The 288,358-nt window shown below is 37.2% G+C and overlaps 1 protein-coding gene and 1 pseudogene across 1 annotated transcript; one reads left to right on the forward strand and one right to left on the reverse strand.

Moving 5' to 3' along the window:
- Positions 1–1,738: 1,738 nt before the first annotated feature.
- DNAJC1 (DnaJ heat shock protein family (Hsp40) member C1) lies at positions 1,739–226,022 on the reverse strand. The gene is made up of 12 exons (XM_060659191.3): positions 225,810–226,022; positions 146,884–146,985; positions 146,350–146,396; positions 139,680–139,845; positions 138,695–138,792; positions 137,632–137,725; positions 124,515–124,605; positions 104,701–104,864; positions 32,173–32,292; positions 6,352–6,400; positions 4,617–5,077; positions 1,739–2,159 (listed from the first exon to the last, which is right to left on the reverse strand). The coding sequence occupies exons 1-12, from the start codon at positions 226,020–226,022 to the stop codon at positions 2,091–2,093; spliced, it is 1,674 nt and encodes a 557-aa protein (XP_060515174.3). The 3' UTR covers positions 1,739–2,090.
- A 38,217-nt stretch (positions 226,023–264,239) lies between these two features.
- LOC132660536 (U2 spliceosomal RNA) lies at positions 264,240–264,364 on the forward strand (annotated as a pseudogene).
- Positions 264,365–288,358: the final 23,994 nt, after the last annotated feature.

Here is a 288,358-nt window from a genome sequence, read left to right on the forward strand (position 1 = left end):
GCTCTGGCCTGCCCACTGGCCCGCCGACTTCAACACAACTTGACGGCTTCCAGAGTCTCCTGAAGGAAGGGCTCCTTTCTGACTTCTTCCTTTTTTTTTTGAAGCTTATTTCTTTTGAGAGAGAGAGAGCGAGAATCCCAAGCAGGCTCCATGCTGATAGCAGGAGCTAGAACTCACGAACCACGAGATCATGACCTGAGCCGAAATCAGGAGTCGGACACTTCAGCTGAGCCACCCAGGCGCCGCTGACTTCTTTCTAAAGAAGTTAGTAGGCAGAACAGTCATGCGTAGAAAGCCATGCTAGACTTATTTCCTTGAGTCTAGAAAAGAGGCCATTCTATCTCGGTTGCGATATCATCGGGCATGTTTGGAGCCCTGTGGGCTGCTCCCCCCACCCTGGGAGCCCAGGACACTTGTAACGCGGTCTGGGGGTATGTGTGACAGGAACCCCAAGTACTGCAAGTAAGGGGCGTGCTTTCACGCTCACGGACCCACAGACGCTCACGGACCCACAGACCGGCTAAGCTGGACCACCAGGCTGCATGAAAGCCAGGCCTGAAGCCGGACTCAGAGATGAGTGGTCCCGGGCCCGGAATGAAGCCAGGACGGACTCGTTCTCTCCTTTGTTTCCCTCCGTGCACGTTTTACTCGTGTAGCCCCCCAGGTGAACGGGGAGGTGAGCTGTGGCCCGCGACAAATGCAGCGACGGCCCCACGGCTTCGGGAATGAGCCCTGGGGAGCAGCCGTTGGTGGCGGGGCCGTCCCGGTGGCCTGTGGAGCTCAGGTTCGCTGTCAGGAAGGGTGGCCAGCACGGCCGGGACGACACAGTGACAGCACCGGGACCCCACTCCTCTCCACGCCCGTCCGTCCCCCGGCCCAGGACAGAGCAGTGACCTGACTGGGACGGGGCTGGACGGGGCTTAGTTTGTGAAAACCAAATGACCACGGAGCCGGTTAGTTGGTAACCTGCCCTTTTTTCGCATTTCAGTTTCCCTGGTGGTGCGACCTGCGCGGGGGGTGAACGGCTATGGGGCCAGTGGGGCCGCTGCCACCAGACTTTCCTGCAGGAAATGAATCTTATTTCAGTCCTTAGAGAGAAGTGATCTCTTCACAGATGTTTTCTCAAGTCCCTCCCTTAAATGTGTCCTCGTGATCGTAATGCTTTCCGAGTTCAGACGGTTCGCACTTAGCAAACCGTGTGCCAGCCCTGACCCAATGACGGGAGCTTCGGAAGGCAGCGTTCGGCGGATGGTGACAGGCAGCAGAAACCGGCACAGAACAGTGACTTCGGCTGTCGAGAGCCAGGACCCAACCTCACGGGTCCCTACCACCTCTCCCGCATGTCCCACGTGTCCCCTGGAAGGTCTTGCAGTGGGGAACGCGTTCCTCCCAAGCAGCCCGAACTGGACTAGGCTGCCTTTGTCACCTTGTATCCTTGTTCATCGACACGGAGTTTTCTTCTAGATGCATCTAACTGAGATAACCTCACACTCTTCTCAGCCAGCCGGCTAGCTCAGAAGTGAGCCCGCTTTTCTCCCCAAGCACCTGCCTCCGGCTACCAATGAGCTCGTTAACCCGTGTGCTTCTGACTCACAGAAGCACATTAGGTTTTTTCGGGGTGGGGGGCGTGGGAGGGAGAGAGAGACAGTGTGAGCTGTAAGCAGGCTCCACACTCAGCGCAGAGCCCGATGTGGGGCTCGATCCCACAACCCTGGGATTGTGACCTGAGCCACCCAGGTGCCCCAAAGCACATTAAGTTTTAATTCTTACACGTTCGCTCATTTGTTCCTTCAAAATCCTGTACTTGCCGATTGTTAGCACTTTTCAGTTTGTTCGCAGGGAAATAACTTTGTGATGATGAGAGGGAAAATTATCTGTAAAATACCGGAATACTTTTTCTCCTGTAACATAGTCTTTGTTTAAACAATATAGCACAACATTTTAAAAACTTTTTTTTTTTTTTTTTTTTTTTTTTTTTAACTAAGGCACATGACGTATAGAAAGGTTGAGGTACAAAATGCAAATTTCTGCATAAGACTTTTAAAATAATCGTTTTGGAAAATGAAGGTGAACATCATCTTCCAGAATATTCAGCTTTTAGCTTGTTTTTTCTTTTGGACCAGTTCAACCAGCAACTTGTATCTAGCGATACAGTCTTCCTGCAGGAAGAGAAAAAGAGAAGTGAAACGGTTATTTCCACAGATCAGCGTGAGCGTCGTGGGCTTCAGCCGCGGCCTGTGCGGGGAGGCGGCCTCGTGAGCGTCCGCTCTGCCCACGGCCGGCCTGCAACCGGTTGGACGAGCCCCGCGGCCCGCACACATGGGCCCACGAGCACACGCCAGGGCCCCCGCCGGCCGGGGCCCACGTGCTGCCGGGTGCCCCCGGGCCAGTGGCAGTCCTGTGAGGTGCAGCGTGGGCCGCTGGCGTGAGGGGCCCGTGCTGCTGCGTGTGAGGCACACCACGGGCATCACGATGATGCCTCTCAACTCGCTAACGATAACGAGCAGCTTTCACATTTCCCTGTCATCGCGCGTCCCGTCAGAGCAAGCGGACAACTTGAGGCCGGCCGGCCGGCCGCCCTGTTATTCCATCTGGGTTTGCCTCTCCTTAAGGGGCCGTGGGGACCCTCCCGTGGTGGCCGCGTCAGCCCAGCCCCCAGGACCGTGGCGGGGAGTGTGCCGCCCAGATCCTGCCCGTGGCCGTGGCCGCTGGGGGTGAGGCCCCTAGTGGGGCCTAGAGCAGAGGCGGGCGGTGCTGGGGGGCCTCACGCTCTCCTGTCCATCATGAGGTACTTTCCAGAGTCCGTTCCCGTTTCTGGCCAAGAGATACTCCCCTCCGAGGCGTTGGAAGCCTTCACTAACTTAAGGTCTAGGGCAACATGATCGCTGCTCCCTGGCAGATGCTTCTATCAGCCGGGGACACAGAGTGGGTGCTCATGCTCTTCCTAGGGTTCTAGCTCAGGAGTGGTATGAGGGATGCTTCTAGAAGTGCCTCTCTGGATCCCCAACGATCACGCGCATGGGGTCAGTCTTTAAAATACCAGCCTTTTCTTAATAGCTGTGCTGCCCACCGGTGAGGCCCCGGGCATGATGCGGGGACTTCACTGGGGACCACGGCGACCCAGAGCGCTGAGCCGCAGGCCTCAGGCAAAGTCCCCTCCTTCAGGCCCAGCATCGCCAGCGGCTTGCGGGCCACGTATAGGGACTCGCTCCCTAGCAGACGAGTCGCAGGCCACCTCTCCGGGAACTGGTTCCAATGTCAAGGCTTAAGGGGAACACTTGCGGGACAATAAAAGGGCTGCTCGTGTCCGGTTCAAACGGGAGGGTTTCCAAACCCTGAGGCAGTGAGTTTCTGAATGTTCTATCCTTAGGAATCCACGGTTCCAGCTCCTTCATTTTAAGCCAATGTCAATTCATCACGCATGTAGATGCCTGTGTCCTGACAGATGCTAGGGAAATTCAGGGAAAATAATTACTTCTGGCAAACCAGTTGGAGAGGCTGGGAGAATCTGTGTTTCTCAAATAGATCAACTGCTAATGGTTTATTTTTCTCCCCGGGAATTCTCAACTTCATCATTTTAAAGTAGGTGATAGATAACTAGACCTGTACACACGGGGACATTTATGGCCACAAGCTAGATTTTCCAACATAGAATTTCAATTAAAAAAAAATAAGAATGTAAATGAACATCAATGTGCCCAGAGGCTACTGAGTGACAGGCACAGGAGGCAGAAGAGACTCGTTCTTCTGATTTCTCCGCGTTCATTGGTGCCTCAGATTGAGAGTATAGCGAGGAGGGAAGAAACTCGGGAGATGGTGTGTGTTTCGAGAAAGGCCCGAGTGGGAAAGCTCACACCGTGAGCCCCGCAGCATGAACTGGCAGACGGAAGGCAAAGGCTGGGGTGAGCGCTGGCTCTCTGTGGGGCACCCCGTCTGCCCGCTTAGCTGGGAACTACCTGTGGGGGTTTGTAAGCAGATACCGAGAGCCGAAAACAGGGAGAAGACTTAAAGTACAAACAGTCAAGGCTGCAGGGTGGGTTGAATCCTAAATGTCATCCCTTCCCCGGGCCCCCACCCCCGCCGCCAGGGCCTCGCCAGTCTGGTGCAGCTGCTGAGTCCAGAGTGATGTGCACTGTGGACCCGATGACCAGCATGACACAGGCCGCCACACGCTCGCCCTGGGGTAAAGGCTCCTTGCAGAGCTGGAGGGAGACCTCCCCCGACTCTGGTTCAAGGGAGCCTCCGCCCGAGGGAGGGCCTGCCGGCCGCCAGGGCTGCTCCCGCTGCCCCAGTGATGAGGGTGCGGCCCAGCCACCCCCGTGCTCCTCTCAAACTGCCAGACTGGGGCGAATGCTCCAGAAGGTTGGCGGGCTTGTTGTGGGTGAAATTTATCCTCTATGCATGGAATTTTCTGAGGAAAACCAACCGGTCTGTATGGTCTCCTTAGAATCTTGACCTCATTCATACACACTAATCAATCCGGTGCACAGACTGAACCTGCTCTTAGAAGTGCACCGGACGGTCACGCAGACAGCGGTCGCTAGAGGGGTGTGCGTAAGGTGGGGAATTAGGTGCAGCTGGCCGCGCAGGTCTCGTTCTTCCCCCACCTCACCCACCTTACTCTTAGACGGGACACATTTGGCTATTTTGTCCCAGCGGTCCGAAGATCCCTTTGGGTACTGCTGTAATGCTAATTCCAGAAGCTTCTGTTGACTCTGAGTCCATGGCTCCTCGGCAGCACGAGTTCTCTCTTTCTTCTGGCTCTCCTCATCACTGGATTCGTTTTGTTCTGAAATATCGAAGTCCTTCTGCCTCTTTCCTCTGAACTTCTCCTCGGGCTCCGCCCTCTTTGCCGCCTCCGGCGGCCTGGCCGGCCTCCGCCTCCGTGGCCGGCTTTCCGGAAGCACCGCCTCCTGCTCGTCGTCATCTTCCTCCTCCTGCTCGTCCTCCTTGTCTTCCTCCCCGGCCTGCCGTGCATCTTCTCGCTGGGTGATGATGTCATCTGGCAAGGCCGTGGCGGCCTTGGTGGGCCGGGGATTCTGGGCTGTTGACTTGAGTTCGGAGAGTCTGACCATTCCTGTGAGGAAGGACACACTTTATCACACAGATGGAATGGCAAGGTCAGTGCAGGTGACAAGAGTAACAGCAGCTGTCACCAACACAGCAGCGTGGTAGGCGCTGTGCACCTACGATTCTGCTTAATTTTCACGCTATTCTAGAAAGATAGGTGTCATTATCCTAATTCTACGGATGGCAAAAATCAGTCTCAGAGAGCAGCAGAGGTGGGATTTGAACCCAGTTCTGTCTGATTCCTTGTCCTTTGTCCTTTCCAACGCTCTGAGGGACTGAGGGCCACGTACAGAATCAGGTTGTGGCCAAAGAATGCAAAGTGGCTCTTGGACACTTTTTAGATAAGGAAGGATGTTCTTTACGATCCGGAACTGGGGCGACTCATTCCATTAGCGGAGCTAAAATGGATCTGTCTAAACTCGCGCTGTGCTCACACCATTGTAGGCGAGCCACCGACGCGGTGGGACGTGCTGTCTGCTCCAAGCTGCTTCCAGTGCCACTGTGCCACCACGTTGGCCAGTAAAGAGCAAATGGACTGGCTCTCAGGCGCCATCTCAGGGATGCCCCTGAATGTTCAACCATACGTCTCCTGTTCTGGTCACTTTTTACCCCCCCCCCCCCCCCAATGCTCTAGTAAGTTCCCTATCTGTGCCACAGTCTACACCACACTGCCTTTTCCAGAACACACAGAGTGTCTTGCAGGAAGGCCTTTTCACATGGCCTCTCACTGCCCATTTTAGCCTCCGTGCCAACAAAGAATTGTGTTCGCAGAACAGGAATCTGGAAATGCCTTCTTTCCTGAAGCCGGCAGAGCCCCACATTGAATCCCTGCTGGGGACGGCTTTTTGAGATCTCCGGGTTTGCTCACCTGCATTGCTGTCTTTGGGACTTGTATTTAAATTAAGTTAGAAGGTTTTAGGAAGTATTCTCTTCCTGGTTCCAAGCAAACAGTATGGAGACTCTAGCAAAATTCCAGTTAGTCTTGGAGGAAACATATTTTGAGAAATGTGGGTTCTTGGGAAAGCTGCTGCTCTATTCGGAAAGATGGCTCTGTGTGTGTGGTGCTGGCAGTGTGGACCGCGTGGGCGAGCCGTGCACCGCGCGTTTGTGTGGCGTCCAGAGAGTTCCCCCCCTGCGTGCCCCTCCCCCAGTACTAGCAAAGAACTAGGTTTTTAGGGTTTTTAAACTTATCAGGTCCATCTTAGCACCCACCCTTACGAAAAGGGATTTATGTGGGAGAAGTCACTTTAGCTCAGTGGGGCGAAGGGGGCACTGACTCACCTGGGGAGCAGGTAACTGAATCCTTCAGTTGCTTGGCTTTGGTTGTCACCTGTTCCAAAATATAAAGGCAACGAAGTCTTACTTTCCACATGTCTCTTGTAGGTCAAGTGACCTATTTCACGTAAGGTCCGTGTGAATGAACCGGGTTTACTGAATCTTCGGCCTAGAAGGACCCTTGTTCATCCATCCACTCATTTAGTTAAGCAACAAGGAAACTTTCGTTTGACTATCATAAACGGTGGAGAAATTCAACTAATGTTTTAACATAAAAGTCTATCTTTTCTTTGCATTCAAGAAACCACAAGAGCATAGTAGGCTAACACTAGAGTAGGAAGAAGAAAATACTTCCTAACACAAGACCCACGAGACGTACGTACATGAGTGAGGGGCCACAGAAATAGTTTCCTTCGGTCGCTGTTACTTCTTTGTTCTCTGTATAAATGGTATCACGTCATTTGTCTCGTTCTATACCTTGCTTTTCATTTAACAATGTCTTGGAGATCCACATATAGATTTCTTTTTAAATTGATATAAAATTTACATACAATTCAATATACAGATTTTAAATGTACAATTCAATGGGTTTTGACCCCCCAAAAAAGGACCTATATAACCATTCTAATTCTAATCAAATTATAGAACGTTCCTGTTATCCCAGAAAGTTCTCTTCTGCCCTTAAGTTAATCTCTACTCTGCCACTGACAACACTGTTCTGATTTCTTAAAATACAGGATGAAAATTAATTAAAAAAATTAAAAATGGTTGATTGCCCAATGAATTTTCAATCAAGCCATCCTTTCCCCACTTATTCGAAATGTTAACTTTAGGGGCGCCTGGGTGGTTCAGTTGATTAAGCATCTGACGTTGGCTCAGGTCATGATCTAGCGGTTTGTGAGTTCGAGCCCCGTGTTGAGCTCTGTGCTGACAGCTCAGAGCCTGGAACCTGCTTCGGATTCTGTGTTTCCCTCTCTCTCTGCCCCTCCCCTGCTCACGCTCTGTCTCTCAAAATAATAAATGAGCATTAAAAAAATTAAAAGGAAATGTTAACTTTATTAAAATTAGTGCCACTGTATACGTGAACTATTTTTCTACACTTTGTATTCTATCCCATTAATGCATGCATATTCTTGAATCAATGTTTCGCTGCTTTAATGAGATTTGAAAATAAAACCTCAGAAAGCCTGATTGCTAAGAACTCAGGTAGACTCATCTTGGTCCCACCTCTTCTTAGCTGGGTGATCTTAAGCAATTTCCAATCCTTTCTCTGTGTCAAGAATTACCCTCTGTAGTATGTGGATAATGCTAGTAATACCATTTGCCTATTAGGTTTTAAATTTGAAATAAGCTCTTAGCAGGATACCAAGCAGATATTCAAGTCTCAGTAAATACTACCTATTATAATTGACATGGGTCATTTGTTTTTCATTCATACAAAGGACAGAATTAGAGAAAATATTTAAAGCCACTTAGAAACACTCTTCAATTTTATTCCCTACCTTCCTCTCTTTCCAGATGACCTTGTTTCTTATTTAACGTGAGAAAAAAGGAAGTTCTCCAACATGAGCCTCCTTGCCTTCCAACTTTAACTCAAAATTCTGATTACATCACTTTATATCCTTCCTATCTTTTATCCCAAATCAAAGAAATTATCTTCCTTCCTCTTGAATTTTCCCAGAACTATGCTCCATCTATTAATTTCCTTTGCATTCTTTCTTTTTTTCTTTTTCTTTTTTTAACGTTTATTTACTTTTGAGAGAGAGGGAGAGACAGAGTGTGAGCGAGCGGAGGGAAGGGCAGAGAGAGACACACACAGAATCGGAAGCAGGCTCCAGGCTCTGAGCTGTCAGCACACAGCCTGACGCGGGGCTCAAACTCACGAACTGGGAGACCATGACCTGGGCTGAAGTTGGACGGTCACCGACTGAGCCACCACGGCGCCCCTAATTTCCTTTGCTTTCCTCTTCACCTTCTCCCTGTCAGCTGTGTCCCATGATTCTTCATGCTGAGCTCAAGTGGCCTCCACTCCAGAAGGTGATCTTCCCTTAAGCTGTCTTTTCTACTCCTTTTGGCTTTCTCTTTCTCTGAATGTTCCTTCACTGCCCATCCCACCCCCCACCCCATATAATGCTCCTCAACATTCCATCCTTGCCATTCATATGTTCTTTCCATTTTCTCCGTTGGTATCTCATGCCACTGGTTCAGTAACACTTTTGAAAAGGAATGATTAACCTGTATGTCTAGTCCTGACCTCTTCCTTGGAGGGGCAGTATAACAGAATTGACCACATAGCAACAATGGGCCATCAGATAGAAAGGGCCTTCGTCCACATAGCAATAAGCTTTCTTTGTACCAAGCATTGTTCTAAGATATGTGTCTGTACAAGTATTCCTCACAGCAGCCATAGTAGGTAGGTATGTAATATTACCCCCATTGTACAGAATCCGAGGCTCACAGGGCATAGAGAACATACGCAAGATTAAAAGGCTAATGGGTAGCTGAACACAGACAAGTTGGGTTCTGAAATCTTGTCTCTCAGTCCCTGTAACATGCTGCCTTTGGAATCCAAATCTCTTGTTGTATAGATGAGGACATGGGCGATGCTCTCCTTCCGCTCTGCTACGTGACTGCCCTCTTTAACTGCCACTGAATCTCTTCTTTAGCGATCTCCTAGTTCCTCAAACCAAACTAACCGACTTGTCTGCTTTTGCTTCCTTTTCTTGATAGAACTGTCATCCCAGTCACCCAGGCTCACGACCCGAGTCCAGTTGTGGACCTTTGCCTCCCGCCCCCGCCAGCTGCTACACTCTCCACGATGTCAACCCCGTCTGTTCCCTGCTCACAAATCACACCTCCTCTCTTAGTTCTTCATTCTCCTGTGGCTGGATGAATGTAACAGCCTTCTAACTGGACTCCTACTTACTAATAATTTTTATAGATTAATACCCCTAAAGCAGAGTTCTGATCAGATTCCTTTCATGGCGCATCACTGATTATATAATGTTTAATTCTTTTTTTTTTTAATTTTTTTTTAACGTTTTATTTATTTTTGAGACAGGGGGAGACAGAGCATGAACAGGGGAGGGTCAGAGAGAGGGAGTCACAGAGTCTGAAACAGGCTCCAGGCTCCGAGCTGTCAGCACAGAGCCCGACGCGGGGCTCGAACTCATGGACTGTGAGATCATGACCTGAGCTGAAGTCGGCCGCTTAACTGACTGAGCCACCCAGGCGCCATATAATGTTTAATTCTTAACCTGACATGCAAAGAGATCCACAATTTGTGGTCTGTTCTCTTTCCTGTGGTAGCTTTCCTTTGAGCAGAACTGAATAATTAATGCTCCCCCAGACAGAAATTTCCCTACCCTGTACTTTTTGCCATCCTTAACATTGCCTGAAACGATTTTCCTTTCTTCATCAACCCTCCCCTTAAATATCTATCTCTCTAGAGCCAAACCATCCTTCAAGGTACTCTCAGGTGTAACTTTCTTCTTGAAGACTTCCTGGTGTTCACTACCAGGGTGACCAACTCTGGTGACAATCCTTCTCTCTCAATTTCTATTGTGTTTTTTAAAGATTTAATTATCTTTTTCTCTTTTGTCACATAGTTCTATGAAATTTATTTATTAAACTTATTTGAGAGAGAGAGAGAGAGAGAGAGACAGAGAGAGAGAGAGAGAGAGAGAGAGAGAGAGAGAGAGAGAGAATGAATGAGTTCGAGCAGGGGAGGGGCAGAGAGAGAGGGAGAGAGAGTCCCAAGCAGGCTTCACATCCTCAGCATGGAGCCCATTGTGGGGCTAGATCTCACGAACCTGCGAGATCATGACCTGAGCTGAAATCAAGAGTCAGACGCTTGACTGAGCTACTGAGGCACCCTAAACACACTTAGAGGTTCAAGTAACTACCGTCACATCTAAGATGTGAGATAATTCTTTTTTTTCTTGGACTTGTTTTCTTATTTAACAAAACATTTTGGAGATTATTACAGAATAGTACACAAAGATCTCCTTTGTCTTTTTTTTTTTTTTTAAATAGCTTAACTGAAATGTAATTCACATACCATACAATTCACCCACTTGAAGTGACAATTCAGTGGTTTTAGTATATTGGTATGTATAATCATCATCATGGCCAACATCAGAACATTTTCATCACATCAGAAAGAAACGCAGTACCCTGTAGGTATCGTCCTCCGTTCTCCCCCTCCTACCCCGTCACTCAGCAAACAATAAACAACCATAAATCTACGTTCTGTCTCCATAGATGTTCCTGTTCTGGACTTTCATATGGATGGAATCATATCATGTGTGGATTTTTTTGTGGCTGGCTTCTTTCCCTTAGGGTAATGTTTTCCAGGTTCATCCACGTTGTAGTATATATGAGTACTTCATTCCTTTTTGCTGAATAATATTCCACTGTATGAATATACCACATTTTGTTTATCCATTCATCATTTGATAAACATTTGTGTTGTTTTAGTCTTTCCGGCTATTATGAATAATGCTGCTGTAAACATTTGTGGATATGTTTTTGTTTGGGCAAACTGTTTTCATTTATCTTGGGTATATACCTAGGAGTGGAACTGTGGAGACATATGGTAATTCTATGTTTAACTTTTTGAGGAGCTGCCATACTGTTTTCCAATATGGCTGTACCATTTTATATTTACACCAGCAGTGTATGACGCTTCTGATTTCTCTACATCTTGGCAAACATTTGTTATTATCCAACTTTTTGATTCTAGCCATCTTAGTGCGTGTGAAGTAGTATCTTGTGCTTTTGATTTGCATTTCCCTAATGACTAATGATATTGAGCATTTTTTCATTGGCCGTTTTTATAACTTCTTTGGAGAAATGTCTATTCAGATCCTTTCTCCACTTTTTTAAAAATTTGGGTGATTTCGCTTATTATTTAGTTGTAAAGAGCTCTTTATATATTTTGGATAAAAGCCCTTTATCAGATAAATGATTTGCAAATATTTTCTCCCATTCTGTGGGTTATCTTTTTACTTTCTTAATGGTGTCCTGTGAAGCATGGAGTTTTTAATTCTGATGAGGTTCAATTATAGTTTTATAATTTTATAGTTTTTAATTATAGTTTTAGCTCTTATATTTACGGTAATATTGCTATCTTGACAATTAAGGCTTCTGATCCATGGACAGGGGATATTTTTCCACTTCTTTTGAACCTCAATTTCTTTCAACAGTGTTTTGTCATTTTCAGAGTTTGTACTTCTTTTGTTAAATTAATACCTAAGTACTTTATTCTTTGTGATGCTATTTATGAATGAAATTATTTTATTAATTTAATTTTCAGGTTGTTCACCGCAGGTTTATAAAAATAAAACTGAGGGGCGCCTGGGTGGCTCAGTCGGTTAAGCGGCCGACTTCGGCTCAGGTCATGATCTTGCAGTCTGTGAGTTCGAGCCCCGCGTCGGGCTCTGTGCTGACAGCTCAGAGCCTGGAGCCTGTTTCAGATTCTGTGTCTCCCTCTCTCTGACCCTCCCCTGTTCATGCTCTGTCTCTCCCTGTCTCAAAAATAAATAAAACGTTTAAAAAATAAATAAATAAAACTGATTTTTGCATATTGATATGTATCCTCCAATCTTTACTGAAGTCATTAGTTCCAATAGTTTTTTTTTAGTGAATTCCTTAGGATTTTGTATATATAAAATCATGTCATCGGCAGACAGGGACACTTTACTTCCTTTTCAATCTTATTTTTTTTTTCTGCCTGACTTCCTTGACTAGACCTGTAGTTCAATGTTGAAAAAAGTGGTGAGAGCGGTCACCCTTGTCTTCTTTCTTATCAGGAAAACATCCCCTCTTACACCAGTAAGCTGATGTTAACTGTGGGTTTTAGTAGACACTCTCAGGTCGAGGTATTCTCTTTTATTCCTAATTTGGTGAGTGTTTTTATCATGCAAGGGTGCTGGCTTTTGTCATATGCTTCTATTGAGATGATTTGTGCTATTTGCTTTTTTATTCTATTGATACCATGTCTTTAATAGTTGATTTTCAGCTGTTGAATCACCTTTGCATTTCCTGAGTTAAACCCTACTTGATCACGGTATCAAATTATTTTTATAAGTTGCTGAATTTAGTTTGCTGTATTTTGTCTAGGATTTTTGCATTCATACTCATAAAAAAATTCGTCTACAGTTTTCTTGTAATTTTCTGGTTTGGTATAAGGCTAATAGTGGCTTCATAAAATGAGTTGGGAAGTATTCACTCTCTTCTATATATATATTTTTTTAATGTCTATTTTTGAGAGAGAGAGAGAGAGAGAGAGAGAGAGAGTGAGAGAGAGCGAGAGCACACGCGCACTGGTAGGAGAGGGGCACGGAGAGAGGGAGACACAGAATCTGAAGCAGGCTCCAGGCTCTGAGCTGTCAGCACAGAGCTCAACACAGGGCTCAAAATCATGACCTGAGTTGAAGTCAGAGGCTCAACCAACTGAGCCACTCAGGTGCCTCCACTCTCTTCTATTTTTAGAAAATTTTGTAAAGTACTAGTATTCTTTAAATTGGTAGAATTCAGTGGTGAAGCCATCTGGATCTGGGCTTTTCTTTGTAGGTAGGTATTTTAAGTACTTGTTCACTTTCTACACTTGTTATAATTTCAATTGTCTATTTCTTCTTGATTCAGTTTTAATAGTTTGTCTTTCTAGGAATTTGTCCATTTCATCAATATCTATTAGAAAAATAGATATCTGGGGCACCTGGGTAGCTCAGTCAGTTAAGCACCTGACTCTTGATTTCTGCTCAGGTCATGATCTCACAGTTTGTGAGTTCCAGCCCCACATCGGGCTCTGAGCTGACAGTGCGGATCCTGCTTGAGATTCTCTCTCTCTCTGCCCCTCTCCTGCTCATGCCCGCTCTCTTTCAAAATAAGTAAGTAAAAAAGCATTAAAAAATAGGTATATAATTTCTTGGCATATACTTGTTCCTGGTATAGTATTCCTTTACAAAGCCCTTTTTATTTCTATAAAGTTGGTAGTAATGTCCTTTTTCTCATTTCTGATTGATTCTAGCAGTTTGAGTCCTTTCTTCCCCTGTTGGTCAATCTAGCTAAATGTCAATTTTATTGCTATTTTCAAAGCATCAACTTTGAATTCACTGATTTTTCTCTATTGATTCTCTAGTCTCTAATTTCTGCTCTACTGGTTATTTCCTTTCCTCTGCTTGTTTTAAGTGTAGTTTGTTATTTTTCCAGTGCCTTAAGGTAGAAGGGTAGATTTGGGATCTTTCTTCTTTCTTAATAAAGGCATTTAAAGCTATAAACTTCCCTCTGTGCACTGCATTAGCTGCATTCCCTAAGTTTTGGTGCATTAGGTCTTCATTTTCATTCATGTTTAAGAATTTTGATTCCCCTTGTAATTTCTTCTTTGACTCATTGGTTATTTAGGAGTCTGCTGTTTAATTTTGTCATATTTGTTGATGTTCCCACTGCCCCCCCCCCCCCCCCCCGTTAACTTATTTCTAATTTCATTCCTTTGGAATCAGAAAACATATTTTACATTATTTCCATCCTTTGAAACTCACTGAGGTTTGTTTGACCTGGCATACAGCCTGTCCTAGAAAATGTTTTATGCATCCTTGAGAAGAACATATATTCTCTTGCTGAATAAAGTGTTCTAGAGATATCTTTTAGGTCTAGTTGGTTTGTTGTATTGTTCAAATCTTCATTGTTGATCTTCTCTCTAGTTCTACTCACTATTGAAAGTGGGGGTATTAAAGCTTCCAATCATTGGATTGTCTCTTTTCCTTCCTCCCTCCCTTTCCTTGTCTCCCTTTCGTTTTTTGTTATTTTTAGGTAATCTCTACACCCAACATGGAGCTCGAACTCATGGCCCGAGATCAAGAGTTGTACACTTTTGTGACCGAGCCAGCCAGGCACCCCCATGGCTCATATTTGTTGAAAACTGAACGTTTAGATAATATGTGGCAGCATTTCTGGTTACTGGTCTTCCCTTGCTCTACTCCCCACCCCCTCGATTACACTTGTTGTTATTTGCATGTTTGTTCATTGGATGGCTCGATTATTTTAGTGAAGTCTATGCCCCTCTGTCCCCTGTGTTAAGCCTCTGATGTTGTTCCTCAGGGAGGTGCAGGTATGGACAGGCCCAGTAATTCTGGATGATAGTGGTATTTGTAGGACTCTTCTTTTTACCTGACCACACCGAGCTGTTAAAAACCACTAATTGCTGACAGATGCTCTACTGTTTACAAGATGCCCTGGTGCATAAATTGCTCTACAAACAAGTGAAATCAAATTGTGGCTCCTCTGAAGGAAAGTTTCTGAGGTCAGTGTTTCATATTTGTTTTGACCTCAGGAGGGCTCCTCCAAGAGAATGTATTCATGAGTGGGTTTGAGCATACATGGTTAGTTACTCCTTGTGCTGAGAGAATTCTGAATACAGTATATATCAAAATCTGGCCTGTCTACCACAGAAAACAAATAGCTGCTATAATCTGAGTCCTTTAAATCCTTAGCATCTAACAACGAAACTAATGGGATGTCACCACAGTTATCTTTGAACCATATTTTTCTCCCACTTAAAAGGCAACTTAGAACTTATTAGAAAAAAGCAAAGCACAACTGTGACTTTTCCAGTTCTATGTGGTAAAGGAGTTCCTTTAATATTCTAGCCTCTTTGTCAAGTTCACATTTCCTGGTGTCACTAAACAGTTGTATGACAATGATTACATCAATGATCCCCTTTTCTTGAGAATTTCTCTTCATTGGCCTTTGTCTCAGGAGAAAACATGTATATGGCAATAATCACAAAATAATTGTTTTGGGGGCAAGTGTGGAATCCTCAGCATATTATTTACGATTCTAAGCAGATAAAGATGTTTCTAAACAAGTGATGGTCTAATATAAAGCTTAAAGGCCAGGATGTCCCTGAGTATGATAGTAGGTCACCTCAGGAAAGTCAGATTATCTTTCAGTGACCATGGTCATCGCTAAATCCAATTTTCCCCTATGGATCTAGATGACTTCAATTCCATGGATGTCAATTTACTGTTTTGTTTAGGTACAGTTGACAAAACTGTACTAAAATTGTAAGATGTTTACAGTGCACATGATAATTTTGTATTTATATCCACCGTGAAAAAATTTCCCCCACTGAGTTAATTAACCATATTCATCACCTCATGTATTGACTTATTTTTGGTGAGAACATTTAAGTTCTACTCTCTTAGCAAGTTCTAATTATATACCACAGTGTTGTCAACTATAGTCACCATGTTATACATGAGATCCTCAGACCCTATTCAGCTTAGAATTGAAAGTTTTTATCCTTTTACCATCCTCTCCCTATTTTCCCCACCCTCTAGCCCCTGGCAACTACTTTTCTATGATTTGTTTCTATGAGTTTGACTATTTTTTTGGCTAGATCATATTCCTGTGTGTGCGTGTGTCTTTATGTATTTGTATGTGTATATACACACATATATATAAAATCACATTTTCATTATCTATTCATCTGAAAGACACTTAGGTTGTTTCTGTACCTTGGCTAATTGTGAATATTGCTGCTATGAACATGGAATATGGTTATCTCATCGAGATCATGATTTACATTCTTTGGATAGACAGCCAGAAGTGGGACCGCCGAATCATATGGTAGTTCTATTTTTTTAAAAAAATATCCAGGTGACTTTTTGTAATGTTTATTTGTTTCTTATGTGGGGGCAGAGAAACGAAGAAAAAGAGAATGCCAAGTAGGCTCCGTGCTGTCAGCACAGAGCCCAACACAGGGCTCAAACTCATAAACCCTGAGGTCATGACCTGAGTCGAAATCAAGAGTGGAGTGCTTGACCAACTGAGCTGCCCAGTGACCTTGGTAATTCTATTTTTAATTTTTTGAGGAACGTACTAGTTTATGTTTCCACCAACAGTGTACAAGTGTCCTCATTTCTCCACATCTTCACCAGCATTATCTCTCTTTTTTTTTTTTTTTGCTCTTGCATTATAGGAGTTCCTTATATATTTAAATATTAATCTCTTATTGGATATGTGGTTTACAGAGTATTTCCTTCAATTCCATAGGTTTCTTTTCCATGTTGTTGATGGTTTTCTTGCTATGCAGGTTTTAGATTTGATGTAGTCCCACTTGTTTACTTTTGCTTTTGTTGCTTTGCTTTTGGTGTCAAATCCAAAAAAATCATCACTAAAATTAATGTCAATGGGATTACCCCCCAGTGTTTTCTTCTAGGAGTTTTAGGGTTTCAGGTCTTCAAGTTCTTAATCCATTTTGAGTTGATTTTTGTGTAGGGGGTCCAATTTCATTCTTTTCCATGTGCTGTCCAGTTTACCAGGCACCATTTATTGAAGGGACTGCCCTTTCTCATTGTATATTCTTTGCCAAAGATTAGTTGACCATATATGTGTGGGTTTCTTTGTAGCCTCTACCCTGTTCCGTTAATCAGTTTGTCTGTTTTTATGCTAGTACCATATTGTTTTGATTACTACAGCTTTGTAATATAGTTTAAAACTGAAAGTGTGATGCCTCCAGCTTTGTTCTTCTCAAAATTATTTTGGCTACTGGTGGTCTTTTGGGGTTCCATACTGATTTTAGGATTGTTTGTTCTATTTCTGTGAAGAATGCCAGTGGAATTTTGATAGGGAGTATATTGGATCTGTAGATTGCTTTGGGTAGTATGGGCATTTTAACAATATTATTTCTTCCAATTCATGAGTACAGAATATATCTCCATTTATTTGTGTCCTCTTTGATTTCTTTCATCAATGTCTTGTAGTTTTCAGCATGCAGGTCTTTTGTCTCCTTTGTTAAATTTATTCCTAGTATTTTACTTTTTTGATGCTATTGTAGATGGAATTGTTTTAAGTTCTCTTTCTGATAGTATGTTGTTCATATACAGATACACAACTGATTTTTGTGTACTGATTTTGTATCGTGAAAATTTACTGAAATAGTTGATTGGTTCTAACCATTTTTTGGTGGGGTCCTCAGGGTCTTCTATATATAATATCATGTTATCTGCAGAGATGACATTGGAGGTGACATGGTCATCACCAAATCTCTCTCTCTCCTTTAGATCTGGATGACTTCAATAGCACATGTGTGTATTTAGTTTTGAATGTTTAGTGTTATTATTCCCCCATATTCCATAATGAAAATTTCAGTTACTCATTCTGCTTTTATATCATGTGCAATTGTAGAAGATGTAGTCTCGTGCTCTCTCTCAAAAATAAACAAACATTAAAAAAATTATACATGTGTTTTAACAGTTACATGGATTGTAGAATTGTAGGAAAATTTGCTTTCCCATGTTCTGATTCCAAGTAGGAAACATTTTATAATCCTTCTTCTTAATATAGCTATGGCTAAATTTATCTTTAAAATTCTTATGAAATAGGGGCTCTACAATCAAATCTGGGACATATGGCATAGGTTGGGATGGATGAAAAAAATCCAAAATAGGTTTTATTCCTTCTAGTGAAAACACTGATGAAAGTAAAAGAAAATTAAAATAGTAAAATGAAAATTATATTCCATAAGGTACAACTAGGATCAGAGGAGTATAAATATGCCACCATGTAACTCTCAATATACAGAAGAATTTTCCAATTTTCTGAGCTATATAAAGTGTATCCTCAATTCCTGGCATCTTCAGATAACTCAGAAAATAAATGATGACTACTAGTGATAATCTCAAATCCTATTTTTCAAATTCTGGCTGATTTGATGACATTTTAAGTATTACTCTAATATTAAAAATTGTGTAACTGAAGTTCATATTTTCATTCAGTTGTATTTAATTTTGGCCAACTCTCTAATATGAACTGAGCACTCATTATAACTGAGAACTACTGTACCTTTCAAGTACAGAGGGCACTCTGTTATCTGAACATTAAATAAACTACCTGAGAATGTTTCCCACTGGTAGAAAGCAGTGTTCATTCTTTTCTTTTATCTTTATTTATTTTTTAGTGTTTATTTTTTAAATATAATTTATTGTCAAGTTGGCTAACATACAGTGTATACAGTGTGCTCTTGGTTTTGAGGGTAGATTCCCCTGATTCATCACTTACACACAACACCCAGTGCTCATTCCAACACTGGCATTGGAAGGAGTGCCCTCCTCAATGCGCATCCCCCCTTCTCCCCTCTACCCTGCTCCCCCCACCCATCCACCCTCAGTTTGGTCCCTGTATTTAAGAGTCTCTTATGGTTTGCCTCCCTCCCTCTCTGTAACTATTTTTTTCCCCTTCCCTTCCCCCATGTTCTTCTGTTCAGTTTCTCAAGTTCCACATACGAGTGAAAACATATGATATCTGTCTTTCTCTGACTGACTTATTTCACTTAGCATAATACCCTCCAGTTCCATCCACGTTGCTGAAAATGGCAGGATTTCATCCTTTCTCATTGCCAAGTAGTATTCATATACACATATATATTCAATATATTCATATTCATATATATGTACATATATACACATATATATACACATTCAAATATATATACGCACATATATATGTATACACAGCACATCTTCTTAATCCATTCATCAGTTGATGGACATTTAGGTTCTTTCCATAATTTGGTTATTGTTGAAAGCGCTGCTGTAAACATTGGGGTACACATGCCCCTACGAATCAGCACTCCTGTATCCTTTGGATAAATTCCTAGTAGTGCTATTGCTGGGTCATAGGGTAGTTCTATTTTTAATTTTTTGAGGAACCTCCACACTGTTTTCCAGAGTGGCTGCACCAGTCTGCATTCCTACCAACGGTGGAGGGTTCCCATTTCTCCACATTCTTGCCAGCATCTGTTGTTTCCTGAATTGTTAATTTTAGCCACTCTGACTAGTGTAAGATAGTATCTCAGTGTGGTTTTGATTTGTATTTCCCTGATGATGAGTGATGCTGAGCATCTTTTCATGTGTCTGTTGGCCATCTGGATGTCTTCTTTGGAAAAGTGTCTGTTCATGTCTTCTGCCCATTTCTTTCCATTTTCAATCCGAAAAACTGAACTGTTTTTCAGGTGTTGAGTTTGGTAAGTTTCCTTATAGATTTTGGATACTAATCCTTTATCCGATATGTCATTTGCAAATACCTTTTCCCATTCTGTTGGTTGCCTTTTAGTTTTGCTGATTGTTTCCTTTGCAGTGCAGAAGCTTTTTATCTTGATGAGGTCCCAATAGTTCATTTTTGCTTTTAATTCCCTTGTCTTTGGGGATGTGTCCAGCAAGAAATTGCTGTGGCTGAGGTCAAAGAAGTTGTTGCCTATTTTCTCCTCTAAGGTTTTGATGGTTTCCTATTTCACATTTAGGTCTTGTATCCATTTTGAGTTTATTTTTGTGTATGGTAAGAAAGTGGTCCAGTTTCATTCTTCTTCATGTTGCTGTCTAGTTTTCCCAGCACCATTTGCTAAAGAGACTGTCTTTTTTCCATTGGGTACTCTTTCCTGCTTTGTCAAAGATTAATTGGCCATACATTTGTGGGTCCAATTCTGGGTTCTCTATTCTATTCCATTGGTCTATGTGTCTGTTTTTGAGCCATACCATACTGTCTTGATGATCACAGTTTTGTAGTTGAGGCTAAAGTCTGGGATTGTGATGGCTCCTGCTTTGTTTTGCTTTTTCAGCATTACTTTGGCTATTTAGGGTCTTTTGTGGTTCCATGCAGATTTTAGGATTTTTCTGTTCTAGCTTTGAGAAGAATGCTGGTGCAATTTTGATTGGGATTGCATTGAATGTATAGATAGCTTTGGGTAGTACTGACACTTTAACAACACTTATTCTTCCAATCCATGAATATAGAATGTTTTTCCATTTCTTTGTGTCTTCTTCAATTTCCTTAATTAGTTTTCAGCATACAGATCTTTTACATCTTTGGTTAGGTTTATTCCTAGGTATTTTATGGTTCTTGGTGCAATTGTAAATGGGATCGAGTTCTTGATTTCTCCTTCTGTTGCTTCATTATTGGTGTATAGAAATGCAACTGATTCTGTACATTGATTTTATATCCTATGACTTTGCTGAACTCATGTATCAGTTCTAGCAGGTTTTTGGTGGAGTCTTTTGGGTTTTCCATGTAGAGTATCATGTCATCTGTGAAAAGTGAAAGGTTGACTTCTTTGCCAATCTGGATGCCTTTTATTTCATTTTGTTGTCTGCTGAGGCTAGGACTTCCAACACTACGTTAAACAACAGTGGTGAGAGTGGACATCCATGTCGTGTTCCTGATTTCAGGGGGAAAGCTCTCAGTTTTTACCCATTGAGGATGATATGAGCTGTGGGCTTTTCATATATGGCTTTTATGATGCTTAGGTATGTTCCTTCTATCCCGACTTTCTTGAGGGTTTTTATTAAGAAAGGATGTTGCATTTTGTCAAATGCTTTTTCTGCATCTATTGACAGGATCATATGGTTCTTATCCTTTCTTTTTTTTTTTTTTTTTTTTTAAACGTTTATTTATTTTTGAGACAGAGAGAGACAGAGCATGAATGGGGGAGGGTCAGAGAGAGGGAGACACAGAATCTGAAACAGGCTCCAGGCTCTGAGCTGTCAGCACGGAGCCCGACGCGGGGCTCAAACTCACGGACCGCGAGATCATGACCTGAGCTGAAGTCGGCCGCTTAACCGACTGAGCCACCCAGGCGCCCCTTATCCTTTCTTTTATCAATGTGGTGTATCACATTGATTTGCAAATATTGAACTAGCCCTGCAGCCCAGGAATGAATCCCACTTGGTCATGGTGAATAATTCTTTTTATATGCTGTTGAATTCAATTTGCTAGTATCTTGTTGAGAATTTGTGCATCCATGTTCATCAGGGATATTGGCCTGCAATTCTCCTTTTTTGTGGGGTCTCTGTCTGGGAGAAAGAGAGAGAAAGAGAGCACGAGCAGGGGAGGGGCAGAGAGAGAAGATGACACAGAATCTGAAGCAGGCTCCAGACTCTGAGCTGTCAGCACGGAGCCTGATATGGGGCTTGAACTTACAAACTATGAGATAATGACCTGAGCTGAAGTCAGATAGTTAACCAACTGAGCCACCCAGGTGCCACTTTTCATTCTTATTATTTCTCCAATGTCTAAATTTTTCTATGTTTTCTCTGGACAGAAAAATATAAGAAATAATAAAAGTGCCCATCTTAACCATTTAAAAAAGAGTGTCTTGTGCTAACTTCCTGATTCGCTTTATAAGTAATGTAGATGTTTTGGTTATTGAGTTGTTGGAAAGTCTTATATATTTTAGAGATTAATTTTTTACCAGATATAAGGTTTGCAAATATTTTCCCTCAGTCTGTAGGTTACCCTTCACTCTTTGAATTGTTTTCTTTGCTGTGCAGAGCTTCTTAGTTTGATATGGTCCCACTTATTTTAGTTCTTGTTGCCTGTGCTTTTGGTATTATATCAATGAAATCAATGCCAAGACCAGTGTCATGATGCTTTCCCCTATTCTAAGAGTTTTAGTTTTAGATCTTATGTTTGACTTTTTAATCCATTTTGAGTTGACTTTTTACATGGTGAAAGAGTCCAGTTTCATTTTTCTGCATGTGGATATCTAATTTTCCTAACATCATTGCTGAAGAGGCTACTCTTTCCTCGTTGTGTACAGTTGGTATCCTTGTTGAAGATCAGTTAGCTGTATATATGTGTATTTATTTCTGGGCTCTCTATTCTGTTCCATTGTCTGCTCATCATCTTTATGTGAGTACCACACTGTTTTAATTACTGTAGCTTTGTAATATATTTTGAAATCAGGAAGTTTGATGCCTCTAGCTTTGTTCTTCTTTCTCAAGATCGTGTTGGCTACTTGGTGTCCTTTGTAGTTCCATACAAATTTTAGGATTGTTTTTCCTATTTCTGTAAATCAATAAAGCCTTTATAATTAAAAAAATGAAGAGTCAGGTAGGTATATATACACTGATACAGAAAAACACTAAAGGTAACATATTCTGTTTCCTTAGATTTTTAAAAATAGTTTTAAAAATCAAGATAATACATGTTCATAGCTTAAAAAAGAAAAGCAGTAACCAACAAGGGCTTACGATGAAAAGCAATGTACCCTACACCCTGAGGCAATAATTTATGTTCACAGTTCTTCTGAAGATTACAGTGTGTGCGTGTGTGTGCATGTGTGTATGCTTTGAGTTAAACTTCTTTTTCCCACCTCTCCCAATAACCCTTGGACCAAACTACCATTATCTTTTGCAAGAACAACAGAAATAGCCTTTTACTTGGCCTGCCTTCACACACTTTCCCTGCTATGGTGTCTTCTCCACAAAGTAGTCAGAATGACCTGTTTAGATCTTACACTCCTTTACTTAAAATCTTCCAGTGCTGTAACCATCTCACTCAGAGTAAAATCCAGGATCTTTATCCTGGCCAGCAAGGTCCTATATCATCTGGCCCTCCACTGCCTCTTGTCCTCATCTTCTGTAATCCTGTCCTACTCACTCTGTCAGCCATATTGACCTCTATGCTAGACTCTGCACACCCCACGGATGTCCTTGGTCTTAAAGCTTTTGTAAGTGCCTAATCTTCTACCTCGAACACTTTTTCTCAGACAACCTTGCTCCTTTACTTGCTTTGTGTCCCTGCTCCTATATTACCCATTTGAGAGACCTTCCTCAGAACCCCACTTTTAACTGCAATTCCCTTCAGTCTCTTACCTCTTAATCTGTTGTATATATATATTTTTTTATCTTGTCACTATCTACAATTTTCCTTTTACTCCATCCCCAGGTTCTTTCCACTGTGCTTTGCCACCATCTTTGGGGCTGTTGTCTTTGCCTGCAAGGTTGTAGCTTGGCTGCAGGCAAATTTTGTATTTCAGCGCAGTAGAAGGGAAAAGTGAATAAGAGCTCCTATGAACACACATCATTTCGATTATGTTCCTCTGAAAAGAAATTAGTAACTTAGAGCAGAGGTTTGGGGGACTTGGACAAATTGTTGCTGGGCAACTTGCCATCGTCTTCTGCAACTTGTTGATTTTAAAAATTGGAAAACCATCTGTTAAACACATAAAATGTTTCAAATATGAAAAGCCATTTTGTAAGATCTTATAAATTATGATCTGGTACATATTACTCACTGTAGAGACAAGTACTGTGCTGTGAACACACTTCTTGTGCTACTCAAAGGAGAATGGTCGCAATATCAAATTATTTGGCTGTATTACTCTACTTTCTAGTATACTTAAATTTAGACTTTGCCTTTTTTGTATGGTTTTCTGTTGTCTGTGGAGTTTCTGGTTGCCTTTTTCCATATATAAAAGTTTTTCCAAGTTTTCAGCCATACTATCTAGTCCATAAAATTTCCCTTTCTTTAAGGGTTGCTCTCAAACAATCCTTCATTCTCCTACTTCAACGTGAACATACAGTAAAACCTTGGATTGCGAGTAACCTGTTCTGCAAGTGTTCCACAAGATGAGCAAACATTTCTAATAAATTTTAACTTGATAAACGAGCGATGTCTTGCAATACGAGTAGTACGTATGCCGAACACCACATGATCACAACTGAGCTAATGGTTCTTCTCTCTCTCTCACTCGGCATTGTGGGTGTTCATCTCCCATGCTCGGATGCTCGGTCTCAGGCCATGGTGTTTGGCAGAAATTAGTGATTTTTCAGAACATCGGAAGGTGCCCACACTAGTATATTTTTTGTCACTTCAAAGCACCTATGGACAGTCCTTTGCTCTTCCCCACAAGAGTAAGCTTAGGAATGCTTTGCTTCATTCTAGGTCAGGCTGCCTGCAGATATAGACCCTTTCCTCTGTTGCCTTATTGTCAGTTACATTAAATACAGTATATTGCAAGTTTATTAATATGGCACTGTACTCAACATCCACATGAGCATATACAACAGCCCTCATGCAGAAAAAGGTTGAAAAGAAAGTGAGTAAGAAGAAGGAGATGATTACAGTGAAAGTTAAGATGGTAATCACCAAGAAGTATGACTGAGAGATTCAAGTGGCTGAAACTGCAAGATTCTATGAGAAGTCTACATCTGCATCTGGTCTGCAGAGGAGGAGGAGAAAAAGGTGGAGGAATCCCTCGCTTCAAATGAGATTAGGGAGATGTGTAAAATGTATGAAACAGAGCAAACTTCTGTAGAAAAGCACCATCCGAATAAGGCTGTAGCAGTACGAGCCATGAATCTGTTTAATGACAGTGCTAGGTCACATTTCTGCAAAATTCCCAAAAGGAGGCAAAAACAAGTGTCATTGGATAGGTTCCTTATTAAAGTTTCATGAAAAGAAAAAGATTCCACTGAGCCAATAGATAGCAGTGATTCCATTAGTGATAGTGAAAGTCATCCCACACGATAACCCTCCTCTCTCTTGTCTCCCTCACACTAGTCACAAAGGTTCTGCAGGTTAATTTGCTTATTTTTCCCTATACGTTGTATTTTTTTTTTTTTATTATTTTGTATTATGTTACAGTATTATCATTTTTATAAGAACATTTTTGGGTTGTGGAACAAATCATCTGAGTTTCCATCATTTCTTATGGAGAAATTCACTTTGATATCCAAGTGCTTTGGATTACAAGAATGTTTCTGGAATGAATTATGCTCACAAACCAAGGTTTTACTGTATTGCGCTTTGGGCCTATTATATCACTGTGGGGTCTTGGGATTCCTGTTCATTGGGTTGGATCCTTGGATTCCATGTCTTTCTCTTTTTAAAATTTATTCAGCCTTTTTGTTTTTGTTTTGTTTTTGCTAGAGTACAATCTCAGGGAACTTTCTAAGAAGGAATAATCCTTAGATACTCCTTGCCTTATGTATTTAACTATCACATTTGGTCTGTTCTAGATTCAGAGCTATTTCTCCTCAGAACAGTGAAGGCATTGTTCCCTTGTGTCCCAGAACCTAGAGTTGCAAAGCAATTTGATGTCACTCTGATTGGCCTTATTTGGATGTTTCTTCTCCCTAGAAGCTTTAAAGATCTTCTGTGTAATCTCAGTGTTCATAAAATTTCCCAGGAGCTTTTCCATGTATCCAACTTGACTTTGGACAGCTCTTACAAACTGCTCTCTCTGGAAACTTCATTTCTGTTTACTGAATAATGTTCATGCATCTCTCATGTCTCTCTCTCACTGGAACTCCTTTTAATCAGGTTTGGACCTCTTGGACCGATTCCCTGTAGTTCTTATCTTTTCTATAATAGTTTAACATTTTTAAAGTTCTGCTTCACAGTAGATTTTCTTGATAACCTTCAACCATTCTACTTCATTTATTTGGATACTTATTTTTGTCCTGATTTTTTTCCCCCACAACATCCTTTCCTTTTTCCTGTTTTATGAATTCAATACTTTCTTGACCCTCCAGATGCTAGAAGGCTAGTATAATTGACTAATTCTAGAAGGTTGGTATAACCCTACCTAAAGATATCCAATTAACAAAACATATACATATATGCAAGAATCTTAAATTATTAACTAATCAAATCCAGGTGTTTATTAAAGAAGAGTATTATATGACCAAGTAAAGTCTATCTTGGAAATACAAAGATCCTCATTAGGTCATATGAGAAGAATTGTATGATCATGTCAATTTATGTCAAAAAAGTATTGTTAGAATTTCGTATCTACTCCCGAGCACAATTGTAATGAATTAGAATTAGAAAAACGGAATAAAATTTCCTCAGCGTAATAATATATCTCTTATATCAATGACTGATATTAAAATTAATGGCCAAACATTAGGTTTTTTTACTATAACGTTGAACAAGAAGTCTGCACTAATCACTATTACTGTAATATGATATTTCTCTGGAATAGCTACGTAATACAGTCAAATAAGAAATAAGATAAAGAAAATGCCAAAGTATATGCAGATGATAGGACGGTCTATCCTAAAATTCTAACGAATTAACACAAACTCTATTTGAAATCAGACCAATATGTAAGGAGGCAATATACAAAAATCAGTGCTGTAGCACTTTTCACTTATTTGGCAGGCAACGATAAAAAACAAATAATAACATCCGGGGCACGTGGGTGGCTCAGTTGTTTAAGCTTCCGCTTTAATTTCCACTCAAGTTAAAGTCTCGCGTTCGTGAGTTCGAGCCCAGTGTTGGGCTCTGCACTGGCAGTGCAGAGCCTGCTTGGGATTCTCTCCCTCCCTCTCTCTAAGAATAAATAAACTTAAAAAAAAAAATAACATTCAGTGTTGGTAAGATTACGAGGAAGTGACCTCTCTCATATACTACCAGTGGCATCGTGTATTGTTATAACCTCTCTGGAGCCCAATTTTAAAGCCATCAAAAGTCCTAAAAACATCCATATATATATTTTTTTTAAGTTTACTTATTTAGAGAGAGAGGGAGTGTGTGTGTGTGTGTGTGTGTGTGTGTGTGTGTGTGTGAGTGGGGGAGGGGCAGAGAGAGAGAATCCCAAGCAGGCTCCATGCTGTCACTGCAGAGCCTGACACAGGACTCAAACTCATGAACCATGAGATCATGATGTGAGCCAAAATCAAGAGTCAGATGCTTAACCAACTGAGCCACCCAGGTGCCCCAAAACATCCATAGTCTTGAACCAAGCAGCTCTACTTCTAGGAATACAAGCTACAAAAACACAAGTAAGTGGAAAGTAGAATGAAAAAAAAAAGGACAATCCCGTAAAACAGCAAAAAAGGAAGCAATTTAAATGACAATCAGTATGATACTCCTTAATTATATCAAAACAACAAAGTATTCTGTGTTTAGAAAAATGAAGTGTCATGAAAGGTAGCTCATGTTTCATAGTGTAAAGGACAGGATACTGATTAATAGTGTTAAAATTATATATACTCATACCTAGAGGAAGACTAAAGTCTAGAATTATATATGACAAATGTTTATAGAAATAATTTTTATTATGGCTGATGAGATAAATTTTTTTTGAGTGTATATTTTTTAAAGTTTATTTGAGAGTGTGTGAGCACGAGTGGGGGAGGGGCAGAGAGAGTGAGAATCCCAAGCAGGCTCCACACTCTCAGCTCAGAGCCCCACGTGGGGCTCGATCCCACCATCTTGGCGTCCCTACTTAAGTGTACTTTTAAAAGTTTATTTTTTATATGAACGTAGAGTTTTACCAAAAAAGGTCTAATGGTAAAAGTCTCTAGACATATTTAAAGTGCTCTTCAGGGGCATCCGGGTGGCTCATTGGTTAAGCATCCGACTGTTGATTTTGGCTCAGGTCATGATCCCAGGGTCATGAAATCAAGCCCTACATCAGGCTCTGCACTCAGCATGGAGCCTGCTTGGGATTCTCTCTCTCCCTCTGCCCCTCTCCCCTGCCCGTGTGCTCTCTAAAATAAAAATATTTTTCATACACACAGCAATAAACAACATTAAATGGTGACAGGAACATATGAGATGAAGAACCAAACTATCTAGTGTTGCCTCAACTCTCTAGTAGTTGTGTCACCTTGAACAAAGGTCTCAGCAGTTTACACAACTGTAAAATGGAGATAAATAATGGCTGCCTCTCTCTCTCCCCATGCTGTTGTGAAGGTCAAGTAAAATAAGGAGTGTTTAAATGTTTTAAAAATATAAAATAGCATAAAGATGAATGAGGGAATAACCAATATTATCAGTTAAGACAGTTAAAAATGTTGGTTTGATCTCAACTGATTTTTGCAATGTTATGCTCATGTAGTGAATGTATAATTTAGCCATCCTGTTCTGTGTGTGACGTTACTCAATGTTGAGACAGAAATGGTGACGTGGAATGCACATTTACACACCTTTGGCCCAGAAGCCGTATTACAGAAAAAGTCTAACCAGGTCAGTAGACAGATTAAGCAATTAATTATGTAATTTTGTCTGATGGGACCCCGAAAGGTCCTATTACTGTCTTCTCTTTCCTTTAAACAGGCAATCAAGTTGCCTGAAATTCTTATTCCAATCATTCATATACTTGGGATAAGAACCTGAAGGCTCCTATTAAAATACATGTGTGTGTTTGGTAACACATTAAATTATCGTCTATTAATATTAGTTTGAAAATTGGTTATTAAGTTAGCTAGTGACTCATGTAGTAGAAGAAAGGGATAAAGGCCCTATTCCTTTCTAAGATTCAAATGCCTTTAAAGGTCTTGAGGTTGGGAAGGTGAGGGAGGAGAGGGACCAGAGGATGAGGTCAGGCCCAAACCAAGAGAAGTGTGCTAGGGCAGGAAGCCTGGTTAAGAGGGCAGGGTCGGGCCTGGTTAGTACTTGGATGGAAGAGGGCAGGGGAGCAGTCCTTGTGATCTTTACAACTCATGTAGGTCTAGCCTAACTCTAAAAGTAATGGCAGTAATATACTTGCCAAAATAATTACTATATATATTAAATACGTAATTACTATGTAGTATATATTTAATTCACTGATAAACTGTAAAGTTTATTTTCTATTGAATAAAATTCCACTTACATATTTTTAGAACAACTGCCATTACATACGAATCCCAAGAGTATCCCCTCTCTAGCTGTAGCTATATAAAACACACTTGGGAATTTTATGATTTTTCCCTCCTCTTTTTCACGTGCACATGGGGATGCTTATCTAACTACACACCTCTTACCTCTCACTGTGGCATTAAGCTAATTATAAAAGTCTGTCTAAATCTATTCACCTGTTTTTTGTTTGGCTGCCTACCTGGGCCTTTTCCAAGCAGGCAGAAAATCTCCAATCAGTCTGTTATCACAACCAGAATGCAAGAGATTAGTGGCCACAGAGAGAAGCAGAATCAGTTTACATCCTTTCAGGCAAGAGAATGATATTACTTCCCAAGCAAGAAATCTGAGGCTCCCTGACCTTAATCTAGAAAGCCTGCAGTTAATAATCACATTAAGGTTGGTTTTACGTGCCAGTTTTTGTTTTCTTTGTTGTTTTTACAATTTGAGTATCCTTTGTCATTATCAAAATCATCTGCTGAAAGGCATACATTAACGTTTAAAATACTTAATCTGTAATAAAGGAAGTCTTATACTTTTGATATATCTGAGTTAAAATACACTTTGCATTAATTTTTTACAAAGGCAATCACATTGCTTGTGTTTATCCAGAGTAGAATTTAGCAACTTGTTGACTGTGACAATTAATACACTGGAAACTCTTTTAAATTGAAGAATCAAATGGTTTTTCATTGTAATCTGTCAATCCCAATAAAGAATATATAGATCCCACCAAGAGTACACTCTTGCCCCTCCCTGAAAAAAGGTCAATTGTCTCTTGAAGGAAAGAGAACTAAACCCGAAACTACAAAGTTAGCAAAACAAAAAAACAAAAACGGGTCAAGGAACAGATGTGCAGACCAGGGAGAGTTGGCACAGGTGACTAGGTCAGTAAGAAGAGGTTCTGATGACAGCAAATTGAACTTGGGGTTGTCCCCATAATTAAATACTTAATGAAAACAAATCTAATTAACGCCATAAGCCAAAAAGAACTATAAGTGATCTTCTCAAGCATGGTCAACTTTCACTTGACATTGTACTGAAGGAACTGTATTAGTTCAACCTACTTTAGCTGCTTCAGTGTAATTCACTGTGTGTTCACTAAAATGAGTTATCTGAGTCTTCTGACACCTGCTCTCTTTTAGAGAGAGATTTGTGTGTGTTGAAGGGGGGCGGTTATGATGTGAAATGTGTAGTCCAGCTATGAAAATGACACAGAATGAAAATACAGAATGAAAAAAATGTACATGCTGTACTAGAAGAAAAGTTCGTTACAAGGGCATTTTTTGGTGCCAAAAAAGTTTGGATTTACTAAAATATTTATGTTCAAGGTACTTTTGGTATTATGCAAATAGAGTACTTGGAGGGAAAAAAAATTCCCAGAAGTCATGTTTGCTACTTCTATGGTAAAAGGAAAAATATCTATTGCAGACATGGATTCAGTCTCCCCTGGGGAAGTCTAGAAGAAAAACAATGGAAACATATGGGATGAATTTACAAAAGTTTGGAAAGATGTCTTTGCCTATACTAAGACCGCACTAAGACTACTAGGTTATGTATAGATTTTCTAGATTTCTGATACTAATTAGCCATTCTCAAGGCTGTGTTGGTTACATCATGTCTGTTCTTAGCATTTAAACTTTCTCTTTTTAAAAACACAGATACAAATTTAGCCAGATTTTAATGACAACTTAAAATATCGCTGTGTTCAATTGCCTTTCTTGGGCATTTTTAACTACGAGGTCTCCCAGAAATCTTATTTAAAGGCAGTGCTGCCTTCAAAGGAGACACTAAATTAATGAAACATTCTTTCCCATTAAAACTAAAAGTTTAGGGCCCTTTTAAACCAGTTTGTTTTATAACTTTCTAAAAATTATTTCAGTAATTTTTATTAATCATTATATTAACAGTAGTTGTATAATTACAGGGTCATAGTACTTGAAACCCCCAAAACTATGGAATATCTTTAATTTGGTCAGATATTTACTGATAAGGCATTATTAATTTATCTTTTACAAGCAACCTAGAAACAAGGTAATAAAATGCATAGCCCACTAACATTCTTAGCAGAAGAAAAGGTATCCTTAAGGTTCTTCTCCAGTTACCTAAGATAATGGGTCTCCTCATGTAACACCAAGAAAAAAAAAATGTTACAAGATACTAGAGCTATTTTTTCACATGATGAGACTTTGAAACCAAAATAATGCAAAACATCACATAAAAATTCAGTCTTTTAAATGTGATTTTTAAAAGACCTACATGGTAGTAAAAAATTCATATCTATAATTTAAAATTCTCAAAGCAGCTCCTATCCAAAGGGTAATAAATAAATAAATAAATAAATAAAAAGATTGACGGTAATGTTTTGTAAGTTTGTTTATAAATTAAATAGTGGAAGCTCACTATGAAAAATAACTTTCAGCATTTATGTAACAAGCTGAGTTTTTTTTGGGGGGGGGTAGTTGTGTTAATCATTTTGCAGGGTTTTAAAACTGTTCATTATCAAAAGACTCAAAGGTATACTAACAGAATTGAAAAGGACACTTGAACTTTGCTTTCAGTAACCCCTGAAATATTTTAGGTGTATAGGGTTTATTTAAAGTAAACTCGGTAAATTACTGATTTATATGGTAAAGAATATTTACTATCATTTATGAAAATAAGGCTCATACTGATAAAAATAAAAATTTTTCTGAATTTCTATTTAGTACATGTCAGGTACTGTGGTAGTTGCTTTTATAAGATTCTCTGCCCTAAGTTTACTGAATAAAAAGCATCCAAAGTGTTAAATTCAAACCTTCCAGGCAAATACTTAGTCTTTTAAATGTTGGGTATAGGCAGTCATTCATCTATAGATTCATTCACACACATATGCATATTATATATGTTATATATATTATATTATATATTTGTTCATATATATAATTTTGTTGTGGTTAAGCAACTTGTCAAAATGGATAGTAGGTACCATCCTTGAAATAAAAAGGCAAACATAAGAATATTGATGATTAAATTAATGCAAACCACCCGATCAAATACCTATAGCAATCTGTTCTTCAATGTTAAAAAGATCCAGCTGAAATATAACTTCTCTAATCCTGATCAGTCTGAGAACTATCTTTTCCACAGCTAAAGGGGTCACTTTAAACACAAAAACCAGCATTGTTTTCTGTGGTTAGGTTACTGTAGCTTAAGTCTCTAAACACTAGAATTCCTCACACAGCTGTTAATTGTGGACCAGGGGACTGGCTGACATCTGCTTCTTGCTTATTTCGTTAATGGTTCACTTCCAGGTCCTAAAAGGATTGTAGCCTTTCTCCGAAGAGAATGTCGGATGCATCTATGTCTGTCTTCTACATAGTTGGCTTGTTCTGGTTTGTCACTCTCATACAATGCAAATCTGAGTGAACTCACATCTGTCACCGATCGACCCAATTCGTGGGCAATCTTTTCCCATCGACCTGGGGTCCCTCCTGGGAACTTAACCATACTTCTTGTCAGCTGGCTGAGGTCCTCTTCTGTCCATTCAGGTGCCTGCAAAACATTACAGAAAAAGATAATTTAGAGAACGTTTGCCAAAACATTTAATAAGCCTGTGAAACAAACCACTGGCAATTTGTTTTCTACAAAAACAGTATTAACATGTGTCCAGTAGTTTAGATAAAGCTTTGAGTTGCATATTTAACATTAGAATGCAAAGCTCCAGCAGCCTTTTAAATTTTCCTATGTATACGAAATAAGAAAGCAGAAATATTGTGAAGTCAGGCTTTTGAAGACACTAAAAAAAGCAGTTTTGCATTAAAGTAGGAACGACTCTCAAAGACTATGAAATGCATTGTGTGTCACTGCTGCTCTCACAGATGCCTCATGTAAGGTCACTATAAAAGGTCTTCAAGTTTTAAGAAAAATTATGCTTTGAAGAAAACAAAACACCTTATAAGCGAAGATGAAAAGGTGAACAAGTAAATGTGCTGATTTAGAATCAGAACTGAGACAAAGATAGTTTTTGTTCATTCTGCGTAACACTATTTCATTCTAAAAATCGTGCATTTCCAAAAAGTTTAGCTTCTCAAACGTAGCGTTTTAATAAACTTGGAACAGAAATAAAATGAGACATGCCTACAACCAAGACTTAAGCCATTTCAAGTCCAAGCAAAGCAACACTTCATTTCTGAGAAGGTAAATAGCTTCTAAAAGTTGATCTGTTAAACCGAGTTACAAAATAACCGAAAGATTATAAAATCTTTTTTCCAAAAGCAAAAATTCTAAGAGCAAGCATATTCTCTGCATTTTATCAGCACTACTACTTGGTCAAACCTAAAGCTGAGCCAAGCAAAAGAACCTACCACTGAGGAACAAATAACCACGTTACAGTTGTTTTACATGAGATTTTAGCACGAAACTACTCCCTCCCAGAGGCTGCAGCCACTCTGGTATTAAACAATACTCTAGGAGTCAGCAGAGAAATGAAGGAAGCCCACCTTATTTTCCTTAATTAAAAAGAAAGAAACAAGAAAGAAGGGAACCTTGGAGACAAATACCTTTTCTAATCACCATTTCCGATAATGAACAGCATACATCAGGCCGTTTGCATTACAGAACCGTCAGCACAGAACAACAGTCAGAGGTGAGTGACCCCAGGGACGATCTCCACAGCTACAGCAAAGCTTCTCCCTGACACTAATCCTCGCTGTCATTCTCCCACTGTGCTCTAACCGCACTGACATCCGCCTGCCTCACTGCAAGCTTAACGGGGCCCTTCCTGACTTTTTACTGTCTCCCCCAATCAATGGTTCAAGCGTGCTCTTTTCACCATGTCCAAACGGCAGCTTCACTCGTAATCAAAGCGCACTGCCCCTGTTAAAGGGCTTTCCGAAAGGCTCTCCCATTTGCATTCATTTGCAAAGCAAACTACTTTTATTCACTTTGTTCTGCTATCAAGAATGTTCCCTGAAGCAGATAAATTGGCATAAATACAACCTGCCACTTAAGAGTCAGGAAATAATAGCCAATAGTAGGGAGGATTTTATCAATCATTCTATTTTGTATCCACTAAAAGCTGAAAGCCTCAAACATATTCATCAGTACAATCCGTACGATACAGGCATAAATTCACTTCTATAAAAAGGTAGCCCACATAGGGTATGGTCAGAATTTCTTTGATATTTAATGAATATCAGAAATCTAATGCTCCTTATCAGATAATTTGAAAATTTACACTGAAGCTTTTTTCTTCTTGCTTGTTTTTCCCTTTATTTAGGGGAAAAATTCATACTCAGATATTAGAGGGACATAACTGGATTTTCAAGGAAATACTTTTCTTTCTAAAAAGCCGAAACATTAATGAAGTAATTCTTTAAAATAATTCCAATTTTTAGTAGATTGGCTTTCCACATATGCTGCATATATGGACAATGGGCATTAAAAATCAATCAGATTTTAAGTCTTTGTTAATAAGATGAGTGTAAAAGAACAGTGCCACTTTTTTTTTCCCTGGGAAGGGAAAATTTTAAGTATTTGGACTGGTATTCTGAAAAATCATCTACTGCTAGGACAGTCTTTCCCTTTAGTTTCCTGGTTATTTCATGGCTGTGATTTTTTTCATTATTAATATAAAAAAACTGGATCGATAATAACTAGGCCCATAATCTGAAATCTTTGAAAGAATCCTTTTAGCAATTCATTATTCTCTCTCCTACAGCTGTAAGGCACTTTGGTGAATGTGTAATTCCTCGGCAATAGTTAGTTGTGTCTTTAGAAGCAACTGAGCCTACTGTGATCCAGTTCCTACAGCAGCCGTGAGGGTGGCCATGGTGTGAATGTATTCTCCTTGTTCTACTCTGGAGCCAACTGTAGCTGTGAAAGTCAAATGAATGCATAAGCATACTGCTTTGCCACTTAAAACCATGTGTGTCCAATATTACTGAGACACTGGGCCAAAAATTCATCTCTACAGTAAAGTAATGGAAGATACCACATGGTGTGGGGACAGCTGTTGTGACTACACCAGCATTCCAATTTTGCATCAGAAAAGCCCCACTCTGGGAATAAATCTCCATACTGAATAAAAAATAAAAAGTAAGTTTTCAAATTATTCGCGATTTTTATGTAATGATCCCCAAATAGATCTCCTAAAGTAAGAGCTCATAGGAAAATTTAAATTGTATTCCCAAATAATATCCCTTTGGGATAGATTTTTGTCATAAAGCCACATATGTTCAAAGATTTGATGCCTTTGAAAATCCTTACTATTCTTGGGGGATAGGAGTTGGAAGCTATAGAGGAAAAGCACACTCTTATGTTTTGAGTAACTCATATGCACCTTCCCCCTCACAGCTGGAGACCATCAAATGTTAATTACCAAGTGTCCTGCAATTTATTTGGTACTGAAACTTAGGGCCAAATTAAAAGAAATTTATATGGGCTTATTTATTATATTTTCCTATTGTAAGGACAAAAGATCCATTTCTATCTAATAGTAAAACTCACTAATGAATATTTCTATCCACATGACCTACTAATGACCATTATTTATATAACTATAAAACTTACAATTTTGGATTCAACAGTTTTTAGTAGATTCAACTCAATTCATAAATTCTACCTAAGAAATAATGTCCTTGTAAATACCATCACCCAGTTAAAATATCAGATATTATCAGATCTAATAATGTATACCTAGTAATATGGATGGCAAATCTAATAATCTACCTTCCAAATCCACATTCTATACTGACTTTGTGTTTCAGAATGTATATTTGACTTTCACCTATACAGTTTTCCTTTCCAACTTAAAAATTGAGCATTTACGTGCTCTTGACTATATATGTGGACAAATTGTATGTAAAAGAAAAAACCCAGGGGTGCCTGGGTGTCTCAGTCAGTTAAGCTTCCGACTTCGGCTCATGGTTCTTGAGTTCGAGCCTCACATCAGGCTCTGTGCTGACAGCTTGGAGCCTGCTTCGGATTCTGTGTCTCCCTCTCTCTACCCTACCACGCTTGTACTCTCTCTCTCTCTCAAAAATAAATATTAAAAAAAAAAAAAAATTAAAAGCTTATCTCTTCAAATGTTTTTTCACTCTTAGGAAGTGAAACTCTTCTTTAAAGAAAAGCTTGTAACTCATCCCAAACTGTTGTTCTAAGGCTGTGACCCTTTACCAGTAATCGCTTCATGTCGTGCCCAGAAAGGTCTCCTCATCTATGATTTAGCTACCTTCCCAGAAAGAGGTCTCCTCTGGACCAGCAATCCTAAAGTGTGATCCATGTGCTGGTGCCAGCCTGCAACCAGTTTGTCACCAATCCATGACCAAGTAAGTCCAGAAACTTCGGGTACGGATTAGAAACAGCACATTAACGCTGCTGCGACAACCAAGTATGTGAGCAGTAAACTCTTCTTTTAAACAATATAAGACGGTGAGATGTTGTCAGACTACCATGATGGGTCACGTGAAGTGTGGGCACAATAGGACTACAGGTGGGTCAGCAACAGATGGAAAGAAAAATATTCTACACCTGGGTCTTTACTACAGATAGTTTGAGAAACTTTGCCCAAGACCATGCATACAGTTCAAATTTCTTTTTACCTCCTTTTGGGGGAAGCAACAGTAAATAAATCCCTCTTGAGAAACGGACCCAAGGATGTTTGATCCTTTAAAAACTATTTTATGCCACTAAGTGTTGTGGTGATTTGACACACAGTGACCGATGATACTCTGGGATTACTCTGGGATAGGAAACAGCAAATTGTAAAGGGCTTGCGGCAGGAGCATGTCCAGGATGCTTGAGGAATAGTGAGATGAGCAGGGAAGCTGGCGCAAAGCAAGCAAAGGGGGCAGGGAGAGGAGAGGAGGCCAGAGAAGTAAGAAGATAAAATCATATAAGGCCTGAGAGGCCACTGCAAGGACTCTAGCTCATTTACTCTGCATGATACATAAAGCTACTGGAGGGATAGTTTTAAACTGAGGTATAATTACAGACATTATATTCGTTCCAGGTGTACAACACAATGATTTGACGGGTTGGAACTGCATGGGTCCCCTTATACACGGAGTTTTTTTTTTTAATACAGTACAGTCCTGTAAGTGTATTTTCTTTTCCTTATGATTTTAATAACATTTGTTCTCTAGTTAGTTAAGTTTTTGGGGAGTCAAGTTATAAGTGGGTTTTCAACTGAGCACAAGGTGGGGGTGAGTGGGTTGGCACCCCAATCCCCGTGTTGTTCAGGAGTCAACTGTATTAAGAAATGATCACGGTAAGTCTAGTAACGTTTGTCACCATATATAGTTACAGTATTTTGTTTTCTTGTGATGAGAACTTTAAAGATGTACTCTTAGTAACTTTCAAATATGCAATACAGTATTAATTATAGTTGTCATGCTATAAATTACATCCCAGGGCTTATTTCTTTCTTTATATGAAAAAGATTTTTTTAAGATTATTTCTTTATCTTTGCGGGGGAGAGGGGCAGAGAGAGAGGGAGAGAGAATTCCAAGCAGGCTCCATGCTGTCAGCGCAGACCTGACACAGGGCTCAAACCCACGAACCAGGAGATCATGACATAAATCAAGAGTTAGATGCTTAACTAAGTCCCCCAGGACTTATTTTATAACTGGAAGTTTGTACCTTTTGATCTTCTTCAGCCATTTCACCTACTCCCTACCCTCCCCCTCTGGCAACAACCAATCTGTTCTCTGTATCTATGAGCTTCGTTTTGTTCTGTTTTAGATTCCAATATAAATGCGATCATATGGTACTTGCCTTACTCTGATTTATTTCACTTAGCATAATGCCCTCAAGGGCTGTCCATGTCATAAATGGCAAGACTTCCTTTTTTTAGTGACTAAATAATATTTTCTTGTGTGTGTCTGTGTGTGTATCATATTTTCTTTATCCATTCATCTGTCAATGGACACTTGTGTTGTTTCCGTATCTCGGCTATTATTTACAATAGGTGCAGTAAATGTGGAGGTGCATATCTTTTTGAGTTAGCATTTTCATTTTCCTTCAGATAAATAACCCAGAAGTGGAACTGCTGGATCATATAGTAGTTCGAGTGTTAATTTCTTGAGGAATCTCCATTCTGTTTTCCATCGTGGCTGCACCAATTTGCCTTCCCGCCAACAGCGCCCACAAAGGTTCCCTTTCCTTCACATCCTTGCCAACATGTGTTACTTCTTTGTCTTTTTGATACTACTCATTCTAACAAGTGTGAGGTGATATCTCATTGTGGTTTTGATTTGCATTTTCCTGATGATGAGTGATGTTGAGCATCTTTTCATGTACCTGTTGGCCATCTATAGGTCTTCCTGGAAGAATGTCTATTTAGATCCTCTGTCCATTTTTTAATCATTGTTTTTCTGCTATTGAGTTGTATTGAGTTCTTTAATGTTTTGGATCAGATATCGAATTGCAAATATTTTCTCCCATTCAGTGGATTAGTTTGATGTAGTCCTACTTGTTTATTTTTGTTTTTGTTGCCTTTACTTTTATTGTCAGCTCAGTTTGGCCTGCTCTTGAATGAATGAATGAATGAATGGTGCCTCATGGTAGATTACCTCAAGCTAAATGCTGTGGGCCTCATTAAGGTCCCCATAGCCAATATTATTGCAGTTACTGACTTTATCCAATTAGCAATTGGTAAATATTTTGCTATTATAGATTTAGTGAATATGTTTTGTTCAGTGACTGTTTCAACAGCCTCTTGACTGCAGTTTATCTCACCTCCAAAGTATGGTACACTTCTACCCAACTACCATGGGGTACCTCATCAGCCTTGTCCTCACAGTCTTTAAGGACAAGATCTTAACTACTTCCTGATTCTTTCAGGAAGACAAGTATGACATTACACTGATGACTTCTTCCCATGAGGAGATTCATTTGACATACTCATTCAAGGCAGACAAAGGAGCTCACCAAAATGAAATGGGCCATTGCCTCATACAAAAGGTAATGTCTTGCCACCTTGGTTAAAGTCTTGAAAATTAATTGGTATACTGAGAGGTCTGCTCCACCCATAATGCTGTCCAGAAACAGCTACGGATTCTCTCAGCACCCACAACTTCTTTTAGGCCTTTCTGTATTCTGGAAGAAACACATTTCTCCTTTACATATTTTACTTAAATACTTTTATGCTGTTTGCTGCAAACTGGCTCTTCTTGAGTAGGGTCCCCTTTAGGAAAGGGCTCTAGAACCCATCCAAAATGCAAAATGACAGACACTCCTACTCCTGTTAGTGCCCCCCAGAGACTCCTTCATCGTAGAGAGGTTTTGGCAACTTTCTCTCAGCATCAGAATACCATTTAATACATGTAATACCTTTAAAATGGTAAAACCACAAATATTTGAATTTTGCTAAAATTAAACTTTTGGTCTTTAAAAGAATTTTTTTAACGTTTTTATTTTTAAGACACAGAGAGAGCATGAGCGGGGAAGGGACAGAGAGAGAGGGAGACACAGAATCCAAAGCGGGCTCCAGACTCTGAGCTGTCAGCACAGGGCCCAATGCTGTCAAACCCATGGACCGCGAGATCACGACCCGAGCCAAAGTCGGACACTCAACTGAATGAGCCGCCCAGGCGCCCCTAAACTGTTGGTCTTTCAAAGAAACTATTTAAAGAATGAAATGGAAAGCCACAAAGTAGGAGCAAATATTCCATAACACGTATCAGAAAAAAGATCTGTATCACAATTTATCCATTCTCCTGCTGATGGACATTTATTTGGGTAGCTGCTAGCTCTTGGTTATCACATATCATTATTATTATTAAAGTTTATTTATTTTGAGACAGGGCGCGTGCGCAGACACATGCATGCACAAGTGGGGGAGGGGCAGGGAGGGAGACAGAACCCTAAACAGGCTACGCACGGTCATTGCAGAGCCTGATGCAGGGCTCAAACTCACGAACCGTGAGATCATGACCCGAGCTGAAGTTGGGCCCTTAACCACCTGAGCCCCTCAGGCACCCCTATCACGTATTATGAATACAGCTGCTTGGACGTTTATTTATAATGGTCACAGCGGTCCTACGTTTTAATTCTTCTTAGGTAAATACCTAGTGGTGGAATGGCCGAGTCATAGGGAAAGTATACGTTTTATAAGAACCCACGTAAGTATTTTTCCGAAGCGCCTGCATTGTTTTACATTCTAGCCTGCAGTGTGTGTGAAGGGTCCCTCCAGTCACCCACACTTGATGTTGCGTTGTTCTAGTTTTGACCAGCCTGGTAGGAATGAAACGTGTTTGATTTTGGTAATCATTTCCAACATTACAAATGATCTTGAGTATCTTTACATGTATTCATTGGCCAACTGAATATCTATTTTTATGAAGCGTGTATTCATGTCTTTTGCTTAGACGTTAATTGGGTGAAGAGTTCGTTATGTTTTGTGGACACAAGATCTTTGCCAGAAATGTTTTATGAATATTTTCTCCCATTCGGTAACTTACATTGTCACTTAAAATCCTTTAACTTTTAGTTCGAGATAATTTCATTCATTCATTCATTCATTCATTCATTCATTCATTTAACGTTTATTCATTTTTGAGAGACAGAGCATGAGCGCGGAAGGGGCAGAGAGAGGAAGACAGAATCTGAAACAGGCTCCAGGCTCCGAGCTGTCAGCACAGAGCCCGGCGCGGGGCTCGAACTCACAAATTGCGAGATCCTGACCTGAGGTGAACTCAGACGCTCAACCAACTAAGCCACCCAGGCGCCCCGAGTTTGAAATAATTTCAGACTTCTAGAAAAGTTGTAAAAACAGTATGGAGTTCCCATATGTTCTTAATACAGCTAACTATGATGTTAATATACTTTTATTGAAGTATAATCGACATATAACATTACATTAGTTTCAGGTCTATAATACAATCATTCAGTATACTGCAAATTGTTTACTACAATACGTTTAGTTAAATCAGTCACCACACATAGTTACAGTTTTTTCTTTTGATAAAAACTTTTAAGATCTATTTTCTTAGCAACTTTCAAATGTGCAATACCATATTAACAATAGTCACCATGTCGTATATTACATCTCTATAATTATTTAATGTTTATTTACTTTTGAGAGAGAGTGAGGCAGAGCACGAGTGGGGGAGGGGCAGAGAGGGAGACACAGAATCTGAAGCAGGCCACAGGCTCTGAGCTGTCAGCATAGAGCCTGACGTGGGGCTTGAAACTCACGAGCCATGAGCTCATGACCTGAGCCAAAAGTGGACACTTAACTGACTGAGCCACCCAGGCCCCCCTATAACTAATTTATTTTAAACTGGAAGCTTATACCTTTTGACTCCCTTTACCCACTGTGTGCATCCTCTACCTCTGGCAACCACCAGTTGGTTCTCTGTATCTATGGGCCTTGTCTTAGAGCTTACCATCTGTGTTTATGTTCAAGTCTTTAATCCATTTTGAATTAATTTTTGTGTATGGTGTAAGATAGTAGTCCAGATTCATTCTTTTGCATGTAGCTGTCCTGTTTTCCCACCATCATTTACTGAGGAGACTTGCCTTTCTTCATTGGATGTTCTTGGCTCCTTTACCATCAATGAATTAACCATATACATGTTGGTTTATTTCTGGGCTTCCCTATTTTGTTCCATTCCTCTATGTGTCTGTTCTCATGCCAATGCCATACTGTTTTGGTTACTGCGATTTTGTAATATAGTTTGAAACCAGGCAGTGTGAGGCCTACAGCTTTCTTTCTCAAGACTGCTTTGGCTATTTAGTGTCTTTTGTGGTTCCACACACATTTTAGGATTGTTTGTTCTATTTCTATAAAAAATGCCATTGGAATTTTAATAAGATTGCATTGACTTTATAGATTGCTTTGCATAGTATGGACATTTAAAAAATATTAATTCTTCCAATCTATTAGTATGGTATATCTTTCTATTTGTGTCTTCTTCAGTTTCTTTCATCAATGTTAATATAATAGCATACAGGTCTTTCACCTTCGTGGTTAAATTTATTCCTCGATATTTTATTCCTTTTGTGTGACTGATTTTTGTATTCTGAAACTTTACAAAATTTGTTGATTTGTTCTTAATAGTTGTTTGGTGGAGTCTTTAGGGTTTCTAAAATATATAATACCGTGTCATCTACGCATAGTGACAGTTTTACTTCTTCCTTTCCAAATTGGATGCCTTTTATTTCTTTTTCTTGTCTAACTGCTGTCACAAGCACTTCCACCATTATGTTGAGTAAGAGTGGCAAAAGTGGGCATCCTAATCTTGTTCCTGATCTTAGAGGGAAAGTTTTCACTTTGAGCATGTTAGCTGTTACTGTTGAGTACGATGTTAGTTGAGTGTGATATCAGCTGTGGGCTTGTCATATATGACCTTTATTATGCTGAGGTATGTTCCCTCTATACCCATTTCATTGAGAGTTTTTATCATGAATGGATGCTGAATTTTGTCAAAAGTTTTTTCTGCATCTATTGTGATAGCTCTAATCTTATTTTTTAAATGCAGTATATCACATTGATTTGATTTGCAGATGTTGAATTGTCCTTGCATCCCTGGAATAAATCATACTTGATCATGGTGTATAATACTTTTGATAAATTGTTGAATTTGGTTTGCTAATATTTTGTTGAGGATTTTTATACGTTTATTTTGAGAGAGACAGAGATAGTGTGATGGGTGAGGGGCAGAGAGAGGATCCCAAGCCAGGCTCGAACTCATGAAACTGTGATATCGTGACCTTAGCCAAAACCATGAGTCAGATGCTTAACCGACTGAGCTACCCAGGCTCAATCCTCCCCGTTGAGGATTTTCTACATTTATGTTCATGAAGGATATTGGTACTGGCTTGTAATTTTTACTTGTGTTGTCCTTGTCTGGTTTTGGTTTCAGGGTACTGTTTTATTTTTTCGAAGAGTCTAAGTAGGATTAGTATTAATTCCTCTTTGAATTTTTGATAGAATTCACCAGTGGAGCCATTGGGTCCTAGACTTCTGTTTGTTGGCAGATTTTTGATTAACGACTCAATGTCCTTATTAGTAACCAATCTGTTCAGATTTTCTATTTCTTTTATTATTAAAAAAAATTTTTTTTAATGTTTCATTCATTTTTGGGGACACAGAAAGAGACTGTGAATGGGGGAGGGGCAGAGAGAGAGGGAGCCACAGAATCCAAAGCAGGCTCCAGGCTCTGAGCTATCAGCACAGAGCCCAATGCGGGGCTCGAACCCACAAACTGTGAGATCATGACCTGAGCCCAAAGTCTGCCACTTAACCTACTGAGCTACCCATGAGCCCCTCTATTTCTCTTTTTTAAAGTAAGCTCTAAGCCCAACATTGGGCTTATACTCACGATCCCAAGATCAACAGTCATATGCTGTACCAACTGAGCCAGCAGGCATCACTCAGATTTTCTATTTCTTCATGATTCAGTCTTGGTCAGTTGTATGTTTCTAGGAATTTATCCATTTCTTTTAGGTTGTCCAATCTGTTGGTGTATAACTGTTCATACTCTCTTATGATCCTCTGTACTTCTGTGGTATAAGATATAATGTCTCCTGTTTCGTTTCTGATTTTGTGTCCTTTTTTCTTGGGGAGTCTAGGTAAAGGTTTGCTAATTTTGTTTATCTTTCAAAGAGTCAGGTCTTAGTTTCATTGATCTTTTCTATCATCTTTTTAGTCTGTATTTCATTTATTTCCATTCTGATTTTTATTTCCTTCTGAATACTAACTCAACTTTTTTTTTTTTTTTCTCATTCTTTGAGATATAAAGTTAGGTTGCTTAACATTTTTCTTGCTTCTTAATACAGGCATTTTTTGCTATGAAGTTCCCTTTTAAAACTGCTTTTGCTGCATCCCATAACTTTTGGTATGTTGTATTTCCATTTGTATTTGTTTCAAGATACTTCATTTCTCTTCTGATTTCTTTTTGACCCACTGCTTGTTCAGCAGCATGCTGTTTAATCTCCACATACTTGTGAATTTTCTAGGACATTTCTTTTATTTGATTTCTAGGATACTTTGGAAATGACTAGTGTGACTTACAAGGATAAGTTATAATATAATGGGAATCCTCCAATTTTACAAGATAGCATGTGATTTGTTCTTGACTATCTGAACTGACCAGTGGTACTACCTACCATGGTGGTAGAAGGCATTCAGGTCAACCTCAACTCCAGGGTTGTTATGGATGACCAAACTGCCACAGATGTTTCCTGTGGGTAAAGGTGGAAACTGTACAATTGGTAATGCATCTTGTGATACGTGAGGGTGGTGGAACTGGCATAAAAATGCTGGTATTCTGGCTACTGCTACTGCTCTCTGACCCAAGAGTCATGTCTTCCACCAGTATCCTTGACACTGTGGCTAACTTGTTAGTCTATAAATAGGGTGAAATTTTACACCCTTTACAGCTGTTGACAGTCTATGCCTTTTCATTTTCTTAAAAAGCAGGAGTTTTTAATTTTCATGAAGTACAACTTATTAACATTTTTCTTTTATGGTAAGTGATTTGAGTGTACTATCTAGGAAATCTGTGCCTGTTAGGATGAGATAGGTTCATTGTCTATTTCACATGGATATTCAGTTGTTTCACTATCATTTGCTGAAGACTATTCTTTACCCATCCGAACTGCCTTGATATCATTGTCAAAAAGCAATCGATTGCATTTAATTCAGGACCCTCTGTTACACTGATCTACTTGTCTATTGTGTTATTGTGTGCCATATAATTTCCATTATATAGATAAATTTAAGATGTAGCATATCACAATGTGTTTTTTTGCATTAAACCTGTTTTAAATTACAAAGAAATGTGCAATCTATTTAAATTTTATCCCTGCATGTAAAATAATGCCTGATCATGCACGCAAAGGACATAAATCATGACATCTAGTGTTTGTTGTATCCCCTCCCCCTCCCCCCCCCCCCCGCCATTTTCTTTATGATAATGCTGCTGTGCATATATCCCTTTGAATTAGTATTTTTGTATTCTTTGGGTAAATACCTACTAGTGCAACTGTTGGATCATAGGGTAGTTCTATTTTTAACTTTTTGAGGAATCTCCATACTGTGTCCCAGAGTGGCTGTACCAGTTTGTATTCCTACCAACAATGTAAGAGGGTTCCCCTTTCTCCACAACCTCGCCAACACTTGTTTCTTGTGATGCTGATTTTAGCTATTCTGACAGGTGCGAGGTGACACCTCACTGTACTTTTGATTTGTATTTCCCTGTGTGATGAGTGATGTTGAGCATCTTTTCATCATGTGTCTGTTGGCCATCTGGATGTCTTCTTTGGAAAAGTATCATTTATGTCTTCTCATTTCTTAACTGGATTATTTGTTTCTTGGGTGTTGAGTTTGAGAAGTTCTTTATAGATTTTGGATACTAACCCTTTATCAGATATGTCATTTGCAAACATCTTCTTACTTTTTAGTTTTGTTGATTGTTTCCTTTGCTGTGCAGAAGCTTTTTATTTTGGTGAAGTCCCAATAGTTTATTTTTGCTTTTGTTTCCCTTGCCTGAGGAGACCTATTTAGTAAGAAGTTGCTATAGTCAATGTCAAAGAGGTTACTGCCTGTGTTCTCTTTTAGGATTTTAATGGTTTTAGGTCTTACAGTTTGGTCTTTAATCCATTTTGAATTTCTTTTTGTGTATGGTGTAAGAAAGTGGTTTAGTTTCATTCTTTTGCATATTGCTGTTCAGTTTTTCTGATACCATTTGTTGAAGAGACTATCTTTTTCCCATTGGATATTCTTTCCTGCATTGTTGAAGATTAATTGACCGTATAATTGAGGTTCACTTCTGGGTTCTCTATTCTGTTCTACTTATCTATGTGTCTATTTTGTGTGGAAACAGACCAAGTGTCCATCAACTGATGAATGGATAAAGAAGATGTGGTATATATAATGGAATATTATTCAGCCATAAAAAAGAATAAAATCTTGCCATTTGCATTGACATGGATAGAGCTAGAGAGTATTATGCTTCGTGAAATAAGTCAGGTACAGAAAGACAAATACCATCTGATTTCACTCATGTGGAATTTAAGAAACAAAATAAATGAGCAAAGAGAAAAAAAAAAAAAAGAGAAAGGCAAACCAAGAAATGGCCTCTTATAGAGAACTGATGGTTACCAGAGCGGGGAGGGCTGGGGGGGGGGGGGTTGGTTAAGTAGGTGATGGGGATTAAAGAGTACATTTGTGATGAGCACCAGGTGTTGTAGGGAAGTATTAGATCATTATACTGCACACTTGAAACTAATATTACACTGTATGCTAACTAAATGGAATTTGAATAAAACCTTAAAAAAAAGTTCCTGATAAAAGGAAAAAAAAAGTATTCTGGACAAAATAGAAAAGATTAAGATCCACCTTTTACCAAATCATTTACATATACATACAAAGACATGTATACATATTATATATGTATACATGTATATAATATGTATACAGTACATATAATATATATAATGTCTACATTATATATAATATATATGTATACATTATATATAATATATGTTATATATGATATATAATAAATATATATATATAAACATGTATTTACTATATTAGTTAGAAAGGAAGACTCTGAAAATGAGCACTGGTAAATTTATATTAGATAATTTATATGCAGTCATTAGTTTCTGTTTTTTATATGATGAAAGGTACAAAAATGCCTTATAAAGGATTACAGTACTGCTCACTGCCTGAAACTTTGCTGTTTTTAGAACAATGCAGAATAGTAAAGTGTAGAAAGTCAGTTACAGGCATCACTATTACACTACTTAGGATAAAGTAAAATCATATTTCAAGACTAACATCGTGTTAGTAGAAAAATTTTAGAACATGACAATGGCTTTAAGACCTCTTGAAAAAGCAGTTAAAACTACTTTTTTAGTTTTGGTGGAAATGAATTAGTCTATCAGCTCATCAGTCATGCTTTGAAATTCAAGTTCTAAAACTAACATAATTTAAGATTAGAGAGATTAGATACAAGGTACATGGGAAGTAGCCTTTAAAAGTTATTTAGTTTGATTCCCTAAATAAGGATAAGGCCACACTTAATAAAAAATAAATGTATAAAAAAAACCATTATTCAATGCATTAAGGTCTAAATAGCATACTATAAATTCACCTAAAGTATCAAATTCAATGTTTCTTAGTATATTAAGAGTTATGCAACCATTACTACAATCAATGTTAAAACATTTTCATTATCCCCAAGAGAAATCTTTTACCTAGTGTCCCCCCCTCTGCCCCAATCTCCTTAGCCCTAGGCAGCCACTAATCTACATTCTCCCCCCCAAAATTCCCTAGTCTGGGTATTTCATGTATACAGTATGTGGTCTTTTATGACTGGCTCCCTTTACTTGGCATGTTTTCAAGATTTGTGTTGTAGCATGTAACAGTACGTCAGTTCCTTTTTGTAGCCAAATAATACACCAGTGTATGGACATACCAAATTTTGTTTAGCCAGTCGTTGTCTGATGGACATTTGGATTATTTCTACTTCTTAACTATTATGAATAATACTGCTACAGACATTTCATGTATAAGCCTTTGTGTAGACATAGGTTCATTCCCTTGATTAGATGCCTAAGAAGGGGACTGCTGAGTCATATGGTAACTCCACGTTTAACTTTTTGAGGAACTACCAGACTGCTTTCCAAAGTAGCCGTGCCATGTTACATTCACAAGAGTTCCAAATTCTCCATGTTTTTGCCAGTATTTCTCTTATCTTTTTTATTATGACCATCCTACTGGATGTAAAGTGATATCTCATTGCTTTGCACTTCCCTAATGTGAAATACATGTTCCAGATATGCACCTGATAAGGGCCTGGTATCCAGCATACATAAAGAACTCATACTCAACAATAAAACAGGCCAGCAACTGTTAATTAAGCAAGTAGGTAAAATGTTAATTAAGCAAGTAGGCAAAATATGCATAAACATTTTTCCAAAGAAGATATACAAATGGCCAATAAGCATATGAAAAGATACTCAGTATCATTAGCTATCAGAGAAATGTAAATCAAAACCACAATGAACCTGAATCTTGTGTCCAATACAGGGTAAGTAATATTTTGAGAAATAAGACTCAAGAATTCAGGGATTAGATCATACAAGGCTTCCACAGACTTCTGAGACAGTGCCAGGCACATAGTAAGCATCTATCAGTGCTTCACATGTACTAAATCATTTAATCCTCAACAATCTAAGAGCATATCACAGAGTATTGAGATATTATAGAACTTGCCTAAGAGCTCACAAATGGGATCCACTACTAAAAAATCCACCAATGGTCCCCATTTCCTATAGGAAAAAGAATCCAAGTTCCTATGCATGACATCTAAAGGCTTGGCACCTGGTCCTTGCCTACCTCTCTAGTTTATTTCCTCTTAGTCTCTGCCTCAGACCTTATGTCTCAGATATCCGAAATTACTGGCTGAACATTCAAGCTGTTACTTATCGCTGTGCCTTTTTGAATACATTCCTTCTGCTCAGAACGCAGTATTGTCTACCTAACTCCTCCTCCATTAAGAGTAAGTTTTCTCAGAGAGGCCTCTCAGGCCCACCCAGTCTGTCCTCACTGGAAAACCTCTCCAGCATTCCTGATTCTCAGGCCTTCAGACTTGGACTGGAATCTGTACCATCACTCTCTGACTCTTAGGCCTTCAAACACACCTCTCTGGGTATCCAGCTTGCAGACGGCAGATCATGAGACTCCTCAGCCTCCAAAATCACATGTAGGCTCTGGATTTAAAATCAGTGTACATAAAACCGAACAAAATTTTACTGGCTTTGGAGCTCAGGAAGATGGCAGAATGGAAGAAACCTGAGCTCACCTCCTCCCACATACTCATCAAAGCTGCAACTCAATGTAGTGTAACTCACTCTGAAAATGACCTGAAGACTAGTAGAACAGCTCTCCCATAGCTAAAGAGACAAAGAAAAAGCCACATTGTGAAGGGCAGGAGGGGCAGAGAGTTGGTCAGGAACCAACCCCCCCGTAAGGTGACCCATAAGTGGGAGAGAGAGCACAGGCACAGGGGTCCTCCCTGAGGACTGAGAGGATCAGGCCCCACACTGGGCATCCTCTGCCTTGGGAATCTGTACTCTGAAGACAAGCCGCCATAATGTCTGGCTTTGAAAATCAGCAGGATTTAACTTGGGGAGAGCCAGAGGGGGATAGGAAACTCAGACTCTGCTCTTAAGGGCTAGCATAGTTCTTCTTCTTCTCAGGCAACAGTCTGAAAAGCTCCTGGGTTATACATGAGGTAAATTTATTGACTAATTTCAGCGCATGTGCGCATGTGGCAGGGATCGGTAGGAACTCTTAGGGAACGGAAGTGCTGGCGGGCACAATTTTTCTTGCTCTCCTTTAGCCCAGCTGGCCTGACATTGACTGGAGCCAGTTCTGACACACTTCATCTATACCACGATAGCACTGCTTGTCCTTCTCTCGTATTCCCCTGTGGACATGTCCCATTTAACCTGCTCGCCCCTCCAGGTGCCCTTCCAAAGCGGCTCCTGCCCTGAGGAGTGGTGGGCAGCTCAGCCCACCAACATGCCCACAACAATTGCAACCGGGGCCCTCAGACAGGGGGTCTGGGTGCTGAGCCCACCTACCAGTGTGCACACAGTAGCCACGGCTGGTCCTCGCAAGCAGCTGAGCTGGGGGCTAGCCCCACCCACCAGTGCGCCCAAAGTAGTTGCAGCCCAGTCTCAACAAGAAGCCACGTGCAGCCCACACAGGGGACACCTCTGGAGTGCCTGGTTTTGATAACCAGGGGAAGTGTGCTCCTGGGCCCCACAGGACGCCTTCAATACAAGGCCACCGCCTGCAAGACTGGGAGCTATACCTGGTCTGATACATAGAAACAAACACACAGAATCAGACAAAATGAGGTGACAGAGAAATAGATGTCAAATGAAAGAACAAGATAAACTCTGAGAAAAAGAACTAAATGAAACAGAGATAAGCAAATCTACCAAAGAGTTCAAACTAATGGTCATAAAGATGCTCACTGGACAAAGCAGAAGAGTGGAAGAACTCAGGAAGAACTTCAACAAACAGACAGAAAATATAAAAAAAGAACCAAAAAGAGCTAAAGAATACAGTAACTGAAATACAATATATACTAGAGGCAATCAACAGCAGATTAAAGGATGCATAAGAACAGATCTGCAATTTGGAAGATGGGGTAGTGGAAACCAAGTTGAACAGCAAAATGAAAAAAAGAATTACAAAAAATTACAGGCTAACAGACCTCTGGCACAACATCATGCATGATAACATTTGAATTACAGGAGCCCCAGAAGAAGAAGAGAGAGAGAGAAAGAGGCAGGAAACTTATTTGAAAAAAATAGCAACTGAAAACTTCCCTACCCTGGGGAAGGAAACAGATATTCAGGTCCAGGAACCCCAAACAAGATGAACTGAAGGAGGTCCACATCAAGACACATAAAAATTAAAATGTCAAAAATTAAAGACAGAATCTTAAAAGCAGCAAGAGAAAAAGAACTAATTACATACAAAGGAAATTCCACAGGGCTATAAGTTGAGTTTTCAGCAGAAACTCTACAGGTCAAAGTGGTAAAAGGTAAAATCCTACAACTAAGAATACTCTGACAAGGTTATTAGTCAGAGTTAAGGGGAGATAAGGTTTCCCAAACAAAAATTAAAGAAGTTCACCACAACTAACCATATGAGAAATGTTAAATAGACTTCTTTAAGCAGAAAAAGAAGGGCCATAACTAGAAGGCAATTATGAAAGGAAAAAATTTCACTGGAATAGGAAAGGTAGTAGAGTAATCGCTTATAAAGTTAGTTTGAAGGTTAAAAAACAAAACCAGTAAAATCATTTATATCTAAAATAATTAGTCAAGTGATACAAAAAATAAAAAGATGCAAAATATGTCATATACATAAAAGGTGGAGGAAGGAGTAAAAATGTAGTGCTTTTAGGATTGTTTGAACTTAAGTGACCATCAACTTACTATATACTGCTATATATATGTTATATATGAACCTCACGCTAACCACAAGTGAAAAACCTATAAAGACACAAGAATTAAACAGAAGGAATCTAAGCCTAAAGCAAAAGAAAGTCATCAAATCATAAGAGAACAGAGTAAGAGACAAAGAAAGGGATAGAGTAAGTGTATAAAAACAACCAGAAAACAATAAACAAAGGTGCAACAAATACATAACTGTCAATAATTACCTTAAATGTAAACAAACTATGGGTACCTGGCTGGCTCAGTTGATAGGGCATGTAACTCTTGATCTCAGGGTTGTGAGTTCAAGCTCCACATTGGGCATGGAGCCTACTTAAAAAAATAAATAAATAAAAGAACTAAATGCTCCAGTTAAAATACACAAAAGACTCACTTCAGACCTAAAGACATACACAGACTTAAAGTGAAGGGATGGAAAAAACACATGCCGTACAAGTGAGAGTGGAAAAAAAGCTGGGGTAGCAATATTATTATCAGACAAAATAGACTTTAAAAAAAGACTGTGACAAGAGACCAAGAAAGGCATATATATTAAAGGATCAGTCCAACAAGAGAATAAAACAATTATATATCTGTGCTAGGAACACAAATAGAAACAAATATGTACAGCAAATATGAACAGACATAAAGGGAGAAATTGACAGTAATATAGTAATAGTAGAGGACTTTACAGCCTATTTACATCAATGGATAGATCATTCAGACAGAAAACCAATAAGGAAACAGTGGCTTTGAAGGACAAATTAGATGAGATGGACTTAATAGACATATACAGGACATTCCAAACAAAAACAGAGAATACACAGTCTTTCCAAATGCATATGAAACATTCTCCAGGATAGATCACATGGTAGGCCACAAAATAAGTTCCAATAAATGTAAGAAGATTAAAATCGTCAATCATCTTGTCTGAACACAACAGTATGAAACTATAAATCAATTACAAGGAAAAAAACTGGAAAAAACACAAAACATACGGAGGCTAAACAACAACTTACTAAACAACCAGTGGGTCAACGAAGAAATTAAAGAGTAAATCAAACAATACTTTGAGACAAAGGAAAAAGGAAACACAATGGTCAGAATCTTTGGGACACAGCAAAAGCAGTTTTGAAAGGGAAGTTGGTAGCAATACCTGCCTACTTCAAGAAAGAAGGAAAATCTTAAACAATTCTTACAAACTGAAAGGAACTAGAAAAAGAAGAACAAATGAAGCCTAAAGTTAGAAGGGGAAGATCATAAAGATCAGAGTGGAAAAAATTAAAAAAAAACTAAAAACAAGCAAACAAACCAGAAAAGAGCAATAAAACTAAGCTGATTGTTTCAAAAGATAAACAAAGCTGATAAACTTTTAGACAACTCATCAAGAAAAAAAAGAGAGTGGACTCAAATGAAACCAGAAATGAAAGACACTAAGTTACAACTGTCACCATAGAAATACAAAAAATTATATGCCTACCAAATTGAACAACCTATAAGAAATGGATAAATCCCTAGAAACATACAAGCTTCTAAAACTGAATTAGGAAGAAATATAAAATTTGAACAGACCAATTACTAGTAATGAAGTTGAGCTGGTAATCAAAAACTCCCAACAAACAAAAGTCTAGGAATAGATGGCTCCACTGGTGAATACTACCAAATATTTAAAGAAGATTAAGACCTATTCTTCTCAAATGAGTCCAAAAATTGAAGAGGAGGGAATACTTTCACATTCATTCTATGAAGACATCATTGCCCTGATACCAAAACCAAAGACGCTACAAAAACAGAAAATTACAGTTCAATATCCCTCATAAACAAAGATGCAAAAATCCTCAACAAAATATTAGCAAACAGAAATCAGTAATACATTAAAAAGGATCATTCACCACAATCCAGTGGAATTTATTCCAGGGATACAAGGATGGTTCAATGTATGTAAATCAATCACTGTGGCACACCACATTAACAAAATGAATGATTAAAAATCATATGATCATCTCAATAAAGAAAAAGCAGTCGACAAGATTCAACATCCATTTGTGATAAAAACTCTCAACAAAGTGCGTTTAGAGGGAACATATCTCAACATAATAAAATCCATATATGACAAACTCACAGCTAACAATACTCAATGGTGAAAAGCCTTCAGCTTTTCCTCTAAGATCAGAAGGAAGACAAGGATGTTCATTCTCACCACTTTTGTTTTTTAAGTTGATTTTTATTTTGAGAGAGATAGTGTGCAGAAGGTAGAGAGAGAGAGAGAGAGAGAGAGAGAGAGAGGGAATCCCAAGCAGGCTCTGCACTGTCAGTGCAGATGTGGGGCTCAAACCACGGACCATGAGATCATGACCTGAGCTGAAATCAAGAGTCGGATGCTTAACCAACTGAGCCACCCAGGCACCCCTATTCTCACCACTTTTATTCAATGTCATACTGAAAGTCCTAGCTGCAGCAATCAGACAAGAAAAAGAAATAAAAGGTATCCACATTGATAAGGAAGAAATAAAACTTTCACTATTTGCAGATGACATATAGAAAACCCTAAAGAGTCTACCAAAAAACTAACAGAAATAATAAGTGAATTCAGTAAAGTTGCAGAATACAAAATTAATATATAGAAATCTGTGCCATTTTTATACACTAATAATGAATTTCTAGAAAGAGAAGGAAAACAATCTCATTTACAAATGCATCAAGGGGCACCTGGGTGGCCTACTCAGTTAAGTGTCCGACTCTAGCTCAGGTCATGATCTTGTAGTTGATGAGTTTGAGCCCTGTGCTGAGCTGTCTGCTGTCAGTGGGGAGCCCACTTCAAAAACTCTGTTCCCCTTTCTCTTTGCCCCTCCCCCGCTAGTGCATGCTCTCTTTCTCTCCCAAAAATAAATAAACATTAAAAAAAAAAGTGGGCACCTGGGTGGCTTCAGTCAGTTAAGCGTGTGACTCTTAGGTTCAGCTCAGGTCATGATCTCACAGTTTTGTGAGTTCAAGCCCCATGTCTGGCTCTGCCCTGGCAGTGCAGAGCCTGCTTGGGATTCTCTGTCTCTCTCTCTCTGCCCCTCCCTGACTTGCACTGTCTCTGTCTCTCTCAAAATAAATAAACTTAAATAAAAAAATAAAATAAAATAAAATAAAATAAAATAAAATAAAACAAAAAAATACCTAGAAATATTTAACCAAGAAGATGAAGACATGTATTTTAAAAACTCTGAGACCCTGATGAAAGAAACTCAAGATGAAACACATGAAAAGACATATCATGTTCATATATTAGAAGAATTAATATTGTTGAAATATCCATATCACCCAAAGCAATCTACAGATTCAGTGTAATCCCTACCAAAATAGTAATGGTATTTTTTCACTGAACTAGAACAAATAATCCTAAAATTTCTATGGAAGCACAAAAGACCCTGAAGAGCCAAAGCAGTCTTGAAAAAACAAAGCTGGAGGTAACACAACCCCAGATTTCAAACTACACTACAACGCTATAGTAATCAAAACAGTACAGCACTGACAAAAAAATAGATACACAGATCAAGAGAACAGAATGAAGAGCCCAGAAATAAACCCACAATTATATGGTTAACTAATTTACAACAAAAGAGGCAAGAATATACAATGGGAAATAGTTTTAGGAGAACTGTACAGCTGCATGCTAAAGCACGAAACTAGACCACTTTCTCATACCATACACAAAATTAAACTAAAAATGGATTAAAGACCTAAATGTGAAACCTAAAATCATAAAACTTCTAGAAGAAAACACTGGCATTAATCTCTTTGATACTGGCTACAGGAACATTTTTCTAGACATGTCTCCTCAGGCAAAGGAAACAAAATAATCAATTTTTTTCACAGCAAAGGAAACCACCAACAAAACAAGGCAAACTACTGAACAGGAGAAGATATTTGCAAACAATATAGCTGATAAGGGGTTAATCCAAAATATGTAAAGAACTTATACAACTCAACACTAAAAAAATCTGTAAGTTAAAAATAAACAGAGGACCTGAATAGACATTTTTCCAAAGAAGACACACAGATGGCCAACAGACACATGAAAAAATGCTCAACATCACTCATCATCAGGGAAATGCAAATCAAAACCACAATGAGATAACACCTTACGCCTGTCAGAATGGCTAGAATCAAAAGACAAATAATAAAAAGTGTTGGCAAGGATGTGGAGAAAAAAGAACCATTGTGCACCGATACTGGAAATGTAAATTGGTGCAGCCACTGTGGAAAACAGTATGGAGGTTCCTCCAAAAATTAAAAATATAAATACCATATAATCCAGTAATCCCACTACTGGGTATTTACCCAAAGAAAACAAAATAGTAATTTAAAAAGATAGATGCCTGCACCCCTGCGTTAATCACAGCGTTACTTACAATAGCCAAGATATGGAAGCAACCCAAGTGTCTACTGATAGATGAATGGATAAAGAAGATGTGGTATATATATCTACAATGAAATATTTATTATTTATTTTTGAGAAAGAGAGTGCGAGCAGGAGAGGAGCAGAGAGAGAGGCAGAATTTGCAAGCAGGCTCTGCACTGTAAGCACAGATCCTGACATGGGGCTCGAACTCACGAAACTGTGAGATCATGAGCTGAAATCAAAAATCAGATGCTTACCCAACTGAACCATCCAGACGCCCCTACAATGGAGTATTACTCAGACATCAAAAGGAATGAAATCTTGCCCTTTGCAATAACATGGAAGGACCACAGGGTATTATGCGAAGTGAACTAAGTCAGACAGAAAAAGACAAATGCTATATGCTCTCACTTTTATGTAAAATCAAAAACAAAACAAAACAATCAAGAACTAAAAAACCAGAAACAGCCTCCTAAACACAGAGAACAAACTGATGATTTCCAGGGGGGAATGGGCAAAATAGGTGAAAGAGTGTAAGAAGTACAAACTTTCGGTCGTAAAATAAATCATGAGGATGAACTAGGGAATTAACAGGGAATAGGGAATTGATCAGCATAGGGAATTAATACTGTAATAGCTTTGTATGGTGACAGAAAGTAACTACACTTATCGTGGTGAACATTTCATGTATATAAATGTAGAATCACGATATTGTACACCTGAAACTAATATTGTAGGTCAACTGTACTTCAATTAAAAAAAGGGGGGGCACCTGAGGCTGACTTTGGCTCAGGTCACGATCTCAAGGTTTGTGAGTTCGAGCCCCGTGTCGGGTTCTGTGCTGACAGCTCAGAGCCTGGAGCCTGCTTCAGATTCTGTCTCCCTCTCTCTCTGCCCCTCCCCAACTCACGCTGTCTCTCTCTCAAAAAATAAACATTAAAAAAAAAAAAAAAAAAAAGGCAGGGGGGAATAGATTTCCTTTGTGAAGGCTTTCTAACTCCCAGGATTCTGAGGTACTCCATACCTTCAGTACACTTTTACAAAAAATCACTGTATTATATTATGATGGTCTCTTTATGTAATTGTGTGTATGATAATCTTCTCAAGTTTTGGGATCATGCCTTTCATTTACATATCCTCAATGCCTGTAGTACATTATAAAGTCAGTGAGTAATTGCTGAATGAGTATTTTTGGGGAAAAATACAACAACCCATAGGAGAAATAAATGGAAAGCTTATTGGAGGTATAAAAATAATGTCTAGATGTATTATTTGAAGTGAATAACATACACAAAGGGAAGTAAAAATAATTACATGTTTCCCCCAGGGTTTGTGAGGCTCAAAATGTAGATCTCGTGCTAAGTAGAAGTCTGCGAAAGACACATTTTCATGTTTCAGGGGATGTTTTTACATATGTATTTATACCATACATACATACATACATACATACATACATACATACTTATTTATTTAACTTAAATCCAAGTTAGTTTACATACAGTGTAATAATGGTTTCAGGAGAATTTAGTGACCCATCACTTACATATAACACCCAGTGCTCACCCAACAAGTGCCCTCCTTCATGCCCATCACCCATTTACCCATCCCTCCACCCAACACTCCTCTAGCAACCTTCAGTTTGTTCTCTGAATTTAAGAGTCTCTTATGGTTTGCCTCCCTCTCTGTTTTTATCTTATTTTTCCTTCCCTTCCCCTATGTTCATCTGTTTCATTTGTTAAATTCCACGAGTGAAATCATGTCTTTCTCTGACTCATTTTGCTTAGCATAATACACTCTAGTTCCATCCGCGTTGTTGCAAATGGCAATATTTCATTCTTTTTGATGGCTGAGAAATATTCCATTGTATATATATACCACACCTTCTTTTTTTTTTTTTTTAATGTTTTTTTTTGTTTTTTTTTTTTTGAGAGAGAAAGAGAGCACAAGTTGGGGAAGAGCAGAGAGGGAGGGAGACACAGACTCTGAAGCAGGCTCCAGGCTCTGAGCTGTCAGCACAGAACCCGAAGCAGAGCTCAAACTCACCATGAGATCATGACCTGAGCCGAAGTCAGCTGCTTAACCAACTGAGCCACCCAGGAGCCCCCCACATCTTCTTTTTCCATTCATCACTCGACAGACATTTGGTTTCTTTCCATGATTTGGCTATTATCGATAGTGCTACTACCAACATTCGAATCAGCTATGTATTTATAAGTTTTAAAGTTAAATGTAACTTCAAAGGAATAGGTATTTTGTCTCCAGTAGAAAATTTCCCATATTATCTTATTTGGAAAGAAACAACTGCAATAAAAAGAAATTGAAGGGATTTAAAAAATCAGGATTTATGATTGTTAACGGTACAGGGGAAATGAGAAATCTGCAGTATTCTTTCCATTCTGTTCAACTATGGCCCATCCAGTACTTGTCAAAGTCATATTATTCACTAAGTATTACATATGTATACTGGAGTTCTATTCTCTTAGAAAAGCTGCATTTCAATAGTGTATATGCTGTAATATTTGATACGATTTTTAGAATTAGAAGGATCACAGAGATAATTTAAGAGAAGAAATTGAAGCCTACAGAAGTTGAACAAAACTTCCTTAGGTTCACGGGATAATCACTGGCAAAGCCAAGTTAAGACCCGAGGCTCCCCGCTGTAGCCCAGTAACACGCTATCAGTTTTACAGGTTACCAGTGTAAGCGTCAAGCTGTCACTGACAATGGGCATAGGTATTGTACCATGAAACATCTTAAACATACATCCAGCCAAATTGCTGAAGTGGGACACCTTTTCAATGCTTCTACAAAGTTAAGGGAGGATTACAATTTGAAACAGCATCATAGTCATGACAAGACTTGCAAATTTTATAGAGGAGGAGAAATATCGTTATTTCCTTTTTGTTCTGTAAATGTTGTCTGATAACAAAGTCCTGGAAACATACTAGGTGCTCAGAAAACACTTGTTGAGTTGACAGAAAGAATACCATGTGGTAGTATCAGGTATTAACCATCAACAAGGGAAGGCCTGTAAAACTTACAGAAGAGGGGTAAGAATAAGAATAGAGCGGGGAAAAACATAATAAAGAAGAATAATTTATAAAATGAGAATTTAAAAAACAGGTGTTCTTTAGGTCCCCAATCTCTGCAAATTCAGAGACTTAAATCTAGAAAACCACCAACAAAATCGATTAGAGGCTGTTTAGGGGTAAACAAGAACTTAGAGGAAGTGTGCACCGAAGAACTACTTCTCTGAAGGGCAGATTTTCATGTTTTATTCAGACCTCCTTATGACCAGCTACGCAGCTGTACGACGACTCCTAGGATGAGAAGTGGACGTGAAAAGTATAAAAGCCACTATTACATCAGGATCAAATCGCAGTGCGATACCTTCCATGGTACCCGTATGTGTGCACCACCACACATCTAACTGCATTTTTAGACAGAGAAGTTTAGGGGGTTTTGTCCCCCAAAGTTAACATTTGTGGCTATTTTTCTCTCACTGTTGTTCATTTTCCTCACTCTCAAGAAAAGCTATTCAACTGCCATTATATATTTTTTCCTTCCTTATCTAGTCTTAAAAATGTATGGCTTCTGATATGCTTTCCACATATATAAATAGTATCAGCCAACAGATTTTTAGTTTGAACAATAATGTACAAAGTGCTTTATTATTCCTTCATGTGTTTTCAGTATTTGAGAGTAAAAATGGGATATAATAAATTTATCTGCAAGTGAAAATGTGGGGAGAAATTCCTTGATTATCTTAGCATGCTAGACCGTGCTAGCGAACTTATAATTATGTTGAATGAATGATTGAAAGAAACAGAAAGATTTTGGTCCTTCCGAGAGGGGCAGTAATTTGCCACTAAACAGTTCTTTTAAGTAACCTAGCAGACTAAGCTCCCTTGCTTTTCCAAGGAAAGAGTAAAGCTTCCATTCAAAAAGGGCAGGAGGTTTAAGAGCGGGTGGCGCGGGCCCATACCAAACCTCGGCTTGGCAAGAAGGGAGTGGAAGGAACATTCGAGATGAGGGTTTCAACCAGGCTTTGTTCTCAATGCTTAATGCGGCTCAAGTGTTAGAGTTCCACAAATAATGTTATAGGTACATAAGAATAAGAGCTCTAATGTCTCAAACCATTGGAAATATTTGTCATCACAGCATGAAGGAGATACATTTGAGCATATGAAGTGAGGTCATAGATTAAGGGCATATATTAAGGCCCTAGAAAATAATATTTAATAAATGTTAGTCCTGGGTTATTGAACTCACAAATAGGTCCCAGGACTCTGACGGGAGGTGGAAGTGAGGGAAGTCTGATCTTGGTGTCTGCTTTCCTACCAGCCTCAGCCACAACACTGCTTCCCCTCGGCGGCCACTTCCTACCCAGTTCACAGAACTGCCACAAACCTGCACTTACTAAGTTTTTATTGTGGCAAAGTATACATAATATAAAAATGTACCGTATCAACTCTCTTAAGTGTACAATTTAGTGGCATAATGTTTCAGTGTTCATCTACATTGTAACATGAATCAGTCCTTTTTATGGCTGAGTAATGTTCCATTCTATGTGTTTACCACATTTGTTCATCCATGAATCTATTGATGGACATTGGGCCGTTTCACCTTTGGCTATTGTGAATGGTGTCGCCAAGAATGTGTGTACATGTATTTGAGTACGTGTTTTCAATTCCTATGAATGGAATCAGTGGGTCATATGGTAACTATGTTTGACTAACTTCAAGGACACATTAACCTGTTTTCCATAGCAGCTGAATCATTTTACATTTTCCCCCAGTAATTGATAAAGATTCCATTTTTTTCTTTATCCTTGCCAACATTTGTTATTTTCCTTTTTTAAGGAAACATTTTTAAATGTTATAGCCATCCTAGTGGGTGTGCAGTGGTATCTCACTATATTTGTATTTGATTTATATTTCCTTAATGATTAATGATGTTGAGCATCTTTTCATGTGCTTATTTGGTACTAGTATATCTTCTTTGGAGAAATGTCTATTCAAAGCCTTTGTCCACCTTTGAATTGGGTTGTTTTTTGTTGTCATTGAGTTGTAGTTCTCTATATGTTCTGGAAATTAATCTCTTATCAGATATATGCTTTGCAAATATTTTCTCCCACCCTGTTCCATTTTCACTTTCTTTAAAAAATGTTTTTGTTTTTTTTTTTTAATTTTAGAGAGCAAGAGAATGCGAGTAGGGGAGAGAGGCAGAGGGAGATAGAGAAAGAGACAGAGAGGTAAGACAGAGATAGAGAAATAGAGAATCCCAAGCAGGCTCCACACCTAGCACAGAGGCTGACACAGGACTTGATCCCACGACTGTGAGATCATGACCTGTGCTGAAATCAAGAGTCAGACACTTAACTGACTGGGTCACCCAGCCGCCCCCATTTTCACTTATCTCTTGATAATGTCCTTTAATATACAGAAGTTTTCAATTTTGATGAAGTCCATTTTATTTAATGTTTTCTTTTGTTGCTGTGTGTTTTTGTTGCCGTAGCCAAGAAATCTTGCCAAATTCAATGTCCTGAAAGCTTTCCCCCTATGCTTTGTTCAAAGAGTTTTGTCATTTTAGCTCTTATGTTGATGTCTTTGATTCATTTTGAGTTGACTTTTGTATATGATGTAAAGCAAGCATCTAACTTCATTCCTTTGCATGTGGACATCTACTTTTCTCAAGACTATTTGGGAAAAGATTGTCTTCTTCTTACTGAATGGTCCTGGTACCTTTATTGAAATAATTTGACCCTTATGTGAGGCATACTTCTGGGCTCTCTAATCTGCTGCATTGTCTGTATGTCTGTCTTTATACCAGTACCACCCTAGTTTGACTACTGTAGTTTTACAGTCAGCTTTGAATTCAGGAAATGTGAGTCCTCCAATTTTAGTTCTTCCTTTTCACGATTGGGGGAGGTCCCTTGAGATTCCATTCTGATAGGGACCACACTGAATCTGTAGATCACTCTGAGTAGTATTCACTTCTAACAATATTAAGTCTTTCCTCCATCATCATGAGATGCCTTTCCATTATATATATATATGTATATAAAATTAATGAACTGCAACCATATGTATATGCTTTATATATATATAAAATTAATGAACTGCAACCATATATATATGGTATGTAGTATGTAGTATTCATTGCTTTACTAGTTCCTTGGGCTACCATGAAATATTACCACAAATTGGGTGGCTATACACCATGAGGAGACGAGAAGTCTAAAATCAAGGTAGGTTCCTTTTGGAAGCTCTGAAGGAGAGTCTACCCCATGCCTCTTTCCTAGCTCCTGGGGGCTTCCAGCAATGGAAGTTCCTTGTGTTCTGGTGTTCCTTGGCATTGCTTCAGTCTCTGCTGTGTCACCACAGGGACTTTTTCCCTGGGTGTTTCTGAACCTTCTGTTTTTATAAGGATACTCATCATTGGATTTAGGGCCCATCTGGATCCAGTATGACCACATCTTAATTAAGACCCTATTTCTAAATAAGATCCTATCCTGAACTTCTGGGTGGATATGAATTTTTGGAGGGCACTATTCAACCCACTACATGTTGTATGATGTAATATATAATTTATTCATTTCCCTTACTGATAGACATTTAGGCAGTTTCCAATTTTTCACTATTAGAATGTTGTAATAACATCTTTTAGATGACTCTTTACCTATATGCGTGTTTCTCTAGAGGATATATTTAGAAGCAGAATTTCTGATCCATCATAATAGAATATGGGTAATTTCAACTTTACAATGAACTATTGCCCAACTGTTCCCCAAAGAGATTGTATTACTTTTCCACCGACAACAATGGAGAGTTCCTGTTTTTCCTCCACATACTTGCCAACATCTGATTTTTAACTCTGCCAGGTGTATTAGTTTGTTATTATTGCAAAACAAACAACTGCAAATATCAGTGTATAAAACAAAAGGCATTTATTTATGGAATGAGTCTGTGGGACTCAGAGATGGCTGATCTGGGCTGGACTGGGCTCAGGGAGCTCAGCTGGATCGCCTATAGTCCCTGTTCCTGGGTCAGTATTATAATCCTACTCCTTTAACAGACCAGAAACTTAGGACCCCAAAAGAAGGTAACTCGTCTAAGGTTTCACAACAAATGAGTAGTTATTTATAAACTGGATCTCCAGATAATGTTGAATGGAAGAAAATGCAAGTATTATTTTCATGTTCATGATTTTTAAGGGAATGCCTTAAGTATTTCACTACTAAGTATATAGTATTTTATATTTTGGCAGTTGGGTGTAATGGATTGCTTGTATTATTTTATAGCAACTCTAAGACATTAGAAAACAACTTCTAAAAACTCAGTATCTAACAGTTTTGAGATTTTTGTATCTATATTCATATGCAACACTGACCTCTATTTTTCCTTTTTCAGAATACATATTGAATTTAATTTTGAAATTAAGATTTATGTTAGCCTCATAAAAAAACTTTGGGAGTTTTTCCTTGAATATTAGAATACTTTATATAAGATAGAGGTTATCTGGTCCTTGAAGGTGTGGTAATTGTGTATATTTTTTTGCCATATATAAGTTTGGGTTATGTTAGATGCATAAAGATTATTAGGGTCAGGATTCTTATTTTTTCTTTTTACTTTCAATCTTTCAGGGACATTGTGCTTTAGATGTCTCTGTTATAAATAACACGTAGCTGCATTTTATATTAGTTTTTCAATTTGAAAAGTCTATTTTCATTTACTGTGATTGTTAAAATATTAGGACTTATTCTTTATCTTAATTTATTCTTTTAATTTACCATGTGTTTTTTTTTATTCTATTTTCCTTCTATTGATCAAGTTTTCTTATTCTCTTTTCTTCCATCTAGTGGTTTTGAAAGTTGCACATCATAGGTTTATTAATGAATACCCCTTTTTTTTTTTTTTTTTTTACAAATAATCACTAACAAAGTCTATAGTTAGTTTTCCTGTCTTTGTCCCACTCAATACAAGGATCCTAAAATGTTTCTGGTTTCCTTCTCCAGTCTTTTAAGTATTGCCGTCATGTATTTTAATTTTTAAAAAATGTTTATTTATTTTTGAGAGAGGGAGACACAGCATGAGCAGGGTAGGGGTAGAGAGAGACACACACACAGAACCCAAAGCAGGCTCCAGGTTCTGAGCTGTCAGCACAGAGCCCGACATGGGGCTCAAACCCACGAACTGCAAAATCATGACCTGAGCCGAAGTTGGATTCCCAACTGACTGAGCCACTAGGGTGCCCCTGCTCTCATGTATTTTAGTTCCATCTAGTTCTTAACCCCTCCCAAATTAGTCGCCATTGTTACAATAGTTTCTTGTACAACCAACACTTAAGATTTATCATCACATTTAATTTTTTTGGTCACAACTTTTTCTTGCTGCCCTTTCCTTTCTTCTATGTTCAATTTTCCTCTAGCTGAAGCAGATATATCCTTTAATAGCCTTCATAGTAAGGGTTAGGGAAAGGCAAGTTGTTAAATCCTTTGTTTTTTTTTTTTTTTTTTTTTAGATGTTTATTTTTGACAGAGAGAGAGGGAGACACAGAATCTGAAACAGGCTCCAGGCTCTGAGCTGTCAGCACAGAGCCTGACGCAGGGCTTGAACTCAGACTGTGAGATCATGACCTGAGCCGAAGTCGGACACTCAACCGACTGAGCCACCCAGGCGCCCCTAAATAGTTTTTAAAGTTTATTTTGAGAGAGCGTGCCTATACACACAAGTGGAAGAGGGGCAGAGAGAGAGGGAGACAACCCCAAGCAGGCTCTGTGCTGTCAGCATGGAGCCTGATGTGGGGCTTGATCTCATGAACCGTGAGATCATGACCTGAGCCGAAATCAGAAGTTGGACGCTTTAATCGACTGAGCCATGCAGGCGCTCCATAAGCTGTTAAATCTTAATTTGTCTGAAAGTATCTTTATTCTTATTCTCAACTAATATTTTAATTAGACCTAAAATGCTAAGTTGGCCATTATTTTCTTTCAGCACTTTGAAGATCTTTTTCTACTTTTTCTGATACCTTTTGTGGTAGATGAGAAGGCAATTGTTAGTATAGCTGGTGTTCCTTGGTTTCCTCTCCATCACTGGTTTTAACATGTTCCATTTGCTTTAATGTTTAACAATTTCTCCATGGTTTGTTTAGATATGGGTTGTTTTTATTTCTCCTGCTCAGGATATTGTGTACTTCTATATCAGGACTCTTTTGTCAATTCTGAAAAATTGCAGCTATTACTTTGTTGAGTGCTTCACCTCCCATTCTCGCCTTCTGAAACTGTCATTGAATAGGTATATACTGTTCTTTCCCATTCTGCCTTCCATATCTCCCAGCCATTCTCAGATCTCCCCATCTCTTCATTCTACATTCTGGGTGATCTGACCAGATCATCTAATTCACTAATTCTCATCTCAGCAGTTTAATCCAACCATTAAACAATCAACAACAACAACAACAACGAACATTTCATTTCCAGACATTCTCGTTTGTTTTTTTTTTTCTTATCCTGTTATTCCTGTCATATTCTTTCATCATGGTTTGATTCCTTTTTTTAATCTCTCGAGTAACTTATTTTAATATAAGTAAGTTTATGGTCTCTTTCAGGTCAGGTTTTCTTCTGTTCTTGGAATTACAACTGTCTTCTTTGTTGGAGCTGTTGATTACCCTCAAAATTTATATTTTCACTGTGAGCACATCCTTACTGGGGCTTTTTTTTTTTTTTTTTTTTTAATTCCCTCAACAGGAATTTCCAAAGCCCTGTTCCATGGTACAGAACAATTTTTGCATTGGCTTTCGTCAGGGTCCTACAGGTTTTAATGGCTCTGGACCACTGAATTTTGCTCACTCTCCTTTCACAGGAGAGTAGCCCTGTGAGACTAGGCTTTATGCAAGAGGCTCAATTCCAGCTGCCTGTGAACCCAAAGGCACAATTTGTGACTCAAGTAGGTATTAAAACCCCAGGCACCAAGGCTTATTTCTGTGGTGTCAGTTCTACTTATGACTATGGTTTTGAACTGTTGTTACTGGCACTAAAACAAAACTGGATTTCTCTTTTATTCTTATTAAGGCTATGATTACATTTTTTTGTTGTTCTGAATACTTCATCTTATATTGGAAGGGCAGGGTTCATTCATATCAGCTGTCTTTCATGTTGGTAGGATCCCAAGGGAGCCTTCTCAAGACCTAACCTACATTTACTGTTGTGCCTATAACATAATATTTACTTTATTCATATATATGGTATTACCCATATATATTTTGGATATACTTTATCTATCTATCTACACACATATACATATATATATTATTATATACAACATGTATAGGTACCACAGTCTATGATTTCCAGGTGCCGTGAAGGGATCTGGAATTGTATGATATAAAGACTAGAAAATGATTTGAAGAAGAATAGTCAATGACAGGAGGCAAAACAAATATCTAAGGGAAAGGAATAGAATAGCATATATAAGCCTAATTACTCCTGTTCTCACAACCTAGATTTCATAAATGTGGCCAAGAAATTCACCACATTTGTTTTACCTCTCTGCAACATTCCACTCTCTCACTTCCAATTTTAACCCTGATTCTCCTTACTTTGGGAACATTCCTTCGGTAGTTCTGATTCCTCCATCTATCCCCTAGCTGTTTTTCCTCTACTTGCTTCCCTGGTTTTAGCTATCAGATGTACACCAAGGTCTCCGATAGTTACATCTCTAATCCTGATCTCTTAAATTCTACATTACTGTCTGCTGAATGTTTCCTCCTACTGGCATCATAAACTTGGCATACGTCTCAAACTGATTATATCTTCTTTCTCTGTCCCCTAACTATGCTCCCTTATCTTAGTTAATGGTACCTGCCTCTTCTAATCCCCTGGTAGCCAATCAGTTGGCAAATGTTGAAGATTCAAGAAGATGCATACAGTCTCTTCTGGTCCCTACTTTCCAGCTAGTTATCTAATTCAGGGCTTCATTATTTCTTAGACTATTGTGATAACTTTCTAACTGGTCCTTCTCTTCCCTTTGACCTTAAACATTATTGTAGCCGAACATTTCTAAGATACAGACTTCTCACTCCACAACCTATAAATTATGACTTAAACACCTTAATTTCACATTTAAGACCTATAATTTGGCTGCAATCTACTTTTACAACTTATTTCCCTTTACCGTTGAGTATCCTTTGTCCCAGCTAAACTACATTACTTAGAATTCCTGGTAATATGCTCTGAATAGTCTGTCTCAAGAGTGCTTTATATCATGCAAATTCCTCTCTCTGGAATGTTTCTCCCCACCCCACTTCCAAATCCCTCATAAAGCTTTTGGGTTTCTTTTTTTTCTTTTTTTTTTTTGTCCCCTTGGTGGAAGTCATCTTGCCATCTGCTGAACTGCGAAAGTACTTTAAACCTCTCACAAAGCTCTTACAGTACCCTTCAAAATGTGTTTAAGTCTCTGTCTTAACTTTTCAGTGAAATGACATAGTAGTGGTAGTGGCTAAGAGCATGGTTATCGAAGCTAGTGAGGTGGGTGTGAATCATGGCTATGCCATGAATCATTGGCTATGCCAGAAAGCTAATTTGGAAAAAGTTATTTTACTTCTCTGTACTTCAGTTCTCTCCTGTGTAATATGAGGAAGATAAAAGCACATACCACGTGGGGTTGCTGTGAGGATTAAATGAGTTTATACAAAGTGCACAGAACAGTAGCAAGCACATAGTAGCCACTTAGTAAACATTAGTTAATACAAATTGAACTAGATAATTCCAGGCACTGTAACAGCCAAGTATAAGCAGTACAGAAACGGTGCTATGAGACTTCAGATGAGAGATCACGGTAAGAGAAATTTGTAAGAAAATACTTTAGGAAAGAGTGACTCTCCAATGAAGTAGTATTTAAAAATTTTTTTTTTTTTTTTAGCATTTATTTATTTTTGAGAGACAGAGAGAGGCAGAGCATGAGCAGGGGAGGGGGAGAGAGAGAGAGAGAGATACAGAATCTGAACCAGGGTCCAGGCTCTGAGCTGTCTGTTAGCACGGAGCCCGGCGTGGGGCTCGAACTCATGAACTGCAAGACCATGACCTGAGCTGAAGTCGGACGCTCAACCGACTGAGCCACCCAGGTGTCCCTGAAGTAGTATTTTAAAATGATTAATCTGAGAAAAGCCAACAGGATGAACTGATAGGGTAATAGTCAAGAAACTATTAGCAGTCATGAAATAATGAGATACAGGACTAAGGAGGGCTGGCCATGAGGGATTTCAAAGGGAGATACAAAAACAGAGAGATAACAGAGCCAGAATAAATTGGGTTATAAACACAGGAAGAAGTTAAAGAAAACAGATATAAAATCTTGAGTCTATGGTACTGGTAGACTAAGGTACAAGTAGAGATTTGAGAAAGTCAGGAGGCTTAAGTTCTGTTTTAGATATATTGATTGAAGTTACACTGTGTGTGATGATACAGCAAGGTTCTGTAGGCAGCTATAAAAGAAAGGTGAGAGGTTTTAAAGATGTAAATTGCGAAGTCTTCAGAATGGAGTTGATGGCCGAAAATGTAGACATACATGAACTGGCAGGAGGAAAGAGGGAAGATGAACAGAGGACTACGGAGTACAGTCTGTAAGGAAATTCGTCACTGCCTTTCTGCAATTTTGAATGTCTCTAACAAAGTTAACAGCCCAGTTATCAAAAACTGTCAAAGAAGGTTCTCATGGGAGACACAGTAAACTTAGTCAGTGGGAACACCAAGTAAAATCTGTCCCTCTAGTCAGAATGTAAATTTCGGGAGAGCAGGGCTTACTATGTTCTCAAATGGAGCCCGAGGGCTTAGTTCACGCCTTGCACCTAGTAGTCAATAGATTAGAATCCGATGAATTAATCAGTGAATAAGAAGTATTGAAAAATATGCTTGTGGGTAAAAAGATTCAATAGAATAGTTAGGATAATGTGTAAATATTAAGCAAGGTGTCAGAATTAGAGGTACAAAGTTCTTGGAAGTATATACTATTTTGAATGGAGCAAATGTATTTCATAAGTTAGAAGAAATATGTATCATTTATTAGAATAAGCTTAACTTTCTTCTTCTGTCACACACCTGCATTCATCAGTAAGAGAATCCAAAAACACTTATGTAGCTGGTTCTGTGAGCTCAGTGAAATAAGTCCTAGCTCTCTGACCTTTTTGGTGAAGAGCTTCATTTTTTATTCAAATCAAAGAAGATATAAATGTGCTATCTTCTAATCAAAATTCCAGTTTTAGTTGGTGCATTTACTTACTGAGGTTTGCTAATGACCTCAAAATTCTGAAACTATTTCATAATCTTATTGTCATTGGACGGTTTTTCATCTGTGCAGGTATAAGGAGATATGAATATTAAGGTTTTTAGAATTGTTGAATCACTATTTGTACACCTGAAACTAATATAACACTGTATGGCAACTATACTGGAATTAAAAAAAAAAAAAGGATTTTAGGAGTATATAGAGGACAATGCCAATTTAACAAGTTTTAGTCAGTAATATAGGAACAGACTGAGCCACCCAGGTGCCCCTACATTGAGTGCTTTTAAAGATATTATGACTTAATGGCTACTTGAAAGAACAGATTTTTCAACTTTTTAAGGGGAAGAGATTACCTGGGTTTTTGGTAATATATGGGGATAGGTTTAAAGGCTTTTCTAGATGATATACTGTAATATCGATGCTTCTCTTTGTCCCTTCAAGTTGCACTAATAAGGAGATGATAAACTGCAAATTTGTTAACTTCATTTGCCATATTGCATAGAGCCTGACCTTTGATCAAACAAACTGGAGGAGGAAGGTCACTATTACCTGGTTAATAGATGTTACACTAAAATTCCTACTTAAGTCTACATGAATTACATAAAAATTAAAATATTATTTTTAATTGGGCTGTCCAAGTTAACTAGAAGCATTTAGAATCATAAAGTATTCACTCAATTATTTATGATTGTTATATGCTCCAAAGCCAACTGTTTTTTGTTTTTTAAATTGTTTAAATGTTTTATTTTTGAGACAGAGAGACAGACAGACAGAGTAGGGAAGGGGCAGAGACAGACAGGGAGACACAGAATCCGAAGCAGGCTCCAGGCTCTGAGCTGTCAGCACAGAGCCTGATGAGGGGCTCGAACTCACAAACCGTGAGATCATGACCTGAGCTGAAGTCAGACACTTAACTAACTGAGCCACCCAGGCGTCCCCAAAGCAACTGTTTTAATGAAGAAAATAATGATAAAAAAAACACCCTGGTAATCTGATTATAAGACAATCAGGCATGTGGATCAAATACACTATAGTCTGAATGGGTAATTAGACTGTAATACTTCCAAAGAAAGAAGTACATTAAAGTCTATAAAAAACTTTTTAAAATTGCATAGCTATTACATTGTTATAATTTTGGAAAGATGATTTTTATTTGATAAAAACAAATTTACTTAAAATGTCAAAGAAAGAAATGTATGCCCTCCCATGCTCTGAATGTATTAATGATAAAATATAAATACTTCTAAAATTTTAAAAATTAAAAAAGAACTGTTTGAGCTTCAGATTTCCTTAATTAGCTCTAAGTTAAATTACACTTACTAATTATAACCATGCTTAGTTGAATCAAATTCAGTTATGAAAGGTCTGTAATATAATGGCCACAATCCTATTAAAGGCAGTATGGTGTAATGATCAAGAGTAAAAGTACTGGGATCAGACAGACTGCCTTTTGAATCGATGTTTCCCCTAATTACTAACTATATAAACTTGTGCAAAAGTATAACTACTTTAAGCTTCAGCTAACTCCTTAGGAAATGGAAGATAATAATAGTACCCTATAGAGTTGATTTAAGGCTTGAGGTAGTTCCTGTATAATGCCTATTATATAATAAATGATCAACAAACATTAACTGCTATTATTATATCATTGTGAAGGGAGCTACCTGCTCTTTTACTGAAACTGCTTTAATTGACACTTTTAGAATATAATTTGGGGCTCTAGAAAAAATAATTTAGTATAGCAAATGGACATCAAAAACTTAGGGCTTCCTTAAAATGGCTAACCAGGTATGTGGATGACCACTGTGGCTGAAAAATAACAATTATATATGTCTATATAAAAGCTTTGAAGAACTCACAAGATAATAAGGATTTTTCTATCTAAAATTTAAGGGAAGGCAAAAACCTAGTTTAACAGTGCCTGAAATTTGAGGAGACAGAAATTCCAGAGTCCATACAAGGAGGGAAGTCTAATAGAATCTTCTCCTCTTATTAAAACTGGGATTTCGATTAAGGATTCCATCCTCAGTTTAAGGCAGATAAGAAGAAACTTCACTACACACCTCCCATCAACGTGGGATTATAAGGAAAGGTTTTTTTTTTCCAAAGGCTGAGCACCTTAGGATGATCCGGAGAATTTATAACCATGAGCTGGCTCTCACCAGGATTTATAGTCCAAATTTATTACTTGGGCAATCCAAAAAAGCCGCAAGTCCTGAATTCAGTTTAAAGTGATGCTATGTTAGTGGTGTTACCATCACCAGATGCCTGGAAGGAAGTACATTCATTCAAGGCCTCAAAGAGTTCAATACATATATTTTAAGTTTATTTATTTATTTTGAAAGAGAGAGAGCACAAGTAGGGGAGGGGCAGAGAGAGGGAGAGGGAGAGACATAGAATCCCAAGCAGAGAATCCCATGCTGTCAAGTGCGGAGCTCAATGCAGAGATTAAACTCATGAGCCAGGATCATGACCTGAGCCGAAGTCGGACACGTTAACCAACCGAATCACCTGGATGCCCCAAGAGTTCAATATTTTTTAAAGAAAGATGAACTCCCAACAATAAGAATAATGGAAAAAAACAAAACAAACCACTAGGCATGAGTGAGAACTTGCAGAAACAACAGATAGAAGGTAAAGACCCACAAAAACTTTATATGTTAGAGTATCAGAAGATTGGAATTGTCATACAAAGATTATAAAACAACCATGTTTAGTATGTTTAAAGAAATAATCAGTGTGAAAATACCCACAGGGATTCAAAAACTATATATATTTACCAAAAAGACTAGAAGGAGTACCATGTAGAGCCTCTAACATTAAAATTCTTCAAGTTGAAATATAAAACTCAGGATAAACTTATGTTAGGTTACAAAACAAGTGTCAATAAATTTAAAAATATTAAAATGACACAAAGTATCTTTTTCAATCACCAGGAATGAAACCAGAAATCACTAACAAGAGGAAAACTAGAAAACTCACAGGTATGTAGAAATTAAACAACATATAGGGTCAAAAAAAAAAAAATAAGGGAAATTAGAAAATACTTAGAGATTAATGAAAATGAAATTAAAACATGGGATGGAATGAATACTGTGCTCAGAAGGAAATTTATGCAGTAAATGCCTACATTTTTTAAATGTTTATTTATTTTTGAGAGAGAGAGCCTGCGAGCATGAGTGGGAAAGTGGGGGAGAGAGAGCGGGAGACACCGAATCTGAAGCAGGCTCCAGACTCTGAGCTGTCAGCACACAGCCCCACATGGGGCTTGAACTCACGGACCACGAGACAATGACCTGAGCCAAAGTCAGATGCTGACTGACTGAACCACCCAGGCGCCCAGTAAATGACTACATTGATAAAGAAAAAAAAAAAAAATCTCAAATCAATAATTTAAACTTTATATCTGAAGGCTAGAAAAAGCAGCTAATATTTAACCCAAAACTAGCAAAAGAGATAATTAAAATGAAACAGAATAAGAAAGAAACAGAATCACTGAAACAAGAAGTTTGTTCTTAATAAGATGATCAAAAACATTTTTCAACGCCTTAGCTAGGCTGGCAATGAAACAGAGAGGTGATACAAATAAAATCAGAAATTAAAGTGGCGACATTACTACTAACCTTTCAGAAATCCAAACAAGTTTTAGAGATTACTAACAATAATTGTCAACAAATTAAATAAACTAGATGAAATAGCAAACTCCTAGAAATACACAAACTTCTAAAACTGAAGAAGAAATAGAAGATGTGAACAGACTTATAGCAATAAAGATATTGAACGAGTTAAAAATAAAAACAAAACTCCACACTAAGAAAGTCCAGAACCAGATGATTTCACTGGTAAATTCTACTAAAGAAGAATCATCATCAATGTTTCTCAAACTCTTCCAAAAACACTGAAGAAGAGGGAATGTTTCCTAACAAATTCTATAAAGCCAGTATCACCCCGATTCTAAAGCCAGACAAAGATATCACAAGAAAACTACAGACCAATGTACCTTTTGAATATTGATGCAGAAATCTTCAATGGTATACTAGCAAACCAACTAAAAATGTAAAAAAAACACAAAAAAACCATGATCATGTATCAATTGATGCAGAAAAAGCATTTGACAAAATTCAACACCCTTTCAAGACAAAAACACTTAAGCTAGAAATAGAATGAAATTAATTCAATGTAATAAAGGTCACATGTGGACAAAAACACAGCTAACATCATATTCTATGGAAAGACTAAAAGCTTTCCCCTCTGAGATCAGGAACAAGACCAGGATGCCGACTTTTGCCACTTCTATTCAGTCTAGGACTAGAAGTTTTAAAGCAACTAGGTAAGAAAAAAATAAAAGACATTCAAGTTGTAAAGGAGGAAGTAAATTTATGTTTTTCAGATGACATCATCTTACACGTAGAAAACTGCAAAGATCCCACAAAAAAAAACTGTTAGAACTAATAAATGAATTCAGCAATGTTGTAGGATATGAAAATCAATACACATTCAGTTGTAGTTCTATACACTAATAATGAACAATCTTGAAAAGGATATTATGAAAAGAATTTCATTTGCAAAAAGCATCAAAAAGAATAAAATACTTAGGAATTAACCTAACGAAACAGGTGAAAGACGTGTGCAGTGAAAAGTATAAAACATGGTTGAAAGGAACTAGAGAAGACATAAATAGAAAGACATTCCATGTTCACAGATTATAAGACCTAATATTGTTAGATGTGAATATTACCTAAAGCAATCTACAGATTCAGTCCAATCTCCAGCAAAATCCCAAGTACGATATTGTACAGAAATAGGAAAATCCATCCTAAAGTTTATATGGAATCTCAAGGGAGCCCAAATAGCCGAAACAGAAAAACAAGAAGAAAGCTGGAGGATTCACACTTCTTGATTTCAGAACTCACTACAAAGCTGCAATAATCAAGACAGTGTGGAGTACTGGCAAAAGGCAGACATACAGACCAGACCAATGCAACAGAATAGAGAGCCCTAAAACAAACCCTCACATATACGGTCAAATGATTTTTGACAAGGATGCTAAGACACCCTTGGGGAAAGGACAGTCTTTTCAACAAACTGTGCTAATATTATACACACACATGCAAAAGAATGGAGCAATACTCCTAACTCACACAATATACCCAAGTTAATGCAAAATGGATCAATAACTGAATATAAGAACTAAAACCATAACGTTTATAGAGGAAAACAAATGGGTAAAATCCATTAGCTTGAATTTGACAATAGACTATAGAGCTGTGGTACCAAAAGCAACAAATGAAGGAGATAAACTGAACTTGAAAATTGAAAACTTTTGTTATTAAAGGACATATTTAAGAAAGTGAAAAGAACACCTACAGAATGGTAGAGAAAATATTTGTGAATTATATCTGATAAGAGTCTAATATGCAGAATACACCATAAACTTAATAACAAAAGATAAACAATCTGATTCAAAAAAAGGGCAGATCTCCAAAGAGGACACACAAATATCAACAAGTAGATGAAAAGATGCTCAATATCATTAGTCATTAGGGGAGTGCAAATCAAAACCACAATGAGATACCAGTGAACTTAGGATGGCTACAGCAACAACAAGAACGGAAAATAACAAGTGTTGATGAGGATATGTGAAACTGGAATGAATCTTCATCCATTGCTGGTGAGAATGTAAAATGGTTCAGCTGCTGTGGAAAACAGGTTGGGGAGTCCTGAAGAAGCTAAACACGTAATTATGATATGTCTTAGCAATTCCACTTGGATATATACTTAAAGAAACTGAAAACAGGTACTCAAATACAGGTGTAATCATGTTCATGGCAGCACCATTCATGGCATCCAAAAGGTAGGCTCAGCCCAAATGTCTATTAGTTGATGAACGGGTAAACAAACTGTGGTGTGTGTGTCTGTGTGTATAAAATGGAGTATTATTCAGCCACAAAAAGTAAAGTACTGGTATATGCTACAGTGTGGATAAACACATTGCTAAGCGAACATGCTATGTGAAAGAAGCCGTAAGCAACAGGCCGCCCACTTTATAATTCCACAGAGGCAGGATACAGGTTGGTGGTTGCTCAGGGCTGGTATGGGGAAGGGGCGGGGAGTGGAGAGCAACTCCTTAATGGGTATAGAGTTTCCCTCTGGAATGATAAAATGTTCTGAAGCTAAAAAGAGGTGGTGGTTAGTACAATAATGTACTAAATGCTAATGAATTACCCACTTTTAAAAAGGTTAATTTTATGTTACGTGAATTTCTCCCCAATTTAAAAAATCATTTAAAAAAAAACCACACTGGGTCACCCATTAGGGGAGCTAGAATGAAGAGAAGACATCCCATACCAAGTGCTGGCAGGGATGTGGAGCAACAAGAACACTCATAAGCTAATGGTGGACGTGTTAAGTTGGTTATAGTTACTAAAGAAAACAGGGATTATCTACTAGAGCTGAACATGTACACCCTAGCGCTATGTCTACAACATGCTCAAGAGACAGTTTTATGGTTTTTTTTTTTTTTATTTGAGAGAGAGAGAAAAAAAGAGGGGACGAATGTGAGCGGGGGGGGGGGGGGGGGGAGCGGGGGAGGCAGAGGGAGAGAGGGAGAGGGGGAGAGGGGGAGAGAGTATCCGAAGCAGGCTCCACGCCCAGCACGGAGCCCAAAGTGGCACTCGAGCCCATGACCCTGGAATCATCATGATCTGAGCCAAAATTGAAAGTCAGATGCTTAACTAACTGAACCACCCAGATGGCCCTCAGTAAATGTTTATTGATTGAACTAATGAAGTACCCACTCTTTTTTAGGTACTGGAACGTAAAAATGAAAAGACATAGTTTTCTTTCCTAATAAAGAGACACATAAATACTTACAGTACAATATATTGTGGAGGATAGACAGCATATTGGTTTTGGAATCAGACCATTTGAGTCTCAGCTCCATGATTTACTAGTCAGCCATGATTATAGGCAAGTCTGATTTTTATTTCTGTATCATTTCTGGAATTTTTTTCCTTTCTACTCTCACTCTAATTTCAGTCTATTGCTGCTAGAGTCATTTATAAAGCAGCACATCAACACCCTACTCCTTCCAGCTCATAATCCAGTTTCCCCACTACATAAAAAATAAAATCTAAGTTTCTTAGCCTAGCATTCAAAGACTTCTACATTTTGTTATCTACCTGTCTTTCTAGCCTTCTCTTATAGTATACCCCCACCATATTTTGGGAGCTACATACATGACCTAACACCTACCTTGAGCATGCTTTGAAATGTCTTGCCTTTGTATCTTTGCTCAACATGTCTTCCAAGAGTTCACCGTCTTTTCTTTGAGAAGAGGAATTTGCTACTTCATCTAGGTTATTTAATTTGTTGACAATTAGTAATCTCTAAAAGTTGTCTGGATTTCTGAAAGGTTGGTAGTAATGTTGCCACTTTAATTTCTGATTTTACTCGCATAACCTTTTTTTCCTTGCCAGTCTAGCTAAGGTTTTTTTCAGTTTTGATGATCTTACTAAGAACCAACTTTTTGTTTCAGTGATTCTGTTGCTTTTCTATCTCTGTTTCATTCTAATTATTTCGTTTGCTAGTTTTGGGTTAAATATTAGTTTCTTTTTCCAGCCTTCAGATTAGTTTCTTTTTCCAGTCAAATGGTTGGCATTTACTGGGCACCGGGTGGTTCAGTTGGTTAAGCATCTGACATTGGCTCAGATCATGCATGGTCTGTGAGTTCAAGCCCCGTGTGGGGCTCTGTGCTGACAGCTCAGAGCCTGGAGCTTGCTTCAGATTCTGTGTCTTCCTCTCTCTGTGCCCCTCCCCTGCTCGTGCTCTGTCTCTGTCTCTCAAAAATAATTAAAAAAAAAAAAAGGTCCTCTATATGTAATACAGATTATACATGGAAGAGAATAAACTGATCATGTTTAGAGAGCAGTCTGATCCATATAACAAATGAGTAAGTTGACATTCAGAAGCATAACTTTGGCCTCCTGGGTATTTTATTTAGTTAAAAGAAATGATTATTTCCTCTATGGTACCCATATTGTTCTATCAGAATGTCTCCTTAAAAGACTGACACTGGAAAACTGCTTTTCCGGTCTAGCAACTTGAATCTAATTCAGAATCAAAGTTAGCGCTGCCCCTGTGAATCTTAGTTGAGAATATGGTGAGATACTCCCAGGAACTTCAAAATAATGGAAATTAGATTGTCCTTTGAAAGGTAAACACATAGAGGATAAGAGCAAGTAATGGATACTCAGTGATGGAGTAAGTAAATTAGAGGAATCAGTTTAATTGAACTCAATTCAATTCAATTAACATTTACCCTATAGACAGACATTACCATGAATATAAAAAGAGCATGAACTCCACTATCGGGAGGTTCATGGTATAGTAAAGAAGGAAAATAGTAACCAGTAATTCTAATACCAGAATCATATTTCAGTTTCTTCCTAAAAAAGTTACTTACGTTATTAATAAGCCTGGATGCAAGAGAAATAATATAACACAAAAACTAAACCCTGTACTATATATACAACACAGAAAAAATTCACTACATTATAAAAGGGAGACCAGAAACAAATGTGGATTTTTAAAAACTCTCTCTCCATAGGTGTACCTCACTATATTTCAAATATCAAAATTTTACTTTTGGAAAGCAGTTAGTGTACTATGATTGGTCTTTTCTATTACCTCCTTCCCACTGCAAAACACAAATCCTAATTTATTTAAGTATTTTATATAACATCATAATCCTACTAAGACAGAAACAGTTTATTTAGAGACAGAGGGAAAAAAACAGGAAACAGTATTCAGCTAATCAGTAATATCATGTCTGACTAGAACAAGTAACATATTTATTGTTAGGAAGTGGAAAGCATTCTCAGATTTCAAAGCAACATCGATGTGATAAGATTCGAGGCAGAAGAGAGCAGGTGGTGTGGTAGCAGTCATTAATTATAAGATGCCCAGGCTTAACAAAAGTCCTACCTTAAAGACTTAATTATCAATAATATCTTGGCATTCTTCAAACTGATTGTAAACTGTTTCCATTATAGGAAGTTTCTAAGAAGAAATTAAATTTGTAACTAAAAAGTTAAATAGCCATCACAAGAGAAATGATTAAAAAAATCTTCCTCAGCTTTCTGTGAAATACAGTTCCTGAAAGACATTTTGAAACTAAGGCGTTACAGAGTATTTATTCATCAGTAGAATAAAACATGCTGGGAAGTACCCATTTTAAGCACAATCCATTCACTCTTAGAAAATGGTCTACTTAAGATTTAAGAAATTTACTGAAGGGCTACGACATATATATTTCATTTATTCTCATAGGATTTTTGGTTTACTTACACATACTTGAATGTGTGCATGAACGTGACGCATACAAACTGATACAAAAACCTCATGTACGTATTTTCGTTCAAACAGAGGGACAGTTTATTTTTGTGCTTTCACTTTACCCTAGTCTGTAAAACTCTGAAGTCAAGACTGTGATTGTTTATCTTCTCCCACTCAGAAAATACTTCTATAACAAGATGAGTTACTAAGAATTTAAAAAATAGCCAGTTATTAAATCCATCACTAAAAATTAAATTATATAGACGTATAATGAATTGAATTATCCTACCAAAGGTAAAACCCAAAACTCATCACTTCCTATTTTATTGTACTTTGTTACTACTAAGCCCTTGAGAATATTCACATCTATGGTTTCTACACGGTATAAATATTATGTAATGATATACTACTATTGCACATCTCTTCCTAAGTCCACTTTCAAGTGATTTCATGTTGATAATTTCAAATCAGCTATAATGGGAGTAATTATCACTCCCATTATAGCTGGCAAATGCTACATACAAACTGAGGCTTTCTCCCTCTAAGAATCACTTCTTTTATGTTTAGTATTTACTTTTGAGAGCACGAGAGAAAAAGGGTGTGAGTGGGAGAGAGGCAGAGAGAGAGAGAGAGACACAGAATCCGAAGCAGGCTCCAGGCTCTAAGCTGTCAGCACAGAGCCTGACATGGGGGCTCAAACTCCTGAACAGTGAGATCATGACCTGAGCCAAAGTCAGGCACCTAACCAACTGAACCACCCAGGCGCCCCTAAAGAATCAAATTTTAAAAATTTACCACGTACCACTCCCATGGATCATTCTAAAATTTTGATGACGATGGCTTAACATGAGTAACACTAAAATACTTGAAAAACTACTCCCCGAAAAATCATTAGTGACACATAAGGGTTATCTTAAATGGTACTCAGTTATAAATTAGATCATTCTAGAATACTGCATAATATAAATGACCATTCTTATTTCATAAAAAAGGATAAACCATTCATCTTTAACTGATTGCTATGACCAGACTTTTTGTTCTTACTATGTTTTGTTTACTCAATTTTCTTTACTCACCATAACTCTTTTTTCAAAATATAAATATTTGTATATATGGATTAATGTGAAACTGAGGAGGGCAGACATGTATCTTAGAACTTCAGGGTTTTTCCTAGGTGCCTTACAGGCACCTCACAGGGTGAGGAAGAGGATGGATGGATGGGACTAGCGTCCCTCATTTTGACATTAATCAGAGAAGCTCAGCTTTTTGTATCTTGCATATATTGAGGCTCTATGTACAACGTCATTAGAAAAAAGGGAGGGAGAGAGGGCAGAAGAAAGGAAGGAAGGAACAAAGCCACTGTTTTAGAAAAGCATGTGTTTATGTGTGTGCATGCATGTGCATATGAAAGGTGTGTCTGTGTTTTATGAGGAATAGCTGTAGGTAGATTGGGACATTTATGGTTAAAACATTAGAGCATTTTAATTGAATTATATGCATTGTGTATTATACACACATACACACACATATCTCTAATCAAAATTGTCATCTGATTCTTTTGTTCTTTTAATTCTTTTGTTTCAATGTTTATTTATTTTTGAGAGACAGAGAGGGACAGAGCATTAGCAGGGGAGGGGCAGAGAGAGAGGCAGACACAGAACCCAAAGCAGGCTCCAGGATCTGAGCTGTCAGCACACAGCCCGACACAGGGCTTGAACCCATAAACTGTGAGATCATGACCTTGAGTCATGACAGACACTTAACTGACTGAGCCACCCAGGCACCCCTGAGACTTCTGAAATTTTTTGGGGGGGGTTGAAATACATCAAATTTATTTACATCCATGAGTGCATAATGATGCTTTAAAAATTTAAACTAATAGGTCACTGTTGGGATGATATTAGAGAACTCAGTTTACTTTTTTAAATACCTACTTTCCTTTATTTCTAGGCAACTAAATAGAATTATATTGCCATTTTATAACTTTTTAAAAATTTATTTACTTTTTAATTTACATCCAAGTTAGCATATAGTGCAACAATGATTTCAGCAGATTCCTTAATGCCCCTTACCCATTTAGCCCATCCCCCCTCCCACAACCCCTCCAGCAACCCTCGTATTGTTCTCTATATTTGAGAGTCTCTTCTGTTTTGTCCCCCTCCCTGCTTTTATATTCTTTTTGCTTCCCTTCCCTTATGTTCATCTGTTTTGTATCTTAAAGTCCTCATATGAGTGAAGTCATATATTTGTCTTTCTCTAATTTCGCTTAGCATAATACCCTCTAGTTCTATCCACATAGTTGCAAATGGCAAGATTTCATTCTTCTGGATTGCCGAGTAATACTCCATTGTGTACACACACACACCACATCTTTACCCATTTATCCATCGGGTTCTTCCTATACTTTGGCTATTGTCGATAGTGCTGCTACAAACACTGGGGTGCATGTGCCCCTTTGAAACAGCACACATGTATCTCTTGGATAAATACCTAGTAGTGCAATTGCTGGGTTGTAGGGTAGTTCTATTTTTAGTTTTTTGAGGAACCTCCATACTGTTTTCCAGAGCGGCTGCACCAGTTTGCACTCCCACCAGCAGTGCAAAAGAGATCCTCTTTCTCTGCATCCTCGCCAACATCTGTGGTTGCCTGAGCTGTTATTGTTAGCCATTCTGACAGTTGTGAGGTGGTATCTCGTTGTGGTTTTGATTTGTATTTCCCTGATGATGAGTGATGTTGAGCATTTTTTCATGTGTTGGTTAGCCATCTGGATGTCTTCTTTGGAGAAGTATCTATTCATATCTTTTGCCCTTTTTTTCACTGGATTATATGTTTTTTGGGTGTTGAGTTTGATAAGTTCTTTATAGATTTTGGCTACTAACCCTTTATCTGATATGTCATTTTATCGGATATGTCTTCTCCCATTTCATTGGTTGCCTTTTAGTTTTGCTGATTGTTTCCTTTGCTGTGCAGAAGATTTTTATTTTGATAGTTCATTTTTTTTTTTTTAACGTTTATTTACTTTTGAGACAGAGACAGAGGATGAACGGGGGAGGGTCAGAGAGAGAGAGGGAGACACAGAATCTTAAACAGGCTCCAGGCTCTGAGCTGTCAGCACAGAGCCCGACGCGGGGCTCGAACTCACGAGCCATGAGATCATGACCTGAGCCGAAGTCAGACGCCTAACCGACTGAGCCACCCAGGCGCCCCATTTTGATAGTTCATTTTTTACTTTGGTTTCCCTTGCCTCTGGAGATGTGTTGAATAAGAAATTGCTGCGGCCAAGGTCAAAGAGGTTTTTGCCTGCTTTCTCCTCAAGGAGTTTTGATGGCTTCCCATCTTACGTTTAGGTCTTTCATCCATTTTTAGTTTATTTTTGTGTATGGTGTAAGAAAGTGGTCCAGGTTCATTTTTCTGCACGTTGCTGTCCAGTTTTCCCAGCACCATTTGCTGAAGAGACTGTCTTTATTCCATTGGATATTCATTCCTGCTTTGTCAAAGATTAGTTGGTCATACATTTGTGGGTCCATTTCTGGGTTCTCTATTATGTTCCATTGATCTGAGTGTCTGATTTTGTGCCATGAGACCTCTAAATTAAATTTTTTTTTTAAATTTTTTTTTTAACGTTTATTTATTTTTGAGACAGAGAGAGAGACAGAGCATGAACAGGGGAGGGGGAGAGAGACAGGGAGACACAGAATCTGAAACAGGCTCCAGGCTCCGAGCTGTCAGCACAGAGCCCGACGCGGGGCTCGAACCCATGGACCGTGAGATCATGACCTGAGCCGAAGTCGGACGCCCAACCGACCAAGCCACCCAGGCGCCCCAAAATTAAATTTTAAAATTACAGAGTATATTTATTAATCTATTTAAAAAAATTTTTAAATGTTTTTATTTATTTTTGAGAGAGACACACACACACACACACACACACACACACACACACACACAGTGAGTGGGGGAGGGGCAGAGAGAGAGAGAGAGAGAGAGAGACACACACACACAGAATCCAAAGCAGGCTCCAGGCTCCAAGCTGTTAGCACAGAGCCCGACTCAGGACTCGAACTCCCTAACCGTGAGATCATGACCTGAGCTGAGGTCGGACACCCAACTGACTGAGCCATCCAGTCACCCCTTTATTAATCTACTTTAGAGGGAAGAAGAAAACAATCTAAATTTTGAATCTTCACCATTACAATGTATTTGTATTAATTACAATAATTATATAAATTATTTAAAAATAATTTCATGTGTGGTATTATATCATTTGTAAAATAAGGGCAACACTATTTCTCCAAACGCACAGAAACATACAATACTTGGCAGATAAATAAAATGAAAAGTTCCTGAAAAACTAAATTTTTAGACAACAAAAAAGTGCTGATTGGAATACTTAGTGTCTCTTCAAAAATACGGCCAAACACCTTTCAAACTAAATAGACTTCCAAATTTGAAAAGGGAAAATAAATAAATGCACTGATTTAAATTACTAGGAATACATTTACTTTTAGAGACCTTTTCCCCCCCTAGAGCAAGTAAATCAATCAAGTAGTAAAGTGCAATAATAACTATAAGACAAGAGTCCACGAAAGATGAAATACTGGCTGCACAGAAGGTGTGTGTTCCACAGACTCTGTTTTCTTTGAGGTCTTCAATCCCAGTACTGACCAGACCCACTTAGCTTATGAAATCTGACAAGGGTACAGCCCATGGCAGTAAGGATGCAGGATAGTGATTTTCTTTCTTATTTTATTCATTGCAGCCGCAGGGAGAGAGATAACGAGAACAGGAATGGAATCCAGGTCTCCTACATAAAACACTGCAGACTATCACTATTAGGTCACCAGTGGGGGGGAGGGGGAAGGAACCATTTTATTTTAAAAGATTTATTTGTTATAAGATTTATGGTAGAAAATTATTTGGTTTTGCTTACCCAATGACTCATCAAAACCTCTTTTTTATTGATCGTATATCTGAATGGCTATTTTAACAAAAAATGTTTGACACCTGCTTATTTAAATTATTTTACCATATTGTTTCAGGAATTGAAAAAAAATTACCATCACCACCTTAATTTATAATGCCAAGTAATTATAAAATAATCTGAAATAACTCTAAACATTTTTGCTTTTTGTTTCATATTCCTACTCTTTGGATATTTTTCATCTTGTACTTATTGCTACAAAGCGCTCTAGGCACTATCACTAATGAAAGCTCTGGCAAATTCAGGGAGAAATTACCGGGGTTTGACCCTTCCACGAGCTTAAGAAGGTTAAGAAATTCCATGGATGGCTTAATGCTTAATTTATTTATACTGCTTAAGTGATGTAAAGTTCCTGATATGTCTGTGGTTTGGGCCCTAAAAAATTGTTACTGAATATGATTCAAGGGTATATATCACAGTGGTCCCCCCAAACCAAACCAATCATCCTTTGTAAATGGATAAAACATTGTTAATTTAGGGTTCTTGTGAGGATTAAATAAGCTACTCCATATACAGCACAGAGAACAATACCTGGTACTCAAAAGAGGTTAGAAATGTGGATGATGATGATAAAAATTTTGTATTAACCCTATTTGACATGGAATCATCAGTAAAATAACCAGCTAGCCTTCTACTCTAATATTTTCCTTATGCCAATTTGTCTATGTGAGCTATACGTGGGTACACTAACCTCTGTCTGTGGTCATTCACCAACATGTCATATCCCCAGAGCACCCTTTCCTAGAAGCACATTTCTCAATTACATCATTTTACATCAATACTTTGTAAGAGCTTACAGATATGAAATTAAAACCTTCCCAAATATATACTGGATAAAACCAAAACCTCTAGGGAGAATAGTACAGAAACTCTTGAAGAAAGATTCAACTTCTTAACACAAACAGCAGAGAGATCAACTGGGACATATTTATCTTCATTTGGTTTCTAGTAATACAAAGACAAAAAGAAAAGTGTAAATGTAGATAAAAACTTTGAAAATTACAACAGGATCTCAAAGAAAGCTAGAATAAAAAGAAAACTATGTTTAAGGTTTCTCATTTTATAAAATATTTTAACATATATACTCTTATTTCTCAGGTGGAAAGAGTAGATAACTTCACAAGTTTTGTATGGTTTTAAGTAATAAGAAAACTAACTTGTAGATCAAGTAGGTAATAAACAGTGATGCTAAACTAGAATTCAGTTCTCCCAACCTTAAAAATCCAGTATTTTGTCACTACTCCCCTCATTATTATGCTCTCTCAGGAGAAGTCACCATGATAAATTACTTGGAACACTGGATTAATTTATCAAATAAGAGCCAAATGTGATTACATTTCTATGGCCAGTTCAACCACAGAAACCACAGATAAAAATTCTAGTAAGAATATTAGCCTTGGTTTACAACTGCACCAAAAACCATAAAATAACTAGGAATAAACCTAACTAAAGAGGTAAAAGATCTGTATGCTGAACACTATAGAAAGCTTATGAAAGAAATTGAAGACCACACAAATTAATGGAAAACCATTCCATGCTCACGGGTTGGAAGAACACATATTGTTAAAATGGTCATACTACCCAAAGCAATCTACACATTCAACGCAATCCCTATCAAAACAACACCAGTATTCTTCACAGAGTAGGACAAACAATTCTGAAATTTGTATGGAACCACAAAAGACCCTGAACAGCCAAAGTAATGTTGAAAAAGAAAACCAAAGCCGCAGGCATCACAATTCTGGACTTTAAGCTGTATTACAAAGCTGTAATCATCAAGGCAGTATGTACTATATGTACAGGAAACCATCCTGAAACTAAGACAGGAAACCATCAAAATCCTAGAGGAGAAAACAGGAAGCAACCTCTTTGACCTTGGCCACAGAAACTTCTTACTAGAGATGTCTCCTGAGACAAAAGAAACAAAAGCAAAAATGAAATATTAAGACCTCGTCAAGATAAAAAAACTTCTGCAGAGCAAAGTGAACAATCAACAAAACTAAAAGGCAACCTATGGAATGGGAGAAAATATCTGCAAATGACATATTGGATAAAGGGTTAGTATCCAAAATCTATAAAGAACTTATCAAGCTCAACACCCAAGAAACAAATAGTCCAGTGAACAAATGGACAAAAGACACAGACACGTTTCCAAGGAAGACAGCCAGGTGGTTAAAAGGCACATGAAAAGATACTCAACATCACTCACCATCAGAAACAGAAATCAAAACCACAATGAGATACCACCTCACACCTGTCAGAAAGGCTACAATTAACAGCTCAGGAAACAACAGATGTTGGCAAGGATGCTAAGAAAGGGGACCACTTTTGCACTGATGGTGGGAATGCAAACTGGCATAGCTGCTCTGGAAAACAGTGTGGAGGTTCCTCAAAAAAATTAAAAATAGAGCTACCCTACAACCTAGCAATTGCACTATTAAGTATTTACCTAAATGATACAAAAATGTGGATTCAAAGGGGGCACATGCACCCCAATGTTTATAGCAGCACTATCAACAACAGCCAAATTATGGAAAGAGCCCAAATGTCCATCGATGGATGAATGGATAAAGAGGATGTGGTGTGTGTGTACGTATGTATGTGTGTATATACATACACATACATATATATATGTGTATATATACACATATAATGGAATATTACTAGGCAATCAAAAAATGAAATCTTGCCATTTGCAACAACGTAGATGGAACTAGAATGTATTATGCTAAGCAAAATAAGTTAGAGAAAGATAAATATGATTTCACTCATATGTGGAATTTAAGAAACAAAACATGACACAGGGGAAGGAAAGGAAAAATAAGATAAAAACAGAGAGGGAGGCAAATCATAAGAGACTCTTAAATACAGAGAACAAATCGAGGGTTGTTGGATGAGTTTGGTGGGGTGATGGGCTAAATGGGTGATGGGCATTAAGGAGGGCACCTGTTGGGATGAGCACTGGGTTATGTGCATGATATATGTATGATATATGTACATATATGGTTATATGTAAATGATAAATCACTAAATTCTACTCCTGAAACCATTATTACACTGTATGTTAACTACCTTGGATTTTTTTTTTTTTTAAAGATATAAGCCCTGAAACAAAGAAATTCAGGAAAGGAAATGCTACATCATCATACAGTTCTACATACAAAAACTCCAGTATGACCTCATTTGAACTAACTAAATATGCAGTGACCCTATAGCTGCTTATCACATTTTAAGATACTGGGAGTTGCCATTTGAATTTTGGGAATGATACAATTCAACTCATATGATAATACAAAAAGGTTAGGAAGAAGACAGATGATACGAAGGGTCCAACACCATTTTACCGTCTGGATGGTGGCAAAAAGAAAGTCATACAATAGTATAATAAGTTAAGATGTACTTAAATACTCTAGATTAACCAATAATAGAAGAATAAAAGAGTATGTAGCTACACCAAGTTCATAGAGGGGAGAAATGGAAATTAAAAAAATTAATAAATCCAAAAGAAACCAAGAAAGGAAAGAACAACAAAAACAAGGCCATAAAACAAGGACAAACAGAAAGCAAACACTGACATAACAAATTTAAATCCCAAAATGTCAATAATACTAAATATAAATGAATTAAATGCTCACCCAAGATTTCGAAAACTGTAATACTTAAATTTAAAAAACTATATGCAAAAAGAAGGCAGTAACAGATTTCTGGAAAATAAACATCAAATAGGTAACTAAACATGAGTCAAAAAGAAAAATCAAAAGAGAAATTAGAATATTTTGAATTGAGGGGAGCCTCGGTGGTTCAGTCAGTTAAGCGTCTGACTTTGGCTCAGGTCATGATCTCACAGTTCATGAGTTCAAGCCCCATGTCGGGCTCTGTGCTGACAGCTCAGAGCCTGGAGCCTGCTTCAGATTCTGTGTCTCCCTCTCTCTCTGTCCCTTCCCTGCTCACGAGTTGTCTTTCTCTCTCTCTCTCTAAAAAATAAACATTAAAATAATAAACATTAACAAAAAGAATATTTTGAATTGAATAAAAATGAAATATAATATAAAAATTTGTGGGATATAGCTAAGATGTAATATAAGTATATAAAGGTACAAAATTATATTTAAATTAAACAGTGTTCAGAGGAAATTTACAGCAGTAACAGTAAAGAAGGAAGTTCTCAAATCAGTGACCTAAGCTTCCACCTTAAAAAACTAGAAAAAGCAAATTAAATCAAAATAAGTAGAAGACATGAAAAAAAATCAGTGAAAGAGTAGAAAGCAATGAAATACAAAACTGAAAAACAATGAAGAAAATCAGTAATACTGAAAGTTGATTTTTAAGGAAAACCAGTAAAATGCATGTACTTTAAAAGACCCTGATCAGAAATAAAACAGAGGACACAAATGACCATTATCAGAAACAAAAGACATCATTACAGATATTAAAATGATAATAAAGGAATATTACAAGCAACTGATGCCAATACACTTAAAAGCTTAGAGGAAACGGTCAAATCCCTTCAAAGATATCAACTACCGGCTCACTTAAGAAAAGACGTGAGGGGCGCCTGAGTGGCTCAGTCAGCTTAGTGTCCAGACTCTTGATTTTGGCTCAGGTCATGACCTCAAGGTTTCATAGGTTTGAGCTCTGCATCAGGCTCTGTGTACCATGTGGAGCCTACTTGGGATTCTCCCTTTCTTCCTCTCTCTGCCCCTCCCCCACTTGCACTCTCTCTCAAAAGTAAATAAATTTAAAAGAAAAGAAAAAAAAAGAGACATGACATTCTATACAAATGCTTGTAGAAAAGAAAATATGACAGAATACTTCCCAATGCTTTCAGTGAGGCTAAGTTACCTGATATGAAAATCAGACACCAATATGAAAATAAAACGAAGTTATAGACCAATCTCCCTCATGAACATAGACATAATTAAAAAAAAAATTCTCATCCAGGGGCACCTGGGTGGCTCAATCATTTAAGCATACGACTTCAGCTCAGGTCGTGATCTCATTGTGAGTCTGAGCCCCACAACAGGTTCTCTGCTCAGTGTAGAGTCTGTTTTGGATCCTCTGTCTCTGTCTCTCTCTCAAAAATAAATAAGCATTAAAAAAATTCTCAAACAAATTCACAATACATGAAAATGATACTAATGACAAAGTGGAGTTTATCCCTGGAAGATAAGTTTATCCCTGGTTTAATATTTTCCCTCTCTCTCTCAATATATATACAATACATACTATATATATATACATACATATATATATACACACAATACATTGTATACAATATACATTGTATACATACAATATTGTATACAATATATTATATGTATATAGATAGTATATATTATATATATGTGTTTATATATATATTTTTAATTTACATCCAAGTTAGTTAGCATATAGTGCAACAATGATTTCAGCAGATTCCTTAATGCCCCTTACCCATTTAGACCATCCCCCCTCCCACCACCCCTCCAGCAACCCTCCGTTTGTTCTCCATATTTAAGAGTCTCTTCTGTTTTGTCCTCCCTGTTTTTATATTATTTTTGATTCCCTTCCCCTATGTTCATCTGTTTTGTCTCTGAAAGTCCTCATATGAGTGAAGTCATATGATATTTGTCTTTCTCTAATTTCGCTTACCACAATACCCTCTAGTTCCATCCACGTAGTTGCAGATGGTAAGATTTCATTCTTTTTGATTGCTGAGTAATACTCCATTGTGTGTGTGTGTGTGTGTGTATGTATATATATATATATATATATGTATATATGTGTATATATATATATATATATATATATATATATATACACCACATTTTCTTTATCCATTAATCCCTGGATGGACATTTGGGCTCTTTCCATACTTTGGCTATTGTTGATAGTGCTGCTATAAACATGGGGGTGTGTGTGCCCCTTTGAAACAGCATCCCTGTATCCCTTGGATAAACACCTAGTAGTGCAATTGCTGGGTCTCAGGGTAGTTCTATTTTTAATTTTTTGAGGAACCTCCATACTGTTTTTCCAGAGTGGCTTCACCAGTTTGCATTCCCACCAGCAGTGCAAAAGAGATCCTTCTCTGCATCCTCGCCAACATCTGTTGTTGTCTGAGTTGTTAATGTTAGCCATTCTGACAGATATACAGTTTCACTGTATATTTAAAAAAAAAAAAATTTTTTTTTTTTTTTTTTTTTTTTTTTGGCAGAGAGAGTGTGAACAGGGGAGGGGCAGAAAGGGGCAGGAACAGAGGATCCGAAGCAGGCTCTGCGCTGACAGCAGTCACCCCGATGCAGGGCTCGAACTCATGAACCGTGAGATCATGACCCGAGCTGAAGTCGGATGCTCAACCGACTGAGCCACCCAGTGCCCCTTTTTTCACTATATTAACACATAAAAGAGAAAGGCCACATTATTATCTTATTTGATGCAGAAAAAATTTTTGACAAAATCTAACATCTATTTAAAATAAAAACTATCAAAAAACTAGAAACAGAAGGGACTTTGCTCATCTTGATGAAGAGCCTAGATCTAACATCATTCTTAAATGCTTTCCAAGATCAACAAGGAAACCAAGATATCTTCTTTCATCACTTAAAATTGGAGGTCCTATCTAATCAAAAAGGCAACAAAAAGATAGTTAAGGCCTCAAAATTGGAAAGGAAGAGGTAAAACTGTATTTGCAGGGCACATAATCATCTATGTAGAAAAATCTCAAGGAGTGTACCAAAATAAATAGGTAAGTAAGTAAATAAATAAATAAGGTACTAGGACCAATACGTGAATTTAGCGAAGTTTCAGGATAAAAGATCGATAAATATATAAAAATCAATTGTATTTCTATATACTCACAAAGGCCATTAGAAATTGAAATTTAAAAATGCCAATTAAGAAGAGTATAAAAAATATGGAATATTTAGGTATCATTTGACAAAAGATGTTCCTAAGAGAAATTGACAAAGACTTAAATAAAATGAGAGATATACCATGGTCATAGATCAAAAAACTCACTATTGCTCAGATGTCAATTCTCCCCAAATTGACCTACAGATTCAAAGCAATTCCAATAAAAAGTTCCGATGTTTTTGGTAGAAATTGACAACTTGATTTTAAATTTCATAGAAATGTAAAGAAACTAGAATAGCCAATACAATTTTGAAAAAAGGAACAAAGTTGGATCTACATTATTCGATCTCAAGACTTATTATATAGCTAAAGTAATCCAGACACAATTGTACTGGTGTAAATAAAGACATACAGATTAATATAACAGAATAGAGAGGCCCAGTAATAAACCAACACAAGTGATTTTCAACAAAGATACCGTGACAATCCAATGAGGAAAGGATGACATTTTAACAAAAGGTGCTAGAACACTGGCTAGCTATATAAAAAAAAAAGAAAAAAAAGTATGAAACTCTATCCTTACCCTACATAATGTCAAAAATTTACTTAAGAAGGTTCACTGACCTAAATCTAAAAGCTAAAACTATGAAACTCCCAGATGGAAACATTGGAGAATCTCTTACCGATTTGGGGTTTGATAAAGATTTCTAAATTAGAACATAAAAGCAACTTAGTATACAAGAAAAAAGCTGGATAAACTGAATATCTGAATTTAAAACTTTTGCTTTCAAAAGACACTATAACTAAAATAAAAACCAAGTCATGAAACGGCAGAAGATATCTGCAGAAACACAGGTGATAAGGACTTGTATCTAAAATATATAAAAAATTTTAAACTCAATAATATGACAAAAATGGGCAATAGATTTGAACAGAGCTTCACAAAAGAAGATATTTGGATGGAAAATAAACACATGAAAAGGTGCTCAGCATTATTAATCATTAGGGAAGTGGAAATTAAAATCCCAATGAGACTAGAAGGGCTAAAAGGAAAAAGAATGATGATAGCGAGGTTTGGTCAGGATGTGGAATTACAACTCTCACACATTTCTGGCAGGAATGTAAAGTTGAAGAGCCGCTCTGAAAAACAGTTTGGCAGCTTCTTACTTATTTAAATATATGCCCGTCTCATGTTCCAGTCATTCCACTATAAGGCATTTACCCAGGAGAAAGGTAAGCATATATTGGCATAAGACTTGTAGATGGTACTTCACAGCAGGTTTACTTGTAATAGCCATAAACAGGAAGCAACTCAAATGTCCATCAACTGGTAAAAAGATTTTTAAAAACCCCAACTGTAATATATCCATACAATAAAATATTAGTACTAAAAAAGACAAACTATTGAAACATAAAGAAAGATGGTTAAATCTCAACATTATGCACAGTGAAAGAAGCCAGACAGCATAAAGCATATTCTGTATGCTGCTTCCATATACATAATGTTAGATCATGCAAACTTCCTATAGTAATAGAAAGCAAAGACAGGCTGCCAGGAGACAGATGTAGGGTGGAGAATGAGAGATTATAGAGGGGCATGAAAAAACCTTTGGGGGTGATAGATCTGTTAAATATCTTGATTCTGATGATAGTTTAACAGGTAAATAGGTATCATAAAATGGATGAAACTGAACACTTTAAATATGTGCAATATATGTCATTTGCATATCAGTAATAAAGCTGTTAAAAAGGAGAGATAGAATGTAAACAATAATCAATCGACACAAAAGAAAATAGATGAAAAAAAAACTTAGAACATGAAGGACAAATGGAATACTAAACATTAGTCAAACGATCCTAAAGATAAGTCACAATTTGAGAGAGAAGAAGAACATAAACCAGGATGGACATATAAAAAACAAATAGTTAGATGGCAGATTTAAATTCCAAAAGTTCAGCGATTTTATTAAACCAAAAATAGAATAAGTGTTTCAAAGAAATTTAATACTGTCAGACTAGATTTTTTAAATTTCACAATAATAGGGGGCATGGGGCACCTGGCTGGCTCAGTCCAGAGAGCATGTGACTCTTGATTTTGGGGTTGTGACTTTGAGCCCCATGTTGTGTATAGAGATTACTTAAATAAATAAATAATTAAAAAAATAGGAGGCATATCTAAGGAAACAAAAGTGTAATAGGATGGAAAAATAAGTACTTTGTACACAGAAAGTAAAAAAAAAAAGCTAATATAGCTATATTAAGATTACAATAAGAAAACTTAAAAATTAAAAAAAGCACTACCAGAGAGAAATTGAAATACTTCATATGGTAAAAGGTTTGATTTATCAAAAAGATGTGATTATTCAAAATTCAAAGGCACTAATACCTTCAATATTTACAAAGCAAAATCTGACAGAATTATACGGAAAAACTGACATACGAAATTTCTCACTGGAAGATTTTAACACCTGTCTCACTCTAATTGGTCAAACAAGCATAATAAAACCTAATAATAATGGTCAAATTATTTTAAAACATAACTAACAAACTTTGACATATATACAATACTTATCCACAATTACACAATTCTTTCAAGAATACTGAGTATTTCTAATAATTGACCACATAGGGTAGTCCATAATGCGAATCTCAACACATTTCAAAGGACTAAAATCAGAGTATCTTTTCTTATCACAAAACTTAATTACACAGAAAGTTAATAACAAAATGATAATTAGAACATTTTCATGTGTTTGCAAATTAAGAAATATATTCTTAAAGAGTCTGTGGTTTAACAAAGTAATCACACTGAGATTAGAAATATTTTAACTGAATGATAAATGAAAATACAAAATATTAAAACTTGTGGCTTTGTAGCTAAACCATTTCTAGAGGGACACTTAGAGCCTTTAATGCATATGTTGTTACAAGAAATATTGGAAATCTATATGGTAACTCTCCATCTTTAGAGGTTAGATAAGAATAACAAACTCAAAGAAAGTAAAATGAAAGAAATAATAAGAGAGCAATAATTGGTGATACAGAAGATAGGCATACAATATAGAGACTCAAAAAATTCAAAAGATCTTTTTTTTTTTAAAGTTTATTTATTTATTTTGAGAGAGAGAGAGAGAGAGAGGGTGCACGTGTGCTCAAGCACCAATGGGGGAGGGACAGAGAGAGAGGAGGAAAAGAATCCCAGAGAGATCAAGCCCATATCTAGCTCTGCGCTGACAGCACAGAGCCTCCTTAGGATTCTCTCTCCCTCTCTGCCTGCTCCTTCCCTACTCACGCAAACTCTTTTTCTCTTTCTCCCTCTCAAAAATAAACATTAATAAAGAACATATAATGAACTCTCAAACTTTAATCACAAAAAAAGCAACCAACTGAATTAGAAAAAAGGCAGAAGACATGAAGATTTCACTCTAAGAGGATACACAGACAACAAAGAAGCAAAAAGATGTTCAACATAAACAATCAGTAGGGAAAATAGAATTAAAATCATCATAAGATATGACTACACACTTATTGCAGTATCTAAAATTTAAAAAACTGAAAACACCATATGCTCGTTAAGATGAAAAAAACTGGCTCTCTCATATATTGCTGTTAGGAATGTAAAATTTACAGTGCATCCACTGTGTAAAGCAGTGTGGTAGTTCCTCAAAATGTTAAACCTAGAACTACCAGATGACCCAGCAACTTCACGTTTAGATACCCAAGAGAAATATAAATATTTTAAATCCAATAACCAGAAGAGATGGGTGTGACAGAAAGAAGCATGAGAGTTATCTGTGTGTTCTCTATCTTGAATAGTTCTATATCTTTATATATATAATCCATGGATGTGATAAGATGACATTCAAGTACATACAAACCACTGCACTAATGTCAATTTCCTGGTTTTGATATTAAACTGTAGGTGTAGAAGATATAACCATTAGGGAAAAATGGATGAAAGTGAAATAAGAACTCTGTACTGCCGGTGCCTGGGTGGCTTAGTCCTTTTAACTTAGTCCTGGGTGGTTGAGCATCCAGCATTGGCTCAGGTTATGATCTCACAGTTTGTGAGTTTGAGCCCCACATTTGGCCTCGTTGCTGTCAGCATAGAGCCTGCTTCGTATCTTCTGTTCCCCTCTCTCTCTGTCCCTCCTCTGCTCACACTCTCACTCAAAAATAAATAAATCATTAAAAAAAAAAAAAAGAATTCTCTACTGCCTTTGCAACTTCCCATGAATCTGAAATTATTTCAAATAAAAGTTTAAAAAAAGAAGAAATGTTTCATATTTTATAAGTCCAGCATGTGATTGACATCAAACCTAGCAAAGATTTAAGAAAAGAAAATCAATCTTTCTCATAAGAAAAGGCCAATCTCTCTCATAACCATAAAAACAAGAATCCTAAACAAAGTACTGTCAAATCAAAACAATAAAATAGGTTTATTCCAGGAAAGAAAGGTAGTTTAATATTAGAAAATCAATCGATATAAATTATCTCATTAACAAAATAAAGGTGAAAAATCACATGATCACCTTAATCAACAAAGAGGAAGGTATTTGATAACATTTTATAATATTAATTTTTAATGAATAAAAATTCTTAGCAAAACCAGGAAGAGAATTTACTTAATTTGATTTATAAAAAACCTAGAATAATGTCAATGAAAATGGCAGAGTAAAGAACTCCAAATTCCATCTCTTCATAAAAGTAAGAAAAAATGGGCAAAAACTATGACAATCAACTCCTTCTTAACTCTGGAAATTAGCCAAAGGCTTGCAGCACCACAGGTAACATGTATTCAAGAAAATCAGCTGATTCTTGACATGAAGAGCAAACTTTCTGATATAGAATTTAATGTAATCGACACAAAAATACTCACTGGAGTTGAAAAGAGAGTAGATGAACTCAGTGAGAACTTCAACAGAGACAGAAAATATTAAAAAGAAGCAGTCAGAGCTGAAGAATTCAATAACTGAAATAAAAGACTTATTAGAGACAATCAACAACACATTAGAAAATGCAGAAGAATGGATCAATGATTTGGAAGACAAGGTAATAGAAAGCAACCAAGCTGAGCAGAAAAAAGAAAAAAGAATAATAAAAAAAAATGAGAATAGGTTAAAGGAATTCTGTAATATCATCAAGCAGAAAAATATTCATATTCATATAGGGATCCTAGAAAGGGAGGAAAAAGAAAAGAGGGCAGAAAACTTATTTAAAGAAATAACAGCTGAAAAATTCCCTAATCTGGGAAAGAAACAGATTTCTAGGTCTGAAAATCACAAAGCCCATAACAAGATGAATCCAAGGAGGTCAATGCCAAGACATACAATTTAAATGGCAAAGACTACTGTTAAAAAGGGAATTTTAAAAGCAACAAAGAAAACAGTTACATTAAAAACAAAAACAAAAACAAAAAACAAACAAACTCAAACCAAAACAACAACCCAAGAAATCTGTCAGCTGATTTTTCAGCAGAAATTTTGCAGGACACAAGGGAGTGGTATGACATATTCAAAATGCCAAACCTACAACCAAGAATACCCTGCAAGGTTATCATTCACAATAGAAGGAAAGATACTTTCCTACACAAAAGTTAAAGGAGTTCGTCACCACCAAACCAGTCTTAAAAGAAATGTTAAAAGGAATTCTTTAAGTAGAAAGAAAAGGCCATAACTACAAGAAAGATAATTATAAAAGGAAAAATTTCACAGGTAAAAGCAAACATAAAGTAAGGGTAGGAGATCAATCACTTACAGTGTCAAGGTTAAAATACAAAAGTAGTAAAAACAACTGTATCTACAAAAACTATTCAAGGGATACACAAAATAAAAAGATGTAAAATATGACATATACATAAAATGTGGAGGAGGGTATAAAAAGTTAGTGATTTTAAAACATGTTTGAACTTACGCCATCATCAATATACACTATATATGAACTATATATATGAACTATATATGATATTATATATGAATCCAATGGTAAACAGAAATCAAAAACTCATATGGATACACAAAAAATAAAGGAAAAGAATCCAAGTATAACACGAAAGAAAACCATCAACTTACAAGGAAGAGAGCAAGAGAAGGAGGAACAGAGAACTACAAAAGCAATCAGAAAACAAGTAACAAAATGGCAATACATACTTACCAATAATTACTTAAATGTAAATGGACTAAATGTTCCAATAAGAAGACACAGGGTGACTGAATGGATAATATAACATGACTCAACTATATGCTACCTACAAGAAACTCACTTCAGACTTAAAGGCACACGCAGACAGAAAAATGAAGGGATGGAAAAACATTTACTATGCAAATGGAAGCAAAATAAAAGCTGGGGAAGCGATGCTTGTATCAGACAAAATACACTTTAAAACAAAGACCACAGTAAGAGACCAAGAAGGGCACTACATAATGATAAAGGAATTAATCCAATGAGAGGATGTAACAATTGTAAATATATATGCACCCTAGATAAGAGCACCTAAATACAGAAAATAAATATTAACAAACATAAAAGGAGAAATCGACAGAAACGCAGTAATAGTAAGGGACTTTAACACCCCACTTGCAACAATGGATAGATCATTCAGACAGAAAGAAAATCAACACGGAAACAGTGGCTTTGAATGACACATTAAAACAGATAGACCTAACACATATATAGAACATTCCATCCCAAAACAGGAGAACATACATTCTTTTCAAGTACACATGAAACATTCTCCCAGACAGATCATATGTTAAACCACAAAACAAATCTCAATAAGTTTGAGAAGATGAAATCACATCAATACCTTTTCTGACCATAGCAGTATAAAACTAAAAATCAATTGCAGGGAAAAAAACAAAACAAAACCAGAAAAAACACAAACATGTGCAGGTAAAACAACATACTACTAAACAATTAATAGGTCAATGAAGAAATCAAAGAGGAAATTAAAAAATACATGGAGGGGCACCTGGGTGGCTCAGTCAGTGAAGTGTTGGTTGATTTCAGCTCAAGTCATGATCTCATGATTTGTGAGATTGAGCCCTGCATTGGGCTCTGCACTGACAGCATAGAGCCTGCTTGGGATTCTCTCTGCCCCTCCCCTGCTTGTCCATGTTCTCTCTCTCTCTCTCTCTCTCTCTCTCTCTTTCTCTCTCTCTCAAACAAACATTAAAAAAAAAAAAAATACATGGAGGGGTGCCTCGGTGGCTCAGTTGGTTAAGCATCCAACGTCAGCTCAGGTCACGGTCTCATTGTGAATTCAAGCCCTGCGTTAGGCTCTGTGCTGACAGCTCAGAGCCTAGAGCCTGCAGCCTGTTTCAGATTCTGTGTCTCCCTGCCCCTCCCTGCTCACACTGTGTCTCTCTCTCTAAAAAATAAACAAGCATTGGGGCGCCTGGGTGGCGCAGTCGGTTAAGCGTCCGACTTCAGCCAGGTCACGATCTCGCGGTCCGTGAGTTCGAGCCCCGCGTCAGGCTCTGGGCTGATGGCTCGGAGCCTGGAGCCTGTTTCTGATTCTGTGTCTCCCTCTCTCTCTGCCCCTCCCCCGTTCATGCTCTGTCTCTCTCTGTCCCAAAAATAAAAAAATAAAAAAAAAAAAGTAATAATTTAAAAAAAAAATAAACAAGCATTAAATAATAATAATAATAATGATAATAATAATAATAAATAAAAAATACATGGAGACAAATGAAAATGAAAATGCAATGGTCCAAAATCTTTATCTTTGGGATGCAGCTAAAACAGTTGTAAGGGGCACATTTACAGCAATACCTGCCTACCTCAAGAAATAAGAAAATCTCTTCACTCATATGTGGAATTTAAGAAACAAAACAAACGAGCAAAGGAAGAAAAAAAGAGAGAGACAAACCAAGAAACAGACTCTTAACTATAGAGAACAAACTGGTGGTTACAGAGGGGAGGTGGGTGGGGGGAGGATGGGTGACATAGGTGAAGGGGATTAAGAAAACACTTATCATGATAAGCACTGAGTAATGTATAGAATTGTTGAATCACTATACTGTACACTTGAAACTAATATAACACTGTATGTTAACTGTACTGGAATTAAGTAAAAAACTTAATAAAAAAGAAATGGGAAAAATCTCAAATATAACAGTTCTAACCTTACACCTAAAGAAAGTAAAAAAAGAACAAACAAAACAAGGCTCACAGCTAGTACAAGCAAAGAAATAATAAAGGTTGAAGCAGATAAGTGAAACAGAAACAAAAACAACACAATAGTAGAAAGGCTCAAGGAAACCAAAAGTTGGCCCTGTGCAAAGAGAAACAAAATTGATAAAATTGTAGCCAGACTCATCGCAAAAAAAGAGTGGACTCAAATAGGTAAAAACAGAAATTGGGGGAGAAAATAACAATTGACAACATGGAAACACAAAGAATTATAAAGAATATTACACAAAATTGTATGCCAACAAATTGGATAACATAGAAGAAGTTGGTAAATTCCTAGAAACACAGAATCTTCCAAAAGTGAATCATGAATCAACAAAAAATCTGAACAGATGGATTACCAGCAATGAAACTGACTCAGTCATCGAAAAACTTCCAACAAACAAAAATCCAGGACCAGATGGCTTCAGAGATGAATTCTAGCAAACATTTACAGGAAAGTTAATACCTATTCTTTTAAAACTTTCAAAAAAAAAAAAAAAATAGAAGAGGAAGGAAAACTTCCAAATTCAAGCTATGAAGTCAGTATTACCATGATACCAAACCAAAGACACTACAAAGAAAGAAAACTACAGGTCAGTATCTCTGACAAACATAGATGCAAAATCCTCAACAAAATATTATCACACCAAATTCAACAATACATAAAAAAAACTTGTCACCACAATCAAGTGGGACAAACCCATAGTTGCCATCATACGCAGTGGTGAAAACTGAAAGTTTTCCTTTAAAGTCAAGAACACAACAAGGGTGTCTACTTTCACCTAGTTTATTCAACATAGTCCTTAGAAGTCCCAGCTGCAGCAATCAGACAACATAAAGAAATAAAAGGCATCCAAATAGGTTAGTAAGAAGTAAAACTATTTGCAGATGGCATGGCACTATGTTTAGAAAACCCTAAAGACTCCACCAAAAAACTATTAGAATTGATAAGTGAATTTGGTAAAGTTGCAGGATACCAAGTTAATATACAGAAATCTGTTGCATTTATATACATTAATAACAAAGTAGCACAAAGAAAAATTAAGAAAACAGTTCCACTTATGACTGCATCGAAAGAGTAAAATACCTAGAAATAAATTAAACCAGGGGTGAAAGACTTGTACTTTGAAAAATATAAGACATTCATGAAAGAAACTGAAGATGACACAAATGGAAAGATACACCATGCTCATGGATTGGAAGAATTAATATTATTGAAATGTCCATACTACCCAAAGCAATCTACAGATTCAATGCAACCTCCTTTCAAAATACCAACAGCATTTTTCACAGAATTAGAATAAAATTTGTATGGAACCACACATACACACACAAATCTCGAATAGTCAAAGTAATCTTGAGAAAGAAGAACAAAGCTGGGGGTATCACAATTCTGGATTTCAAACCATACTACAAAGTTACAGTAATCAAAAGAGTATGGTACTGGCACAAAATCAGACATAAGGATCAACAGAACAGAAGAGAGAACCCAGAAATAAACCCATATCTATATGGTTAATTAATTTAGGACAAAAGATGCAAGAATATACAATGAAGAAAAGATAGGCTCTTCAATAAATGATGCTGGGAAAACTGGGGAAAGCTACCCATAAAAGAATGAAATTGGACCACTTTCATATGGTACACACAAAAATAAACTCAAAATGGATTAAAGATCTAAATGTGAGAACTGAAACCAGAAAACTCCTAAAAGAAAACATAGGCAGTACTCTTGGACATTAGGCTTAGCAACGTATTTATGGATATGTCTCCTTAGGCAAGGAAACAAAAAGAAAAATAAATTATAGGAACTAAATCAAAATAAAATCTTTGCACTGCAAAGAAAACCATCAACAAAAAGGTAACTCACAGAATGCGAGGAGACATTTGTAAATGATATGTCTGATAAAGGGTTAATATCAAAAATTTACAAAGAACTTATATAACTCAACACCAAAAAAATCAAACATTACAATGAAAAAACAGAAGACCTGAGTAGACATTTTTCCAAAGAAGACATACAGATGGTCAAGAGACACATGAAAAGATGCTCAATATCACTCATCATCAGGGAAATGCAAATCAAAAACACAATGAGGTATCACCTTTTACCTGTTAGAATGGATAGTATCAAAAAGACAAGAAATAACAGGTGTTGGTAAGGATGTGGAAAAAAGGGAACACTTGTGCACTGTTGGTGGGAATGTAAATTAGTGCAGTCAATATGGAAAACAGTACAGAAGTTCCTTGAAACAATAAAAATATAAATACCATGCAATCCAGTAATTCCAGTACTGGGTATTTACCCAAAGAAAATGAAAAGACTAATTTGAGAAGATATATGCACCTCTTAAGTTTACTGCAGCATTATTTACAATGGCCAAGATATGGCTAAGTGTCCATTGATAGACAAATGGGTAAAGTAGATGACACACACACACGTGCGCGCGCGCGCACACACACACACACACACACACACACACACACAGAAATAGTATTCAGTCATAAAAAAGAATGAGCTCTTGCCATTTGCGACAAGGATGGCCTTAAAGGGTATTATGCTAAATGAAATAAGTCAGACAGGAAAACTGTACCTTTTGATTTCACTTATATGTGGAATCTAAAAACCAAAACAGACAGACAGACTCTTAAATACAGAGAACAAACTGGTGGTTGCTAGAGGGGAGGGGAATTGGGGGGTGGGCAAAAGAGATGAAGGAAATTAAGAGCTACAAACTTCCAGTTATAAAATTAATAAGTTACAGAGATGAAAAGCACAGCACAGGGAATACAGTCGATAATACTGTAACAACGTTGTATGGTGACAGATGATGACTTACTGTGGAAAGTATAGAGTAATGTACACAATGCCAAATCAATAATGTTGTACACTTGAAACTAATATAACATTGTATGTCAATTATACTTCAATTAAAAAAAAAAGCACAGCAAACTCTGTGGCACTTTAACTGACCCCAGTCATATACCCTTTTCCACAGCTCATCACAGCCTGTGCAAATAATAACTGATTCCTAATTATGGCAGGAGCAGAATCAGCTAATTTGCAAAGAAGTAAAAACAATTATTTGTTCTAACCTGTCTGCTGGATGCCTGGAATACTGGTTCAAAAAGCTTGTCTTTATTTTGCCTAAGTCAAAATTGGCCTACTTCTAAAGCTGCTACCCTGGAGGCATTGGTTGAAAACTTTTACGGGCTGATATCTTAGCCGCTGCTGATGGAGGTGACAGAAAACAGTTGGGAAAGCAACAGATTAACCAAAAAGCATGGGGGGAAAGGCTGAGGAATGAGATCCTCTGACATTGCCGGGAATCTAGAAGTCCATGTGCATGCTCAAGGCTATGAGCATGCTCAGAAAAGACCTGAAAATAATCTAAGTTCTCACTGGCTGCTGATGTAGTCTCTTTGGAAACAGAAAAGAATAGGGCAGAGTTATAAACCACCAGGCAATCTCCAACACATACGCAGAGGCCATGGCAAAGACTGGAAGAATTTTGGGCTCCAGGTATTTAAGGAAATCTCTGTCCAATTACTAGCTGATCACTAAGCTAAGGAAACAGAGTTCAGTGCTCACACATGACAAAAAATACAGACTTTAGAAAATTAGTTAAAAAAAAAAAGCACTAAACAGACAACTACAATTAACCCAAATAACAACAAGTCCTAGAAAGAAGAGAGAATCTGGTTTCCAGAGTTGCCAAGTTATAATATTGATAATATCTGGTCTTCAATAACAATAACAAAAATTACAAGCCCTGCAAAGAAAAAAGATAGTATGTCCCATACAAAGGAATAAAGAAACAGAAACTGTGCCTGAGGAAGATCAATGTACTTTCTAGATGAAAGCTTTAAATCTGCTATTTTAAATATGTTCAATGAACTAAGGGAAACCAAGTAACTAAAGGCAACATTTACACAAAGACCTGCATGTGGGTGTCCAGAGTAGCTTTGTTTATCACAGCTAAAGAGGAGAATCAATCAAGTGTCTATTAGCTGATGAATGAATAAATAGTATGTGACGGATCCATACGATGGAATATTATTCGGCCATAAGAAGAAACGAAGTACCATTAAATGCTACAACATGGATGAACCTTGAAAACATTATGCAAAGCCAAACACAAAAGAGCACATATTACATGATTCTAATTAAATGGAATGTCTACAATAGACAAATCCATAGGGGCAGAAAGTAGATTCGTGGTTGTCATGGAATAGAAAGGCTGAGAATTGGAAATAACTGCTAACAGGTAGAGGGTTATTTTATTTAATTTTTTTGGTATGATGAAAAATTTCTCAAATTAGATACTGGTAATGGTTGCACAACACAGTGAACAGACTACAAATCACTAATGAGTATGCATTAAAAAAAATCTTTGTTCATTTTGAGAGACAGAGAGAGAGGGAGAGAGAGAAAGTGTGAGTAGGGGAGGGGCAGAGAGGGAGAGAGAATCCTAAGCAGGCTCTGCACTGTCATCACAAAGCCCAACTCACAAACCATGAGATCATGACCTGAGCTAAAACCAAGAGTCAGATCTTTAACCAACTGACCCACTCAGGCACCCCAAAGTGTATGCACTTTTAAACGGTGAATTTCAAGTTATGTGAAATATATCTCAATAAAAATTCTGTAAAAAGCTGGCAACATAGATCATATTTAATAATGAAATGATAAAATTTTAAACATAATTTCAAAGCTGAAATAAAAAGTTTCAATGATGGAAGTTTTTGAGATTGGTAACAAAACAAGGATACTTGTCATGACTTCTATTCTACATGTACTGGAGATCCTAATTAGCACAAAAGAAAAAAATGCATAACATACAAATAAATAGAATTTAAAAATAAATTTAGCAAGGTTGCTGGATAAATGGTTATTAAAAAAATCCAATATATTTCTATATATCAAACGTAATTAGAAAGCGAAATTAAAGAAACAATATCATTTACAATGTCCTCTAAAAACACTAAATACCCAGGGAATAAATCCAAGAAGACAATGTGCAACATGTACACACAAGAAACTGCAATACATTACTAAAGTGTTTTAAAGACATAAATGAATGGGTTTATTCATGGTTTGTAGACTCAATGCTGTCTGGATGTGAATTCTTCCAAAATTCATCTCTATATGTTCAATATAATCCCAATTGAGTATTTCAGCTGAATAATTTGTGGAAAATGACAAGTACTTCAAAAATGTGTATGAAAATATAAAGTGGAAATCTTGTAGAAGGAAAACAGAGCTGGAAAATTATTGTACCAGGTACCTATTACAAAGCTACAGTAATAAATGCCGTATGGTATTGGCATAGGATGGACAAGTAGATTCATGGAACAAAGTAGAAAGCCTGAACAGACCCACACAGTTATAAACACTTGTTTTATGATAAAGATGGTTATTTGTAGAGTTGTAGGAAGCAGTATTTTCATTAATTGAGTCAACTTGTTTGAAAACTTTTGAAACAAAATTACACTTAAACATTACTTCACCCCAAAACACAAAAATAAATCCCAGGAGATTATTGATCTAAATGTGAAAAACAAAACATTAAAGTCTGTACAAGAATTTAGCAATTAATCTTTATGAATTCAAGGTAGGAAAAGATTTCTTAAACACAACACGAAAAACACCAAAGTAAAGGAAAAGCACGGTAATTAAAATTAGTGACTCTAGTCATCAAAAGAAACCATTAAGAGAGTAAAAGGGCAAGCCAGAGTGGAATAAAATATATGTAAAAGACTTGTTTACGAATTATATAAAGAACTCTTTACAAATCAGTATGAGAACGCATAGGCAACCCAATAAAAAAATGACTGGAAGAGATACTTCACATAGGAGAATATTAGTGTCCAAAAACATAAGAAAAGGTATTCATTCAATCTTATTGATCAAAGAATATGCAAATTAAACTATATTAGATACCACTATATACCTACCAGAATGGTTAAAATATAAAAGACTTGACGAAATGTTGCAAGAATGTAGAGTAACTGGAATGTTTATATCCTGCTGCTGAAGTATAAATTGATAAAAATATTTTAAAAAATAGTTTAGAAGTAAAGTTGAGCTACGACCCTGCAACTTAACTACAAAAATAGAAATTTACACATATGCATACTAAAAGTACAACAAAGTTCACAGGAAAATTATTTACTGTAGTCTCAGCTGGAAAAAATACAAATTTTCAACAGAATAAATTCTGCTACATTTCTAAATGGACTACTATACGGCAATGAAATGAACAACCTACTTCTACACACAATAATGGACACATCTTACAAATATCACACTAAATGGAGGAAAGCAGATGCAAAAGAGTACACATGGAATGTGTTATGGACTGAATTCTGTGTTCCCCCCAAATCATGTGTTGAAATCCTAATCCCCAATGTGATGATATTAGGACGTAGGGCCTTTGGGAGATGATTAGGTCATGAGGGTGGAGCCCTCATGAATGGGATTAGTGCCCTTATACAAGAGACCCCAGAGAGCTCTCTCACCTCTTCTGCCATGTGAGGACACAGCGAGAAGACTGCTGTCTATGAATTAGGAAGAGGGCCCTCACCAGACACCGAATCTGCCGGCGTCTTGATCTTGGACTTCCCAGTCTTCAGAACTGTGAGAAATAAATGTTTGTTGTTTAAGCCACCCAGTCTATCACACTTTTGTTATAGCAGCCTGAATGGACTAAAACAGGATGATTCCATTTAGAAACTTCAAACAACAGGTTAAACTAATCTATGATGTTAGAAGTCAGGGTAGTTTTATCTTTGTGGAAGAAAAGGAAGGTAGAGACCAGGAGGAAGAATAGGGAGGCTTCTGGACAATGGCAATGTTCTACATCCTGATCTTGGCAACAGTTAACTTGGTTCAAATCGTGATAGTTCACTGAGTTGTGTATCTATATTTTATGTGCTTTTCTGTATTTTACTCAATTAAAAGAAATGTTTTAAAGTTTATTTACCTGTTTTTTCTGTGTTTTGTTTCTGTTTTCCAGCCAATCGTCCATTTGTTCCTCAATTTCTTCTATAGAAGTTCCATGATCATAAGATTGAATATATGCACTTTCTAAAGGCGTATATACAGGAAATTCAGGTTTTGGTTTTTTTACTTTAACTTTCTTCTGTTCTAAAAACGTTTAAGAGAATCAATTATTGATATTTGTTAAGAACAAAAAAGAATTTTAAACATTTTATTCATACTGTATCTTGAAAAAATGTTCTTTCATCGAAATAGAACTCTATACAATGGAATATAATTTAGCCATAAAAAGGAATGTAATCTTGCCATTCGCAACAATATAGATGAACCTCAAGGGCATTATGCTATGTGAAATAAATCAGAGAGAGAAAGACAGATACCTGTGATCTCTCTTACATGGGGAAGCTTAACAAAACAAAACCCAAACCCTCAATAAACCCACTCACAAATACAGAGATCAGTGGTTGCCAGAGGTGGGTATGGGGAGTGGAGAAATGGGTGAAGGGGGTTAAAAAAGATTACAACTGCTTTGCTGTAAATAGCTAGCTGTTTTATTGTGCATTAGCTACTGCATTGTTTTTAAATAAAATTCAGAGATGCTAATGATGAGATGATGATCATGATATAACCACTATATCAATTTGTATAGATCTTTAGTTTTCAAAATACTTTTCATGAAACATTTCATACTGACATAATGAAAAGAGCCTGGTCATTAGTGTTTTAATTCTATCTTTACTACCTAATAGTGATATAATATTGGGCAAGTAAATTAACCCTGTTAGAACAAGTGTCCATTTTCTCATTTGTAAAAGAGAGCTAAATCTAATCTTTTAAGTTGATATGCAGAAAATTATATAATTCTAACATACTACGTGGTATAACAGTGGCTCTTTAATGAATAGCATATATATTCATCTTTTCAATGTTTTAACAAAGGCAAAATCTAATCTGGTGGCAGCAGGGATAGTTATCAATATCAACTGGCCTCTTCAAATCCCATTTTTTAAAAAAACGTTTATTTTTGAGACAGAGAGAGAGAGAGAGAGAGAGAGAGTGAGAGCAAGGGAGGGACAGAGGCAGAGGGAGACACAGAATCCGAAGCAGTCTCTAGGCTCTGAGCTGTCAGTACAGAGCCTGACATGGGGCTGGAACTCACTAACTGTGAGATCATGACCTGAGCCAAAGTCGGACGCTTGACCAACTGAGCCACCCAGTCACCCCAAATCCCATTTTGATTAGAGTCAATACTGAGAAGAAACTCCATTCTTAATTGCTACAGTCGAATGCCTTATAACCATATCTTCACTACTGTGTGTGCATGTGTGTTTGCAGATTCTATAATGCTGATGGTAAAATTCATGATATTGGCATAGAAATAGATAAATTCTTAGAAGAGAACCGAGAATCCCTAAACATTTCAATTCAGTGGGAAAATGATTTAATAAATGATGCAGGTGCAACTTAATATCCATTGGAAAGGAAAGTAGACATAATTTTATCCAATACATAAAAGTAACTTCCAGTTAGATAAGAGACTTGACTTTAAAAGTCCAAACAATAAACATCTTGCAAAAAGAAATCTAAAAAATTACGTGCAATATTTAAAGATGAGGAAATTTTAACTAAGACTGAAAACCTAGATGCTATAAAAAAGATAAAGAATAAACAAATAAAGGGGCGCCTGAGTGGCTCAGTCGGTTAAGTGTCCAACTTCAGCTCAGGTCACGATCTCATGGTCCGTGAGTTCAAGCCCCGCATCGGGCTCTGGGCTGATGGCTCAGAGCCTGGAGCCTGCTTCTGATTCTGTGTCTCCCTCTCTCTCTGCCCCTCCCCCGTTCATGCTCTGTCTCTCTCTGTCTCAAAAATAAATAAAAACATTAAAAAAATTTTTTTAAAAAAAGAATGAATCAAGAGAGAGAGATAATATATTTGGAAAGAATATCTACAATTTAGAGTACAAATAGAAGATTGATCTATAGAATATATAGAGATAGTATATTGACAAGAGGGTAAGCACCCAACAGAAAAAAATGGGCAACGTTTACAGAAGAACAAATCCAAATGGCCAAGAAACAAGAAAAAATACTCACAACCTTTAAAAGGTTAAAGAAATGCAGATTGAAGTAATAACAAAATATGATTTTATACCTATCGTATAGACAAATGTAAAAATCTAACAAAAGATACTGCTGGCAGGGAAAGGGCCTTCTCTACACTGGTGGTAGAAATTTGAATTATTATATTACAGCCTTTTTGGAAAGTGATCTAAGAGAATCGATTAAAATAAAAAAAATAATCTTTTCTCCAGCAATCCCCTCAGAAACAAAAGCATTAAAATGTAATTGTATGTAAGTATGTGGTATATATGTATATGTGTCTGTTAGCATGGAGATACAAAACTGTTAATATAGTACGTGCATATTAATAGAAGAAATGACTGAATAATTGTTGGTGATGTATCTATACTAAGGAATATTAAATTACCATAAAAAGATACTAAAGTACAGCTATACCAGTTGACTTACAGGGATTTTCATTGAGTAATAAAGCAAGATACAGAAAAGCATATAAGATTCTCTATTTGCAAAGCAAAATAATGCCTCTTCAAATCCCTATATATGCTTGCATATATATTTTCATGTAAATACATTTGAATATTATTATAAGAGTATGGGGGGAAATATGGATGAATGCCTACAAGGTATGTAGGGGGTACAGATAAAGAGGAAGGGAAGAGACAATAAAGGGAAAGAAAGAAACATACCAGTAAAATAAATATTATATGTGAATGTATATTTATATATTTCTACCAAGTTGTAGATATCAATAAAAAACAAAATTTAAAGATTATACAACATAAGTCTTTCTGAAAATACAATTTCTAAAACCAACAAACCTACAGCTTATAAATATTTACTAAATTCTTGCTGCCTTAATAATACAGGGCTAAGACTATAGCAACTAACATTTTACACTTGGCAAAACCTCTCATATATTAAAACAAAAACAAAAACAGGTGTTTTCAAAACATGCCTAAAGGAAAAAACGTCCTATCTGCTAACTACCCTCATCTTTCCTCCAAATTTCAATAAACTCTATGTAATTAGTGTGGGCCCAGCTATCATGAATTTTGGGGTTGTGAACACATCCGTGTTTATAGTTCATCCAAGAAAAAAAAAATCTAAGATCTTTAAGCAGCACAATGAATTTCATGGGGAAGTAGTTAAATAGAAAATATAGAGTATTTTTGCTGGAATTGTAAGTCCTATTAAAATTTTGTAAGTTATGGGCTTCAAGTTAAGATAGATTGATTCTTAATGGCAAGCCTGACAAAGGCAAGAAACAAAAACTAGCTAACCAAGAACAGAACAAGTATTGTTAAAATGTCTATACCACCCAAAGCAATCTACACATTCAATGTAATCCCCATCAAAAAAACACCAGCATTCTTCACAGAGCTAGAACAAACAATCCTAAAATTTGTATAGAACCAGAAAGATGCCAAATAGCCGAAGTAATGTCGAAAAAGCAAAGCAAAGCGGGAGGCCTCATAATTCCGGACTTCAAGCTACATTACAAAGCTATAACCATCAAGACAGTATGGTACTGGCACAAAAAGAGACACGCAGATCAATGAACAGAACAGAGAACCCAGAAATGGACCCACAACTGTATGGTCAACTTATCTTCGATAAAGCAGGGAAGAATATCCAATGGGAAAAAGTCTCTTCAACAAATGGTGTTGGGCAAACTGGACAGCAACATGCAGAAGAATGAAACTTCTTATGCCATACACAAAAATAAATTCAAAATGGATTAAATGTCTAAATGTAAGACAGAAAACCATCAAATCCTACAGAACACAGGAAGCAATCTCTTTGACCTTGGCTGTGGCAACTTCTTACTAGACATATCTCTGGAGGTAAAGGAAACAAAAGCAAAATTGAACTGTTAGGACTTCATCAAGATAAAAAGCTTCTGCAGAGGGGCGCTTGGGTGGCTTAGTCGGTTAAGCATCTGACTTTGGGTTAGGTCATGATCTCATGGTTCATGAGTTCAAGCCCCACATTGGGCTCTGTGCTGACAGCTCAGAGCCTGAAACCTGCTTTGGATTCTGTGTCTCCTTCTCTCTCTGTCCTTCCCCACTTGTGTGCTCTCTCACTCCTTCTCTCTCTCAAAAAAAATAAACATTAAAAAAAAAAAAAGCTTCTGCACAGTGAAAGAAACAATCAGCAAAACTAAAAGGCAACCTATAGAATGGGAGAAGATATTTGCAAATGACATATCGGATAAAAGGCTAGTAGCCAAAATCTATAAAGAACTTCTCAAACTCAACACCCAAAAAATAAAGAATCCAGTTAAAAATGGGCAGAAGACACAAACGGACATTTTTCAAAAAAAGACATACAAATGGCTAAGAGACACGTGAAAAAATGCTCAACATCACTCATCATCAGGGAAATACAAATTAAAACCACAATGAAATACCACCTCACGAAACAACAGATGTTGGCAAGGTTATTTTCCACAGAAAAAGATGTTTTCTGCAGAAAAAGGAGAATCCTCTTACACTGTTGGGGGGAATGCAAACTCGTACAGCCACGCTGGAAAACTGTGGAGGTTCTTCAGAAAGTTAAAGATAGAACTACCCTACAACACAGCAATTGCACTACTAGGTATTTACTCAAAGGACAAAAAAAAAAATACTGATTTGAAGTGATACATGCACCCCGATGTTTATAGTAGCATTATCAACAACAGCCAAATTATGGAAAGAGTCCAAGCGTCCATTGGCTGATGAGTGGATGAAGAAGATGTAGTATACATATATGATGGAATATTACTCAGATTAAAAAGAATGAAATCTTGCCATTTGCAACAACATGGATGGAACCAGAGTGTGTTATGGTAAGCAAAATATGTCAGAGAAAGACAAATACCACATGATTTCACTCATATGTGGAATTTAAGAAACAAAACAGAGGAACATGGGGGAAGGGAAGGAAAAATAAAATAAGATAAAAACAGAGAGGGAGGCAAACCATAAGAGACTCGTAACAATAGAGAACAAACTGAGGGTTGTTGGAGAGGAGGTGGGTGGGGGGATGGGCTACTTGCATGGTGGGCATGAAGGAGGGCACTTGTTGGGATGAGCACTTGCTGTTATGTGTAAGGGATGAATTACTAAGTTCTACTCCTGAAACCGATAGTACACTATATGTTACCTAACTTAAATGTGAATAAAATCTTGGAAGAAAAAAGAAAAGATAAATAATTTCCATGGTACTCTGTCTAGTGAATGAAGCGAAATGGTTTCCTCTCAAAAGAAAAATTTTACACAGTATGATTTTTAAAAGGAAGAAGAAATGAGCCAAACACCATCTTAAAGGAGTCCTTCTGTTTAATGCTCCTATTCAACAAAACAATGAAGAGTTGGGGTCTTCATTGGAACAAAAAACAAAATATTCTGGCATAAGTAGCCTATCTTCTCATATATCTGGAAACTTACACTAAACAATTCAACTAGTGGGCCAGCTACTTAGACCAAATACTTCCTGTCACACGTTGCAAAAGTGTTTATTATGCTAAGACACATTTGCTGAATAGTAATTTGGGGTCCTTGACCATTAACCTGAGGATATTCTTTAGGTCTTGATTAACACTTGTACCTCTATGGTGTTGAAAACAGTAGAACAGAGTTTAAATTGAGCAAAGTCATAACATCTTAACTTGTTATCTTCTTTTTCTAGCAGGCACAGAGAATTTCTCTTTGGAAATGCTCAGACAATAGTGCAGCAGTTATTAATGAAACATAACTTGGAAAAGGAAAAGGAAATACGTTTTATTTATTTAATTTTAATTTTTATTGTATAGAGAGAGTGCAAGAGTGGGGGAGAGGGGCAGAAGAAGAGAGAGAGAGAATCTGAAGCAGGCTCTACACTCTGGTGTGGAGCCCGACGCAAGGCTCAATCCCATGACCCTGGGATCATGACATGACCTGAAATCAAGAATCAGATGTTCAACCAACTGAGCCACCAGGTGCCCCAGGAAGGAAGTTTTAGTTTTAAGCACTATACTATAACGCAGAACTGAAAAACTAGATTATGTCAGAAAAGTTATCAGAATAGGAAAGATTTGGAATCACATCATTAATATGAAAAGTGGTAGAAAAAAGAGGAAACAAGTAGTCAGAAAAACTAGTTTCTATGTCATTAGTCCTTCACCAATACATTAGTACCTCCTTTACATTACTTATCTCTAAGTCTCCACCTATAAAATGAAATATCTGCTCTACCTATCTCACAGCACAGGTGCAGAAGTTAAATCCTGGCTTGTATAGGAATGTGCTCTAAATATTAAGGAGGGATAGAACGGTCTTCTAAATTAAGCTCTTGATAAAATCCCTTCCCTTCTGTCTGCTTTTTCCAGTGAAGTTCCCATTTCTTTGACCTACAGAGGTCCAAAACCTTGGGAGTCCTCAATCCCCCCTTCTCTCTTATATCCTGTATGAAATCTGGTAGGAAATCTTGTCTCGAACTTAAAATACATAAAGAGTTCCATTTCCTCACTTTTATCACCCTGATCCAAGCCATCACCATTTCTTGTCTGGATTATTAAAAGAGCTCCCAAGTGGTCTCTTTGTTTCAAGTCCTTGTTTCAGTCTGTTCTTCACCTCACAGTCACTCTTCTGAGAACACGTATCAAATCATGTCACTCCTCTGCACAACCTTCTTGGGACCTCCCATTCCACTAAGAGTAAAAGGCAGGTTCTTAGAATAAAAGGCTCCAAGTGATTTATGCCTCCTTTCAACTGTTTCCTCTACTTGAAACCCACTCCCTTGTCTGCCTTGCTTACTCCCTAACCCCTTGCAGGTCTTTGCTCACATGTCTCTTTATTACTGAGGCCTTCCTTGTCCACCTTATTTAAATCGCAGCAGGCCTCCCACATCCACGTGTACACACACACGCTCCCTATCCCTCTTCCTTGTTATATTTTGCCTCAGCATCTATCACTACTCATCTTACTGATGCTTTCTACATGGCCAAAAATTCTTATTTTGTTCACTACTGAATTCCCAGTGTCTGGGACGATGTCTGGTGCTAAATAGAGAATGAATGAATGAATGAATGAATGAAAAAGCTCTCACTGTGGACGGATCTGGGATTAAAACTCAGCCTCTGCAATTTACTAGCTTTTTCTTATGGTCCTTTACTGTTTTGTAAAATGCGAATAATGGTAATACTGAATCTGATGAATTGTTAATGGGAAATAAATGAGATTAACACATATAAAATGATTAGAACGAACGTGGAAAATAAAGAACTTATAAAGAACTATGCAAAAAGATAGTATTATCATGATTTACAAATTACTATCCTAGGGGTGCCTGCATGGTTCATTCAGTTAAGTGTCCGACTCTTGATTTCAGCTCAGGTCATGATCTCGCGGATGGTGAGTTCAAGCCCTGCGTCGGGCTCTGTGCTGACAGCATGGAGCCTGCTTGGGATTCTCTGCCCCTCCCCCACTTGCTCTCTAGCTCTCTCTCAAAGAAAATAAAACTAAACTTAAAAAAAAAATTACTATCCTAATATACAAAGAGGGGCTGTTCTGGAGAAAGAAAGAATTCCTAAAACACATATGTGGGCCAGGAGAAACAACAAAAGGAAAAGATCAAAAGAAGCCACAAATTAATACATAATTTTCTATGAATTTTATTTCACCTTCAAATAAAAAATTGCCAGGTGAACAGGAAACTTTGAAGGGAGGAGTAGTATCATTCATTCATTCACTCACATTTCATTCAAGTCTGTAAAGTTAGCTTATGCCAAGAATAATGTACATTAAGAACATAGTACTGTGGGAACAGTTCCAGTTAGAAAGGTTATTTTAACTAGAAATTATATGGTATCTAACCACTATATTTTACCTTATATTGCTTAAACACCTTTATATTTTCAGGCTTTTGAGATGGTGACTTTTTAAAAAAAAGTTCCTGATACTCTAATAGAAAATTAGCAATTTAAATGACAGGTGAGTCTAATAAAAGTATCAAAAAACTAAAAAGACAGCATTACCAGAGTACCATACGAGCCCAAATCAGGAAACCAGGTTTTGTTTTTCAAAATATTTTTCATAAGAGGGGAAGAAGTCATAGAACTGATTCCTCATGAAGTACGTCACATTACTCAGTTTCTCTCAATTCCTTTATTTTGAACAAAGTACTGCTTGAAGAAAACACATATAAGCTAGAACCCACCTCATCAGTACTAGTTTTGCCTTCTTGAAGAGAATCAGTTATAAACAAATAAATGTAGTTATTATGTCTAGGGTGTTGTATCACACTTTCAAGTGTTTGATGTTTTTGTAAAGAAGCATTTAAAAAAATCACTTAAAGGGACACCTGGGTGGCTCAGTCAGTTAAGCATCCAAACCTTGATTTTGGTTCAGGTCATGATCTCACAGTTAGATCGAGCCCTGCATCAGGCTCTGTGCTATCAGCATGGAGTCTGCTTGGCATTCTCTCTCCCACTCTCTCTCTCTCTCTGCCCCTCCCCCTCTCACTCTCTCTCTCTTAAAATAAACTTTTTTTTTTAAATCGCTTAAAAAAAGTAATTCAAAACTTCCGCTTCTAAAAAAATGGAGGCAAAGTACTTTTCCATACTCCTCCCCCTAAGAAAATTAAAAAACCCTAAATGTTACATATAAAACAAATACAGGAAGACTGATTTTTGAAGAGAAGACAGGCCAGCTAGGTATGGCAGGACATGATGAACACCAAGGTGGTGAGTACCCTGGGTTTCCTTGCATAGCAAGACAAGTTTAGATAATAACTGATTTACTTCAAGCAAACAAAAGACAAAATTGTGGCCAACCTCTTCTCCTTGCCAGCAAAGGCTAATGGGAAGCCTAGACTTCTGTCACTGTGAGGCTATAATAAGGCACCCCAATCTCCCTACCAGGGTGATGCGGGAGAAGATTGTGTAGGAAGCCAGACTTTCTTTCCTACCCCTTCCTCCTGTAAAGTCAATGGCAGGGGTAGGGGTAGCCTGGGCTTCCATAGCTACCCAGGGGTAATGAGGCATCCCTCCGCATTGCTTTCAGGGTGGCTTCAGAGAAAGCCTAGAGGAGAGTTAGGGCTTTCACAACTGCCCAGCAGTAAAGAGACCAACACTCCACAATGTCAGCAAAGGCCAGGTGGGGAGCTGTAAGTAGGCCTGCTTACCTATGCCAGCAAGGGGATATTAGTGGAGTGTTCTTAGAGGCAGCCTACTGGTAAGTGAGGACACCCACACCTGCCCAAGCCTAGGAAGATCCACAACCACCCTCTCCTGCAGCTATAAAGCAGGCCATGGACTTCCACCCCTACCTGAGTGTAACAGGGCAGCAACTCTCCCCTTCCTCACCTCAGCTACAGCATTGCCATAGAACACCAGGTAAGGTAGTATACTTAAACAAGATTCTGAGAACTATAACATAATAGCCAAAATGTCCAAGTTTTAATTAAAAAAAAAAAAAATCCCTCATCAAACCAAGAACCAAGAATATCTCAACTTGAATGAAAAATATAATCAACAAGATGAAAAAGACATCCAAAGGATCTGACTGGGATTTTAGAGAAGGCATATAAAAATGGTTTGACATGTAATAATGAACATCCTCAAAACAAATGAAATAAAAAGTCAACCACAAAGACCCAGAAGACATACAGAACAACCAAGTGGAAATATCAGAACTGAAAATATGCTAACTAAAATAAAAAAATGTAATGATTGAGAACTCAACAGAAAAATGGAACAGAGAAAGTAATCAGTTAAATTGAAGACGGAATAATAGAAATTGCCTAATCTGAAAAACAGAGAAAATAAACAAAAAAATAAATAAAAAGAGCAGAGCCTTGGGGACTTTTGGGAGCATAACAACACTCCATTAAACAACAGCAGAATATATGTTCTTTTCAAATGCCCATGGGATATATATGTAGCTAGACTGTATCTTGGGCCATAAAACACATCTCAACAAATTTAAATGAATTGAGATCATACAGAATGGGTTTTCTTTTTTTTTTTTTTTCTAACAATTTAACGTTTTTTTTGAGACAGGGAAAGACAGAGCATGAACAGGGGAGGGTCAGAGAGAGGGAGACACAGAATCTGAAACAGGCTCCAGGCTCTGAGCTGTCAGCACAGAGCCCGACACGGGGCTCGAACTCACGGACCGCGCAATTATGACCTGAGCTGAAGTCAGCCACTCAACCGACTGAGCCACCCAGGCGCCCCCAGAATGGGTTTTCTGACAACAATGTAACCAAACTAAAAATCAGAAAAAACTAAAAACAGAAAAATAACAGGAAAATTCCCAAACACTTGGAAACTAAATAACATCCCTAAAACAATCCAGGTATCAAAGAAGAAGTCTCAAGGAAAAAAAAAATACTGAACTGAATCAAATGAAAATATAACGTATCAAAATAGGTGGGACACAGACAAAACAGTGCTGAGAGTGGAATTTTAAGCACTAAAAGTTTACATTAGATAAGATGAAAAGCCTCAAGACCATAATCTAAGCTTCCATATCAAAAGCAAACAAAACCAAAACAAGATCAAGCAGACGGAAGAAAATAATAAAATTAAGAACAGAAATAAATGAAATAGAAAACAAAAGCAATAGATAAAAATCAATGAAACAAAGAACTAGTTCTTTGAAAAGATCAATAAAATTGATAAACATCTGGCAAAACTGACGAAGAGAAAAAGTTACCAATATTAACACTGAAGCAGGAGAAATCACTACAGGACATGCAGACATCAAAAGGATAGTAAATTAGTTTTAAAAACAACAGTGCACACATAAATTTGACAATTTAGGTGGAACTGACCAATTGCTTGAAAAATACAAACCACTACAACTCCCCATAAAATAGATATATAAAACAGATATTTGAATAGCCTTGTAATTACAAAATAAATTTAACTTGTAATTTAAAAACTCCCCAAATAGGTCAATATTAAATGGTCTCACCAGGAAATTCTACCAAATGTTTACAGTATTAACACCAATTAAATACAGTCTCTTTCTGAAAATAGGAGAAAGCTTCCAATTCCTTAGATGTTAGTACTACTCTGATACCAAAACATACAAAGACAGTACAAAAAGAAAACTATAGACCAAAATCTCTCATATGGATGCAAAAATCTTTAGCAAAATATTAGCAAATAGAATTTGGCAATATATGAAAAGAATTATATACCAAGATTATATGATATTTACTGCAGGGATGCAAGTCTAGCTCAATATTCAAAACTCAATCACTATAATACACCAAATTAACAAGTAAAGAAATATCACAAAATCATCTTAAGTGATACAAAAAATTAACAAAAGTCAACCTCTAGTCATGATAAAAAAAAACTCTGAAAATTTGGAATAGAGGGAGACTTCCTCAACTTCACATAAAGTATCTAACAAAAAACCCCTACAGTTTACATAATTAATGGTAAAACACTAAATGCTTTCCACCCAAGTTTGGAAATAAAGGAAGGATGTCCTCTCACACCACTCTTGTTCAACATAGTTTTGAAAGTTCTAGCTAGCAAAATAAGAAATGAAAAGATAATAAAATGCATATAGATTGAAAAGGAAGAAATGAAACTATCCCTATTGTCATATGACATGATTGTCCATACCGAAAATTCAAGGAACCTATATAAAAACTTCTATAATTAAGTAAATCTAGCAAGGTTGCAAGATACATAATTAAATATAAAAATTAACTGCATTTTGGGCATCTGGGTGGCTCAGTGTTGAGACTCCGACTCTTGGTTTTAGCTCAGGTCATGATCTCACATGTATGAGATCAAGCCCCATTTCAGGCTCTGTGCTGACAGCATAGAGCCTGCTTGGGATTCTCTCTCTCCCCTCCCATGTGTGTGTTCTCTCTCTCACTCTCTCTCTCTCAAAAATAAATAACCTTAGAAAAAATTAAAGAAAAAGTCAACTGCATTTCTTTACCTGCAGTGAACACATGGAAAGTGAAATTAAAAACCCAATACCATGTATAATCACTCAAAAAGAAAAACATTTAGATATAAATCTAACAAAGATTTGTATACTAAAATCTACAAAACACTTAAGAAATCAAAGAAGATATAAGTAGCCAGAGATTAAAGGACTCCAGATAGTTAATATCCACTTCTCTCCAAATTGATATACAAGTTTAACATAATCCCTAAAGTTTCAGCAAGATTTTTTGCGGATACACAGGTGATTATTCTAAAATTTATACATAAAGGCAAAGGAACTAGATTGGCTAAAACATTTTGAAAAAGGATAGGAAAGTGGGAAGAATCACCCTAGTTGACCTAAAAAAAAAAAAGAGGGGCGCCTGGGTGGCTCAGTTGGATGAGCGTCTGACTTTCGATTTTGGCTCAGGTCCTGATCACAGGGTCATGGGATCAAATCCACATCAAGCTCTGAGCTGAGCATGGAGACTGCTTAAGACTCTCTCCCTCTCTCCCTCTCTCCCTCTGCCCCTCTCCCACTTGCACATTTGCATGGACGCACTCTCTCTCTCCAAAAAAATTTAATTTAATTTAAATTTAAAAATAGTGCTAGAAAAACTGGCTATCCATAGGCAAAAAATAAAAAATAAAACTTTAACCTAAACCTCACACCTTACAAAAAATTAACTCAAAATGGATCATAGATTTAAATGTAAAACACAAAATTAAAATAATTTTAGAAGAAAACATGGGATAAAATTTTTATAATAGGGCTCGGTGATATATATATTTATTATATATTAATATATTAATATATTAATATTATATATTATATATTTATTATTATATAATAATTTATTATTATATATTTATTATACATATTTATATTATATATTTATATATTTATTATATAATAAAATTATATATAAGACCATGATGAGATATCTCTACAAACTTACTAGAATAGCTAAAATTTTAAAAAGTGAGAATACCAAATGCTGGTAAAAGTACAGAGATATTAGATCTCTCATATATTACTGGTAGGAATGTAAAAAGGTACACAAGCACTCTGGAAAATAATTTGGCAGTTTCTTTGAACTCTAAACATAAACCTATCACCCCCAGCAATCGCACTTCTGGTCATTTATCCCGGATAAAAACTAGGTTCACCCAAAAATGTACACCTGACTATTCACAGTAGCCTTATTTGTAACAGTCAAAAACCATAAACAACCAAAATGTCCTATACTGGTGAAAAGTTCAACAAATTGTGGTACAGCCATACCCGGAATAAACAGGGACGAACTACTGATACATGGAACAACTTCAATGGATCTCAAGAGTATTATGCTGAGTGAAAAAGCCAATCTCAAAAAGTCAAATATTGTATGATTCTCCAAATCACATTCTCTAAATCATATAGTCAAAATGACAAACAGAGATAAAAAATAGATTAGTAGTTGCCAGATATTAGGGATAATGGGGGAACCGGAGGAGATGGGTGTGATCATAAAGGGGTAGTGGCTGATTGGGATGGTGGTTACATAAATACACGTATGTGATAAAATGATAGAGAACTACACACACACTTCATATCAAGGTCAAGTTCCCGGTTTTTAGGAGGGTACATGGGACCTTCTCTACACTACTTTTGCAACTTCCTATAAATCTATAATGATTTCAAAGTAAAAAGTTAAATAAAAAAGCAATAATTCGACAAGCGAAAACTAGATATCCACATACAAAATAATGAAGTTGGACCCTTACCCACTATGAAGTGAAGTCCGAATGGATCAAAGACCTAAATGTAAGACCTTAAACTATAAAACTCTGAAGGAAATACAGGGCAAAAGCTTTAAGACACTGGATTTGGCAAATGATTGCTTTGATATGACAACAAAAGCACAGACAATAAAAGAAAAAATAGACAAATTAGACTTCATGAAAATATTGTGTGCATCAAAAGACAATGTCAACTGAGTAAAAAGGTAACCCACAAAATGGGAGAATATATTTACAAATCATATATCTCATAAGGGATAATAGCCAGAATATATAGAGAACTCCTAAAACTTAACAAAATCAATCCAATTCAAACTTGGTATTGAATAGATATTTCTTTTTTTTTTTTTTTAATGGTTTATTTTTTTATTTTTGAGAGAGACAGAGACAGAATGTGAGTGGGTTAGGGGCAGAGAGAGAGGGAGACACAGAATCCGAAGCAGGCTCCAGGCTCTGAGCTGTCAGCACAGAGCCCGATGCGGGGCTCGAACTCACGAACTGTGAGATCGTGACCTGAGCCAAAGTCGGCTGCTCAACCGACTGAGCCACCCAGGCACCCCACTGAATAGATATTTCTTTAAAGAAACACCCATCAAGATGGCTACAATAAAAAAACAAAACAAAACAAAACAAAATCGGTGTTGGCAAAGATGTGGCAAAAATGGAACCCCTGTGCACTGTCAGTGGGAATAGAAAATGGTATAGCTGCTATGGAAAACAGTATGTTGGTTCCTCAAAAAATTAAAAATAGAATTATCGTATGATCCAGCAATTCTACCTCTGTGTATATCCCCAAAAGAACTGAAACCGGGGACTCAGAGTTATTTGTATACCCACGTTCATAGAAGAATTAGTCACAATAGCTAAGAAGTGAAATCAACCCGAGTAACCGTTGACAGAAATTTGAAAGGATAAGCAAAATGTGGCACACACATAGAATGGTATATTATTTATCCAGCCTTAAAAAGGAAGGAAATTCTGACACATGCCAAAACCTTGAGGACTTCATGCTAAGTGAAATAAGCCAGTCACAAAAGAAAATACTATGTGATCAGCCTTACAGGAGATACTTAGAGTAGTCAAAATCACAGAGACGGAAAGTGGAATGGTGGTTGTCAGGGGCTGTGGGGAGGTGAGACTAGGGAGTTACTGTCTAAAGGGTACAGACTTTCAGTTTTACAAGAGGAAAAGAGCTATGGGAGATGAATGGGGTGATGGCTGCACAACATTATGCGCATACTTAATATCACCGAACTATATACTTAAAAATGGTTAAGATGGTAAATTTTGTTAGGTGTGTTTTACCATAATAAAAAAATACTAGGGGAAAAAAAGAAACAATACAGTGGTTTTATTGTAGCAATCATGAAGAAAGGAAAAAAGAAATCCTAATATTAAGTGGCTAGGTACTTGTGGCTTGGGATAAAATTTCCAGCGTCAGCACCATACATGGGACCATATTTCATTATACACGGAAATAAGGAGGATATACTCTGTTAAAAAGCTGTGTTAATAAATAAGCTGTGTAGATCACTCAAAAAGCAGTTTTACTGATAACAAAGATCTTGTCAACAATGTTACTGAAAAGTTTTAATAAATTCTTTTAACAAGTGTGAAGTAGAAAAGAACAATACAGTAAGTATTCCATTAGCCCATTTGACAAGTATTTCCTGAGTTACCTATCATCTATCTGGCATTGTTCTAGGCTCTGGGGTTACAGCTGTAAACAAGACAGACAAAAATACCTTCCTGCATGAAGCTTATACATGGACACATTATTTTATAAAAAGCATAATATTAAGAAGTATATTTTTAGTTCCAAATTAAGTAAATTAATTGTTAAAATTTTAGTTCAAATGTAACTAATCGAAAGCCATAAATGTTTACATATTCAGTTGGATAAAAAGGTTTTAAAATCATTTCAGTGGGAAAATTAAGATTGTGTTAAGACGGCATTATACTAAAGCCTACACCACATAGAATTTGAAATATTGAAGGAATTGTAAATTTACATTTGAGCTGTATGACTGAAAAAAATCCACATTCCGTTGTTCCTTGAGCAAAGTACCTAAGAAATAATACTGTTCTTTAGATATTCTCTGCCTACACATAAACTCTTGGGACCGGGGCTCCTATTAGGTTTTACGACATAACACAATTCCTAAGCTAAGGTACAGAGTTTCCGTTTGGTCATGTTTCCAAACGTACTGGAGCTACTGACTGGAATATGCTTTTTCTTAGGTTATCTCCGACAGTGTTCTCCCACCCACGAGCACACTGTATTACCACAGGGTAAATGTGCTAACCTAAACTGGAGTTACCTCTACCCTATCTCCTTTGTCCTCCTCACAACCAACCCCTTCAGTCAGCACTAGCATCTCATTTCTTCACGAACCTGAGTTTTCTAAAAGCCAGTCTTCCTTTACCCTAGGGAAGGTGAATGTTTTCTCATCCTGTCCCCCTAAAAAGTCCTCCACCTTCTCGCTGTACTTAGGTCCATCACTGGGGTGTGCAATGGGGACCACAAAACTAGGAGAAAATATAACTAATGTCTGGAACCATCATATCTGCAGCCAAAAAAGTACTTGACGGTAAGGCTTTGATTACTTGATTTTGTTTCTGTTTGACATCATATAAGGTACGGAGAAAAAGATAAGGGAAATATTAAGTTTCACTTCTATTCTTCCTCCCCCAATTTTGTCTATTCAAATTTTCACCTTTAGAGCCAATTTATTTATAAAATAACTCATTTTTCCCGTTCATGATATGTGTTGTTTCATTATAGTACTTAGAATTTGCATCTATTGACTTAGAAGAAAACTCATATAATTAGAGAATGTATAAAAATATCATTAACAATGAAAAAGTCGTATTTATAAATATTCCACGTATTGAAATATAAAACATAAAAATTGATTAAGCTTGTAATAAATACATAAATAAATAAATAAATAAATAAATAAATAAGGGCCTCTGGTTTTCCAAACAGATATCACATCTTCTGCATAGACTCCCAGAACAATGATATTTATTTTTAAGAAATCGTCCTTTCCGTATTTCCCGTTCTAACACACTGTTTTAATGAGACCACCACACCTTACGGTCTGGGTACTGCACAATCTCAGCAGTAGAGCAGATTTCTTGAGGGCAGATTAGCAATTAGGTCATGAAAAACAGGCAGCATAAAATAGCTACTGCTAATCTACATGAGAAGCATTTACTCAATTAAGCAGATGGAAATGTTATTATGAACTCAGTACTCCAATGATGGTCTTTAAAATTAAGAAGGATAGGGGCAAATGAAATGCACACTGGGGGATTTGGGGCCTTTATATATTAATTCTAAAGTATACAATGCAGAACACTGTAATGAAGTTAACAAAATTAATTAAAAGATTCTTTGCATGTAACCATTAGAGACTACATTAAAAAATACATGACAGTTTCTGACATTATTAATAATGTGACTGTACTTTAACATTCTTAATGTTGATACCATGACCTTTCCCTAATATACCACTGATACCAAAAACATGAGCATGAGAAGTCTTATTACTCATGGCTGGTATGAATACGGTTTTTAATATGCTTTCTGGTAGTGCTGTTTCCATTTTGAGTTTCAATAACTGATGAGCTCGTGATGAATTTTCAAATATTTAAAAGATTACTACGTATTTTTACTAGCAAACAGAGTTTTCATGTATTTATGTATTCGAACATGTGTTTCTTTACATCATCTTTTTATTAGACAATAACAAAAAAAACCCAGAATTATTAATCTGCTTAAAAACCTCCATCAAACCCTTAGAACAAAAATCTTCACGTGACTTTGGGAAAATGGTCACAAACAAGGAATTTTTACATTGTGATAAAATATCTTACATTGTGATACATATTTTATGTCTAACTCCTATTTTCCAAGTTTTAGTGTATAAACTTAACAAATTATTATTACAGAGTTCTAATATATATGCCAAAATTGTAACAATTAAGTGGTTTGTTACAAAAGCTACATAAAAATAAGCTGTGCCTATGACAGCTATAAAATGTATATTCACATTAACTCTAAATATTACATTTAGACTTTTATTGATTTACTCAACGTAATTAAAACTTCTCAACAATTACTATAACAAACTTGTTTCAATATTTTTAATATAACAATAATAGTCATTTGCCCACTCTTTCTCCCCAACGCATATCTTTATATGTAATCTTCTATCATCCTGAACTCTTTCTTAACAGAAATGTACTTTTTGATATCCTTGGCTTGAAAATTACATAGTATGTAGAGTTGTTGAGTTTATTTAAGTTTAAGTTTATTTACTTTGAGAGAGACAGAGACAGCATGCCTAGGGAAGGGGGAGAGAGAGAGAGAGAGAGAGAGAAAGAGAGAGAGAGAGAGACAGAACCACAAGCAGGCTCTGCACTGACTGAAGCGGGGCTCGAACTCATGAAACCGTGAGATCAGGACCTGAGCCGAAACTGAGACTCAGACTGACTCTTAATGGACTGAGCCACCCAAGTACCCTGAAACTTTATAAGTTAGATCATGTGCTCCTTAAAACAGAGTTCTATACAGGATAGGTGCTCATTCATATTCATGGCATGACATTAATTCATATATTCATCCAATATATCCATTTACTGTGTGCCAGGACACTGTAGTCGATTCTGCAGACAAAGATAAAAAAGAAACAGCCCCTGTTCTAGAGCTGCCCAGACACCTGAAGGATTGTGGTAGGGAGAAAAACGGACCCTTGAAGATGTCCACATTCTATTCCCGGAGTCTGGCAATATTTTACCTTAGATGGCAAAAGGGATTTTGCAGATATGATTAAGACTGACTATCCCGAATTACCCAAATTTGCCCAGTCTAATCACATGGGCCCTTAAAAGCAGAAGCTTTTCCCAGTTACAGTCAAAGAAAGACGTGACTTCAGAAGCAAAGTCGGACATCACACTGCTGCCTCTGGCTCAGTCGGTTAAGCCTCCAATTCTTGATTTTGGCTCAGGTCAAGATTTCATGGTTCGTGAGTTGGAGTCCCACGGTTGGACTCCATGCAGACAGTGTGGAACCTGCTTGGGATTCTCTCTCTCTCATATGCGTGCATTCTCTCTCTCTCTCTCTCAAAATAAATAAGCTAAATTTTTAAATATTTATTAATTTTTGAAAAAGAGAGAGAGAGAGAGAGCAAGCAGGGAAGGGGCAAAGAGACAGTGAGACAGAGAATCTGAAGCAGGCTCCAGGCTCTGAGCTGTCAGCACAGAGCCCAATCGGGGGCTCGAACCCACAAACTGCGAGATCATGACCTGAGCCAAAGTCGCATGCTTAACTGGCTGGGCCACCCAGGTACCCCAATAAATAAACTTAAAAAAAATAAAGCAAAGTAAAGGGAGGAGAGGATATATGTGGGAAAGATGTAGATCTGTCAAAATGAGACAAAAAGACCAGGGCTGGAGAAATGCCTTCTTTAACTGTATGTTTAACTTTTCCTAAAATCAGCAAGTACTGCCTTTAGTGTTCAATAGAAGACTTCAACACACTGATAATTTAGTCCAGGGTTTTCATGTTGTGTAATAATACATCAACTAATGATGAAGCAAAGACTTTCAAAGCAAAAGCCATTGCTATTTTCAGGTTTCTGATTTGATACTGTTTTACAGCAAGTTGAATGACCAACTGGACAGAAATGGCACTAAATATCAATGACAATTACAACACTGGGGTATGTTAGGACTTCCTTGATTTGGGATGCTTCCTAGATTTGACAAACTATATGACTTCATGTGGATTTTATCCCCCCTCTGATACTGCACTATGGGTGGTTCAGCAATAACTAATAGAGTACTTTCCACATTGAATACATTAAGGAAGTAACTGCTCTTAGAGAATGGTAATGAAAGCACAGAAAACTTAATTACTTTTGACTTTAAAGGAAAATCCAAATTTAAATAGTCAGTCTTATATGATATTGTTAACACAGTAAGAAGACAATGTTTAAAACTCACTTTGAAGTGTTTCAAGTTCAGCCCGACTCAATGCATCTTCCTTTTTCTTCAATCTTGTTTCTTTATATTTAGCATAAAACTCCCCAGCATCCTTAAAAAAGAAGTTACAAAGAAATTAACATAAAGATCAGTTTGCTTTGATACTACGTCACGCACAACTTCATTTTAAAGCCGTGTATTGTCTTCCTTTCAGTTTATGGTTTTAAATTGTATGACGAACAGAAGAAACAATAAATGTTTCTCCCCGAGTTTTCTCTCTCAGAGAGCTTATTTATTAAGGCCAGAACCTGCATGAGTATGAATCTAAGGAGAGTTTTTTCTCTCAGACATGGAAGGGAGGACTCCTCTTCCTGTTTTCTACCACTGTTTGTGTTCTCAACGTTGGGCTACTCCACGGACAAAGAGAAGACACACTGGCTGAATTAAGCTAAATGGGTACAGTAAATTATGTTACTGTGACGAACAAAGCACTATTTTCATATTCATCCCTTCACCTCAAAAGATTTTCAAAATTATCATATGCAAATCTGATTAAGAAACGTATCTGACCCTGTCAATACAAGCGAAGATGTCATTCCTCCTTCCACCACACTTAGAGATCAGTTCCTGTCATGGAGGTTTGAGGACTGAGGACACACTTAGGTGGCCAAATACAGTGGCTAAAGTGTCAAGGAGTGGCACACAGGCAAGACTCCAGCAGAGTGCTGAAAAAAGATCAGGCCTACAATAATCACAAACGTGGAGATCAACAAATTGATGCTCTAAGCATATGAAGATGCTGACAATGAGAAAAACAGAACAGGTAATTTTCCACTACCTCTTGGCTTAAACTGCATTCATCACACAGCAATACTACTTGTAACTGCCAGGCCACATTGTGCTTTTAAGTCTTTGCATACCCTTTGCCCACTAACTAGAATATTTTGCTCCCCTGCCATTATTTTGATGAACTCCTATTCATCCCTGAAAACTATTCAGGTATCACCTCCTTTTGCAAGGTTTTCTGACCTTCCCTGGCAGAGGAATTCTCTCCTGTATACTGCTTCTGGATTGCTTGTATCATGCTATATTCTCTCCTAGAAAATGGGAAAGCGGAGACAGGGGTACTTGTGTGCCCAGAGCACAGAATCTGGAATAAAACAGGTACGCAATAAATATTCATTGAACTGAACTAGGTCAAAATATATGAGAAATCTTGTGAAGGAAGAAATGAAAGGGCTTGTGTGTGGAATAGGAAAAAGAGAGCTATCAAGGATAACTCTAGGGTAACATTCCCAGATTTTAAGATTCCTAGGGCAGATAAATCATAGACTCATCTGAGAGGGTTTATTTTTGAAGGAAATACAGGAACAAAAGCTCTATCTTGATTCAAATGGAAATGCATGAACACTTAAACCCTAGAATGGAATTTTCTCTTTTCATCTGTGACTGTCCAAGAAGAATTAAAGCTTTTCTTAGAGTCTGTATCTCTTGGGCTTATATCAGAACTCTTCCATCTGACGATGAATTAGGTAAATAATAGGCATTCCTAAAATCACTGGATCAGTATAATAAAGATGTATCTCTTATTCTCCCATTCTCATTTTTATGTTCCTACCTCATTTCTACCAGAAGGACTGCACAAGCCCTGGGTCAGCGAAATAATGGTATAACTTGAAGGGTACAGAAAGTCATGAATCCAACATACTCATCCTCCAGTCCATATATACTTTAAAATGCAACAGGATTTGGGGTTAAGGATTTATAGCCCCTTAACATTCCCTGCACCCCTAAAAAACCCTCAGCCCTGGAATACTCTTATTTTCTTTAAGCCACATCAGTCATTTGTTCCATGACGTGAATGAATGAATGAATGAATGAGCTTATTACCTTCTTTCCGGGCAGTAGTTTTTATTTTTTATTTATTTAAAAAAATTTTTTTAAAATGTTTATTTACTTTTGAGAGAGAGAGAGTGAGAATGCAAGCTGGGGAGAGGCAGAGAGAGAGGGAGACACAGAATCCGAAGCAGGCTCCAGGCTCTGAGCTGTCAGCACAGAGCGCAACGCAGGGCTAGAACCCACAAACCTTGAGATCATGACCTCAGCTGAAGTCGGACACTTAACCGACTGAGCCACTCAGGCGCCCCCAGGCAGTAGTTTTTAATAGGGAAAAGGTCAGGATAGCATTGGACCCTTGAAGGGAGCAGCAAAGGTGGCACCATACAAGAAAAAGGGGCACAGATATCTATGAGATGTGAAAGAAGGTAGGTTGAAATCAAACATCATAGTATAGTACAGTGAGAGAAAATACAGTGATTACTAGGACAGAGTTTGGAGCCAGACATGACTTGAATTAAGGTCTCAGCTCTGCCTTCTTTCAGCCTAAATAGGATTCAGCAAATTACTTCACTCAGCGTTGTGTGAATTATCTCATTCATAAATGGGGACGATCACAGAGCTACTGCGAAGACTGAAGTGCTGATACATGTATCAAACACTCAGAAGAACATCTTGCACACAGGCCCTCTATACGTTACCTATTTTTATTATTACTTCTTATTTTACCAAAGCCTTATTCTCTACCACAAAAAGTGAGTTTTTCTGCTTCGGACCTCACCAAAACTCCCGCAGAATCCTGTAACTTCTTGCTTATGAGGCTTTCTTCACCTGCACCCTTCCAAAACAAAAATCTTTTACTTGGTAATAGCAGCCTCTTCCTAGCGGTTCTACCAAACTTGAATATTTCTCTGTTCGTGTTTCTGCTTCCTGCTACAGTACAGAATTCCACTAAAAATTCCTCTTTGAAATTACCCATTTGACCCAAAAATCACACTTATCTGAGGATCATTATGCACTCACTCACTTTACCCTACTTCACCTAATTCCAAGAGTTTTAACACATTCCCTAACTGCACTCACGGTTTGTTCTAGGCCAAGAATCCGTTCCTTCTTTTGCTCCATTTCTAAGCATTTATTTAAATGTTCCTCATCCTTTTTCTTGTCATATCTTACTTGTACTTGCAAACCATAATAACAATATGCCTACTCCAGAAAGGCTCACTTCTGTAAGAAACCTATGATCTCAAAGAACTCTACTGCATTCAACACCCTACACCACTCCAACCCTCCTTGTGTGCAGTTCGGTGTACCACACTTTAAGGTACACTGACAAACTGGAACACTTTAAAAGGAAAGTGATCAAATGGTAGGGAAGCTTGAAATTATTTCTTAAAAGGGGGTGGAGATCAGATGAGAGATAACCTGATAACTATCATAGAATATCTTAAGGGTCATTACAGGAGAGAACGGTGTATTCTAGAGATGGAAGTTTTGATTTGGGATAAATATAAAGAAGAGCTTTCTAATAATTAAAATTACCTTAAAATGAAAGAGACTGATCTCGAAGGTAATATTCAAGAAGAGACCTATGGCTATTATTTAAGGTATATTCAAAGTGAGAATTACATAGTCAAAGGGGTTGAATGAGAGTAGTTGTTTTGGAATCAAAAACAAATTTTTTTTTTTTTTTAGTTTGTTTCAAGTTATTATTTGACTTCCAGTTAGTTAACATATTGTGTAATATTTCTTTCAGGAGTAGAATTTACTGATTTATGACTTACATATAACAGCCAATGCTCATCACAACAAGTGCCCTCCTTAATACCCACCAGCATTTTTTTAAAAATTTTTTTTAACGTTTATTTATTTTTGAGACAGAGAGAGACAGAGCATGAATGGGGGAGGGTCAGAGAGAGGGAGACACAGAATCTGAAACAGGCTCCAGGCTCTGAGCTGTCAGCACAGAGCCCAACGCGGGGCTTGAACTCACGGACCGCGAGATCATGACCTGAGCCGAAGTCGGCCGCTTAACCGACTGAGCCACCCAGGCGCCCCATACCCACCAGCATTTTAACCCATCCCCCTGCCCACTTCCCTTCCAGCAGCCCTCAGTTTGTTCTCCATAGTTAAGAGTCTGTTTTATGGTTTCCTCTCTATTTTTCCTCCTATGTTCATCTGTTTCATTTCTTAAATTCCACAGATGCATGAAATCATACGGTATTTGTCTTTCTATTTCTGAATTACTTTGCTTATGATAATAGTCTCTAGCTCCATCAACATCATTGCAAAAGGCAAGATTTTGTTCTTTTTTTGCGGCTGAGTAACATTCAATTGCACATATATGCCACCTCTTCTTTCACTTGATCTTGGCCAAAAGGCCAAGAAGCGATATATACACAGTACCTCTTCTTTAATCCATTCATCAGTCGATGGACATTTGGGCTCTTTCCAAAATTTGGCTAGTGTTGACAATGTCGCTATAAGTAATGGGGTGCATGTTTCCCTTTTAATTGCCATTTTTGTATCGAGTTAATACCTAGTAGTGCAAATGTTCAGTTGTGGGATAGTATTCTCTTTTTAACCTTTTGAGGAACCTCCATATTGTTTTCCAGAGAAGCTGCACCAGTTTGCATTTGTACCAACAGTGTAAGGTGGTTCCCTATTTTCTTCGTCCTCCCCAACATCTGTTATTTCTTGTGTTGTTAAATTTAGCCATTCTGACAAGTGTGAGGTGAATCTCATTGTAGTTTTGATTTGCATTTCCATGATGATGAGTGATTTTGAGCATCATTTCATATACTGTTAGCCATTTGTATGCTTTCTTTGGAAAAATGTCAGTTCATGTCTTCTTCCCATTTCTTAACCGGATTATTTGTCTTTTGAGTGTTGAGTTTTATAAGTTCTTTATATATTTTGGATACTAACCCTTTGCCAGATATATTATTTGCAAATATCTTCTCACACTCTAAATGTTGCCTTTTAATTTTATTATTTCATTTTATTCACTGTGAAGAAGCTTTTCATCTGGGTGAAGTCCCAATAGTTGCCTCCCTGCCTTCCTTCCTTCCTCCCTGCCCCTCTCTCTGTTTCTTTTTCTTTTCTCTTTTTTCTTCTCTTCTCTTCTCTTTCTTTTCTTTCCCTTGACCCAGGAGACATATCTAGTATGGCTGATGTCAAAGAGATTGTTACCTGTGTTCTCTTGTAGGATATTGATGGTTTCCTTTATCACATTTAGGTTTTTCATCCCTTTTGCATTTACTTTTGTGTATGGTTTAAAAAGTGGTCCAGTCCCATTAAAAGCGGTCCAGTTTCATTCTTTTGCATGTTGCTTTCCAGTTTTCCCAACACCATTTTTTAAAGAGACTGTTTTTATTCCCTTTGGACATTCTTTTCTGCTTTGTCAAAGATTATTTGACCATGTAGTTTTAGGTCCATTTCTGGGTTTTCTATTCTGTTCTGTTTATCTCTGTGTCTTTATTTGTGCCAGAAACAAAAAAAAATTTTTAATAAAAAAAATGAGTAGTTGTTTTGAAACATTGCCCCCTCCCATTCTTCCTGAGTGGCTAATTCACATCAATATAATTGTCAAGTAGAGAAAATAAACAGAAAGTCTCATTTTGAGTCCAAACAAAATAAGCTCAGTTTACCTATACACAAAAAATTTGAATTTCTAAGTAAACTTCTTATCCATCTTTGTGGACATTGCCCGAAACATAACAGAAGCTTAATAAATACTCAATGAATGAATGAAGGCTTACTTTAATCAATCAGGGCTCTGGACTGCCTAGGTTTAGCTCTGTTAAGACTTTATTAAAACTATGGGATTTACAGGGTTCCAAACAAGAGTTCCTATCGGCAATGAGCTTATAGCATAATCATCAATGAATGGAACATGAGCAAAAGTTTTTAGTTTAGAAGCCACTCTCCCAGTACTTAACAAAATTTTTTGAAGGGCTCAAAGCTTATCTACATATATATCAAGCAGGGACCTGATCTTACATTGCAGAAGTACAGCCAACTTAAAGAATTTACATGTTACGAGTTTTCTTTGTATGTAATTGTAGAGCATGGTTCTTGCACAATAAGACCTTAAATAGTTATATTAACTTATGCTTATTTATTGAACCACTATTATATGTGCTGTACCTTGTTGGGATATATGGAGATTACAGGAAAAGACAAGCACTTGTCTCTAAGGCAGATGTTAAAATACTGAATGACCCCAAATTTGGAAAATAACCTATGAGAATAGGGATTTTTGCCTTAAAAAAAAAAAAAAATTTTTTTTATTTCTAGGGCCTAGAAGAGTAGCTGGTATATAGTAAGCACTCAATAAATACTTGTTGAATGAATTGCTTGAAAACAGAATGAAGCTCACCCAACATTCTGTTTCCCCACATTTCCTTATCCTCTTGAGATTAGGTGGGGTCATGGGACTAGTTCTGGATGGGCTGTGGATGGAAATATCATGTGTCACCTTCAAACGAAGGCACCAAAAGGCCTGTGCAATACTCTTGCCATAGTGAGGAAGGAGGCCACATGTTCCGGATCATACAGCTGGAAGATGGTAAAGACGTCCTTGTTCTGAGTCCCTGAATGACTAGTTAGAGCAGAATGCCCTCTTTCCTACCAAGAAGTGATAGACAAATGGTGTAAGCTAGAAATATGTTAAGCCACTGGAATTTCAGGATGATCTGTACCTTGCCATAGTATCAATCTATCCTTATTATAATATAAATAATAAGTGCTATGAAGTTAGAAGTTAGCACAGAGAATATACAATGGGAAGTTTTCAACTGGCCTAATCAGGAAGGACTTCCTAATGATAATGACCATTCATATAAGCCTTGGAGATACTACCTCCAAGATTAGTGAGTTATGAGATGGAGAATATCCATACCAAAAGCTTTTAACATTACTGACATATTGCATTTAAGTGATAAAATAACATGCTGAGCTGGTACTATTTGCCATGTTTTGGTTTTCTTTTACTTCTCCATCCCAGTTTTACTTCTCCATCCCAGCTCTGTGCTGATAGCATAGAGACTACTTGGGATTCTCTCTCTGCCCCTCCCCTAATCTCTCTCTCTCTCCAAATAAATAAACATTTCCTCTTAAAAAAAAATAAACTTCAAAATATTAAATGACTGAAGGAAACGTAGGAAAGAAGGGAGTTGATCTAGAGTGGTACAAGCAGCGAAATGCTACCCATCACCTGTCCTAATGGGAATAAGGAACATGGAAGAGCTCTGAGGACAGGTGAAGGATGTGCCATTTCTTTGACGGTCTGACAGCACAAATCTCTTGTCTGAAGCTTACATATAAGCTTCAACATAAGGAAATAGCGTAAGTACATTTCTGAAAATCTGCCCACAAAGTATTTATGTCAAGATTTGTTCTCCCATTGGCTTATACTATAATCTCAGAGTTACACGTAATGTGTAATAAAATTACAACGAAGAGCATAGGAAAAATGTAAATTGTAGGCTTTGAAAAGATTTTTTTCATTTTTTTAAAAATTTATTTTGAGAGAGAGAAAGAGAGACAACAAACCTAAGGGGGGCGGCGGGGGGGAAGAGCAGAGAGAGAAGGAGAGAGAATCCCAAGCAGGCTCCGTGCTTTAAGCACAGAGCCCGATGCAGACTTTGATCTCACAAACCGTGAGATCATGACCTGAGCCGAAATCAAGAGTCAAGGCCTAACTGAGCCACGAAGGCGCCCCCTATATTGTAGACTTTAAATAAGAGTCCAAAGTTTTGTACAAACACTGAATTCACAAATATTAATAAAAAATAAAAATAAAACAAAAAATGAGAAGCTATGCCTTCCTCTCCCTCAGTCAGTGGTATTCAAGATGTAAGGCCTAACAGCTACTTTTTCCACTTGGGCTAAGAAACAGAAGAGACTACAGAAGTCATCTATTCAGCCCCAACTCAATGCAAGAATCCTATAACTTTAGAATAATTATAATCAGCCTAAATACTCTGATAGGGACTTGTAAGATTAGATAATTTATTCATTCACTGTAAAGTAGCTCTCCTTCTAGTTATTCCACTATCAGGAAAAGTTATTTTTCTTAGCTTTTATATTTCTCATATTTTAATACTTATTTTCATCTGCTTTAAGTTTCATTTCTACCATTCACTAGTTATGTCACTTTGAGCAAACTGCCTCACCACGCTAAGTCTTAACTACTTTTTATCTATAAAATATGGAATCTATGAGACTATATATCTCTAACATTGTACCTAACATTTTGTGTTTTTTTAAATCTTTTCTACATCTAGCAATAACCTACAAAACTCTACTTTATATTCTATCTTCGGACCTCCAAGTACTTCCATGTTATGTTCGTTCCCCTTTCAGAGGACAGAAGGGATGGAATCTTTGTCTTCTGTTGTGAGGTCTTTCCAATTTTCCTTTCTCTCTCTGTCCTTCTGTAGCGGTAGAGTTTCAGCCTTACAAAAATTCAGACGCTCTTTTCCATCCCTTTTCATTTGTTTGCATACTCCCTACATAAAGTATGTTTGTAAAGTTTTTTTTAAAGTTCTTAGAGTACTAAAAGTAAGCTTTTCCATCCCTTGGAGAATCTGTGTTTAACTCTGAGTAGAACAGGCAACTCAGCTTGCTACAATTGCCTCAAAGCCTTTTAGGAGCGTTTTTCTGCTGCTAATTAGCTGTGAATGTTTTGTTTATTTGGTTTCTGACAGAGTCCCAGCAAGCAGAAGCAAAGGGGCTAGAAAGGAAGGGCCCTGACTGTATGGAGGTGACCTCCAGGCTTGTCCACAGTTGTAGTTTCCATGGGAGAAGCTTCTTGGGAGGGAGGATGCCTCCATTTACAGATAGTTCCGTAAACTAGAATATTCCCTTTACTCTCTTAGGTAACTTTTTATTTTTTAAGGTAAAAGCCACAGCATTATAGAGAAGATTCCTCTATTTTCTCAGACACTGCTCCTGGGCAATCTATGAATCCTGATGGGGGTAGGGCTATGCGTGCTGGAAATTTCTTACAATAATTCTTAGTTTAACTGTGTTTACATAAGATGAGCTTGGTAGTGAGAAAAGATGGGGCTGGGACTTAACAATGGGAAAAATTTACAACTGTGGGCAGTACACACATAAAGGAGTTTTATGTTTTATAAATTATGTAACTGAGAAATGTAATATAGCAGGTAGAGAGAAATTTGGTGAATTCCCTCAGAATCAAACAAACTATCAAGCAAATAAATTCTCAGTGCCTAAGACCTTTTTCATCTTAGAAAGTATAGAGAACAACAACAACAAAAAGGCAGTGTAGAGAACGATGAATAAACCATAATTTAGACTGGTAATTACTTAGAATATTTGGCACTTCCTGATTTTATATGTGAGAAATCAAATGGTACTACCAACCTAAATTTTTATGGGCCCAAATATATGACTCCAACAAAGACAGGCAATGACAAAAATTAACTAAGTTATAAGGGTTAAACTGGAAAGATGCACATAGTATATTTCGTCAATTGTTTGCTACTTTCATGGTTATGAATATGTTTCAGAATATATACGATAAATCAAAAAATATCCAAAAAGGGCATTTTGGAGGCTAGAAAAATTTCTGGGTATTATAGGCTGAAATTAGCTAACACAGATGACTGGCTTAGTCATATTCCAAGAGAATGTGCATTCCCTTTGAAACTACCATGAGAAGAGAAACAGGCTGGTAAGACGCAAGTGTCACTAGGGCTAAACTTGCAATGTTAAAATTAAATTCTAAGCTCCAAGCATACGGTGCCTCTCTTGATACAGTCCCAGTTCTCTATTATATTCGAATTCATATTCCATGTCTTCTGTTGAGCATTCTACTTGCTTTCTGTACTAAGACACATTTTCTCAAGTTTCCCCAACTTCTCTGCATATAGTCATGCATGTTACTCTTCTCTAATGTTCTCTCCTCGCTCTATGCACACATTAACCTTCCTTCTCGTCAATTTACAAACACTCCACATTTTTTACCTTGGTTTTTCATTTGACTTTTTACTTTTCTGCATATGTGGGTGCGTGAATGATATGAGGCATACATTTTGCTAAACACAGTTATGCCCATACGCCTTTCCTTGGATATTTTCCAATCTGGGAAGTGTCTGACATTAATTTAACATTATCAAATATTTTATATGTGTCAAGTATAATAGGTTTTAGTTCTCTTGTCTCATTCTTCTAATATACCAATTATTGTAATTTTCCCATTATCTAGAACTGTCATTTTCCAACTCCTACTGGATAACCATTTATGTGTAAGAAGTACAATAAAGGAATGGGTATTCACAGGAAGAAGTTGGAGACGCAGAGCTGTTGATATGACAAGGACAAAATTTGAGTACAGACCTGACTAGTGTAAAGGCCACTTGCTGGAAGTCTCTGAATCTCCCACTTTTAGTTTGGACCCTTCTTCATATCCAAATAGCTACATACTTACGCAGAATACTTGCAGATCAGTTTTAATGAATTTCGTAAAATTCAAGGGATTCACACACAGAAGTAAAATTCTCTTAACGGACATCTGCTTAACTAACTTACCGCATGCCTATAGGAGCTAGATGTGTTAGCTCTTAAATCTGTCAGTGATAATTGTTATGTAATTATATGATTCAATTTAAATACTATATTAAAAAATGAAACGTGAATAGAAAAAAAAGTTGTTTCTATGAAAACCAAGTGGATGCTTCGGAAAGCTCAATGAAAGAGTTGCTAAAAATGCTGTTAACTAGATATAAGTTAGTCAATTATGAAAGACCAGGGGAAATCATAAAACTCTGTAAGGATTATACAATTACATTGTTTGGCAAGAGTCTCGTTTAACTCTTCTTTAAGAAATCAACTGGAAGTTTGTCCTTAGAGAAACCAAAATTACAGAGACAGTATATGCAAGAAAAAATAAAACGATGGCCCTGTATCACAAGAGTGGTCAATAACTAAATAAATGTAAATAAAGTACATGCTTAAAATGTTTGAGGTCATATGCATCATTTTGTATACTTAGAGCTCTATTAGGGCTCTTTTTTGGCCACTGTACCAATGACCAGTTTACATTGCTTCAGGTAAGGAGGGCTTCTTCTAAATTTCACAAATATCTTATTGAAGACCTCATAGAAGTATCACATCAGAACTTCAGCGTCGTGAAGAAGGCGTATGTACTCACATTACACAATTTTATGGATGATAGATTAATACAGAGTTACAGTAGACTGAAGAAAAAAAAGAAAAAAAAGCAGACACAAATCTAATCCTAACAGCAACTATTCAGTATTGCTTTGCTGATGCTTTCTATGTTGACCAATCTGTAATACTTTCACTTTTACAGCTTGTATCAGTCTACTATATACATTATTTTGTTAGTGAACATGAAAAAACAAATCTTATATCCTCAAAACAGAATTAAAATACCAAGTATTTGTTTAAAAAAAAAGGAACATTGTCTTATTTTTCTTCTTGGAATGAAATTATCAGAAAGAAATAATTAGAACAAAATTTAAAAGTCAGATTTACAAAGGTTTTAAAAACCTAATGCTTAGTGTCTCAAAACTGAAAGCAACAGGTACAACCAAGTAAGTAAAAACTTTAAAACTCATACTGATCCAACAGTTTAAGAAAGCAGAGTTTCTAAAGAGACTAAATATTTTTTGTAAAATTTCTAATTTTTGTAACTTTTAAAAAATTTATGGCAAGGCAACATAATCTGTTAGTTCCAGACTCTGCAGGCAGATAATTTAAAATAACACCTTATAAATCTAAGCCATCTTAATATATCGGTTCTAGTTTTGCAAACTGCTCTGCATACTAACCTGGATTTATGGTAATTTTACCAAATAAACATTGTTTCAAATGACTTGGCTTACAATTACAAAGAAGTGTTTCAGACTGACATTTTATGTGATACTCAATTTACTCTGCCTCATGACTATAAAATGCATCTACACTCTGGTTTGCCTGTTGCAGATTCTAAAGCAAAACAAAACAAAACAAAACAAAACAAAACAAAACGTCACTCTTAAAAAACATAAGAAAATACATGTCCTAAAATATTTTTTGGTTACATCTTCTCACATATACTGGTATGACAAATATACTTTACCTCTCTCTCTTATTAAGACTTACATACACAGCATACAAGGATTGTGGGTTTTTATGCAAATAAACAAGATAATATGCTAAATACCTTATAAACAAAAGCTTTTAAATTACCAAAATACTCCAATTTTCTCTATTAACTATAAACAAAATATATGATTCTGCAAGCAATAACTATTAAGATGAACTATTTTGATGGAAGAATTGGTAAATAATTTTTGAACGACCACAAAGAAACACACTAGTGATTTTTATTTCATTTTCCCTTCTAACATAAAATTTTTGTTTTAAGAGGAAAAAAGGATAAAATGCAGAAGTTGGAGTCATTCATTTCCTTAAATGATTAGGAAAAACACCTCTGCTATGTGAAAAGAAGCGGGTAGAACTGGGTGGGAATCATCTGGCTCTCTTATTTTTTCTAAACATTTATTTTCTGAAATGAAACATTTCCTACCCAAAATTACAACTTAAAAGAACGTCGAAATTTTACACCCAAACTATTACATATACTTTTAAATGTTATGTTTATGTGTTCGGAATTTTCTAACCAGATGTAATAATTAAAATTAGCAAAGCAATAATTTAATAAAATATGCTTTGGTATGCTGAATTTTTTTTAAAAAAATGCAAGAAATTGCCATAGAAATTATATATACCCACATTCTATTGTTTGATCGAGACCTACTAGCAACAGAAACTGATTGCCAATGTAAGACAAAATATCTCACTCCTCTTAAAGTTGCAAATAAAATGGAAAGCAATATATATTTTTGCATAATTATGCAAATGTCCATGCGTTCCCCTCCCCCCCCCCCACTGTGTACTTAAATGCTGTTAAAATAACAGGTGACAGGCTATTTGAGTCCTGTTCTTTTTTTCTGGATACACCTTAAATGATTACAGTGACTTAAATTTTTATTGCTCTTATACCTAACGATTGTATTTTTTTTTCTTTTTCTATGTCTTAGAATTCTAAGTTGTTCTAAAAGCAATGCAAGAGACAGTTATAGGGATAAACACCTAAATAAGTTTAGAACTATTCTAAATAGGTTTATACTTATATCAATTCAATCAGTATTATAAAACATCCATTGTCTATCAGTACTCGGATAGCAGACATGGGCATAAATTATTTCATGAATAATTAAAGTGAAAGCATCTAATATTATATGAAAGAGGTACACTCTACCTGGATGAGATGAGGCAATGCTTTTAGTGTAAGGCAAAACCAAATTCCCAGCTTGCATGGAAGCAAATCATGCCACTGTGGTTTCATCACTAATCTGAAAGGGAAAAAAACAAAAACAGAAACAAAGAAGTAAAATATAGAAAGTTGGGAAACAAATAGTTCTATAAAGATCATGAATTCTATTATGAATGGCTATTTCAACAAAAGTACGAAGAAATTTTTCAATGAAATATTTATGACAGTTATCACTACATTTGATGTATTCTATCATGAAATACATTAGTTACAACAAGTGCAATATGCATAGCAACTAAGAAAAGCTAGGCTAAGATTTTGGGGAAGGAGACTCCCAAACAAGTTATAAAGAAACAAAAGCTCTCTTTCTAACCTGGACTTTTTGTCAGTTCTGTAAAATGAATTCTTAAACCTTATGATTACTTGAGCTATAAAAGACTAAGCACCATCAGAGTGTTCCCAAGTGCTGACAAGCAGATATGAAGACTGTAGCATAAACAAACCAATACATAAAAATTAATGTCATTTGCAGTTCACTGAAGCATTACTCACTGATGTCATCAGAACAGAAGACAGGCAGAATCGTCTCTGATCTCCATCTCACATTGATCCAGTTCCTGCCCTGCTGTGTGAACTATTTAAACCCTTTATTTCTTTTTATGAATCGATACTAGAAACGGTATCTTTTTGAGTGTACCGCATATCACTGCCTTTCTGCATACTGTCACTTTTGAGCTAAACATTAAAGTGACAGGCTCTTCTAGGAATACTTCATTTCTAAAGTGCGGTATAAAAATTTCAAATGACAAACATTTGGGGGTTTGATTACTTAAATATATGTTTACACTTTACAAGGGGAAAAAACCTGTAGAACTTTTGCCTAAGATCAGGATGTGTCTCATAAACTATGGCACATTACTAATCTTTTATAAACCTACTACAGATGTAAATGTTAGCAAATCTGAAATGACTATTCATATGAAGTTGGATCATATTAAAGACGCTTTAAAACAGTTTCAAATTACACAATATTTTTATATGCACCCACCTTTCATTTTTTTCGGAGGCACCAAGTTTTGACACGTCCACACTCTTGCTGCCTGTCTTTTTTTTCTTTTCTCTCTTTTTTCTACTAAGCAGTTCATCCTTAATGTGGAAAGAATTATGGTTACAGGTTATCATTAACACATACTCTTCAAATGTTATCAAGAGTCTTCTGTGAAGGGTAAACATTACAGAAGAACATTTATGCAAATGTATGTAGGGTCCAACATGATTAAGTAAAATCATCAATCTTTAACAATAACTGTTGCCATGGCATCCAGTCCTTAAACACACATGAAGTTCAGCACTGTCAGTCATGTGCATCTCCATAGCAATCAAAGTTTTCTAAGAAGAGAAAGCATTCAACTTACTTTTTCTCATTCATCCAACTTTAATAATGTCACTTCAAAAAGAATGAGTAAACAGATGCTAATTTATGAATACTGATAAATATGTTTGATTATCTTTAGCACATAAAAAAAATCTGAGCAGAATAAACTATGTAATGGTATGTTAAAAGAAGTGTAATTTTTTAACCAACTGATCTCTGAAATTATAAAATTATACTCATTTCAAGTCTTATATTTAGTTAAAACCTTTTAAAGTAAAATTCTTTACATAAAAGGCTATGACACAAAAATTTCTAAAATCATTTTTACATAAAAAATATTTGTTTGGAAGGTGACAATTAAGAAAACATGGCTCTCCCTGCTAATTTTCAGCTAGATATTTGGACCTTCACAAAATTTTATGACAAATTCAAATGCCACATTTTTTTTTTTAAAAAAGAAAAAAAAACAACCCTTCTTTTATGTCACAGGTTCTTCTTGACTTAGAAGCACATCGAACACCAGCTATGGAGTACAAAACTATTAGGATAAGGAGTACATATAGAAAAATTGAAATTTTTATCTGTTGAAAAATAAAATGTCTGAAATTCCAGATAAAATTAAGGAGGCTAGATCATTTGATTTATTACCAATACTTACCAGTTGTTTTTCCAGGTAGATTGACCAAACCACAGCGTAATGACCCACTGTGAGAATAATGAACAAAAGTAATGCCAGCTCAGCATTGCTCATTTTTCTCACCCGCCTGTAGTAGAATACAGGCTGTCGCCAATCTGGAAGTCCATTGATCAGAATATCATCATACCTACAGTGGCAAATATAATAGTTTTTCATGGGGAGTTTAAAATAAAAACAAAAAAAAACTATTCATACCCATATTTAAAAAGAGGCAAGAGAAAAAGAATTTCTCCAAAATATATAACATTTGTGTAGATTAGCAGCATTACAATGGCCTATAAATTCAAACCTCTGTGTGTAGTACAATCACAATCTTCAAAAAGATACACAGTCATACACTGTGGATACCGGACCTTGTATTTAACAGTGATGTGACTTCTGGAATGACATCTAAACTAAAGGAGCCATATAGTCTACCTCTCCATCAGTCTGCAGTAAAGACCCCACCATAGAAGCCAGCAACAAAGGGAACGATCTCAATGGAATAAAAATCAAGATAAGAGCTCTATTTGTTACCATGAATTATATATTAATTGAGCCAAATTCAGGATAAATCTTCTAGCCAGTGCTATTATTTCCAACCCTGCACTATGTAGTTCAAGGTTGAAAAATTCATATATAATATTTCATCAAAGCTCCTTCGTGATTAAAAGCCTGTAAGACAAGCATCTTTTAATTTTGTATTGCTCAAATTCCTTTAAAGAATAACAAGTTTCCATAGTAGAAAGAGATGGGAAACAACCAGTGTTTATGTTAGATTTCTCAGTAAAACTGTTTATTTGTAAACATTTAAGTGGCAATTTCCTCATTTTTGGCTTTGCTAGAGGGACAGAACACAACGGATAAAAGCTCTCCTAGTAATGCATTTTAAATCAGCTTTCTTTAGAATAAAATTTTAACTGAATTTCAATTTACCTGTCAGACCATTATTAAGACAAATATTTTTAAGGTTAAAAATCAGGAGTAACATTTATGATTGTAAAACTCAAAATGGTCACACACAAACACTGTATGTTCAAAACACACAACCTGTTAATCTTAATTGAACACAACTCATTAAAAATTCTAATCACACTATTTCTGGAATTAAATCTTCACTGAAAGGCCTAATTTGGTGCAACACATTGACCAAAATATTTTAATTAAAAATATTCTGAGTTAGTCGCAGGCCTAATTACAGGAATAGAAATAGGGCCTATATTGTCAGGCAGGTCAGTAGAACTCAGTAGTAGGTTTTTCTCAAGTAAATTGACCGATCTAGGAATAATAGCGCAGCTGCTAAACTGCCAGTCTTGACATGTAAATCAATTTAAATGCAACAACTGCAGTAGCTACTTTGATAGTTATTAAATTGATACCTTGGAGATATGCTGGAAAAAAAAAATAAAGCAGAGGATTTATTATAGGCACCTTCTTTTTTCAGTAGGAAAATATTGGTTACAAATTCAAAATATATTTTATTAGCAAGACTGGAAAATCTGACATTTAGATCAACTGAGATTATTAATAATAATGGCAGATCAGAATAACTAATGTTCAAAGCAAAAGACATCAGTACTAACCTCTTAAAAGGCAAACTGTGTAGTATACAAGAGTATATACAAATTAAAATATGGTTGTGTAGTGGCTAGACCAGACAAAATCTGATGTTAACTATTCTTTTTAAATATTTATAGCAGTTCTTGAACACTAACATCAAGATATAATAACATGATTGAATCAAAAGCTATCATTCCTGTCCTCAGAAGTTTGTTTAAATCCATCTTTGTAAAAATGGACTCATTTTAAATTAGAAATGGATTGGCAAAAAGGTTTCAAGATTACAACGTTTGAATGAAGGCCAATGAATGTTAAACCCTGCATGTATTCCAAATCTACATTCTACTTCAGATTTGTTCAGGGAAAAGGAGGTGAATATAGAAACCACTGTTTTCAGCTAATCTCTCCCATGAAATAACTTCATGTAGAAAGTGGTTATTGATAAAGAACATCTAAGGAAGTGGCGACGATTCCCTAAGAGCATTACTAAGTATTGAATTTGTTTTAAATCTACACTGTATTGTAAGAAAACATAACTAAACTCATAGCTATGAATCTCATATCACACATTTTATCACCATCATTGTTGAAGTGCTACGCATCTAGTAATAGCTAACTCTTTTCTACCCTCACATACAAGTTGTATTTAGTGTACAGCCAAATTCAAGACAGCAAAACCGCATGCACTGAACACATTAAACAGAACCAGATATTTACTAAGCTATGTCTGCCACTCTAAACAACAGTCTCCAAGGATTAAGCTTAGAATCAATGCTCTATTGATTTTACTATCAATGAACATTATGGCTCACACGACTGGCCATTTTAAGGGAAGATAGCTTCTATTATAGTTCACTTTTTTAGAATATACGCTGTTAAAAGATAAATCACCACTTTCCTGAAACACCGAAAAATAGAGATATTTTGTACAATACACAGGGACTATATTCATAGTCATTTAAGAAAAAATGTGTTGACAACACATAAAATTTAAGGCATCACTATGTTATGCTGTTTCTGTATTTAACACATAACACTGTTAAAATGTTCTGTAATTCAGTTCATGCAAACCACTCTCAATAATTTGTTAAAACCAGATTAAGAATGCGCACATGTATGAATATGTTATAAGAGAAAACAAAAGTAAATCTGTGTGATGAAAATATCACTAATGCAAAAAATGGTATGGAATTATTAAGGCCATTATCTTGGAAGTTAAAATACTGATTAATCAGTTCCACATTCAACATATGGCCTAAAATATGTTTACTTTGATTTTCTTAAAATGTACATGATAAATATAAAATAACGGTTACATAACCATTAGTGAGTTTCACTCTATAACCTCAATTTCTCAAATATTATTTAGCCTAATACAAACATCAGAAAGCAAATAAATCTAAAAAGGTTTAAATTACCAATGGAAAAAAATTTATATAAATATAAAATATTTGCATATTTTGAAATATAAAATAGCAACTATGAAACTAAAATAGAAAACATACCTATTTTGAAAACAAGTACTTAAATAATTCTAGCATTTGCCTAAACTGTAAATTTCCCATCATACAAAGTGAATTTTTAGTTTAAAACACTAATAACCACATGCACTTGGGTCCCATTTTGAACCTTTGAATAAAAATTAATTACACAAAGATCATAAACAAGAAACACATCTAAGTTAATCAATCATCCTCTCCTTTATAAAATGTATATATATATGCCAAAACTTGTGGTACACAGCATTTCATGTATTGCATATAATAGGTATCTTATATCTCCTAATTAGAGAAGGTACTAAGATTTCTTATTCTCAAGTTAATGTTTACTTTTCTTCAAACACACCTGCAATCAAATTTAGAATAACGATGTAATGGATTTGTAAATGTTTATCATATTAAGGCTGAGATAACTATACTTTTCACTGAATTTGAAATAAAACATGATTTTATTTAGTAAGCTAAAAAAATACATTCAACTTTTACAAATATAGTACTGTAAAACAGACCGAAAAAACTAAAACAAATTTAAAGTTGTACAACTGGGTTAGCAAAATACCGCTGGTTACAAATTTAGAATATATTTTAAACAAAAGTAATATACTGATATTACAAAGCATAATCTAGTGTTTACATGTAATGATTGGTATCTACTCAGGACTTCATTTCCTCTAACACTCAGGATACTTGTATAGAAATTTATGTCAGAATATAGCTGAGCTGCTATTCCCCAAAATAACCAAGTTACCTCTGGAGTTTAGAAAAGGCTGCTATGCTAAGCTTCCTTCCACTAACCAGGCAGACTTGTTATTTTCATAATGTAGTCTATGTTTTGGGGAGGAAAAAAAAAGGCTTGAAAGTTTATTCAGAATCTCACTCCCAGGAATCTATTCAAGAGGAATAAAAAAAAAAAAAATTGTTCACACAAAGATTTGTATGTGAATATTCATAGTAGCATTGTTCATCACAGCTGAAAAGTGGGAACAACCTAAATGTCTATCAGTTGGTGAATGGATAGACAAAAGTGGTACATGACATGGAATATTATTCAGCAACGAAAAAGAATGAACTACTGGTATATGCTACAATATGGATGTACCTCAAAAAGATTATGATAGAAGCCAGACGCAAAAGCGTACACATTACTTGATTTCATTAATACGAAAGGCCCAGAAATGTCAAATTTACAAACACTGAAAGGAGATCAGTGATCTCTTGGATCTGGGATCAGAGTGGTGACTGCCTGCAAACGGGCTTGAGGGAATGTTTTGAGGTGATGGAAATGTTCTAAAGCTGGATTGTGGTGATTTGCACAACTGTGTAAATTTACTAAATAAAAATCATTATCTTGTACACTTAAATCTGTGACTTCTATGGTATGCAAATTATACCCAAATAAGGCTGTTTAAAAATAAAATCTGTCTTTTACTTAAAAAGAAAAAAAGAAAAAGGTTATCCAGTTTATTTTATCTACTTCCATTGCTATTCTCTTTCCTACCAAAATTTAAAGCACGCACTTGATTTAGGTGAAAGCACAATTACCTGTAAGGGGAATAAATAGGGAAACACATATGACAACTTTCCAAATTGCAAATTCCTGGGAGGTTACACATTTAAAAGTACTTATTTAATGAATATTTATAATAAATAATTGTGATACCAAAGAGTATTTTTTAATACCAGGATAAGGCAATCTTCTTTTGGAAGATAAAAATGACTACTGGGGTTTTTTTCCTAAAGGAATTAGAAACATCAGGTAATTGTCTGTAGAGGTGCATTTCTCATATACGTTTAAATACACATAGGTCACCTGGCCTCAGGCACAAGCTTTAGAGAAGTGATTCTCAGCTTGATTAGTTAAGACTTTTGCCTCAAGGAAAACCAGTTACCAAAGAGTTACTTGTGCCTCAGGGGGTATAAATACTACAGCTGTTTGTGTAACTGTCAGATCCATTTTTTCAACTAACATTGAAAAAAAATTGCAAAGAGAAGAAATCCTAAAAAGAAAATGTTAGAGGAGTATACATTAATGAAGAAACATTTTATACGTAAGAAGTGATTTGTTCTGTAAAGATATAAATGATTTTTCACCAACAGAAAGAAATTGTTACAAAGTTTACTGACCTTTAAGATAACAACAAACAAAAAGACAAAATCTAATGCCAAAGATGTAGGGAGACTAAATAAAGCTATCTTTACAGACACATTCTTGATGTGTGAAATAAAACTAGGGGCTCAGTGAGAGAAACCAACTAGAAAATATGCACAGAATGACCAACACTTCTTTCAACACACTTCTAGGACTCTTTCAACACTATGGATTATCTCAAACCAGAGGAATGTCTGCTATGGTATCTGGACCAATGCCAGCCCTTGTTATAAAGCAAAGAACACTTACAGAGAATATCCTGAGTTCTTGCTTTGCAATCTGACAAACTGAGGTATTCAAATTAAAGAGTTAAGATGAGAACCAAGAGTAGTAGCTAACGTTTTAGGACACAGAATAATTCCAGATAATACACTTGAAGAATTTTTTTTTGAAGAAATGGCTAGTCTAGACTAGCCTAGAATAGAACATATCAGTCTGTTTCATATACTGTAAGTATTTTGTGGAATTTTTGCTTCCGGTATGTGAACGTGTATGTGTGTTCTGAGGCATGATGCCAAATATGCTTTTTTTTTTTTTTTTCCTGCCAAATATACTTCTTACTGTGGGTCTGACTTAAGAAACTCTGAAGCCCAATGCAATAGTGTCTATACATTCCACACATTCTGAAGGAGCAGAGGAAAGAGGCCTCTCTGCAATCTCCTCCTGTCACTGGCACTATAAGCCACTGCATAAATATATTACTACTCTTCCTCTTCCGAACAGGGCACAGAGAAGTCTCGAAGTGAGGGCGCTGCCTCCACTACGAAGCTTAACCCTAAATCGCCGGAGCAGAGTAAGAGAAGGGAAAAAGGCAAAAGAAACAGGAAAAAGAAGCAAACGTTTTTCTTCCACACCTATTTTCCACTACGAAGCTTAACCCTAAATCGCCGGAGCAGAGTAAGAGAAGGGAAAAAGGCAAAAGAAACAGGAAAAAGAAGCAAACGTTTTTCTTCCACACCTATTTTCTACAGACTTATACATGTCTGTTCTCTCACAAATATCAGGGTTTATTTTGAGAGTGAGGAAATATCAAGAATTTGTGATAATGCGAATATCACTGACAACCTAATTCCAAAACATTCAAGGAATAAGAAAAATAAAAAGACCACCAAGCATAGATAGGAGTTATTACTGATATATCAAAAATGACTGGGCATTTGTTTGAAGTCGAGTGGTATTTGTATTTCCCAAAGCATAGACACTCACGTTAAAAATCATATCTAACGGAGCCACGACTTGCTAATGTTACGACTCACGATCCTGAAGTCTATGAGTACGGAATCAACCTAGTGAATATTCTGAATATAAATAAACTCTGCTCTAAACATAGGAAGAAACAAAAATAAAACACTAACTTATAATGTTTAGTGAGACAATTCTTTCCTTTATAAACTGAGACATCAAACTACAACATCTTAATTCAAAAGCAGAAATGAACACTCACCTCTGCCTTCGTTCATCATCCTTCAAAACTTCATAAATGGCCACCAACTAAAATAAAAGCATCACTTTAAAACAAAAATACTCTCAACTATAAGAAATCACTTAGGAAGGTGAACACATTATAATGCACAAGGAGAAAACCCTGGGTGCTCATATATACAATGAACAGCCACAATTTTAATTATATGTAACATTTTATGTTTTTAGTAGGATCTTCAGAGGTTAAAATATGCTTGATACCAAAATAAATCTTTGTGAAAGATCCAAAAGTAATTATTAAAATGTGCTCTTTAAAAACAAAAGCTATAATTTAGACAAGAAAATTATGACAATTATGATCCTCCAAGAATTTAGAGTTCTAATATAAAAAAATATTGGTGGTATTTTGTAAAAAAATGAATAAACATGGTATTATATTCCTAAACTACAACCTCATTTTCAAATAGAAATGTTCTACATATAAGTTACTATTTCCACTAGAGAACATTTATTTATAAATCTGTTACAAAATATATTAATAGCACACTTCACTTACTTGTCTAAACTGAGTTTCTGCATTTTCATCTTTATTCTTGTCTGGATGCAAAGTCAGTGAAAGCTTACGATATGCTTTTCTAATGTCTGCAGATGAAGCACCCTGGAAGTGGTGGGGGAGGGGAAAAACACAAAGCAAACGTTGTCAGAAAAAGAAATTCCCAGAACCTTGTTAAGATCTGAGAAGACAGCCAACCAAGTGCAGGACCCCAGGCAATGTAATTTGAGCAATCAGTCTAACAACCAGGCTATGCAACTGGCCTGACCCACATGACTGAACAATTATTCAATCTAATTTGGCTCTCCTCTTAACTTTTCATTACCATACAGTCATTTAAAGAAGACAGTATTTGGCAAAACTTTTCAAACACTTGCCTTCCTAAAATTAACCAATAAATCTTTTTCAGTAATTAAGAGATCAAAAAGAAACAAATTAAAAATTAATACATCCATGTGCCTTCAAAGAAGGTCTTTATTTATTTGAGAATCTTAAAGCCAATTTCTGAATCCCAGGCTTACCATATGTGGTTTCTTCATTGTTATTTATATTGAATTTACCATCGAGCCACAACCTATGGAATCTCAATTTCACATGTCAAAAGTATGCCTATTTGAAAGCAGTTACATTTGCATTTATCCAAAATAACTATAATTAAATGTAGTTGTGTATATTATACTTAACATTTTTTTAGTGTTTCCTGGGTGTTTTCAGTGGGGTCCAGTTTCCAGTCTAGTTTGCAAAAATAAATTTGCCCACTATTTATATACAATTTAGACATATTTAAAAGGTCACAATAGTTCAGTAAGGGTATGCAGGATTCAGCAGATGTTAAAATTACATTTTATGTAATCCTGTGTGTACAGATAAACTCGGCAAACATGATTTCACATAGCCAGCATAAAATATATGACAATAACAATGAACACAATGTCAAATTGGGTTTAAAACTTGATCTCCACCTAGGTCAAAATGATTCTATTAACTAGCATATTCATAGTAGTACAAAATGATAATAGAGTTGTTTATTAAATTTATTTTGTTCTATAGTTGAAAATTTGTCCAATTCTTAAAACTACTGTCCTAAAAAAGTCCAAATGACTCAAAATCCAAAACAAAACACACAAAAAAATCTGTGTACCTGGGACTAAATAGCTGTTAAAGAAACAGAGCTGGAGAGAGGCAAAGTGAGAATTTGTAAAGCTTTTCTTTATGAACCACTATTTTCACTATCAATTTTCTGGGGCTTACTGCTCCTGGGTGTCACTCTAGTTAACAATTTTAGCTTAGGTGTGAATATTCTTGTGACTTATAGAGGACTGCGAAGATATAAAGTTAGCAGAGTAAGTTTTGCTAGTCATACAGTTAAAATTTCATTCTAGTTTGCTAAACAGAATGATGTGTTCCTTATACTTAATAGGTAACATGCAATAGAAGAGGATGATTATTTACTGAAAATCTGTGATGGAGATTTTGTTGAGCAAAGAGGACAAATGTCTTTCAGTAACTGTTCTCTAGTTGGGACTTTAATTTTGGATTTTATTAAATTGGGACTATATCATAGAACAACTCCAAAAGTAGATTTCTTACAAAATAAAACATGTATTTTCTTGTGTTACAAAATTAGTTCATGCTCATTATGAAACACCTCTGCCATATTTAAAAATAAAAATAACTAATAGTCACCTAAGGCATTTTCCTCCTTCTAGTCTTACCATGCTGATTCTAATTCTCCATTTTCCTGCCACAATATGTGCCCTAAATATAAATGTAGCCAGATGGCTCTCCTATTTCAAACCCTTCAGTAACTCCCAAGTGCCTTCATCATCTGTCTTTTCCAATCTTTTTAGCTTTATCTCCCACTATCATGGCCCATCCTCCTGGTCCCCCAGATCATTACACATTAGGATGCCGTTCCCTAACCTCATGTTTTTGTTTTGCACCCAGCTGTAGATATAGACAGTTCTCTCCTGGCTAAGGAATGAGTATCTCAGGCTACCCACAAATATTGTCTGACTTTTTCCTCTTGAGAATCTGTCCAGTATGGTTATTTCACCAATTAGCTCCACCCTGCGTGCATAGAACTGAAAAATTCGAGGATTTCCCTGTCTAAAAGACATGCTCTAGATAAGCTTCACCTCAAACTAGCTTATGGATGTATTTAATTTCAGTAAATTACTTAATGAATCTTAACTTATTTCATCCTCAAAACAAAGCTACAGGGTAAGTATAGTTGTTGTTAGGCTAATTTTACTGATGAGAGAGGTTAAGTAACTTGCTCAAACTGATACTGCTGGTAAATAGATGAAAACAGAATTCAAACCTAAAAAATTGCCGCATCAGAATCAGAGATACCTATATTAGCTCTTTAGATTCAGTTAGTAGATTTGGGTTGAGTCACTTTGTAAGAGGCTACAGCTTTGGGAAGGCAGTGAGAACAACTGTTAGATTCATACTGATCTGATAAACCATGTGGAAAACATCCCCATAACTACAATGTGAATGTTCAACTGCAATTTTATTTTATTTAAAAACATTTTTTTATGTTTATTTTTATTTCTGAAAGAGGGCGGGGGGTGGGGTGGGGGGACAGACAGACACATGCAGCACAAGTAGGGGAGGGGCAGACAGAGAGGGAGACAAAGTATCCAAAGCAGGCTCCAAGCTCTGAGCTGTCAGCACAGAGCCCAATGCGGGCCTTGAATCCACAGAATGAGAGATCATGACCTGAGCTAATGTCCGACGCTCAACCAACTGAGCCACCCAGGTGGTCCTCAACTGCAATTTTAAAGGTAAAGACCCTGATATGTGTTAATTTTTCTAACATTTTACATAGTATTTCTACTAGAGACCTGAATGTTAGAACATTCACCTCTTATACTCAGTAGATTAGCCTTTTATCTCTCTGGCTTGCAGAGAAAAGTTTTTGATAGGGCTGTGGGTGAACTGGCTATCTTTAACACTGTTGACATCAGTAGATCTACAGAGGTCAATTAGCAGAATTCTTTTCCTTCTAAATATGATATGGTTCCTTGGCAACTTGAACATGAATTATCTTAATGTTTGGATGACCTCTGTAAAGAAGGTACATATGAACATTCTTAAAATAAAACTATGGAAGTGATATGTTTGTCAAAATTGAAACAATGCTATGGGACATCAGCAAAAATGACAGAGTAGGGAACTGCAAGGGCCTGTCCCTGCACAGAAACAGCAATTAATCTGGCAAAAACGGTCAGAATCGACCCAATCTCAACTATGCAAACTACTTAAACAAGAAAAAGGCAGCTGATTCTCAGCGTCTTGAAGACACCAATCTGAGTTCTTGGTGTGGGTTCCCAAGTGCTGAAGGAAGCAAAGTGGTTCTTAAAGAACCATGGTTGTTTGCTTTGGTCTGCTTGTTGGTTCCCTGATGGATTGTGTAAAGGGCTTACCTTTATTTTACCAAACTCAGAACTCTTACAAGGCAAAGAGGCAATTAATTACCTAAGATACTTGTTAAAAACATAATGGCAAATTTATTAGCCAGTGCCAAAGGGGGCAAGGAATAGCAGTTGGGCCATACAAAGACACATCAAAAAGCTTTGGAGGAAAGACTGATGAGATGCTTTGGAGAATATGGGCTTTGAAAAGCTCCCACATACTCCTTGGAAACCAGAAGACCATGTGCATGCCCAAGGTGGAGTACATACTCAGACCTGCAAAGGCTCTAAATTCTCACTTCTGACTGATCTTTAGCCTGGACACAAGCAGAAAGTGAAGGCTGAGAGAGTTGTAAACCTAGCTGAATGCTGAAGGCATGCCCCAACATACACACAGAAGCTACCCCTAGTAAAGTCTAAGTCCCCGCCCCACATATTTGGCTTCGGGCCTTTAAGGAAATCTGCTGGATCATTAGCCGACCACTAAGCAAATCAGAGATGTCAGTGGCTACACATAACATATACATGTCACAAAATTAGTTAAAAAAAGTCACTAGGCAAACAACAACCACAAGCAGCAAAAAACAGAAAAACAAACAAAAACCCTAGTGGGGTAAGAGAATCTGATTATATGTCTAGTATTCATTAAAAATCATAAAGCATGCAAAGAAAACAAAAAAGTATGGTGACAAAAGAAATTAATACAAATTATCCTTGAGGAAGCCCAGACATTGAACTTACTAGACAAAGACTTTAAGTCAACTATTTTTTAAAAAAAAATTTTAATGTTTATTTATTTTTGAGAGAGAGAGAGAGTGTGAGTAGGCGAGAGGTAGAAAGAGAGGGAGACACAGAATCGAAGCAGACTCCAGGCTGTGAGCTGTCAGCACAGACAGCTGTTCAAGCCCAATGCAGGGCTTGAACTCATGAACTGTGAGATCATGACCTGAGCCGAAGTCAACACTTAACTGACTGAGCCACCCAGGCACCCCTAAGTCAATTATTTTAAATATCCTCAAACACATACAAAGAAGTAAAGTAATGTCTCAACACATTGAGAATTTCAACAAAGAGACAGAAATTTTGAAAAGGAGCCAAATAGAAATTGCAGACTTGAAAAATATAATAACTGAAAATAAAAATTCACTAGAGGGGCTCAAAAGCAGAGCTGAGCAGAAAGAATCTATGAACTTGAAGATAGGTCAAATTGAGATTACCCAATATGAGGAGCAGAAAGAAGAATGAAGAAAAATGAACACATAAAGAGTTCCAATAGGAAGTCCAATAGGAAGAGTCCAACAGGAAGAAGTCCAATAGGAAGAAGAGAGTCCAATAGGAAGAAGTCCAATAGGAAGTCCAATAGGAAGAAGAGAGTCCAATAGGAAGAAGGGAGAAACGTATGGAAAAAAAAATATTTGAAGAAAAAATGCCTGAAAACAGCCAAAATTTGATGGAAGACATAAACATATGCATCCAAGAACTACAACAATCCTAAGTAGTATAACTCAGAGAGCCACACTTAGAAACATAAAAATCAAATTGTTAAAAGACAAAGTCCAAGGGAGAGAATCCTCACATTATTAACAGCTAATTTCTCATAAGAAACCATGGAGGCCAGAAAGTAGTAGAATGACATATTTGAAGTGCTAAGAAAAATTTTTATCCAAGAATTCTAAGTCCAGCAAACCTATCCCTCAAAAATGAAAGAGAAATGAATATTCCAATTACATAAAAACCAAGAATTTATTACTAATAGATTTGCTAAGGAAGAAATACCACAGGGAGCTCTTTAGGCTGAAAGGAAAAAAAAAAATACTAGACAGTAACTCAAATCTATATGAAGAGATAAACACTGGTAAAGATAACATATAGATAAATATAGAAGTCAACATCTGTGTATTTTTGGTTAGTATTTCGATTTTTTTCTATACAACTTAAAGGACAACAACTAAAGCAATAATTATAAATCTATGTAAAATAAGACAATGATATAAATCTATGTCTATAGGCATACATGTATAAAGATGTAATCAGTGACAATAACTACATAAAGAAATAGGAATAGGCTTTGTAGGAGCCAAAGTTTTTATATGATTTAAACTAAATAGGTATTAATTCAAACTACATTGCTATAAATAAATGTTAACTGTAATCCCCACGGCAAACACAAAGAGATCAACAGTAAAATAAAAACTGGATCAAATGGTACACTAGAAAAAAAAATCTAACATAAAAAAAGGCAGAAAAGGAGGAACTTAGGAAAAGAGAAGATAAAAAGCATATAGAAAACAAACAGCAAAGTGGCAAAAGTAAGTCCTTCCTTATCAGTAATTACTTTAAATGTAAATGGATTAAGCTCTCCAATTAAAAGGCAGAAACTTGCAAAATGGATTAAAAACAACCATGCTCCAACTATATGGGGCCTATAAGAAAACCATTTTAGAACCAAAGTGAAAATGTGTGGGTGGAAAATAATACTAAGTGCAAAGAGTAACCAAAAGAGAGCTGGGATGGCTATAGTAACACCATGCAAAACAGACACTAAGACAAAAATGGTTACAAGAGACAAAAAAGAACATTACATAATGAAAACAGATGAATGTATCAAGACGCTATAACAATTATAAACGTATATGCACCTAACAACAGAGCCCCAAAACATATAAAGCAACTACTTAACAGATTTAAAGGGAGAAATGGAGCATTTGTACAGTAATATTGGAAACTTCAATACCCCAGTTTCTCAATAATGTCCAGAGAAATAAGGCAGAACATTAGCAAGTAAACAGAAGACTTAAACAACAGTAAACCAACTGGTTGACCTACCTACCAGACATCCACAGAACATTCTACCTAACAATAGCAGAATACACATGAAACATTTCCATAATAGGCCAGATTTTAGGCCACAATGTAAGTCAAGATAAATTTTAAAATACTGAAATCATACAAAGTATCTTCTCTAACCACAATGACAGAAGGAAATCAATGACAGAAGGAAATTTGGAAAATTCACAAATGTGTGGAAATAACGCACTCATGAACAACCAGTGAGTCAAAAAAAAACCCTCCAAAAACAACTTATATATGAATGACAAGTGCCATTATGTTATCTCTCTATAAGATAATTGTGTACATGTTACAAGAACACAGAAACAGTCTAGAAAACTGTGGTTTTTTTTTTTTAAATTTTTAATGTTTATTCATTTTTGAGACAGAGAGAGGGACAGAGCATGAATGGGTGAAGGTCAGAGCGAGAGGGAGACACAGATTCTGAAACAGGCTCCAGGCTCCGAGCTGTCAGCACAGAGCCCGACGAGGGGCTCGAACTCACGGACTGCGAGATCATGACCTGAGCCGAAGTCGGATGCCCAACCGACTGAGCTACCCAGGCGCCCCTAGAAAACTGTGTTCTTGAAGAACAAAACTGAAAAACTCTAGAGAATCTTTTTCCAGGGATGTTTAGATTGTGAATGAAACAGGAAAGGTCATTAAATTTCGAGATCATATCATTTCCTTTTGGATTTACTCATTCTGGGAGGTTTTAATTCATTAACATTAATAGTTAATTATAAGTATTTTTCTAACTTAATATGACTAAGCATTAAGCAAGAAGTAATTTAAATCATGGTATTCAATTTGTATAAAGTAAAAAAGGAATCACTATAAACATTAGAAAGCACTTTGATATAAATGAAAACAAAACTGCAACATACCAAAACTTAGGCTGCAGTAAAAGCAGTGCTCAGAAGGAATTTTACAGCTATAAACGATGATTAAAAAAATCTCAACCTAACCTTCCACCTTAAGGAAACAGAAAAAGAATATAAACTAAACCCAAAGCAAATAGAAGAAAGGAAATAATAAAGATTAGAGCAGAGATTAGTGAAATAAAGAACAGAACAACAACAGAGAGACTCCATAAAACCAAATGTTGGTTCTCTGAAAACGTCAACAAAATTGATAAACCTATATTTGAATGAGAGAGGGGATTCAAGTTATTAAAATCAGGACTAAAAGTGGGGACACATCACTGCCAATCTTACAGAAATAAAAACAATTGTAAGAAAATACTATGCATGAGGCACCTGGGTGGCTCAGTCCATTAAATATCCTGGGTTTCAGCTCTGGTCATGATCTCACCTCTGTGACAACAGCACAAAGCCTCCTTAGGATTCTCTCTCTCCCTGCTCACACCCACTGTCTCACTGTCTCTCTCTCTCTCTCTCTCTCTCTCTCAAACATTTTTAAAAATTAAAAAAAGAATTTTAATGCTTTTATTTATTGAGAGGAGATAGAACGTGAGCAGGGGGTGGGGAAGAAAGAGAGGGAGACACAAAATCCAAAGCAGGTTCTAGGCTCTAAGCTGTCAGCACAGAGCCCTATGCAGGCTCAAACTCATGAACCATGAGATCATGACCTGAGCTGAAGTTGGATGCCCAAATGACTGAGCCACCCAGGCGCCCCTCAAAATAAACATTTTTTTAAAAAGAAAATACTATGCATAAATAATTGTTTGCCAAGCAATTAGAAAACTCAAACAAAATAGACAAATTCCTAGAAACACACAAATTGACTCGTGAAGAAACAGAAAAACTGGATATACTTATAACAATAAAGAAATTGATTAGTTTTAAAGACCCAAAACCAAAAAAGAAACCTCAACATCCAACAAAGCCCCAAACTGCAAAATCTGATGACTTCACCAGTGAATTCTAATATACATTTAAAGAAATCACCAGTCCTCTACAAACTCTTCCAAAACACAGAAGTGGAAGGAATGCTTTCTAACTCATTCTATGGGGCACCGATACTGAAAGCCAGACAAACACTACAAAAAAAGAAAACTATAGACCAATATCCCTTATGAATATTGACACAATTCCTCAACAAATTTCTAGTAATCCAAATTCAGCAGCATATAAAAAGAATTATATATCATGACCAGATGCTATTTATCCCATGAATGCAAGGGTGGATTCGATGTATGAAAAATTAACATTATATACCATATTATTAAAATGAGGGACTAAAATCACATCATTATCTCAACTGATGGGAAAAGTATATGGTAAAATATAATACCATTTGATAACAAAATAAATAAACTAGGACTAGAAGGGAACTTTCTCAAGTTGATAAAGGGCATATATGAAAAACCTACAGCTAACTTCATACTTAATGGTGAAAGTCTGAAAGTTTCCCCCCAAGATTAGTAATAAAACAGATGTCTGCTGTCACCACTTTTGTACTGGATGTCCTAGCCTGAGCAACTACTCAAGAAAAGCAAACAAAAGGCATCCAAATTGGTATGGAAGAATTAATACCATCTCCATTCACAAATGATATGATTTTATATATAGAAAATCCTAAGGGGTGCCTGGGTGGCTCAGCTGGTTAAATTCCTGACTTCAGCTCAGATCATGATCTCATGGTTTGTGATTCAAGCCCTACATAAGGCTCTGTGGTGACAGTGCAGAGCCTGCCTGAGATTCTCACTCTTCCCTCTCTCCCTGCTCCTTCCCCACTCTCTCTCTCTGTCTCTCTCTCTCAAAAATAAATACATAACTTAAGACAAAAAGAAAAGAAAAGAAAAGAAAAGAAAAGAAAAGAAAAGAAAGGAAAGGAAAGGAAAAGAAAAGAAAGAAAAAGAAAGAAAGAAAGAAAAAGAAAGAAAGAAAGAAAGAAAAAATTCTAAAGCATGGGGCACCTGGTTGGCTCAGTCAGAAGAGCATGTGACTCTTGATCTTGGGGTTGTGAGTTTGAGTCTCACATTGGGTGCAGAGATTACTTAAAAATAAAATCTTAAAAAAAAAAAAAAAAAGAAAATCCTAAAGCATCACAGAACAAGTATCAGAGCTAATAAATCCAACAAGTAGTAGGACACCAGATCAACATATAAAAATCAGTTGTATTTCTACACACTAGCAATAAGAAAATCTGAAAATGAAATCAAGACAAATCTTTTACAATAGCAACAAAAAGAATAAAATACTTAGGAATAAGTTTAACAAATGTGTAACATTTGTACAATGTGAATTATAAAACATTGCTGAAAGAAATGAAAGATCTAAATAAATGGAGAGATATCCCATTTCATGGATGAGAAGACTTAATACTGTTAAGATGGCAATACTTCCCGGGGCGCCTGGGTGGCTCAGTCGGTTAAGCGTCCGACTTCAGCTCAGGTCACGATCTCGCGGTCCGTGAGTTCGAGCCCCGCGTCAGGCTCTGGGCTGATGGCTCAGAGCCTGGAGCCTGCTTCCGATTCTGTGTCTCTCTCTCTCTCTGCCCCTCTCCCGTTCATGCTCTGTCTCTCTCTGTCTCAAAAATAAATAAACGTTAAAAAAAATTAAAAAAAAAAAAGATGGCAATACTTCCCAAGTTGATCTTCCCAAGTAGATTCAATGCAATCCCTATGAAAATCCTACCTGGAATTTTGGAAAAATGTACACGCTTATCCTAAAATTCATAGGGAAATGCCAGAGACCCAGAATAGCTACAACATCATGAAAACAAACAACAAAATCAGAGGACTTGCAAGTCTTAATTTCAAAATTTCCTATAAATCTACAGTCATTAAGAGAGTATGGTCATGAAGCAAGATCAGACATATAGCTCAATAAAAGAATTCAGAGTTCAGAAATAAACTTAGTCATCTATGGTTAACTGGTTTTCTTTCTTTCTTTCTTTCTTTCTTTCTTTCTTTCTTTCTTTCTTTTATGGTCAACTGATTTTCAACAAGGATGCCAAGATCATTTAATAGGAAGAGAATAGCCTTTTCCACAAACAATGCTGAGACAACTGGATATCCATATGCAAAAGACTGAAGCTGGACCCTCACCTCACACTACAAACACAAATTAGCTAGAAATGGATCAAAGTCCTAAATGTAAGAGCTAAAATGATAAGATTCTTAGAAGAAAACATAGAGGTAAATCTGCATGACGTTGGATTTTATAATGCACTCTTAGCTACGACATCAAAGGGACAGAAAACAAAAGATAAAAGAGAGAACTATACTTCATCAAAATTTAAAATTTTGCAGCCACTGGGCAAAATCACTGTTTGGTGATTCCTTGAAAATATATATAATAAATAAACATAGAATAAATAAACACAGAAGCACCATATGAGCTAGTAATTACACTCCTAGATATTTATTGAAAAGAATGAAAACAGGTGTTCAAACAAAAACTTGTACACAAATGTTCACAGCAGCATTATTTACAATAGCCAAAAAGTGAAAACAACCCAAATGTCCACCAACCTATGCATGGATGCAGTAGAGGTCTATACATACAATAAATATAATTCAGACACAAAAATGAATATGGTACTGATATATGCTACAATATGAATAAACCTTGAGAACACTATGCTAAGTGAAAAGGGCTGGACACAAAAGCCATATGTTATATGAATCCATTTTAACTATACATTTGTACTTTATGAACAAATCCATCGAGACAGAAAACAAATCAGTAATTCCCAGGGACTGGGGAGAATGAGGAACAGGGGAGTGACTCCTTAATGTACACAGAGTTTCTGTTGGGGTGATGAAAATGTTCTGGAATTAAATCATGACTGCACAACACTGTGAATATACTGTAAATCACTGAATTGTATACTTTAAAATGGTTATTTTATGTTTCATGAATTTTATCTCGCTTTTAAAAAACCAAGACAATGCAGAAATACCTTTATTGCATGCTATGTAGTAGGCATCATTCTAGCCACTATATGTATGTATATGTATACATATATGTGCATATATATAGGCATATATAAATATACATATATAAAGGGAATTAGCACATATATGTATATACGTATATAGGATGTACATAGGATATATATATTAATGTACATATATATTTATATATGCTAATTCCCTTCATCCTTGCAACCCTTTGTGATAACTACTATCTCTATTTCAATGAGGAAACTGGGGCTCAAAATGAGACTGAGTAATCTGCCCAATGTTACACAGGTAGTAAGTGGCAAAAATTTCTTGCCAGAAATTTGGTCTCACCTCCCATGGTACCTCTTCTAGAATTAAAGACTTTTCTGCATATCCTATGGCCACTCCTTGGTTATCTTCTTTTTTTTTTTTTTAATTTTTTTAATGTTTATTTATTTTTGAGAGAGAGAGACGGAGAGTGAGCAGGGGGAGGGGGGCGCAGAGAGAAACACACACAGAATCCAAAGCAGGCTCCAGGTTCTGAGCTGTCAGCACAGAGCCTGATGCGGGGCCCAAATCCACAAGCCATGAGCTGAAGTCAGACGCTTCCTCGACAGAGCCACCCAGGCGTCCCTTGGTCATCTTCTAATGTAAGATATCCTATATGCGTCAAAATGGAGGCAGTTATCTCTGGGAATCGGAAAAACAAGATTACTAATGATCTGATACAGCTCAACTCAGAGATGTTTAAAATGTATGTGTTGCTCCCTGTGAACCATTCTTCTAGAGACAGATGTACTAATGTAAAAGAAAAAGTTCTCACCTAATGTATTTATGTATAGACCTGGCAGGCTTGCTGTTTGATTGGGACAGAGCTCACAGAAATTTTACTTCTATTGTAGATCCTATCAGAACTAGCCCCTTTGCTTTCATTACAATGTTTATGATGAAGACAGGTGTGAACATAACTAAGCCATTTAGTAGTTATGTGGTTTTGGAGAATTTTTCGGTTGTAAAATGTAAAAAAGATTGCTGGGATGTTTAAATGATAATACGTATGAATGACGTGCTTATTATGGTATGTGGCGGCAGTACCAAGGAAGTGAAAATTATTATTATAACACGTAGGCTAGAAGGCCACAATTTATCCTTCATTTTTACACTTGGCAAATCTGACTGGAAGTTACTTTGGATTTGTGCTTTAAACCACAAGAACTAGGGAACTGAGCAGAGTAAAATGGATTTGGAGATTTCTTATTTTTTGATTTGTTTGACATTTATTGAATACCTACTACGTGCAAGCATTGAGGATACAGTGGTGAACAAAACATAACGTCTATTCTCATAAAAGTTTGACAAAGAGCATTGTGAAATCACTGCCTAGGTGGCCTAAGAGAGATTTATGTTACTTTCTATTGAAGATTGGCAAACTTTTTCTGTAAAGGTTGGATAATAAATATCTGAGGCTTTGCAGGCCAAAGGGTCTCGTTCCAACTATCCAGCTCTGCCATTGTAGTGAGGAAGCAGCCACAGAGAATACAAAAACAAATGTGTGGGGCAGTGTCCAAACAAAATTTTATTTTCAAAAACAGGTAGTGGCAGGCTTTCAGCCATGGGCTGGACTGTAGTTTGTTCACCTCTGATTTGTATCAGTGGATTGCCCATAATTTAATTGATTCTATTTACGCTCATCTCACAAATGTGAGACCCACCTATTTTTAGGTCTGCTAGGCTGTAGAAAAACACATGAGTAGTTAATCAAAACAAAAATCAGAAGACCTTATCCAAGATCTGACCAAAGAAAACTCTTCTTAATAAAACTTTCTATTGTCTTGAAAAAACACAAGGATATTAAGTCCAAGAGAAGAACATATATTTGGCTATCAGACTCAGCAAGGAGAAAAGACCACAGTTACCCAAACTATGTATTTAGGCACAAAACTGAGGGACTTCAAACTCTGGTTGACATCTAGAAATCTTAATTTGTGTAGTGTTACTACAGAAGATCAACTGTCTCAAAGTTAGTAATTCCATGTAATCTTTCTGACTTGGTCATTTTCACATTCGGTACTACTGATTAAAAGCTCACTAAATGAAGTCTTAATAAGAACTTTGTCCTCTTTATTCTGGCCTTTGCACTTAAATTTATTAGTCAACAGAGTCCACCCCCTCCACCCTCTTCCCCCAATAAGCCATCAAACACACACACACACACACACACACACACACACACGCCTAGACATAAATGCAATTACCATGAAAAGAACTAAATAATAGAGACACTGAGAAGAAATCTCTGGTCAGTGGACTGGGAAAATATGGCAGGAAACTTATACATACTAAGATATGTATTCACATCTTCAGGACCATGGGATTTTAGAACAGGTGCATATAAAATTCAAAATAACTTGAAAAAGGAAAATGTTTTAAAAATAAATAATGATTAGGGCGCCCAGGTGAATCAGTCGTTAAATGCATGACTTCGGCTCAGGTCGCGATCTCAAAGTTTATGGGTTCGAGCCCTGCGTCAGGCTCTTTGCTGACAGCTCAGAGCCTGGAGCCTGCTTAGGATTCTGTGTCCCCTTCTTTCTCTGCCCATCCCCCAGTCATCTCTGTCTCTCCCTTTCTCAAAAAATGAATAAACATTTAAAAAATTTGATAAAAAAATAAAGATAAATAATAATTTCCATGGCAAAAATAAATAAATAGCATAGAAAAAAGTAAGTTTTCTTCACGATAAATTTTAAGTCTGGGCTTCTATGGCTAATCTACAAAAGAAGCAGGGAGAAGCTTTGGTTCTTCTGCTATAAATCTGTTAAAGTCGATTGCTTTTAGAGAAATCTACTGAAATTTATATAACATGATAGTTTTAATAGATTTTTCTTAGCATTAAACTCTACATAGGAACCAATGATAGGTTAGGTAGCCTGTATAAAAATCCTTTGGGAGTCAAGGTCAGTAAAAATGATTTGTTGACAAATCAGATAATTCCTAGTACAGTAAAAGAGGAATACTGCCCTCTCATTTTTAACTTGTATCAAAACACATTTGGATTAATAACATGTTTATTTAAGTTGGCCACACCTCTGCTCTCTCCACAGGATTAAAAAAGTAAGCATTCTCTAAATGTAGGTTAAAAAAAAGATTGCAGCCTCAAGAAACAGCTGCTTCTGATATCTAATTACTGGGGGACTGACTTGGCAGGAAGACCAGATCAACCATTCACAAAACAAAATTATCACTTCTGGTAACCAGATTAGTTATCTTAGACTACATTTTGCAACTAGTTCCTGTTGAAGAGGAAGTCTTTTTAACAAGTCAATGGCAGGTGAAAAAAAGTGGAAGGGATAGTTCAGTATTAAAGAGATTTGAAAGACAGAACAATCAAATGTAATGTATGGACCTTGTTTGGTCTCTGATTCAAACAAAACCAAGGTGAAAATTGACATTTTGAGACAACTGGGAATATGTGACTAAGAACTACATACTAGGTGCTATTAAGGAATTATTATTAATTTTATTGGCTAGATGATTATATCATGACTATTTAACAAAATATCTTTATCTAAAAGAGGCATAACATGTCATAATGTCGATATTCATTTTTAAATACTTCAGAAGAAAAAAAAGGATAATGTGGCAAATGCTGAAATCTTAAAGAAGGCATATGGGAGATTAAATTATTCTGCTTCTGTGTATGTTTTTAAATATCCTTAATAAAAAAACCCCCAAAATCATAATGGTAAGCAATAAATCATGCAATATATAGTTAAATCTATTACAATTGGTTGCTTTATGTATTTAGTAAGTGCTCTTGAAACAGAAGAGATATGCCATAAGAGACAAACTATTAGCAACCAAGAATTAAAAAAAAAAAAAAAAGGAAGAGTAAAGAGGGAAAGAAGGATAAGTAGTGAAACAAAAGCTATTATTATATTTTGATCCACAAGAGAAATATAGATTTTACCATCATTTTTAAAAATGAGAAGGTAGCCACCAAAAACTTCCAAATTAGCAGAAAAAAAATTTTGCTAAGCCAACAATAGCAAGTAAAAAACAAAAAAGTATCATAAATATTATAGACAAAATAAGAATAAAAAAATCAAACATTAATTTCTCAGTAAATATAAACATATATTGAATTCCATTATCAAAATACAAACAATCATCAAATTGAGTTAAAAACAAAACCAAGGGTAGCTCAGTTGGTTAAGTGTCCGACTCTTGACTTTAGCTCAGGTCATGATCTCATGGTTCGTGGGTTCGAGCCCTGCACTGGGCTCTGTGCTGACAGTGCAGAGCCTGCTTGGGAATCTCTGTCTCTCCCTCCTTCTCTCTCTGTCCCTCCCCTGCTGGCGGTCATGCTCTCATGCTCTCTCTCTCAAAATAAATAAATCAACTTAAAAAAAGACTGCCTTTAAAAACAAACAAAACAAAACCCGAAAGACTTTTGAAACCAGAGATAAAGACAAAAGTAAACAAAAGAAAAGCAAGAGTGTTGACATTATTATCAGAAAAATTGGAACTTAAGGTCAAAATTAACCACAAAGAGTGGTAGTAGGTAATGATAAAAGGCATATAACCAACTGAAAAGTTAAAATAGTCATAAACTTTTATGCTCCAAACAACCCAAAATCCATATACATAAGAGCAAAAACTCCCAAACTTCATAAAAATAATCATGGGTAGAAGATTTTAATATACCTTTTACAGAACTTGACATAAGTGAACCAAAAATAAGCACAGTTACAAGGAATTTGAATGATTAAAAAAAAAAAACCTTTAAGATGCTTATACTTTGCATAGATATAAACATACAAACATACATATAAACAAAACAGCACAACGCCCCAAATCCAAGCTCAGAAATTTAAAAAAACAGTAATGAATTTGGTCACAAAGAAAGTCTTAATTCTAAAAAGTGATTTTTACAGCTCACATTTTAAAATAACAATCAAATAACTATCAGTGTCAAATATGACAAAAAAAAAACCTCAGCTGTTTACAGATTTAAAAAAAACAGATTTATGAAAGCAAATTAAAAGTTGAAATTATGTACATATTGCCTAGAAATTAATGAAAAGGAAAATATTCAACATCAAAGCCTCGGAGAGCTATAGCTCTACTTTGAGGGAAATATATGTAACTTTAAATGCTATTATTAACAGGGTAAACTGAAAATGAATAGACCAAGTGCCCAACCTAAGAAAGTAGAAAAAAATAACAAAATACACAAAAGAAAATAGGAATAATCATAAAAGCTGAAAGCAGTGAAACAAAAAAGGAAAAAAGGCAGTTCTTTAGAAAGATGAACAAAATGTACCAGGGAGTGCCTCACTAGTCACTCAAAACCTCAGTCTCTATATCTTGAAAATGGTCACATATCAACTTTCCTTTCCTTTCCTCTATTTTTCAACAGCAGGGTTGAATGATCTCATCTGAAAGCTCAGCCCAGAAAACTTCTAGATATAACAGGGAACATTTAACATCTGTTGTTCACCTAATGCAGTTTTGCATTTATTCCCTTTTAGAGACAGGTTGGCATTTATTTATTTATTTATTTTTTAAATTTTTTTTTAACGTTTATTTATTTTTGAGACAGAGAGAGACAGAGCATGAATGGGGGAGGGTCAGAGAGAGAGGGAGACACAGAATCCGAAACAGGCTCCAAGCTCTGAGCGGTCAGCACAGAGCCCGACGTGGGGCTCGAACTCACGGAGTGCGAGATCATGACCTGAGCCGAAGTCAGAGGCTTAACCGACTGAGCCACCCAGGCGCCCCCAGGTTGGCATTTAAACAGCCACATGTGGCTAAAATGAAGAAATCAGGAGACTATAGACACTGGTGAGGATGTGGAGAAACGGGAAACCTCTTGCACTGTTGGTGGGAATGCAAACTGGTGCACCCATTCTGGAAAACAGTGTAGAGGTTCCTCAAAAAATTAAAAATAGATCTGCCCTACGACCCAGCAATAGCAGTACTAGGAATTTACCCAAGGGATACAGGAGTGCTGATGCATAGGGGCCCATGTTCCCCAGTGTTTATAGCAGAGCTTTCAACAATAGCCAAATGATGGAAAGAGACTAAATGTCTATCAACTGATGAATGGATGAAGAAGATGTGGTTTATATATACAACGGAATAGTATGTGAGAAAGAATGAAATCCTGCCATTTGCAGCAACATGGATGGAACTGGAGGGTATTACGCTAAATGAAATAAGTCCGTCAGAGAAAGACAGATACCATACGTTTTCACTCATATGTGGATCTTGAGAAACTTAACAGAAGAACATGGTGGGTAGGGGAAGGGGGAAAAATTACAAACAGAGAGGGAGGGAGGCAAACCATAAGAGACTCTTAAATACAGAGAACAAACTGAGGGTTGATGTGGCAGCGGGGAGAGGGGAAAGTGGGTGATGGGCACTGAGGAGGGCACTTGTTAGGATGAGCACTGGGTGTTGTATGGAAGTCAATTTGACAATAAATTATATTAAAAATAAATAAATAAATAAATAAATAGCCACATGTGGCTGCTGGCTAACTGTACTTGACAATGCATTTCTAGAGCACCTTCTCATATTACAGGACATAGAAAGCAAAAAACTAGAAGTGAGATGGATTTGGCTAGCAGATGCACTCGGATACAGAATGCAGAAATGAGGTAAAGACCACTTGGCCAACAAGGTTAAGGGTTTCTCGACGACAGTATGAGTAAAGATCCTAGTATTTAACCACTAGCTTCAGGAACGCTGGGCACGTCTTTGAGTGAGGCGGGTGTAGGTCTGGAGCTGGCACAAGTTGCAGTGGCTAACTGGTCATGAAAGTGTCCTGATCATGGTGATTCCTAATTGTGGCAATCATAGTACAGTTCAAGTAAGAGATACAAGAGAGTGGCAATGAGTTTACCTTGGGTAACCTGTGGGGGAAAGAGAAGGAAGACTCAGAAAGAGAAGGAAAGAGAAGGAAGAAATGATATTGAAGAACTTCCACTGATAAATCAGATCGAGGTTCAGTGTAAATGACAGAGGACTTGTAGGTGTCAGACTTGCACAAGTAAGGATACTGGTACCGTTGGCAGAAACAGGGAATACTGGAGGAGGACTGGATGCACAGAGAAGACCGTGAGTTTGCTGAGCAGAAGGTGCCTTTGAAATAATCAGATGCAACTACCAATTAAGCACCTGGATACATAGGTCTGAAGCTCAAAGTAGTTTGTGCGAGCTATAGAAATTTAGTTGGACAAGAAGAAAAATCAAACTATGAATAACATTGCTTAAAGAAGAAAGTATGGAGTGGTAAGATATGAAGGCCTCAATAAGTATAAAAAATGTAAATAATTAGTGGCAGAGAACCAGAGGCAGGCAGAAAATCAGAAAGAAGAGAGTGTAGTTTTATTTCAAGAATAAAAGAATGGTTGAGAAGGATCCAGTTGAGAGAAGAATTTAAACACAGGTGAATAGGGGATAACTGAGAGTATGCTTCCAGAGTGGGTGGGAGCAGAGCAAGGGATAAAATTCAAATTATGAGAAAAAGACTGGCCTTCAAAGCAGGGACATCTCCAACAGCAAGGAGAGGGCAGATGTAGGAGTAAGTCTGTAGGTGGGCCGTGGGCAGCTGAAAGCATCTGAATGTAAATGTTATAAATCTTGACGATATATAAATCCCATTGGTAATAAAAGTTGGAAAGGGAATTCTGTGCTTGAATTAACAAGAATGAGGGTATAATCTGAAGGTATAGAGTTCTTTTAGGCTTGAACTCTTTTTAAAAAAAATTGTTTAATGTTTGTTTATTTTCCAGAGAGAGAGAAGCAGAGCACAAGTTGGGGAAGGGCAAAGAGAGAGGGAGACACAGAATCTGAAGCGGGATCCTGGCTCTGAGCTATTAGCCCAGAGCCCAATGTGGGGCTCAAACTCAAAAGCTGTGAGATCATGACCTGAGCCGAAGCCGGCTGCTTAACCAACTGAGCCCCCCAGGTGCCCCTAGCCTTGAACTCTTCATCAGAGGTAGCAGGAAGGTCACACTAAGGGGAAAAAATGGACAGGTGGATACGGAGAAGACAGAACTAGTAACAGTCTGTAAATTTTCTCTAGCTGTTCTTTAAAAAGAAGGACTGGGGTGCCTGGGGGGGCTCAATTGGCTAAGCTCGGGTCATGATCTCGCAGTTTGTAAGTGAGCTCAAGCTCCGCATCAGGTTCTGCACTGACAGTATGGAGCCTGCTTGGGATCCTCTGGTTCCCTCTCTCTCTGCCACTCCCCTGCTTGAGCTCTGTCTCTCAAAAATAAATAAGCATTAAAAAAATAAATAAATAAATTAAAAAAAAAATAAAAAAAAAATAAATAAATAAAAGAAGGTCTGAAGTATGTAGTGGTACGTCTACATTTAACTTAACCCTTTTTTCTACGTTAGTGTTTCTTCATATTTCCAGTTTTATGCAAAATAACTGATAATTTAGTAACTTGAGAAGTGACATGTGAAAAATCAAAATTATACTAGACAATCAGTGAATAAAATGATCAGTAAATTCAAGTTCCCAGCTTTTCTCCCTACATATTACATAGAGAAAAAGATAATATTTTACAATCTATATATTTATATCCAAATGGCCAACAAACACATGAAAAAGTACTCCATCTCATTCACCACTGGGGAAAAGCAAATTAAGGCCACAGTGAGATACCACTACGTACCTATCAGAACAGTCAAAATTAAAAAGATAATTTTTTAATCTTTATAAAACGAAACAATAAAAGACTTTCTTTTTATAAAGGTAATATCAAGTGTTCACAAAAATATGGAGAAACTACACCATCAAACCACAGCTAGAGGGAGAATAAACTAGCACCACCATTTGAATACTGGCAATATCTACTACAGTTGCACATACACACATCCTATGATCAAGCAACTTCATTCCTAGGTGCATACCCGTATGCTCATCAAAAGACATCTGCAAAAATGTTCATACATGTACTGTTCATAACAGCTCCAAATTGGAAACAACCTAAATATCCACCAACAATAGAATGGACAGGGGGCACCTGGGTAGCTCAGTCGGTTAAGCATCCAGCTCTTGATTTCGGCTCAGGTCATGATCTCAGGGCTGTGAGTTTGAGCCCTGCATCTGGCTCTGTGTTGACAGCACAGAGCCTGCTTGGGATTCTCTGTCTCCCTCTCTCTCTGCTCCTCCTCCCCTCACACACACTCACGCGTGCGCTCTCTCTCTCTCTCTCAAAATAAATAAACATAAAAAAAAAAAAACAAAACAGTAGGCTGGGTAAATAAATTGGGGTACCTTCAAACAATGAATGCATAGACAGCAATAAGTATGAGTAAAACTTTTGTTCTACACAACAGCATTGATGAATTTTGAGTTTTATGAGCCTATTGAACAAAAGAAGCCAAGCAATCATAGTATATACTGTGTGATTCTGTGTATGCAGATTTTATTTTAAAGATAAAACTAATTTATGGTGTTATAAAGCAGGATAGTGACTACCAAAGGAGAGTAAACGAGAGGGAGCACAAGGCAGCAGGGGGGTGGGAGGTATTCTGGAAGGCTGGTAACATTCTATTTCTTGACCTTGGTCATTACACAGATGGATTTAGTTGTGAAAACTCATCCAACTAAATACTTACGATTTTTGCATTTTTCTGAATGTATCAATTTGTGCATTTCAGTAAAAACTTTACTTCAGAAAACTGTATCTGGTAAACTACTTTGGTAGATCTGACTCTCCAAATGAGCTCCTTAAAGAAATAGCAACAATCCAAAAGAAAATAAAATATATAACCTCCACATTTAAGCAACTTCTCTTCCAAAGAAAAAAAAGGCAAAAGATATCACATGCAAATTAAACAAAAACTTTCCACCAACCAGCTTCATTCCCTAGCATCATCTGATCTTCCCCCCTTTCCTTACCCTGAGTAAACAAACAAAGAAAAAAAGAAAAAAAAAAACCTCATTTGTAGCTTTCCATGAGATAAAATGGTATGAGATGATACTTGATTTATTCTTCCTCTTTGCTCTGTGCTTACTTTTAGGACTGTAGCCAGAGAAGAATTTTGCAATAATTTATCTTCCCTGTTGCAGGCTAGTTGTAATTTCTATGACTTAGGAAACAAACAGGCAAGTGATAAAAGAAAATCAGTATTAGTGTATACTTTGATACTATGTATCTTTCCTATACATTTTAGCAGCTCCTGAAGCCAAGAATTTTCAAAGTCTTGTTTCCCCAGGGGCATTTTATTATGCAATAGCTTCTTATAGATTATTCCATGATCATTATGCTCTAGTCAGGGTCTGATAGTTCTCTGTGAAAAAAAAAATCTTAAGTATTTTACTTTAGCATATTTGTCAATACTCTACTTGTTTACCAAACTGTCATCGACTTATTTGTAATAATTTATAAGTCCATCTTTGTAGAAATTACAAAAGAAACAAAGCAAATATAGGCTGTTCAATTCCAAGCTCTGTTTCATCTGTATTTCCAAGAATTAGTACGCGGCCTGAATGGGTTGGGGGGATTATGAACAGTTGCGACAGAGAATGATTGTGAAAGACGAGGAAGACCTTAGTGGTCTGTAGACAGAGAATTTGATGTGATCTGAGGAATCTGATGTGAACTGAGAGGCAAAGTAAAAACAAAAGGATGCTAGAAGTACCTAAAGGATTGAAGAATTTAGTAATGCTGGTTGCTAGGAAGAGAGAACGAGGTAAGAAAAAAGGCTATTGCAATGAACACTTACTTAAGCAAAACCATAATCAAATTTGAACAAAATCGACCTAGTTCTAACCACTGGTCATCAAGCAGAATCACACAAGACACAAGCACAATAAAAGTATGCTGTGTATCATTCCATAAAGTAATATGGAATATTAACTCTCCTAATTACCAAGGTAACCCCAAAGGTTTAGAGGACTGAATAACCTAGTTTGGTGTTAGAAAGCAATCACTTCTTGAAACATGGGTACTTCAAAACAAAATAGGATATAACCCTTGTGAATCTGGAAATGGTTTTAAGTCATTTATCAAGTTAGTTAAAAGCAGAGAATGAAAAAAAAAAAAAGAATACTCAAATCCCAAAATTATTTCAACAATGTATTCCTGGTTCTAATACATGGGTAACATGAGGGAAAAAAGAACCTTCATTCCTAAACTGGCTAGGATTATCTCACTTCTCTTCTGCGAATTTTAATTATTTCTGTTTTTTGTTTGTTTTGTTTTGTTTTTAAGCAGTAAACAGAGAAGACAGAAAAGAAAAACCCTAACCTACATCCAGATTTTAAAACTTTTAACTATTGAAGGTGAGCAAAAGGTTTAAAAATGTATTGCCTACAATGCAACTGGTGGAGTCTGACCTCTCACTGAAAGATACAATTTCTTTCAGCTACTCTCCCAAGTTAATCAAATGTGCTTTAGTAATATTAATTTTCTAGAAAGTCTCCAATTGGGAAAGAGTGGAGAATGAAGCTGAGATAAGTGGCATTTTAAAGAACAGGTGCTCTTAACTTGTCCTAAGTTTCTTTTGAACTTACATGGGTTCCTGATGTGCACTACAGGTCACCAAACACAATCTGCCTAGAATGAGAAATTTTCCATGTTGAGTCTATCACTACTGATTTGGAGATCACTGCGATACCACATTAAGTGCTTCTTAGAGTCAGTATTCTGCCATTTATCTTGTTCCTAAAACTATTATGTGCAGGGTTTCTGATAGTCTTGAAAAGCAGTAAATATACAGAACGTTAAATGTTGACAGTTACAGACTGAACCACTAAAGACTACAAGTTGGTAAAGATATAACGACTGGTTAGTACTACTATTTTTATTATATCCCATTTCCTTGCATGACATTAGCGATATCTGAGAAATCAAACTAGTCTTCAAAAGTTAACACATTTCCATCCGAACCCGGAACAGATCTATTTTAAAATCTGTACTTAAAATTAAAACAAAACAAACTTTTGCATATTATTATGGATTAAAACCACATTATCTGGAAAACGATTTAATTGAGAAGCTAACAAAACTGTGAATGATAATTAATAACATTCACAGTTATCTGAATAATTTAGGCTTACTTTGCTAATTATAACATACCCAGTTCTGTGAGGCTACATGCTTTTGCAGGGAACTTTATTAAGACAATATAAAACTTTTTAAGTCAAACCAAATTAATTTTTTAAAGATAAGTGAGTACTTACATTGATAACAAAACACCCTCCTTCTAAAACCTCAAGATAATCCTAGATATGTAATAACTGTTTGTATACAAGAAATCAGTTTTCAATATTTTATTAAGTCTATATATCAGGTCTGGGATGAAAGCTTAAATCATAAAATACTATGTATTTTCATAATACAACAGTCTAACACATATCTATTATTGTATCTATTAAACTTTTCTTTTCACAGGTCATCTTCAGTTACATGAATTTACCTAGTTACTATTTTTATGCTACAGTTCAATTAATATGTTAGCAAGAGGACTGAGAACACAGAGTTCTGTAAGGTATTATCAAAATATTTAAAAAATAAAATAGTATCTAGCTGATGTTTATAGAATAGATGAATAGAAGAGCTGCAAATTTTCTATGCAGTTCTTAACACTATTATTTCTTATTGATAACTAATTATTTCATTATCGATATGCCACAAAATGTATCTTACAAACATACATAATTATTCACATAACATGTAATCTACTCTACAGACTTTATACATACTTTGCCTTATATATTATGACCTTATTATTTAACCTGCATTAATAAGCTATTAATTCATAGTGAAGTTACTTTTTTAGAAATCAACTAATTTTTTAAAGTTATTTTCAAAGTTCATTTTATTACACAATTGAAAATTAATTTAATCAGTGACTTTGGAGATAACATACACGACAAGTTTTGCAAATCATCACACCTGTATTTGGATGCAAATAAATTTGTTCATAAGTCAGAGCTACTTTATTCAAGAGTATTAACATAAAACTTATATTTAAAAGTAAATTAAAATAATATCTTTACTATAAAAAATACATATACATTATAATATTCTTTCACTTGGTGTTATTTACCTTCATAAATATTTAAAGAATACAGAAGATTAAATTCAGAGGGTTTACTCATTGATCTTTTGCTTTTTAGTTTAAATAAAAAGTTATGGTGTTATTACATAATAATCATATCTTTTTTTCTGCTTAATAATGAAAATTTTAGGGAAAGGGGATGGATCCAAGGTGAGGGACAACCCAAATAAATCATTTGTGTAGTACAACTTCATTAAAAGCCTTTTTTTCAGAAGAAAGTAAGCTCTGGAAAGTATTTCAATAGCTATTTAGGTAGCTTGATGATACAAGATAAAATGAAATAAGTTATTTCACTATATGTATATATATATATATATATATATATATATATATACTTTTATTTTTAAAAGCAAAATAAAATAGAAATTCTTTAATAGAATAGATGAAAAGGATAAAAAAAATTTTTTATTAAAATAAAGTAACAACTAGAGAGCCGAACTGTTTTTCTAGCTGTTGTGTGATCATATTTTAGGTAGCAATGAAAGCTATCAAATATTAATGTAAAATCAAAACTTGAACAGAATGAAGACAAACAATATTAGAACACATATATAACTAATGGAATATAGAGTTGTTCAGACACATTTTAAGAATTGTCAAACAGAAGTTATATCCTTCAGTCTGTATTAATAACAGGAGCCTTATCTGCTTCTGTTGGTATATTAATATAATGTTTTGACAAATCAAAAGATTTGTATTAAGCACTATAATAACTGCTACATATTTTCTTGTGCTTGATATACTTGCAACATATAGTTTAATAAAAGTCTGTTAGGTATCCTACATTTCAGGAAAACTTATTTAAAAAAAATAGTTTACCAAAAGAAATAAGAGAAGTTTGATTATCCTTTTCTACTTGGTTCATTTTTATCTTATTGACATTGATAAAATTTACTGTTAACAATGTGTATAGTACTAACATTGAAAGTGAGTATATAATATTCGAGATATAATGCTAAGTGTTAATCAACCGGAATGCTTGCTTCATTGCAGGCTTTGGCATTACAACCAGTAAGATAAAGTAACATAAGTAAACTTTACTAGAGATGATACTACATAATGCCAACATACTGGTTAAAAATGGAGAAAATGCAATTCAGCAACCTCAATGTAAAATAAAGGAATTTTTCCTCCACCAAATTGAAGATAATTTTTAAATGTGTAGCAAATAACAACTGTATGCTTTACTCTTTTTCCTTTAAAAAGCTTTGACATGTGAAATTAACTTGATACATAACTGATTTTATTTCTTAGGGCAACAACTTCAGAGAAATGGAGACTATTTCAGTTAACTTTTGTCAAGAGAGATTGCTCAAATAAGTGAAGTTCAAACTTAACCATAACTATTTTAAATGGATTTATTTTAGGAGTAACTATAAGTACAAGGTTATCATTTACAGATATTTGTAGTAGCTTAACAATTTTTTGGAGTTTTCCTATCTCTGAGAAATAGACTGTATCTTTTCAAAGTTCATTTTACTACACAACTGAAAACTAATTTAATCCAATTATATTTGTTTAGAAAGTATTAATAATAAAAGGAGATGCTTGAAAAATTATGAGATGTTTCTGAAATGTTTAAAACTTAGTAAGATAAATAAAGATAAGAAACAAAGCAGTACATGGCTTTCTTAGTAAGATAAGAAACAAAGCAATACGTGGCTTTTTGGAAGACTGTTGCCACTAAGGTGATTAACAAGCAAATTACACTGCAAATTTAGCTGACTTTATATACAACTTGAAATGAATTTATACCATATTTGCTTAGCCGTCCCCCCAAATTAACTGCTACAAACTCTATCATTAAATGTAATTATAAAAAGTTACTGGCAACTACTCTACTTCAGTGAACTGCCTCAATAGAGAAAAATTTTATCAAGAAACTGAAGAATGGTAAAACCACCACAAATCATTTTTCACACTTCTCATATGATTTCCCAATTATACATTTTCTTTCAACATAAAACTACTATGTCATGTTAATGCCAGACTAAATACTACCCATGGTTTCCCTCTAACATTTGAGTGCTAAAAATACCAGTTATAAACCAATAGCACATATTTACTAAAACGTTTTATAAGACAGCAAAATTAATCCAGGTTATGGTATACTAGTAGGAAGGTAAGAAAACTTACTATTCTTGTTTTGAGTTTTCTTGTTATTCCAAACGAATTAGAAACTAAAATCAACAGTGTACTGAGAATATTAACATCCATTTTTTCCCTAATAAAAATGACTTTATTCCCATGTATAGTGATAATGGATTCCTTATTTGGCTACAAAAGGTAAACATTTCTGATGAGAGTAAGAATACTTAAAGAATACTTAAAGAACATGTATGTATGTTCCGTAAAAGAATATTTTACATAAAAATCTCCTAAATTTTGATTACATTAATTTCAACTTTTTTTAAACTTGGGGAATTGAGTTGGAAAAAATATTTATGTTTTGTTAAGAGAATGTAACAATTAACAGTATAGATGATAATGTTTAATTAAGGGGCAATATTGATTTTAAGCACCTGATTTCCTACTAATAAAGTGCCTTTTACTAACTGGTTAGATATGCAATCTCATTCTAATTAATACTAGGTTAGGAACATTTGACTAACATTTTTAACATACTTTTTCAACAAATACTAACAATGAAATAGAAATTTTAGTCACTTAAATAGCCATGCTTTCAAATTATTGGTGGGCTTGGTGAATTAATTTCTCTACAAGTGACATATTCATCCTTAAATATCAGTTTTAAAAAAATCCATTCTGGATTCAACATAGTATCTAAAACAATATAAAATATGTATTTGGAAAGATACAGAAAATGTTCTCCCTTAGAAAGTACTGAAGCTCCATCTAGAGGCTTTTCCCCCTATTACTGTCACTTTCAATATAAGTAATATCACCTAGAAATGTGAATAATATTAAAATGTCAGAGATTTCTTTTGTATCTACCTTTTTGTTATTCATAATGAGTTCGTGCCCTAACCTTCTTAGGGTTGCTGTAGCTCCATCACTGCCATCAAGTGGTAAAAAACTAAAACTGAACATTAAAAAAAAGGTGGGGGGGAAGAGGGCAAAAAAGACAGGAAAAAAATTCATATACTCTATACCACTTACATACCTTTTTTGTTTCAAGAAATGAGTTTGTGGGGGTTTTTTTTTTCCCATTTATCATCTTAATCAAATTAAGGAGAAAATAAATTTGCCATCTGTTTCCAGAAAATGATAACGCTATAGTCTGTAAATCTGAACTTTGCTGGATATTCTTTTGTTTGCAAGATATATAAAAATACCTTAAATCATGATGCAGTTTAATGATATATTTAATATAAGTACAGCTCATAAATTACTTCACTGACAGAGATAGCAGTGAGAAACACAAAGAATTATGATTAATGAATTTTATACTACAACAATTATGAAAAGAATAAAACCATGATATAACTTGAATAAGTATTTTCTATTTTTTTCTAAAAATAATCTAGATTTTAATACATTCAATGCCCTCATTGTACTCTCAGGATGTACTCATAGCATTGCCTATGAATGGAGAAAGATGAGAATAAGGGATTCAACACTAAGAAAAGAAAAAAAAAAAAACCCAAAAAATTAACACTGAGGCAACAAATTAGAAATATAATTCAATTAAAAATTATTTAATACCTTTCCTTCTTTTTATGAACACTTCCTTCCTGAATTATGTAATACGACTTAGGACTTTCAAAGAAACAAAACTACAGAAGCAAACAGAAAGACCAATGATAGAATGTCTCAGTTCAAGGGCTACCGCTCTGTGAAATGCATCATCACTCATGCACAATGTAAAAATATTTAAAAAAAAAAATTGTGTATGAAATAGCATGTGGGGACATAGTTAACTCTTAAAGTAAGTCTCATAATCATGTTTGGAAACTCCCCCAAATTGCTAAAATATGTGTTTATGATCCACTCTGTTTTATATATTTGTAACATGAACATTTTAGAATGCTGATTTTATTCTTTTGACTAGATTTTCATTTTTACCATGACACTTATTTCTAAATCAGAGAAGTTGAAAAATTTCTTTGACTGCAGATATGAATCCACATTTAAATTAACAACAAAACAACAGCAGCCAACTTTTATAGAGTTCCTACTCTGTGTCAGGCACCATTCCAAATTTTTCACATGTATTAAATAGCTTCTCAACAACCCTATGATAGGTACTATTAATATTATACAGATAAGGAAATTGAGACCCCGGGAGGTTAAATAACCATCCACAGTCACACAGTAAGGAGAGGGCATAAGATATGAACCTAAGCAGTCTGCCTGGGGAGTCCTTACTCTTAACCATTTTCATACAAGGCAGTTTTTCTGAATCTTAGCACTTCTGACATTTTGGACTAGATAATTCTTCATTAAAGGGGTGCTGTTCAGTGCATTTAGCAGCACCCCTGACCTCTACCACCATATGCCATTAGCATCACCTCTTCCCCCAAGAGGCAATAATCTAAAATGTCTCCCGACAATGCCAAAAGTCTAGGGGAGGAAGAGTAGGACTGCCCCCAGTTGAGAATCATTGATTAAGATTAATCACTGATTAATCACTGATTAATCTGTTATAACATTGCAGAAACAAATGGTGACCAATTTATCTGAAATTAGTTGTCCCTACTTTTAAATTATTTGCCACAACACAGAAATTTTTAAATCTACAGATGGGTTAGGATAGTAACACTCTTAAGTCTTACTGTTTAGGGGATAATGTGTCATATAATTAAAAACCATAATATGAGGGGCAAACCTCATAATGCAAGATTTATATAGGTAAACGTGAAAATATTAGGCAAACATGAAAACAGTGAAGGAGATACATAAATTTCATACAAATTTATATAAGTAGTTACCTCTGGCAAAGGGACTAAGGGACAAAGTATGGGAATATCACTTTTTACTTTATATATTTTCGTATCGTGTTAAATTTTTTCAAACAGCATACTGTTTTTTTACCAAGTTTTTTAGAAACCAAATTTTAGGAAAAATTTTCTCTTTCTAAAATTAGCATTTCAGGAATGCTTATTAAATATGCTGTTTTCACTGGTTCTCCCATATTTCTCCCTATATGTTCTATCTTACATGCTAACATAGGAAATATAATAAATACATGATAAAAATAATTGTACTTAATCAGGCCAAAAATACAAATTAGATAGTCACCCATGGGTTTGAAAGCTAGCAAACCAAATAATAATTAAGAGGACACTAGAGGTATATATTTTCAAGAGTGCTATTTAAAGATGTATATGACAGTAGGTGTAATTGTTTTTCAACCAATTCTTACTGATTTCTAAATTTTTTTGCAATAACTTTAACCACATACATTTTGCCAATCCCCATTAGAGCAAGCTTTCTTCCCAATTATTTCTGATTATTCAGAAATCCTTTAAAGAAAGCACAGAGTCATTAAGCAAAGCACTTTCCTTGTATTAAAAAAAAAAAAAAAAAAAGAACTCAGGGCACCAGGGTGGCTCAGTCGGTTAAGCATTCAACTTGATTTCAGCTCAGGTCATGATCTCACAGTTGGTGAGTTCAAGTCCCATATCAGGCTCTATGCTGACAGTAGGGAGCCTGCTTGGGATTCTTTCTCCCTCTCTTTCTGCCCCTCCCCCACATTCTCTTTCTCTTTCAAAATAAATACACTTAAAAAAAGAACTCCTAATTAATGTCTGTCCATTTGCATATTCCTTTGCTGGGCTTTGTTGTAGTCTTCATTTTCACACAAATTATGCTACTTAAACTAGTTTTATCAAGGATTTGACTTATTATTAGAAACATATAATTGAGAGGGATGCCTGAGTGGCTCAGTTGGTTAAGCCTGCAACTCTTGGTTTCTTCGGCTCAGGTCATGATCTCACTGTTTGTGAGTTCAAGCCCCACATTGGGCTTCGAGCTAGCAGCCCAGTCTGCTTGGGATTCTCTCTCTCCCTCCCCTGCTCACTTTCTGTCTCTGTCTCTGTCTCAAAATAAATAAATAAATTTTAAATAATAATAAAAAAAGAAACATTTAATTGAGAATACCATTATGGAAAACATACATCATTTTAACACATAAAATATATAAGTAGGGACCAGAAAGTAAAACTATAATGAGATTAAAGTTTAACCAAAATATTCTCCATACAAGTATTGAAATATTAATCAGAATAATCAAGGAACGTGGGTTTTATTTTCCTTCTGGTGCATTTATATTTTCAACAGCTTTAAGTATAATTTACAAACCATAAAAGTCACCTGTTTTAAGTATACATGATTTTTTAGTAAATTTATAGAGTTGTACAACATTATTACAATTCCAGTTTTAAAATATTTCCAACCCTCCCCCCCCCCCAAATTTTCTCAAACCCATCTCTATAGATTTATTTGCCTTTTCTGGACATTTCATATATATGGAAGGGATGAAATTTTTCTAATATACTTCAGTATCAGATTTAACAGCAAAAAAAAAATATATTCTTTTTTGAGTGAAGATTTTGCAGTTGAAGTTCTTTTGCTCATTTGGTAAGGACAGTATAAACTAACTGAACTCCTTTGCCTTATTTACCTTCCCCCCTTCTACTTCCTTTCTTCCCTTTGCCAATTTTCACTGTAGTATTTAATGATCATCACTCAAAAAAAGCCACCATTGTTTAGTATAGCATACGTGGAAGGTACAAGGAATGGCCTTTCCATGTTGATTCCATTACATATCTTGATAGCTTAGCGAAAAGCAAAAGAAAACAGATGAACATAGACCCTTGAGATGTTCTAGTTTCTCCTAAATGTGAAATACACTTGAAAAAACCGTTCAGGTCTTTAATACAGGTCTTCTAAAATATGGATTCTGTCGCCAAATGCAATTTTATCACCAAACAGAATTCTATCATTCAAAAAATTCTCGTGTCACCCTTGACTCCTCTGTCTCTCACAGTCCACATCTAATTCACTAGCAAGTACTGATGTTTCTACACTCAAAAGTATATCAGAATTTGAACATTAACATCTCTGGCCAAGCTACTGTCTTTTTTTGCTGGGATCATTACAAAATCCCCTAACACACTGTCTGACTTCAGCCCTTGCTTGGTCCCTTCCCTCAACAGTCTGTTTTCAGCACAGCAGCCAGATTAAAACAAAAAACAGATCCAGTCAAAAACCTCCAACAGCTTTCCATTTTCCTCAGATCAAAAGTCAAAGTCCTTGGTGGTTATCTCAGGAATTTCAATTAACGCTTAAACTTATAACAACCTAGTTTAACTCATAACAACCTATATAACCATTAAGCAATAACTGAAAAAGAAATTTTATTATTTTTATTTTTTAATTAAAAATTTCTTTTTATGTTTATTCATTTCTTGAGACAGACGGAGTACAAGCAGGGGAGGGGCAAAGAGAGAGGGAGACACAGAATCCATAGCAGGCTCCAGGCTCTGAGCTGTCAGCACAGAGCCTGAAGCAGAGGTCAAACTCGCGAACCGCGAGATCATGACCTGAACCGAAGTCAGATGCTTAACTGACTGAGCCACCCAGGTGCCCCTGAAAAAGAAATTAAAAGAAAAAAAAGGGAGAATAAAAATAGTATACTACAAAAAAATCAACTAAATACAAAAACAGGGGAAACTGAAGAACAAAAAACATATAAGATACAGAAGCAAATAGCTTCAAAGGACACTACCCAAAGAGTGAAGAGACAACCACAGAAGAGGAAATATACTTGCAAATTGTATATTTGATAAGAGGTATATGTCCAGGATACATAAAGAAGTCCTACAACTCCAAAGCAAAAAGACTAATGATACTGTTAAAAAATGGGCAAAGGATTTGAACAGACATTTCTCCAAAGATGACATATAATGGCCAATAGGTGTATGAAAAGATGCTCAACATCACTAATAATTAGGGAACTATAAATCAAACCTATAATATATACTTCAAAACTCCCAGAATATAGTCTTTAAAAATGGAAAACAGTGGGGCGCCTGGGTGGCTCAGTCGGTTGAGCATCCAACTTTGGCTCAGGTCATGATCTCACCATTTGTGAGTTCGAGCCCCGTGTCAGGCTTTGTGCTGACAGCTCAGAGTCTGGAGTCTGCTTCAGATTCTGTGTCTCCCTCCCTCTGTGCCCCTCCCCTGCTCATGTTCCATCTCTCTCTCTCTCATTAAACATAAAAACATTTTTTAATGTAAGGATGTAGAGAAATTGGGACCTTTGTACATTGCTCATGAGACAGTAAAAGGATGCAGTCACTATGGAAACCAGCATGACAGTTTCTCAGAGTTAGATATCATGTTATGATATGATTATCAAGTCCACTTCTCAGAATATTCCTCCAAGAACTGAAAACGGAGTCAAACATATCTGTGCACCAACGTCCATAGAAGCATTATTCACAAAAGCCAAAAGGTGGAAACAACACAAATCCATCACGACATGAAATGATATATAATGGAATATTATTCAGCCAAAAAAGCAATGAAGTCTGATAAATGCTATAGCGTGGATGAACCTTGAAAACATTATGCAAAATGAAATACAAATATTGTATGATTCCATCTATATGAGGTACCTAGAATAGGCAAATCCATAGGACAGAAAATACAGCAGAGGTTACCAAAAGCTGGGGGAAGGGGGATGGGAATTGGTGAAAAATATTTAGAAATAGATGGGGATTAGGGTTTTAGAACATTGTGAAGGTACTTAATGCTACCAAATTGTACACTTAAAAATGGTTAAAACAGCAAACGTTTCATCATACGTATTTTACCACACTTAAAAAAAAAAAAAAAAAAAAAAAGCCAGTCTTCACATTACATTAAAATCTCCAAAGTCTTTCAAAATGGTCTACCAAGTCCCCAGGACAAGATGACTCATTATCTCTCTGATCTGATTTCCAATCACTTTTCCTCTGGCTTTTTCCATACTCACACCTCCTTGATGTTCCCTGAACACAGGGCACAATCCTGCTCAGAGCTCTTGTAAGTGCTGATCCCTCTGCCTGAAAAGGACTCCCCCGTCATCTCCATGGTTCACATCCTTCCTCTTTCAGTTCTTTGCTTAAGTATCACCTTTTAAATAATAAGAAATCTGCTGTCCACTACACCGACAACAGCAACCTCTCCCCTGACACTTCCTATCCATCCTCTCTGCTTTATTTTTCTACGTAGTATTTATACTATCTGGTATGTTATATATTTCACTTATTTATTGACATTCTCTTCCACTAGAATGTAAATAACACAAAGGCAGGAAGTTTGCCTGTTTTATTCAATGCTGTGTTCCTAAAATAGTGCGAGGCACACAGAAAGCAGGCAATAAATCACTTCTGGGTGAATGAATAGTAAATTATTATAATCACCAATTTACTTTCCATCTCTTTAATTTTATCTTCTCTAGAAATGTCATATAAATGGAATCACCCAATATGTAGTCTTATTCATTTAGCATAATGTTTTAGAGGCTCATACAGTAACATGTTGTTACTGGTATCGTTTATTCATTTTTTTAAAAATTACTCAGCAGTGTTACAATTTTATCACGTTTTAAGCAATTCCTTACTTTGTTAACACAGTGTTCTAAGTTCATCTATTTTTCTCTGTCCCAGCCCTGGAAAACAATCATTTCATGTAACCCTGGTTATTTTTATTCACTCACTGAGTTTTTATTTCAATTTTCTTTTTCATTTATAGAAGTACTAACGAACTGGTCCTTTAAAAAAATCTGTTTGGTTTTCTTTAAAGTGCACTAATTAGGATACAGTCTAAGCTCTGTAACAGATTCTAAAATATATATATATATATATCTTAAATAAGATAGAAAATTCTTTCCTTCTCATGTAGAAGTCTAGAAATAAGCAGTGCTTGGCTGGAGGGGCAGCTCAACACATGCTTTAATCTGTGTGTCCAAATTCTGTTGACTCAAGTTTTCATCATCAGTAGGCATTGAAAGGGGCATATGTAGGCATTCCTTCTTAAGGCAAGACAGAGAAGTGTCACACTTGACTTCTGTTAATAATCCACTGCCAAAATTAGCCTTGGCCACACCACCTTCAAGGGAAGTCAGTAAATGTAGGTTTCAGTCTGGCAGCCATAAGCCATATATATTCATCTATAACCCAGGAAATCTTGGCGTATCACTAGCACTGACTCTGGTGCCAATGAGAGTCTGCTTCAAATTAAATTCCTCACCTGAGGTTTTGTAACATAAGTAACGTAACACAGGACCACCAAATTACCTGAAGACCCACTCACAGTTACAAAATCTCTGGGGAGATGTTTTTGCCTCTTTACAGAGCACCAGGTTTGAGATAGCCAGGTTTTGGCGTTCTGAGAAATGGTAACCATTATGCCAGCTGAGTAATGCATTCAAATTGTTTCCCCTCATATTGTATTTAGTATTTTAATTGTTTCAGTTGAGAGGATCAACGCACCACATACAAACCAAATGCCCTGCTCGCTCTTTTAAGCTGTGCAAGGTGGCAATAATTCCGAATGATCACAGATCAAGAACCAAAACAAAGGTCACAAAATATGCCAACAGCTTTAAGCTTTTATCCTCACGCTGGTTACAAAATGTATCATTTCACAATCTTCAATTTAAAATCATTAATTACCTTCTAAAACAATGGGAATAATTTAGCATTAAATTTCCAAAATGACCCATTATATACAATACCATCCTCGAATCATAAATGCACATTTGAACAATTTTATAATGCACCAATAATTGAAGTTCAACTAAAACATTTTTCCAGAATTTTCACTCAGTCATCTGCTACCTAAATTTATCAGTATCATTTCCTCTACAAGTTACAGCTATCTTCAAAGCAAAAGCACACATAAGCAAAAATAAAAAATAAAAAAAAAAAATACAAGGAGCTCAATAAAAGTACATCCTCTTAGAAACAAAGATAAAGTAATAGCTAACATTTATTAAGCAGTGTACTTTTAATATAGAAACCTCACAACCATCTTAAAAGGTAAGGACTGCTTATCTCACAGATGAAGAAACTAAGATTTATGCACTTATCCAAGATCACACAATTAGCAAATAATACAGCAACCCAACTGTGCGATCTTAGCCAATTTGAGCAGGCTGGGCTAAGCCACTTAGCTTTAAAATGAACATTTTGCCCATACTTTAAGCTCCTTAACTCCAGGATGTATCTAAAATTGTTGGTGTATGACAACTACGGGGGCAGCAACGTTGGCAACAATGAGGCAGCTGTCATTCCCTATCCACACACAAACCTCCAAAACACTAGTGCCAAACCTGCCGAATTTGAGTTGGGAGAAAATCCTAGAGATAAGACTGGAACACTCTTTTAACTCTGAAGAACCAAAAACTGTGAGGAGAGGGAGAAAGTGGAGGAGATAAGACCTATTCAGCAACGCTTCCAAGCAAATTTTCAATGTGGCAATTAAAAGTAGGTTAGCTCCACAAAACTGTAAAACTGGCTCAAGAACTCAGCAGCAATGGTTTCTTGATTCTTACAGAAATGCTGCACGGAGAAAAGACTCCATGTGGAGAAACTGAACTTCACTGCCTGAGTCAAAAAGCGATTCAAGAGTTGGACTCTGAATGTAAAGAACTTTAGCAATCCTTTAACCAATTTATTTCATATCTATTTTCATGTTCAGGTATGTGCAAAAAAAAAAAAAATAACAAAATGTATGCCTCATCAATCCTGATAGAGTTCTTTTAATAAATATGAAAATTCTGACTGATAAAAAGCTGCGACAGTTTATCTTCCGTTTAAGTAGCATATAAAATCATGGTACAACATACTATGACGGCAAAAACAGTGTTTACTGTATAATTCACTAAAGGACATCTTAACATAGAGCTTCACATATAACATCAATGATATCATGCCCTCCCCCCCAACCTCACCTCTGACCAGGAGCTTATGCATTACATGGGACAAAAATCTGATAATTAACCCATACCATAGCACCGACACTTTCTCAATTTTTTTCAGGGTCATAAAGTACAATGTTTTTCTGCTGAGTTTCTAATTTATTCAAATAGTTCCTGATTTCTTTATGTCTTAACCTATGTATAATATGCAAGTCTGCGGTAACAACTAAAAATATTTTAGGCATTTGAGTTACTATCTTAAATTTTTTGTCATGAAAAATTTTTAACAATTTCGTTGATTTCCGTTAGCATTTTTTGCTACTCAACACTGTGATGTTTCTACGTTCCTCTAATTGGGCAAATTTATTACAAATGCAAAATAAAAAATAGTAACTCAAAGCTACAATGTGATTTTGTACTATCAAATAAAAATGGGATAAACACTATGAATTAGGTAAATTCTCGTTGCGCTCTCCAGATGTTATGATTCTGACAGTTAACTAACAAATTAAGTCTCCTTTTTGTTTCAGACTAAGTTCTTTAAAGGAGGTCAATAAAAGAAAACAACAAAAAATTCCCCATTTCTCAATAGGTATTAAAATACAAATATTTTTAAAAAGGAAAATGCAGAAATAGCACTGCAGCCAGAAAACAAGTAGAAGCAGGCAATTCTGAGTTACAAGATAGGCTAATAAACATTTTTAAATAAAAAAATTTGGAATTTATCAAGAGGAGAGAAAATATTTGTGATACTATTCAAATATTTGTTCCTGTGCTTCCAGAATGAATGCTTTCCTTTGTAGATCTTGACAGACTACTTCCTGTGTCAGAATCTCTATCTTAAGTTGACAGACCAAAGATATATTTTTAAACATGATTTCTGCTGTGCCAATTCCACAAAACTATTCCTAATATTCTCAGAGATAGTTAATATGATCATGATTATGGTGGGAAAAAAAGATAAAATTATCAATTTAAGAGTTTGGAATCTTATCCTAAATATCTCGAGATATTTTTCCATTCATGAAACGTTTCTATATTGCTAATCTCTCATATACATTTTATATCACAGTCAAATTTTGAAATATAGCTTCTAAACTTTTATTCCACACTACTAGGATACGTATTTTAGTTTGTCTTGACAGGACCCAGGCCACAGAAGCATATATATATATACATAAAATACCTGTCTAACCATACATGTGACATAATGCCTTCAACTTTATAATTTATTTAAAGAGATTTGGAATCATTGATGGCTAGTAAATACTGCCCTTTAACAATTAGATTCAGCTCATTAACAATTCAATAATAACTAGGAATGAAAGAAATAATTTATTTGGATATCCTTTGTTAATATCAAACAATGAATCGTTTATTGTAATATATTTCACCTTCAGAAGCTAAAATCATCTCAAAGACTCACATCTTGTCTTCCTCTTTGGTATATATTTAAAGTTTTTTTTAAATGTTTCATTCATTTTTGAGTCTCAAAGACTCACATCTTGTCTTCCTCTTTGGTATATATTTAAAGTTTTTTTTAAATGTTTCATTCATTCATTTTGAGAGTGAGAAGAGTGTGCACTAGTGGGGCAGGGGTAGAGAGAGAGGGGAACAGAGGATCCAAAGCAGGCTCTGCCATGCTGAGAGCAGAGAGCCTGATGCAGGGCTTGAACCCATGAACCATGATATCATGACCTGAGCCAAAGTCAGATGCTTAACTGACTGACCCAACCAGGTGCCCCTCTTTGCTATATATTTATAAGGACCAGCTTAAGAGAAAATTTTAAGTTCTAGGAGAAATCAAAAGAAAAGGACATCGAGAAATACAATTTGAACTTTTAAAAAAGAAATAAATACTGTTATAAGAAAAACTGATGTAAGAAAAACATAACAGTCATTTAAAAATTTCTTAAAGCCCCATTATTTTGAGAAACATCAGATATGCTATACATTTTTTTTGCATATATATATAACTTGTTACAACCAATTTCTGCACATGTCAGAAACTCCTAAAAGTTACGTGGGAAATGTCTTGAACAGAGAGTCTAACATCACAATCCAAATTACTTCAACTAAAATTAATCATTTAAAGAGGAAATGGTACAAATATAAATGTATAGCATAAAAGATCCCTCAGTCATTGACAGGACTTCAGAATTTTGGAGCAAGCAACCTGGATAGTACTATAACTGCATAGAGTAACTAAGGCATATATGGCATATAAACAGTAGATTTCCAATACAAAAAACCTGCTATTCTCAGAAACAGGAATTTGACTCTGTAAGTTCACCATCTTCTCCGTTTCCCTCACTCTGCTGCAGCTATTTACTAACATGGAACATGTTCCATGGAACATGGAACATGACCCAGTCTGAGTTTTGCTTTCAAGGAGACTTGTGTAAAATATAATATAAATGAATTACTGGAAAAATGCATTTTAAAACAAGGACACATCAAATATAATTCCCAAATTTGTTATTATTAGAGTCAACGGGCATATATATCTTTGTCAAATTGCCATAACAATTTCTAAATGTTTGCTCTCAATTTCTTTATCACATTGCAAACAAGGTAACAATTTGCAAACAAGCACCAGTCCCCAGATCACAATTTGAATAGCATTATCTCAGAGACCAAGAAAGAACATAAAACAAAAAATAATAATTAGGAATTAGTGGTTGAAGCTTTATTCAAGTGCTAGGTATTAAACAAGTTTATGGTTAAAGAGGATATATTTAAATTGAAAATAGGGGCAACTGGGTGGCTCAGTTGATTAAGGGTCCGACTTCAGCTCAGGTCATGGTCTCACGGTTCATGGGTTGGAGCCCTGCGTCAGGCTCTGTGCTGGAGCCTGCTTCAGATTCTGTGTCTCCCCCTCTCTCTCTGTCCCTCCCCTGTTTGTGCTTTCTCTCTCTCTGTCTTTAAAAAATAAATAAACATTGAAAAAAAATTAAAAGTCTAAAATAAATGTGTTGGGGGCTCATGGTTGGCTCAGTGGGTGAAGCATGAGAATCTTGACCTTGGGATTGTGAGTTCGAGCCCCACGTTGGGTGTAGAGATTTCTTAAAAATAAAATCTTTAAAAATAAATAAATAGATGATATATGGATAAATAAAAATAAAATAAAATAAAAGTGTTGAATTCTAACTTTTTGTTTCTTAAGAGGTAGCTTTATCACATTTGAAGTTCAGAGTTTGACACCTGAGCACGCAATTAATTAAAAAAAATGTGAATCTCGAAAATAACAAACTACAAATTAATCTAATCTATTTTCCCTCAAGAGTAACACTGGTTGTCAACGCAGTCCTATAACCAATTCCTACTTATCCGATATAAAACAGTACTTGCTAAATAAGTGCTCTGGAGGACACAGGTATGGGCAGCATAAAATGGACTGATGATCATCCACTGGTTTTAATCCAGAACTACGTCTGCCCTATTTCTACTACTTGAGAATAGTTGCTGGTATATTTCATGTTCTACATTAAGAAAATGGCAACAGGGTAATTTTAGGCTGAAAACAGAAATGGAGTACCTAAATATTATGATACATTCCAGTAAAAAGTCTTTGCTTCAAAAAAATCAAAAACTGAAAGCCTCTTCAAAAGATGACATTTTTCAAATCGGCTTCCAACTTTGTTAACAGCTTTATCAACCACATAGTTAACTAAAGTATAGAAATACTTAAAACCGGCAATTTATGGAATAAGCCTCGCAAAGTAATTAACCAAAAATTAATTAGTGTGTGTATATATATACATATACATATACGTAAACATAACCTAAAGAACAGGGCTACTTGTTGTTGGTTGGATTACTGAGTATGTGTTCTGCTTTCTCAATTATCTAAAAAACAGCATTCCCATAACAAAGAAGTCTTGTTAAACTGTCACAATTAAAGAAGTACTGTATACTCTTTCCTGTGTGACTTCTGAAGGCAAATATAGCACCAATGAATGCAACTGACAGGTATTTCTTTTTTTGAGTGTTTATTTACCTTTGAGAGAGGGGGTGGGGGACAGGCAGAGAGAGAGAGTATCTGAAGCAGGCTCCATGCTGCCACTGCAAAGCCCAATGTGGAGTCTAAACTCAGGAGCCAGGAGATCATGACCCCAGCCAAAGTCAGATGCTCAAATGACTGACCCATGCAGGTGCCCCCATGGTTAAATTTTAATAACCAACACTAACAATGAAAATGGCTATCTAGGAAGAAAGTGACTACATCTCTATTACCAGAGAAAATCAAACAGAAGGTAGATCTGCCAACAGCAACTTTTTTAGGGTTCCCAGATCCAATTCCAACATGGTGGGGGGCGGGGGGTGGGGTCCCACTCCTACAACACCAACCAATTCTTGGACACCCTGCTGGTATTTAAGAATTCAACTCAGTTCTGACGCTAGTCACCTGGAGACAGTATCGGATTCCAGAGGTTAAGGGCTCAGTCCTTACTGCCCTCCAACCCCCTACTTCAGGTATCAGTCGCAAGCCTCAGGCTGTTAACTGTGCTTCTAGCCCACCAGCTTCAGATCGAAAGTCCCAACAACTTCCCCTTAGGTTCTTTTCATTTGCTAGAGTGGCTCACAGAATTCAGGGAAACACATTCGTTTACCAGTTTCTAATATGATAAAGGATATGAATCAATAGTCTGATGAAGAGATACACAGGGTAAGGTGTGGGGAAAGGGTGCAGAGCTTCCGTGCCTTCTTCAGGCACACTACTCTCCCAGCACCTCCATGTATTCACCAACCCGGAATCTCCCTGAATCCAATCTTTTTGGGTTTTTATTGAGAGGCTGCATTATAGTCATGACATGACTAAGTCATTGGCTATTGGCTGATTCAACCTCCAGCTCCTTTCTCCTCTCTGGTCAGGGGGTGGGGCTGAAAGTTCCAAACTTCTAATCACACGGTTAGTCCTCCAGACAACCAGGTCCTACCTATGGGTGGGGTCCAAGAGTCACCTTCATTAGTAAGAAGACATCTATGTCACCTTTATGGCTCCAAAGTAGTTTCAGGAGCTGTGAATAAAGGCCAAATATATCTGAGAAATAGATTTTGGCCATTTAAGTAACTAAGTATATACTTTTTATAAATCATTCTAATATAGTAGATAACCAACAATTAAACCAAAATTATTTTCTAATGTTCTGCTCAGTACTAAGATTCTATCCACCCATAGTGGTCTTAACAAAGGGATGAAATATTTCCTAGCACTTGGCTGGAACTCATCTTCTCTTGTACAACAGAAGAAATACACGATAGATGGAATTTTGCTGAAATGAATCTAAATTCATATACTGAGGGATATCAGTATTCTTCAAATATGCTACCATACCTAAAGTTACTCACAGTGAATAAGAAAAGAGTTTCAAAGCAAATTTGACACAAACCTAAATGTAACATAATGTGGCACGCTTGACAAAACTATTTTGAGAAATTATTTCATAAGGCCACACAGTTTTATGCTATTATTGTATTTTATTTTTTTTTTTAATTTTATTTATTTTGAGAGAGACAGAAAGTATGAGCGGGGGAGGGGCAAAGAGAGAGGGAAAGTGAGAATCTCAACCAGGCTCCATGCTCAGCATGGTAGGCTAACTACTTTAAAAAAAAAAAAAAAAAAAGGAAGGGCACCTGGGTGGCTCAGTCTGTTGAAAGTCCGACTTCGGACTTCGGTTCAGGTCATGTTATCACAGTTCATGAATTTGAGTTCCAACTGGGCTCGCTGCTGTCAGCCTGTCAGTGCAGAGTCCACTTTGGAGCCTCTGTCCTCCTCTCTCCACCCCTCCCCTGCTTACACTCACCCCAAAATAAATATTTTAAAAAATAAAAGGAAAGTGTTATTAGCAAAGATTGTGGAGGTGAAGTTTTCTCTAGTTTGAAGCAGGATTTGCAAGAATAGTAATCCCACCAACCAGATGTTCTTGACAATTTCTTTTTAGCAATAAGAATACTATACTCAACCTCACTAGTTAAAATGAAAATTAAAATAAAATGGAATTTTTCATCCTTAAGAATACAGAATATGTAGGAGCCCTGGGTGGCTCAGTCAGTTAAGCGTCCGACTTTGGCTCAGGTCATGATCTCGCAGTTCGTGAGTTCAAACCCCATGACAGGCTCTGTGCTGACAGCTTAGAGCCTAGAGCCTGCTTCCAATTCCTGCTCCTCCCCCTCTAGCACTCTGTCTCTGTCTCTGTCTCTGTCTCTCCCTCTAAAAAATAAGCATTATCAAAAAAAAAAAAAAAAAAAGAAAAAGAAAAGAAAAGAAAAAGAATATAGAATATGTAAAATTCTGACTAGAATATCAAATACTGATTAGGGTGTAGGGAAGGTAAATTAGTGCAGCCACTATGGAAAGTAACTTGGCTATGTCCAACAAAATTCAAAATATTATGTAGCCTATGATCTAGTTAATCCACATCTGGGTATACAACCCAAAACAAACTTAGATACACATTACAAAATACATTTTGTATCACACTATAAACTTTTTGACTGAGACCTGCAGTAGGAAATACATTTTCTATAATTGTGTTCTGAGTTGTGATACATGTCTCATGAAAATAATATATGCCCTTTACTCTGACACTTCTACATTCTATTTTTTTTTCAAAATGCAGATTCCAACCTACCTAAATTGATTCTACCACCTGCTATGTGGAAAACACTGCCCTAAAAAACTATAGCAATATGTACAAGACAACATCTATAAGACTGTTTGCTATGGCATTGTTTAAAACAGAAAAAAATGGATATAATTTATATGTCCACTGATAGGTAGATAATTAAAATGTAAAATACAATGTAGTATTATGAAGCAGTTAACAGTTGAAATTAGCTATGAAATATGTACAGACCTTAAAAATAGAGTGAAAAAAGAACAGTATTTCCAGAATTATGTAGATTTTCAGCAATACCATATTATGATTATGAATATGTATACATACATATATAAAATTACTAATATGGCCAGAAGTGTGTATACATATACATAATATATATATATATTACTATATTAATTCACAGAGAAGTAGAAGGCTCTCAGACAATAAAGCTGGTTAGAGAGACTTTTAGTGATATGCTTTTAATTTTCATTATTTTTCAATTTTTAAAGAATATTTAAATGTTACTTGAAAACAAATTTGAAGAGTTGCAGCAAGTTTTGAGATAGGAAGGAGTAGAATGAATGAATGGGAGTAGAGGTGAGGAATAAGGAGGTATAGAGGAGTAGAACCAGGTATACACATCCATATACTTGCATCGATGAATAAGAGTGAAACAAGCTGGGGGGGAGAAAGACCAAAATCATAAGGACTAAGGAAAGATCAGGAAGGTATGTAGCAACAGCTGGGGGGGGTGGGGGGGGGGGGGCGGCGGGCAGGGGAAGCATGAAGTGGATTGAAAAGGCAGGAAGAAAAGGCCTAACAACTGGTAAACTGATCCATTCCTCATTGGAGGTTCAACTGTATAAATAAAAGGGTGGCAGATTAGTGGGAAAGTACTTAGCAACTCTGTTTACACAGACAACAGAAAGTGCCACTAGAGTGGCAAATTGAACTGTGGAAGGCCAATTAACCCTTTCACCTTAGCGTTTTATACTAGCTATCTTACTTACTGTGCCTCCGTTAGATCTACACTGATGTGTTAGAACCAAATGTAATTATAAATCACTGTTACATGTATTGATGAATTCTGCAAATTCCATGAAGCGTATCCATTTTTTAGTGCTCTAAATACCTTCTTTGCTGCTCTCATCTGGTTTTAATTGAAGAATGCTTTCAAAGGAAGAAAGGTTATCCAAAAACTCAAACTACACATGTCCTTTATTAAACTATGAATTGATTACTACTCAAGTTTTTTGGCCTAAAGGATTTTTTTTTTCCCCAGTTAGATTCACCTCAAATTTCTTCTAGATAAATTAGGGGAAAATTAGGGAAAGAGAAACATATTTAAATGGGCAAAATTCTAATAGGGAAATCCTAATATGCACTGAAGACTTCTATAAACCAACCAGCTGCTATATAAGCAGTTACATCTGTACTTGTGACTTACTACTTCTGAGAACTTAGCATCTTGAAGGGCTATATACCTATATATAGGCTATATGTCTGTGTGTGTGTGTGTGTGTGTGTGTGTGTATTATAATATTATAATATGATTTTCTAAAAAGGCAGTAATAGGTTTATTGGTGAAAACTGTATTCATCTTCCTGATTCCAAAAGTCACGTATCTTCGTTGAAGCATTATACTCGAGAACAAGGATCGTATCTTCCACACATTCTACAAAACTTAGAAAAGTATCATACATTTTATATAGGCATGCAAATATTTATTTTTTTCAACGTTTTTTTTTTTTTTTTTTTTTTTTTTATTTATTTTTGGGACAGAGAGAGACAGAGCATGAACGGGGGAGGGGCAGAGAGAGAAGGAGACACAGAATCGGAAAGAGGCTCCAGGCTCCGAGCTGTCAGCCCAGAGCCCGACGCGGGGCTCGAACTCACGGACCGCGAGATCGTGACCTGGCTGAAGTCGGACGCTTAACCGACTGCGCCACCCAGGCGCCCCAGGCATGCAAATATTTAGTAATGACCAATGTTGTGAAATGTTGGCATATGTGAAAGGCTCAATTCTATGATGTAGAAGAGCCAATAATAAAAACATACATTGTTCAATAGTAAGTTAAGACAATCCATATAAACACTTATTCATTAATCCTAACACTCTCTTGTCCCTACTACCCACAGCTCTGGGTAACCAATATCATCCCACTATCAGACAAAATTCCACGTCAAATCTTCTGGCCATGTTATTTGTCACTGAATCTTAATAGCAACAATTTTTAAAATGCTATTGACATATTGGGGGAAATGCCAACAGATTTTTTTGAGGTGGGGTTTAAAGCAATACACACTAGAATTCCTAACCTAACAAAGATCAATACCAGTCTGAAAAGGTTACACTTGCTTTTAGGAGCAAGGGACTTTTGCTATTTCTGGCTTTTCTCAGTTCTTCCTAATGGATAATAAAAGACAAAGAGGTAGAGAATTTGGCCTGCATCATGCTACACAGGTTATGTTTATTGATTTCTACAGCTAAGTTAAAATCAGTGGAGGAAGAGAAGGATACAGCCTCTGCTTTTCTCCAAGTCTCTTCTTGAATGCGGGCCACCCACCAGGTTCCCCTATTACTCTTTTCTTCCATAACACCACCAGCATAACCATTGCAAAAGCAACCATCAAAACAAGCAACATCAGTGAAGAGAAATTAGGACCAATGGTAACCAACGGAAGACAGAAACAGTGATAACTCCAAATCTGCCTCATGAATGACCCTGAGCATCCTGATGCTTCTTTGTAGGTAGGTAGAGACTACGGTGGACACTCACAAGGACAAAAGCCAATCTTAGTACTTAAATGCCACACAAAATTCAGGATTTTATCTAAGTGATTTTTAAAAAAGAAAACTATCAAATTTCAAAAATGAAAAGAAAAATACCATGGGAGACTATGCCAAGTAAATGTAGGTTATTTACCTAAAAGTTGCAATATAGATAGTGTAATTAATAACTTACAAAGCTCAGTTTCTCTAAAGCAATTGTTACAAGGTCTTCTTCAGGAATTTACTTTCTTGTTTTGTAGATAAGCACACAAAGTACAATATGAATCAAAATCAAGATTCTGAAGGAGAAATAATTTCTAAAAGTAGTAATTATTTATGTGGTTTGAAGAAGTATACATTATCTCCTCCTATTTCTCTTCTCAACATTCTAGCCCTGGAGCCAATTTGGACTTGAGTTTAGAATTGAACCCCAGGGCAGAGGACCAAAATACACATGCCCAGGAGCAGGTTGTCAATTATGATGATTTTTTTCACATTAAATAAAACAAATACACTTTAATATAGCTAATATAACATTTAAGTTAGGAGTCAGGAGGCTTATGTTCTTGTGCTGACCCTATATGATCATTACATCACTCTGGATCTCTACTTCCCCAGCCGGATAATGTAGGTTGATAAGTTGATAATAGATCTTTTCTCTCTTCTAGAAAAGCTGATCAGATTGTCTAATATAAACATTCTTTAAAAAGTCTACAGAAGGATGAGGCCGGATGATGGCGGCGTAGGAGGACGCGGGGCTCACAGCGCGTCCTGCCGATCACTTAGATTCCACCTACACCTGCCTAAAGAACCCAGAAAACCGCCAGAGGATTAGCAGAAGGGAGTCTCCGGAGTCAAGCGCAGACGAGAGGCCCACGGAAGAGGGTAGGAAGGGCGGCGAGGCGGTGCGCGCTCCACGGACTGGCGGGAGGGAGCCGGGGCGGAGGGGCGGCTCGCCGGCCAAGCAGAGCCCCCGAGTCTGGCTGGCAAAAGCGGAGGGGCCGGACGGACTGTGTTCCGACAGCAAGCGCGACTTAGCGTCTGGGAGGTCATAAGTGAACAGCTCTGCTCGGAAAGCGGGAAGGCTGGAGGACAAAGGGAGGGAGAGCTGCTGAGCCCCCGGACGGCAGAGCTCAGCTTGGCGGGGAACAAAGGCGCCAGCGCCATCTCCCCCGCCCATCCCCCAGCCAAAATCCCAAAGGGAACCAGTTCCTGCCAGGGAACTTGCTCGCTCCGCGCAAACACCCAACTCTGTGCTTCTGCGGAGCAAAACCTCCGGCAGCGGATCTGACTCCCTCCCGCTGCCACAGGGCTCCTCCTGAAGTGGATCACCTAAGGAGAAGCGAGCTAAGCCTGCCCCTCCACCCCCCGTGCACCTTGCCTACCCACCCCAGCTAATACGCCAGATCCCCAGCAACACAAGCCTGGCAGTGTGCAAGTAGCCCAGACGGGACACGCCACCCCACAGTGAATCCCGCCCCTAGGAGAGGGGAAGAGAAGGCACACACCAGTCTGACCGTGGCCCCAGCAGTGGGCTGGGGGCAGACATCGGGTCGGACTGCGGCCCCGCCCACTAACTCCAGTTATACACCACAGCACAGGGGAAGTGCCCTGCAGGTCCTCACCACGCCAGGGACTCTCCAAAATGACCAAACGGAAGAATTCCCCTCAGAAGAATCTCCAGGAAATAACAACAGCTAATGAACTGATCAAAAAGGATTTAAATAATATAACAGAAAGTGAATTTAGAATAATAGTCATAAAATTAATCGCTGGGCTTGAAAACAGTATACAGGACAGCAGAGAATCTCTTGCCACAAAGATCGAGGGACTAAGGAACAGTCACGAGGAGTTAAAAAACGCTTTAAACGAATTGCAAAACAAAATGGAATCCACAATGGCTCGGCTTGAAGAGGCAGAGGAGAGAATAGGTGAACTAGAAGATAAAGTTATGGAGAAAGAGGAAGCTGAAAGAAAGAGAGATAAAAAAATCCAGGAGTATGAGGGGAAAATTAGAGAACTAAGTGATACACTAAAAAAAAATAATATACGCATAATTGGTATCCCAGAGGAGGAAGAGAGAGGGAAGGGTGCTGAAGGGGTACTTGAACAAATTATAGCTGAGAACTTCCCTGAACTGGGGAAGGAAAAAGGCATTGAAATCCAAGAGGCACAGAGAACTCCCTTCAGACGTAACTTGAATCGATCTTCTGCACGACATATCATAGTGAAACTGGCAAAATACAAGGATAAAGAGAAAATTCTGAAAGCAGCAAGGGATAAACGTGCCCTCACATATAAAGGGAGACCTATAAGACTCGTGACTGATCTCTCCTTTGAAACTTGGCAGGCCAGAAAGGCTTGGCACGATATCTACAGTGTGCTAAACAGAAAAAATATGCAGCCGAGAATCCTTTATCCAGCAAGTCTGTCATTTAGAATAGAAGGAGAGATAAAGGTCTTCCCAAACAAACAAAAACTGAAGGAATTTGTCACCACGAAACCAGCCCTACAAGAGATCCTAAGGGGGATCCTGTGAGACAAAGTACCAGAGACATCACTACAAGCATAAAACATACAGACATCACAATGACTCTAAACCCATATCTTTCTATAATAACACTGAATGTAAATGGATTAAATGCGCCAACTAAAAGACATAGGGTATCAGAATGGATAAAAAAACAAGACCCATCTATTTGCTGTCTACAAGAGACTCATTTTAGATCTGAGGACACCTTTAGATTGAGAGTGAGGGGATGGAGAACTATTTATCATGCTCCTGGAAGCCAAAAGAAAGCTGGAGTAGCCATACTTATATCAGACAAACTAGACTTTAAATTAAAGGCTGTAACAAGAGATGAAGAAGGGCATTATATAATAATCACAGGGTCTATCCACCAGGAAGAACTAACTATTATAAATGTCTATGCGCCAAATACCCGAGCCCCCAGATATATAAAACAATTACTCATAAACATAAGCAACCTTATTGATAAGAATGTGGTCATTGCAGGGGACTTTAACACCCCACTTACAGAAATGGATAGATCATCTAGACACACAGTCAATAAAGAAACAAGGGCCCTGAATGATACATTGGATCAGATGGACTTGACAGATATATTTAGAACTCTGCATCCCAAAGCAACAGAATATACTTTCTTCTCGAGTGCACATGGAACATTCTCCAAGATAGATCATATACTGGGTCACAAAACAGCCCTTCATAAGTTTACAAGAATTGAAATTATACCATGCATACTTTCAGACCACAATGCTATGAAGCTTGAAATCAACCACAGGAAAAAGTCTGGAAAACCTCCAAAAGCATGGAGGTTAAAGAACACCCTACTAACGAATGAGTGGGTCAACCAGGCAATTAGAGAAGAAATTAAAACATATATGGAAACAAACGAAAATGAAAATACAACAATCCAAACGCTCTGGGATGCAGCGAAGGCAGTCCTGAGAGGAAAATACATTGCAATCCAGGCCTATCTCAAGAAACAAGAAAAATCCAAAATACAAAATCTAACAGCACACCTAAAGGAAATAGAAGCAGAACAGCAAAGGCAGCCTAAACCCAGCAGAAGAAGAGAAATAATAAAGATCAGAGCAGAAATAAACAATATAGAATCTAAAAAAACTGTAGAGCAGATCAACGAAACCAAGAGTTGGTTTTTTGAAAAAATAAACAAAATTGACAAACCTCTAGCCAGGCTTCTCAAAAAGAAAAGGGAGATGACCCAAATAGATAAAATAATGAATGAAAATGGAATGATTACAACCAATCCCTCAGAGATACAAACAATTATCAGGGAATACTATGAAAAATTATATGCCAGCAAATTGGACAACCTGGAAGAAATGGACAAATATCTAAACACCCACACTCTTCCAAAACTCAATCAGGAGGAAATAGAAAGCTTGAACAGACCCATAACCAGCGAAGAAATTGAATCGGTTATCAAAAATCTCCCAACAAATAAGAGTCCAGGACCAGATGGCTTCCCAGGGGAGTTCTACCAGACATTTAAAGCAGAGATAATACCTATCCTTCTCAAGCTATTCCAAGAAATAGAAAGGGAAGGAAAACTTCCAGACTCATTCTATGAAGCTAGTATTACTTTGATTCCTAAACCAGACAGAGACCCAGTAAAAAAAGAGAACTACAGGCCAATATCCCTGATGAATATGGATGCAAAAATTCTTAATAAGATACTAGCAAATCGAATTCAACAGCATATAAAAAGAATTATTCACCATGATCAAGTGGGATTCATTCCTGGGATGCAGGGCTGGTTCAACATTCGCAAATCGATCAACGTGATACATCACATTAACAAAAAAAAAGAGAAGAACCATATGATCCTGTCAATCGATGCAGAAAAGGCCTTTGACAAAATCCAGCACCCTTTCTTAATAAAAACCCTTGAGAAAGTCGGGATAGAAGGAACATACTTAAAGATCATAAAGGCCATTTATGAAAAGCCCACAGCTAACATCATCCTCAACGGGGAAAAACTGAGAGCTTTTTCCCTGAGATCAGGAACACGACAGGGATGCCCACTGTCACCGCTGCTGTTTAATATAGTGCTGGAAGTTCTAGCATCAGCAATCAGACAACAAAAGGAAATCAAAGGCATCAAAATTGGCAAAGATGAAGTCAAGCTTTCGCTTTTTGCAGATGACATGATATTATACATGGAAAATCCGATAGACTCCACCAAAAGTCTGCTAGAACTGATACATGAATTCAGCAAAGTTGCAGGATACAAAATCAATGTGCAGAAATCAGTTGCATTCTTATACACTAACAATGAAGCAACAGAAAGACAAATGAAGAAACTGATCCCATTCACAATTGCACCAAGAAGCATAAAATACCTAGGAATAAATCTAACCAAAGATGTAAAAGATCTGTATGCTGAAAACTATAGAAAGCTTATGCAGGTAATTGAAGAAGATATAAAGAGATGGAAAGACATTCCCTGCTCATGGATTGGAAGAATAAATATTGTCAAAATGTCAATAATACCCAAAGCTATCTACACATTCAATGCAATCCCAATCAAAATTGCACCAGCATTCTTCTCGAAACTAGAACAAGCAATCCTAAAATTCATATGGAACCACAAAAGGCCCCGAATAGCCAAAGTAATTTTGAAGAAGAAGACCAAAGCAGGAGGCATCACAATCCCAGACTTTAGCCTCTACTACAAAGCTGTCATCATCAAGACAGCATGGTATTGGCATAAAAACAGACACATAGACCAATGGAATAGAATAGAAACCCCAGAACTAGACCCACAAACGTATGGCCAACTCATCTTTGACAAAGCAGGAAAGAACATCCAATGGAAAAAAGACAGTCTCTTTAACAAATGGTGCTGGGAGAACTGGACAGCAACATGCAGAAGGTTGAAACTAGACCACTTTCTCACACCATTCACAAAAATAAACTCAAAATGGATAAAGGACCTGAATGTGAGACAGGAAACCATCAAAACCTTAGAGGAGAAAGCAGGAAAAGACCTCTCTGACCTCAGCCGTAGCAATCTCTTACTCGGCACATCCCCAAAGGCAAGGGAATTAAAAGCAAAAGTGAATTACTGGGACCTTATGAAGATAAAAAGCTTCTGCACAGCAAAGGAAACAACCAACAAAACTAAAAGGCAACCAACGGAATGGGAAAAGATATTTGCAAATGACACATCGGACAAAGGGCTAGTATCCAAAATCTATAAAGAGCTCATCAAACTCCACACCCGAAAAACAAATAACCCAGTGAAGAAATGGGCAGAAAACATGAATAGACACTTCTCTAAAGAAGACATCCGGATGGCCAACAGGCACATGAAAAGATGTTCAACGTCGCTCCTTATCAGGGAAATACAAATCAAAACCACACTCAGATACCACCTCACGCCAGTCAGAGTGGCCAAAATGAAGAAATCAGGAGACTATAGATGCTGGAGAGGATGTGGAGAAACAGGAACCCTCTTGCACTGTTGGTGGGAATGCAAATTGGTGCAGCCGCTCTGGAAAGCAGTGTGGAGGTTCCTCAGAACATTAAAAATAGACCTACCCTATGACCCAGCAATAGCACTGCTAGGAATTTATCCAAGGGATACAGGAGTACTGATGCATAGGGGCACCTGTACCCCAATGTTTATAGCGGCACTCTCAACAATAGCCAAATTATGGAAAGAGCCTAAATGTCCATCAACTGATGAATGGATAAAGAAATTGTGGTTTATATACACAATGGAATACTACGTGGCAATGAGAAAAAATGAAATATGGCCTTTTGTAGCAACATGGATGGAACTGGAGAGTGTGATGCTAAGTGAAATAAGCCATACAGAGAAAGACAGATACCATATGGTTTCACTCTTATGTGGATCCTGAGAAACATAACAGAAACCCATGGGGGAGGGGAAGGAAAAAAAAAAAAAAAAAAAAAGAGGTTAGAGTGGGAGAGAGCCAAAGCATTAGAGACTGTTAAAAACTGAGAACAAACTGAGGGTTGATGGGGGGTGGGAGGGAGGGCAGGGTGGGAGGGAGGGCAGGGTGGGTGATGGGTATTGAGGAGGGCACTTTTTGGGATGAGCACTGGGTGTTGTACGGAAACCAATTTGACAGTAAATTTCATATATTAAAAAATAAAAAAATAAAAAAAATAAAAAATAAAAAAAATAAAAAACCAAAAAAAAAAAAAAAAAAAAAAAAAAAGTCTACAGAAAACTAATAAATAAATGAAATTTATTTTTCAAGGTGGCAAGGGGGGTAAAAAAAAAACTCATGCCCAAATTATTTTGGTACATTCTGTACATTAAGCCAACATTTAGATGATAAATTTAACTGCAAAAGCTTTTAAATTTTAAATGAGGAGGTCTAGTTTTTATATAGGAATATTTCGCTTACTTTGTTTTGTTTTTTAATGTTTATTTATTTTTGAGAGACAGAGTGCAAGTGGGGGGAGAGGCAAGAAAGAGAGAGACACACACAGAATCTGAAGCAGGCTCCAGGCTCTGAACAGTCAGCACAGGGTCCAGCGCAGGGCTCAAACACACGAACCGTGAGATCACGACCTGAGCCAAAGTTGGGTGCTTAACTGACTGAGACACCCAGGCACCCCTTGCTTATTTTGTAATTTAGATAATCTTCAGGGGTTTTTTTTCCCTAAAGCTCTTCTCTTCAGAAGAAAGTCCTTCTACTTTTCTCTTTCCACATCAACCAAATTATATATGAATAGAGTGAGATTTTTTCTTGATTAACTCTTTTTAATAGGTAATAAAGTATTCAAGAAGTACTAAAGAATATAAAACATAAACAGCTACTAGCTACCTAGGAGCATATCTCCATCAAGAGAGGGAAATCTTAGGGTGCCTGGCTGGCTCACTCGGTGGAGCATGTGACTCTTGATCTTGGGGTTATAAGTTTGAACCCCAAGTTGGATTTGGAAATTACTTCAAAATAAAACTTAAAAAAACCCAACTCTCTCTCTCTCTCTCTCTCAAAAATAAACATAAAAAAATTAAAAAACAACAACGCTGTCTCTCTCAAAAATAAATATAAAAAAAATTAAAAAAAACAAAAACAAAACTATTATCTCAAAGTGCCTGGGTGGTTCAATCGGTTAAGCGCAGACTTTTGGTTTCAGCTCAGGTCATGATCTCACAGTTCTGGAGTTTGAGCCCCATGTCAGGCTTTTGTGCTGACAGCGTGGAGCTTGCTTGGGATTCTCTCTCCCTCTTTCTCTGCCCCTCCTCGGCTTGCTCCCCAAACCCCCGCCCCCTACCGCTGTCTCTCAAAAAATAAACATAAGAAAAAAATTTAAAAAATTTTTTTAAAAACCTATTATCTCAAATAAGAAAGCAGGAGCACAAAAGTTAAAGATTTTAAGGACTGACTATAATGTTAGGTAAAAATGCTGATGAAGATTTAATTAAATTTTTAAAAGTATGGTTGTAGTTAATGCCTTCCATAGAAGGCTGTATTCAATCCTTTTCCCCTATACACTGTTTTTCTTAGAGTGTGATTTTGCAGAACAAGAAAGCCATAAATTGAGTTACAGCAAAAATAACTGTTCTTGGATCCGGTCTACCTGAATAAAGTAGAAAATAATGGAAAGCAAATTAAAGACAGGATTCCTGTAAAGGAGATGTCCTTATTTACTTGTTTCACCATGGCTTACTGATAAAATCTTCTCCAAGTCCGTCAGACTAAGGTATAATGAATAAAAAGACTCTCAATCTTTTCTTGCTTACTACTCTGAGCAGTTTGTTCTAGGCCTTCAGCGCCTTCACTGGTTTTGATAACGATCAAAACTTCTCTCATGGCTTTTGATTTTCTTTATTCTGATTCTCTGTCTAGTTCCCCAGCTTACCATCCTTTCTCAGAATCAAAACATAACAGACTTAGGGGGTTCGAAAGTTCTCAGTTACGAATATCTATTGAACACAATGCTAAATAAACACTGTGCTAGATAGTAAAGAAATGGCAGCAAGCAACCTAAGACACAAAATCTAGACACTGAACAAACTATATAAATACACATTTTTCCTAGTTCTTTCCACTGAGGAATATTACATGCAATGGCACCACAGAAGTAATATGCACACTTAGTGACCATATTTTAGTTTCTAAATGCTATTCTTCAGTGAAAAGAACCAGAGCTCCTTGGAGAAATGACAGATTCCAGGGCTAGGGCAGTGGGAAGCACATAAGTCTGGAACATCCTGTGCTGCCAGAAAAGAAGAAAGTATCCTGCAAAATAGTAGGTATAAGCTAAAGCACAGAGGAGCCAACATGAAGGAGCTCTCAATGGCCAAATGTGATATAATATTAGCAAGGAAATAATGATGGTGATGGAGTATAATCCATAAAACAAAATAAATATTCACGAGTACATACTGATATAAGTAACTCATTAAATAACAAGAAGGGATACTTCTTCCTTACAGTACACGACCAACTAATAAATATACAAATAATGGAAATAGAAAATCACCATTTGGTAAATACCACAGTAATGCTGGTTACAGGCAAAAGTCATCAATGGATGCTAAAATTACTGGGCAAAAGTATGATGAGAAACAAAATATTTGCATAGTCTCAAAGTATTTTCCCACAAGAAAAATATGAAAGGGAAAAGAGTAACTTTGCAGTGGAAAACTTGGCAGATGCTTAACCAAGTAATCAAAATTAATATCACCTGTAATAAGATACATCAATATCATGTTCCTACTGATATACCAGAAAGGGCACAACATCACTTCTGTGGCTATTCATGCCAAACATACATAACCTGAATTTAATCATTAGGAAATACAAGATAAACCCAAATTGAGGGACATTCTAAAACACAACTATCTAAAATATAACTCTTGAAAAGTGTTAAGAAAGACAAAGATTGAAGAACTGTCCCAGAGTAAAAAACATCAATGAGATGAGGTAACTATATGTGTGATTCTGGACCAGAAAAAGAATGTTGGAGGGACAGTTGGCAAAATGTGAATAAGAGTATCGGTTAGTTAACAGTTTTATCTGTGTTAATTTCCTGATTTTGATAATTTTATTTAGGTTATTCCCAGACATTTGGGAAAGCTAGGTAAAAGGGGTACAAAGACCTCTTTGTATTATTTTTGCTATTTTTTAAGTCTGAAGTTATTCCAAAATGAAAGATAATAAGTAAAAATAGTTTAAAAATATATTTTCTAATTTTGAAGTTAGTGATCATTCATCCCTTTAGCCTCTCCTTTCCACATTAAATATGTTCTTCATTGGACAAGATTCCTGGAACCATTATTATATTTGTAACTCCCCCTTAAAAAAACTCCATTTGGTAATATATTACCAGGACTGTACATAATGTACTGAGAGACTGTGTAATATTTCTCACCTTCTATAATTAAGTTACTATAATGTTTATTAATGCAAACTAGAGTTGGTTTTTTTTTTTTTAATTTTTTTTTTAACGTTTATTTATTTTTGAGACAGAGAGAGACAGAGCATGAACGGGGAAGGGGCAGAGAGAGAGGGAGACACAGAATCGGAAGCAGGCTCCAGGCTCTGAGCCATCAGCCCAGAGCCTGACGCGGGGCTCGAACTCACGGACCGTGAGATCGTGACCTGAGCCGAAGTCGGACGCTCAACCGACTGAGCCACCCAGGCGCCCCTAGAGTTGGTTTTTAAAAGCAGATGCATGTGGGGTCCGACTTCGGCTCAGGTCACGATCTCACGGTCCGTGAGTTCGAGCCCCGCGTCAGGCTCTGGGCTGATGGCTCAGAGCCTGGAGCCTGCTTCAGATTCTGTCTCCCTCTCTCTGGCCCTTCTCCTCTCATGCTCTGTCTCTCTCTCTCTCTAAAAGTGTCTGAGATGATCACATAGTTTCTGTTATTGATTTTATTAGTATGTCACACTACATTCAGATGTTAAGCTAACCTTGCATTCCTGGGATAAGTCGCATTTAATCATGATGTTTCATCCATTTTATATGTTGCAAGATTCAGTTGGCTAACATTTTTGCTGGAAATTCTACATTTATATTCATGAGGGTAATTGGTCTGTAATTTTCTTTTCTTGTGATATCTTTGTCTGGCTTTATGTTACCAGTGTAATACTTACCTCACAGAATGAGTTGGGAAGTATTCCCTCCTCTCCTCTTCTATTTTCTGGAAGTTTGTGGAAGACTATAATTACTTATTCTTTAAATATCTGATTGAATTCACTAATGAAGCTATCTGGGTATGAGCTTTTCTTCATGGAAAATTTTTAATTACTAAAGCAAGTTATTTACCTGTTATAGGTCTGTTGAGATTTTCTTTTTTATTATTATTTAAATTTATTTATTGAATTTATTTATTTAAATTCAAGTTAAACATACAGTGTAGTCTTGGTTTCAGGAGTAGAACCCAGTGATTCATCACTTACCTATAACACCCAGTGCTCATCCCAACAAGTGCCCTCCTTAATGCCCATCACCTATTTAGCCCATCCCCCCACCTACTGCCCCTCCAGCAACCCTCAGTTTGTTCTCTGTATTTAAAGGTCTCTTATGGTTTGCTTTCCTCTGTGTTTTTAACAGATTTTCTATTCAGACAGTTGTGGGAAATAAATTTTGTTCATTTTACCTATGTTGCCTAATTTGTTGGCAAACTTCATAGTATTCTCTCATCATCCTTTTAACTTCTGTAGGGTTGGTACTGATACACATCTTTCATTCTTGAAGTTGGTAATTTATTCTTTTTTTCTTTGATCAATCTAGCTAATAGTTTATCAATTTTATAATCTTTTCAAAAGGCAAACTTTTGGTTTCACTGGTTCTCCAATGTATTTTCTGTTTCATATTTTGCTCTAATCTTATTATTTCCCTCATTTTTTCTTGTGAATTTGCTTTTTTCTCCTCCTTCTGTCTTAAGGTAAATGCTTAAGGCTATTGATGTGAAATCTGTCTTCTTTGCTAAAATAGGTATTTAAAGCTATAAATTCCACTTAGGTACTGCTTTAACTGCATCCCCCAAATGGTGATATGTCCCTTTTTCATTTTCATTCAGTTCAAATATTTTCTAATTTCCCCTGTGGTTTTTTCCTTTGATCCAAGGGTGCTTGAGAAATGTGTTGAGGCCCAAATATTTGGGGATTTCCCAGATTTGCTTCTGTTGTTGATTTCTAATTTAACTCCATTATTATTAGAGACCATACTTTATATGATTTTAATGCCTTTAAGTGTTCTGAGGCTTGGTTTCTGATCTACCATATGAACTATCCTGCAAATGTTCTATGTGAACTTGAAATATGTGTATTCTGTTCTTGGGTAGAGTGTTCCATAGATGTCAGTAAGGTCAAGTTAGTTGACAGAATTATTCCAGTCTTGTATATTCTTATTGATTTTCAGTCTAGGTATTCTATCATTTATTGAAAGCAGGGTACTAAACAATTATTGCTATCTATTTTTCCATTTAAATCTGTAAGTTTTTGCTTCATGTATTTTGGAGTCCTGTTGTTAGATGTGTTTACTGTTTACTGAATTTACTGTTGTAAATTCTTGATGAACTGTCCTTTTTATCACTAGGAAATGTCCCTCGCTATCTATAGTAGGAAATATTTTTTGTCTTCAAGTCAATTTTGCCTAATATATCAGTATATTGGTACATTGCTTAATCTCAGTATATTACTAATATATTATTACTGCTTATACCATCCTTTTACATTCAATCTACTTGTATCTTTGAATCTAAAGTGTCTATTGTAGAAAGAATACAGTTGGATCTTTTTTAATCCAGCCTGACATTCTCTACGACTTTATTGTTCAAGCTAGTCATATTTAATTTAGTCACTGATACGGTCGGATTTACATCTGCCATTTTACTATTTGTTTTCTATATATCTCATGTCTTTTTTCCCCTGTTTCTTCTTTATTGTCTTCTTTTTACTTACATAGCTATAGATATGTCCTAGTGCTCCATTTTACTTTGTTAGCATTTTTACTATATTAATTTTTTAGTTAATATATACTATATCAGTTTTTTAGTTTCTTAATGGTTGCTGTAAGGATTACCGTATATATTGTAACTTATCAAGATCTACGTCAGATTAATACTAACCTTTTACTGAAAATATATTGAAACATTGCTCCATTATAGTTCCTTTCTCCTTTCTTTATGCTGTCACTATCATATACAGTAATCTTTATATGTTAAAGCTCAATAATATAGTTTTATAGTTATTGTTTTATGTAATCGTATATCTACATATTTATATTTTCTATATAGATTCACATTACTCTCTGGTTTCATTTCCTTTCAGTCTAAAGAACTTCCTTTAGTATTTCTTGTAAGGCAGATCTACTAGCAATGAATTCCTTTAATCTCTGCTTATCTGGAAATTTCTTTATTTTGCCTTCTTTTTGAAAGTTAAGTTTGTAGGATATAGAATTTTTGGTTACATTTTTTCTTTCAGAACTTTGAATATAATATAACACTGTTTTCTGGTCTCCATTGTTTCTGAATTGAAGTCACTTTTTAATCATACTGTCATCCTGTATGGTTTTTAAATTCTCCTTCAAGATTTTCTCTTTATTTTTGGCTTTCTACAGCCAAAATCTACTGTGATTTGCTTAGGTATGGATATCTTTATATTGATCCTTCTTGGAGTTTGTTGAGGTTCCTGGATGTGCACATTAATAATTATCAAATTTGGTTAATTTTGAAGCATTCAAAATACTTTCCCTCTTTTTCTCTCTTGTCCGAGATTTTCATTACACATATTGTTGATATGCTTGATTGTGTCCCACAGGTTTTGAGACTGTTTATTTTTCTTATTCTTTTTTCTTTCTGTTTTACAAACTGAATAGCTTCTACTAATCTATCTTCAAGTTCACTTACTCTTTTGTCATCTTAAATCTGTAGTTGATCCCATCTAGTGAATTTTCTTCTCAGCTAATGTATTTTTCAACTCCAGAATTTTCATTTTTTAATTTCTATTTTCTTTTATATTCTCTACTTGCTGAATCATTGTCATCATACTTTTCCTTAGACACGATTTCCTTTATTTCTCTGAAAATATTTATAACAGCATCCTGGAAGTTTTGCTTGCTAAGTACAACAGCTGGGCCCATTTAATGACAGTTTCTATTGATTTCTTTTTTACCCTGAATACAGGTCACTTTCATGTTCTTTTGTATCACAAATTTTATCGAAAACTGGATATTTGATAATATACTGGAGCAACCTTAGATTCTGATTTCCCCCCTTGCACTGGGGCTTATTCTTCTGTTTTTGTTTGTTTAGTGACCAGCTAGGGATTATTCTATGGAGTCTGTCTTCTGTGTGGTGTGCTGCTACTGAAATCTGCTCAGGATTTTTTTCCTCCCTTGTTTTTATTTTTAAGCTTGCTCAGCATAGTAATGATTCGTCAATCATTAGCTAGAGGTTGTGCTCAAACATCTCAAGCCAGTAAAGCTTCCACTTTTTGATGATGGGTCTGCATGTCAGCAAAGGAACACATTCATAATTTAAGCATTTTATAAGTCTTTTGAGGTTCTTACTTTCTGTTTGACCCCTTGTGTCTCATCTGCACATGCACAAGACCTCTTGTTCAGCCAGGAATGTGTGAAGGTGGGGCCTTCTCCATTCCCTCCTGAATGTGCATGCAGCCTTGTGGATATGCACAGCCTTCCAGATTATAATGAAGAGGCGGGATGTTATCAAGGCCCACGTGACTGTCCTATTCTCTGGATCTCCTGGTTAATTTTCTGACTACTCTGCTGGGTTACTGCTTTCTCTATCTAGGATCACAATCTCAGGGAGGCTGTGATCTTGGCCTTCCCCATTTGTTTGCCACCGAGATAGCCAGTACTCCTGACGGTACTCAATGGCTAGAGAATTTTCTGCACTTCACTCCAAATCAAGTCAGCTCTTCCACCAGCAGTGGTGGAAACTTGCTCTGCCTTGGTAGAACTACCTCACAGACAGAACTGGAAGGAGGGGTGAGTGTAATCCCGAGCAAAAATGCCACCAAATTCCACTTACTTTACCTGAAGTTCACCAGCTTATTTTTTAATTAATGCTTCTCAATTTGTCATGTGCCTTTGTTCAATTTTCAGAGTCCTGAAATAGTTGTTTCATCATTTGGTGAGGGGGGCGGGGGTGGGGGGGGGTGGGAGGAGACTTGCTGAGCTCCTTACTCCATTAATCCAAAAGCCTTGCCTCTTATCTTTCACCTTCTTTCTCTTTTAAAGGAGCCTCTAAACTATGGCTTCCAAATATTTTTGGTCATTAAACTATCTGTAAAAAAATTTTTAATTTTAATATTTATATTTAAATGTCATATATATTTATTCTCTAACTTACATGTAGCCATGAGTATACCAATATATGGTATATTATAAAACACACATGAAGACATAAAATTTTAAAGGGTAAAAGAAATATAAGTGAATAAAGCTTTAACATTTTCTTCCTGAGCCCAATAACTATCTTTTACACCCTGGGCAAGGTAAGTACGTGCTCCTCCACCCAGAAATCTAAACCAGGGACAGGTCATACTTTGCTGATGCCTGCAGGAAGCCAGCACTGTCCAATAAAAATATAATGCAAGCCACATGTAACTTTACGTTTTCTAGTAGTCACATTAAAAAGGGGAAAATTTTTGAAATAGGTAAAATTAATTTCAACAATATTTTATATACACCAATATATAAAAATATTTTGTCCAACATGTAATCAATATTAAAAATTACTGACATATTTTACACTACTTTTTCTACAAAGTTTTCAAAACCCAGTGTATATTTTACATGTGCAGGACATCTCAATGAATAAGCCAAATTTTTGATGGCTAAAGTGAAATGTGGTCCTACCCAAACAATAAAACTGTGTTTACTAGGAAAATATTTTTTACTCGTTCAGTTTTAAAATTTTAATTTTAGTTAATCAAGATTAAATAAAACGTAAAATTAATGTTCTTAGTCAAGCTACATTTCAAGTGCCTGATGTCATATGTGGCTATGGGCTACGGTACTAGACAGCACACTTCTAAACTGTATGCACTGTGTGGACTGAAGAAATTATAATAAGCCTATAATGTAGCTGGTTGTTCAACAGTACCAACAATATGCTGTATATGTGTGTGTAAGCATTCAGAAAAATAATAAAAAGTTAAGAGGCATCAAAGTGTGGTCTCATCCTCAAGACGTATTAGTTGGCTTTCTTGGCTAGGACATCATGGTGTTTGTTTGCTAAAATGAAGAACTATAGCCACACCATACTAAGTATATTTGCAACCATAAAGCTACTTTGACCCAAGCTATTAATTTCTCAAGTGACTAACATCTGAAACTATGATGAAATAGGTTTTGATTCACTGAAATAAATATTAGAAATTATTTGATATTTTTAAAATAACAAAATAAATGGATGGGTTTTTTTAGTCTAAAGTTGTCTGTCCAATTTCCCACTTATAATTATAAATAGGTTATAGGTTAAAGGCAACTTAAAAATACCCATTCAATTTATCTAATAAATATGAAGATATGTTGTTAATTTAGTTTATCTGTGATATAATTATATAGCATTCTTTTTCCAAAGAAATAGAATGTACGTGGCTATATATTACTAATATTAACAGAACTCTAAAAGGAAATATTCACCCCTAAATGAATTAATTCTACTAATCCCACAACTCACTGTTCCCATTAGTCCATGTTATTGTCCCACTTTTGTGCACATATATAATTCCTACAAAATTATAACTAAATGTGAATATAACTTGGTATTTGGCTTTTTTTCACTTATATTATAAGTATTCTTCCATGTTGTTGCGTGCTTTTCACATATAGTATTTACTGAAACATTCTCTGGTTAAAATTTGATTGTTTCCAATTCTTTACTATTATTAGTAATACTATCAAAAGAACTAATGAATTAACAGATATAAAAAACAGGCTTTGTTATCAGTTTTGTAACATAATCTAGATAGTTTTGCATATTCTATGCTATCACAAAAACAAAGGTCAAGAAACATTGCTGCAGAGACAGGGTTGTTATCCACATCAGAAAACCAACAATGATTGTCTGTAAGTGAAACGTCTTTTAAAAAGCTCATTATACCACGGTTGCCTTCCATGTTTGTATCTTTAAATACATCCTTCAGATTAACAACTAAGTATTAAATGTATATAATAATTACAAAACAAACGTACTCCTCAAATTATGTGTAAACTGATTATAGTTAAGTGCTATGAATCCAAAAAGAAGGACTCTTTACCTTTCCTTGTAAATCTGAGTTGTATACTTCTTTCCTTAAAATAAATCATTTATTGAAGCTTCGGTTAAGGATCATTCAATTCCATGAAGTTAATATCCACTGAAATTCTATGATTTTAGTACTGTCATCAAGTTAATTACTAAAACAGTTTTCAGTGAGGTTAACTCTCACTGTCCTATGGTTTGTTTTTTGCATCTTTGAAGACTGAATATAAGAGAACATAAAGTTATTCAGGCCCAGAAAGAGGTTTTGAATATTTTTTATTTTATTTTAGAAAGAGAGAGCGCGCACAAGTAGGGGAGAAGGGCAGAGAGAGAGCATCACAAGCAGGCTTCACACTCACATGGAGTACGATGCGGGGCTACATCCCACGCCCCTGGGATTACGACCTGAGCTGAAATCAAGAGTCAGATGCTCAACTGACTGAGCCACCCAGACACCCCCAGAAAGAGAAAGAATTCAAGAGGCTTGCAAGTAGCATATATTTATAGCCAACATATATACGTGCATATGATTTAACTTTAGGACCATTCATTTCCCCCAACAATGGTTTTGATGACATGTATCTTGACTTTCACTATCTTTCTCTCCACCTGGCATATTTTTCTCGCTAAGGTTCAAGACAAAGTTGAGAACTCTCCTGTGAGCATCTCTAATAACAGGGCCATATACATCACTCTGAGGTCACAGAATCCACTTATTACCATATTCAAAACCTTGTGAGATTCAAGTACTTTAGAAATGTTACTTGACTGTTTTAGCACCCAGACTTGGAATAAAATCCAGGAATAGTGGTCAGAAAGTGAACTGTCTACTGTCCCTTTCAATACCTAAGTAATAGTCTCTTATAGTGCTGTGAATAATAGGCCTGATTATAGTTCTGGATGATAAATGGTTAAATGTTCTTAGATAACAGGAAAACTGGCATTAAAAATAATAATTATTATAAAAGAAATGACGCTTTTAAAAATATTCCAGGGTTAAAGGAACACTGCAAGAACTTGAGGGACTTCCTCCCTAACCCCACTCCAAATACATACCAATGATACGATTTAAAAAGAGAAAACTACCAACACATAGCCATGATAAAACCTAGTTAAGTATCTCTGTAGACAAAAACAAATGGAAACTTGTAGCCCCAATTAGAGCTTAAGGTATAGTCCTACCGGACTCCATACCTACAAGTAGGCAGTACATGAGAAAACGGACTCTCAAAGAGTAATGAGGACTAAACATACTCTACAAAAGGCCTGGGATCAGAGCCTGGCTCAGTGCTTGAGACCAAGAGTTGCAGTGGACTCTACCACCTGTGGGGGGAAAAAGGTAAAAAGTGAAAAGGCGACTACCTGAGGCTACGACTTATAAAATATCACGTATCCTAGATGGTAAGACGCCATGGTTTCAGCCCCGCAGCGGAGACCAGGGCAAGCGATCCGCAGGGCTGGTAGCTGGATCTGCAGTGGCCCTAATATAACCTCAGGAGGGAGCCCTAAGCTGCCTATAGGAGTAAAAGCCACAGCGAAGCCCCTAGGGAGGGCTGCATAGAAAGGAGAAACTCCCACTCAAGATGAACTTAAAAACTAAAATACTATTGAAAGAAAAATAACATTTTAATCATGAAAGAGAAACTACTTCCTTCAAGTTGAACTACCTATGTGTAGTTCTTTATAATAATCTCCAAGTCTAAAAGATTTTTGTATCACAATGATAGGAAGTCTGAAGTAGACACACAACCCGCACAACTGCACACATGGGTCCTGCTTTAGGACTCTGTAACAACGTCTGGGTACAATTTTAATTAAATTAATGTTGTGGTCCATATTATCAAGGCTGGCATTCCCCAAATCATATCATGTTTTCAACTTTTAGAAATTTTCTGTTGCTGACTTTGATGAGCCCAGCAAATCATTTATAGTCATCTCAAATCATGCTGGATGTAATTCCAAGAGAACACAACTATGGTGGCTTAGGTCTTCTCTAGGGTGGATGTGGTACATATCTAAAGACCATGAAAACAAGAAGACCCCAAGGTTGCCTGTATATTTTCTTTGTAATAGCTTTATTGAGGTATAATTGACATACAAAGAATTGTGTGTATGTGTTTTTTTAAGTAACCCTACGATTGTAGAGAGAATCAACAAATAACTATTTTCCTTGTGCATTTTATTTTAAGGCATTTCAGAGCAATAATTTAGAGGGAATATATATTCAGGGGAGCTCCAAAGGAAAAATGCAAATGAAGCTGAAATTAGATGTAAGAATTATGATTTTGGCTTTACATAACAACATTTCCACTGAGTACTATTATCTAAAAACTTAACAGGTTGTTTCATAACCCCACTGTTAGACATAAATAAAACAGGGTGGGTGACCATCTGTTGGGAGACCTATAGAAGAGAGTCCTATATGAGGAAATAGGTTAGATACTGGTGAGATCTCTTCCAACTTCAGGATTCTATTATTGGTTTTTTCATTTTTGTTTTTGTTGGTTTTTTTTCACTCAACATAGAATTCTTAACATCTCTGACCTCAGTGTAATTTCCTTCTTGTACCAAGATTATTTAAAACAACAATAGCTAGATATGAGAATCATCAACATTAAGATCTACTTCTTTTCCTCAACTGTGTATGAAATTACAAAAGGTAAAGTCAAAAAGATCAGCAATTAATTATGCAGTCTAAAGGAAAGCAATACTTATTAGGAACTATGTAGAGGAGGCAGAGGCATCTAGTAAAACAGGGTTACTTGGAATCTCTGACTGATATTTAAAGAGCCAAAATACTGGCAAACGAACAGAGGTGCATCTAGAAATCTCCTTTGAAAACCGTTTAATAAAAAGACAAAATAATCAAAATAGATGCCAGTAGAGAATACAGTGACTGTTTCATAGCTAGCAACATATTTGATGGATGAGTTTCAACATAAATAGAAAGAATGAGCAAAGGTTAAAATTACAGAACACTGGTGAATTCCTGGTTAAAGCAACATTGAAGACAATCCATTAAGTTAATAATACTTGAAGAATTATCAAACAGGCAAATCAGCAAAAGTAAATAACCAATTTGAATTAGATTGATTACTTTAAAACACCCTTATTAGTAGGCAGGCCTCTATGCATGGACGTTCAGAACCCACTGTCCTTAGAAAAGCAGCATCGACTATACTGATAGCCTTTATAGGCCAAAGAAAAGAATGGAAAAATGTACAGATAACTAACTAGGAAAATGAGATTTAGCACAACTCAAACAATCTAAAAACAAAATAAAGCAACAAAAACTATGCTCAGTTAAAATGCAAAAAAAAAAAAAAAAAAAGAAAAGAAAAGAAAGAAAGAAAAAAAGAAAACTACAAACTATATATCCTGACAAAATGGAAGTAGTAATTAGCGATTTTATCCAAAAATATTTAAATCTATCTCTACAACACAGAAATGCTAATTCTCTAAACCTGCGCTTTCCAAAGTGGTAGCCATTAGCCACATTTGAGCACTTAAAACATGCTGTTACAATGCAGAAACCAAATTTATAATTTTATTTGATTAATTTACATTTAAATTTAAAATGTATTTGATTCAGTTACTGGAAAGCTTTTAAGGATGCTTGGAAAAATGAGTACATGAATCTACTTGTTAGCTGTACATTTTATGAAACCTCATGCAGATCAAGTATTTTCTATCAAAATTTAGTATCTGAAGTATAATAGAAGTATAAATGTAAAATACATACCAGATTTTGAAGACAGTAAAAAGCCACAATGTGAACTATCTCATTAATGATCATTTAAAATGTGATTACATGTTAAAATATTTTTGATACACTGGATTAACATACTATTAAAATTATTTTAATGTTTCTTTTTCACTTAAAAAATTTTTTTTTAATGTTTTTTCTTTTAGAGAGAGACAGAGTGCAAGCAGGGGAGGGGCAGAGAGAGAGGGAGACACAGAATCCAAAGCAGGCTCCAGGCTCTGAGCTGTCAGCATGGAGCCTGACGCAGGATTAAAACCCACGAACCACGAGATCATGACCAGAGCTGAAGTCGGACGCTTAACCGACTGAGGCACCCAGGCGCCCCCTTGTTTACTTTTTAAATGTAGCTTTCAGAAAATATAAAATTCCATATGTGGCTTATATTATATATCTATTGCACAGTGCTGCTCTAAGGGATCAGTGGCTTGAAAAAGTGTCAAATGCCAAAAATTTGAAATATAGGTCAGGATTTTTAAGTAAAATATTACCTATCTCCCAATGTCACAAATATTACTTTAGGCTACTCAGAATTTTTTTAAAAATTTTTTTAAACGTTTATTTGTTTTTGAGACAGAGAGAGACAGAGCATGAACGCGGGAGGGTCAGAGAGAGAGGGAGACACAGAATGTGAAACAGGCTACAGGCTCTGAGCTGCCAGCACAGAGCCCGACGCGGGGCTCGAACTCACGGACCACGAGATCATGACCTGAGCCAAAGTCAGATGCTTAACCGACTGAGCCACCCAGGCACTCCTACTCAGAATTTTTATATTTATATATCCAAAGTTATTTGTATTCCCTTCACACAGAGGATTGGTACAAATTCTTTGTGTTACTGCAAACCATGGCAATGTTTAATGGTTATTCCATGATTAAGAATGAGTAAGTAACCAAGTATCTGAAGGACACGAATTCGTCAAAGACTTACTGATTCCTTTAATATTCAGATTTTCACACTGATACAATAAATAATGCTTTTGCATCTATGAGAGCTAAATAAGGATCTTTAGTACAGCAAAGATTTTAGTAAGGTGAATGTTACACATCTATTATACGTACGTATGTGTGTGCATATCTGCATACACACACACACACACACAGGCTTACAAATTTTCCCCTGGAAGAAAAACATGAGAGCTATGTGCCTTTACAGTGCTTTTCCAATCTTTCTTATTTCATGGCATTTCACAGAAAATTGTATTTGTAAAGACACATTGGAGTAAACTGTTAAGGCCACCCAAGGGAAAACACCATTATCTAAGCACAGTTGCTTGTAGCACACCAGTTGGGAAGCTTGATTTTAAAGGTTCACCCAAAACACTGCAAAAATCTCTGACCCATGTTTTATTTTCACCTGACTCAAATTTTATTTTTACTTATGCCTACGGTTGTGAAAACACAACCCCTCAACATTTTTACTGACAATATCCAAAGAAGGCCACAAGATGGAGATATTACGCCATCACCATTTTCATTTGTAATTTATGCATTTTTCCACATTCTGCCCCCTCCCCCCACCGCCATGTATTTCCTACTTTTTTCACCTCAGTGGTATTGCCAGCTATTGTCCCTATCCCTAACACTTACTCTGAGTCCTCTGCCACTCTGCTGTAACAAGCTTTGTTATAGAAGTATTATATGAGTATTATGTGAATACTTTTCTTAATACTAAAAGCAGGCGAATTATTTTCTTCTAGCTCTATTTTTCTACCTCTCTAAAATTAAGGCAATCTTTATATATTTTTCTCCTGTAGGTGAAAATCTTTTAAAAATTTGCTACCCACAAAGTAATAAGCATTCTGAAAGTCATTTACTAGAATACATTGTTACTTTGTAAGGCTATATGGATTTACTTCATGTAGATATTGCTCCAAACTTCTCTGGAACACTTCTTTGAGAACAGTCCTTAAATCAGTTTATGAATCTTACATTAAATTTATATTCAGATCTTTTTATCAGTCCAAACTGCATTTAGCCAAGCTTGCTAACCCAGTTTAGTCACTGAACTTAGCTCCAAATGACTATTAGGTATAGCTAAAAATCAAGTCCATCTTAAAAACTTACCACTAATGAGAATAATCTGCCAAATATGCTGCAGGCTTTGAAGGTGATTCAAAATAAGTGGTTTCAACAATAGTTTGAGAGATGGCAGCATTACTGAAGACCTCTGACACTTCCCACAACTAATTTAAGATCAATCTAATTTACTCTAAGTTAAACCTCATATGCTACTTCTAAAGGCATGATATAAAAAGTCACACATTAATTCTGTGAACTACTACAGATCTTACATAGCATGGCAGTCATTTAAATGTCTAAGCTAAAATGCTTTAAACACAAGAAGTCTATTTCCCATCATAAATTAAAGATCCATTAAAAAATACCGTAAGATATGATATAATCTCTACAAGTAAAATCACAATTTCCAGCTACATTATACGTACATATTATCTTTCTCAAATCGAATTTAGAAACCAACTATTAACCAAAACACCACTTAAAGTCAGAAAAGAACCTAAATACTAATTTTTTATCTGTTAACTAGAAGTGTGGTCATATAAGATTTGCAATATTTTTTAATTACAAAAAGTCAGAGGCTTCCTGGTAATGTATAAATGTATAATGTATAAATGGTCATGGGATAGTATCCTTATCTTATGTGGCATGAATAAAGTCCTTAAAATTGACTGGAAATAAGAAGTCTCTACCTTCCTTCGTAGGCATGTAGATGTACCCTATGATTTCCCTATGATCTCTTTGGACCTTCCCAGTAAATGACAATGATCTTTCTGGTCTTAACTTGTTTTGACTACTGCTCATTATACATGCCACAGTAAAGACTCAGTAAAGTAGCTTTTTAAAATTATTGTGCCTTTAATAATCAGGAGTTGTGTGTGTTCCAGAATTTGTTTAACTAAGGAAATTATTCCCTCTTAGAATTTAGTGTTTGCGCTCAGCAGCATTTTAATATTGCTTCTTTTCCATTTTAATACTGCTGTTTATACTATGATACCCTTTATTTAATTCCTAACCTCAGACTCTTATCCTCAACAATTACTCTTTACCTTTAACAATTCAAATTCTATTAGCTGACTGTGTAGCTACACAGAACTTTATGCTTACTGCCTCACTGGCACTAAAATGGGTGTCTAATAATGAAACACATATTCTCTCTAAACAGAAATGTAGAATGTGGCATACCCTTGCTTTTGCAACATGCCCAATTACAAATGAGATTGCAGTTCATGGATGATATTAAGCAGAAACACCTACTAAATGAATTGTTGAATCCTAACCTTACTTACCTTTTTTTAATGTTTTTATTTACTTTTGAGAGACAGAGAGAGACAGAGCATGAGTGGGGGACGGGCAGAGAAAGAGGGAAACAGTATCTCAAGCAGGCTCCAAGCTCTGAGCTGTCAGCACAAAACCCAACGTGGGGCTGAAACTCACAAACCACAAGATCATGACCTGAGCCTAAGTTGGACACTTAACCAACTGAGCCACCCAGGCTCCCCTCTACCTAATTTAATGTTAACAAGGATTTTAATGAGATCCAAATTCTAGATTAAGTTTCTAATTAAGTCCTAATGACACTCTTCAAAATTTCAGTAAATATAAGTTAGAAATCCAAACATTTAGCTCTTAAAACAGAATACTATGATGTTACTTAAAACACAGTAATCATTTCACCTGGGCTTGAGACACGAAGACTTCAGGGAGACCCTTACCAACCACAGGGATAAAAGAGTTAAAAAAGAATCAGTCAGAAGTGAAAAACTGCAATAACTGAGACTGGAAAAAGGCTTGATGCGATGAACACAAGGCCGGAAGAAGCAAAAGAATGAATAAATGATATAGAAGACAGAGAAATGGAAAATAATGAAGCTAAACAAAAGAGAGAAAGAATAATTATGGAACACAAGAATAGGCTTAGGGAACTCAGTGACTCCACCAAATGTAATAATATTCATATCACAGGGGTGCCAGAAGAAGAGAGATAAAAGGGGGCAGAAAATGTGAGGAAAAAATAGCTGAAAACTTCCTTAGTCTGGGGAAGGAAACACACACATCCAGGAGGCACAGAGAACTCCCATCAAAATCAACAAAAGCTGGCCAACACCAAGACCTATTATAATTAAATATGCAAAATATATGGGATGCTCATGCCGAGTGCAAGTGTCCAACGCTTGATTTCAGCTCAGGTTATGGTCTCACAGATTTGTGAGTCTGAGCCCCACATCGGGCTCTGCACTTAAAGTGGGGGGCCTGCTTGGGATCCTCTCTCTTTCCTCTCTCTGCCCCTCCCTCACTCTCTTTCTCTCAAAAATAAACTTATTTTAATTTGCAAAATATAGTGATAAAGAAAAATTTTTATAAAGAAAATATCTTAAAAGCAGCATGACAAAATAAGTCCCTAACTTACAAGAGAAACCCATAAGCCTAACCGGAGATTTCTCAACCAAAACTTGGCAAGCCAGAAGGGGGTGGCATGATATATTCAAAGCACTGAATGGGAAAAGTCTGTAGCCAAGAACATTCAGAATAGAAGGAGAGATAAAGATTTTCCCAGATACACAAAATCTGAAGGAAATCATGACCACTAAACCAGCCCTGCAAGAAATATTAAAGGGGACTGTCTGAGTGGAAAGACCAAAGGGGACTGTCTGAAAGGAAAGGCCAAAAGTGACAAAGACAAGAAAGGAACAGAGAAAATCTCCATAAACAATGACAAAACAAGTAATAAAATGGCATTAAATACATATTTATCAATAACTACTCTGAATGCAAATGGACTAAATGCCTCAATCAAAAGACAGAGTATCAGAATGGATTAAAAAAAACAAAAACAAAAAATAAAAAAACCAAGACCCAGCTACATGCTGCCTACAAGAGGTTCATTTTAGACATAAAGACGCCTGCAGATTGAAAGTGAGGGGAAGGAAAAACATTTACCATGCAAATGGATGTCAAAAAAAAAAAAATCCAGAGTAGCAATACTAATATCAGACAAACTAGATTCTAAAACAAAGACTATAACAAGAGTTATAAGAACTGTATGTAAGAACTGTACCATGATAAAGGGGACAATCCAACAAAAAGATATAACAATTGTAAATATTTATGCATCCAATATGGAAGCACCCAAATACATAAAACAATAACATACGTAATGGAAATAGATAATAAATAATAGATAATAATACAATAATGGTAGAGGACTTTAATACTCCACTTACATCAATGGACAGATCATCTAAACAGAAAATCAACAAGGAAACAATGGCTTTGAATGACACACTACACCAGATGGACTTAACAGATATATTCAGAACATTCCTCCCTAAAACAGCAGAATACATATTCTTTTCAAGTGTAGATGGGATGTGTAGATCACATACTAGGTCACAAATTAAACCTCAACAAGTACAAAAAAGATGGAGATCATACCATGCATATTTTCTGACCACAACACTATGAAACTTGAGAACAATCACAAGAAAAAATTTGGAAAGACCACAAATACATGGAGGTTAAACAACATACTAATAAATAATGAATGGGTCAACCAGAAAATCAAAGAAGAAATTTAAAAAATACATGGAAACAAATGAAAACAGAAACACAACAGTCCAAAATCTTTGGGATGCAGCAAAAGCGGTCCGAAGAGGGAAGTATATAGCAATACAGATAAAAAGCTAATAAACAGTCTAGCTTTATACCTAAAGGAGCTAGAAAAAGAACAACAAACGATGCCTAAAACCAGCAGAAGGAAGGAAATAATAAAGATTATGGCAGAAATAAATGATATAGAAACTAAAAAAATAATAATAAAATAAAATAAATAAAATGATAGGCCAGATCAATGAAACCAGGAAGTTGTTCTTTAAAAAAAAGTAACTGATAAATCCCCAGCCACACTTACCAAAAAGAAAAGAGAAAGGACCTAAGTAAATAAAATCACAATGAGGAGAAATAACAACCAACACCACAGAAATACAAACAATTATAAGAGAGTATTATGAAAATCTATATGCCAACAAACTAGACAACCTGGAAGAAATAGATAAATTCCGAGAAACATATAAAGTACCAAAACTGAAACAGGAAGAAACACATATGTTTAAAGAGTTAATACTTACTCTTAAACTATTCCAAAAAACAGAAAAGGAAGGAAAACTTTCAAATTCATTCTGAGGCCAGCATTGCCCTTATATGAAAACCAGACAAAGACTCCACTAAAAAAAGAAAACTATAGGGGCACCTGGGTGGCTCAGTCAGTTGGGCGTCCAACTTCAGCTCAGGTCATGATCTCACAGTCTGTGAGTTCGAGCCCCACGTTGGGTTCTGTGCTGACAGCCCAGAGCCTGGAGCCTGCTTCAGATTCTGTGTCTCCCTCTCTCTCTGACCCTCCCCTGCTCATGCTCTGTCTCTCTCTGTCTCAAAAATAAATAAAAACATTAAAAAAAAAATAAAACTATAGGCCAATATCCCTAATGAACATGGATACAGAAAATCTCAATAAAATACTAGCAAACTAAATCCAATAGTACATTAAAAGAATCATTTACCACAATCAAGTGGGATTTATTCCTAGGCTGCAAGTGTGGTTCAATATTTGCAAATTAACCCATGTGATATACCACATTAATAAAAGAAAGGATAAGAACCATATGATCCTTTCAGTATATGCAGAAAAAGCACTGGACAAAGTACATCTATTCATGATAAAAACCTTCAACAAAGTAGGTTAGAGGGAACATACTTCAACATCATAAAGGTCATATACAAAAAACCCACAGCTAATACTATCCTCAGTGGAGAAAAACAGCGTTTTCTCTCTATGGTCAGGAACAAGACAAGGATGTCCCCTCCACCAGGGTTATTTAACAAAGTATTGGGGGGGGCGCCTGGGTGGCTCAGTTGGTTAAGCGTCCCACTTCGGCTCAGGTCATGATCTCACAGTCCGTGAGTCTGAGCCCTGCGTCAGGCTCTGTGCTGACAGCTCAGAGCCTGGAGCCTGCTTCGGATTCTGTTGTCTCCCTCTCTCTCTGACCCTCCCCTGCTCATGCTCTGTCTCTCTCTGTCTCAAAAATAAATAAACATTAAAAAAAAAAAACACGAAGTATTGGAAATCCTAGTCATAGCAATCAGACAACAAAAAGAAATAAAGGCATCTAAATCGGTGAGGAAGAAGTAAAAGTTCCACCATTTGCAGATGATATGACTATATAGAAAACCCGAAAGCCTCCACCAAAAAATAGCTAGAACTGATACATGAATTCAGTAAAGTCTCAGGATACGAAAATCAATGCACAGAAATATGTTGCATTTCTATAGACCAATAATGAAGCAGCAGAACGAAAAACCAAGAAATCAATCCAATTTACAACTGCACCAAAACCCATAAGATACCTAGGAATATACCTAACCCAAGAGGTGAAAGACTCTTAAAACAATAAAATACTGTTGAAAGAAACTGAAAATGACACAAAGAAATGGAGACATTCCATGCCCATGGAGTGGAAGAACAAATATTGTTAAAAAGCCTACACTACCCAAAGCTACCTACATATTTAATGCAATCCCTATCAAAATAACACCAGCATTTTTTCACAGAGCTAGGACAAACAATCCTAAAATTTGTATGAGACCACAAAAGACCCCGAATAGCCAAAGCAATCCTGAAGAAGAAAAGCAAAGCTAGAGACATCACAATTCTGGACTTTGTGTCATATTACAAAGCTGTAGTGACCAAGACAATATGGTACTGTCACAAAAATAAACACATAGGTCAATGGAACAGAAAACCCAGGAATGAATCCACAACTATATGGGCAATTAATATGCAACAAAGCAGGAAAGAATATCCAATGGAAAAAAGACAGTCTCTTCAACAAATGGTGTTGGGAAAACTGGACAGCAACATGCAAAAGAATGAAACTAAACTACTTTCTTACACCATACACAAAAATAAATTCAAAATGGATTCAAGACCCAAATGTAAGACCCATTAAAAATCCTAGAGGAGAATACAGGCAGTAACCTCTTTGACATCGGCTGTAGCAACTTCTTACTAGATATGTCTCTTGAGACAAGTGAAATAAAAGCAAAAATAAACCATTAGGACTTTATCAAAATGAAAAGCTTCTGTACAACTAAAGAATTTATCAACAAAACTAAAAGACAACCTATAGAAGGGAAGAAGATATTTGCAAATGACATATTAAGTTAAGGATTAGTATCCAAAATATATAAAGAACTTATCAAACTCAACCCCCCAAAAACCCAAATAATCCAATTAAAAAATGGGCAGAAGACATGAAAAGACATTTTTCCAAAGAAGACATCCAGATGGCCAACAGGCACATATAAAGATGCTCAACATCACTCATCATCAGGGAAATACAAATCAAAACCACAATGAGATACCACCTCACACCTGTCAGAACGGCTAACATTAACAACTCAGACAACAGACGTTGGCGAGGATGCGGAGAAAGAGGATCTCTTTTGTACTGCTGGTGGGAATGCAAACTGGTGCAGCCACTGTAGAAAACAGTATGGAAGGTCCTCAAAAAGTTAAAAATAGAACTACCCTATGATCCAGCAACTGCGCTACTAGGTATTTACCCAAAGAATACAAAGATACTAATTCAAAAGGATACTTGCACCCAGATGCTCATAGCAGCATTATCTATAATAGCCAAATTGTGGAAAGAGCCCAAATGTCTATGACTGATGAATGGATAAAGAAGATGTGAGATACACACACACACACACACACACACACACACACACACACATATACACAAATGGAATATTACTCAGCCATAAAAAAGGATGAAATCTTGTCATTTGCAACAACATGGATGGAGCTACAGAGTATTATGCCAAGTGAAGTAAGTCAGTGAAAGACAAATACCAGATCATTTCACCCGTCTGTGGAATTTAAGAAACAAAGCAAATGGTCATAGTGGGGGGGAGGGGAAGAGAAAGAGAGAAAGCAGGAAACAGACTCTTAACTATAGAGAACAAAGTGATGGTTACAGAAGGAAGGTGAGTAGAGGGATGGTTTAAACAGGTGATGGGGATTAAGGAGCACACTTGTGATAAACACCGGGTGTTGTGAAGTGTTGAATCACTAAACTGTACATCTGAAATTAATATTACACTGTATGTTAACTAGCTGGAATTTAAATAAAAACTTAAAACACAGGAATCATTTCTCACACTCATTAATATAGAACTCACTTTCACAAGTGTTTTGATGAAAATAAAAAAAGGTTTTTAAAAACATTTATAACTACAGTTTCACTGTAAAATGGGCTATGGTACTGCTTCCAGTCAAAAGTTTCTCTTTTCACAACTCTTCTCCTTCCATCTCTGCACATTTCTATACAAGATAATATTTAAGTGTCTACTATGTACCTAACTATGAAGTAAATAAAGATACCATACCATTTGTCCTAAAAATGAGGCAACTAACTGTCCAAGGTTATAAGTCAGAAACTGGCCTAGTCAAGTTCTAAAAGTCATCAGTCATTCCAATTACAGAGTTTAGAGAGTGACTGAGCCAACTATTTTAGAGCTGGTGGAAAAGGGGATAAAATGGATGCTACGTTCAGTCTCTATCACCCCTTCTATGCTTCTAATTCACCCATATATTCACCCCATATGCTTCTAATTGGCATATGGATATCACAAAAAACAATTTATATTGACTGTCTCCAATTCTTGCCCTTCTTTCTCTCCTAAACCCAATCTAACCAGGCTATTGATCTCACCACCACACCCAAACAGCTCCTGCTGAGGTAGCCAATGGTCTCCACACTGTCATATTCAACAGTCAATTCTCCGAACTCACCTTATTTTTATTACATCAGCATTTCTCCCACTTGATCATTTTCTCCTCTTTAAAATACTCTCTTTACTTGACTTGAAAGAGACCATCTTTTTCTTGGTTTGCCTCCTCCTTCACTGGCTGGTCCTTCTCCATCTCCTTTGCTGGTTCTCCCACCTCTCCCTGACTCAAAGTTTGGAACTTTTTCCTGGTAACTCCAGACTTACATAACCAACTGTCTATATGCCAGGTCCACTTGAATGTTTAAAAGACACCTTAAATTTAGCATGACCCAAGCCAAATTTCTGATTTTCCCCCAACCAGACCTGCTTCTATACCAGGCTTCTCCGTCTCAGTAGATAGCACCTGCAGTTAGACAAGTATTTTATTTAGTTACTGAGGCCAAAAGCTTTAGAATTATCCTCAACTTTTTCTTTCTCATATCCCACATTCAAACAATCAGTAAAATTCTGTCAGCACTTTGTTCAAATTAAATCCAGAATGTGACCAGATTCATTCCTACGTTCCATACCACAAAGTATCCCACTAAGAAACGACATATATACAAACGATCCTCAACGTGACAACCATTCTGAAATTTAAGTCAAATCATGTACCTCCTCTGTTCAACTCTCCAACATGGATCCTCAACCTACTTATAAGTAATAGCCAAAGTCCATGACTCTGATCTCATCTCCTATTACCGTCCCCCTGGTTCACCCTGCTCCAGCCACGCTGGCTGCCTTGCTATTCCTCAAACATCATGCATGCTCTTGCTTCAAGGTCTTAGCATTTACGGCCTGCCTTTCTTGAATGTTCTTCCCCAACTTGTGAACATGACTCACTCCCTTCCTCCTTCAGAGGCCTTTTCTGACCTCCTGACATTTATATTTACGTGTTTGGCCGTTTACCATTAATTCCAACCCCCCCCCCCTACTAAAAAGTAAGTTTCATGAGGCTAGGGGGGTTTGTTTTATATACTAGACTAGTGCTTAAAATTCAGCGGGCACCAAATAAATCTCTGTTGAATAGACAACAAAACTGATGAGTGTATACAGCCAGGTTGCAACTCTGAGTAACCTATCTACTTTGTCCTGGTCCCTCATGTCTGGCTAGTCACCAAAAGATCGACTGGCTCTGAAAATTACACATTCAGGACCGAAAAGAGGTTGCATTTGTCTCTACCAAACTTCTGGTCCCCTGAAAGTCTTCCAAGAAAGTTAAGATTCAGTGTAATGTAAGGAACTTCTTCCAATCAGTGTCTCTGCTTGGGTAGAATAAAATTTCTTCTGTCATTCTTTCCAATTTCAACACAACTAGATAGAGAAACACAGATGAAAACAATTTTCAGGATCCTTCTTTTCAAATTCTACCTTCACATAGAATCTTCTTGATTATCTATGCTTCTTTATTTTCCCATCTTTGCCGATATAGTTAAGTGCTTTGGTTGTTCACACTGCCTAATTAACTCTGAAATTAAACTGCATGAAACTATAAATGAAAATTCTATGAGGGTTCACATGCAAGCTAGATTATATAATCTAAATTTTAAACTACTGCTACTAAATTTCTGTATTCTTTTAAAGGGGCTTAATTTTCCTTAAGTAACTGGAAAGCATCTTCAATAACTTTGGACAGGTTACGTATAACAGGTTATATATAACCCTGTACGGAGTTTAACCAATCATGATAAATTCTAAAAAATATTCTTGATTTTTAAGGCATTCTTAAAAGTCTTCAGAGTTATATTTTCACCAAAGATTTTTAAACATATTGTATGATCATTTACTCTGAAAATGAGGTATATTTTGTCTCCATAAGTAGGAACTGGCACCAAGTGAAGATAATGAATATAGACAGATATCACATAATTACTTGCATGTAAGAATCTGAAGTGTGAATGCTTACGCTTTGTAACTCTTACACAAATGAAATCGTTAAAATCACGGTGGCATGGCAAAATTTTATATTCCATTATATTTCATTTAAACGTAAGTTTCCATTTATTGTTAAGTTCAACAGGTCATACAAATTTATGATAACCTATAGGAGGAAAATGTACGTTTCATATCTAGTCGAAGTGTACCTGATGACAATTATTGGTAAACCTTATTTTTTTTTTTAACCCACGTAACTATTCACAGCATTTTTGAAGGGTTCAGTCAGATCGTGTGAAATCCTGTCTTTCACCCCATAATCCTTAAATCAGTGAAATGTCATTTTATTTGACAGTAGGTTTCAGACAGAGATTGGATATACAAGCTCACTCACGACTCCCAAGGTAGGAGTAAAGATCAACAAACGGACCTTACAAGTTAGTCTCAAGCTAAAAAAGAAAAGGAAGAGAAAAAGAAAGAAAACAATCCTGTGCTACTGGTTGGGCTTCTCTCTTCCTGTAGCACCCAAAGCGCCTCCAATGCCCAGAAAACTTAATAGCTCCCTCTAATCTAATTCCAGGACCAACACGGTGGAGGTTTCAAGATCCTCCCGGTTTCCAAATTGTGATACGCACCCCTATCCAACAGGCTAAAAAGTCCAAAGTACAGCGCAAGAAAAACTTCTGCCGCACGGACGCCAACCAAAATGCATTCCCAATCTTCCCGGAAAGGAAGAAGCAAGGCAGCAGCTAAAATAAAAAGTGTAACCGGGTAGGTGAAAATTTAGGGGAGACACGACTTTCTTTCCACATTCAGGGGCCAAGAAAGGAAAGGTGTCAAAGGTCTACTTATACCACTCTTCCTTCTTCCTCCAGCACAGCTGGGTGGAAGGATCCTCCGCAGAATGGCAGAGGAAAGAGAAGGTATCACCAGGCCAGGGGCACCGTCCAACCTGTCACTGAGACCGGAACTCAAGAGGAGCACCGCGAAGAGGAACTGGGGGAGGGGGACAAATCGTGCGGTCAGGGTTCCGAAGAGACCCCGGTGGGCCGAGCAGAGGAGGACAGCCAGAACCCAGGCTAACCAAGCCCTGGCCGCGGTGCCCGGCTCCCTCCGAGGAAAGCGGGTCAAAGCCCTCCCCGCAACCCTCCCTTCCGCCCCGACCTGCACGTTTCTTCCCTCGAGCGGCCAAAGGAAGCGCAGCATTTGGGCCGGCCGGCGGCCCCGCTTACCTGCTCCACTCCGAGGAACTGGTAGAAGTTGAGCTGCACCTCCTCCACCAAGTCAAATAACTCCAGGTCTCCACTCTCCCAGCCGTGTGCCGGCCCTACAGCCGCCAGCAGCAGCAGCAGCAGCAACAGTAGTGGCGGCGGCGGAGGGAACCGCACAAGCCGACGCCGGCGGCGCCGAGGAAGCCGGGCCGGCCGGGAGCAGGTAGCCGTCATCGCGCTGGGCTCGGAAAGGTCACCCGCCTCAATGTGCCGTCGGCCGAGACCGGGGACGTGGCGAGCTCCACGGGCTGTGGGAACAGTGCCTGTCAGTCAGAAGCACGGGCAGCCGCACCGGAGAAGCCCGCCCGGCGGTCCGCCCCAGCGGCAGGGCAAAGCTGGGCGAGGCAGGGCGGCAGGAGCCTGCGGATTCAGCGGCGGGAGGGCGGGCGGGGCCGTAGGAGGCTCTACCTTCCGCAGACCCTCACCCCTAGGCCTACAAACAGCTGTGAAGCCAACGCCGGGCGCCGTGGTTGCCGAGGAGGAGAGGCTTCCCCTCGCTTCAGCCAATCCCAGGCCTCGCTTCCGGTGACATCACGTCTCCTAGCAACCGCGGGTGGGTGGGCGGAGCCGGAAGTAGGGAAGCCGGGCGCCCCAGATCGGGGCCTGTGAGAAAAGCCTTTCTGTAGCTCGCGCTCACTGAGAAGCACACGGATTAAAGCACATAGGCATCACGCGTGTACCTGGAACATACTAATTATAAATTTCCCGCGAAACATCCACCTTTTTAGTCCCCCTCCCATACTGAAAACTAAGAACATATTTGAAGACTGATTTATTGATTATGGCCCCTGTTCCATGCATTTCATGATACCGCCAACATAAAATTATAGAAGGGGCAAATCTAGAGCGTTGTCTAGATTGTTCTTTATGACAGAGGTAAAGCAGAAATGGAATTCAGACCAACACAAAAACTACACTTCTAATGAAGATTTACAGGCAAAATACCATAAAATAGGCAGATTGGTAGAATTAATAATGGGCAATCATGGTCTTAAGGGAAGTGCAGTTTATCTACTTAGTCCATTTCTAATTGGGGTTCCTTTCCCAACTGAGATGTTTTTAAAGACAAAAAGGCTTAAAATCTCCTTTCTCTTTCCCACCAGTGTCTTTCCTTCTAGTCCTATGTTGCTTCTGTTCGCTATCTTTTAAATGCTTTTCCTCTACCACTATTGCTTTCTATTGCATGAAACCTTATTTTCTTCGGCATCTCACACTTCTCTTCCCTAACCCCCTACTCTTGTTGAGGAAGTAGAAGGGAACAAAAAAATGCTTGTATAACAGGATGCTTGCCCAGTTTGGAAAATTTTACACTACATTTTTCCCATCTTAGACCTGGCCAGTTAAGTTAAGCTCAATAGGGGAATGATAAAACTACTTGCACTCTTACAGTAAGAATATGTTTGATAAAGGTTAGAAAAACAGTATCTAGGAAGTAAATCTTAAGAAATCCTTTTATTAGTATACAGCTTAAAACAATTTTTAAATAGTCCTAAATGAATGCAAGAATATCTTGCTTTAAAATGTATATGCTTGGGGCACCTGGGTGGCTCAGTTGGTTAAGCATCCGACTTCGGCTCAGGTCATGATCTCACAGTTCATGGGTTCAAGCCCCATGTCAAGCTCTGTGCTGACAGCCCAGAGCCTGGAGCCTGCTTCAGATTCTGTGTTTCCCTCTCCCTCTCTCTCTCTGCCCCTTCCCGCTCTCACTCTGTCTCTCAAAAATAAACATTAAAAACAAAATATTTTAAAAAATAATAATAAAATAAAATGTATATGCTTGAATTCATCACATTTTAATTTCATCATGAGGCTTACCTTTGACAGGTAAGAGAGCAGGGATGTCTTCATCTGCTAGGGCTGCTATAACAAAATACCATAGACAGACATTTATTTTGTAAAATAAAATAAAATAATGTTGTCATTTATTTTGTAAAACTAGAAAGACCTAAAACCACAGATGAAAAAATTAACTCAAAATGGATCATACCTAAAGGTAAGAGCTAAAACTATAAAACTCTTCTAAGAAAAAATGGGGGTAAATTTTGATGACCTTTGGTTAGCCAATGGCTCCTGAGATACAACACCGTAAGCATGTGACAAAAGAAAAAATAGATAAATTGGACTACATAGAAATTTGAAACTTTTGTGTCACAGACTATCCCAAGAAAACAGAAAGACAACCAAGGGAATGGGAGAAAATATTTGCAAATCATATACCTGATACAGGACTTATATCCAGAATTTGGAAAGAATTCTTACAACTCAACATTTTTTTTTTTTTAAACAAGCAAAGGATTTGGAACAGACATTTCTCCAAAGAAGATGTACAAATGGCAGTAAGTACACAGAAAGAGGCTTAACATCATTAGCCATTAGGAAAATGCAAATCAAAACTAAAAAGAGACACTGCCTTACACACAGTAGGATGGCTATAATCAAATAGATACTAAAGAGTGTGAGTGAAGATATGAAGAAATTCGAACTTTCCTGTATTGCTGGTGGGAATGCAAACTGATGAAGCCCTTTGGGAACACTTTGACAGTTCCTCAAAAAACTACAGAGTTACTACATGACACAATTTTACTCCTATGTATGTACACCAGAAAAATGAAAAAAGTTTTGCTGCACAAAAACTTGTACCCAAATGCTCATGGCAGTATTATTCACAATAACCCAAAAGTTAGAAACAACCCAAATGTCCATCAACTGACGGATGAATAAACCAAATGCGATATATCCATACAATGGAATATTATTCAGCAATAAAACAAAATGAAATATTGATACATGCTATAACATGAATGAACCTTGAAAACATTATGCCAAGTGAAAGATGCCAGTCACAAAAGACCACATATTGTGCGATTCCATTTAAATGAAATGTCCAGAATAGGCAAACTTACAAAGACAAAAAGTACGTTAGTGGTTACTTACGACTGGATGTCGGGGAGGTTGGGGATTGACAATTAATAGGTACAGAATTTTTTTTAGGGGGTATGAACATGTTTTAAAATTAGATTGTGGTTGATTAACTCTGTGGATGTACTAAAAAATATTCATCTGTATACTTTGAATGGGTAAATTATGTCTCAATAAAGCTACTTAAAAAGAAAAAACAACCCCACGGATGCAATGAGCTCAGCAAATCCCACAAAGGATAAATGAAAAAACAAAAAACAACAACAAAAAAGCAAATCATACCTTAGTATATCATAGGCAAACTGTAGAAAAGCTTGTGGGACATAGTGAAGGTAGTGACTTTAAAGACCATTTGAAGCCTTAGATGTCTTAGGAAGACAGAAAATTCATGAGTTAAATGTTCAACATGAGGGGGTACATAAATAACCACAAAATAAACCCAGAGTGAGGGTCTCAAGGACACCTAATTGTTTTCAACATGGCACTTATGCAATCTGAGTGGGGTGCATATTAGCTCATATACAAAAAAAAGTTTTTTGGTTTTTTTTTTAATTTCATTAGTTTGCAGGTTCTGGTGTTGACAAGGTTCAAGATGTAATCGTGATGGCGTGTGGCTGAAATGTCTTAAAAAAATATGCCATTGGCAGTGAGGAAAGCAGAGAAATCTAGAGAAACAGCTAGATTTATGTGATTTATGTGATGATCTTGTTGTACATGAACTTGAACATCATAACAATCCCTGCTTTCCGAGCAGTGTGAAAGAGCACTGGTGATTTCATAGACCAGTAGGACTCAAAGAGGTTTAAATAAGCCATCTAGTAGTCTATCCCTCACTTTTGGGTAAGATCAGACTTAACCTTACCAACAGAATTAATACAATACCTATTATAGTAAAAACCCAAACCTCTCTTAAAATTGCCATTTAGTAGTTAGACCTATTCATCCTATGATTTAGAAATGTTTGGCTCTCATTAAATCTTGACATTTTCTCTTTGCCCCCCTCTATTTCTTAAATATAGGACTTGAGTTCTAAGATATCACTGCTCTTTATTTAAAAAAAATTTTTTTAACGTTTATTTATTTTTGAGACAGAGAGAGACAGAGCATGAACAGGGGAGGGTCACGGAGAGAGGGAGACAGAGAATCTGAAACAGGCTCCAGGCTCGGAGTTGTCAGCACAGAGCCCGACGTGGGGCTTGAACTCACAGACCATGAGATCATGACCTGAACCGAAGTTGGACACTTAACCAGCTGAGCCACCCAGGTGCCCCAATATCATTGCTCTTTAATGGAACATTATCTTCACTCAGTAATTTGTTTATCCAAATAACACCCACAAACTTATACTGAAATTGATAAAAGCTCAAGATGCTTGGGGGAAGCACCCCCTTGGAAAATAGTTCCTTTTTAATTACAGTATTGAATTTTAGTCATTTGGAAGTTCCTCATGAATAAATACAGAGTTTCTTCATATTGTAAATAATAAATTTATTTGTAACATGTTGACACATGGTTTTCATTTCTCTGAATAATGTACTATTTACTTTATTTTTTAAATTTTTTTAAAATTTATTTATTTTTGAGAAACACAGTGAGACAAAGCATGAGTGGGGGAGGGACAAAGAGAGAAGGAGACACAGAATCTGAAGCAGGCTCCAGGCTCTGAGCAAGTGGTCAGCACAGAGCCTGATGCGGGGCTCAAACCCATGAGCCATGAGATCATGACCTAAGCCAAAGTCGGATGGTCAACCGACTGAGCCACCCAGGCGCCCCACTATTTACTTTAATAATCTCACAGTATATAAAGCACAGATTCTAGATCCAGACTGATTAAATTTGAATCTTGGTTCTACCACCTGGATCTCCTGTTGGGTGATACCTTTGTTTCACAGTTTCCTCATCTGTAAAATTAAGATAATACTACTACCAAAATCATAAGGTGGTTTTTGTGGGAACTCAGTGAGGTAATTAGTGCCTAGAATAGTGACTGCTACTCAAATGTTACTATCATTTTATGGGAAGTCTCCATCTACCTAGTATTAAAGATTCCTAGATAAATCTTTAAATGTTTAAATGTTATTTTTAAATCATTTGTTATTAAACTTAGGTGGTGATTGCCCACTTCACCGGAAAATTATCCAATACTGGCTTGCCCAAAATGGTGGGAGACAAGACTGTCTTTAATGACTGGTTCTCAAAGCCAGTTTAATTTTTTTTTGTTGTTGTTGTTCCAACTCTATAAAACATTATTCAAGATTTTGGGGCTAAATCCGGCTTAAGGTTATACAATAGATACCTAATTAAAAGCATGTAACCCAACTGGACAAAAGGAAGGGGAAATATTCACATTCAATGATTTAGTCCCTAAAGAGTCACTGGTCATTGTCTTACCCTGAAGTAGCCTTGTATTTTCAGATAATGAGGTTTTCCACTTTACATAGACTTGAGTGTGTCACCACAGAATCCATGTTAAAATCTCTTTCTTCTCTCATCTTCTACAATTTGAAGATTATCATTGATTTTTTTTCAAAGCTTTCTAGTAACTCACTTGAGTCAGTCTTTAAAATTTGAAAACTAGTTTTTCCCCTTTTTCCTTTAGCCAAGCAAGGAAGAAATAAATTCTCTCCGATTGATTCCTCAATTCAGCTGAAGCACACCAATCATTGTATTTTCCTCATAGACAGAGGCTCCAATTAGTCTGCAAAAGAAAAATTTTCACAGACCCCTTCATCTACTCTTCAGGCTGAACAGCCTGGTTTTGGCATTCTGCCAGTGTCCTAATATTGTTTGTGATGCCAAATTGGAATACAAAGGAAAAAACAGTACAAAGTTGCTGTTCACCTCGGCCAACAGGCCATCGCTAAGGAATTAGTTTATGCACAGAAATTCCATGCCTCACATGTGCCCATGATTTAATTTATTAAGAGGAGGCAGAATTTTAAAATAATACCAAATTAGCAGTATGATCAACGGGGAAACAAATAGAAATAGACTCAGGAAAACTTAGTTCCGAATGGGAGGATATGGGAAATTTAAATTATTTTACCACACCAGTGGCCCAGCATCATCTCTCTCTACTTCCGATACATAATTCTCTATTATTTTTGTTCACCATGGAAGGATTTCTTAGTGCCAAGACTGCATAATTAGACTCTTTTAACTTTTAAAAACTTGAATAATAATAATTTCACCACCAGGGGGCAAAGAACAGTTTTACAGGCGAAGGTTATTTTCAACATTCTAAAGGAATTACCTTGTGTGAACATAATTGTTGTTGTTGTTGTTAGGATTTCAGTTGCTTCAAATGAAGAGATACAGATTCTAACTGAAATCTATACATTTAAAGAAGAATCATGTTTATAAAAAAGTGTACAAGTTACCAACAACTAGGTGCCCATTCATTTACTATCATTTTTAAACACTTGAACAGAAATTTCTGCCTCTCCTTTCCCTCTCCTTTCATATGTTTGCACATGCGGAAGAGAAATAGAACTTGAATTTTTGAAATACTAACCTAGCTTTTGTCTATGCTGGCCTTTCAACTGCGTTTAGCACGTGCTCTCTTTTAACCAATGGTTTCCCAAGCATTTATTTCAGCTCTGCTTGTTGTTAACTCAGTGTGATTAATTGTACTCAGGTCCTTACCTCCGTCTAAAATTGGATTTATTGACTCTTGTTTTGATTAATACTTTGCCATTCGTTAATTTTATAACTGTGAAATGATGCTAATAACTGATAGCCACATCGTTTCACAAATGATCTCTTTTATGAACCTGGTATCACTGAATTTACTTGGCAAAGTACCAGAACTATGGATAACTAATGGACAGTAACACAATTATGGCTACAGCAAACCTTATTGGTAAGAGGTGGAAAATGTGGCCCAATACGCATCAGTCCTGTGTTCTGAAGTTTCTGGATATTTGATAATTTCTGACTTGGTAAAAACTCAGCTAATTGAAATGAAAGTATGGGTGGTATAGGAAAAAAAAAAAAAAAACAGATTTTATTTCTCTTGGCTTGTTTTCTCTCCCCTCTTCCTGCTCCTAAGTACCTGCTGAGACCACATTTCCCTGAATCAATTATAATGATGCCACTATTTCAAATTAGGCTTGGAGTAGAATGAAAACACCGCAGTGGTCTGGCAAGATCTACTATTTTCCTTCCCTCAACTGTTCACCATAAGCCTGGTCATTATCTGCACTGTCAGCCCTTACCACCGAGGCTGTCTCCAGGGGGTACAGAATTGGACCAGACATCACCATGTGTTCACCGAAAGAACATTTTTATCCGTATGAAATCGTACTGAAATAAACACTGAAAGCAAGCTGAAGAAAGAAAGAGAAGTTGCAAAAAGTCCGCACGAAGCGTCCATTTAAGACACACTAAAGAACATTCTATGACGCAGCCCTTGTATATTAGTGATAACATTTAGAGATAAGGTGTTTTTTGTGTTGTTTTTTTTTTTACTGTTGTCAATTTGCTTTTTTATTTTTAATTTGTGTTTAATGTGAATTGACGAAAACAACTTCTTTTTCACTAACTGCCCTCCAGCTGTGACCAGCCAGTAAAGACTAAGGTTTTCACTCTGATACATTACAACTGGCATTAGACACCTTGGTGTGTCCCTTCAAATCCTCTCCACCTGACACTACCGTCAGCCAAGTCACCAACCTCACGCTGACCTCAACCAGCTTCCCACAGTTGCGTTCCGCCATCATCTGGCCTCGGGCCAAATTTTCGGATCTTTTTTTTTTTTTTGGAATGGCAAGGGGTTGTCCACAGTATGCTATCCAGCACTTCCTAAAAATATTTGAATACACATACAGGATCGACTAAAGGTAAAAGCGATACTTCATCAATGACCGAGAAAGGAGCTCATACCAGAAAGAAAGCATGGAAAGAAGGCTTGGAAATTTTCCATCATTGTATCAATATGACTTCTTTTCTTTTGCCAAAAATTATTTGTTCACTAATTAAAATTCTCCTCTGTGGATTCTTAAAAACTCCTTTGAAATCTTCCAAATGAAAATTTTCAGTGGGCCTAAAATCCATTGGTTAAAATTATAAACACCCTTAACTTTTCTTTCTTTCTTTCTTTCTTTCTTTCTTTCTTTCTTTCTTTCTTTCTTTCCTTCTTTCTTTCTTTTTTTTTTTTACATTTATTTATTTTTGATGCACGGAGAGAGAGACAGAGCGCGAGCTGGGGAGGGGCAGAGAGAGAGGGAGACACAGAATCTGAGCTGTCAGCACAGAACCTGATGCGGGGCTCAAACCCACAAACTATGAAACTATGACCTGAGCCAAAGTCGGACGCTCAACTGACTGAGCCACCCAGGTGCCCCCAAAACCCTTCAATTTTCCATTTGTTTGCAAGAAAAATTATCTTGACATCAGCAAGGACAGAAAATTGCTAATCTAAATTCTAGCAAAAACCTTTGTACAATTGCTGAATGGAACTGAAAAACTAGATATGACTTAGTGCCAGAGCCATCTGTATACATACTTCATTGGGATCTATGATCTTTTTGTGAGGAATATGCTCACCTATAATATCCATTAAAACTAAGCACCTAAATAAATTGAAATTAGAATCAGACCTTCATTTTATCACAAAATGTTAAACCAGCTTTCGAGACATTGTTGTACATCACATTTCTCTCAATAAGTAGAGAGTAATAACATTCTTCATTTTGGGGGAACATCTTGGTATAAGAAATACTTCATGATGCAATAATTAGGAGGCTGATAGTAAGGTTAATTTATTAAAATATTTTATCTGTTGCTTAATTCTCTTTAAAAATATTTACTTTTTCCTCATTGTTAAAATACTACCTTTACCTCAAAGAAATGAATTAACTTCCTCCCTCTTTTCTTTTTTCTTTTCTTTCCTTTTCTTTCCTTCCCTTTCTTTCTTTCTTTCTTTCTTTCTTTTTCTTTCTTTCTTTCTTCTTTCTTTCTTTCTTCTTTCTGATGGAAAAGTCTCATGGCTTCCCTGGAGCTTACAATACATTTCTTTTTAAAGTCCTCCATAATCAGGCCCCTTCCTAACTGCAGCCCCGCCTCAAACCGTCCTCCTTCTCCCCACACGGGTCTTCCTTCAGAGCACACCAAGCCCATTCCATCTTAAAGCCTTTGCACTCCCCTTACTCTTCCAGATCTGCCGATGGCTGGTTTCTTCCCTCCATTCAGTCTTGCACTGATTTTCTACCACCTTTTTTTCTTTCTTTTTTAATACGCTTGTCTCAATCTCCCAACCTAAAAAGGCATCCAGTTGACCTACCAGGTCACCCAGTTGCTCTCTTTCAAATCACCACCCTAGTCGATTTTCTACATAGCACTCACCACTCTTAGCTATTTTCCTTGTTTAGTCATCATTTGTTTGTTGTGTGACTCTACTCACTAAAATGCAGGCTCCGTGAGAGCAGAACTTCATCTATCTTGTTCATTTCTCCAAATAGTGTGTGGCCCATATTAGGCTTTCAAGAAACATTGTTGAATTTAAAAACGAAAACACCTTTGCTTCTCTGAGGGTCATAACTTACCATATCGTGGATCAGATTCCTAAGACAAAACAATCACGTAACCTGGAAAATTGCCTCCGTTCAAGCCATCGGAAAGTACCCAGCTCTCAGGGTAACCTGCTACTTGTGTACCCCATTTGGTGTTTCACCTTGTAGAACCCAGTGTTTCAAGATGGAGGATGTGATGAATTGACCTACATGCTGTTTGGATATAAATTGGTTGCATTATTTGCAGCAAGTCTGAGGTAAGTGTTTCCTCAGGTATACCATTTGTAGCTACACTTACTCGTTTTGATTACTATATATTAAACTATTCACGACTTTAAAAAAATGTTTTCTTTTATTTTGAGAGAAAGAGAGACGACGAGTCGGGGAGAGGCACAGAGAGAGGGAGGGAGAGAATCCCAAGCAGGAACTGGATGTGGGGCTAGATCTCACAAACTGTGACATGATGACCTAAGCCAAAATCAAGAGTTGGGCGCTTAACTGACTGAGCCACCCAGTCTCCCCAAACTATTCATGACTTTTAAAAACAAATCAGATTCTAACATGGCACCAAAATGATGACCATGTCTAAAAATTCTTCGGTCGCATAAAAATCCTTATTTACATCTTGAATAAATACTACGGAGAGGTACGATTTTTATATATATTCTCTTCAGTTGCAATAGGATATTCCACAGATCATTCAAATTTTTTTTCAAGCTTTTTCTTGTAAATTCTGAGCCATGTTTTCAACCTGCAAAGCAACAGTATTTCCAGGAAGACACAGATATGAAAATACTACAATAATTTTATACACTCACTATAAAACAAGCCCAACCAATTCTTGCATTTAGTATAGGATTGCATTTCACAGAAGCATCACTGTTTTCATTTATATTCAAAGCAACACATGTTGATATTTTAGTTAATGTTACCCTTCATTAGCTTTTTCGTTACACATCTTTTCCACATAGGGTCATAGCTGTGTTTAAGGATCGTTTCATAATGATGTCTCAGGCTGTATACCTCTGACACAAAAACACTTTGTTTTAAGCACATAGGAATATTCTCATTTCCAGAGAGAATAATGCTTGTTCATTTTTTTTTTAATTAAAGCCTTCATGCTAGAGTTGTCAGATTTAGCAAATAAAAATACAAGATACCTAATTAAATTTAAATGTAAGATAAACAACAAATATTGCATATGACATGCTTATACTAAAAAATTATTTGTCGTTGGGGTGCCTAGGTGGCTTAGTCGGTTAAGTGTCCGACTTCAGCTCAGGTCATGATCTCACGGTCTGTGGGTTCGAGCCCCACGTTGGGCTCTGTGCTGACAGCTCGAGCCTGAAGCCTGCTTTGGATTCTGTCTCTCTTGCTCTCTGTCCCTCCCCATTCACTCTCTCAAAATAAATAAACATAACAATTAAAAATTTTTAAAAATTATTTGTTGTTTATCTGGCATTCAAATTTAACTGGGTATGTTACCTGGCAACCCTGGCCAGTATTTATTTTTCCACTCTTTATGGAGACATAGGTTGAAATACACTCAGATGGTCTTCTAGGAAGTAGTGATGTCTTCCTTACTTTCTTGTTGGCTATTTTAAAATGTCAGCTCTTTTAAAATCAAAAAGGGAAAACTGCTGAAAAAACATAAAATAAATGAAACGTTGGTTCTCAAGACATTGGAAATCAGGTAATGCAGAATTTCATTATGTCAAACAATTAAAAAGCAAATATTGACCAAGCATTTACGATACATAAGGCATTGTATTACAACATGCCACAAACACAGGAGAAGGGAAAAAGAGGAAAAAATGAGAAGCTCTTGGCCCTTGGAAAATTTATAATTTGATAAGGAAGATAATATGTATACATATAAAAAGATAACAAACATGGGGCACCTGGGTGGCTCAGTTAGTTAAGTGTCCAACTCTTGATCTCAGCTCAGGTCATGATCTCATGGTTCATGAGTTTAAGCCCTAAGTCAGGCTCACCATTGATAGTGCGGAACCTGTTTGGGATCCTCTCTTTCCCTCTCTATCTGCCCCTCCCTCTTTCTCAAAAAAAAAAACAAAAAACAACAACACACAACAGAAAAAAATAAAATAAAACAGTGCAAGGCAGACGATGGTAAGTGTCAAAGGAGTGATATAGATAAGAAGAGTCAGTTCCATCTGTGTCTTTGTAGAAAGACCCAACCTAAAAAGGCCTCAGAGGGAGAGAGGAGGAGAAAGGGGGTGTTTTACCAAGTGCTTTAAGCCTGTTTAAGCCTCCCACTATGGTCTGAATGTTTGTGTCCCCAGCCCCAAATTCACGCGCTGGAATCATAATGCCCACGGGATAGCGTTGAAAAATGGGGTGTCTGAGAGGTGGTTAAGCCGTGAGGATGAAGTCCTCCTGAATGGGTCAGTGCTCTTATAAAAGAGATCCCTTGAAGACACAGCAAGAGGGTGTGGCTACGGACCAGGAAGAGTGTCCTCACTAAAACACGACCATGCCACTGTCTTGATCTTGGGCTTCCCGGACTCAGAACTATGAGCCATAAATTTCTGTTGTTTATAAGCCAGGCAGCCTGTGGTATTTTAACCCAAATAGGTTAAGACACCTCCCACAACTTTGTGGAGTGGATATTATTTTCATTGCCAGTTTCCCGCTGAAAAAGTGAGCCTTTCACGTTTATGGTTACACAGCTAGTAAGCAGGATGTCTGCTTCCATCCCGGGTGCTCCTGACTTTTAGCCACCAGGGCCTCCTCTGAGATGAGACCTCTGCTCTTACATGGAACTCTTAGAGGTTTGACTGAGATAGTGAGTTAAAGGACTATTTTAGATAACAAATGCTTCCGGCAGGGCCCTAGACGGTTGTGGATTCAAATACTCATTCCATCACACTGAATTATAATGAGCCTAATGAAAGTGTCAAATATCAGAAACATCGTGAAATCAAAACGAACTGTGTTGGTGGCTGTTTGCAGGCAGAGAGCAAAAGAGAAAAAGAAGAGTCAAAGATAAGTGCAAACCCAAGAGGTCACAAACAAACAAACAACAATCATCTGTTAGAACTACCGAATTCAGCAAAGCTGCAGGATATAAAATTATCACACGAAAATCAGTTGTGTTTCGGGGCGCGTGGGTGGCTCAGTCAGTTGAGGATCTGACTTATGCTCAGGTCAGGATCTCAGGGTTCCTGAGTTCGAGCCCTGCATCCGGCTCACTACTGTCATCGCACAGACCACTTCAGATCCTCTGTCCCCCCCTCTCTCTGCCCCTCCCCTGCTTGTGTTCTCTCTCATACATAAAAATAAACCTTTAAAAAAATCAGTTGTGTTTCTATACAGGAACAATGAATAATCTGAAGAGGAAGTTGAGAAAACAATTTCATTTTCAATAGCATCAAAAATAAAATATTTCGGAATAAGTTTAATCAAGCAGGTGAAAGATTTGTACGTTGAAAACAACAAAGTATTGCTAAAATAAATTAAATAGGACATTAATAAATGGAAAGACATCCTGGCTTCATGAATTGGAAAACTTAATATTATGAAGATGGCAATCTTACCCAGGTGGTCTACAGATTCAATGCAATCAAATCCCAAGGTTTGTATTTTTTTGGGTTTTTTTACAGTTTTTTTTTGGGGGGGGGGGATTAAAAATCCATCCTAAATAGAGAATCTCAAGGGACTCCAATACACAAAACAGTCCTGAAAAGAACAAAGCTGGAGGTCTCATGCTTCCTGATTTCAAAACTTACTACAAATCTACAGTAACTAAAACAACAGAAACAACTAAAACAGATCAACAGAATAGAATAGAGCCCAGAAATAAACCTTCATAGATACAGTAAAATGATTTTTGACAAGGGTGCCAAAACCATTTAATGGAGAAAGAACTGTCTTTTCAACAAATAGTGCTGTGAAAACTGAACGTCCATAGGCAAAAGAATGAAGTTGGACCCTTACTTGACATCATATAAAACATTAATTCAAAATGGATTAAAAACCTAAACGTTAAGACGCGAAACCATAAAACGCCTAGACGACAACATAGGGGAGAAATCTTTATGACACTGAATTTGGCAATGATTTATTGGATGTGGCACCAAGAGTACAGGCAATGAAGGCAAAAATAAATAGACTTCACCGAAATTTAAAAAAACTTTTGGGCATCAAAGGATACTGTCAACGGAGTGAAAAGGCAACCCATATACTGCAAGAAAATATTTACAAATTATATATTTGATAAGGGATTAATACCCAGAATATATAAAGAACTCTACACCTCAACGCCACCCACCACCACCACCGACAACAAAATGACTTCCCCCAAATCAGCAAAATATTTGAATAGACATGTCTCCAAAGAAGATATACACATACCAATGGTCAGAAAGCATAGGAAGAGATGCTCAACATCACTAATAGTTAGGGAAATGCAAATCAAAACAACAGTGAGACACTCATTCACAACCCATTGGGATGGCTATCATCAACCAAAACAAAACAGAAAATAGCAAGTGTTTGTGAAAATGTGAAGACATTGGGACCCTTGTGCCTTGCTGGTGGGACCGTAAAATGGTGCAGCTGCTGTCGAAATTAGCATCATGCTTCTTCAAAAACTTAAAGCTGGAATTGCCATATGACCCAGCAATTCCACTTCTGCGTATATAACCTAAAAGAACTGAAAGCAGGGATCCAAACAGATATTTGTACATCAATGTTTGTTGCAGCCTTGTTCATGCAATTGCCAAAAAGTGGAAAAACTCAGATGAATGGATGAACAAAATGTGCTATAGACACACGAGGGAATGTTACTCAGCCTTTAAAAGGAACAAAATTCTGATTCATACTACGATATGGATAAACTTTATCCATTGTATTGTATGGATTATGCTTATCCATTATGAAGATATTCTGCTAAGTGAAATAAGTCAGTCACAAAAATACAAATAACGTATGATTCTATTTAAATGAGGTACCTAGAATAGTTAAATTCACGGACATAGAAAGTAGCATGGTAGTTTCCAAGGGCTGGGGACAGAGGGACATGGTAAGTTACTGTTTCATGGATAAACTGGGGAAAATAAAAAAGTTCCGGAGATGGATAGTGGTGATGCAGCACAACAATGTGAAAATACTTAATGCCACTTAACAGTGCATTTAAAAATGGCTGACATGACGGGCACGTGGGTGGCTCAATCGGTTAAGCATCCGACTTCAGCTCAGGTCATGATCTCGCAGTTCGCAGTTCGTGAGTTCAAGCCCCGCGTTGGGCTCTGTGCTGACAGCTCGGAGCCTGGAGCCTGCTTTGGATTCTGTGTCTCCCTCTCTCTCTGCCCCTCCCCCGCTCTCTCTCTCTCTCTCTCTCTCTCTCTCTGTCAAAAATAAATATTTTAAAAAATGGTTGAAATGGGCAGGGGAGGGCACCTGGGTGGTTCAGTCGGTTAAGTGTCTGACTTTGGCTCAGGTCATGATCTCACGGTTTGTGAGTTCGAGTCCCATGTCAGGCTTTGTGCTGACAGCTTAGAGCCTGGAGCCTGCTTCAGATTCTGTGTGTCTCTCTCTCTGCCCCTTCCCCACTCATGCTCTGTCTCTGTCTCTCTCTCTTTCTGTCAAAAATAAATAAACATTAAAAATCTTTTAAAAAATGGTAAATTTCGTGTTATGTATGTTTTACCACAATAAAAAAATTTTAAGAAGATAATATAATCTGGGGCACCTGGGTCCAATTTTGGCTCAGGTCATGATCTTGTGGTTCATGATATTGAGCCCCGCATGGGCTCTGTGCTGACAGTTCGGAGCCTGGAGCCTGCTTCGGATTCTGTGCCTCCTCTCTCTCTGCTCCTCCCCTGCTCATGCTCTATTTCTCTCTCAAAAATAAATAAACATTAAAAAAATATTTTAGAAGACAATATAATCTATAAAACCACATGACTGGCCACAAATAAAGTATAGCAAACAGTAACCTCTCTGATTGTGGAATGTTCACTGTTTCCTCAGCATGTTCTGTGTTGCATATGTGGCTTTTAATCATCTAATATACCAACCAAGTGAGGGCATGAGTATAGAAGTGTGTATCGTATATTAGTGAAGTTTCATTTCTTTTTTATTTTTTAAGTTTATTTTGAGAGAGAGAGAGTGCAGGAGCGAGTGGGGGAGGGGCAGAGCTAGAGGATCTGAAACAGATTCTGCACTGACAGTAGAGAGCCCGATGTGGGGCTCGAACCCACAAACTGTGAGATCATGACCTGAGCTGAAGTCAGACACGTAACCAACTGGGTCCCCCAGGCGCCCTCTTCCTTATTTTTTAAAGAAAAAAATAAATGAAAATAGAGGTTTTCATATTGTCTTCTCAGACCATACCTTTTTAATGAGACTACTTGTTTAAAGGAAGGGAAGGAAAGAGAAGCTTAGAACAACTGAGATGCTACAGTGATTGAGGTATGAGGAAACCTGAAAGGATGTGTGCCCAGAGAAACCAAGGAAAGAAGGAAAGCTGGAATGGTTGGCTGTGTCCAATGCTGGGCAAGGCAGTACGATAAGAGCAGAGACTCGATCCTGGAGTTGGCAACATGAAGATCTTGGGAGACCTTGACAAGAGCAGTCTTGATGGACTGGTGTAGATGGAAACTGGATGGAGTGAGTTGAAGAGAGATTCTAAAATCAAGAAGTGGAAACAGTCATTAGAGTCACTGCCTTCAAAATGTTTTGAAGAAGAGTAGAGAAAGAGATGGGAATTTGAAAGGTATCATGGGGTCAAATGAGATGTTTTGGTTTTGTTTCTTTCACAGGACAGACTGCAGCATTTTGGATGCTGGCCGGAAAAGTCTAGAAGGGGTTGGGGAACTGTAGGAGCACAGTCCCTGAGAACACGAAAATGGATGGCTCCACAGCCCGTGTGGAAGAGTTGGCAGGGAGAGTGGGGGGTGAAGTGCATGCAGGTAAGGTAACCTTGGCAAAGGAAGGATGAGAAAGCTCTAGTCCGGGGAACTGAGGTGAGGGGGGATGGGGTGTGCACAGAGAATTTGATGGGAAAGAAGGTACAGAATAACCATTTTGGAGTTGAGAAAGGAAATACACCGGGATTGTAAAACAGGACCCCGGACAGTACTGAGTACCTCTTTGAGACTTAAGGTCATACATTCACAGTAAGACTGTTCCGAAGGGCTGTGCATTTTCTCTGGCACCACTCAGCTGCTCAGGGACAGGGACAGAGCAGACTGGGGCTTTGCCCAAGCACAACAAAGGAAAAGGGAGGATGATATTAATGTGGTTTGCAAGGCGTGTGTTGGTGACTGGCAGCGAGAGAATGTTTGGGTTCGGATCAGGTTTGCTCAGTGCTGATGACAAGATCATCACCATGATAGTGGGTGTCTGAACTGGGTTGAGGAAATGATCACTGGAGATGAGAATCAAGGAATGAGAGGTTATGGTACAGATACAGTCATATCTCATTTTTTATTTATGTTTAAAATTTTTTCTTAATGTTTACTTACTTTTGAGAGAGAGAGAGGGAGAGAGAGACAAAGCACGAGCAGGGGAGGGGTGGCAGAGAGAGAGGGAGACACAGAATCGAAAGCAGGCTCCAGGCTCTGAGCTGTCAGCACAGAGCCCGATGCAGGGCTCCATCTCATGAACTATGAGATCATGGCTTACACCCAAGTTGGAAGCTTAACCGACTGAGCCACCTAGTTGCCCCTAGGCATGTCTCATTTTTTAAAAGACTTTATTTATTTATTTATTTAGAGAGAGAGAGAGTGAGAGAGCTGGGGAGGGGCTAAGAGAGAGGGAGAAAGTGAGAATCCCAAGCAGGCTCTCTCCTGTCAGTGCTGAGCCTGATGTGGGGCTTGATCTCACAAACTGCAAGATCATGACCTGAGCCAAAATCAAGAGTCAGACGCTTAACGGATTGAGCCACCCAGGAGACCCCAGGCATACCTCATTTTATTGCACATTGCTTTAGAGCGCTTTGCAGAAATTGCTTTTTCCAAATTGAAGGTCTGTAGCAACCTTGTGGCAAGCAAGTTGATGGTCACCATTTGCTCACTTCGTGTCTCTGTGGCACATTTTGGCAATTCCCACAATATTTCAGACTTTTTCATTATTACGTATTATGGTGGCCTGTGATCATTGAAAACAACTTGCTGAAAAGCTCAGATGATGGTTAGTATTTTTTAAACAATAACTTTTAAACTAAGGCAGGTCCTTTTTTTTCAGACATAATGCTATTGCATACTTCACAGTATAGTATAAACACAACTTTTATTTGCTCTGGGAAACCAAACAATTCGTTTGACTCCCTCTATGGCCATATTAGTTTTATTGGCATGGTCTGGAACCAAACCTTCAATATCTTCGAAGTGGGCCTGTATGTGGCAGTGAGGACGTGTCACTTCTGTGCAGAGTTTAGGAAACTCTAATCTGATTCTCTTCAGTCCCACCTTGGGCAGGAAGTGTGATTTTTCCCTTTGTGTCTCTATTTCCACACGAGATGACCCAGTGCCCCACCTTCGGATCAAGGGCACAATTCAACTCTGGGAACAGCAGGATGTCCCAGTGGGTGGAAACTTCCTTCCCACTTGAGGATAGCTCAGGAGTCCTGTCCGCTCCGTTTCCTGGTTCCCTCAACGAAGGGTCTTTCTTGCCCTTCCCATTTTAAGAACTCCGCTCTTTCAAGGTTTTCTTCTTCTTTGTGAGCCAACCCTTTACCTGCTCTTTCTTTTTACTGGAGCCCCAACTTACTCAGCAAGCCCGTGTCTGTATCTTTCTGTCCTATGTTCGCAGCGGAGCTTCTCTGAGTCTTTGCTTCTCCTTCACCGTGTGCTGGGCCAGGGGTAGAACCATCCTTCAGGTTTCTAGAGAGGCACAGAATTCACAGAAGGCACGTAGGAAGTTAGAGATACACCCTGTCTCAGACTGATTATCCATGAGACTGTCAAAGTCGTCCAAACAATGAAGACAGGAGTAGAGGTGGAAGAGAAGAGAGTGGGCCAGGTGTGAAAGTCACCAGCGACGGAAGTGGAGTGATCAGGACAGCAAGATAGTGACAGAGAGATAGCAGGTGGAAAGTCTGACAAGAACTTTGAAGGAGGGTGGCGGAGGGTGGGGGGGGGGGGCGGGGAGAAGCCCTGGAAATGGCATTTAGAGAGCAAGGAAGACTTTCCCCTCCTTCAGGTCCAAGGTACATGAGGCTTGAGAGGGAAAACCAGTCTCCACTCCAGTGGTGAAATTCTGTCTTCAGGGAGCAGACAGCTTTCCATTCCAGATGAAAGGTCTGTAAGCGCCAACATAATCCTACGTCTGCCATGTTCACCTTCACCTCTTCATTCCATGTACAAGACATCCTATGTCTTGGACGGTGCAGTGAGTATACACTGTGTGCTCAACAAACATGTGTTGAATCAATGGAAGTGGAGGTAACTGAATCCGGTGTCTACAATTAAATCCCATGCCACCACCCTACCCTCTTTGGGGATAAGTGGCAGTCTCCAGCTTCCTGCTCCGGGATATGTGACTGCCATGGGAAGCAAAGGATCCTCACAGCATCTTGTGTCCCTGGCACCTAACAGAGCCCTGAGAACTGTCCTTGAGTATACCCTCTGCTCACCTCGCCACTGGAAGCTACGGGAGAAAAGAGTCACCCAAGTGTTCCCTGCCCTTCGGACTGATTTGGCTTTCCATTGTTAGAGTTTGGGGGAATCTTCAGGGCCACCAACAAATAAACCGTTATTCCCCATTTAGGTTAACATCAAATGAGAAATAGATGCTGGGATCAAATAGACTGAAATAAAAACGTCAGCTTTAGACCTAGTAGGTTTAAAGATCCTAATCTGAGTTATGGCCCTTCACAGGATCCCTAAAAAGTCCCCTACTCCACCAAATTATGTCAAATATGTCCAAGCTGGAAAACTTGGAGAAAGGTGAGCAGGGAGTATGTCTCCTAATGCCAGGCATCGAAAAAAGGAGCCCAGAAAAGTTGGACCATATATGTTCTGTCCCTTTAAATACAAATTACTCCCCGATTTTGGGGAGAAGTGAATGAGGAGACTGAAAAAACCTGGGAATTTCCTTTGATATTTCCTTTGCTGCTGAGTGGACATATTCTCCCTTCTTTGGAAATATGAAGAGGAGGATAGAAGGGCTCCTCAGGGCAACCCCAGCTTTTTGTTCTCCTCATAGACTTGAGTATAGGCTCAGCTGCCTGTCAGGAAGACCCACTCCCACCTTCGTGAGACAACCGCCCCCATCTCCCCCAAAGCCACCTTTCTTCTGTTTCTCCATATATTTTCCTGAGAAGTTGAACATTTACGTTCTGCCCCCTGGAAACTCTAAAATGGTAAGAACAGTAACTGTATTAACTTTATTGTGCTTCTACTAATTGGCCTATCTTCCCACCCCTTTCTGTCTTTCCAAATTCTTCCACCATGCCCTCTGGCCCGCATGGCATATCACCAGCAAACTCCATTATATCCCCAACATCTGGCTGGCCAAAATGTGATTCATGGCACATCCTAAAACCAAAATGTAACTAGCAGTGAAATGTTCGGGTCATTTAACCATTCTACCATTAAATTTTTAAAGAACTGCCAAACTGTTTTCCAAAGTGGTTGTTATCACCTTTCCTCCCACCAGCAGTATATGAGGGTTCCAATTTCTCCATATCCCCATCAACACTTAATATTTTCTGTTCCTTAAATTATAGCTATCCTAGTGGCTGTGAAGTGATATCTCTTCGTGGTTCTGATTGCATTTCCCCAGTGACTAATGATGTTGAGCACCTTTTCATGTATTTATTGGCTATTTGTGTATCTTCTTTGGAGGAATGTGTATTCAAATCCTTTGCCCATTTTTAATAGGGTTAGTTGTCATTTAGTTATTGACTTGTAAAAGTGATTTAATAATTCTGGATCCTTTACATAAGTTTCCTTATCTGATATGTGATTTACAAACATTTCCTTCATTCTGTGGCTTGTCTTTTCACTTTCTTGATGATGTCCCTTGAAGCACTAAAATTTTTAGTTATGATGAAGTACAATTTAGCTATTTTTTTCTTTTGTTGTTGTGCTTCCAATGTCATATTTAAGAAACCGTTGCCTAATCCAAGGTCATTACGATTTAGGCCTATGTTTTCTTCTAAGAGTCTTAATTGTTTTAGCCTCCCCCCTTTTTTGGTAACAGCTTTATGGAAATATAATACACATACCATACAATTCACTCATTTACAGTATACAATGCAATAATATTTAGCATATTCACAGAGCTGTGTAGCCATTACCACAATCAATTTTATTTATTTGTTTGTTTGTTTATTTATGAATATTTATTATTTTGAGAGGGAGAGGTCATGTGAATGGGAGAGGGACAGACAGAGAGGGAGAGAGAGAATCCCAAGCAGACTCTATGCTGTCAGTATGGAGTCCCACATGGGGCTCAATCCCACAAACCATGAGATCATGACCTGAGCTGAAGTCAAGATCAGACGCTTAACCAACTGAGCCACCCAGGTGCCCCCACAACCAATTTTTGAATTGATTTTAATTAGACCCTGAAAAAAAACCCTACCATTGTTAACCTATCATGTCCTATTTTTCTCCACCCTGCAGCCTTAGGCAACTCCTAATCTACTTATGAACTCTATAGATCTGCCTATTCTAAACATTTCACATAAATGGAATTATGCAACACGTGGTTCTTTGTGACTGGCTCTTTCCCTTGGCATGTTTTCAAGATTCTTCCTTGTTGTAGCATATCAAGACTTCATCCCTTCTGATGGCTGAATAAGATTCCATTTGGAGATACACCACTTTGTTTATCCATTCTTCAGCTGATAGACATTTGGATTATGTCTACTCGTTGGTATTATAAATAATGCTGCTATGAACATTCTCTCAAAAATTTAAAAAAAAGTTTTAATGTTTATTTGTTTTTGAGAGAGACAGAGCGTGAGTGGGGGAGGGGCAGAGAGAGAGAGGGAGACACAGAATCTGAAGCAGGCTCCAGGCTCTGAGCTGTCAGCACAGAGCTCAATGTGGAGCTCAAACTCATGAACTGCGAGATCATGGCCTGAGACGAAGTCGGACACCTAATTGACTGAGCCACCCAGGTGCCCCAATTCTCTCAATTTTTATTTTTCTGAGAATGTCTTCATTTCTCCTTCATTTTTGAAGGTTAGTAATGTTGGACAAAGAATTCTTGGTTGACAGTCTTTCCTTTCAGCACTTTGAATATATCATCCCACTGACTTCTGGACTTCATGGTTTCCAATAAATATTTAGCTGTTAGTCTTATTGAAGATCCTTCATATGTGATGATTTTCTTCTTTCTTGTTGCTTTCAAGATGATCTTTTTCTCTGTGGCTTTAGATTCCTTTGATTTTGATGAAGCTAGATGTGCATCTCTTTGAATTTAGCGTCCCGAGTTTGTGTAGCTTCTTAGATGTATAGATTGTTTTTCATCAAATTTTGGAAAATTTTAGCCATTATTTCTACTAATATTCTTTTTGCTTCCTTTTCTCTGTCCCCTTCTTGTGGGATTTCCATTATTCCTATGTTGATATATTTAACTATATCCTTGGAATACTCAGGCATACAGTCTGTGGAGTGACAGAAAGATCTCCATAGGTGGATGGAGACAGCTTGATGGGACAGAGGTACGTGTATGAGAATTAGGAGAGATAAAATGGGTGGCATAGGCACCAGGGGAATTCTACCATACATTTAAAGCAGAGTTAATGCCTACCTACTCTTCTCAAGCTGTTCCAAAAAACAGAAATGGAAGAAAAGCTTCCAGACTCATTCCATGAGGCTTTGCATTACCTTGATTCCCAAACCAGACAAAGACCCTACTAAAAAGAAGAATTACAGGCCAATATCCCTGATGAACCTGGATGCAAACATTCTCAGCAAGGTACTAGCAAATCGAATTCAACAGTATATTATTAAAAGAATTATTCACCATGATCAAGTGGGATTCATTCCTGGGCTGCAGGGCTGGTTCAATATTTGCAAATCAATCAACATGATACATCGCATTAATAGAAGAAAAGATAAGCACCATATGATCCTGCCAATAGATGCAGAAAAAGGATTTGACAAAATACAGCATCGTTTCTTAATAAAAACCCTCAAGAAAGTCAGGATAAAAGGAACATACCTTAACATCATAAAAGCCATATATGAAAGGCCCACAGCTAATATCATCCTCAATGAGGAAAAACTGACAGCTTTCCCTCTGAGATCGGGAACACGACAGGGATGTCCACTCTCATTACTGTTGTTTAACATAGTGTTGGGAGTCCTAGCCTCAGCAATCAGACAATGAAAGGAAATAAAAGGCATCCAAATTGACAAAGAAGTCAAACTATCCCTCTTCACCAATGACATGATACTCTACAAGGAAAACCTGAAAGACTCCACCAAAAAACTGCTAGAACTGATACATGAATTCGGCAAAGTCGCAGGATATAAAAATCAATGTTTAGAAATCAGTTGCATTTCTATACACCAATAATGAAGCAAGAGAACGAAATATCAAGGAACTGATCCCATTTATACTTGCACCAAGAACCAAAAAATACCTGAGAGTAAACATAACCAAAGACATAAAAGATCTGCATGTTGAAAACTACAGAAAGCTTATGAAAGAAACTGAAGACACAAAGAAATTTAAAAACATTCCATGCTTATGGGTTGTAAGAACAAATATTGTTAAAATGTCAATACTACCCAAAACAATCTACACATTGAATGCAATACCAATCAAAATAGCACCAGCATTCTTCACAGAGCTAGAATAAACAATCCTAAAATTTGTATGGAACCACAAAAGACCCTGAATAGCCAAAGTAATGCTGAAAAAGAAAACCAAAGCTGGAGGTATCACAATCTCAGACTTTAGCCCGTATTACAAAGCTGTAATCATCAAGACAGTATGGTATTTTGCACAAAAACAGACACATAGATCTATGGAATAGAATAGAGAACCCAGAAATATATGGCCAACTAATCTTCAACAAAGTAGGAAAGGATATCCAATGGAAAAAAGACAGTATCTTTAGCAAATGGTGCTGGGAGAACTGGGCAGAAGAATGAAACGGGACTACTTTCTTACACCATGCACAAAAATAAATTCAAAATGGATGAAAGACCTAAATGTAAGACAGGAAACCATCAAAATCCTACAGGAGAAAACAGGCAGCAACCTCTTTGACCTTCAGCCACAGCAACTTCTTACTTGACATGTCTCTGAAGGCAAGGGAAATAAAAGCCAAAAATGAACCATTGGGACCTCACCAAGATACAAATCTTCTGTTCAGAAAAGGAATTAATCAACGAAACTTTAAAAGGCAACCGATGGAGAAAATAAAGGGTTAGTATCCAAAATCTATAAAGAACTTACTAAACTCAACATCCAAAAAAACAAATAATACAGTGAAGACGTGAATAGACACTTTTCCAAAGAAGACATCCAGATGGCAAATAGACACATGAAATGATGCTCAACATCACTCAGTAGGGAAATACAAATTAAAACCCCATTGAGATACCACCAAACACCAGTCAGAGTGGCTAAAATTAACCACTAAGGAAACAACAGGTGTTGGCGAGGATGTGGAGAAAGGGGAACCTCTTGCACTGTTGGTGGGAATGCAAACGGGTACACCCACTCTGGAAAACAGTGTGGAGGTTCCTCAAATGATTAAAAGTAGAATTACCCTATGACCCAGCAATAGCACTACTAGGAATTTACCCAAGGGATACAGGAGTGCTGATGCATAGGGGCCCATGTACCCCAATGTTTACAGAGGCGCCATCAACAATAGCCAAATTATGGAAAGAGCCTAAATGTCCATCAACTGATGAATGGTAGGCTGTTGTTTGTCACCATGATTGCAAGTCTATTTTCAAGGCTATCCTGGAGCTGGGGAGAGAAGGATGGGGACAGAGTAAGTAAAAATGAAACAAAGCTCACTGTTTTTCCTATGATTCAATGTTTTTCTTGAATAACACTCTTCAAATTGTTCCAAGTCTGTGGTTAATTTCCAGAGTTCTGACAAGGTTTATTTGACCATTTTTTTGCTAGTATTTTTGTTGCTTTTATGGAGAAGTAAAATTTCAGAGGACGTTCCTCTGCCATTCCTCAAGGGCCTCTGGCTCCTAATCTATTTATTTTACTTTATTTTATTTTATTTTATTTTATTTTATTTTATTTTATTTTATTTTACTTTGAGATAATTATATATTCACATACAGTTGGCAGGGAATAATAAAAAAAAAAGATCTGATACATTTCACCCAGTTTCTCCCAATGGTAACATCTTGCTTAACCAGAGTATAATATCCTATCCAGGAAACTGACACAGCTATAATCTACTGACCTTATTCAGATTTGCCATTTACATGTACTCATTTGTGTTCGTGTGTGTGTGTGTGTGTGTGTGTGTGTGTGTGTATTTAGTTCTATGCAACTTTAACACATATGTATGTTTGTGTGACCACCACCATAGTCATGACACCTAGCAGTTCTCTCTCCGGGATCCCTCATACTATCACTTAATAGCCACAGTCACATCACCCACCCACTGTCCCCACGACCACCACTCCTAACACTTAGCAGCCACTGATCTGTTCTTCATGCCTATAATTTTGTCATTTCAAAAGTGTCATAGAGTAGGTCACAACAAAATATTATTTAGCAATAAAAAGAAGTAAAGTATTGACACATGCCACAACATGGATGAAACCTAAAAACATGCTACATGAAAGAAGAAGCCAACCACAAAGGACCACCTTCTGGATGATTCCGTTTAAACCAAGTGTCCAAAATAAACAAATCTATGGAGACAGAAAGTAGATTAGTGGTTGATGAGGCCTGGGTGGGATGATGGGGGTGGGGGAGAGCGGTTGGTGATGGCTAAAAAGGTGCAGGGTTTCTTTTCTGGGATAATAAAAATGTTCTAAGAGTGAATGTGGTGATGGTCGCTCACCTCTGTGAATATACTGGGAACCACTGAATTTTACACTTTAAACGGGCGAATTGTAGGGCATGCGAATTATAGATCAATAAAGCTGTCAAAAACGAGAATGCTATATAAAGGGAATCACACAATATGCAATGCCCCTCCCCGCTCAAGGCTGGTTCTATTGTTGTTAAACAAAAGTTTGGTCCCAAGGAAAATATCTGTTACCAGAAATAGTAGGTATACATAATGTCTACAGTACAGAAAAGTTTATGTATATGATATAATAGTTGGACATGACAAGAGGCAATTGGGCATAATCAAAAAGAAGAGAATTAGTCCTTGCTCTTCAAGGAGTCTGGGTAGCATTACCATTCACACACAAGGGTAATTAGGTGGATCTCTTTTCCAGTCTACTCCAAGGATGGGATTTCCCACCTCTCTCTGAGCCAAAAATGGGATGGATGAAAACCGTTTCAGCTCAATTCAGATAAGATAGATTTTTATTGAAAGAGAAATCCAGCAGCAATGATAGCAACACAGAAACACACAAAGCTTCACACAAAGCTTCACAATATCAGCTGCTTCTAGATTCCCAGATAAAAGCTGTAGCCAAGAGAGCCTTTCTATACGTGGCATAGAGACTGAACATTCTTCTTTCATATGTCCCTCTTGTTTTCCATATTCTTCTTTCCGTCCATATGAGATCATTACAAAGCTTTCTACTGGGCAAGACATGTTTGTAGACCTTATATAATTCTCTGGTCGAAACAAAAGGCTTTGTTCATTTATGGAACGCTGTTCCTTGATCAGTGTTACTGTAATTTCTCACCATTGGCATTCAGTAGACATGAACTTGATTAGGTCTATGAAATACCACTGTATGATACAATTTCAAAGTTAGAAATTTGGGAACCTAAATTTTTCAAACAGAGTTCCTGGAAGAAAATCTTTTAATGATTTTGAAATAACAAGAACTCTCAATTTTCTGAAATACATAGTTTATCTGAGTATGTTTAATCCCTATTTGAGAAAGAGGGTTAGAGAAAGAGGGAGGGAGGGAGAGAGGAGGGGCGGGAGGAAGAGGGAGAGGAAAAGGGAGGTGGAAAGGGAGAGGGGGAGAGAGAGAGGGTGGGGAGAGAGATTGAGCTGTCAAAGGTTATTGGATTATTCTGGCTCTGGATTCTCTTCCATGGTGGACTGCACTTTCATTCTAGAACAAAGCTACATGAGTAATTAATCTTTAACCGGCTGAACAAACTCCCTTCCACAGAGCTGTCTGTAGCTTCTCCGACACTAGAAAAATTAACTACAATAGACATGTTTCACAAGTATCGCACTTCACAAATGTTAGAATAGAGTTCATTCTTGAAATCTGGGGTTGGCAAACTTCTTCTGTAAAGGCCTAGATTACAAGTATTTTTGGCTTTGTGGGCCAAATGGTCTCTGTTGCAACTAGTCAACTCTGCCGCTGTAGCATGAAAATAGCCATAGGCGCTATGTAATGGAACGAGCGTAACTGTGTTCCAAAAAAATTTTTATTTATGGACACTGAAACTTGAATTTCATACAATTTGCAACTGTCATGAAATATTTCTCTCTCGATTCTTTTTAAAAAAAAAAAAATTCCTTAGTTTATGAGCCGTGAAAAAAAAAAAACAGATGAGGGGCCAGATTGGGCCTGTGGGACTTAGCTTGAGGGTCATACTCTGATGGAAGCGTGGAAACATCCAGTCTCCAAGGCAGAGATGGGTTTGAATATCGGATCTGCCATCCACTCGTTGTGTGACCTTGGACAAGTTATGTGACATGCTTAAAACCACGTCCTCATCTGCAAGATGAGTCTGGAGATAGTTTTTCCATAGAACTGTGAAAAAATTAAATGAAGTACCATAAACATGTTTAGCATATGCCCGGTCACAGTGAACGTAGTTACCACTATCATTTAGGAAAGCCACAAAGCCTTCACTTTCCCCAAACTGCTGCCCCACACTAGGATTTATGGCAGGATTTTATGAAGACAGCCTGTATCAGGCCCATTCTTAAGAGTCATCCCCAAGTCCTTATTCTCTCACCTTTCCCGTTCAGTTCTTCAGCAAATCACAGCTACTCCACACTCAAAATTTATCTAGAATTTGACCACTTCCCTGCAACTAGCACCCTGATCCATGCCACCGTCAACTTACGCCTCATCTTCCTGTTCCCACACTTGCCCTCTTATTTTCCACAGAGGTGCTCTTAAAATAGAACCCAAACTCACTTTATTCCTCTGCTCAAATGTCTCTGATTGTTCACTCCTAGGAAAACTGTAGGCCCTTACCAGACAAGCCCTCAGATCTCCTACACTTTTCCCCCTTGCTTCCTCGGCACCAACCATAATGGCCTCACTATTCTTCAAGCACGTCAATGTTGCTCCCACGTCTCACTTAATAGTTGTTGGTATTTCTTTCTGGAATGTTCCTTCCCCAGATAACCAAGTGTTTTCAATGTTGCTACTTCTTTTAGGTCTGTGCTCAGCTATAACCTTGTTAGAAAAGCATTCTGTCACTCCTTAACTCTATTTTCCTACTGGGTGGCTGTGCTACCGTCTCCTGCCATATTTCATATTTATTTGTAGACTGAATGCCTCCTCCTGCTAGAATGTAAACTTATGAAAGCAGACTTTGCGTGTCTTGTTCACCGTTGTATCCTCAGTGTGCAGAACATTGCCTGGCACAGAGTAGTTTCAGATTTGTTGAGTGAATAAATCAATGAACTTGGGCTACTCTAAAAGATTTTGAAAAATGAGAGCTTTTAAGTAATGTCCTTCTATTGATTAGAATATATGTTTGATGGTTACTGGAGGGGAGGGGAGCGGAGGATGGGTTAAATAGGTGATGAGGATTAAGGAGGGCACTTTGTGATGAGACCAGCTGTTGTATGTAAGTGATGAATCACTATATTCTAAGCCTAAAAATAATATTGTACTGTATGTTGACTGGAATTTAGGTGAAAGCTTGTAGAAAAAATTAAAACATAAAAGGGAATTATGTTTGACTACATGTAAATAACAGCAGCTTCACGACAAATTAATTTCTTTATTATCTGAAATTCTGGAGGTAGGTGTTTCAGGGCAATGCTCTACGAGGCTGTCCAGGTAACCGGGCTTCCCCTACTTTGTTGCTCATGTTCCCAAAAGAGTATTGTCTCTGTCTGAATGGTCCGAGGTAGCACTCCATTAAATGCATGTTCTAAGCAAAAGGAGGGAGGAAGGGGTAAGAAGACCACACATAGACTTCACGTAAGAACAGTTTCTGTAAATCAGACAAAACATTTCCACTCACTTCCCATTTAAAACTCAATCACATGACTATGCCCAGGGGCAGGAAGAGGTGGAATATATAGTCTTTATTCTGGGTGGCCATTTCCCCAACTAAAACTCCGCAGCCCTATCTCGATAAGGGAAAGAGGGCAAATAAATATTGGGGAGGAATTAGTCTTTGTCACAGTTCTCTATATTTTTCTTACCCTCCTTCCAAAAGGTGTAAGCCAAACTGAAGAGGCTTTCCCTGCAGCCCTGCTTCTTGGCCCACGTGTTGGAGAGATTGCCTGGGCTGTTGATATTCTTTTGCTAGAAAAGATGCTAGGACACTGTCTTTTAGTTGAATCAAATTTATCAATTGAATTGATACATTAAAAAAATTAACTTATTATCTGCAAATATATAATCGGGCCAATTATTACAAATTACTTGGGCAAGAAAGTCCTACCCAGATAGAATGGAAGGAAGGAAAGCCTGTCTTTTCTGGCTATGGTATCTCAAGGGAAGGAAGGCAGTGGAGACAGATCAAAGATCCTAGGGCATTTATCTCATAGTTTTCTAGGAAAGCATCCTAGTGGGAGGTAGGGTTATGTGGTTAAAATATCTAGACTGTTATAGGTAGGGTGACCATAAGTCCCAATTTGTCTAGGATTGTCCTGATTTATGTTTGTTACCCCAGTATAATTATTACTAGCTCTCCTATTGACTTCCAAATATACTGGACTTGATAATAAATTATACGGTCACCCTAGTTTGGAAGCTTGAGAAAAACTGAAGCCAGTGTCTGCTTTGTTTGGCATAGCAGGGGGAGGAAGCAAGACCCCAGTAAGCATAAGAGTGAAGACCCAAAGACAGTGAGGGAGGTGGTTGTATGTATGAGTCTAAGTCAGTGTCTCTGGCTCTCCAAGGCCTGCTTGAAGCCTGCAAGGGAGCCAGAAGCACTCCCATGCCCAGGTGAGGAAATCCTGGAGTCAAAATTAACTGGAGAGACACATCTATGAAAACTATAGAAAATTCTAGGGGCACCTGCGTGGCTCCGTCAGTTAAGCATCTGACTTCAGCTCAGATCATGATCTCAAAGTTCATGGGTTCGCATATCACATTTAATGGGCTACTTAACTGGGGAATCTATATAGAATATGTGCATTAAAGTTATTAAAAAGGTAAAGATGTCTATTCTTATGCCTCTTGTCCAAGGATACATGGAACTTTCTAGCCAATGCAATAAAACAGAAGAAAAAATGAAGTATAATATAAAGGATTATATTCACTGTAACAGATTCTCTTTACCCAAATGGCAACAATATTTCTGGTTCCACACGCTCTTCTAGAACCCTGCCACCTGTCTCCCATCAAGAGAAGTGTATGCCCGCAACATTTGTGGTTTTCCCAGCTAACGGGCTGTTAATAGCACTGCTGTGTGACTTCTGAATCTAGGTCATAGAAAGCAACAGAGTTTCTCTCCGGGCCTACTCTAGAGCCCTGAGTTCCCATGTGAGAAATCCGGTTCTCTGAAATTGCCACATTAGAAGGATCACATGGAGAAAACACACATAGAGGCTTCTGGGAAGCCTTAGGTATTCCAGACCTCTGCCTTTGGAGTCTTTCCAGCACAGGTACCAGACCTGTAAGCGAGCAAGCCACAACATTCGGAAACTATATTAAGACTTTTGATATATTTGACTATTAAATATTGGCATGGGGGATGCCCAGTTTTTGTTTAGGATGTAGAAATCTAGAAAGAGGATTGTTTCCACACTCTGAGTATTCCAAAAGAAAGAAAGAGAGGAAGAGCCAGATGATTTTTGCAAAAATCCTAACGTTATTTGAATCTATCGTTGATGAGGGGCCTCCAAAAAGACATTATCTCTGTCCTGACTCCCCAAACCTGTGGACGTCACCTTATGTGGAAAAAGGGTCTCTGCAGATGTAATGAAAGATCTCAAGATGAGACCATCCTGGATTATCTGGGCGGGCCCTACGTCTAACAAGTGACCCTGTAAGAAAAGGAAATTCTAACAGAAAGACGAGGGGGAAAAAGAAACAGAAGAGAAAACCATGTGAAGACAGAGGCAGAGACTGGAGTTATGAAGCTTCGAGGCAAGGAATGCCAAGGGTCTGTGGCAACCACCAAAGACTGGAATGCAGGTATGTGATACATTCTCATTCAGGGCCTCCAGAGGGAGACGACTGTGCCAACACCTTGATTTCAGACTTCTGGCCTCCAGAAAACGGCAAGAGAATAAATTTCTGTTGTTTTAAGGCACCAGCTTGGCGGTAGTTGGCTATCACGGCCACAGGAGACCAACACCCCATCAGAGAGCTAAGACTGCAGGCAGCCAATTCACCCCAAATCTAAGGAAAAACAGGTACCTCCAAAGAGAGACGCTTACCCGGGGCAGACACTGGAAGCTATGCAAGTTAGGAAAAAGAAGTCGCCTAAAATGCTTAACAAATTATCAAAGGCCTAATATAAGCTAGCCTCAGAATGTAGGCTCATTACACAGTACAATTACAATATTCAGGAAATTTAACATTGACACAGCACTTTCATCTGGTATAAGGCGCATGTTTGCAATTTTCAAATTGGCCTAATATCTTTCACAATTTTTCTTTTTCTTATCCAGGATCCTGATTTAGGATTGTGCCTTCCTGTACTTTGGGCTCCTTAAATCTGGGACAGCTCCTGAACCCTTCTTTATTTTCCTACCATTGGCATTTTTTATTAAGTTTAAAATCTTAATTCCAGTAAAGTTAACATACAGTGTTACGTGAGTTTCAGGTGTGCAATATAGTGATTCAACAATTCTATACGTCACTCAGTGCTCATCACGGTAAGTGTCCTCTTAATCCCTTTCACCTATCTCACCCATCCCCCCACCCCCACCCCAGGAACGTTTGTTAAGACTCTGTTTCTTAGTTAAGACTCTGTGTCTTAGTATGTCTCTCACTTTTTCCCCCCTTTGTTCATTTGTTTTGTTTCTTGAATTCCACATGAGTGAAGTCACGTGGTATTCGTGTTCCTCTGACTTATTTCACTTAGCATTATTCTCTTTAGCTCCATCCACATTGTTGCAAATGGCAAGATTTCATTCTTTTTTATGGCTGAATAATGTTCCATTGTATATACACACCATCTCTGTGTATACTCATCTATGGATGGACACTACCGTTGGCATTTTTTTCTTTTTTTAAAATTTGTTTCTTTTTTTAAAATTTACATCCAAGTTAGTTAGCATACAGTGCAATAACGATTTCAGGAGTAGAATCCAATGTTTCATCACCTGCATATTACACCCAGTGCTCATCCCAATGAGATGATCCCCTCCTTAACATGCTTGCCCATCCAAAACCCCTCCAGCAACCCTCTGTTTGTTCTCTATATTTAAGTCTCTGATGTTTTATGCCCCTCCCTGTTTTTATATTATTTTTGCCTCCCTTCCCTTATGTTCATCTGTTTTCTATCTTAAATTCCACATGAGGGAAGTCATACGGTATCTGTCTTTCTCTAATTTCGCTTAGCATAATACACTGTAGTTCTCTCCACATTGTTGCAAATGGCAAGATTTCATTCTTTTTTTTAAATTTCTTTTTAATGTTTATTTATTTTTGAGAGAGAGAGACAGTGGAAGCAGAGGAGGGGCAGAGAGAGAGGGAGACACAGAATCCAAAGCAGGCTCCAGGTTCCGAGCTGTCAGCACAGAGCCCGATGTGGGGCTCGAACCCACAAACCATGAGATCATGACCTGAGCAGAAGTCGGACGCTCAACTGACTGAGCCACCCAGGCGCCCCAAGATTTCATTCTTTTTTGATCACCGAGTAATATTCCATTGTATATACTTATATACCACATCTTCTTTATCCATTCATCCATCGATGGACATTTGATCTCTTTCCATACTTTGGCTATTGTTGATAGCATTGCTATAAACACTGGGGTGCATATGTCCCTTCAAAACAGCACTCCTATATCCTTTGGATAAATACTCAGTATTTGCTGGGTTGTATGGTACTTCTATTTTTACTTTTTTTTTTTTAAATTTTTTTAACGTTTATTTATTTTTGAGACAGAGAGAGACAGAGCATGAACGGGGGAGGGGCAGAGAGAGAGGGAGACACAGAATCGGCAGCAGGCTCCAGGCTCTGAGCTGTCAGCACAGAGCCTGACGCGGGGCTCAAACTCACGGACCGTGAGATCATGACCTGAGCTGAAGTCTGACGCTTAACCAACTGAGCCACCCAGGTGCCCCTATTTTTACTTTTTTGAGGAACCTCCATACTGTTTTCCAGTGTGGCTACACCAGAATATTTTGCATTCCCACCAGCAGTGCAAAACAGATCCTCTTTCTCCATATCCTCGCCAACATCTGTTGCTGCCTGAGTTGTTAATGTTAGCCATTCTGACAGGTGTGAGGTGGTATCTCATTGTGGTTTTGATTTGTATTTCCCTGATGATGACTATTGTTGAGCATTTTTTCATGTGTCAGTTGGCCATCTGGATGTCTTCTTTGGAGAAGTGTCTATTCATGTCTTTTGCCCATTTCTGCACTGGATTATTTGTGTTTTGGGTGTTGAGTTTGATAAGTTCTTCACAAATTTTGGATACTAATTCTTTATCTGATATGTCATTTGCAAAAATCTTCTCCCATTCCATTGGTTGCCTTTCAGTTTTGCTGATTGTTTCCTTTGCCATGCAGAAGCTTTTTATCTTGATGAGGTCTCAATAGTTCATTTTTGCTTTTGTTTCCCTTGCCTCCGGAGACATGTCAAGCAAGAAGTTGCTGCAGCTGAGGTCAAAGAGGTTTTTGCCTGCTTTTGCCTCTAGGATTTTGATGGTTTCCTGTCTTATGTTTAGGTCTTTCATCCATTTTATTTTTGTGCATGGTGTAAGAACGGGGTCCAAATTTATTCTTCTGCATGTCGCTGTCCAGTTTTCCCAACACCATTCCCAACACTGTTTTTATTCCATTGGATATTCTTTCCTGCTTTGTCAGAGATTAGTTGGCTATATGTTTGTGGGTTCATTTCTGGGTTCTCTATTCTGTTCCATTGATTTATGTGTCGGTTTTTGTGCCAGTACCATACCGTCTTGATGATTTTGTAATACAGCTTGAAATCCGGGATTGTGATGCCTCAGCTTTGGTTTTCTTTTTCCGGATTGCTTTGGCTATTCAGGGTCTTTTGTGGTTCCGTATAAATTTTAGGTTGTTTGTTCTAGCTCTGTGAAGAATAATGGTGTTATTTTGATAGGGATTGCATTGAATATGTAGATTGCTTTGGGTAGTATCGACATTTTAACAATATTTGTTCTTCTAATCCATGAGAATGGAATGTTTTTCCATTTGTGTGTGTGTGTGTGTGTGTGTGTGTGTGTGTGTGTCTTCTTCAATTTCTTTCATAAGCTTTCTATACTTTTCCGTGTGTAGATTTTTCACCTCTTTGTACCATTGGCATTTTTAAAGAACGTGAGCCAGTTATTTTTAACATGTTTCTCACTTCAGCTCTGATTGTTTTCTCACGATTAGATTCAAGACTATGCATTTGGGACAGGAATTTTACATGAATGATGAAATGACCTGTTGGTGTATTACATCAGTTTCCCATTTTTGGCCATGTTAAGTTGAATCAAGTTCAGTTAAGGTGGTGACCACCAGATTTCCTCATTGTAGCTGCCATTTTCTCTTTGTAATCAATAACCTCTGGGGACATACTTTGAAACTTTGTAAAAATCTACCAATAACTTTAACATCCACTGATGGGGTCTTTTAATTAAATAATTACTTTGATGCAAAATGGTGCATTTTTCCCTCTACATTTACTAATTGACATCTATTATACAGAGATTTCCCTCATCACCCTCCCACATTCTACCCCTCCTCCACTTGCCCCCTCTACCCTCATCCCTTGATTTTCTTAGTGTGGATTCAAAAAAGTGATAAATCCCAACAGCGTTTAGCCTGAGTTCATTTCTCTTGAACTCTGGAATAAGTTCAGCAGTCATTGAAAGTCGCATGCCTTTGACCAGTCAGAGTTTCTGCCTGGATGGCCCGAGGACTTGTAGCTACATGTATCAAAGCTATGCTTCTCTTCTGGGGGGGGCGGTTAGTGGGTGAGCAGTAACACACCCTTACATTAAATATCAGGAAATACACTAACATGACTAACAGGTTAGTAAGAGGGCTATGTATATTTGGAAATTGTTTTTAATAGATAATTGGCATGTTAAACAATTACATTGCTCCCTGCAAGGCTGTTTCCATCTAATAAATGAGGGTTTTATTCTATTTTCATTTTTTTCTTCTAGATGATTTTGAAAGGTATTCTGCCCCACTAAATTGGTTGTTGCTATAAACTACTCAGTAGACATTAGTTTGCAACACATATCTAAAATATAAGTTTAAGGGGCACCTGGGTAGCTCAGTGGGTTAAGCGTTGGACTCTGGCTCAGGTCATGATCTCATGGTTCGTGAGTTCAAGCCCCGCCTCGGGCTCTCTACTATCAGCACAGATCCTGCTTTGGATCCTCTGTCCCTCTCTCTTCCCCTCTCTCTCTGCCCCTCCTCCACTCGTTCTGTCTCTCTCTCTCAAAAAAAAAAGTAAAGAAACTTTAAAAAATAAATATTAAAATATAAGTTCAAGAATGCCTGAATCTATTTTGATTTAAGCATCTAGTGAATGCTGTGACTCTGGCAACCCTCACACCCCACCCCCCCCCCCCCAGCTCTGAGCTAAACCCTTTCTGGGAATTGCCCTCAGCCAAAAAGAGCCACTCTACCTTCCTTCCTGGAATAGCTCACAGTACAGGACTGGACAGGTTGGGGCCCTACTGGCCAACACCCTCGCCTCAAGGCAGGCCCACACTTAAGGGTCTTCTCAGCTCAGAGCTCCCGATAGGACTGCACCTCATTTCAGCTTCTCCCTCTACTCAATCCTATTTCGTCCACGCGGGTGTTGAGGCCCACATCAGTCCCCAGCAAACGACCCCACGCAAATCTCTGTCAAACAGAGTCTGTTTCCCAGAGAAACTGACCTCAGTCAGCTTTTGAAGACCCAGATTTAAAGAACAGTCCTATTAATATGTTAGTACGTTTTTTTTGTGTCAGTCAGAGGACTATTTTATTTACCTGATCTCAGGAAGAGATAATTTTGGGTTGATCTTTCTGTTTGTTTCACATCACAATAGCAGAGTATTTTTGGAAAATGGGAAAATAAATAAAACTCAGAACTCACAGTTTTAAAACTTGTTGCCAGTGTAGTCTTATATTTAGAAAATAAAAGATGCTATTTATGTATTATTTTTTCTGTCTCTTTCACTAACTTTTAAAAGAAAGCAATAAACATTGAAATAATGACTTGTGAAAAAAAGAGAACTAAAAAGAAAAGTGGAAGAATTGGTAGCAGTATCTGAACTTTACCCCTGTTCAGGTTCAATTACGGAAAACATTTTATATATATAATTTTCTAAGACTCTAAGATTCTACCGTGATTTACATAATGTTATTATGTAATGAATATTTTTAATTTATTTTTGAGAGACAGAGAGAGAGAGAGAGAGCGAAAGACAGAGAGCGAGCAGGGGAGGGGCAGAGAGAGGGGGAGACACAGAATCTGAAGCAGGCTCCAGGCTCTGAGCTGTCGGCATAGAGCCCGATGCGGGGCTCGAACTCACGAACTATGAGATCATGACCTGAGCCGAAGTTGGACACTTAACCGACTGAGCCACCCAGGTGCCCCTACCTTGCTTTATAATTGAACTACACGTTGGGAAAGTAATTAATGAAATACTGAAATATTGAGTATTTAAGGGCCTCTCTCTTTACACAAATACATTTAATTTCACCCCTATATCATGAGGTAAGCATTATCGTCCCGATTTCATGAGCAAGAACACTACATTTCAGAAAAATTAGGTAGGTCTTCTAGATCCATAAAACAGTAGGTGGTGGAGTCTGAATTTAATTCAGATCTGCCTCATTTTAGGATTCTTGTCATGACCTAACTCCATGGTGTGTGTTTCTAAACAAAAGAATGAGCTGGATTGGACCACAGAGCCTTGCTCTAGATTGACAGTGGGAAAGGATCATGATTTTTTTCGTAGTTCAAAGTAGCTTTTTCGGGTTTGACCCAATAACAAACAAAGTATAGGAGATATTCTTTTTAAATTTTTTTTTAAATGTTTCTTTATTTGAGAGAGAGAGAGAGAGAGGCAGAGAGACAGAGGGGGAAACCCAGAATCTGAAGCAGGCTTCAGGCTCTGAGCTGTCAGCACCGAGCCTGACGCGGGGCTCGAACTTGGGAATGGCGAGATGGTACCCTAGTTGGAAGTCAGATGCTTAACCGGCTGAGCCACCCTGGCGCCCCAGGAGATATTCTTGAGATAAGCATTCCAATGGGTGAACACAGCAGCCAGTGGCTCCTTTGTTTGTTACAGAGGCATGCTAGAGGTCTGGGGGGGCTAAGCAAGCTGTGAGTGAGGTGTCTGCCAGGTCAGAGGGGCACAGGCCTGTGTGCTTCCTGCTTTTATACCAGCAGCCACGTCAGCATTCGATAAGCACAAACAACACGCACAACTATTTATGGCAATAATTCTGAAACCATGCCGAGGTTCTGAGCCTTGAAGTTCCCTGCCAACACTGGGCATTAACACCCTCACCTCACTCTGGGTCTTGGGGCATAGAAATTTCCATGTCTGCTTGGACTAGCTTGTTCATGGCCTCCCTCACGAAGGCAAAAGTCCTAACCACTTGGTGAAAGTGTCACGTCAGTAACAAGAATTCATATAACAAATGTAGTATTTGTATTTATAAGTGATTTCAATTACATAGAACAATAAATTCCATTACTTGATGAGAATTTACCCATTAAAAAAAATCAGATACATCAATCAGTCACAATGGGCCAGTGCTGAGGTTGACAAATTCACAGAAGTTCAGAGTTTTACAATTTAAAATAGAACATAATACTACATCATTCAAGCCTCTTTAGAGATGGTAAATAAAAATTAGAACAGTTTGGATTGTTTAGATCACCTAGTTTTTTAAAAAACAATTTAAGTTTATTTATTTTGAGAGAGGGAGCATGAGCTGGGAAGGGGCAGAGAGAGAGGAAGAGAGAGAATCCCAAGCAGGCTCTGCACTGTCAGCACAGAGCCCGATGTGGGGCTCAAACTCACGAACTGTGAGATCATGACTTGAGCAGAAATCAAAAGTTGGACTCTTAACCGACTGAGCCACCCAGGCACCCCTGTGCAGTTCTTTGTATGGCAATTATACACCCAAAAATTGTTTTTTAAGGGGCACCTGGGTGGCTCAGTCACTTAAGCACCTGACTCTTGATTTCGGCTCAGGTCACGATCTCATGGTCGTGGGATTGAGCTCTGGCATGGAGCCTGGTTAGGATTCTCTCTCTCCCTCTTCCTCTGCCTCTGTCTCTCTCTCTCTCTCTCTCAAAAAAAAAATAATTTAATTTAGTCTAATTTAAAAAAAAGAACTGCACATATTTAATACGTATAATTTGATGAGTTTGGACATATGCCAACACCTGTGATACCATCACCATAATCAAGGTAATAGGCATATCCAACATCTCCCAAATTTCCTTGTGTCTTTTTGTTTTTGTTTTGTTTGGGAGTTGTTGTTCACTGGGTATAAAGTTTCAGTTATTCTAGATTAATCAGTTCTAAGATCTGCTTTACAATAGAGTGCCTATCGCTTCTCGGCCTTTTGGCTAAGATCAAGTGTACAATAGAGTGCCTATAATTAATAATATGGTATTTTGCACTTCAAAATATGATTTTCTTAATTCACTCTGTCAAGAAGGATAGAAGAATATGTATCTTCAAAACCTATCTTTTTTATTTTTATTCCTCAAAGGGAATTAGGCTTAAACTATAGTAAGAGGGACTTGTGGTAAATAACAGAACAAAAATGATTATTTGTATCTAAAAATTTTCTCCTAGTTATAAAAGTAATAACTATCATATAGAAAGTTAGGGAAATATTGAGAAATGTAAAAAACAATAAAGATTTCTCAGATTCTAATCACCAAAAGACAATTATTTTGATGATTAAGTGTATTTGTTTCCTTCTTTTTTTCATTTTGAGTTGGTAATATATTCATATAATTTGAAAGAAGGGATACTCCAGTCACCTAGGCATGGAGGCCTTCCACCTAGAAGCGACCAATGTACATTTCTTATGTATCTTTCCAAATCTTTCCAGAACTAATTTGAGCACATAAAAATCAAATACACATATTTTCCTCTTTTTCTCTTTTCAGAAACAATCGCATACTATATACATTATTATGCAACCTGTTGTTTTCACTTGATCTTGGAGATCTTTCATATCAATTCAGAAAAAGTTTTCTCATTTTCTTTTTTACTTCTGCTGATCCAACTGTACGGACATACCATAATTTATCTGAGAAGTTTCTTTCTCGTGGATATTTATATTTTTTCAAGTCTCTCGCAATTACAAGAGCAAAGCGCCCTATTTCTATGCCATGTTATACCTGCATGGGCATGCATTTTTGGATAAACTCCTGTCGTAAAATTACTAGGTGAAACTTTTTTTGATATTGCCAAATTGACCTTCAGAAAAGGTTCTAAACCTTTTTTTTTTTTTTTTTTGACTCATATTTTCTTTTAGAGTATATGATAGTAAATTTTACACGTCAACTTGATGGGATCAGGGGTGCCCAGGTAACTAATTATTATTTCTTAGTGTGTCTGTGAAGGTGTCTGTGGATGTGTGTATGAGGAGTACTTGAACTGCACTGGATAGCATTTGAGTTGGTGGACTTGTAAAGAATATTCCACCCCTTCACTCTCAAGGTGTGGATCTACTCCATGGAGGGCCTGAATAGAACAAAAAGATGCAGGAAGGAAGAAATTGTCTCTTTTTTTCTGCCTCATTGATTCCATTGGGACATCTCTTGCCATCTTCCCTTGCTCTCCAACCGGGATTTACATCACCGGTAACCCCTAGTTCACAGGCTTTCAGACCTGGATTGAATTAAACTACCAGCTTTCCTGGGTGTCCAGATTAAACATGGCAGTTCTTGGGACTTCACAGCCTCCAGAATTGCATAAGCCAGTTCATCACAATAAGTTTCCTTTTATATCCTATTGGTTCTGTTTCTCTGGAGAACCCTGACTTATTCAGAATTTTTTAAAATAAATATAGTATAATATATGTTAATATACTATATATATTGTGTGTGTGTGTGTATACACACACACACACACACACACACACACACATACATACGTATAACTTTATTTCCAGAGAAAAATGGCAGGATCACACAATTTCTCTCTCATTAAAATCTTAATAAATTTCACCTCACACCTGTCAGAATGGCTAACATTAACAACTCAGGCAACAACAGATGTTGGCGAGGATGCGGAGAAAGAGGATCTCTTTTGCATTGTTGGTGGAAATGCAAGCTGGTGCGGCCACTCTGGAAAACAGTATGGAGGTTCCTCAAAAAACTAAAAATAGAACTACCCTACGACCCAGCAATTGCACTACTAGGCATTTATCCAAGGGATACAGGAGTGCTTTTCGAAGGGGCACATGCACCGCCATGTTTATAGCAGGGCTATCGACAATAGCCAAAGTATGGAAAGAGCCCAAATGTCCATCGATGGATGAACGGATAAAGAAGATGTGGTATGTATATACAATGGAGTATTACTCGGCAATCAAAAAGAAGGAAATCTTGCCATTTGCAACTACGTGGATGGAACTGGAGGGTATTGTGCTAAGCGAAATTAGTCAGAGAAAGACAAATATCATATGACTTCACTCCTATGAAGACTTTAAGAGACAAAACCGATGAACATAATGGAAGGGAAGCAAAAAAATATATAAAAACAGGGAGGGGGACAAAAACATAAGACACTCTTAAATACGGAGAACAAACAGAGGGTTACTGGAGGGGTTGTGGGAGGGGGGATGGGCTAAATGGGCAAGGGGCACTAAGGAATCTACTCCCGAAATCATTGTTGCACTCTATGCTAACTAACTTGGAGGTCAATTAAAAAAAATAAACTAAATAAAAATTTAAAAAATCTTAACGAATTGATAAGACATAAGCCTAACACACACAGTCATCAAACTAGAGAGGATCAACATTTTTCTCTATGTTCTTTGAAAAGCATTATTCAGAGATGGAAGTTTGCAGAAATCCTGAAGAGATCTCCAGCTGCTTACTCAGAGGTAGTGTTTGTCACCTCTCCACTCACCCACTCAACAAAGACACACTGAGTGCCTGCTATATGTTAGAATTCTAGACTTGTGATAGATTTTGCAGATGGGAGAGTGAGAGAGAAGAAAAAAAGCAAGAGGAAGGCACTGAAATAATATTCTAATCTGTGACTAACACATCTACTCTGGAACTGAGCAGAACTGATGGTGAGGAGGCTGCCCAAAAGGAAAGACGCAGAAAGCTTCTCAAGAGTGGAAGTCCCACTCCTCGTCATAGGTAAGTGGTGAAAGTAATGAGTGAAAGCCAGACACAGGGCCAATCACATTGGTTTATCTTTCTGTTGCTAGGAAGCAGGTAGGAGAGAAGCTGGGGTTCAATAAGGGAAAGCAACCTCTAAATAAAAAAGTCTTGGGGCGCCTGGGTGGCTCAGTCGGTTAAGCATCTGACTCCTGCTCAGATCATCAGCTCAGATCATGATGTCACGGTTGGCGGGATCAAGCCCTGCCTGGGGTTCTGCCCCGACAGTGCAGAGCCTTCTTGGGGATTCTCTCCCTCCCTCAATGTCTGCCCCGCCCCTGCTCTCTCTCTCAAAATAAATAAATAAAACATTTTTTAAAAAAGAAAATGTTGGGGTGCCTGGGTGGCTCAGTCGGTTAAGCGTCCGACTTCGGCTCAGGTCGTGATCTCGTGGTCTGTGAGTTCGAGCCCCGCGTCAGGCTCTGTGCTGACTGCTCAGAGCTTGGAGCCTGTTTCGGATTCTGTGTCTCCCTCTCTCTCTGACCCTCCCCCATTCATGCTCTGTCTCTCTCTGTCTCAAAAATAAATAAACGTTAAAAAAAAAAATTAAAAAAAAAAAAAAGAAAACGTCTTGACAAATGGAATGAAAAAGATAATAAAATAAATGAAAAACTGCCGGAGACACACAGGTGGTACGTGGAAAGTCCCATGTGAAACCATTCTCCTCTGTTGTATAAACAGTATCTTAGCCTGAACTGGAAGAAACCGTACATTTTGCACTTGACCTTCCGGTCAAGAGAAAAGCTTGGGATGTGGCTCGTGGGTGAGAGTGGGCAGCACCATATTCCTTCAGGGCTAACAGTTTCTGATAATATCAAAAGCATGGTAAAACCTGAATTGGAGGCATAATCAGGAAATAGTGGCTTCCCCTTTCCCCGGTGCCCCTGCTCTAACTATGAGAACAGACATGAGTATACCTAATCGGGAGGAAAAAACTCTGGTGCAGTCCTTTAAGCACAACCATAGATGTGAATGCAAAGACAAAAAAGTCTGCCAGATTCACCAGTTGTTACCATGCCCAGCTCTGGGAACTTCCAATCCAGTCAACAGAAAGGCAGAATACAGAACACAAAAATATTGAAGCCAAGGCATTTGGCTGCTTATTATAAATGAGACAAGATGATCGATCTCTTTGTTAAATAAGAAATCTAGTGGAGTCATGGGCATTTATTGATTTTATTATGCAGGCAAGAAAAGGAAAAAAATGCTAGTAATCTACTGATTTGCTAGAACCATCTTCCAAGTGTTCATACTGTATAGGAATATAGAAATGTCAAACATGTCATTAAGAGAACATCAGATTATTGAGTAAGACGGCTCATGAGAATTACAAAGCACTTTGGAGATTAAGAATATGGCAATGATTCCCAGAGTCTTTGTTCACATTATTCTTCCAAGGATAAATTTATAATAATAAAGAACAGAATAAGTTAGTATAGTTATAAATATTCACACAAGTCTCAGTACCACATGAGTTCAAATTCTTTGAACATGTTTTATGATCCAAGGACGGTCACTCTTCTGTAGCTGCAGAGGAGAGGGTACCTCCCCTTCAAGTGTCTCTTAGGCTCCTTTTGCTAATTATTAAGACCTCCATTTTTAAGAGCCCAATCTGGAATTTTATTAATTACGTAAAGCAAAACCAGTTTTACTTAAGACAACAGAGAAAAAGATGAACACAATTTCATTAAATAACAGTGGAGTAAGCTGAAGCTTATTATAATGAGAAGAAGCAAACTGGGCCTTGATAATGAAAAAAGAGTTAAGAAGAATCATCTGCATTTTAAGTGGAACACGGGGGCTTATCTAAGCCCCTTATCTGGCTAAGATAAATAGCCAAATTATTTCTAGACTAAGTAGCCTTTATGATGAACTATGTGACTCAGGATAATTCATAATTACAAAAATTTCATTTTTTAATTTTAATCTATTTTTTTTTTTTATTTGAGAGAGAGAAAGAGCACAAGAGGGGGAGAGAATCTCAAGCAGGCCCCATGCTCAGCATGGAGCCTGATGTGGGGATCGTGACCTGAGCTGAAATCAAGAGTCAGTCACTTAACTGACTGAGCCACCCAGGTACCCCATGAAGGTTGTTCATTTTGACTTAAAAATTTCAACTTACAAATTGATAGAATTACTAAGAGACACAGATAAATCCCCATTCATAATGTGTTATTTTAATATAACCACTCAGTAATTTGGTAGAGAAAAACAGTTCTTAAAAATATACACGATTTATGGGGCTCCTGGGTGGCTCAGTCAGTTTAGCATCTGACTTTGGCTCAGGTCACGATCTTACAGTTTGTGAGTTCAAGTCCCACGTCGTGCTCTTTGCTGACAGCTCGGAGCCTGGAGCCTGCTTCGGATTCTGTGTCTCCCTCTTTCTCTGCCCCTCCCCCTCTCTCTGCCCCTCCCCCACTCACGCTCTCTCTCTATCTCTCATAAATAAATGTTAAAAAAAATTAAAAATAAATAAAAATTTAAAAATATACATGATTTAAACATCATGATTAATGTTTTGACCTAATAAACATATATTTAATACTGCATGTAACAAGCACATTCAAAATATTTACAAGAACTGACCAAATAATCTTCAAGCAAGTCTAAACAAATGTTATAATATTGAAATGACAAGTATATTTTTCCTAACATAACACAGTGAATGATAAACTAACAACACATCAAGAAAACCTTCATACGCTTGGAAATTAATTAAGCACATTCTAAGTAACTCAGGGATTAAGGAAGAAATCATAATTGAATTAAAAAAATAGTTTGAGCCGAGGAAGAATTACAATAGTACATATTGTACTATATCAAAACTTACGAGATTCAGCTAAAGCAATACTCAAAGGAAAATTATGCTGTAAGATATTCATATTTGTGGGGCGCCTGGGTGGCGCAGTCGGTTAAGCGTCCGACTTCAGCCAGGTCACGATCTCACGGTCCGTGAGTTCGAGCCCCGCGTCAGGCTCTGGGCTGATGGCTCGGAGCCTGGAGCCTGTTTCCGATTCTGTGTCTCCCTCTCTCTCTGCCCCTCCCCGGTTCATGCTCTGTCTCTCTCTGTCCCAAAAATAAATAAAAAACGTTGAAAAAAAAAAAATTAAAAAAAAAAATAATAAAATAAAAAAAAGATATTCATATTTGAAAAGGCCTAAAAATTAATAAACTAAGAATATAATTTAAGAAAGTAAAAAAAGAACAAAATAAACCCCAAGAAAGTGGAAGAAATGACATGTGAGAAGTAAGAACAGAGGCCAATTAAATAGAAAACACAGAATCAATAAAGCCAAAGACTGATTTTTTAAAAAAAAAAACCTAATAAAACTCTCAAACATCTGATGAGACCTATTTAAAAAAAAGAGAGTGACAGTCCAAGTAACCAGTATCAGAAAAAAGGACATTACCATAAAAGCTGTAAATATTAAATACAGAATAAAAAATCATTGTGAACAATTTAATGCCAATGACTTTGAAAATGTAGATTAAAGGAACAAATTTTATCAAAGTACAATTTGCACAAACTATCTCAATAAGAAATAGAAAAACTGAATGGTTTTAAAGCCTAAATGATCTTTCAATGAGTTGAAGAAATTAAATCGAGGAAAATTTGGGGGCCCTAGATGGCTTCACCCTGAATTGCAACAGTGAAGGAATAAATAATTCTGAACCATTCTGATACTATATACAAACTTTTTCAGAGAATAGAAAAAGAGAGAACACTACTCATCTCACTTTATGAGACTGACATAAACTTGACAACAAGAAAGAAAAACCACAGTCCAATTTCACTTGAGAACATAGATACAAAAGCTGTAGCAAAGAAACATCAACCAACTAAATCCAGCAAGATGTAAAGAATATAAAACCTCATGACTGTGATAGCCAACCTCCAAGATGGTCCTCAATGATCCCCACCTCAGGGTAGTTCACTCCCAACACTGGATCAAGGTCGGTGTATTTGACCAATAGAATACAGCAGGCGCGATGGCGTGTCACTTCTGAGATTTGGCTAGCAAAGATGTGGGACTCTGTGCCATAAAGAGCAGCACAACGAACAGCCTTGCTGAGATACGGCATGAAAACAGCAGTTTGAAAAACATCTGGCATATAGAGGAAGGAGATTTATTTACGAATCGCAGAGCACGTGCTGGAGGGGCAGGGATCTTTGGGACACCTCTCCAAGAACAAAAGAGCCAGTAGGTACCATTTCCCTCTCCGACCCACCAGCCGAGACACAGGGACACCTGTGGAGACCAGTGCTGTGCAAACACTCTCCACCTAGCTTGGCAACAGCATGCCCTGTCCCTGCATGCTTCTGCAGATCTGCCCCCTCCAACCTAGTTGGCCTCGGCAGGAGTTTCTCCCTCTACTCCCAGGCAGCCGTGGCCGCAGCAGCCCGAGTGGTCCTGCGTGGTCCTTGCTGGCACGACATGCCCCATTCCCACATTCTCCTGTGGACCTAACCCCTCAAGCAGGCCCTTGGCCAGAGCCCATACAAAGCCTTGTAAGAAATGTTAAAGGGACTCTTTGAGTGGAGAGGAAAGGCCACAAGTAAGAGTAAGAAAAGCAGGAAGCATAAAAACAGTAAAATTAAGTATGTGTATAAAAATCACTCAAGGGATTCATAAAATAAAAGGATGTAAAGTATCACACCATATACCTAAAAGAGTGGGGGGGGGGGGGTAAAGAATGGGTTCAAACTTAAGCGACATCAACTTAATACACACTGCTAAATGCATTAGATGTTATGTATAAATAACCATAAATAAAAAGAAGTATGCAAAAAATAAAAAGAATTGAAGTATATGACTAAAGACAGCCAGCAAACCATGACAGAAGAGAGCAAGAGAATAAAGAGACAGAAAAACTACAAAACCATAAAACAATAAAAAAAAACCCATAAAATAATTAACAAAATGGCAATGAGTATCAATACCTGTCAGTAATTACTTTGAATGAAAATAAACTAACTGCTCCAATCAAAAGACATAGAGTGATGGAATGGATAAAAAAGCAAGATCCATCCATATGCTGCTTACAAGAGACTCATTTCAGACCTAAAGACACATGTAGATTGAAAGTAGAGGATAGAAAAGCATTTATCATGCAAATGGAAGTGACAAGAAAGCCAGGGTAACAATGCTTATATTGGACAAAATAGACTTTAAAAACAAAAAACAATAAAAGGAGACAAAGAAGGACACTATATAATCATAAAGGGAGCAATCCAACAAGAGGTAGGAAAATTGTAAATATTTGTTCACCCAACCTGGGAACATGCAAATACATAAAGCAGCTAATAACAAATATAAAGGAGGTAATCAACAGTAATACAATGATAGTAGGGGACTTTAAAAGCCTATTTACGTCAACTGATAGATCATCTAAACAGAAAATCGACAAGGAGGTAGTAATTTTGAATAATACACTGGACCAGATGAACTTAATAGATATATTCAGAACATCCCATCCTAAGACAGCAGAAGATACATTCTTTTCAAGTGCACATGGAACATTCTCCAGAATAGATCACATATTAGGCCACAAAACAAGTCTCAACAAATTAAAAAAGACTGAAGTCACACCATGCACCTTCTCTGACCACAACACTATGAAACTAGAAATTGACCACAGGAAAAAGTCTGGAAAGAACACAGTACTTGGAGGTTAAATAACAAGCTACTAAACAAATAATGGGTCCACCAAGATTTCAAAGAGGAAATTTTCAAAAAGTACATGGAAACAAATGAAAATGAAAACACAATGGTACAACATCTTCGGGATGCAGCAAAAGCAGTTCTCAAAGGGAAGTTCATAGCAATATAGGTCTACCTCAAGAAGCAATAAAAATCTCAAATAAATAACCTAACCTTACACCTAAAGGAGCTAGAAAAAGAACAAAACTCCAAACCAGTAGAAGGAAGGAAAATAATAAAGATTAGAGAAGAAATAAATGATATAGAAACTTAAAAAACAACAACAACAAATCAATGAGACCAGGAGCTGGTTCTTTGAAAAGACCAACACAACTGATAAACCTTTAGTCAGACTCACACATCAGACAGACAGACACACACACACACACACACACACACACACACACACACAGAGAAAGGACTCAAATAAATAGAATCAGAAGTGAAAGAGGAGAAATAACACCACAGATATACAAATGATTATAAGAGAATATAATGAAAAATTATATGCCAACAAATTGGACCACCTAGAAGAAATGGGTAAATGAATTCAGTAAGGTTGCAGGATACAAAATCAATATGCAGAAACTCATTGCTTTTCTATACACTAATAATGAAGCCGCAGAAAGAAAAATTAAGAAAACAATCCTTACAACTGCACCAAAAATAATAATTTACCTAGGAAAAAACTTAACCAAGGAGGTGAAAGACCTGTATTCTGAAAATTATAAAACACTGTTGAAATAAATTGAAGTTGACACAAATAAATGGAAAGATATTCCATGCTCATGAACTGGACCAATTAATATCATTACAATGTTCATACTTCCCAAAGCAATCTACATATTTAATGCAATCCCTATCAAAATAGAAACTTTTTCATAGAACTCGAACAAATAAAATTGTATGGAACCACAAAAGATCCTGAATAGCCAAAGCAATCTTGAAAGAGAAAAAGAAAACTGAGGTATCATAATCCCAGATATCAAGATATACCACAGAGCTGCAATAATCAGTATGATGCTGGCACAAAAACAGATACAAAGATCAATGGAACAGAATAGAGAGTCCAGAGTCAAACCCACAATCATATGGTCAGTTAATCTTCACAAGGGAGGCAAGAAGGTGCAACTGGAAAAAGATGGTCTCTTCAACAAATGGTACTGGAAAAACTGGACAGCTACATGCAAAAAAAAAAGGACCATATTCTTACACCATACACAAAAATAAACTCAAATGAATTAAAGACCTAAATATAAGACCTGAGGACCTGAGACCAGAAAAATCCTAGAAGGGAGCACAGGCAGTAATTTCTTTGACATTAGCCATGGCAACAGTTTTCTAGATATGGGAAGGGAAACAAAACCAAAAATAAACTCTTGGGATTACATCAAAATAAAAAGCTTCTGCACAGCAAGGAAGCAATCAACAAAACTAAAAGACAACCTACTGGATGGGAGAAGATACTTGCAAATGACATAGCCAATACAGGGTTAGTATCCAAAACATAGAAAGAACTAATACAACCCAACACCAAAAACAAAAACAGAAACAAAAAAACAAACAAATAATCCAATTAAAAAATGGGCAGAAGACAGGAACAGACATTTTTCCAAAGAACACATTCGGATGGCCAACAGACCGATGCTCAACATCACTCATCATCGGGGAAATGCAAATCAAAACCACAATGGGCAAGGGGCATTAAGGAATCTACTGAAATCATTGTTTCACTATATGCTAATTTGGATGTAAATTAAAAAAAAAAAAACCACAATGGGATATCACCTTACACCTGTCAGCGAGGATGTGGAGAAAAAGGAACCCTCTTACACTGCTGGTGGGAATGCAAACTGGTGCAGCCACTGTGGAAGGGAGTATGGAGGTTCCTCAAGAAGTTAAAAATAGAATTACCATATGATCCAGTAATCCCACTACGGGGTATTTACCCAAAGAAGACAAAGACACTAATTCAAAAAGATATACGCACCCCTATGTTTATGGCAGCATTATTTACAATAGTCTAATCATGGAAGCAGCCCAAGCGTCCTTTAATAGATGGATGGATGGAGAAGATGTGGTACAGATATACGCAAGGGAATATTAGTCATAAAAAAGAATGAAATCTTGCCACTTGCAAAAGCACGGATGGAGCTAGAGAATATTATGCTAAGTGAAGAAGTCAGTCAGGGAACGTACCATATGATTTCATCCATATGTGGAATTTAAGAAACAAAATAAAGAAGAAAAAAAGACAAACCAAAAAAAACGGACTCTTAACTACAAAGAATAATCAGATGGTTACCAGAAGGGAGATGGGTGGGGGGATGGGTGAAATAGGTAAAGCAGATTAAGAGTACATTTATCATGATGAGCACTGCGTAATGTACAGAATTGTTGAACAACTATATTGTACACTTGAAACTAATATAACAGTATGTTAACTATACTGGAATTTTTTTAACTTAGTGTAAAAAAATGGAAACTTCTATGTAGCAAACAACTCCATGTTTTAAAAAAGTGAAAAAACAAGCCACAGAAACATCCCACACTCGACACCAGCATCTGCTTCTAGAGAGCCCAACCTGTGACATACTATTTATTATATTTTAAAGCAAGCAAAGCAATATACTATATTATCTATAGTAAATGCTTGTAGAATATAATTCAGAATAGTATTGGTATAAGGGATAGAAAACAGACTTCAGAAGAAGTAGTCATTGAACTTCAAAAGTATCTGTAATTCTTTCTTAAGTCAGTGGTGGGTGGGCATCAGTATATATTATTACATCATTCTTTGTACCTTTGGTATTTAAAAAAAATAAACAAATGACTAGGAGAAATTAAACTGTCAGATTTATGATCTCTTCAAAATCAATCAAAAACACGAAAGTCATCATTTTGTATTTTAAGACACGAGTATGAGACTTATAAATAAAACATTACTATATCTGTAAATTGAATTTACAGGCTTGAATAAACTGACTATGAATTAAATCACAAGTAACTGTGAATATGTCATTCTGGCCCACAGCCTCTTTTACACATTAAAAACCCACTGAAGAGAATTTCTCCTCTTTACAAATGACATATACCTTCATTTTCTCTAAAGCATGAGAGCTACCGGTCCACTTATTGCAAAGTCATTAAGATGAGCTGAATTAATTAATTTCCAAACTGAAAGATGCATATTTTATATATTAATTAAGCTTTTAAAGTTAGACTTACACATGCATTTTATCACTCAACAAATATTAAATGTCTTATTATGCCAGGACCTATTTTCAGATGATATGGATAAGCCATGAACAAGAAACACAAAGTGCTCTTAAATCATTAGCATGATTTGTTTTAAAAGTATCTTCTTACATTACCAAAGTATCTAATTGCTAATGTCTGACTCAGGCAAAATAATTGGTAATGTCTGACTCAGGCAAAATATTTCTATTTGAGTAGTCAAGCTATTAGAAGTTAAATAGTATTCTGGGGGCCAGAGAGATCCCCTCAAAGACCACATAGAAAATTAAGGAGTTAATTCTGTTTCTGTTCAATGTAGTAATGGAATTTTTTCTTCCAGACTATTTGCACATGTCTATTTCACATAAAGCACCAAAGATTATAAATTTAGAATCAAAGGTTTCTGACCATAAAAGTTAACCACCCGAATCTTTAAACACATTTAAACCTGCACGAGGTCCAGGCAAGGAAAAATTCACAAACAGCAACATTTATTGAGGTAGAAACATAAATTACGAGAAACCACCTAGACACCTTAAAATAGAGCACAATACTTCTAGTTTTCTGAAACTGTTGCTCTCCCTCTTACTGTACTTACCATCAGTAACACTTTCCATTTTAAGGTTTTTATAGTATTTTCTTTGTTTTTTAAAAAAAAGCTACAAAATTCAGTCAAAGCTAAAATTGAAAATCACTTTAAGTTTTCAAAATCATGAGTGGATAAATTTTTTAACTTTGGAAGTCAGAAAGGATGTCGTAGGAATTTGAGGTTGACATACATACATGACAGGAATTTGATCACTGGATATTGATTTGGCCTGAAAAAAACCCGAAATATTTTAGTAAAACACCCCTTTGAGTGATTTAACATCTCTCGATAAAAAATAAAAACGTCAATTGAGGTTTGTTGTTTTTTTCTCTTAATTGTTAACGTAGTCAGATTCATGACATAATAATACTTTTGCACCTATACATTTCAATCCATATACTAAATGTATTTATTTTGGGCTATTTTCGTAGCTATTCACACAACATATACTAATTGGGCACCAATTATGTGCCAGGTACTTTTCTCGGTCATGAAATGAGCAAACACAGACATGATTCCTCTCTTCATTTAACTTACAGTCAAGTAGGCGAGGGAGACCTTAATTAACCACCAAAGCAATAAAGTAGTAGGACCGTAATAAGAGCTAAGAAGGATAGTCACATAGTGCTAGTCGGAGTCCTTCCTGGAGTGTTTGATCTAGTCAGGGAAGGTGGTCAGGGCAGACTTCTCAGAGGAAGTGGCCCTTGAGCTGAGACCTGAAAGGCACTCGGGCTTCATTAGGTAAAGAGGGGAGGGGAGAGGATAGAGGGTCCTAGGTGCGTGTTGGAAGGGCTCTGTGGCTGGAGGCCAGTCTGTGCCAGATGAGACCCAGGAGGTAGGTGAGGACCAGATTATAAGGGCCTTGCAGGCCGCAGTAAAGACTTTGTCTTCCTCCTCACATGTGTGCATCTGTGAACAGATGGGAGAAGGAGCCGAGCGAACAGAGCAGGAGACCCATTAGGAGCCAATGCCAACAGTCTGAGTGAAGGATGGCAACAGGTTGGTGGTGGAAATAAATACTTCGGGGGTGGAGCTGGCAGGCCTTTGAGATGACGAGAAGATGATAAGAAATCTGAAATGGATTTGTGGTTAGGAGGGTTAGCAATGAAATGTAATTAACTACACAATTAAAGCGAATAATGAAATAATTAAGTCTAATTAGTACACATCAACGGTAGGCAGAAGGTTCAAGAACTGCATGAGGTGGCATTATTTTAGTAAAAATTACTTTGGCCACGTAGAAGAGTTTGAACTTTCAAGGTCTTTTATTAAAGAAAATTTACCTTTACCACATTGACTAGTTTGTGTCTTTCGTCTCTAAATGTTTCCTTTAAAACAAAACTCAGTATCATTACATTCGATTTTGTTTTTTTCTTTTGTCAGCGGTAGATTGCGAAAACATCAAGATCACGCTTTTCCTATTTAGCTTTGTGTGACTTTTTCCCTTTTTAAGTATAAACTCCTGATTTAAAAAAATAAATAAATAAATAAATAAATAAATAAACTCCTGATTTTTATCAACTACCATAATCGAAATTTCACGAAATTAAACACAAAGCCCATCAAATGAAGGCAAATGCATTCACTTCTACTTATTCACCAAACATTATACAAAACTGTAGAAACTTCACAACTGGACTCGTCTTTTAAAACCCAACAAGTTCCAATGCGTTTGCAATAGCTCCTGTGTCATTCATGAACATAAACTCTAACATAATGTAACCTATTCTTCCTTTCCTGTTTGGGACTGAGTCAACTTGAATGGAAATTACGCGTATACCAGGGAGAACAAGGAAATGTAACGTGAAAGCCAGCAATAGCAATGCCAGGGCTTTACAGATTCCAGTCTCCATTAATTGTCATTAAGATTGTGTGGCAGGCGGGCTTTTCTTCCCCTATCAAACGCCCTTTTTACTCCTCATCATCCATCCTGGGAGGGATCTTCTGAGTGGAGAAAAGCAGCAGAGTGAAACAGCCCTCTGCATTTATGTTATAAAGGTGATCAGTATCAACCACAGAAGAGAAGAGCGTTGGTGTGCTGGAATGTTTTCCCTTCGTGGAAGGGCCTACAATCCTCTTCCAAAGCACAGATGTTGCCGTGTCAGCCTTACTGAGGAGAAAACCAACGCAATCAATGGACTGAGATGGGGGTAGGGTAAGAACCCGGGCAAGGGGCAAGAACACTGAGGGAACAAAGACGGAAGGAAGAGATTACCAAACATGTCCCTGAGGTGAACTTGAAGTGTTGGCCTTTGTATATTTGTACCTGATTATATAATAATAAGATTTTTTTTTTTTTTTCTGGTAAGGAATAGTACCTTCATACCCTTCCAGATGTTACGGGCTTAAGCAATGGTTTACACTTACTATTCATATTGTAAATTACCTTGACTTTTCCAAAAACCTAGATTTAGAATCTGAGCGTCCATTTCATAGTACCTAGATATAGTAGTATCTTTCTACTCGGATACCTTGTTTTATAATGCCTTGTATCATGACTATCTTTATTACCGGTTACCCTAAAGACTCAGTACCCTAGAAAAGTGCCACATGTGGTTTGTTCTTTAATCAAACATGATGTTTGTTCTGTTATACACTTAGTAACTCAAAGCCTAGCATCCCAGGTAGTTCTTGGTATAAAAACATGAAATAGTACCACAGTCATTGGATGAAAGCCAGCAAGAGAAGTGAACTAGACAGACTATGAAACTCAAGGTAACCAACACTTATAGGCTCCTTGGGACAAAGCAGCTCTAACTGCTGGTTGTGCATAAGTTGCCAAGCTTCATGTCATTTGATACTGTTGCCTTAGCCACAATTGATTAGACCCTAGAAATTCATAAACACCAGCCAATAAAGGCCTTTCATACCGGATTGAGACTAATCAGCTCAGTCAGTTTCTCTCTCATCGGGAACTTGTGCTCTAGTTGCCCAGAGAGTAAAAGTGGATTGGAACCAATACAGAGAAGCTGTGTCATGAGTATGGTGGGCCACCAAAATAGGGGGCACTGAAGCCCACTTTCAGCCCAGTCTCCAGAGCTGTCAAACCCCCAGGATGGTAGTTTAAGGCGTACAACACAATGATTTGTTATGTGTATATATATGGCAAAATGGTGACTCTCCATTTCTATGACTTCAGCTTTTTTAGATTCCACGTGTGACTCATACAGTATTTGTCTTGCTCCATCTGATTTATTTCACTCAGCATAATGCCCTCAAGGTTCATCTATGTTTTCATAAATGGCAGATTTCCTTCTTTTTTTTATGGCTAAATAATATTCGTGTGTGTGTGTTTGTATCCCATACATTTTCTTTATCACTTCATCCACTGACGAACCGATAGAGTGATTTCATTTCCGTAGGAAGAATATCCAGAGGTGGGATTTCTGACCTGAGCTGAAGTCAGACGCTTAATCAGCTGAGTCACCCAGGCACCCCCCAAAAATTGATTTTTAGTAAATATGAGAACTAATGCCCCTCTAGGCTTGTTTGGAGCTAAACCTGCAATGTTGGCGATGTTATTGCCACATTCTACCCAAAAGAGCTAACCAGCCACCTGGCTGGCTCTTTCATTTATTCTATTCTCTAAAAAAAATCTTTTTTAGTGTATTTGTTTATTTAGAGAGAGACTCTGTCAGCACAGAGCCTGATGTAGGGCTCAATCCCATGAACCATGAGATTGTGACCTGAGCCGAACCCAAGAGTTGGGCACTTAACCGACTGAGCCACTCAGGCACTCCTTCATTTTTTTCTTTCTTTTGTGATTGGTCCTTTCTGTGACCTGTTAAAGAAATCTTTTCCAACTTGAGGTCCTGAAATTATTTTCCTATACTGTCTTCTCAAGGAATTTTTTCTCCTGCTCTTTATATTATATTGGTCTATAAGTAACTCGTCTGAATTTGATTTTGTGTATAGGGTAAAATGTGGAGAGATACCGTTAACTTTCACATATGTAATATATTTTATATACGTTATATGTATAATATATATTATGTATCATACTAAGAAGGAACATCCAGTTTTAACACCATTCTTTCCTCTTCTGCTGTACAGTGGCACTGTATCATTAAATCCATTTATATACGTGTGGATTTGTTTCTGGACTTTCTGTTCTGTTCTTTTGATTTGTCTTACCTTTGTTCCCACACCAGTTTTAAAATTACTTCAGCTTTGGGGCCCCTGTAAAATTACTTCACTTGGTTAAGCAGTTGACTTCAGCTCAGGTCATGATCTCACAGTTTGGTTCATGAGTTCGAGCCCCACGTCGGGCTCCGTGCTGACCGCTCAGAGCCTGGAGCCTGCTTTGGATTCTGTGTCTCCCTCTCTCTCTGCCCCTCCCCTGCTCATGTGCATGCACTCTCTCTCTCTCTCAAAAATAAACATTAAAAAATAAAAAACCTATATATATGTATATATATATACATATATATCGATTAATAACAAAAACTCATTGATAATAATACAATAATAGTAGGGGACTTTAACACTGCACTTAACAGCAATGGGAAGATTCATCTACACAGAAAATCAACAAGGAAACAATGGCTTTGAATGACACGTTGGACCAGATGGACTTAACAGATATATTCGGAACATTTCATCCTAAAGCATCAGAAAACACATTCTCTTGGAGTGTCCATGGAGCATTCTCCAGAACAGATTACATACTGTGTCACAAATCAGCCCTCAGTATAAAGAGCAAGATCATTCTATGCATAATTTCAGACCTCAACACTATGAAACTTGAAGTCAACCACAAAATAAAAAGACCATAAATACATGGAGGTTAAAGAACATCTTACTAAAGAATGAATGGGTTAACCAGAGAATTAAAGAAGAAATAAAAAAGTACCTGGGGGGGCTCCTAGGGGACTCAGTCATTTGAGCATACAATTTCAACTCAGGTCATAATCTCATGGCTCATGAGTTCAAGCCCCACGTTGGGCTCTCTGCTGTCAGTGCAGAGCCCACTTCATATCCTCTGTCCCCCTCTCTCTGGGCCCCTCTCTCTGGGCCTCTCCCCTGCTCACACACTCTCTCTCTCAAAAATAAAAATAAAACATTAAAAAAAAATGTACATGGAAGCAAATGAAAATGAAAACATGACAGTCCCAAACCTTTGGGAAGCAGCAAAGGCAGTCATAAAAGGGAAGTATATTGCAATATATGCCTACCTCAAGAAGCAAGAAAAGTCTCAAATGCATGACCTAACTTTACACTTCAAATAACTAGAAAAGGAACAGCAAATAATGCCTAAAGCCAGCAGAATAAGGGAAATAATAAAGCTTAGAGCAGAAATACGGGGTGCCTGGGTGGCTCAGTCGGTTGAGCATCCATCTTTGGCTCAGGTCATGATCATGCAGTTTGTGAGTTTGAGCCCCGCGTGGGGCTCTGTGCTGACAGTTTGGAGCCTGGAGCCTGCTTCAGATTCTGTCTCTCCCCTTCTCTCTGCCCCTCCCATGCTCATGCTCTGTCTCTCTCTGTTTCTCAATATTTCTCAATAATTATTATTTATTTATTATGTTAAATTATATTATATTTATTATTTATTATTAATTATATTATATTATATTGTTATATTATATTATATATTATATATTATATATTATATTATATATTACTATATTGTATATAATTATTATACATTATATATAAAATATATTACATACATATTACATGTAAATTATATTATATTATTATTTATTGTTATTCATAATTATTATGAAAAATTATATTGCAACAAACTGGGAAATCTGGAGGAAATGGACAAATTCCTAGAAACACACAAATTACCAACACTGAAACAGGAAGAAACAAAATTTGAACAGACCCATAACCAGCAAAAAAATTGAATCAGTAATGAAAAATCTCCCAACAAGAGTCCAGGACCAGGTGGCTTCCCAGTGGAATTCTACCTGACATTTAAAGAAGAGTTAATACCTATTCTTCTCAAATTGTTCCTAAAAATAGAAATGGAAAGAAAACTTCCAAACTCCTTCCAGGAGGCTTAGCATTACCTTGAGTCAGAAACTAGACAAAGATCCCACTAAAAAGGAGAATTACAGGCCAATATCCCTGATGAACCTGGTTGCAAAAATTCTCAACAAGATACTAGCAAATCAAATCCAACAGTACATTAAAAGAATTATTCACCACCATCAAGGGGGATTTATTCCTGGGCTACAGGGCTGGCTCAGAATTCACAAAATCAATCAACAAGATACACCACATTAATAAAAGAAAGGATAAGAACCATATGATCCTCTCAATAGACGCAGAAAAAACATTTGACAAAATATAGGATCTGTTCTTGATAAAAACCCACAACAAAGTAAGGATAGATGGAACATATCTCAATATCATAAAGGTCATATACAAAAGGCCCACAGCTAATATAATCCTCAATGGGGAAAACCTAAGAGCTTTTCCCATACAGTCAGGAATGAGACAGGGATGTCCAATCTCACCATTACTATTTAACATAGTACTGAAAGTCTTAGCCTCAGCAATCAGACAACCAAAAGAAATAAAAGGCATCCAAACTGGCAAGGAAGAAGTCAAATTTTCATTAAATGTCATGCAGATGACATGATAGTCTATGTAGAAAACCTGAAAGACTCCACCAAAAAAATTGCTAGAACTAACACATTAATTAAGCAAAGTTGCAGGATATAAAATCAGTCGCATTTCTATACACCAATAATGAAGCAGCAGAAAAAGAAATCAAGGTATTGATCCCATTGACAATTGCACCAAGAACCATAAAATACTTCGGAATAAACCTAACCAAAGAGGTAAAAGATCTGTACTCTGAAAACTATAGAAAGCTTATGAAAGAAATTTTTGTTTGTTTGTTTTAAGTTTTATTTATTTATTTTGGGGGGAAGAGAGCAGAGGAGGGGCAGAGAGAGAATCTCAAGCAGGCCCTGTGCTTTCAGTGCAGAGACTGACGTGGGGCTCGATCTCATGAACCATGAGCCCATGGCCTGATCAGATCATGACCTGAGCTGAAATCAAGAGCCGGATGCTCAGCTGAGTCACCCAGGTGCCCCTTATGAAGGAAACTGAAGAGGACACAAAGAAATGGAAAAAAAAAAAACCCATTTCTATGCTCATGGATCAGAAGACCAAACATTGTTAAAATGTCGATATTACCTGAAGCAATCTACCCATTTGATGCAATTCCTATCAAAACAGCACCAGCATTTCCACAGAGCTAGAACAAACAATCCTAAAACTAGTATGGAACCACAAAGGACCCCAAATAGCCAAAGCAGTCCTAAAAAAGCAAAGCAAAGCTAGAGGCATCATGATTCTGGACTTCAAGCTGTATTACAAAACCGTAGTAATCAGGGCTCCTGGGTGGGTCAGTCAGTTGAGCATCTGACTTCAGCTCAGGTCATGATCTCACAGCTCATGAGTTTGAGCCCCGCGTCGGGCTCTGTGCTGACAGCTCAGAGCCTGGAGCCTGGTTCACATTGTGTCTCCCTCCCTCTCTGCCCCTCCCCTGCTCTCACTCTGTCTCTCTAAAAAATAAATAAACATTAAAACAAACAAACAAACAAACAAAAAAACCTGTAGTCATCAACACAGTATGGTACTGGCACCAAAACAGACACATAGATCAATGGAACAGAATAAAAGACCCAGAAATGGACCCACAACTATAGGGTCACCTAATCTTCAAAGCAAGAAAGTACATCCAATGGAAAAAAAGTCTCTTCAACAATGTTGGGAAAACTGCACGACAACATGCAAAAGAAGGAAACGACCACTTTCTAACACCATACACAAAAATAAATTGAAAATGGATTAAAGACCTCAATGTGAGACAGAAAACCATCAAAATTCTGGAGGAGGACCAGGCAGCAACCTGTTCGACGTCAGCCTTACTAGATATGTCTTAGACATTCTTACTAGATATGTCTTCCAGGGGCAAGGGAAACAAAAGCAAAATGAACTATTGGAACTTCACCAAGCTAAAAACTTTTGCACAATTAAGGAAACAATCAACAAAACTAAAAGGCAGCCTATGGAATGGAAGGAGATATTTGCAAATGACGTATCTGATGAAGGGTTAGTATCCAAAATCTACAAAGAACTTATCAAACTCAACACCCAAAAAACAAGTAATCCAGTTAAGAAATGGGCAGAAGACATGAGTAGACATTTTTCCTAAAAAGACATTCAGTGGCTAACAGACACACGAAAAGATACTCCACATCACTCAATCACTCATCAGGGAAATCCAGATCCAAACCACAATGCGATACCACCTCACACCTGTCAGAAAGGCTAAAATGAACAACATAAGAAAAAACAGGTGCTGGCGAGGATGTGGAGAAAGGGGAACCCTCTTGCGCTGTGGGTGGGAATGCAGACCGGCCAGCCACTCTGGAGAACAGTATGGAGGTTCCTCAAAAAGTTAAAAATAGAATTACTCTATGACCCAGCAATTGCACTACCAGCTATTTACCCAAGGGATACAAAAATACTGATTTGGAGAGGCACAGGCACCCTGATGTTTGTAGCAGCAGGATCAACAATAAACAAACTATAGAAAGAGCTCAAATGTCCATCAACTGATGGATGGATAAGGAAGGTGTGTGTGTGTGTGTGTGTGTGTGTGTGTACAGTGGGATACTACCCAGCCATCAGAAAGAATGAAATCTTGCCATTTGCAATCACATGGATGGAGAATGTATTATGCCAAGCAATTCAGTGACTCATCACTTACACACAACACCCAGGGCTCCACATATGAGTGAAATCAACACCCAGGGCTCATCATAACTGAATTCTACTCCTGAGACTAACATTGATTGCAGTGTATGCTAACTTACTAGAGTTTCAATAAAAATTTGAAAATAAAAATAAAATAAAATAGTATAAACCTCATTATGAAAGTGGTAAAATTGTATCACATGTTATTTTAATAGCAAAGCATGTGAAATTTAGGTGCAAAGCCCACAAATGACATCATTTGCTCACATGTCCATGTCATGTCCACAAATATTTATTTTGTTATCTGGAAATGAGTGCTCTTAAAAAATGTTTGATCTGGGGGGCGCCTGGGTGGCTCAGTCGGTTAAGCGTCCGACTTCGGCTCAGGTCATGATCTCGCGGTCCGTGAGTTCGAGCCCCGCGTCGGGCTCTGTGCTGACAGCTCAGAGCCTGGAGCCTGCTTCCGATTCTGTGTCTCCCTCTCTCTCTGACCCTCCCCCGTTCATGCTCTGTCTCTCTCTGTCTCAAAAATAAATAAACATTAAAAAAATTTAAAAAAATATTTGATCTGAAAAACCATTAACTCATGCACATTAGCTCCTGTTTGATCATGACTGATTGTAACATTCATGCCTAGAGAATTTAACCATTATACCCTGTAAGAAACTTTCAGATTGTCACATGGAGACCTGAAGTTATTCTACTCACACCTCTCTGTTCAGAGGACTCAAGAACGAGAATCCTGTGAAAGCGGGGACTCTGCCTTATTCATTTTCTATCCCCAGAATTTAGGTTATCAGTAATAGACACATGTTTGGGAGCTCACAGAGGGGAAGTGGCAGGTCCACAGCCAGGGGAGGAGTGACAGGAATGATTGGGATACAATTCTGTGGGCAAATCATGGGAAAAAATGTTGAGTAACTTAGCGTCCGAAATACAAAAGCACAATTTATTTTTAAAGCAAGTCATAGATAATAATTAGAATTAATGAGCCGTTGTTGATCACAGAACAGGATGCCTTGAAGGTGGTACTCAGCAAGCATTTTTAAGTGACTGAATGGCAGGATATTAGATAAAATAACATAATCTGAATGGCCCCTCGGAAAGGTGCCAGGAGGTCAACTTAAGTTGAGTACTTTTTTAGGGGTGTGAGATGTGGGGTTTTTTTAAGCACACAATTTAGAAGATAGGAATAAAGAACGAAAGTACTGCAGAGTCAGAAGATAATTCTCCGAGCATAGGTCAGCCTTCTTACTACACTGCTGCATGGAGGAACAGGACCAGGGCCCAAGCTCTGGTACCCGATAGTGTTTCTGATGGATGCCATCCACTGCCGAGCTCCCCTATGAAGCTTCTCTTGACCTCTCTATCCTTTAGCTTCCTCCTTGACGCCTCCATTATGCCTTATAGAATTCTATCATCAGACCTGCAATTCTTTATTCCCAGTGGAAGCAGCAGATCAATATCTTTTTTATTTTACAAAATCTTCATTTTAAATATACACACAATCCACAAATTGCATTAAGAAGAAATCACGAGGGTCGGGTGGGTGGCTCAGTCAGTTAAGCATCTGACTTCGGCTCAGGTCATGATCTCACGGTTCGTGAGTTCCAGCCCCGCGGCGGGCTCTGTGCTGACAGCCCAGAGCCTGGAGTCTGCTTTGAATTCTGTGTCTCCCTCTCTCTCTGCCCCTCCCCTGCTCATGCTCTGTCTCTCTCTGTCTCACAAAAATAAATAGAATGTTAAAAGAAGAAGAAGAAGAAGAAGGAGGAGGAGGAGGAGGAGGAGGAGGAGGAGGAGAAGGAGAAGAAGAAGAAGAAGAAGAAATAATCACGAATCCCCTGGAAGCCCATTGGAAGTCATTATTATTACTTTTTTAAATTTAAATTCAAGTTAGTTAACACACAGTGTAGTCTTGGCTTCAGGAGTAGAACCCAGTGATTCCTCTCTTACATATGACACCCAGTGCTCATCCCAACAAGTGCCCTCCTTAATGCCCATCACCCATTTAACTCATCCCCTACCAACCTCCCCTCCAGCAACCCTCAGTTTGTTCTCTGCATTTAAAAGTCTTTTATGGTTTGCTTCCCTGTTTTTATCTTATTTTTCCTTCTCTTCCCCTATGTATCTGTTGTGAAGTTCTCAGATTCCACATATGGGAAGTCACTAATAACTAGATTTGTTTATAAACTTCTCTACTACGATAGACTGGAGTTTTCTGAAAGCAGTGACTACCTGTCCTTAGTTTGTATCCAAGGTGCTTCTAACATAGTAAGTGCTCAATTAGTGCTTAGTGATGAATGAATGATCAACTTCGCTAAACTCTGGATATGCCGAGAATAATCAGACACATTGACCGCCCTCCAGGAACTTGCAGTCAGGGGGAGACAAAACAACGAAATAAGTGAAATTCTGGCAACAGGAACAGGGTGCTTTGGGGCCCGCTAAGGGTAGTGATCATTTCTATCTGGCAGGGCAGAAAAGAAAATCACTGAGGCCGGTTCTCTATGATGAATTGTGTTTTGCCAAATGAAAAACAAAGATATTACAATACCTGAGATGATATTTCAGAGAGTGGATATGAGAAAAGACACAGACGTGTTAGGAGCACAGCATGTCCCAGATTGGTGTGTAGAGAATGTCGGGCTCCAGGGAAAGGAAATTGAAAAGTAAGGAAATTAGCATTTGTGAAGTGCCAGGTCCTAGGTACTTAGTATTACTAACTCTCCTGTAAGAAGTTATGAGGTAGTAATAAGGCACATGGAAGACCATTATTAGGTATAGACGAGGAGGTGCTCGGGGGCGGGGGGGGGGGGTCAGCCCATTTCGCAAAGGGCCTCGAAGATCTTTCAGTCAGGGTTATATAAAGACGTTACGCAGAAGAATGACATAGTATGATTTCTTTTAGTTTATTTTTTAAATTTATTTTTGAGAGAGCGAGCGAGCTGGGGAGGGACAGAGAGGGGGGGGGAAGAGAGGATCTGAAGCGGGCCCCTCCCTGACAGCCGTGAACCCAATGCGAAGCTTGAACCCACTGAAACGTGAGATCGTGACCCGAGCTAA

Source organism: Panthera onca, chromosome B4, assembly GCF_046562875.1.
Source record: "Panthera onca isolate mPanOnc1 chromosome B4, mPanOnc1 haplotype 2, whole genome shotgun sequence".
In the NCBI taxonomy this organism is placed as follows: domain Eukaryota; kingdom Metazoa; phylum Chordata; class Mammalia; order Carnivora; family Felidae; genus Panthera; species Panthera onca.

Excerpts from the sequence above, each read along its gene's own strand:
- DNAJC1 (XM_060659191.3), bottom strand. The coding sequence starts at position 226,022 with ATGACGGCTACCTGCTCCCGGCCGGCCCGGCTTCCTCGGCGCCGCCGG. Across the intron at positions 139,846-146,349 it reads GATGATGAACGAAGGCAGAG|GTATGATGATATTCTGATCA; the intron begins GTGAGTGTTCAT and ends TTGCCACTGTAG. Across the intron at positions 6,401-32,172 it reads TGGGTCGATCGGTGACAGAT|GTGACAACCAAAGCCAAGCA; the intron begins GTGAGTTCACTC and ends ATTTTGGAACAG.